Source organism: Rhamphochromis longiceps, linkage group LG16 (assembly GCF_057381845.1).
Source record: "Rhamphochromis longiceps isolate RC_006_pf linkage group LG16, R_longiceps_female_GT1.1, whole genome shotgun sequence".
Taxonomy (NCBI): domain Eukaryota; kingdom Metazoa; phylum Chordata; class Actinopteri; order Cichliformes; family Cichlidae; genus Rhamphochromis; species Rhamphochromis longiceps.
In genome coordinates, this window is record NC_140572.1 from 17,118,671 (window position 1) to 17,377,344 (window position 258,674).

The following is a 258,674-nucleotide window of genomic DNA, read 5'->3' on the forward strand; positions in this document are numbered from 1 at the left end:
TGAAGCACACAGAAGCTTTTTGCATATAATAACACTGTAACAGAGGCTATCCACGGGTGAGGAAAAACAATAAAATACAACTCTGTTAAGAAACCATGACTGACTAAGGCACTCAAAAATGCATGTAAGAAAAAAACTGAAGAATAGAAAAAAAAGCAGAGCGATCTTGTAAGAAATATAACAACAAACCAACTAACATGGTGAGAAATTGTGAAATGGCTTACTACAGCGAATCTAACAAAATTCATGCAAGACAAAAAAAACTATACTTTCCCAATAATTTCCTGATACAAAACAAAAGATATTGAAAATTGTTTTAATGAATTCCTTGTCAGTGTTGGTCCTGGTTTGGCCAGAGAAACTGCAGCGACTGAAGGGGAGGACTTTCCTGGATGCCAAATAGAAAAATGTAATGAACTCTTATAAGATGTGGAGATGAGAAGGATAATTATTGATGTGGAATAATCATTTAAGGGCAAGAAATCAGTGGGCTGTGATGGCACAGATATAGACTCACAGTCACTTACATTAGGCAATGTGGGTTTAGACCAAAAAAAACATGCACTACTTTTTTTTTGTTCTTTGACAAAATAACAACTGCAATATGAAAAGAAAATGTGTGCCCTGTGCCATCATACTGGTATGTTATTAGACATAGGGTAATCAGTCAAACCACTGGTTAAGATAACCTGAGTGCATTTAGCCAGATATCTTCTGGAGAGTAAGGCAATGCAGGATGTGGGGTTTTTGCCATATTCTTTTCCTTTTTGAAAGTCGCAGATGACATTGTCCTTCAGGTCCTTTTGGTTTAATAGAACGTCCATGCAGATTAGTTTGAAACATTTTTTTGTTTTTTCTAGCACATGTTAAACAAATCTCGTTCTTGACTTGTGATCGATTCTAGCCAGAGTGACATGGACGGTAATAAAATCTATACACAGGTTGTCACCTGGACACCTTAAAGACATAGGACAGACACAGATGAAAATGCAGATGTGACACGGCTTTCTGCTTGTTCTCAAAACATTAAAACAGAAATAGTCACTTGAGTTACTATTCATTTACGTAACTGTTTTTCCTGCTCAGAGGACTGGAGTCTGTCCCAGTTGTCACAGGATGCACCTTAAATAAGTCACCAGTCAATCGCAGAGAAACTGACAAACAGACCAAACAGTTCATGAAGAATCACCTCTTAACCTAATGTGCATGTCTTTAAACTCTGGGAGGAATCTAGAACAACCTGGGAAAAACCCATGCAGGCAAGGAAACACTCTGGGTTTAATTGAACACAGTCTTCTTCTTACTAACCACCATAATGCCACATTGTGAGGTCATCATCCTAAATTTCTGCCACGGCGAGAATTTTGTCCTGTGTACTCTTTGGTTGCAAGACCATTAAAACGCCCAGCTGTAAGCTGCTCTTACAGATAACTACTGGTTACATGTTTTGTCACCACAATCAAAAATATCACAGTGAAGCTTTCATATTGCTCGTCTTTCATCTGGGCCACACTTATACTCGGCATAGCCAGTTTAAAAGGGCATCTGATTTTAATAACCGTAGGAATGCAGAGAAAACTGGAATGAAAGGCTTCACCGTGAGACGAGCGGTCCCCGGTAAGTAAGAAAGATTTTACAGAAGTGCACAGCAGGTGTGGAAAAAGCATTTCTATTTGATGACTGTAATTTTCAAAAGAACTCAGCTGCGGTGAAAGGTGGGAGGTTTAATGGCCAAGTGAATGAACGGCGCAACATCTCCGCTCAGGTGATTGGGACACATTATATTAGTCTGAAGACTGCTGATAAATGATCAGAAATCTAAAAAGAGCTGAAATAAGACTGCTCTAAAAAGAGCTGAAATAAGACATTAGGAATTCTTCACAGTGCGCTGCCAGAGACATGATACGGAGCCCCGCAGGGGACATGGGAGAAAAAAAAATTAAGACGGACTTTTGCGAGATCTCGCAAAACAAACTCGGGATCTCGCAAAGCTTATGCGAGATCTCGCAAAACAAACTCCGGATCTCGCAAAAGTTTTGCGAGATCTTGCAAAACTTTTAGCCGCATTCTTCGGACGCCGGCTCGAAGCCGACCGGGAGGTCGAGGCACGATGTGCCGGGAAAGCGGTGTTCCTCCCGGCTGTAGTGGGTCTCGAGCTAACGGGAAGAATGCAGCTAAAACTTTTGCGGCTAAAACGAAAGTTGCGAAAAACTTTTCCCGAGTTTGTTTTGCGAGATCCCGAGTTTGTTTTGCGAGATCCCGAGATAGTTTTGCGAGATCTCGCAAAAGTCCGTCTTAATTTTTTTTTCTCCCATGTCCCCTGCGGGGCTCCGTAGAGATGTGAAGTGAGTTGCTTTGGTTGTAACAACGACAGCAGTGGCTCCAGCAGCAGGTGCTTTGTTTCAAGGTTAGCATTAGTTAGTTTTCAGTTTGTAATTTGGGTATTTAGTGCCTATGAACACAAGTACGCATGTGGAACAAATAAATAATCCATATTGCTCTCAGTAATCTAATATTACTGCCTTTATGGTTTTATAATTTTTGCTACTGTTGTTCTCATGATGGCAAAAAAGATCCCACCAATGAGTCATTCGCTACTATGGCATTCAATCCTTTAGCTATGGCCCCATAGAATGACGTTTTTTTGTGTTTCATAAAGCTCAAATATTTTACAGCACTCTGCTTGCAGTTTTTTGGAAGAGGCTGTACTTGTCAGTTGATGTTGGTCGCCTTATGCTGAACTGATCCTAGTACGACCTTTACCATCACAAATCATCTGACCTGTTATGTATTCAAATAATTGCAGATTCAATTAATTTGCTATCAAACAAGTGGGTCCAAATGGTAATTGAATTAGGCCAGTGTAATGTAATTAAACCAAATTAGCAAAATAATTCATGCCCAATCACATCGTATTCTGTGACTAAAAGGTAGATTAAAGTTGGATCATTCCTCCCGAGCATTCTTTTTCTTTATTCAGTCATTAACTGAATAAGGTTGGACTGACTTTTATGTATCCATTACTGTATTTGCAGGGCATGGTGACCAGGTGTTTGAGCTGCCCGTCAGATAACTACAATATTCCCTGTCAGATTTAACCAAGGACCTTTGTTAGGACTCGTATCTCCTCTCCCTCTCCTCATTTCCTGTCAGCCTCAGCTGTCCAATGAATACAAAATTGCAAGGAAGAAAAGAGCCTTGACTGTGAGTGTCTATGTAAACAAGTAGACGCACGCATTTAGATTTCTATTTTGTTACTCATGCAGATTTTGAATGCCTCTATTTTCTGTTTGTGCTCAGTAGAAAAGACACTGAGCAAAATTAAATGTTTCATTTTTATGGGAAGAAAAAAGCTTCTTCTTTCACTGCAGAAAAAAAGCACTGCAGCATTTAAGTGGACTTCAGAAGCTCTGGTTAAAAAACCTTGTAGATTTTTCCCTTTCTCTTGAGTTCTCCAAAAGCCTTGTGAAACGCTACACTGTTATGATTTCACATAGCAGGGAGCGCTATCCTCCTGTGAGCCCCGACGGATCCGTATCCCCCCGTTGTGAAGTCAAGTTTAAAATGTTTTGCTGAATTAGAATAATGAAGCCCGTTCTCCAGAGTTAGGTTTGTGATGTGCTAATGAAACCGACTTTGATCTAAAGCGATTGAGGAGGCGTCCCGGGGAGATGCAAGCAATCTGCTGAGGTTCATATCAGGAAGCTGAACGGAGAGAGAACAGCAAATATAACAAGAAAGTGTGTTAGAAAGGAAAGAGCACTAATGATCTCTGACAGTCCAAAGTCATATATCTCTGTGGCTCACCTGCCACCTGACTCAATCTCTGACCTTCCTTCTTCGTTCTCTGTTATCCACTCATCACTCACAGGGAAAAACCTGAAGGCCCATTTATTTCATTTTGACATCGCTGAAAGGTAGCACATTCATGGGACGTGTCCTCCTCAGTATCTGTCATTCATGTTTACCATCTCATACATCATACAGTACTGCATATTGTTCTCATCATGCCTTTATTTATTGCCCCAGTGCAGCACCAAGTAGAATCATTGTCTTCATCCCCTTCTGTTGTTTCTTCACTTTTCTCTCATGTATTTAGAGTTAATAAGAAAAGTACAGTCAGAGCAACGCTTTTAGATTTCTGACTTCTGTGTTTAATAATGACCCTTTAAAAATTTGTAACAAAATACTAAAATGACTTTGTCTCTAGCCTGAATGAAGCATTACCAGAATCTAAAGCAGCATAGGGTATTGTATTACAGTGGAGACTAGTGAAAACTGTCCTAAAAGACTCTCTTTTGTGATTTCTTATCATTTAATTCAAATTGCAGCTAAGAGCCCTCTCTCGGGAATTGCAAAATTATGCTCTCTGTCTAAAATGTATCAAAGTGCAGAGTGGGGCTGGGTGTGCACGTGCTGCAACAGCTTGAATGATTGGCGTAGCAGTGAATAACATCGTTTGCCGCACATGTCCGAGTGGGTTTCCACCCACGGCCCCTGGGCATGCAAGTGTTGTGGAGTCTCTAAATTGCTCGCGCTGCACCGTGTGTAAATGTGGGTGTGAATCCATCATTGTTTTTATGCAGAGCTCCATGACGAATGGCTGACTGATCCAGGGTGTTTCCCAACTTCAGAGCAGTTATTAGCGTGGTGTGTTTCAACTTCCCAGAAAAAATGAGAAAAAACAACATGAAAGAAATTCAATATAAGCTCTTGACCTCTTTTCCCAGATTTGTTTATTAGTCAGAACTCACCCATGCGAGGGTCCGCGTGAGCTTTATTCAAATTCAAAGCACATGAATGTTTATAACTAGTATCAGATAATGCGGTCATATCTTATGAGACATCTTTCGTGTGCCCTGACCATTTCATCCAAGATTTCCAAGACTTCTTTGTATTCCAGGATGGAACTAAATCATTTAAAACAAAAATGATTCTTTTTTTTAGCCAAATAATTTACATTTATGCAGCTGTGTAACAATATCTTAGTCACAGTAGTAAGTTATATAACATTGTGTGTGAAAATTTGTCCCAGTAACTGCAGCTGTTATTGCTGTGGTATGTCACACATTCATTCGGGCTGCCTCGTCCCTCGTCTGTTCATCCAGCTGTAAATAATCAACAGATATGATTGGATTTCATGCAGTATGGATAGCGTTACGCTTAAAAATGAGCCTGGGTTGCAAAGCTGCTATCGTGTTCTGTAGGACACTGCTCCTCAAAAACTCCTGGTCTGGCATAATTTCCTCTCAAGGGTGATAACATGTGAAAAGTTATCCTTCTGAACAGGATTGTACAATATTAATTGAAATGGAAGCGTTTCTTCACTAGTCTCCGCTGGGCTAATGGCTCTTTTCTGACTTGGTTTCCGTTCTGGCTCCACACACCCAAACACACACATATTTTTCCTTTCTTTTTTCTTTTCTTAACTGAGCCTAGGAAGAGAGACTTTATTTTTCCCTAATGTCTTTGTCCTCTGTGTGAGTGCAGCATCATTTCTCCCTAATTTACACTGATTTCTTTGTTGAATAACTCATAACAAATGGTTCAAAGTAAAGTATCTATCACTTGGCTCTCAGGCTTAACTTAGGAGACATACAATATAGGGCAGCTAAACTGGTATCAGCCAAGCAAACATCACTATAAACATTGCTTATGAGCTCTGATAATATCACCATCTTTTCTTCTCTTTTAATGAATTTGTTCTTTTCAGATTAACTTGCCAGGTCTGAATTTAAGTCGGTGTCACTTTGTTATATCTGGAGTGTATTTTTAGACTCTGGGGGTGGATGCACATGCTTATTCGCAAACATTTCCAATTTAGCTGTGAGCCGGTGTGCATGCAAAGGTAAAGCTAACTTAGTAAAAGTGCTCAAGATATCTTACGGTAGGAAAGGTTGAGATATTGCTAATAACAAAAATGACCTCTTGGTTCAGTATCTCAGCGAGCCACAAGAGAAAGCCTGCATGAGCCATCTTTTGTTTTTGTCACCTGTTCCTTTCCTGATGTGACACATCTAAATGTCACACAGGAAAAGACAAAATTACATAAATGGAAAAGCCTGTCTGCATAATTATCTTTAAGAGTGCATTTATTATGAACCATTTATATACAAACAGTAATGTCTAAATTGTCAACCTTATGAAAAGAACCTTTCTCCAACATTCTTGAACCAAATTGAAGCAGAGTGATGCATTTAGCAAAGATGTTCCCTTTGGGTGGATGTCCCGGACCCCTACAGAGACTGTGACTCTGTAAGCCCCCGATTTCCTATAATCCCACCCGTGGCCTTGAATGTGGGGACTTTTTTTTACATGTCTGTTTTGAATGAAACGTATAATCCAGGACTGGCTGTATGCTGGCCAGTCAAAAAAAAATCCGTCCCCCACAGCCGAGGTACACCAATCGAATCTCCATTCATCCACAGTCCCTGGCGGACTGAACCCTCCTATTTGTGTGCAGCTGGACCCTTTCATTATTTACACTTGAAATGATAATGACATCATGTGTGCACAGCTGCACTATTTGCATCCACGCTGCATGCTGATGAAATTGTGTACCAAAATGGATAGGTAGGAGGGAAAAAAGGATGCTCCTGCAAGCAATATTTAAAGGCTTGTCTCTTCAGATGTGGAGCTTGTTTGTTGGTTTTTTGTTTTTGTTTTTTTTTTTGGGGGGGGGGGGGGGGTATAACAGGGCAAAGGTTACTGGGAAGCACATAGCACCTTATAAGGGAAGTTTGCAAATGTGATACAATAAGTGGGAGGTAAGGAAAGTTCAGAGTCAGGATTTTGTAAGTCATGCGTGAGTGCAATGACAAGCAGAGACACTACTCTGTAACACGTCGCTTCTGGGTTAAAACTGTGTGACAAATTTTGTCGAGCTGGCGGCTCCACTGCCATGACGGAGTGAGATTTCTGTGTAGGGCATCTCTCTTTGAGGCTGACTCTTTGATTCCCCCACTGAGGATGGTTTAAAAGGTTGGAGAGAGGTGAATGCCACTATTTTTGTTGTTGTGTAATCTTTGTGCAGACATTAAAAGGAAGGTAGGATGACTGGCAAATGGCTGAGAATAACAGAGTTAGAAGACTTTATTTGTAATGAGTAAGTTTATAACAAATACAACTCTACCAACACTTCACATACAAGTACAATCGTGTCAGTGATAGAACTGCTATAAGAGCCTATTAGATAATACAAAACTTGGCCAAACAAGTGCTCGAGCAAGCCTAGAAGTCACAATGACACTGAATACTAATTGCTGCTGGTCTGTTCCTGGATGCCACTCAATTCACACAGCACTGAGTCAGACATGACTGAAACATTGACATGCAGTTCTATGAGATGGAGATGATGTTTGCAGTGCTTTGAGTTTTGCTCACTTTGAACCTCAGAACAGCTTCATCTTTTCAACCCATCTTAACAAAGTCTTGTGTGTAAAATAATTTGTTAGGGGATGAGGGAGCATTTTGTGTCTAATTTCTGGCAATAATGGAGCAATATGGTACAGTCACTCCTTAACAAAAGTCACCAATCAGCACAGAAACTGCACTACTCTTCGAAGACATTCCTCTGTGGTGTGAAATGTAGGTATATTTACACGGATGTGGCGCGAATGGTGTTGGTTATTCCCGACAGAAAACGTATTCAGTGTAGCTTGTCCAAATTTTGTCTTCATTGGGATCGTTGCTGGTGTAGGCACAGGTGCCTGTGGAGCTGCAGGCCACCATGTGGAATCCCGCTTCTGTCAGCTTGTCAAATGCCTGCTCTAGAAAATTATACTTGAGATAGTACCGGGATGTGTATCTCTCAGGGGGCCTGTCCGGGTCTCTGCTCTCATTCAGCGTGTCCCCAAACACTTCTTTGGCCAGAGAGGTCTTACCGCAAACTGTGATGCGCGCCACTCTCCTGAACTTGGCATCGGTTTGGATGTCTCTGGCAATAGTGTACGAGCCGCGGTATCCTATCGTGATGTAGCCGGACTTTCTAGAGTCCAGAGACGGGGAGCGCATGGCTCCGCTGACAGACATGGTGCGTAAAGTCTCCAAGCCGCCGGAGGAGCCGCACTGCTGCCCGCCGTCTTCTGTGTCGCTCTGGCTGATCTCCTCGCTGATTGAATTCTCTTTACTCACCCGGGGATTGAGGCGTTTTGCGAGGTCCCGAAGCTGGAAAAAGTCAGCCTCTCTCTGCAGCCGACTTTTCTCGGGGAAGTAGTCCGGGAGGACCAAGTTGAGGTCTCGGAGATAGTCGAGGATGTAGCGGAACAAGAACCCATCCCTGTCCAAGAAGAAGCGCCCTTTGCTGTCTCTCGCCAACTCCTTTGGTGACTTCTTGCTGAACATGTTCCACAAGAGTGAGTCTGGGACGGCGATCAGAGTTTTGTGTCTGGTGACATAAACCTGTCCGCCGACATTCAGCTCGATGATCTCGGAAAACTGGGCGCCCGAATCCCCGCAGCTGGACACTCCGCGCTCTGTGTCCGCCAGTGCCATCTTCTCTGAGCTGCTTCACTGATGTGGAATCAGTGGAAACACTGAGACACCACAGCGGCAGCAGCTCGTTTATGAAGCTTGGGCTTACTGCGTGCGTGCGTACCGGGAGGTGACTGCTGAATTAACATTTAACTATTGAATGACTGTGAAGAGTGCCAATGCTGCTCTCCCTCCTCATCCACAGAGAGAGAGAATCTATGTATCCACCAGAAACGTCACCTTCCTCCTGACCTTGTAGCGCAAATACCGATGTGATAAAATTACAGCATGTGTGGGTGTTTTTTTTTTCTCTCCAAATGAATGCAAATCCATTAGGATCACACACAAACCAGAGACTATGAAACTGGTCCAAGTCATTCCCTTAAAAAGATGTTTGGAAAATATGGAAATAGTGACACCCATTGCATTTGTAAAGGAAATGCAGCCAGCATTCAGCGCATGCTCACATATTAATTACAGTTAGGGCCATAACATTTTGTTAGTGAGTTTTGTCACTGTATCTCATCACAGTGGATTTTAAATCTAACAATTAAGATGTGATTGAAGTGTACACTTTCAGCTTTAATTGAAGAGGTTTCGCAAAAGTGTTACATTAAGTGTTTAGAAATTATGGCCATTTTTATACACAGTTATTTGTTTTCAGAGGCTAGCATAATTTTACATGTAAGGAACTTTGTTAACACTTGGATGAACATTTTTTGCAGTCGATCCCTACATGAAATCTACAAGCCTATCTCCACAAGAGTGTTCTTGACTTGGCCAAATGTTTTGAAGGTGTTTTTGTTAACCAGGGAAAGAATTCTGTGGTCATCCACATCCTTTGTCTTCTGTTGTGTTCCACGCTGTTTCACGTTTCTGAGCTCACTAGAGCCTTCCTTTTTTATTGTCTTATTTTGTTGTGTTATTGGTTGATTTTTCAGCCTAACAATGGCCTCCTTCAGTTGTATTTACCTCACACCAAGCATTCCAAGATACCCAAAAAAGGTCAGCACTTGAAATCAGCACCACGTCTTAGTTTGTTGTGGACGAATAAGAAAAATGTTTAAATGTTTAATGTTTAAATGTCCAGTCACTTTTGAACCTTTGGAAATGGGGAACCAAGTATAAAAATGGCTGTAATTCCTAAACAGTTAATACAGTCCTTTTATTTCACCACTTTAATTTAAGCTGAAAGTCTGCACTGTAATCACATGCTGATTTAAAATCCACTGTGGTGGTGTACAGAAGCAAAATTACACAAACTGTATCGCTTTTTTTTATTTTAAGGTCTAACCATCCTAACCTAATTCTAAATGCTAATTAGTAACTTACACACACACACACACACACACACACACACACACACACACACACACACACACACACACACACACACACAGAGAGAGAGAGAGAGAGAGAGAGAGAGAGAGAGAGAGAGAGCTCTCTAACAGCCATTTAAAGAAGGAAAGAATTACTGTAATTAGTCGTTTCAAACAACAGTTCTTAATCAGTGTTTTCAGCACTGCATCATATTCCTTCAATGCAGGTCTACTACTATCCCACTTCATACTTTATTCTTTCACAAAGTGGTTCTAAAGTGGTGCTATGACCCGAGCAGCCCAAGCCGAAGGGGGAAGAACGTAACATGAATGATCCAGGTGGGGAGGGTTGAGTCACAGATAAAAGGTTCTGATGGGTATAATTTATTAATTGAGTAAAACCTTTTTAAAAGAATAAATTCAAACCTGTGATACCTAAGTATACTTTCTAAACAAAATGAGAAAATGAGAAAAACCAAACAGAAGGAGTGATAACTGTAATTCTAGTGTAATCTAGGCAGAGAACCAGCTTATTGTTGTGCAGGAGCATGTTATACTAAACCTGAGCCAGTCTCGGGGGCCAGACATAAAACAACACAAGGCACATTCAATTTCAACATCTTAGGAGAATCAGACATGGCAGGCTGTTTACACAGTCCCAAGAATTACATGAAGGCAGAGCAGTCAGTGAACACAAATCCAGACATCAATCATGGGCAAACACTATAAAAAAACATTTAAGCTACAATAGAGGAAGTAGTGTCTAAAATTCTTGCCATATACATGAGAAATCAGTCACATTGCACTATGTGACATGCAAGATAGATGCATAAAACATTAATATAACCCCTAACTTATTACAAATCTTAAACTTAAACTATAGTAATGAAATGACTGACTTTCTGTCTACAAACTAAAGTTCTCATTAAGTCACTTACAAGCAAAAATATGCCAGAAACACATTTAATAATCATCCAGTGCAATATTTGCTTTGCTTCTTTTATGATATTGCTGGTGGTGATTTTCTTGAGTGTGTGTTGTGGGATATTTTGGCCATGGGTGACATTTAGGAAGTTTCAAAGTTGCACCATTTTGTGAAAGCACGGAGCATTAGAGTCACAGTCACGTGGACCTCCTGTCTCAGGGAGAGTGATCCACCAAAGCCTTGTTCTTATAGATTTTTATGTTATTGCAGTTTTTAAGAGCACAGTATCTTTTTTTTTTTTTTATTTAGTTAGGTAGAAAGTTTTATTCAGCTTTATCTTGGACATAATTACACAAATCTGAGCAAAATGTTACATAGTGTATCAGCTTAATCTGTATAATACAAAAAGAGCAGCTGGAAAGGAAGCACATTATGGAATTACATAATTAAGCCCTTCCATGTAAACTAATCTTTTTGAAAAGAGAGAAACACAACCAAGTTTTCCTCATTTTTACATGAAATGGATGAATTTGTTTCACTTTCATTTCTTCAAAGACTTTGGTTTACCATCAGAGTTTACCCGGAAAACAAATAACAATCAGTGATAACCATTAATAAGCCCACGTTTATATGCAAACTGGACCAGATGGAGATTTGGGGTTTGCAGTTGTGAGCGACTGGTAACAATAAAACTTAAGCCACAGCTTTTGGTTCAATAATCAGCGGCCGAAAATGAAAAACTCTTTATCACGTGATTTTCACCTACCGGTATTTCATTTCTGCATTTATAAACTTCCCCTTGCACATCAATGAATTTCCATTACTGGGCACCATTATGAAAGTTGAATTAGTGTATGTGTGTGGATGTGCACAACTACATATTCACATACAGTATATATCTGCATATACACACACACACATGCATCTATAAATATATAACCCACAATTGTTGGGTTTTTCGCTGTATGTATTATTGTAGGGTCTACCTTACATTATAAAGCGCCTTGAGGTGGCTGTTGTTGTGATTTGGCGCTGTATAAATAAAATTGAATTGAATTGTAAGATTGGACACAAGAATAAGCATATTGCATGTTTGGACTGAACATGAGTTTATGTATATGTAATGCATATATCTGAGGGCTGATAAGATGAGTCTGAGCAGTAGATCAGTGCACTTGCACAAGTTATTTACATTGTGAGTTATAAAGTGTACATAAGGGTGTGTGTCCAGAGGAGCAGGAGATTGAATTGGACAGAAGAAAATTGCACATGTAGGATGAATATAGTTACTGTGGGATCGAGTTTAGCAGTCTTACAGTTTTAGGGGCAACATTTTATTTTAAGTCGTGTGATTGAATCATGTGTGCCTACTAAAACACAGAAAACTAAAACACAGAAAATGTTGTCAATTTCAAAATCAGCTGTCACAAGATTTTGTTGTGTGCAGATTGTGCAGACTCCCCAGTGCACTGGCAACCAGCATAAATGAAAAGACAGCATTGAGTCATTGCGAAAGTTCCCACTTCTCATCCTAGTGGGTTTTTAGCCACTTTGGAAATTTGGCAGTCCAGCCCTCAGACAGAGTAATTATAAAAGCCAGCTATGCTTGGATGTTTAGTCACTTGAAGAGCTTGTGAAGACTGAACAATGCTTCGCAAGGTACTGTTGGTTGCTGTATGAGCTTTAATAAAGGCACCTTTTGGAAAGTATTTTTGGCTTTTGGTGACCTGCAGTATAGCTTAGCATCTTAACTTGATTATAGCCACAATAAGCTGCACCTTCTCTGGAGGTCTGCATGATTTGAACTGACTAGCCCCGTGGAATGTTTTTCAGGGTATCACAGAGAGCTTTGGAGCTGGGATCCATGCCCTCAACACCTCACAGCTGACAGATGGTGTGATTAACAGGAGCAAAAGGATGATGCTGGACACCCTCGGTGTCGGACTATTAGGAACCAGAACAGCTGTCTTCAATAAGGCTCTGAAGTACAGTCAGGTACAGTGAACTGCATTTACCCTATAACTGCAAAAACAACTGCTGACAAATATTTGCTTATGATGTGGGTAGATGTAGAAGATGCTCATTTAATTCTACACAGTAACTAGTAATACATGAGTACTTTGTATCTATTGTCAGTGATCACATAAAAATCTTTATATGGACTCATCAGAGGTTGTTTGTGCAGCTGAAATTAAAATACTCTTCTGCTCATCGGTGGATTTCCTTTACATACGATCGGTCCTGCTAACTAACTCGCTTCATTTGTGCCCTGATTGCAATCTTGACAAATTATTAAGTTGTTTTCCATAACATGTTGATGACTGATTATCCAGTCAAGTCTTGCACTTCTTTAATAGTCCGGTTAATCTTCTTTCTGCTGCTAGTTATTTTTGATATGTCATTTATACTCATATTAATGTGCCTCCAGTTGTTCACATCGCGGGAAAGGAGCAGCGTTTGGGGTCAATCAGATATAATTCTGCCTCCTCATTACGCTGCATTTGTTAATGGCATCGCTGTAAGTTTGGATTTCTACAAAAGCAAAAATCTGCAGAAAACAGGAATTATGATCCAGCTCTGCTTCAATCCCTGATCACGTCTTTGCCTGACTGTCTATTAGGTTCACTCCATGGACTTTGACGACACTTGGCACCCTGCGACTCATCCCTCGGGCGCCGTCCTACCTGCGCTGCTGGCCCTGGCAGAGACACTTCCCAGCCAGCCCTCTGGTCTGGATCTCCTGCTAGCCTTCAATGTTGGCATTGAAGTTCAAGGCAGACTGATGAGGTTCTCCAAAGAAGCCTACAACATCCCTGAAAGGTATCAAGTTTGGAAATATTTTCAGCTCTGGAATAAATTTATTCTCCAGCTCATTTAGATTAGAAAGACTAGAGCATTTGATTCACCAGTACCTAGTGCTGTCAAGCCAAGAAAACAGTTTTGGTTTCATTTTGGGTTTCAGAGGTGGATGTGGTGACTGGATTCTGGTTTGTGCTCACATGAAAATACCTTATAAGGAGAAATCACAAAAACCTTTAAAAATGACTAAACTGATGATTAAAATACATATGAACTGTTTGATTAATGAAGCAGTGATTCCAGTTAATCAGAATCACTATGTCACGCTTGAGTAAATCTTGTTGTTTTGCTTCTCAGATTCCACCCTCCCAGTGTTGTTGGAGTGATGGGCAGCGCTGCAGCCTCGGCTAAGCTCCTCGGTCTGTCCCCTGAACAGTGCATTCATGCTCTTGCCATAGCAGCCTCCTCTGCTGGGGCGCCTTTAGCCAACGCTGCCACACAGACCAAACCTCTCCACATTGGAAACGCTGCTCGGGGAGGCCTAGAGGCCGCTCGGCTGGCCCAGATAGGACTGAAGGGAAATCCAGCCATACTGGATTTGGACAGAGGGCTTGGTGTTTACTACAAAGACTACAGTCCCTCCGCTATGGCGGATTCTGCTGTGAGAGCATATAAATGGATTCTGGAAGATCAGGACGTGGCATTCAAACGCATCCCCGCTCACCTCGGGATGCACTGGGTTGTCGATGCAGCTCTAGCAGCCCGGGAAAAGCTCCAAAACGCAGTCGGCAAATTTGACCTCAGCCAGATCCGGCATGTCACACTTCGGGTGCCTCCATCCAAGTACGTTAACTGCCCGTTACCTGCCACAGAACACCAAGCCAGGCACTCGTTCCAGTTCAACGCCTGCACCGCACTGCTGGATAACAAGGTGACCGTGGCGTCTTTCGGCGACGCTCAAATCGGCCGATCCGCTCTGAAGGAGCTCCTGGGCAAAGTCAGCTTGGAGACGCCGGAAGATAACCTGCCCAGTTTTGACAAGATGTACTGCGAGGTCGAGATAGCGACGCACCAGGGGCCGAGCTACACAGCCAGATGTGACACTTTCTACGGCCACTGGCGGAAGCCGCTGACTCTGAAGCACCTGGTGGATAAGTTCAGTGTGAATGCTTCGTCTGTGCTGTGCACAGTGGGAGTGGAGGGGGTCATTGATGTTATAGGAAACATTGAAAGGGTGGCAGATTGCTCAATATTGGGTTCATATCTGAGAATGACAAGTAATCAAGAGCACCTGGACAGAATGAGGATTTTGTAATTACACACATATCTTTATATGAAGCTTTGTATTCTTTTCAAGAAAGTACGAATTAAATAATAACCGTGTAAATATGTTGTACATACTTTTTTCTCTTCTGTGGTCAGAAATAAACTGAACCTTTTTTCTTGTATTCGTTTATTTATTTATTTGTTTCTGAGAACATTATCCTCACCTGCAGCTGATTCTCTAAAATGTGACAGATGTGGGGCAGAGCCACGACAGCAGCAGTAAAACTGACACGCAAACTCAAAAATTCAGCTCACAAGGAGCTCAGTTCTGCTACTCTAGATTATCTTTTAGTGCTTTTAATCACTTCAACACCATTCTGCAACCAGCTCAGCAGACATCTACCGCACAGCTTGCAAAAGTCTTTTCCTTGTTTCGACCTTCTACTGATTACACTCAGGCGAGTTTCAGGACGCCCTGGACCATCGATCCGATTCCATCAAATATCTCGTGGATCGGAGCGTTGCACATGAAGGCACAGGTGGTGACCAGCTTGTTCTTTTCGTCCACGTGGCTCTCGCCGACGCCCTTGCTCACGTGCTTGCAGCCCAGCTGGTTGATGGCCGCTGCAGTGTCAGCGGTGTCTGGATACCTGAGAGGTGGGGGAGAAGAGGCACTACTTAATGTTTTGCTGCTCAAAGCAGATTTCTGCAAACATCTTAGGAACATTTGAGGTTTTGCTTTTAACAACTGGAAATTTCTATTTATATGTTTTGGAGATGCATCAATTATGCCTGCAAACTGCATTTACAGAGGGACTTTCCACTTTAACATGGAAAGAACCCAACAGTTTTTGCTTCCTATTTACACAAACACACCAGTGATTGTCCTGTCAATCAAATATTTAGCATCCTGCACAGTGCACCAGTGGGTCTCACTCATTAACTACCTAATATCTAATCTGCCAATCACATTACAGCAACATTTAGGCATGTAGACACGGTCAAAGACTGTGTGTTGAAGAGCTAAATCACTCAAAACAGCCAATATTTTATAAGAAAGACCTTTGTTTACCCAGCACAAAGGGGAAAAATAACTAGCATCCAAATCAGATATCTACTGAAACATGCATTGGTTACTGGTATCAGCCACATTTATGTAAAAGCACACTTGCAAGAAGACATCGGCCAGATTAAATGTTTACATGGTACATTTTTTCTTCTATTCTGTTAATTTTTTAAAATAATTTTATAATATTATTTTGCCTGTAAACAAAATCATGATCTCAACTGATTGTTGGCTTTGACATCTGTCAACCGATCAATTGGTCCAAGTGTCAGTCAGCCACCACTCTGACAAAGACGGATCCTCTCCTAAGTCCTTTTTTAAAAATCTAACACTGTAATCAAATTAATTTGTCATGGAAACAGGAAGAAATTGTGCAACAGGACAGGCAGACTGGCTGTAAACAAGCCCACGCCCAGCACGTGGTAGTCTCTGGAAACAACTGTTTGCACTAGGGCTGGGCCATATTATACCGTTCAGGGTAATACCGGTATAATGTTAGGCAACGATAGGAAAATGAAATATCGCGATAGAATGGGAGTAAAACGCGCATGCGCAGTGCCTTTGTTTTCATACGCACATGGCCGATTGTTGAGTGAAACAGATGAACCAGAATTGGTTTGTAAAAATGGTGCAACTTCCGTGATGTGGAACTGGTTTGGTGTTTGTCCGTCAGATACACAACAAAGCACATTTTTTTGCAGAACATGCAAGCGGCCGTTGTTATTGTCGTATTTGTCAGACTAAGATGCTCTTAAATCTGGGAGTAATCTGGGTCCTAAACTCAGTATACTTCAGGTCAAACAACACTGCAGCATCACTGAGAGTTAAAAACTGTCTAAATTCTTTCATCTTTAATAAAACGATCAGCATTGCTGCTTTACCAGGTGTAACTATAAAGTTTAACTTCCAGGCATCCATGAAAACAAAAGTTATTACATTTAACGGAGTTAGAAGTTAGCAGGAAGCTAGCGGAAGTTAGCTCGCTAGTTTCGCTAGTTACCTAAGCATGATATAGCATGTTCTGACTGAGAGATTTCTGAAAAAATTCAAACGTACAGCTCTGCTATCACTTCCAACATAAATGAAGACAGGAAACTAAACAGCAGTGACGTTTGTAGGGTTACTGAAGTTGGGCTAGCTGGTATATAATGATGTGCTACGTGATCGCTAGCGACACAGCTATGTTAGCATAACATAAACAGTGAAGCTGGAGGACGAACACTAACACTTTTCCACTTATAAAAGTTAACGTGAAGGTTCTTCATGGTTAGAGACAAATGCAATCGCATGGCAGGATGCTGTAAACGGACCAAACTTCAGTCAGGAGAACAACTGAGATAATCCATCCACAATACGAGGTTAGTCATACTGCAACAACATGGGAATAGAGCAGCTGCCAGAGAATTCAACATTAATGAATCAATGGTACAGAAGTGGAGGAAGCAAGAAGAATGAGTTTAATAAAGTTTGATTTATCTGACTGCTTTGTTTCGCTTAATGTGCCTTATAATCCCGTGCACCTTATGGTCCGAAAAATGTGTACTGCACACTGCAGTTTAATGTTGCAAAGCACCTCTTTTTAACTTCAGTGGATATTATACATGGTTATGCTCAGGATATGTCAGCCCATTTCTACTGGAAATGCCTTTTGGTTAAACTTTCAGCAAGGAATTTGCATTTGCACTGTTACATTTTTATAAAGCTTTAATGTACATAAAAACCAGCTTCTTGTTTAAGTGAAAATAAATGGAAGGTTGTCTTTTTGCGCTAGTAATGTTGTGGAGCTGTATTTTGTCTCGCATCAATTATATCGTCGGTTATATCGTTATCGCAAATTTTCAAATATATATCGTGATAAATATTTTTGGCCATATCGCCCTGCTCTAGTTTGCACACAACAATTGCAGCATTTAAAAGTCCAAACTTAGAACGCAAACAAGGAAGTCCATGTTGCATTTCTCACTTGTCGTCCTTTTCGATGCCGACGGTGACCTCGCACCCAGGGATCACTTTGGCAGCCAGCACAGGTGAGATGCAGCAGAGGCCGATGGGTTTGCCTTCGCTGTGGAATGCCTGCAGAGCAGCCTTGACCTCGTCATTTACAGAGCAGTCCTTGCCCTGCACTGCCCACGTACAGAGATTCTTCGCAGCTCCAAAGCCGCCTGTAAAACACCAAAAATGAGGAAGAGGTGTGATTAATGTCTGGATGTACATAAGCCAGAAATACAAACTTCAGTTTCGACCTTACTCAGACCTTCCCAACATCTTTTTTCTGTAGGCTTCGATTGTACCAGCGAAATACATATGAACACAAACCTGGGAAAATAACAGCCTCGTGCTCTTTCACGCTGAGCTTAGACAGATCCTGGATGTTTCCACGGGCCAGCCTTGCGCTCTCCACCAGCACATTCCTCTTTTCCTGAGTAGGCGCACCTTTCAGGTGATCTACCACATGCATCTGGTCAATATTGGGTGCGAACATGTTCACCTGGAGGTGATAAAAGCAGCAGAGACGAGTTCAAAAACAAATAAAACAAAAAAAAAAGCACACCAGGCAACTAATAATGATTGTTAACATCACAATTCTTGAAGCTAACTCAACAGAACTTCTGTCAGAGCAGCATTTCAAAACCTAAGAATATCTGCATTTCGCAACACTTTCCCTGACTCATAGTGGACCTTTGACTGATGACTACTCTTGTAAGCTTGAGACATGTGTCTGGGTCATTCCATGTTAATTCCTGAAAAATGAAACTTTGTAAGACGAATTTGAGAAAATTTCCAGTCCCAACTGTCATTTCTGTCCTTGAGGAAAAAAGAGAAATCTTTCACGGGATGAAGGCAGCTCTGTTTTTAAACATTTATCTACCATTGTTGTTGTGAGGGGTTAGCTAGGTCCTTAAATATGTAGGGTAAATATGAGGTATGGACTCTAAGGAGTGCAATTTGTAACAAGGTAGCAACTTGTAATGTGCAGTAATAAGACATGTTGCATAATTGAGAAATTCTCTAACACCAATCAAAGTAGTAATAACAATAATATAGTGATATTAATAGTTGTAACCACTTAGTATTACTAAACAGAAGTCCTAACACACGAGGGAAGAAAGTGTTTCAATGCATGTCTTATAGAGGGTTACCTGAAGTATGTGTGCTTTCTGTTACTGGTGGCTCTTTGAAGAGCACCAAACCTTTTAATAGGCAGGACAAAAATTTCTGTTATGAGATATGCCTGACCAGTTGCTTTGGTGACTGATTAGTCCAGCTGGAGGGTTACGATTGGTTATATTACTAACAGAAATTAAGAAACGCCTCAAGCCTCAAAACTAAAAAAAGTCTCATTAAAACATAAATAAAATTAAAATCCCATCATGGTCAGCTTGCACCTCTACATGCAGAGCGCTAAATAGACACCAGGTGGATGCTTCCACTCAGAGGCTCTAAGTTAATGTGATACGTTTTTGAATTAATTTCCTCAGAGTGCTCCAGCCAAAACTGCAACACTTATAAACAGATTTAACTGCACACATAGGTAGAGTTGAAAGGCTTGGAAAAGTCACTTGGCCATTTAGAGGTTTGCACTGCTGGTAAGAAAAAGGACACACTATCACGCTCTCTGGGCCCGTTTTCTGGACTTTTACAAACCATTCCTTTAAGGCCGGTACAGAGAGCTGCTGAAAGTACACGGGCCTTCACATTTCACTGAAGCTACCCATCAGCAGCTCAGACAGGACCATATACTGATCAAACTGGCTGCCTCAGGGACCCTTTCAAACGTCCAAATAATGAAAGAGTTGCCTTATAAGAAACAACCAATTAAACTCAGATGTGGCATCCTTCCTGCTTAACCAGTGAAGGCTGTTATCGGCTATAAAACATATATCAGTACTGGTGCATTTGTCAAATATGAAAACTTAATTTCTCTGGGAATAATGGAGAAAATGATGGTGTCAGCAGCAAAAATCTTGTTATGTCAGGACACAGTTTGTTCAGCAGAGTGCAGCATTTTCCCTCAGCAATTACTCTAAAAGACCCAACACAGCTTGAAACATTTACTACACAAATAATAGCACACCATACTTACTGGCAAAAAATAAATAAATAAACATGGCGGACCAGATAAGCTTTACTAAGAGTTGGGTGTTTTTTTTCTTGGGGGCAGATAACTGTTGAGGTTAAGGAACTTTAAATACTTCGGTGCATTTCAGTCGTTTATTATTCAGCAGTTTGCACAAAACATTCTGCAAGGCTGTTCGTGTCACTGTGCGCAGTCTGGTTAACAGGTAGAGGTCAAAGGACGCTCACGGGTCGGACTGCAAATAAAAAGTGCAAAAATCGTAGAAACTGCCCAGCACGGAGAAGTGGAAGCGGACAAACTGGAAGCTAATGAACATTTCTGATGTGTTCCCTCCAGGGGCAGCGGCAGATAAAATCAGCGTGTCACACTTACAGTCGCACCCCCTCTGCTCAGATGGACCAAAACAGCGGAGGCCTCGTGGATCTCGCTGCCGTCATAGACGCCGCAGCCCGCCAGCACCACAGCCACGCGTTTGCCCATCTGCGCTGAATAATAACTGCTGCTCACGGTCTGGAGGGTCCTAGCTGTCAGTAAGTTGCGACCACAGTGCTGCAGAAGACTGAGCATGGCGGACTGTCAGCGGACTAGTGATGGGTCGTTCGCGAACGAAATGGCTCTTAGAGCCGACTCTTTGACGTGAACGACGCGAGCCGGCTCCTTATCGCGAGCCGTCACGTGGGTTTTTTTTTTTTTCTTTCTCTCAGCCTCTCGCTCGCACTTTTTTTCCGCTTCACTCTGCACGCGAGCCTTGTGCTTTACGCTGGGCAGAGGGGGGAGGGGCGGTAGTTACACTCAGTAGCACAGGAACAGAGCCAGAGAGAGAGAAAGAGAGGCAGGGACAACAACATTAGAAAGGTATAGTAATCATCCACAACTATTTTCGGTTGCAGATGATAAAGGATTGAGAAAGTTTATTCATGCAGGTCCATATGACAGAGAATATGCATGTTCTTTTAGTTTTCATATTATAATTTATATTTAATTGTGTTGTGGTTTGCAGTGTTTTGTGTTCTTTTCACTTTAAATTTGTGAAAGGAAAAAGCTGAAAATTTAAATAGTTAAAAGTTGAAATGTGAATAGTTGATTTTTGTATTATATGATTTATTTATTACATTTTATGTGGAGTGAATAAATAAAAGTATATTTACGGTGGCCCCTAGAGACAAAGCACATACAAACTTCAAATCACGTACGAACTCTGAAGCATGTACAAACTCCAAAACACGTAAGAAACACGTACAAACTCCAAAACACGTAAAAACTCCAAAACACGTAAAAACACGTACAAACTCCGAAGCACGTAAAAACTCAGAAGCATATAAAAACTCAGAAGCACATACAAACTCAAAACACGTACAAAAGACAACAGAAGTGCTCCAGGATGCTGGGCGCAGTGTTGAGCCTTTGTTATCTTGTGGCTACACAAGCCAGCAAGTACCAACGACCGGATTTGGTGTGTGGTAATAACAGGTAAATGAACTTTTTTTTAAATTATTTGAATATATATATGAGTGCCTGTGTATAAATACACAAATACACACATGCTTTCAATTGTGTAATTTAAGTGATCTAGTAGCTCTGCTTTGGAAGTTCAGTTAATGCTAGAAATGTGTTTTGGAGTTTGTACGTGTTTTGTCTCTAGGGGCCACCGCATATATTTATATATAAACATATATAAATAAAACCACTTGTTTTTACGTTAGTAATTCCTTTTGTGCATAATTTTATATTATTGTTAATAATAAATTAATTAAAGCAACAAAACAACCTGAAGAGCCGGTTCGGAGCCGAAAGAGCCGACTCTTTTTAGTGAACCGAACCGAAAGAGCCGGTTCTCTAAAAAGAGCCGGAAATCCCATCACTACAGCGGACAAAACGCCCCCGGATGCCGCTTCTTCTTCTGCGCTTTAAAAAGTAGTTTGACGCGCCCTCTTACGCCATCGTGTGTCCTCACCTGAGCACTACAGCTTTTTAATAATTGAGTAATACTTAGATTGAACTGCTAAAACTGTGTTTTAAATATAAAGGTTACAAATATTTAGGTAAATATTGTAAAAAATTAAAAAAAAACATGACTCAAAAAACATGTTTTAGAAAGGTTTTTAGCTAAATGTGGAAAAATTGCCATTAATTTCAGCGTGTTTCAGTTTACAAACGGCGCCCCATATTCTTGTCTGGTGTGGTCATGTGATTTGGTATCATCAACAAAACCATGTGATCTGTAATGAGGAAGTTAGAGGCGGTGAGTCATGGGAAGATAGTCCTCTTCGTAACTGCTGTTTTTTTACGGCCTTGACATGTTTTACACGGAGGTCGTTCTGGGATTCAAACTGCTCCTCTTTCTGCACGTCGTCGCTCAGTTCAGGATTAATGGACAGCAGAAGTGGCCCGTACCCTACAGGTATAAAGACCGCACACCTTTCCACGTTCACTCCGCTCTTTAGCGTTAAATCATGTGACAGATAATGAAGAAAACTGGAAAAGACGATCAAATAAACCTCGTTTTCAATTACGAATGGTCGCTTAGTCCGTTTTGATCAGTACAAAGTTCGCAACTTTTATGTTTTTTTTCCTAGAAAGCGTGTCTGTTCCGATGTTACACGTTCACTGACATGTTAAGAAGACATTTTGTGATTTTGTGTGTTCTTGTTGTCCCAATAAAGCCTTGTTTTAGACAGCAACCCGAGGAAGTATTCGTGGTACGTTCACGTGACTTAAAAATGTTGGAATTTGGAGTATCTCAGTTGTGCAGCAGAATTAGTGGAGTGGGTTTCATACATTTCCAAAAACGCGCCACAAAAATGTATGTAATGGCTCTGTGACCTTCTGTCATCAGCAGGCAGCAGTTCATCTAAAGTGGATGTGCCAGAAATTTTTGCTGCATTTCTGGCTGTTTCTACACTTTAACCTGCATTTGTGGATGGTATGGTGATACAGACATGCATTTCTGGAAGTGTTCCTGAGCCCGTGCAGTGATTTCCATGAAAGAATCATGCCTGTTTTTAATGCAGTGCTTCAGTATTGAGTTTTGACCTTGGTGTTTGTGCACAGAGATTTCTCCAGATTCTCCAAATCTTTGGATGATATTGTGTGTTGTTGATTGAAAGTTTGAATTTACACTAAGGAACATTATTCTGAAAATGTTCCCAATTTGTAGACGCCTTGTTTTGGGGATTGGTGAACCTTTCCCCGTCTTTACTTTTCTCTAAGAAGCTCTTTTTGACCCGATTATGTTACTGACTTGTTGCCATTTAACCTAATTAGCTGCGAAATGTTCTTCCAGCTGTTAACCTATTTTTCCAGCCTTTTGTTGCCCCCATCCCAATTTTTTTTTCCTAAATTGGTACAGTCTTGTCAGTTACGTCTGATATATTTTCTAAGTTGTATTGTGAATACATTTTTTTTGAGGTTTGCAAATTATAACATAATTTTATTTACATTTTAGTATAAATTAAAACAGTGTCACAGCTAGTTCATATTTGAGTTGAAATATTATCCTAAATAACATATTATTTAGGATAATATGCTCATTTTTGTAGAGCAACATGAAGTAGCTTTGGGCTCGCAGTGACTTTAACCTTGACCAACCATCTGACGTGTCTCATGTCACCCACAGGCGTTTCGATCGTCGGCCTGATGTGGACTCTTACTGTCAAGCTCTCTATCCGTTCTGCCCCACCGGAGACCCAGATGGACGGATTCCCTACATGAGAGACAGCGACACCATCTCGGTGTATCGGCTGCAGACTCCAGTGTGGGAATTCAAGTATGGAAGTTTGCTGGGAAAGTTTGTAAGTGTGTAATTTGAATTCTGAAATGTCTTTTTACAAGTCAGGGATAAAGCAAAAAGCACCAGGGCACATTGTTCTTTTCGTATTTAATATTTTATTCTCTAAAACAGAAGTGAAGGGGCCACTGTGTTCTGGCTAATAAAAATACTCCCTCTGTTAAAACAGAAGTGAAGCTGCAGCTACATTATTCATAGAAACACACACACATAAAACCAGAGTATGTTTCTGTTCTCTTTACAGCACATCATGCATGATGCTGTTGGGTTCAGCAGTGCAGAGACAGGAACCAACTACACCATGGAGTGGTACGAGCTGTTTCAGCTGGGCAACTGCACTTTTCCTCACCTCAGACAAGACATGTACGCACCTTTCTGGTGCAACCAGGGAGCTGCCTGCTTCTTTGAAGGCATTGATGATTTACACTGGTCACAGAATGGCACCTTAGAGAAAATTGGAGTAATCACAGGTAAGACTTGACATCTGTGCACAGAGAAGCCGAGATAAAACTAGATATGTTACATCATCAGTGGATATGACTGGTGATAATGTGGATTTTACTACAAATATATCCTGCAGAGCATGACCCTGAAACAGCTTATTTTGCTTTTGTAGTTGTAAAACTACAAAATTTGTACTTTGTATTGAGTCAGATACACATCCAGGGTACTTGGTAATCATGAAAACTGTAGAAAGACAGCATGTTGAAACAGAAATTCTGCATTGACTGTTTCACTGGCTTCAGGAGGCCCTGGATAGCTTCCAAAACCCAAAACAGGCAGTTCTGGTTTTGTGACTGATAGCTTGTCTTGTCCAGGGAGAGCTAGAGCACATCCAAGAATTAAATGCCTCGAACATATAAAATGTTTTTTACACTCTTGTCTTCTTGGACTTTCTGCTTCACACCCATTTTTTTTTCTGGTATTAACATGTTTTTCTTTAATTCTCCAGGGCAGCAGTTCAACGACATGGCCCGCTGGGTGCAGGAGGACAACGAGACTGGGATCTACTACGAGACGTGGGCAGTTCGGTCTGACCCCAGCCCCAACGCCACGGTGTGGTTCGAATCCTATGACTGTTCCCAGTTTGTCCACCGCACATACAGGAAGCTTACAGAGCTGGGAGCCAAACTATCCAGCCGATCACAGACCAACTACACCAAGATCTACCTGTACAGCGGAGAGCCCACGTACCTCGGCAATGACAGCGCCATTTTCGGACAGCCTGCTCTGAAAAATCTGGCATTGGACATCCGTAAATTTTACCACACATTTAGGCCACACCAGACATTTGCAGATGCCATGATCAGTCTGCTGGAGGCTTTTGAGACGGTCGTGTTGGAAAGGAGCTTCTACCTCTACTACAACTTTGAGTACTGGCATCTGCCAATGAAACCTCCATATGTGCGGATTACATATGAAGAAGTGCCTTTGCCTTAAAATCCCATTTGACTACTAATTTTTTATTTTATTGGTAAATAGTATTAGCTGAAAGGCTAATGACAACAATATTAACATAAACTTCAATGAATGGTTAATTTTTTTCTTCTATTTGGAAATGGCAGGCAAGAAAAAACGTTTCAACTAAGTTGTCACGTGACTATGAAGTCCTTCAAAAGCTAAATACACCCCACGATTCAGTGGCTTGCAGAAGTAACTAGTCATTGTTTTCTATATGACTTACATATACGTTACATTACTGCATCGTTACATTATTCATCAGTGCACAACCTTCCTAAGGTCCTGCGTAGCCTTTTAATCAGCTTGATGTCTGAACTGTGGCTCGGTCATAATAACAATAACAACAACAACAACAAAAATTCAGCTATTTCGTTGTAGACTTGCTGCTGTGCTTGAGATCTCTGTCCACTTGGAGTATGCAATTTCAGCCAAGCTTTAGCTTATATTCTAGTCAGATGGCCTCACATTTGTCACTAGAATACTTTAGTATACAGAGTACATGGTTGGCTCAATGACTGCAAGGTCCTCAGGTACTGTGGCTGCAAAACAAGCCCAAATCATCACCCCTCCACCACCGTGCTTGACAGCTGGTATGAAAGATTTATGCTGATAACACGGTGCTGTGCATTATGGCCGCTTTGGTCTTATCTGTCCAAAGGACATTGTTGCAGAACTCCTGTGGTTTGTTCTGATGCAACTTTGCAAAGCTAAGTCATGCTGTCATATTCTTTTTAGAAAGAAGAGCTGCTCACACTTGCTGATGTTAATCAGTTAATCAAGTGCATTTGATTAGCATCACCTAGCTGCTACTTAATTCCTATGGAAGCATTCAGGGTGTACTTAGTTTTTTGGAGGACCTGAGTCCTGTGAAAAGTTTCCACACAACTGTAGCTGTTCGAAAGGTTTCAATCATAAAGGATAAAACCTCACTTTCTTCAAGAGAAAATAGATTTCAATTCAGTATTTCTCACCAAGGAGCATTATGTACAGATCTGCTGAGTGCATTTCCTGCTTCATAACATTCTGTGTTTGTAATACCAGTTTAAAAAAAAAAAAAAAAAAAACAGCACTTCTGGACTTTCCAGTGTTTAAATGTTCGGAAACATTTAGCAGGACTTTTCCTGGCCGAGAAGTGGCGTTTGTGGGTTGACTACATGTTTAAGTGCGATCAGTCCACACACAGTAAAAGCAGGGCTTCTGGGTTAGCTTATTTGACAGAAATCTGCATTTTCCTGTTATTTTTGGACATATGATGACGAAAAAGAGACTTCTTGATAAATAAAAGATGCATGTACAACCCCACCCCTTTACTTCATTTCTTCTTGTTATTTAAGAAATAATAATTTAAGAAAACTGCTCATACATCTTCTCATCTCAAATGCATCCCATTTTTATAACGGAGTCCTTTTATGGAGTTTAACTACGTGTGTTAATAAAGAAAAATAATTACATGAAAGTTGCACAGAGTACATTCACAAATTTTTATTACAGTGTGAGATCACATGTCCAAAACAATTTTAATTTCAAGACAGGTGACCAGTAAAGCAAAGCAGACAAAGCTTTTGTCATACAGAAGCAAAACTAGAGGAGAGTGTTTAACACCTGTTAACTCCCAAATAAAGTTCAAATAATAATTATGACAATCATATTCGTGACAAAATTTAAATAATGCTCTCTCGGTCAGCATTTACCATGTGAAGCATTTTTTTCCCAGCCGAATAGTCCAATAAAAGCAAATACAGACAAGCTCTCAGTGAAAACAGGCTTCACGTTAGGGCCACTGTTTAATGCACTGCACACATTTTCAAATAAAATAACCAGATGTGTTACTGTACCCTTCAGATGCTAATGTACATGAGCAAAGATATCCACTTCTTCAGTGATGAGAAACAAATACTGTGAAGAGGCTATATTCATTCAATAATACTAAGAAGCACCTCTTGCAACAAGTCTCTCAGTTATTGTATATGAAATAAAACTTGAGTAAAAAGGAATGAAATCTGGCAGAAATAAACTACATTTTTATTGACATGCAGTGCTGCATAAGGTTTGTCCACTACCAAAAACCTTTAAATATTTAATATGTATACGCCATAAATGCATACTCTTTCTCCATCTTCCTCCCATTACCCCAAGCAGTTGTGTGGCAGATGGCCGCCCCTCCCTGAGCCTGGTTCTGCACGAGATTTCTTCCTGTTAAAAGGGAGTTTTTCATTCTCACTGTTACCAAGTGCTTGCTCATAGGGCGTCATGTAATTGTTGGGGTTTTCTCTCTATTACTATAGTTTTACCTTGAAATATAAAACACTTCAAGGCAACTGTTTTTGTGTGTGTTTTGTTAAAAACGCACACACAAAACAGGGTCTTTTTCCACTACATTAAAGGAAGTAATAAAATCCCTCCAAGGATCGAGTTTGTGGTAGTGGACTCAAAACATTAGGACCACCTGTATCCAACAAAACCACGGCGACAATAGGTGGAAGCTAAACCCAGCTAAACAAAGAAAAATACCACTGCTGGTTGCTTTTGTTTAACTGAAAAACTGAAATTCATTAAAAAAAAAAAAAGCATAATCCCTATTAATCAATTACACAGTTTTTAACTTCTCTAGTGGCTATAGTATGAAAAAGATCCTTCTAGTAAAGGATAACTTGCACTCTGGTTTTATAAAAGACAAGCCACCAGTTAAGGAAACTTCAAACCCTGACAGAGGGTGAAATAAAGAAATACATTTCTACTCATATTAATCAAACACACAGCGTTTTTATATACAGATGCATTTGACTTCCTTCTTAAAGGAAAAAAACAAAACTGTTTCACTCATCTGACTTGCCAAACCTCTTGACTGAAATGAATGGATGTTTGGAACACAAGAAAAATCTGCAGACAGTGTTTATAATGGGTGAATACTGCTTCCTCTCATGTATACAAGATAGCATGATGAAGAAACAAATGTGGACTAATTGGAAGGGCAGATATCCACAACAGAGAACCAGGGTTTAGAGCTTGAACAGGCAAATAGCAGAAGATACAAATGAAACCTACATAAAAAATATTTTCATTTTAATGCATCTGAGAAACAAATGGGTTGGATTTGCATTTCCAGCATGCACTGTAAGCCAACAGCTATACAGACTAGTCTACTGAATCATTACAAATTAATCTGAGCGTGAAGAACTGAGACCGCTGATCTCTACCCTCCAAATTCAGACATTTCTGTGCACTATTTACATAGAATTATTTGATTGTTTTAATTAGAGCTTTACAACTTCAATATGCAGCACTTGGGGATTTGACTCAACAAAGCCCCAGTACAGTATAAATAATCACCATATTTGGTCTCAAGGACCAGGTGTATTCCATCTCATTTGGTATTCATCTAAGGTGCTTAAGAAATCTAAAACTGTACATAAACCTTTTTCCAAAATAGATAAAATCATTTGTCAGGCCGATTTGTGTTTGATGCAGGGGGAGAAAAAAAAAAAAACCTCCTCAAAATATAACTTTGAGAAAAAATAAAAATCAATGACATCAATCAACACTATACACCTTCACGTCACAATTTAGACACCTATATACACACACATTTCTTTTTCTCTCCGCCATCTTCCATTTGTTCAACAATCGTGGTTTGTGAGACACGACTGGAGCTCCCCAGGCGAGGAGGACAAACAACACAACCACTGTTCTTTAAATTAGGTTAAAATGAGGTGTAGGACCCAGCTACTCTTCTGCAAAATTCAGCCACACATGACAAATACACCTTCTGTCACATCCTATGTACAGACAACCATGCGGTCAATGCCATATTGTATTGCAGAGTGCAGAGCTGCTATCTCACACCGGATTTATGTAGGCCAAGTGGTAGCGTAACAACATGCTATTGTGCACCTAATTGTCCCAATTTACTGCTCAATGTTGGAAAACATGTAAACACCCACCCGCACGTTCACACATTAATGCACATACTCACACACCCCTCTCACAACACAGATTATCACACCCAGCCTATAATGTACATATAACTCCATTTGCAGTTATAAAAACATTGCTTTTTAGTTAAATTTCCTCTTCTGTGGGTCGAAGCCAGCTTGCTGAATTCCATCTACGGATTAAGCCGAGCAGGAATTCTGTGGCATTTCCATGATAATGTGATAACATTGTGTTGTTGTCGAGTGCCACATTACATCCCTGCACTGCTAACGAGAGTTCGAGCAAGTTCATGCTCTCCATGCTGTCATCGAGCTTCCCAGCTGAGGCTTTTCAATGCAACATGGAGGCAATGATTGTTCCGCACCACAAACCCGACATACTGAACTCTGAGCACAGGCTTCACTCTCTACCAGGTCGGCATCATGTCTGGGAACCAGACCCGGCCCAGGTGCTTCGACACCTCCCAGTGAATCTCATCCAGGGAGTATTTGTGATCTGGAATCAGTACCTCCTCCATGATGGACAGCTGGGACAGTCGGCGGCCGCACATTTTAACGAACTCCACAAACGCGCTGCAGGACACTTCGCACTCACCCAGGCCGATGGCTGACAGCTGGGTGCAGTGTTTGGCGATACGGATCAGCTCCTCATCCAGAGGACGCAGGCCATTGGCGCACACGACCAGCTCCACCAAACGAGGGCAGTGGAGGCCCACTCGGCCCAGGACCTCTTTGCTCACTGAGCGCCCGAAGTAAAGGTGTGTGACCGGGATTTCCTCATTAAAGAAGGGCCCGAACTCGTCCTCATAGAGGAAGAAGTACATGACCAGGTTAAATTTGGGCGAGTGCCGCATCATAGCGTCCCAGCTGCTCTTCTTGATGGTGTGGAAGTGCTGCCCGGGGTTTTCGCTCACCACATCAATTCGCAAGTGTTCCAGGTGGACGTGCTTCTCAGAGGAGAGCGCCAGCAGGAGTTCATCACTCAGGAGGTGGTAGTTTAGCGCTAGCTCTCGGAGCCCGTGACACTGGTCTGCCACACACAGGATTCCTAAAAGCACAGGCAGATAGTTTCAATTAATGCGACCAATTCTCAAATCGTGTTTTCACTTTCAATCAAAGAACAGGTTGACTGCATCCCCCTGACAAGTTGCAGTTTAATCAGCAATCATATTAGCTCAGAATTTCAGGAAAAGGGGATTTCTCTCATATAATCTCAGATGGTCCCTCATCAGACCTACAAATTGAAGGATGGTCTAAATCTACTGAGTCGTTGAGGTTAAAAGTTAGTTTCCCACTACCAGTTTTACAGACATATAGTTTTGACTCTTCTCAGGTTTTTTTAAATAAAGAAATAAAGTTCAGCTATCAACTCATCAGTTATGTCAAAACCTAAACAATTTATCTCTCTGAATAAAGTTCTGTGTGATTTTTCAATCAATACAGCGTAAAGTATACAAGTCTTGAGCCACCTCTCGTTTTTTTATACGTTCCTCAAAAATGTAAAATATGTGCAGCAGTTTATTCAAACATTGACGCATAAGTGGAAACGCCACGCATAAGGCAAATACAGAGTCTGTGCAACAATAAAGGTGATCAACTTTGGTATGATCGCTTTTATTCTTCAACACAGCCTGAACTCTGTTATGCAAACTTTACTGAAGTAGCCTTCAGCAATAGTTATCCAGGATTCTCGAAGGACATGCTAATTGTTATGTTTGGATGTCGGCTGCCTTTAATGCTGTGGGATCATCTCAACAGAACACTATGTAAAGATGTGTTTCAACAGCTGAGAAGGCCAATCAATGATTGATGGTTTTTCTATCCAGGCATGTTATGTACACAAGATATAGTCATCCTTTGAGTTAGGCGCCTTTTTATGCTTGAGATGATTCATAGGTCAATGTTATAAACAAAAACATTACTTGGAAAATGTTCAGGTACAAGGACTGTAAAGCAGCCAATGTCTGAAGAAAAACTTTGAAAAGACCTTCAGAAGGTCTGACGAACTACTGATAATGCCCCCCCATTGACACCCAAATTCTGTCTCTTTTTTTTAAGCAAAAAAAAAAAAAAAGCAAAAAAAGCAAAAAAAGCAAAAAAAAAAGCAATGAGTGGTGGCTCAAGACTTTTGCACAGCGCTATACTCATTTTCCATTCATGCTGGAAGTAGAAAATAAATAAAAACACATGCACTTAGACTGTACCTGCAGGAGAGACGTGAGGGCAGCTGCTCATTTTCAGCAGTTTCAGGGTGTCGCTGTTGTTGGCCACCAGCACCTTCAGAGATGGATCATCAACTGGCGTGTCGTCAATCTTCAGCGAAGACAACGATTTGGAGTTGACGAACACCACGGTCAGGGCGGAGATGAAGTGAGACTGTGGAAGGACAAACATGACACATTGAATTGTAACGATCTTTAAACCTGACTGACGCCTTCGAAATGCCAGATTTAATCAACTGTGTCTGGAATGATCTTTTACCCAAACATAATCTGTCCCACTAACATACAGTTTTTTGGTGGGCCTGGTACGTCAGGCAGACCTCTGTCATGGCTCACACACCACTATTTGTAATTACTGAGACAACCTTAAACTTAGGAATCTGCTACATATAACAATACAAACACAATCTGCAATCTGAGTACAGTAAGAAACCCTAATGTAATCACAATTAGTGGGTTAAGATTACATACAAATTTAATTTGTAGATTTAATCTGTAGACAAGGTAAACAAATTTGAAATAAAGAAATGCGAGGGTGTGTTCATTTGTGTCTACTGCATGGGTGGACCTCTGAATTAATCTTAAGCTTTGGTGCTGCAGACAGCTAGACTGCATACATCTGTATTACAAACTGAGGACAAGGAAATGGGGAAACCTTTTTGTGCAAAGCATTGGAAGGGTGTCTATTTGACTTTATGGTACATATTATAATAGCAAAAAAGTATTTATGATGAAAATGATGTAATATGTTATTATTTTCCAAAATGTGGAAAAAACAAGTCTTTGTTTTTTTGCATTCAGCTTTCTTTTGGTTCAAATGCTTCAAACAAATGTCCCCTCTGACAGAATGTGAGTAATAATGGCAATTTTGAGAAGATTTTATTATGCCAAAAGGTGTTTTCGCAACTTGGCAACTAGCACCGCATTGTGAGAAAATCCAAGAACAACACGTCCTCTAATATTTATCCACAGTCACACAAAAAGCAGCACAGGCTGTGAGAGGCTTATGCTGTCTTTAAAACAGAAGCTAAAAGGAGCACACCCTGGTGAACGAGTGAGGCCGTTTGCACGTTTCAAGTTCTATGACGTCATCACAGGTTCTTAAACAGCTTTTGAATGTCACAAAGATCTCAAGAGTTCATAAACAAGTGATTTTTTTCTACTTTAATTAACCTAAAAGTTCTTAAACTTGATTTTGAAATATTCAAAAGAATTCAACTAAGATTGTTAAAAACTGGCTCAGGAGCTCAAAGGTTTTAAAATGCGAACTGTGACGACAGTGGGTGTGTCAGTTTCTACACATAGAACGTGCAGCAGGTTCCAATCCTTGATAAAACAAACACACCAAAAAAAGAAATGTCCAGCCCTTAGCCTAGTTTGCTCAATGACATCTAGATTCCATGAAACCTGGTTCAAGGAATAGAGCTCATGATATGTAAATAAAGAAAGTCCTGTGTCCTTTTGAAAATGTGGGACTGATAATAAAAGTGTCATTTGCCATGCATAAGAATGCTGCTTTTCAGACCCAATCTCAGATAAGATGAGACTGTGGATAAGAGGGGATGTACACTAAAACAAGAATTCCTTTGATTTTGCTTACAAATCTAAAGAGCAGGACACTGTAAAGACCCAGACTCCTCGTGATTGTGTTAATTATACCTTTGGAACCTCCATGAAACTGGGCCTGGCTGTAGAGATGAGGCCCAAGGTCTTCAGTGAGCAGTTCACCAACTGTGAAAGAATGTCACAAGCTGCCTCTGCAGACTCCATACTACTGTCAACCTGATAACAACAAGGAAAAGATTGCATATCACTCGAAAAACATCCAAGAAACATTTTTAAACAGAAGCTGCTTATGAACGTTTGAACCCAGAATGAGGGCACACGCAGTTACACAGACATTTTTACCTTGAAGCTGACATACTGCAGGTGATTGGAGTGCCTCTTTATGATCTGCTTAATAAGATCTGGATGTGTGGCTTTTAGATAAGAGCTGGCTGGCTGGTTGAGCTCAAACTCAAAGCATCTCCACAGCTCAGGCATGTGGAAGGCTTGGTTCCACCCACGGCACACCTGGGAGGCATAAGCCCGGTCCAGCAGTGGCAGGTACTGGAAGATATGCAGCAGGAGCTCTTGAGGCAGCCGTGCCCAGTTACAGTCCAGCGACTCAGCAACATGTGGCTCCGAATCCTCGCTCAACTGATTTCGCACCTTCTTGCAAACCTCCGCTGGACTCTCACAGGAGGAGTCATCGCTTCCCTCCTCTCCTCCTTTCATCCGTTTCATCTTTTACAAAATAAAATGCACTGATTAATAAATCTACACATGCCCATTACTTTAGAAACGTGTGCCAATCTTCTGAAAGGTGTCTAATCAAGGACGTCACGAATCAATAAGCTCTAGCTGCAGCCCTGCTGTCCCTGCACTAACAGGTGCAGATTAAATGTGCATGTTTATCACTCTGACGCACTCCGCAAAATAATTAAAACATTCCTAGCAGCTACCATATTGTGCAGATGGTGGGTCTGCAGACATTCCAGCTTTTAAAAAAAAATCTGTCTGTTTTCATCCCCTCATGTTTGTGTTTCTCTGAATAATCATCATTTTTCCAAAGTACAATTAAAGCCTTTAACTGTTGGATTTATACCGCTCGTTAACGCTCACACCAAAGTTGCACCGCATGTGACACTGCGTATTTCAGAGGAAACGTGACTGAGGTGACGTTACAGCCACACAACCTTACTTAGGAAAAAATAAACAAACGTTATTGAGCTTGTCAGTGCTATAGTTACAATGAACGCACACAAATGCAATAAAGTGGCTCGTAAAGTTAGCAAGCTAACAGGGGAGTAAATGCAACCGCTAACCAAGTTAACGATTGCTTATTTATTAACGTAAAAGTGTGTTACAAGCTAACAGAGCGACTTAGTTAACTGGTGCTGCAAATTCACTTGATTCGCTGCAAATATACCAAACCCCACTGTACTCACTGGTCATTCATACCAAGTCTATAAACATTCATTATTTATTTACTAGTGACTCTTACCTTGTTGTTTACACACAGCTAGCTTGCTAGCTGTTAGCTAGAAAATCCGACAACTGACTCGACTCTTCAGCCCGGGCCGACGCTGGTAAAGTTCATCAGCAGCAGCCAGGTAACACGCATCGGAGCACGATAAGAGAGCCGTCGGGAAAACGAGAACGAGCGAGAAATGTTTTCAGTGAAGAAACACCTCCGCTCGGCTGACCTAATTCCTTCGCGGGAGTTACAGAGCGCCCGCCTTGTCCGCCAAACCCGAAATGGCGAAATGTTGTCGTGACAGCAGCGGTGCATTATGGGATACATAATGCAAAATGGCTGTTGGTAAAGATCGTCTCCGTTTGAGTGATAACTCACCCGAATCCTAATAAAATAAAATCGCATACAGCGTGTTTTTTTTTCCTGTTGGGAGCCTTCATAACGCAATGATTATTTCTAGAGAGCAACAAAATATAATACTGCTTGTTTGAGAAGATTATGTTTTTGAATACAGTAATACTGTTCCAGAGACAGAGAGGGAGACAAACTACAACTAAAATAACAAAATCCATCTAAAATGCACGATGATAGTGACAAAGTGGTGAGGTGGGATTAAATCAGGGGTCTGCTCTGACCCCCTTCTTGTTGGCAATGGTGATAGGTTAACCAGAGACTGATGTTTAGGGAACAGGTGGAAGATAGCCCTGAGGTGGAGGTATGCTCTGGAGGGAAGAGGGGGTGAAAGCTAGTAGAAGACTACAGATTGCATGTGTGTTAATAAGAGGGAGAGGAGAAACAGTGGAGCTAGCAAGAAGAGGATTTTAAATGACTGTGTACAACCATCCAAAGCAATGGCCAGTGCACAAAAGAGGTGAAGAAGAGAGAGGGCGGATAACTGCAAAGGGAATGTTTACAAGATGGTTTGGACTTGCTGGTATTAACAAAAAGGAGGTTGAGGTGAAAGAGACGCTTAGATTTTCACTTCATTAGAAATGAGTATGTCAGAGGGACAGCTCAGCTGGAGACGTGTAGTGAAGCAATATATCCACAATTCCTTCTTGGAGAGTGGATATATTGGACAAAGGAGGTTGAAAATGGAGCTGCCAGACAGGAGGAAAAGAGGAAGACCAAAGAAAAGTTCCAGTCTGGTCAGAGTACAGCCCTGCACACAGTAGAATTCATCCTGCTACTCCTGTCAGCAATAAACACCAGGGACGCCATACTGAGGGGGGCTCTGCAACAGACCTGCAACCTATGCATGGTGCCAGTCTCTTACTCATCTTCCAGCAGTGCACAGACTTACATGCACCTTTTTACTGCACATGTGCCCAAGAAACTTCAACAGGATAAAATAAGAAAAAGTTAGTGTGCTTCATTAGTTAATGTGAATTCAGCACTTAAGGTGCAAGTCTGGAAACACACAGCTAAACCTTTTGAAATGCATTAAAGGTGTGTTATTTAATGCTGCTCAAAGACTAAATCTTTCAACCGTCACACTATTATAGTCAGTATGACAAACCTAACATTTTGACTCTATGATAGGATAACTCATTCTTTTACAGTTTCCCCTCTCTTCATTTGCACCGATGTTTTAGCTTTTCCTCTGAGTCGTGAATACAGAAATGTGACCACTCATTAATGGATGACACGGTGTTTACTTTGCGAAAACAAAGAACCTGGTTTATTACCATTTGACTCCACCCACCACAGATATTACAGAGCAGATTCACAAGTATGAAGCTTTTTTTTTTTTTTTTTTTTTTTTTAATTTAAACAGCAGCTGCTTTGTTTCCATACTCCACCCCCCTGACCTCCCCTCTCCCTCCCATTACCCCTGCCTCCTAATAGGGAAAAGCATTACAGGTGCAATATTTTATTTGGTGTGAAGACTGGCACCCTCAAATCATCCAGCTGTAGTCAGTCATACTGTGAGAGGGGTTTTTCATGTCCTAATATAAATTTATCCTTTCTTTTTTTTTTTTTTTTTTTTTAATTACAACCAGGATTTACATCCACCATCGTTCACTGCAGCCGCCAGGATCCATCTTCTCATTTCCAGACAACAGAAGAGATGTGACATTTAGAAGAGGGGGGAAAATTACGACTGTCTACTGTATAAAAATGTACAGTGGCTTTATTGACATACATTCCATAGGTTAAACAGCTGCAAAATAGGAGGCACACCCAGTATTGCACTTCATTAAAAGTTCTGGCTCAAAACATAACCCAGAATATCAAACAAAACTGAAGTGAAGAGTAGCAACTTCGGAATACAGCTATTTTTGAATAGTATCATTATATACAAGATTAGATAAATCGTACACTATTTTCCTCCCAAACATAATGTTCTTAACAGTCTTATCCATCAACTCAACTCCTTTGTTTCTTCTTCTGTCAACCCATGATGCACTTGACAGCGGAGAATACTGTACAAGTTTACGAAAAAGTTTACATACAACAATATTTTAAATTTATAGTTAGGAAGCTGGAAACACGGCCTGCTCCATATTTTCTTTTTTTCAACTTTTTTTCAGACCCACGCTGATCCACAGTTGTCTATATGCAAATTAATTCATATTCAATGTTTAAACTTGTATTGTTACACTTGAGTGATCAGGAGGTGTGCAACGTCTATAGAAGCCGAGGGAATACAACGGCCGCATGCAAACACGTCACAAGAAATTTATTTTTTTCTTCTTCTTTTTTTTCTTTTTAATTCAATTGTTCTTTTGTCCCCCTCCTTCCCTCCCCTCACCCATTCAGGTCACTCTGAACCCAAACGAGTTACTGCTCGCGGTCGCAGCGGATCCAAGGATACTGACGGTGGTGAAATAGCAGACCTGAGGACTCTCGGCGTAGAGCAGAAACCTGGTCCAGTGTCCAGGAGTCTTGGCAATGCAAGAGCCAAACTTGGCGGCTGAGCTTCAGCAGCAGCAGCCAGAAATCACAGTAGACAAACTGGTTTTCAGAAAAAGTCTTGTTGTTTAGAAGGTGTGGGCGTTCCTGCACACCCCGCAGCCAAGAGCAAACTCTTCCCCCGTTGGTGGGTGGACTACATGCAAAGGGCATTCAGTGCCTTCCAGCTGCTTGCCTTTAGGCCCTGTGACAGAGAGGACAACGTTTACACATTAGCATTAAACCTTCTGGTGGGCAAATACAAAAAGAGATCAAGCTACTGTACTCTGGGCAGGTGCAGGGAGCGTAGGACAGGATGTCGAAAATATTTTGTCATCCTAGAGTTATGACAATACACTACCAACATTCAAACAATATGTGGACTGTCCCACCAGGGGAGAGAAAACTTTAGACTTACTGTATGCTAACGTCAAGGATGCATACAGCTCCTCCTCCCTCCCCCCACTTGGTAGGTCAGATCATAACCTGATTCACCTCACCCCCCGCTATGTGCCAATTGTGAGGAGGGAACCTGTGACCACCAGGACTGTCAGGAGGTGGTCAGAGGAGGCAATAGCGGAACTACAGGGCTGTTTCGAGGTGACCGACTGGGAAACACTCTGTGAGCCTCACGCCGAGGACATCAATGGGCTTACTGAGTGTATCACAGACTACATAACTTTCTGCACCGACTCCATTGTTCCAGCTCAGACTGTTCATTGTTACCCAAATAACAAGCCGTGGGTGACTAAGGACATCAAAGCCCTCCTCAACAACAAGAAGAGGGCTTTCAGAGGGGGCAACAAAGAGGAGGTGAGGAAGATCCAGGTGTTACTAAAGGACAAGATCAGAGAGGCTAAGGACAATTACAGGAGGAAGCTGGAGTGGAAACTCCAGCAGAACAGCATGAGAGAGGTGTGGAGGGGCATGAAGACCATCACTGGATTCAGGCCAACCAACAGCAGGGGAGCTGAGGGAGGTGAGAATAGAGCCGACGAGTTGAATCTGTTTTTCAATAGATTCGACACCACAGTGTCTGCTCCCACCCCCACAACCTCACCTGCAGTCAGCCTGGAATCCAGAGCCACACCACTGTGCCAGCCTCTCTCTTCACATGTTGCCTCCTGTGAGATTCCTGACACCCCTCCCCCACCCATCACCTTCACTCAATACCAGGTTGAGATGCAAATGAGGAGACTTCACTCAGGCAAGTCTGCTGGACCAGACGGAGTGAGTCCCCTTGTCCTCAAGACCTGTGCCCCCCAGCTGTGTGGAGTCTTTCATAAACTGTTTATGCTGAGTCTGAGTCTGCAGAGGGTCCCGGTGATGTGGAAGACATCATGCCTCGTCCCTGTACCAAAGACGCCACGTCCCAGTGGCCCCCAGGATTACAGGCCCGTGGCATTGACCTCCCACATCATGAAGACCCTGGAAAGGCTCATCCTGGACCAGCTGCGACCCATAGTAAGACCACACCTGGATCCCCTTCAGTTCGCTTATCAGCCTCGTCTCGGAACAGAGGACGCCATCATCTACCTGCTCAATCGTGTCTACACCCATCTCGACCAGCCGGCGAGCACTGTGAGGGTCATGTTTTTTGACTTTTCCAGTGCTTTCAACACCATCAGGCCGACCCTCCTGGGTGATAAGTTAGCAGCGATGCAGGTGGATGCTTCTCTGGTGTCCTGGATTGTTGATTACCTGACAGGAAGACCACAATATGTACGTCTCCCACAGTGTGTGTCTGACAAGGTGATCAGCAACACAGGGGCACCACAGGGGACTGTCCTCTCCCCCTTCCTCTTCACCCTCTACACCACAGACTTCAGCCACTGCACAGAGACCTGCCATCTTCAGAAGTTTTCTGATGACTCTGCGGTGGTTGGATGCATCAGCAGGGATGATGAGACAGAGTACCGGGCTGTGGTCGACTCCTTTGTCACGTGGTGTGAGCAGAATCATCTGCAGCTCAACGTGGCAAAGACCAAGGAACTGATCGTGGACTTCAGGAAGACCAGGAAACACTTGACCCCTGTTTCAATCCAGGGGGTCAGTGTTGACATTGTGGAGGACTATAAATACCTTGGAGTACACATTGACAATAAACTGGACTGGGCTAAAAACACCACAGCACTTTACAGGAAGGGCCAGAGTCGTCTCTATTTTTTGAGGCGACTGAGGTCCTTCAACATCTGCCAGAAAATGCTGAGGATTTTCTATGAGTCTGTTGTGGCCAGTGCGATCCTCTATGCTGTTGCATGCTGGGGGAGCAGGCTGAGGGTCGCAGATGCCAACAGACTTAATAAACTGATCCGTAAGGCCAGCAATGTTGTGGGGATGGAGCTGGACTCCCTCAAGGTGGTGTCGGAGAGGCGGATGCTGTCCAAGATAAAGACAATGTTGGATAACACCTCCCACCCACTCCATGACATGCTGGTCAGTCACAGGAGCTCGTTCAGTGAGAGACTGAGATTACCGAAAAGCACCACTGAACGACACAGGAAATCATTCCTGCCTGTGGCCATCTCCCTGTACAACGCATCCACTTAACACACTGTTTGCTGCTACAGCTACACATGTTTCTTTTCCAAATATTTATTTATAAGTGACTTATGTATGTATGTATGTATATATATGTATATATTGTACTATTCTTAGTTAGCGTATTGTCTGTCTTGTCTTAATGTTGGTTTAAAATGGAGCACTGTAACAAAAAATAATTTCCCCCAGGGATCAATAAAGTATTCTGATTCTGATTATACAGATGTAAGAACATCATGTTTCTCAAATAGGCCTGTCACAAAACCTTCCTTTGTTCTTTAGCATCTGTAATAACTGCAGATACTGTAGACGACAACAACAACAGCAACAACAGGAATGGGAGATGCAAACACAGGAGCAGCAAAAGGTCAGCTGCGTCTTTCGAGCAGTGTGATCAGGTTACAGCCGATCATTATTCAGAGTAAGAGACGGACACTCTCACTGATCTAAACTCCTCAAAGACAGTGGCTCTGCACACAGTAACCAAGGTGACCAAGTTTCAGTCATTTGTTATTAAGTAGCAACTTCCAGGGTTAAAGATTAAGCCAAGCCGTGGCTACTGCAGTTTCTCAAATGAACACGTGAAGTTGACTCCAAATACAAGTGGAAACACACAGACCTGCATGTTAAGAGAAGTGTGCCACAATAAACAGTTTTTGTTTTTGTTGCCAAGTTCCTCTTTCATGCCATCTGAACAGGAACTGTTTTTGTTTTGTTTTCATAACCCACTCATTAAAATTGTACTAAAGTTATCCCTTAGCACATAGGTATCAAACTCAGGCAGCCTAATTACATTTGGCCCGCGAAGCCATACCAAATTATTATTAGAGCTGGCCTACTGGTATTATACAGCTAATATATATATTGTTTAGTATTAAGCTTTGCTTGTTCCATATTCAGTTTTTCAGCAAAACTTGTTTGAGTCCATAAGAAAAGATTCATTCTTATATCTGGAGGAAGATTTTTTTTACAATAAATATTAATGTTAGCCCGCGACCTTGTTCCAGTTTTGAATTTTGGCCCACTGTGTATTTGAGTTTGACACCCCTGCCTTAGGAGGCGGCACGTATACTCTGAGTGACAAGCAGATGCTGAAACAAGTGGATGCTTCACCTTAATAAGCAAACTTGCAAGTGCCTTCACAAACTTCACAGTCTAATGCATAAATGGCTCCATAAGCTAAGTCTGCAACGGTCAAAATGTCAAATTTGTGGCCAATTGCCGATAACATGATGACAAAATACATAGGAATTGTTAAGCACCTGCAGGACAATGGGGCAGTTCCTCTTTGGGGACGCTGGTCATCCTCTGGAAGTCATCATGGCAGGCATTACAGAAGTGTGTGGTGCCAAAGCAGAAGAAAACAGCCACAGAGCAGCAGTACCGGCATTTATACTCAAGGAAGTCTGTTCCATGCTTGGAGCACATCTGATGAAAGGACACAAAAGATATTAGGGCTGGGCTTATATTTTGCTCTTCAAGGACAGATGAGCACCATTTTTAAGGAAAGGTTTGGCTTTCTTTCTTTATTGTTATTCACTTAACAACATATAGGTCTGTTAGTTCTACAGATGTCATATTATTCATTTAAAGTGCTCCTCGCAGACACAATTCCCACCTGAGCCCTGGACACATCTGAGCATGCTCCACAGATCAGTTCACTGGGGTCGTAGTCGTCTCCCTGTCCTGCCTCTGCATCGCAGCGAGCCTCTCCCCCAAAATATGCCTGGAAAAGAAAAGCGTCATTTATTCTCCATCCTTATAACACAGTTCCACTAAAATATACTGGGTCTTTCATCCAGGTGGTACCTTCTTGCACTTGTAGCAAACATAGTATGCATATCTGTTCATGGCAAAGCCTGCAGGGTCATTGTGAAAGCGTGCCCCTGGTGTGGTTATTGCCTCACTCTTGTGCAGACCCTCGTACTCGAGCCTCATCAGAGCCTTCCTCCTCACATCCTCATAAAGCTCCTTAATGGGATCGAGCAGGTCCTTGATCACAGAGTGATTGATTTTGTTCTGCAAACAACGAGACAAACAGGCCAGCAAGTGTTGGGTTTACTTCACATGCTAAAACGATAATGAACAAAAGCAGTCGCAGTATGGGAGGCAAACGCTTTTTCAACAAAGCACTTAAACTTGAGTCAATCAAAATTTAGGTGTGGTGAAAATAGTCCAGTCCCTTTGTCTTCCCGTAAGTCAGAGAGGGTCAAGTAGCATTTTACCTTGCAAATGGGACATAACATGAACCCGAATGTGATCCGAGGCCCCAGCCAGCGATTTTCAAGAACACGCCGAGTGCACTGAAGGTGGAACACGTGAGTGCAGTCCAGCTGGAAACGGATCAAAAAGTTAAACATTAAACAGGAGAACAAATTTAAATCCCGATGTGATGCTTTTAACGAACAAAGAGCTACCTGTATAGCAGGAGCAGCAGACAGGGCTTCAGTGAAGCAGATCATACACATGTCATCCGCATCCTGTTTCAGGCAGCCCGTGTTCTTGTCACAGCCGTGCAGACATGGCAGGCAGCTGTCCTCGTTTTTGACTCCTCCACAAGGGTGTCCGCAGGGATGAGTCTTACTGCACGCCAGTTTAGCGTACTCCTGAGTGGCCACAGGAAAGAGTTGGTTAGTGTTAGGAAGTACAGCACAAAATATCTAAAATTCAGCCTGGGCTAAGCTTAGCTGATTTATTTCCACGATTTTTCTATTTATTTGTAACATAAATAGAAAACACACAAAATTACACTAAAACTAGGGTGAAGGGATTTTTCAAGGCTCATTTCTCATCTTAAAATTTTAAAAAGGAAATCAGCTCTGAAGCTTAAATGTTTTGTTTGGTTGTCAGCAAGTTTCTGCAAAAACTACAAAGTTAAATTTGATGAAACTTTGCTGTTTGCCTGTTCTCAACTTTTCCCGCAGAGTTCAACATCACCTCCAAAGTGTGCATCAGCTCTCTCAGACTCCTCACCCAGTATTTGTTCGGCTCACTCCAGATAAGGCTTTTAGACACAACTGAGAACCCTTTAGGTGCAGCTCAGGTTTATGACATTGAAAATATTCTATAACAATTTTTTATTGAAACTAAACCAGGTGCTCACAGTTTTAATAAACCCCTCAGTCCATCTGCATAGACTACAAGCACAGACACTGAGATTTCATGCCATAGATCAAGCGTGGTACCTGGCAGTCTGGATCTGAGCAGACGCTACCCACTGCAGACAGCTCAGTCCCATTTCTCGTGCCACAGAACCTGCAGGCATCTGAGCTGCTGGACGTTGGTTTACCTACAAAATTATTAGGCTTGGTCAAAATAGGAATAGATGAAAGCCCTGAAAATGCAGCTTCAGTAGAAGTCATTTTATCAGCTTACTGATATGGCCATATGTATGCAATGTTACCCAACAAAGCCCATTTTAGTGTTACCTGTGTGCTCTCTGAACTCCACCATGGCCTTCATAGTCTTTGAGTCAGCCAGAGCCATGAGCCAGAACAGCTTGGTCCTCCCACAGCCTTCATGAAGATCCACCTTTATGGCCTCCTCTTCCTCTTTAAACACCTAAAACACATTAAAAATGATTGTACACTGCAGGAAAAATTATGTCCAGTGCCTCAACTGCTTGTGAAATATTGAGTAATAAATTATACTTAATAATTATACTTAAAGCTCCCCACCTGAGTGGCTACTTAATATCGTTTAATTTGTTTTTATTTGTCTCTAGTAATAAATTAAACCTCACCTGTCTCTGGTGAGAGCGTGTGCGTCTGTGCAGGTGGAGGAAGCGGTCACAGTCAGTGCAAAGGTTCCCACATATGTTACACAGGATGATGGCTGCTGTCTCACCATCATCATGGTTGTCACACATGGGCTGCAGACACAAGACGAGTAAATGAATAATTACTCTTTTGATGATCTGTCTTTAATAATTTGCCATACGGTGTAGCTTTAAGCTTTTTCTCACCATCTGCTTCTGCTGGCCATCTTTGCCCATCCAGCGACCAGATGACAGCCTGTCTACATGATCTTGGTCCAGCACACACAGTGATGCCAAGGCCAGCCAGAGCTAGGTAACAGCAAAGGAACGTGATATATAATAAATACACAATATTTTTAAGGTTATGTAATTGCGTATGACAAATTTTTCATACCCTTGTGGTTGCAATACAGCGTACAGGAGACCTATGCTCCTCCTCCATTTTGGTCAGTGCTATGATGGTCTCGGCTATTGCATTTTTGGTAACTCTGGACCAAGCGTCTGAAAGGTGCCCCTAATAAAGAGGTAATGTAGAGGTCATTTTACCACATAAGAAATTTAACACAGCGTGAAACAAGAGATGGATTAAAAAGTCAGCAAAAACTTACAGCTGCCATGTCTTTAACCAGCTTTATGATGATCTCCGCAATCTGTGGAGGAGTGGAGCCTTTCATCCACCAGTGGCTCTCCCCTCTGCGGATATAGCTGAGCATAACAGGAGGGGGCGACATGCTTAAGAATATAACACAGCTGTCATTTTTCAGGAACTACACCTCAGGAAATCTCAAGCATCCCAAATTTTAAAAAAAGACAGAGCCTTACCTGGAGTTAAAGATCATTGGAAGCGTGACTGTGGTGACCCCTTTTCCTGCTGTCATTCCGGCTGCACCAGAGATTGTGGTGCCTTTGGCTTTCAGCTGCACAGTGAGGGCTTTTGCGATACAGCCCAGGAACATGTCCAAGATGCCGAGCTTGTTCCAGTCACCTTTCTCTGTGGAGTGAATGATGTCACTGATGTCTGCCGGTGGCAGAGCCTTCACCCCAATGATGCTAGCAAGACGCACAGGCGTCACCTCCGGCAGGACACGTCTAAGCAGTGAAGTCACCTGAGAAGTAGCCAATCAGATGGTAAGCAAGATTATACTTTCAACAGGCTCACAAGGTATTTACATAAATATCTGTAAAACACAAATATCTTAAAACCTTTTATGGAAAAAGTGACTCTACACCAAAATTTACAGTCATTTAAAGACAGAATTTATAGACGTCTTTGTTCTAGTTGGATCTTCTTCTGATTTCTTCACCACACCGTTGCCAACAGTGAGCGATTAAGTCAACTGAAAATCTTTTTTATCGTCAACATTTAACACAAAAATTAAACCACAGTAGTTTGTTTAAAGTTTTTTCTTTTTGTAAACCCTAAAAGCACTCACAAGGAATAACTAGATGGGTCCCAATATTGTCTGTAAATGGTTCAACAGTGATGAACAATCACACTGCCAAATCATGTAATTCCACTGAGTGCCAGAAGGTGGCAGCAAAACAACAGGAACTGTCCAAGCTGCCAAACTTAAAACTAACTACACTAAGCAGCTTTCAAAATACTCAGAATGTAATGAGGAAGGAAGTGTAATCAATACACAATCGATGCTGATGTAAATATGTTTACAAGAAAGCCGCACAAGTTTCCTCTGATCATTAAACTGAAAGGTTTTTCTTGTTTTGTTTACATCCTCTCCCACCTGTCTCTGTACTCTTGGAGAAGCCGTGTGCAGCAGAGAAAACAGGTCCTGCATGAGCGTGAGCTGCTGGGCCAGGTACTGGCGGCCGACGTTGGAGCCGCTCAGAGCCAGGACCATGGACAGGAGCTCAAAGCAGTAGGCGTCAGAGGAGGCGTCATCGTCGCTGGGCTGAGAGTTGGCGTTCTCTTTGCTGGAGATGGCGTGTTCCCACTCCTCTCTCACACGCGTTGCCTCCATGCGGATGGCTTGAACGATGTGTGCACAAACCTGAAAATGTCACACCACTGAGGTTAGCTGACGGAAGTAATATTTCCACGAAATGACAACGGAATTTCACTGTTTAACGGTTTAAAGTGAAATTGCTATTGACCTGTTTCTGCAGGTTGGTCAGTTTGCTCCTGCTAAAAATGATTCCCACCATGTGCTCCTTGAGGTCAGCGTCAGAGGGTGCCTGTTCACAGAAATGCAAGATGAGCACGTATAAAACATCAGGTTTGAGGTCACTAAACAAACAGTTAAATAACTAAAGTGCTGACCTTGTCTTCTCCCTCGGGAGATGAAAGCAGGTTTTTCTCCTCCTGCTCTGGAGTTGGCTCTGCATCTCCACAGATTAGTTTTCCAAACACCTACATTTACAAACAAAGTTTAAGAAAGAGAAACGCTTACAAGAGTTTAGAGCTAATTGCAGGTATGTGGAAAAGGCAGATGAGCAGACCTGTGAGGTAATTAAGCGGAAAACTCTGAGAGTCTCAGCTTCACAGTTCTTCTGCTGGGCCATGCTGGCTGAGATTTGTCCGGGTATCTTGATGGCTTCGCCGTCTTTCCAACCGAGGACCTTCACCTGACGTACTCTCAGGGTGTTTTCAGGACCTTTCAATTCCACCTTGATCACATGATGATCCCCTCCAGGAAGCTCACTCGTCACCCAGCCCATGTGACGCGAGTCGAGGTCAGCCTGTGACAGAATCGCAGAAAGGTAGAGAACTGCCATGTTATTTGATGGTTTGTTTCCTACTCCTTATTTCAAAAGGAGAATAATTTAGACGTAAACTGTATATGCAGCCCAGAAAACAAGAGCCATTCACTGTGAAGCAAGTTAAATTATAGATACCTGCTTGATTCTGCAGAGGTCTTCTATTGCTTTTCCACACAGGAATGTCACAGAAGTAACTTTGTTCTGTAAATATAAGGGGAAAAAATAATTTTACTCAAATCCATCAGGAAATTGTTGCAGAAGCAAGGTTTTAACCACAACGCTTGTTGTGCCGTTGCCTGCTTACCCCAATGTCCCTGGAGTTGTCCACATGAACAGACACCTTAACAGCGTTTATGCCTTTCACACAGCTGATGGTGATGCTCTTGGTTTTGTTTTTGTCTTCATCTCCAGACTCCCAGAAGGTCTCGGTGGAGCCGTCTGTTAGGCTGCCGATCATGGCAGGGCGACTGGATGTCTTGATGTCTACGACACTGGTCAGGTCCTTCAAACAGGTGACCAGGCAGAGATCCTGTACGAGGTACAAACATATTTATCAAGTTAAATCATGACAGATGAGTAAGCTCAGGTGCTGGCTGCTAAATACGCTGTTAACTTTCTTGCCTGGCTCATTGCTTCATATCCGGACTGCACGCTGATGTTGAAGCTTTCCTCACTGTCTCCATCATCTGACTTGGATAGGATATTGTTGATGTGATGGAAAACATTGCTCTGGTGGAGGAACTGGTGGTCGGACTGCTTGAACTTGAGACTCCAGCACCTTAAACAAAGAGTCACAATCATTTATATTACCACAGAAGCTCAGAGCTGCTAAAATTACAAAAGGAGGCAAAAAATGGTAAATGGCCTGCATTTGTATAGCGCTTTTCTAGTCCCTAAGGACCCCAAAGCGCTTTACACTACATTCAGTCATTCACCCATTCACACACACATTCACACACTGGCGATGGCAAGCTACATTGTAGCCACAGCTGCCCTGGGGCGCACTGACAGAGGCGAGGCTGCCGGACACTGGCGCCACCGGGCCCTCTGACCACCACCAGTAGGCAAACACGGGGTTAGTATCTTGCCCAAGGATATTTGGCATGCAGCGAGGAGGCAGCCTGGGATCGAACCACCGACCTTCTGATTAGTGGCTGACCTGCTCTGCCACCTGAGCTACAGCCACCCCAAAAGAGAAACTGTACCTGAGTGCCATCTGCTGTAGTGAGCTGCCACTGGGAAGTGACATCATGAGGTCAGAGATGGTCTGAAGGAGGCGGTGGAAGGTGTGGGGCAGAGGATGAGCTGCTTCCCCAGCAATAACAATGTCAGACAGAGGGTGTTCGCAAACGCCAAGGTCTCGCTCCTGTGCAGAGTCGATGTTCATAATTAGAAAGTACAGTAAAGCCACCTTCTTATCACCCTCCGTAACTTTAAACAACTCATTACCTGTTCTAAATTTTCTTTGTTCCCCTTATTCTCATCGTCTTCCTCATCCTCAGGTTCAAATGGCGATGGCGTGAGCGATGCTACAAAATGCCAGAGAATATCATGCAGAGAGGTGGTCTGGATCACATTGCACAGAAGCCAGTTGAATGCCTGACAGGGAAATAAAAAAAAAAAATGTATTAGTCTTATTATAATATAGAAATGGGTGTAATATTAAAATACTTGCCTACGAACCCAAGATATTGTAATTAAAACAATAATTAAGGCAAGACTGAGTTGTGTTATTCGGACAACTTTACCTCCATGGCAAACACCCTGCAGGCAGATTTCCTCAGTGCATGCTTCATGGCCACCTCTAGGCCCTCCAGGTCATGGTGCTGGATAACAAAAGCCAGGACGGGCCACTGGAAGTTCCTCTCACCCTTACTGAGGGAGCCATGGGCTGAGATCAGCCGGGATAGCTCAGGGGATGGGTGACGTAACAGGGAAGAGCCAACTTCTGTACAGAAGACAAAGTAGTTTATTTATACACACGGTGCTGTAACTCACTCTGGAAGAACCAATAAGCACTTTTTTGAAATGACAAGACGCGATTACCTGCATCACCGCTATGGACCCTGCGTCTGGGCACAGCTTTGACCCGTGCTGGAGAGGGCGAATGTTGCTTGTCATATTCTGATGCGACAACTGAGTAAGACCTCTGAAACACCGTCCGCTTAGCCGTGTCACTGTCTGTGATTGGACTGGTCTCGAGACTAAAAGACACAAACAAACAAATGCTGGTTACCCCTTAAATATTTTTAAGGACATTCAAGTACTTTAAACACAATATCGAAGTGTTGGCTGACAGAACAGTACATGGACATGTTCAGCAGCTGCTGCAGCTGTGGGAGGAAGGGACGCATGAATGTATAGATGTTAACAATAAAAAAAACAAAAACCTTTACACAAACACAAAGCCTTCTTTGTACAATTTAAGATGTGGTTTGCGATGACAGAGGCGGACGTTTTTAATTAAGTGCGCTGGCTGTCAGAATGTGCAGGGGAGAGACAAGCTGGGAACAACTTGTGCAAACAGTGCCTATTGGTACAATTGCATCATCTGTTGGTCAGTTATGAATAACAACGTGGAAACAAATAACCTAACATATAAACCAAAAAAAAGGAAAAAAATCTCTGTAATAAGAAATCAGAGCTGCAATTAACTCTTCTTTTAAATAAAAGAAGTAAAATTGAATTCATTGTCAATTACCTGGGTGGCATTGATTTCATGTTGCTCTCTGGTTCCTCAAACACATTGGGGCAGGCGTCAGGGGTGACTGAAATATAGGGCGCGGGAACAGATGTTGAGCGTAGATACCTCATCTCATCTTGGAAGAGGTTATCATCTTGGTAGGCTCCAAAGTTCTCAGTGTGTTGTCTAAAGGAAGAGTAAGAGACTCAAATCTTTATCAAAACACGTCACTGTAAGGTTTTCTTTTCTATGTCTGAGCTTGTAATTACCTAGCTAGTGTCTGTAGGTAGAGGCAGCCCATTTTATTGGGGAGTTCTTCTGAGACACCCTCCTTCAGGCTGGGGAGGAGGTGGGAATGAAGAGGCCGAGGAGGGTGGTGGCACAGCATGCTCGGTTCAGCTGCACTGCTGAGGGACAGTAGGAACAATGCGTTGGCCCGAATCACCTGGTGGGCCTCCATAGTGGGCAGCGCCCTTGGAGTCTTCACCTGCAGAGGTTTCTTCCTCGACTGCTTCACCTGGAAAACAAAGGAAAACACTGGAGTTTATTTCATGGAAGTCAGTATGATGTCAGAAGCTGATTCAAGGAGGAAGATTTAAAAACAGTACCTTCTCCCGGGCAGCAGTCTGTTTCTCTCTGAGGTATTTCTCCCGACAGCGATCACACACCAGGTACCAGGTGCTGCCTCCTATGCCGCCGTCTCCACAGTTTCCAGCCCAACCACCACAGAAGTGGCCAATACTGTTGTAGCCCTGACCCCCTGCATACCGGCCACAGCCTGCCATAATAACACAAAGGAGGGACGTTAAGAAACAGAAAAGACTTACAATTTAAAGTGTGTTACAAGATACCACTGACTGTACCTGGATGAGCCTGCCTCATATGGTACGTGACAGGGTAAGGGTGCGATTCTCCACACAGCTCACAGATGGTGTCTTTCTCTGGTCCACCCATTGCAAGTTGGGCCATCTCTCCAAACAGATTCCCTCTTGGACGCACCTCTGCCTTTTCCCTTTTCTTTTTCTCCTTCTTTGCCTTTTTACTGTCTTTCTCATGCTCTTTCTTTTTTAAGATGGCACTGGATCCCGGACTGGGGAAGATCATGTTCTGAGTTGCTGCCTTGATGGTGGCCATAGAAATGTCCTCCCAGAATGCAACCAAATGCTGCAGTGTTAATGGTAAGATTGATTTTGCCCTCATAGAGGGATGGGAAGTCATTTCATAGGAAATGGACTCTCCTTTTCCATCCTCACACTTCTCTGGCAGCGGAGGTTCCTTCAACATAGACAGCACTTTGTTTTTGTTGATGCTGCCCATTTTGGAGATGTCTGGGCCATGTGGAGCAATATTAAACATGTTAAGTGCAGAGGAAATCTCCAAGGAGTGGCGATTCTTTAATTTGCTCTCCTTCTCCTCAGCGCCCTGTCCTCCCAGGGAGCTGCGAATGGGGGCGTGCTCTTTGGTTAAGTCTGGGTTGAACTTGAGGAAGGAGGAGCAGGCCATGGCATCATGGACAATGCCTTCATGCCACAGGAACGCTGCAAAGACTGCGCGTGCACATTCAGCCACCGAGGGAGACATGGCCTGTTTGGCAGGTTCTGTGATCCTAGTTGTGCTCTCTCCTTTAAACAGAGGCCCGGATTTGTCCTTTTTAGAACGCGTGTGTCGACTGGAGGTTTTGCGGCTGACTTTGGGTGAAGAGCGGCTCTTTAGTTCCTCTTCGACAGGGGCTTTGCCGATGCTGAAGTGCACCTTACACGAGCCTTCTTCAGCATTACGGAGCTCCACATTCTCATCATTGACATCCTCATTGGAGAGGAGCGCGCTAGAGGTGCAGACCTCCACGACTTCACTGTGCAAGTTCTCTTGGGTAACATGTGGTGAGGGAACACGGTTCTCTGCATTGCCGGTCATCCCTTTATTTGGGTCTTTAGGAGACAGTTTAGGTTTGGGGGAGGTAGATCTGCCCCTAAGTGGCTCTGTAAGGGGAATCTTCTTCTTTCTCAGTGTGTCTGGGTCCAGAGTATAAGAGTCTGATTTGGATCTCTCTCTTGGAGGATCGAGCTGGGCTTTGGACGAAGGGCTAACTTTAGGTGGGAGATTCTTGTCATGGTGGGGTGAAGAAGAGTGCTGGGAAGAGTTGCTGGAGGGGCTAGACCTGCCTGACGTGGATATACTTTTTTGTTTGGGAGAGGAAGAGCGAGAGCCAGGATTCGGAGACTCAGACCGATTTCCTGAAGTTCTACCATCTGCCTTTAGAGCCTGCAGTGTGTTGTGATTGGGCGAGTGGGAGCGGCTGTGCGAGTCAGACCTCAGTTTGGCCGTGTCGGACCGCAGTATAAGGGCCTCGCTAGCTGTCATTCCACCCTCACTTGTTTTGACCCTGCTCTGCTCAGAGGAGCGACTTCCGCGGCTCTCCTGTTTGGCTGAGCGATTCTCCTGACGGTGTTTGGAGGCTGGGGACATCGGCCGTGCACCAGGCATGAGGTTCCCTCGCTCACCTAAACATTAACAGGTGAAACTCAGTTACACCACAAAAAAGGTATCAGTAAGAGTGAAAAACAAAAACGTAATAAGAAAAACAAAGAAAGGTACAGAAAAACTGAATGAAGAGTAAAAGAGAGCTAATGTCAGGAATGTGAAAGAAGTTATGTCTTTTAATGTAAATGGCAGTGAAACATTTTATTAAAACAAACTAGTGACTTATGTGACCATCTAGATCAGGGGTGTCAAACTCATGTCATGGGCCCATGCAGCCCACGTTGATCTTAAACGGGCTGGACCATTTCTGGCAGTGTCAGTGTAACTACACATTTAAAATGCCTGAGATATCTTAATATATACGAAAAGGTGCAATTTTCAAACAACATGTCTCGGTTTTTCTAAATGAGAATAGAGTTTGTTCATTTTCTTTAACACTAATTAAAAAAAATTAAATCTACTTACTGTGCACCCATTGTAAAAACTGAATTAAAAAAAAAGTATCCATTACTTAATTACTGTGGCGTAGTATAAACAGCAACAGCTGAATCAATGATTTATCAGTAGGATAACATTGTCCAAAGCCATGCACTGACCCTGATTGCCGTCTTTCCGAGCCAGTTCTGGCCCTAATGTTTGACACCTCTGATCCAGATGTTTTGCAAATGAGACTGTTACTGGATAATGGAAGCACTGATGAAAGATGAATCTCAGCCCAGTTCAGGGACCACTCCTGATAATACTAGAAATAGCCTTGGTATTGACCAGAAACCAAGTAATTATGTACCAACTACAAATATCCAAAAAATGTCTATTCAATGAACAGCTTGAAAATTCCTTTTTTCTAACCGACTTTAAAATCATGTGCAACACTGAATAAGTCTTAAATGCAGTTTTTCCTCAATTTTCTTCCCATTAGACCATAATTTAAAGCTTTGCACTAACATAATCCCCCCCCAAAAAGTTGAGCACAAAGCCCTCGATTCACCACAGAGCAGACTTGAGTTCCTACCAACCATCTGTTCAGTCTGAGGGGAGGCATGATGCATGATGTGATTACCCACCCTTTTGCCTCAGAGCGAGAGATGAGAGAGCAGTACCATGCCCAGCCACGGACACATTGCTTTTGTGCACACGTTCGCGAGAAGCAAGGCTGCATGATGAACCATCTACAGCGGAAAACAGTGGAGCAGGTAAACAAACAAGACATGGAATGCAAGGAGGCCACCGCAGAGAAAAAGAAAGAAGGCATAGAGGCAATGGAGTCAAGGAGGTGGAGTAGAAAGTGGCAAAAGGACAACATGTTACAGTGATGAGGGGATCAACAGACAGACAAACTGACTGGCGTGTAGAAACACTTATAGAAGAATAACAGAAAAACAAAGAACCCTGTAAATGTCATGGACAAAGTTGTGCACATGTTTTAGTTAATTTTTGAAATCCTCTCCTCTTTTGGGGCCAACAATACAACCTTTGGTAGGAGGCTTTATACTTGGTTATAAAGCAGGTAGTTTTGTTTTTGTTTGTTTGTTTTTTTTTTTTTTTTGGGGGGGGGGGGGGGGGGGGGGGGGATATTGATTTTATTTAAAACTGTATTTCCTGGAAAGGCACTGATTGTGAAGATTGGATTGCCCTACGAAAAAGCAAGATTAATAGATTAGTGAGCTATGTCAAGCTCAAAACTGGAGTTTTCAGTATCATGAAAGTGATCCACTTTTTACCTGGCTAAATCACCATGGTAACTTATGCTGAACCTAACCTGGTCCAGACCAGATTATGTTCAGTTTCAAATAAAGTTTGGAAATCAACTGAAAGTGCCATGTTTTAACCAGTTCTTTCATTTTCAGCATGTTTTAAAGTACAAGATTCTCTACTTGGCAAATGCAACTTGTTAGCCTACACCTTATCATCATGAATGAAGCCCAGCCATAAAGTTACAGCACTGTGCAATGCACTGTCTTTGGAAGGTACATGCATTTCCCAAGAGGAAATATTCTTATACAAAACATCCCTTTTTATGTGAAGACGGAACATGAAGCAGAAAATCCAGCATAACAGACGTGTGATAACCATGGTCATGAAACTCATCTCCGACTGGGGTTTTAGGTTTCGTCAAGCCAGCTCACGCAAAGAAAGCTTGACTTTGTTGAACTTCCTTCATAGTACATCCATCTGAGTTGATACAGTGTTTTCAGTAGGGCTGCCACGATTTGTCGACTAGTCACGATTACGTCGACTGATTTAATAGTCGACGCGTCGTTTGAAGCTTTGTAAGATCCCAAAAGACGCAGGAATAAGTAGCAGGATTTAAGAGTGTAATAACGGACTGAAACAGAAGATGGCAGCACTGCATGTATAAGGATGCCAGCTGCCGTTAAACCCCGAAGAAGAAGAAGAAGAAGAAGCTGTGTCCCAGAATTCATAGCGCGGCCCAGCTTAGTTTCCAACAATGGCGGTAGCTAGTTAGTTTTAATATTACTCTTATTATTCTTTCTGGGTCACAAAATAAACGTTTAACATATTTTCAGGCGAGAATGTAGCTGTGTAAACCTCAAATATCGGCTCAGTTTATCAGGACACCACATATTTTCAAAAGCGCTCCGACGTTTTCGGAGACGTCTGTTACTCACTAGCTCGATAGCTAGCCGGGGGCTAGGTCACTAGCGCCGTGAGAACACCGGACTCCCGGCAAATCGTTTTCAAACCCACCGCCGTCTTTCGCGACTCAGGTTAAATATATATGAGTCACTTAGATAAATTAAAAATGTTGTTGTTTGGCTTTTTTTTTTTTTTTTTTTTTTGTATTTTATTTGTTCCTGAGTAAATCGGTTTGGCTGAGATTAAAGTTATAGTTTTTACACAGCTGAATAAATGTCAAGCAGACAGCTGATTATCAGAAGTGTGAGATGCTGGAGAATATACTCCGGTGTCCTGTTATATTTTAGATAGCAAGGAGTTTATTAAACTTTACCGAAACAATCTGCAAATTTCATTAAAATTTAATAAACTATCATCTTGTCTTTATTTTTAGTTAGCACCTTAAAAGCTTAAAGCTGTAAGCTAATGATAGTTATATAAGAGCAAGATGCTGCTGGTGCAATAAGCTGTAGTTTTACGTCCAGTGGATGATGATCTGATTAGTCGACTAATCGCATAAATAATCGGTGACTAGTCGACTATCAAAATAATCGTTTGTGGCAGCCCTAGTTTTCAGTAATGTTATTTATTTAGTTTCATTTAGAAAAGGTGGCCACTATAAAATTATTGAAGGTTGGAAGACTGCTAGTATACTAAAACAAGAACATAAATTAAGAAGTTGAGCATTAAAAGAACAAAAACATATCCCTGCTCTCCATGACATCTTCAGGGCTCCGTAACAAATAGATAACAGATTAAAAAAAACAAAAAAAACCAAAACAAACAACAACAACAACAAGTACACAGGACGCAGTAGAGCAGAGGAAAAGACCAACAGGGAGAAAGGGTGCTACACAGGCAGAAAATATTAGAGACAAGTGAACTGATTTTGGATGGTGTTACAAGACAGTGTCTTTTGAATTGCAGGGCTTTTAAAATTTTGAATTATCCACTTCAAGCGCAAACTTGGTATACGTAGAATATCATTACTTAATAGCTGATTTTTATTTTATTTTTTTTTGTTTAAGCCGTTCATTGTTTAAAAAAAACAAACAAAATCCCCCCCAAACCTAATAATTGCTATAAACAAACAAGTGTTCAGACTTCTGTTTGCATTTTCTGTCACAGCCTGGGCTGTTTGAGGTGAAAGTGAAACAAGCTGTTACTAAAGGATGGAAGATGCAGATTTCATTTCAAAGCAGCAATGAAGCAGATGAAGAACAGGGTAAAAGGCACGCTAAACAAGAGAGCAAGCACAGCAAGCAGAAAATTAAGCAACTTGGCCAATTACTTGAGCGCATGGCAAAAATATCCCGTTGACTTGGATATAGAGTCTATTAATGTTTGAAATCTTGCTTAGAAAACAAGTGAAAGTACCAACTCATGGATTATTTAAAGGTCATGTCACCTGTTTTTTATAAGAAACAAGATTTAAGCATGGAATAGACTTGTCGGCTTGTTAAGGATATTTCTGCACCGTACAACACAACTGTGCCGATATGTGTCACATATCATCCTGTTCTCCCCCAAAAGTACAGATAAATTAAAAACAGATTACAATTCCATGAAACGAAAAGTTGGGAGGAAAAGGATCAAAATCTGTGCTAGCAAGCGCTGTCAGAAAGCTGGACAGACTTACTCAGAAGCTGTGGTTGTGGCTGAGACAGTTGGGAGGGGGATTGTCCAAACACAAATGGGCTGTGGACAAGGGAGGAAGAGGAGGGAGGTTGGGCAGCTTGCTCAAATATGGAGGAGGAGGGAGCTGCTGAGAGGAAGGGCCCAGACTGAATGGAATTCAGTATGGCACTCAACCGGTCACCTGCAAACATGGAGACAGAGGAAGGGGACAAACTAAAGCTTTTACTATGGTTTAAGGATTCTAAATGGGGGATGTAGGTCAGTCACCTATTTTTCTTATCAATCATTTCAATCATCAGCCAGGAGGAGGAGGAGCTATTATGGGCATCCGGAGTCCCAGCAGTCGTGTTCATAGATGGAATTGGGAAACTAGCATGAAGCCTAAGTGGGCTTAATACTATTCTGGATGAACTGAGCACAAAAATTTCTAGTATGGTCCTAGGTTTAAAAAAAATAAATCAAAAAAGACAAGCCAAGAAGTATATAAGGAAGAAACTACAACTCCCAACAAGTTTTTTATTGAAGGGGGAAAAAAATCAAATTGGTTACTTTAAAAATCTGCCCAGTACAGGGTATGTTCTACCAGATAACTCCAGCAACTACAGATGGTTTATTCCTATTAGCAACAACAAATTGTACTTTTTTCACCACAGCACAGCAGCACTTCCTCCCTTTTCCTAACAGTTTATGGAAAATGTATATTGTTCTTTTTATTTTAGGGCTCAGTCTTACAAAAAACCTGCATGTCCTCACAAGAAGTTCCAAGATTATCATCTTGGGAAAATCTCACTGGATAGCTTCTCCTTAGTGAAAGGTTTCACTGCGCACCAAGCTGCAAAACTTGGTCGATACATATTCCCAGAGGTTTTTTTGTAAATGTCTATAAAATACATTGTAAAGTGAGGGATGATAACCATCAGCACACCATTTCTTTTTTTAAGGTTTCTCTGTCCTGCACACTCAGAGCCCACTCACAATGCCGCCTCACAGCATGAAAACTCAAACCCAGAGGTGGTTAGTGATTCAGACTTTCCATTAGATGGCTCAGTGGGGGCTTTCAACTCATGAACGAGTTGTAAAATCGAGGTGGACATGCTTGTATTAGTTGAGTATTTATTCTAGACGTGCATTTCCACGCACATTTTCTATGTTTCAGTAAATATTTTCAGCGCCACTTTATTATTTTTATAATCTGTATTGAATTACAGATTTAACACCGCTTCTACAGGTTGGTTGACTATGTACCTTGTGTAAATGGGAAGGATTTTTCAGGTCAAGGTAAATACAAACATTCACGACAAACTACCATTGATTACCCAAGCCCCTGTTAAAAGGATGCAACTACATCCATTTCTCCACATTACAACCAGTCTTAACTTCATCCAAGTATAACGGTAATCCATAGGCACTCCTTGCCAACAGACATTTAGAGAAGAAAGCTTGACAATGTGTTTACAATCTGCATAGCAAAGGTATTATGCAGGAGCATTAGAGTTGCAGATTTATTGCATCTGACATCTAGACAAGTAAAACAACCTTCAACTTCAATCATTGTGCATAACATAACCAGAGTTCCATGATTAGCATGACTAAGAATCCTAACGGGGCAACCTCCTTTTTGTGAAAGAGCAAAGCCATTTGGAAAAAAAAACCAAAAACCCTGCTACTTTGGTAGCAGAAACACTGACTTTAATTAGGTGATGTTTGCAGTATTTGGCAATATATTGTAGAAAACATTGCAAACAAACATTGAAAACAAAGCCCCTAGTAGCCCAAATGACCAGGGGCACACTGACTGGCCCATGCAAGCAAATTTATGCCTGACAATGCAGAAATATCAGGCATGAAATAACAAAAGGTAGACACAATAAAAAGCATGCACAACAAAAAGAGATGAAAGATGGCGCCCGTGATTTGAAAAGACCGACCGACTCCAACTGCATCACTGAAACTAAGGTCTGATACTAGTATACACTGTGACTGCAAATTTCGGCTTTTTTTGACGTTATAAACAAATTAAATTTGATAAAGCAACATATCTGCATAGCAAAAATGAATTAAATTGTTTCATTTTTATACGCAAAGAGTGGCGTTTGGTGAGTAATGGTTTATTTGAAAGGATTTTAGTGAGAAGAGCAACTAAAAGTCCTGATGCCTTTGTTACAATAAAGTACAAGATAAACAAGAAAAGGAAGCAAAGAGAATTTATATCTTGGAAAGGTGATCTGCACATGATGCATTTTTGTAAAGTTAACTCTACTCCAAGCTGACCTTACCTTTGTTGTTGGAGATGCCATAGTCAAAGCCCTGTGCTCCATTTGAAGTTGAGGCTCTATTGAAGGCCTGCACAGAGAAAGGGCTGGGTGGCGGGGTCTGGTTCCCATGCTCAAGCAATGCTTGCTCTGAAAAAGTCAATTTAATAACATTGTTTCATCATAATCTGGCATTAGGAGGGCTTAAATCTGGGTTAGAAACCGTTTAATCAGCCACGCCACCTACCATCATCGTGGCGAAGGTATTGGTTTCCACCACGGTCTCTGGCCAGTGACCAGGCCTCTCCTTCATCACTCTCACAGAACTCCACTACACTGTTCTTATCCAGCTGTACCCAGGTTCCCTCTGAGTTGACCACCTGATACATAAGCAACACTATTTATCCATGCTCATACATACACACACGCACAAACAGCACATGTGAATCCACTTTCAAAATCAGCTACAGTCAATTTTCTTATTCACCCACCCTACATCCACCGTATCCACCACATACAAAAGGTTCTACGCAAGATCACTGACATGCAAGTATTCATCCCATCTGATTGACACATACAGAATATAGAGCAGCAGATCACAATAAATTAATTTGGTGTATTAGCAGACACAGCTAGACAAAACTGATGAGCTGAAATTAAAAAAATAAATAAATAAATAAAAACAAAACTTACTCTAAGGGCTAGTTTATTGAAAGGTAAATGCATGAAGCTGTGTTTTCTCAACTCCCTGAAATATTATCATTTTGGAAATTCAAAAAACAAATCAGAAAACACACAAACAGATGAAAGTATTAGTATGTGCAGGCAGCATCTCCCAGATCCACACACACTAGTAGAGGCGCAGGAAACTACTGAACAGCATGACACACCACCACCGCAGCCAATGACAGGTCATAACCAAAAGAGGAGAGGCTCCACATCGCCAGGCAAGAAATAACTTAGGTTCTTATATTGACAAAAATCATTACAAGAGCAGGAAAGGTACAGTCAAGGCACAGAAAGGCTCCAGCATTTTGTGATTAGGCTTCCACTGAGAGACCTCAAGCCAGCTGAATGTGACACCCTGAAACTGCAGTGGATTCATAGACAAACTGGAATTAGTCAATCAAGCAGAAAATTGTTGCTGCCACAGCAATGGGTAGAAAGATAGAGAACACACACACACCCAGAAGCAGCTCATGTATTCCCCTTTGAAAGAGAGATTACATTTGAAGGCCAAAATCTACTAAAAATCAGTATAGCTTGATCCAAGCAGTCTGAATAATTGAGCTCCAGCCACAGAAAACACATTTGATTATTTGGGGTGAGTGCGTACCTCGCCTATGGCCTTGACCTTGTTGCCAAGAACTAACATTCCAATGGGGATACCCCTAAGGTTTGGGCAGCTTCTGATGTTGTGACCAGAGGGGCCGGTCTTCACTACCTTATAAAGCCCCGGACCGCCGCCCTGCCCTGCTCTGTTCTGCACCCGAATGGGGGCCTCGTGGGAAGGGCAGCTGCTCACCTCCTTTATGTTCTCCTCCAACTGGCCCCTGACCTCCTGCAAGAGTTAAGAGCATGGATTAGAGTCAGCGCACATCAATAAAATAGGCTGCAAAAATGTTCAAGACCAGCACAGGGCTCAGACTACAAAGCCCAGAAATGTGAAGGTGAAAAGCACTTAGCAGCCTCACAGGGAAATGCTGTAAAAACCATGCAGTTCAGCCCTCTTTACGTGTATTAAGTGCCATCTTTAAGGTCTCAAATAGCATATTTGCTTTTTTTTTTTTTTTTTTTAAACCAACGGTTCAGTGACAAAACCGATGCAACTCACTTATCCGTTCACTAACTATGAAGCTGCACACAGCAGCCAGCCAGCTGAGCTTGGCACAAAACTGGAAAGGAAGTAAGTGTATCCGTCGTCACAGTAAAATCATACAGCAATTTGCCCCTGATATTAAAAATACACTGTTCAACCACAAAGAATTGACAAACACTCACTTTAGCATTTTAGTAATCCAGTTAAAAACAACCAACAACTTAAATAAAATGCTCTCATTTTCAGTTAAAGGGGGGCATGCTATGGCACACACAGAAACAGGACTAGATATGGCAAGCCTTTCAAACAAGACCTCATGCAACAGTCTGAACATTATTATCTTCATCTCCATGCAACATACAAGCTTTAATACAAACAATTACTATTAATCCTAAATGTGATCACTGCGGAGTCTTCAGTAGCCACCGATATGATGTATTATCACGGTACAGACAACCATGCAAATACAGTTTGACCTCTTATACCTCAAATTCACACTGTGGGACAACTACAAAGTCACAAGGTGTTCGAGGATACAAGAAAAGAAACAGGCGATAGGCTATGGGGCAGTCAAACTATGTTCCCTCCTTCACACAACTCACCTGTGGTGGGAATATAGTTAAGGGGGTCCATGACAAAAAGCCGATATCCCTGACTCCTTGGCTAGCATTAAAGACATTCTGAGCAACAAATTGTAAAACAGTCAAGAAACAGTAGACGACTCAAGAAAGGAGAGAAAAACGGGAAAGGGGAGGTTCTAGTGTATTTTTTTGGAAGAAGAAAAAAAAGCTCTTGGCTCTTGTGGATTTTCCAGGATAAGTCAAGTTAGGAAGACAGATTCAGACAGGCCAGTTAGTTGTGGAGCACTGAAATAAGCCAATGAGTGCAGAATTAAAAGCAGTAACAAAACAAAACATACAAAGAAAAAAAAAATGTTGCAGGGGCACTGAAAATTCACTCCCAACACCTTATTGCAATTATGTCCAAATCCATGACCAAATGACTTTAAAAAAAATGTAAAAATAAAGACATATAGAGAAGAAACTTCCAAAAAAATTCCCCATTTGGATGATGTAGTGTGTCATGCTGTTCAGACAGAGACCAGACATGGAAGCCTCCTAGCACTGCATCCCAATGCAGAGGTGGAGTTACAGAGAAGTAGAGGTACAATTATCCACTCAAACCTTTCACAGGCCAGTGACTGCTTCATGACAGAAAACCACCATCTTTGGATACATTCCCATTTAAAACGGCATCAATTTCTTGAATTATACCCAGTTGAATGACCCATTTGAGTCAGTGGCACTTTTAGGGTGGTTTTTGCGGCATGGAGCAAAATGTGTGGGGGGGAACTCCTTGCCATCACATGCTGCAGTGAGCAACTCTTTATGAACTGTGAGTGAGAAGCGATGAGTAAATGAAGACTCAACAGTGCAGAATAAGCAAAGGCAAACAGCACACAAGTGCTCTTTCACTACATTTTTCCTTGTCTGACCGGCCCTGCATTGGGGTTTACTTTAATGCACTAAACATATACCGCCTCACCACGTGAGCCAAGAGTCCACAGCTAAACACATGATGGTCATGTAACAGTAAACCTTTTGCCTTCAAACGTGAGTTAATGCATGCACACTCCAGCTGCTGTTCCTTTGTACAGTGTGTTAGTCAAAGTTTCATACCGAGATATTCCATGCACAAGAAACACCCCAGCAGGTACACTCTGATAAGATACTCTGATGATTTACCATGCTTCAAGGACAAACCCAGGTAAGTCCTTGAAAAGCCGTTATCATTAAACAACACAGATGAGCTCTTCCCCAAAATAAACAGTGCAGGAGCCTCTAATCGTAAACGGAGACAGGCTACTCAGCAGGCCGCCTTCTACTTACGTCGGCTGGGACCAGTAGGCTCCTGCCCAGGTGCTGGTTAAAAGAGAGGCACCAGGCTTCAGTGTACCCATTCATGTTGGGAACATACTTCTTTACAGTTTCATCATTGAGCCTGAGCCACACACCATCATCATTGTGGATCTAAGGGAAAACAAGCAACAGAGTAGAGCAAAGGCATGCCATCCTGTTACTAGGGAAGTAGGAGGGGAGTGCCCTCATACATACGCACGGCATCTCTGAGGCTGCCCAAAGTAATTAGATAACGCCACGCTCATGGTGAAGCAGGATGCAGGTGAAACATTACATGAATGTTTCCGGTACTAACGACAAAAGATGAGAGCAGATATTGTGCAGGGCTGACAAATACAGTCAATACATGCCACATTACATTGCAGTTATAAAGTGCGTAGTAATTTAAGAATTCATCGTCTCATTTGGATTCATGAGGATGGTGTTCAAGCTGTTTATGGAGCCTCAGAGTGCCTTGCAAGAGCAATAAGCAACATAAAGAGCAACAAATTTATGAAGTAGTAATCATTATTGAAAGAGGTAATTACAAAGAAACTACAGAAATCATGTAAAAAGAGTAAAAAGACTCAAAATTACTTTAATCTAGAAAAAAAACCTCTAGATTTTACAATAATTATGAGTCGGCTCTTATTGATTCAAACAAGAAGAAACACAGAAACAGGACAAAAGTGGACCCTGGTGTTCCACATAGAATACTAGGTCTTCTGCCTGGTCTAAAGTCAATTACCTCGTCAATGAAAGTGATGGTGCCATTGACATGCACTATGCCTATCTGTTCACTCTGCAGGGAGGGGTGACTACGCACACGCAGGCCTGCGCTGTCCTTGGATACAAATTTGCGGACCTGAGAGAAGCAGAGGGGAGATGGAGACCGTGAGCGGCAGGGGTAAAGAACAGAAAGGAGAAAAATAAAGTCAATAAGAGCAGTAGGAAAAGAAAAAGGAGAAAGCAGTTGACAGTGATAGATCGCATGCTTTAATCCAGACAAAGCCCGCTTCCAAGTACAAGCATACACACAGCAAAAGATGACCAATCTTAAGGAGCTTCATTTCATTAGCACCTGTTATGAAGTTTGTTGTGTGTTATCTACACTGATGCATGAAGAAAAAAATCAAAACAAAACTTTTAAAACATGTCCAAAAGGAGTATACACAAGTGATTGAAAAAGGCACACATTGTTGCTTGTTTCCCCCATTATGGATTTCAAAACTCAAAAGGCCACAAAATGATGATGACCCCAACGTGCATAACATCAGGTAGATGCAATTTCTGCATCTGAAGCAATTTCCAGTTCCTACACCATACAAGTACTCGTCAACGTACACAGTCTGTATACATGCACGATAGAACCTAACAACCAGACTCACAGTGCTCAGACTTAATGTTTGTCTTCATCTAGTTAGAGGCATCACAAAAGAAAGGACATCACACCGAAATCTACCGTGGCATTATAAAAGAGTTGGATTTATTTGCTCGTTTACTTTGTGACCAAAATATCTTTGACTGGACTGAGGTTCATTGCTTCCTATGAGCCAGCAAATCGTTAGTCAGCAGAGCAAACCAAACGAGGAGGCGCAAACAGCCAAAAGCTACACAGAGGTGATATACAATTCTCAGTATGAACTGAAATGCTAACAAAACAAAAAAAAAAAAAAAAAAAAAAAACTTTTCAAAAGGTCAAAAAGGATCTCTGTGTTTCTGATGAAACTGATGTCAACATACTGCATAAAGCAGCTGGTTCAATCCGTTAGAATTTGGTGCTGGCAGGAAATCCTGTTGCCATCTCTGTTGAGTTGCATTTGCTGGATGACTGCATGGTAATGTTCAGCATGTTTGTTCATGTTCATGTCCTAGTTGGTCAACTGAAAGAAAAACTCACCTTGCTAGGCTGAGGCTCAGCTTTTGGCTTGACCATCTGAGTCCCAGGTGGTATCATGCCTTTGGGAGGGTCTTTGACTTCTACCTCCAAACCAGCATCTAAATCATTTAAAAAGGATTTACAACTCGACTTTGTAAATTCACAAGAAATTTATTGCCTCCACATAAATTTCATGCTTCTATGGGGAAAGACTTAAGAGAACGCACCAGCTTTTTGAACGCGCGTTTAGACTGAATTACCTATTTCAATGCCATCGATGGTGACGTGGATCGTATAGAGGCCGACTGCTCCTGGAGTCCAATTGGCACTGTAGGTGCCATCAGTGTTGGCACGGATGAGCATATTCTCGCTGGGTCTGTGTGGGCAATGAACAATAAGTAGACTGCGTCTCCTAGGAAAGTCTGTTCTTTTTTCTGCACCGTCTTACCTCTTTGGGGTGGGGGAAGCAAAGCGCAGCTCTTCAAAGGAGTAGTTTTCATATGCCTAAAACAGACACAGATGTAACGTAAGAGCAACAGCAAATACACTAGTTTCCCCCCCACTTTTTTTTTTTTTAAGTCAAGTCACATTCCCCATCTATGATACAAACTCATGATGGGTTCAACAATTTGCCTTTTACCCCTCTTTACACTTAGTGTAACTGCTGTTTGGTTAATTGAAAGACCGGCACCAATCAGATATTCATTAATGGATTACGCTACAACAACTGAAAGAAAAAGTAGCACACTGTAATTTTAATTCAGCTTCTGTAGTTGTCCGTGAGCTTGACTTTAGCTTTCTTCAAAGTGACATAGTTGGGCTACTGATACAGGCTTTCCATTTAAGTACATCATAAGCTGGAGAGCATGAACACCAGCCTTGTGACTAGCCTCTGATTGATGGCAAAGGAGCACTTTTTTCCATTACTACCATGCAACAAAAATGCACAACCGGCTTTTTGAATGTTTTATATAACAAACTAAAAGGCTGTCACTCCCAAGGTAAGCCATTCATTTTTGACTTTTTTTTTATCCTCTTCAGATACACAGAAGCCGTCCTTCAGTAAAAGTCTGTCAATGCTACTCTAATCTGAACCACTTGGTGGAAGAATTTCTAAGCCCTGTAACACCCTTCTCTCATTAAATGGATTAGAATAACATGGAGCTTTTACAGTCTTCAAGCTACAGGCCATACGCATCCATTTATACACATTTATGTGGAACATTTTTTTTTTTCAGCTTACATCTGTACTCACTGGCAGGTGTATTCAGATTTTTTTTAAAATTTCCCAGTATATTGTTATTATCTTCTTTAGCCATTTCTAACAAAGCTCTGTTTTTAAAATAATTATTATTTAATGTTACCAAATGTTAAATGTTGTATTTCAGAATCTAACCACCCAGCTCCAACCTGAGCTACAGAATCTGCAACAGGCTAATATACACAGGTGAGGTAGCGAGTGGCGCCCCAGTTACACGATGCTGACCTTCATCATGGTAATAGCAATGTACCGAGCCTCTTTCACAATCATGGGCTCATAGGTGGCTTCCAACTTGGGCACTGGCAAACCTCCAAAGGTTAGGTCGGATCCAGAGGAAGAAGGGGAACAGCTTCCAGGTAGTCGCTGCAACTTCTTCACATTTTCTGGTTGCACTGACTTTTTCTGTGAAACAGGTACGGCCTTCACCTCCACCTACAAACAAAACAAACACGGTGACCGACAAATTCAGTAAACTACTTTTGTAGGTTTGGCACTTGAGACACAATTACATAATTGTTTCTTTTTTTCTTTTAAGAGAGTTTTCCTGACCTTCATGTTAGGAACATGCACCACATCCCCATACTGGTCTTTGGTCTGAACCACCACAGTGGTTGGCCACCCACAGCGTATATCATCTTTGTTCAGAATCAGGGATGTCTTCTGAGGATCTGCGTAAGAGTCTGGCTGTAGCCATCTGCATTGGTCAAACAAAGAGGGAACGAATATGTAGTAACAGCCCAAGTATTATTTATCTCAAAGAATTGAAATTCAATATGAATAATTTTCTTCTGAGGTAATTTTCATTCAATTTGAATTTTGCTTTCTCATCCAAGGATGGAAGCATACCTAGCCAGACGTCCCCCACTTGAATTCTGCACACAGGTGATGAAGTCCTCAAGGAAGGAGTGCTCATTGGTTTGGATGTGCAAGGGTAGATTCCCCTCAAGGGCCTCCAGGATGGTGGGAGAGTGAGACAAGGCCAGACCCTTCCCAAGGATCCCTGAGTGGGCCTTACACACCTGAGTGGCAACAAAGTTTCGAAAGTTAAGTGCTTAGTAGAGATAGCTTCTTCTTTTTTCTTTTTCTTTTTTTTAACTTAAATAAATTATCAGGGAAGGTTTAACTTAAAAGACAATATACCTGAAGAGAGGCTTCCTCAAGAATCTCAAGATCTTCCTCCAACTCATTGCCTACAAAAATTAAATCATGATTATACGAGTTATGCAAAAGGCTGCCTCAAATGCACCGATTTTACTTTTTTCTGTACCTATAGGAAGGGCCAAGTCTTTCTTCATTAGAGCCGCAGCACACACACTACCCAGGTAGGCCAACTCCTTCTCCAGTTGGATAATACCCTGAAATTTACAAAACATCTGTCAGAAAGGTATTTATTACTTTTTTACAGAGGACATACAAAGTGCTGTAAAACTACAGGCTCAGGGTGGGTGGCACAATTCACTGAAGAGCATCTGTACCTCATCAGGACCGGGGTTGAATTCATATCCCACAGCCACACACTTAAAGCCGTAGAAGCAGGCTTTCTCATCTTTCACATAATCTGAGGCTGTTTCAAGTGAAAAGAGCACTTCATTTCCTGGAACCAGATAGAGCAGAAATACACAGTAATGCATCTAACACGAGACAGTTAGGCAGAGCTCTGTAAAAACAATAATTTGTAAACTAATGGCTGCCTGCTGCGGCAGGTGGCTCAGTGAAGCATCATTAAGTAGAATAAAGTACACAAAGGATGCCAACAATTATCATCAACGAGCTGCAGCTGGCTTCATGAACATATGTTGGATTAAGAATGTTGTCACTACTCAATCAGAGCTCATACTTAAGTATACAACAGATTTCATTAAAATGCTGCTAGCTCTCTCACAGTAAACAAAGAATACTGGTCCTCCTACAGAATATGCATTGTCTCTGCCTCTGTGGACGCCGTGGTATACAAGTTTTTTTTAGGTGTCTTCCAGCCTGGAGTTCCCTTCTGTCGAAAGTAACGCACGATCCAGGGCAACATTTCACTCCGCTGCCTTGAGGAAGTTCATTAACCACTAAAGACAAACTTGCTTTAAATACGTTAAAATGAAATAAGATTAGAAAACAAAAGCTGTCAAAGGTTGTGTCTACCAAAAGGTACTAATAATTGTAATATAAATAATAACACTATTTATATGTTATATAAACATCTGTGCCTATTGTACATTTCTGTATTACACCCTAAGGTTAACCAAAATGCGGTGGTCATTAGTTTAGTTCAGAGTTTCCCATTGACTCCACTAGTGTATATTGGCTTTTCTAAGCCTCTTGGTTTAGAAACATTGGAGTTTATTGGGATTCAATAACACTGTTGTAACTTATTGTCCAATAAATGTCAACTTGCTATCCTGCTGTTTTGTTGGGGTTGGTCAGCTTGTTTGTTTTCACCTGGCAGCACGAGGACAGTGGTTGGCCAGCCTGTTGAGCCTGAGAACTTTTTGAGCTCAGTCCAGGTGTTGATGGTGTCGTGGATCAAGGGTTTGGCACTTAGGTTAGACAAGTGGAGTGTTCGGCTTGGGATTAGCAGACGCAGGACATCCTCTGGTTGTGCAGTGCCACACTGTGGATCAAACTCAATCGTGGTCCAGCGGACGCAGTCCGGGAATGATACCTGAAGCATGGTGAAACACAAGGGAAATCAGTTGCAACTTAAAATTCTAGAATTTTCTCTTAACACATTTTAAAACCAGTAAGCATGGCAAGAGATGCCTTACCCTGTACTGAGTGACCCCAGCTTGTTTGTAAGGGTGGTCACTCTCAATTACTGCATAATGGTTAGAGGTGGTACAAGCGGAGAGGCCCTGTTCAGGCTGGTTGCCAGTAGTGCTGTCTGTGGATTGGTTTGGGTTAAAGGTGGGTGGGGCGTATTTTTGGTTCAGGGCAGAGACAGCGGGTAGCAGCTCTTGAACCAAACCAAACACCTCAACAGCAGCCTGGATGTGAAAGAACAAGCAGTTAGCCGCAGTGCTACACCAGAGAGAAATGTGGTATTTTAAGAAGACAGGTAAACCATCTGAGTGTGAACTAATACCTTTGGTACAGATGCAGCCACGGGGCCTATGTAGGCCAGGATGAGGGGCAGGAGCATAGAGAACAGGCTAGAAGAGCTTAAAAGCTCAGGAATATCATCCACTGGAGACAAGAAAGGACAAAATGAAGAAAGGCCGAAATACAAGCAACCAATGTTTTTGTAATAGCTGTGTAAAATTTGCTATGCTTACCATCAACAGCAAATGCCCTGTGAAGGAGATCCTTTGCAGCTCTAACCACAGCACTGACCACAGACAGAGCTCTGCTACAGTTTTTGTCTTCCTCATTGGCTTTGCTCAGCAGCTGAGACTGGAGGTCCCCATCATACTCACTCCTTCAACAATGAGACACTTAAGTCAGAAAAAAAAAAAAAACAACTTTTGATACAAGCAATTACAAGATGCTAGCTTTATGCATACCTGTAATAGAGAATCTGTGGGATCTGTCCTCTGGTCTGGTTGGTCCCATTGCTACTCAAGCTGCAGGTGCTGAAGGTGAAGGACACACCATCGGAGCACTGCACTGTGGTCATCCCTCCGTCCCCATTAGCCGTCCGGCTACCGTAGTTCCGTAATCGCACTGCATACTTCACCCCCTCCTGCAACACGGTAAATTTATTAAATAAATATTTGCCTTTTAACTATAGACTGTATATAAAAATCTGTACTGTCATTTTAAATTCTTGAGTTTGGCATTTTGCATGTTGACACCTCTTTATCTCTCTTTTTTTGAGCATATAGTGCCAATTCATCAGCTAGCTTGGCAAGCTAAAGGCCTTCTTTAGAGTATATGGGCGTATCACGCTAATGTTTCAAATACAATTAGCTGCACCACAAGCCATATTATCTGTCAGATATCTGCCTTAAAAACACTCATGAAGGCACTAACGACAGAAGCACAGCTGAGAGGTCTAGTTTAATGACTTAGCCTCGGAGACATTACATTATCTTAAAGCTAACCATAAGTTAAACAGATCAATATATATTAAAAAAAATTCACCCCCTACAGAGCAGTCACAAAGAGGAAATTTGTTATTAGGGCCAAACACATTTATGTACCAGGTCGTATACTGCTTATGTACCTTAAGTGGCACAGCCTTATCCAAGCGAATTTCAGCAATATCACTAGGGGAATCGTCAGTGCTGTATGTGCCCTTCACCAGCTCCAGAGATGTCCACCTGTGAGAATGCGCAGAGTCCCCTGGGTGCTCTGTCTGCGCCTGAAGGTCAAGGGAACAAAGAGATTCACAAGAATAAATAATTCAACTGACTGGAAACTAGTTCAGCAGCACCACAAAACAAATAAAAAAGCAAAAAACCTTCAGTCACTTACATCATCAGCCAGCACCTCTAGCTCATACTCATGGATGCCCCCTCCTCCATATACGCAGACACCCACAAGCACAACGCCTGGCTTATCCACTGTCAGACAGATGGCATCCGGCGAGCCATTGCCTGTGTTCCAACTGCGGCCCTGGCTTGTTTTAGTGAAGCGGTTCGGAGATGCTTTCACTGAGTGGAGCGAGTTCAGCCCATCAACCTAATAAAGGATGAAATACTAAGAAATATAGCCAAACACACGTGACGACAAAGATAAATAGAAAGACACTAAATGGTTTTTTTTTTAATATATATAAAAACAAAAAAAAAAATCACAATCCATAATTTTAGGTAGCAATACTCGTAATAAAGTGTAAAATGACCAAAACCCTCCAAATGTCCAGAGTTCAAGCAAACACTGTAAATGATGGATGGAAAAGGTAAATAATTCAAAGGTTGCTAAAACATACAAAAGGCATTCACAGAAAAGAATAAATGAAAGTGAAATAAAACCATTTCATGCTTGGTATGCATTAGTAACTACTATTTATATCAGCCTGTGACTGCTGAGAACCAGACACAGCTGCAGAGGGACCTATCCAGGTACTCTGGAGAGAAAGTAGTTTCCGTGACAACAGACTTGGGGGGAGAGGGTTAAAAAAAAAAAAAAAAAGTAGTTGTTGAGGGCAGTTGTCAAGTAACGTTACTATGGCAACAGGAGCTAAAGAGTCATGACTGCAGTACATGAGTATAAAAAGAGTGTGATGATAATTAAATGTAGAGTGTGAACGATGGAGGCCAACAGATGTCTGCCACTCATACCTAATAACTCGGCATGCTGTATAGACAATACAGAAAAGCTCTGAGCTCTCTGGGTTTTTTTTTAAAGCTGCAGTAAGGACATAGTGTGTCACTGAGAGAAATTACTTCAACAACAATAGAGCCTTGAGAATATGAAGAATATGGCACAAGACAGGACAAAAGAAAAAGAATGAGAAAATGCACGAGTGACAGATTTCTTTTCAAACGTTGGCTGAACTGTAGTGACTGGGATGCAAATCAAATCCCTTTGAAAACTACAAATCAATGTGATCAAAAAGGTTGCTTTGTCAAAGCCCAGAACAATAAGCATGTACAGATGAAATTTCTGGTAATGCGAGTGGGGCTTTGCAAGTGCACACAAGGACCATAGCTTAAAGCCAAAACAGTAGCCCCACATACAGGCGTACTGTGGGAGCATAGGTCAATGGCTACTAGAGCACATTAAGTTACCTCAGAGCCCAGGGCAGAGGCGGTGAGCTCAGAAACGATGGAGGCCAGCAGGCCACAGGTGTTGGAGACCAAATGTGGTGAGAACAGTTCAACCTCCCTCCTCAAACTCTTCCTCACAGGCAGCACCACAATCACCAGCATCTTCTCTAGTACTTCCCGGAAACTGGTCATGCCCATTAGGTTCTCCTCCGTCTAAAAGGTGGAAGCAATATTACTAACTTAATATGATTGTTTTGATTTCTTTTATAGGCCATCTAGGTATTTGGATGAGAATGTGATAGTGATCAAATGGAGTTATCTCAACATGTCCACTGACTGTATCGATAAACAACTAAACATTAACGCAGTGCCAACTCACATGGCTGAGCTTCTCCATATGGGCCACCAGCAGGGGGAAGCGGTGAGCAAGGGCCGAGTCATTCTCTGTGCTTACTTGTTTGACCAGTGAACGCAGCAGCACCTCCCCATCATAAGCAATGGGCAGGATGGAGGTCAGCTTGACCGATGTGTTACACAGAGCTGACATTACGGCTGCCAGGAGACGGCTGCTGGATGTACGGAAATTAGCCTCAGCGATATCCTGAAATACAGCAAAAATAATGGTGAGGGTCAGTTTTTCCCCCCTCTTTAAGCCTTCATCTGAAATTATCTGAACATTGTTAGGTAGAAAAAGGGTTTGAATAATGAAAGTACAGTAAAATGTCATCTAAAACTAAAAGATTTTTTTTAATGTGTCAACAAGCTGTATGAAATCATCATACTTGGTCCAGGCAGTTGAGCAGATCACACAGGCAGGCCCACTGCAGAGCCGGGGTTGGATAGAAGGAGTGGAAGCAGGCGGTGAAAGTGTTGTGGCACTCCTGCAGCACAGCTTCCAGCAAAGTAAGAGGCTGAGACAAGTAGCCTTGTGGGTCATTGTCCAGCTTGGTCAGGCAGTTGTCCATGCCTTCTGACAGGATCTTCTTCAGCAGACTGCGTGTCTTTCCTACGCACTCTGCCAGCTTGCTTGACTCCTCCACCACAGCCTTGGTGCTGGCTAGAAATCAAACACGGGAAAAGAAGAGATGTAATCAGAAGACACAGTTTAACTAAAATGCACTTTTTAAGAAACAAAAACATCACAATCACTGATTGTCTTCTAACTTTTTAATTGTTTTATAAATATAAATCTATGTACATACTATATATCATTTGTTTAATGTATAGTAACAGTTTGAATAAGACTCTTTTGTTGTTGCAAAGAAAGACTTTGACGTCGTCCATCTATCAGTCATCATGCTGTCAGTGATAAAGTGCTTTGTGTTCCTACCTGCAATGGGAAAAATCTCACAGATGTAGACCCTGAGCAGGCGAAGGCAGCATGTGCCAACAAAGCGCAGTCTCTCAAGGTCGAGCAGGGTGGCGGTGTACTGGAAACCCTTCAGCCCTCGCAGTTCCTCCACACCCAAAACCAAGGTGGTCCAGCTCCAGTGAAGGATACTCAGCAAAGACTCAAAACACTCCTACAACGAGATGACACAGCGTTGTTCAATTTTTTTTTTTTAAGTGACCTGTTACATAACTTGCAGAGAGACACTTGGACAGTACTCACCACTGAGACTGTACGAGCAAATGAGCGTTTAAGGATATGGACTGGTTCACTGGTTTGCTGTTTGCCTTTAGATGCATTGCCATCATTTGAAGGAAGCCTAACGTTAAAATATGAAAAGAGAATAAAGCTTATTTATTGGACAGGCACCAAAAAATAAAACAAACCCCCCAAAAAACATGCACCACTTTTAACAAAATGAGAGTACTTGCCTGTAAAGCAGCTGAGGTATCTGACCTGCGTTGACATCTGTGCCATTGTTTGACTTCTTTGAGCTTTTGAACTGAAAGACAACACTAAATGGGAGGAAAAACACAAATCATGACACATGAAAAATCAACATGTGCAATGTAAAAGAATGTAACATATAGAAAAATAAACCATCAGCTCTACTGATTTATCACGGTGACTGTAAATCAGTTTTACCCATCATCAGTGGTGATGGTAGCCTGCCCATGGGAGCCGCAGTCACTGCTGGGACCAGACACTCGGGCCCACGCCACATACCACCAGCCAAGCTGCAGCAGCACCGGCTCATCAAACATCATTGCATATTTCTCCCTAAAAATAAGATCACCATCAGTTAAAGCCATTTAAAATGATTCTGCAACATTTTCTTTACTGAAATGGCCACAAAACTAAGTGCTAAAACCACTTTCAAAAAATACAAATACATTAACTATACCTGGCAGCACAGTCATAAGCCAGTACATCAGTCTCAGCCAGCAGATCACCGTCTGTCTCATGGTCACCACCATCGGGGCCAAGCTCAAACAGCTGCACAACAACAGAAACTGATTAATATATTATATAAATTAAAAAAAAAGAAAAATACTGCCCGTACTAACCCATAGACCCCTATAAGATACACCTATGGTAGTAATTTCAAAATCCTACATAACCTTGTTTTGACTTATGGTTTTCAAAAACTTGCACATCCATGCAATTAAAGCATTTTTTTGTAAAAATATTTCAAGGGACTGCACACCTTGATTTTGGCAGTGTACTCCCCTCGTCCCCCGAACAGGCCCAGCCCACCCAGCAGGATGTCTGCATCGGCACAGAAACGGATGGCCTCCACAGAGTGGGCCGAGTAACCCCAACCACCACCGTGACCTGCAACATCGCATAAGGGAACAGTCAGGTTATGAAGGTCACAAAGATGATCACTTACTTTCCATGGCATTTTTTCTCACTGAATGTTACAGATTAAGCAGCTGCCTAGTTTGATATATTGATGAGATCAACATCAATATATCAAACTAGGCAGCTGCTTAATCCCTTCAATCAGTCAGTGCAAGTCCTGTCTCTTTCAGTCATTACTTATGAACAAGAACTAACTCTCAAAGCGGTTCACAACACTGTAGTCCTCCTTAGAGTAGACCTTCATCACGGCCTGGGTTTCTTCCTCAGCGCTGGCTACACCCATTTTCAGTTCCTGCATGGCAGCCAGTGTATCCAAGCAACCTAAGTGGAAGAAACAGCATAGTTCATCTTACTAACAAATGACAATCAACAGAAGTGGTCATAGCATTCTTGCAATCACATCATTTGTTTGACTGAGGTCAAATCAGTTTTCTCTTGAACTGATTAAAAGGTGATACTACAGTCTCCCATGAAAAACTTACAATAAGAGTTCACTCATAAAAAGAAGGAAAAACAAAAAGCCAGAAAAACAACTTAACATCCTACAGTTATATACAGAATAACATTTCTATAAAAGCATAAAATTAAGTCCAACTTGTTAACAACCAGTCTATCACATTGGATAATATTGAATGAACAGCAGCTAAAACTTGAAACACCCGGGAGCTACATAGACTAAGCTAAAGCCCCATCAGAGAAGTTAAGTCAATGATTTAATAAAAGGTAATTACAAAAAGATCATAAGGCCCATAAGCAATTTGACACTGTAAATGCCTAGTGTAAAGGATTACCAAGGATGTGTAGGGCTCCATGAGAGCGAGTGGTGGTTGCTTGTGATCCTGACGGTAATGCAAGCTCTGGACTAAGGATGCTACAGCGAGCCTGCAGATCTGTTGCAGAGGGCATCCTGGCATCAGCTATCACTGCATTGTAACACCACATCTCTCTGGTGGCTGGCAAGAACCTAGAAGCAGGAGGAAATAATGACAGGGATTAAACATGCAAGGAATTAGAAATATTTCTGGACTAATGAAAGTGCAGCAAAGAGTTGAGATGAAATCCAGCTTATCCCTTGGTTAACATAAGCATAGACCTCACACTGACCTCCATATAACATCATACACTGGGTCCAGACAGAGGCCAAATCCTTGCAGGTCCTCCTGCTCAGAGTCATTGAAGGTTCTGCAGCTTCCATCCATTTTGTTGATAAGCAAGCATTTAAATGGTGGTGGCTCAGACACAGAGGAGGGCACGAGGCCAATGATGTGTTTGCTGGCAAAGATCTCTGAAGTAGCTAGGACATGGGAGTTGATAAGAGCCTCATCGATTCGCAAGAATGTCTGGTCCCCACTAGCTCCGATCCATGTAGCTTTTCGTCCATATTTGGCACCGATATTGGGCATGGGAGACGGCTTGGCATTCCAGTAGGGCATGTCCAGGATCGGCCGACCAAGCTGCCCTTTCTGGAAAAGCAAGGAGAGTGTTAAGTTTCAGAAACAAAGTGCAAAAGAAATCTGCAGCACTTGCAAAAGCAATCGTGACCGATTAAAACAAAGGTTACATTTGTTACATTTAAAAGATTACTTTTGCATTACGGTAGAATTGCAATAGATTCTGTTTACTCACCGAGAAGCTGCCAAATGTGAAGACCTGCCCATCCACGAGGAGAATAGCTGTGTGGTTACTGCCTGCTGTCACCTGCACACTCGGACCAGGAAGAGCCTGCACCAGAGTTGGAGAGCCCCTAAGCAGGGAAAAAATTAAATGAATTTGTGTGTCCACAAAACTGCAGTTAATGTATGATTGTAATGTAGTTTTCCCTCTTAATACCCATGACATTTGTCTGTTCTGCTATAATTATTTAATGTTTAAATAATACTAGAATATACAGGGATAATTACAGAAACTATTCTACGGCTAACAAATAATTACTTTTACTTGAACATACATCTATCACATTAAAGAAAAAACAAGGTCATCTGACAAGAATACCTGGAGTTGACATCCCCATGTCCGAGCTGCCCGTGCTGACCATACCCAAATGTGTAGACATCTCCATTCTCCATAAGCACCACTGTAAACCAACATGACGATTACTGTACTCTTACTAGTTGCTTTAAACAACTTCTATAATTATCAAGGTAAATCTAACCGAGTGATTGTTATGAGGGAAAAGCACCCACCTGAGTGGTGAAAACCACAGCTGACCTGAACTGCTCGCAGTTCACAGTCAAATCTCACAGCCCCCGGGGGGTAGGTTGTAATTTTGCTAGCATCCTTCTCCCCACGCTCACTGCTACCATCTATAAGGCAAACACTGAAGTCAGCACATTTGAGCACAGAACAGAGAGTGAAGTTTAGTAGCAGCTTTAGACCGCTGAGGTGGAAGCCTCTGCACAATCCTCGAAAAAACAGAGCTGGAGGGAAAAGAGGTCTTAAAAAAAAAAAAAACGAAAGGAGAAAGGGGGGAGAAAAGGGAAAAAAGAAAAAAAAAAAAACGATAGCAAGTAGTGACACACCGTCATAACAAAGGCTTTTGATAACCAGTTCTGTTATAGCTTACCAACAGTTTTGAAAAAGAATTGAGGGTTTTTTTGTCTCTTATGAGTTAACAGGAAGTCTGGTTTACCCTGAGCCCTGCAGGAGGTCACAGCTGTGGTGTGTGAGAGGAGGAGGTTGGGATAGAGGAGTGCCATGCATTACAGTGAGTACAGTGACTGAGAATATATTCAGGATTCTTGTTTTTTTGGACCAAAATAAATATTGACTGGCTCATGGTGCCAAAATTAGAGGGGTTAAGAAATTAGTTCATTGTCACTACACTTAATATTAGAGAATAAAAAGAGTGCTCCTAAAATGACATCTTAAGCACATGAAAGCAGTTTTGGAGGTCAAAACCAGGCACTGCCATAATGCCTGTGAAAACCATGAAGAAAAATGCTTATTAGATGCAACCTAAATGACCTACACTTACAAATGCACATCAAACATCAAAGCAAAACAGACTAATAAACCACTCAGTGATTAGTGCCAGTGGGACAAGTTATGCTTCTTATGTCTTTAGATGGCACATATCATTAGTTTTTTGCTTTACATCTGCACACAAAGTGATATATTTGACATTTTTGTAGCCAAATGACATTTTTCTTAATAAAAAAAAAAAAAAAAAAAAAAAAAAAAAAAAAAAAGGGGGTTCAACAGGTATTTAACAGTCACATTATATTATGTTCTCTGTCCTCCAGGATTATGCTGGTTAGACGAGGGGGGGGGGAAAGAAGCAAGGATCCATCTTCATATCCAGCAGTTGTTTTTCCAAAGGAAAGTGATGTTTTATTCCAAAAAAAAAAAAAAAAAAAAAGTTTAAAAACCCACAAAAAACCCCTACAAATATATGGCCATATTCGACTTATTTGATTAATGTCTTAACAATTTCAACACTTGAGTGTCCAAACAATGAGTGTCCAAACAAAGCTTAATGTTAAGATGACACATCTAAGCCATTTCCACGAAATGTTTCACATTTAAAATGTGTCAGACTTGTCAACTGTCAAAGCTTACTCTCCCCAGTGTCTTTGCTTGTAATGCAGTAGCTTTATCTATTTGCTATGGGGGTGACGGTAAATCCAGTTAGGCAATGACATAGCTTTCTACCTTCGTCTTACTAACTGCATCGTACTCCGTGGATGAAAACTTTGAGACCTGGTGAAGATACAAGAGTCCTGCCTTCAAAGAGTGAGAGGAGGTGGGCGGGACAGCCAGATTGGGAGATAAGTCAAAGGGGTGTCTCTGCACCCGTTGAGTTAGTGAAGACCGTAGTACCTTTGTGCTTGTCCCGTTTATGCCTTAGTGCCTGAAGGGGTCTTATTCTGGCTAGGGCCTGCTCACGCTGGTTCATAAAAATGGGACCGGGGAAAACAAGGGGGCCTGGGGGAGAAAGAAACTTTCACATGCATGCACAATGCTCACAAATGGGAAACAACACATGATAATACTACACCACAACCATACACATATGCTAGAAAATGTAAAAATTAAATAAATAAATAAAAGTAGAGACACAAGCAAGGGGGAAGTCACCAAGGCACGACACCCAAGCTCACAACAGCACCTGGTAAGTACCGGTAACCTGAAACTTGATTATTTTTTTTTTTTTTTTTTTTAAAAAGGATGGACATACAATTAAGCCTATTTGTTACATCCATCTCCATAGTCTCTCCTATTTGAAATGTCTATCACAGAAATGTGTCCTTTCTACATCCCAAAACAAACACTTCTTCATTAAAGTTAGTCCCCTAGCTCTGAATCATACCTCTTCCCTCCTCCAACCTATGCCGGCGATTGATCCTCTGTCGTTTCTCCTCCTGGCGGATCTGAATGTGCTCCTCAATGTTGACTCCTGGAGGGGGAGGGACAGGCACAGCTGAAAACAAAAAGGCCGCAGATACAGCCAGCCCAGACAGGATGCAGGAGGAGGAGGGAAGGCAAAGCAGGGCGGAACAAAACAAGACACACATCAATGAATGATGGAGAGACATGATGGAGAAGCAACGACTCTGCACGACACAAGGATTATAACCAAGGATGAGTGACAAGTGCGCAATGTATTCAAGCAAATGCAACAAACATTATGACATGTAGCATAAGCACCATGCCTTCATAAGCTTAGCATACAGTGCTTACATTAAGCCCTGGACAATCTTTCTCAGGTATGTACAGCTAAACATATAGCTGCTACAGTCACATCATCTATATGCATTAAGATTTTAACATGCATATGATTTGTCAGTCTTTGCAGCTTTAAGTGAAATGTAAACAATGCAGGTGGTGTTTAAGCCAAGATGAATATACTGCATGAAGGACAGAGCATAAAGGATAAAAGAAGAGCATATTTTCATGAAGGCGCAACAACCAGCGCAAGTAGCTCTCCAGTTGTTTTACATTTACCTGACCTTTAAGATGGGGAGTTGTTTAATGATGGACGATGTATCTGATTTCATACTTTGCACAGATTTGGAGATATTGTGATTAAAGCAGGATTCCCATTTACCTGCACTTTAATCTATGACCGATTTCTACTCTTTGATCACCTTCTTATTAAAATGGTTGAGACTTGGTACTATGGATATAGAATGAACAGAACAGAAGTGACTACACATGAATCGCTTTAATCTCAAGTTATTTAAATGTATATCAAATTATAAATAGCACTATTTCTAAGTTGGCAAACAGAGTGCTTCCTCTCTTAAAAACCAAAAGGAACGGCTTTATTATTAATACTGATCCTAAAGTAGAAACAAAAAGGACAACAAAACTGAGTACACTTATTAGGGCTGTTCGATATAACGATATATATCGGATGAGGATATAAAAACGTCTATCGTTTCATTTTACGCTATCGTTTGTTTCGTGGTGTTGCAAATAAACTGTTTACGGCAATATTTTTTCACTGTTTTGATGGTCAGTGTAGTGGCTATATTAACCCTCTGATGCATGAATTATGAAAGCCTTGGTCAAGATTTTTTTCTTAAGTGCTTTTATTCTTCTCAGGACATGAAAAAAAATGTTTAACTCTTTTTTTTTCAAAAATATGTTTTTTTATAAAGTTATAAACTTGTCCACTCCAGTGGACTACATGCGCCTGAGCACTTAGCATGAAATACTGTGAATTTACTGTAAAAATTAATTACCTTGTGTTCTATTGTAAATATACAAACACTTGTTTGCTTGTATCCTTTGAAAAACATCTCAGCAATTTTTTTGGAACTTTCAACTCATAAGGCCCCAATGTTTAGACGTAAATAACAAAACCAATCAACAGTCCTAGCTATGAATCCTACACCTGAATATGGCAAACTATCTCCAACAAGAGAAACATTTTTGAGTCTACACAGTTCTATAACGATGCAGGACAGTATTACCAAGCCCTTAGTAGCATGCTGGAAGAAAACACAAACTGACATCTTAGTCTCTGCATCTCCAAACAGTTCTATGTTCATCACACCTAGGCTGTGCGAAAGTTTGCAACGCATCCAGGGCACAATGGCACACAGCATTGCATGCAGATGTATTTGGTCTTCCGTGTGCACACAACATCATGGCACCTGTTTGCATTTTTCACCTCGGTCAGTTGGGGCCAGTGATATCCTGTGGCAAACCTGACCTCACAGGCTACTTTGGTGACTGCTCTCCACTTCACGGGTTGTGGGGTCCCACTGGGTCTTCCTCTTTTGCATTGCTGGAGGGAGAATCTCTTCTCTTGTTACTGACAGTTCTTTCCCATATAAGTTGGTGTTGTATGTTATATTATCAATTAGATCTGCTGGAAACAGATGTCTGAAGAAATCTATGGGATCCTTCCCCTCCACATTCAATTTCCACTCTCCTAGAAAAGGAGGCAAGTCTCCAACCAAGTCATTGTCTTGGACTTTCCAAATATTTTTGCGGGCTTGAGTATGGTCAGGTGCCATGTACCCATCTCCCACAGCTCCCTGATCATACTGACCTTCCTCTTCATCCTGCCCCTCATCGTTCTCACTTTCTGCATCCTGACTGTCTGTGTCTTCATCATCCGTAGTTCCTATGTCTCTGTTCTGCTCTGGCAGCCACTCTCATCATCACTGGACTTATCACTGAACTCCTCATCACTGCACTCATCAATGAAATCATCATCACTGGAGCTGGATGGAATTTCCTGGACTATTCTGTACGCTGCCTTATTCTTTGCTGCATTTGAAGTCTACAAAATATGATAAAATAATTATTATAGTAACTCAAACTACAGCTGATCTGCACAGAAATATATATTTTAAATGAGTAGCTTATAAATGTAACAATTATATGCTTAATTATAACCAAAACAGTCCCAAAAAACAGTGAGACAATTTATGACTTATGTTAAAAAAATATAGTGGGTAATGCATGATGTCCACTACAGTGGACACATGGTTAATTGTAGTTTTCTACATATTAGACATAACAATTTCTTATTCCAAACAGATAATATCCTTCCCTAGATGTTACTGCATATCATCATATTTTTTTTACCTGTTGGGCTCTTTTAGCATAGAAGGATTGACAGGATATGCCAGCAGTGGTCGGCAGGGGTGACAGTTTGTCTGCCATCTTTGATTCAGAGGAAATTTACTTGCAGTTGCACTAACTGAACACTGAATTGACCTCAATGGAGCATGGCAGCAGAGAGCACTCTAGAGGCTAATATGCAGTTCCACCATAGAAACCAATGCATTAAAGAGATATGTACGTTTTAGTAGCTGTCCACTCCAGTGACCACTATGCATCAGAGGGTTAATTTCTTAAAGTTCTCTCTTTCTCTTATATTTAATATAACCACAATACTGACGGACAAGCGACTGTTTGTATGTGTTGTTGTTAGCAACAATGATGGTAAAACCATCGCGTGGCTCTGCCGTCCGCTTGTTTATTTTCCACATAAACCTTTCACAATAAAGCTCAAGATCCTGTTGAGACTTTTCAAAATAAACTGAATCACGTGAAAGAGTATGCAGCGTTTACGGATGAGAAGCAAAAAAAAAAAAGAGCCGTCAGGTGCTAAAAAATAAACCTTAGACTCAAATGTTAGAACGGGCTTTTCCACGCATCACGCCGTGTAATAAATAATCACAAAGAAAACGGCGGCCATTATAACTTATGACTAAAAATGTATAGTTTCATGCATCTGTTAAAACACTGGACTCCAGGCACATGACGCCCAGCTGGAAACACTTCACGCAAGTCAAGCTGCCCGAGATTTACAGAATTTACAGAAAATGTTAAAATTTTATGATTCATTTCGTCATCGGACGATAGATGTCTTATATCGGGATATGAGATTTTGGTCATATCGCACAGCCCTACTTATGATGTCCACTAAACCCAACTGTATAATCATCAAAATACATAGACCTGTGAACATTGGATCTTTCTCAGTTTGGGATTTATGGGCTTTATCTGTGTTTGCATTATTCCTCAAAAAGTAACCAGAAGCATTAAAAAAACAAATAAATAAATAAAGCTACTGCACAATACAGGAAGAATGCAGCTAAACCAAAGCCATAGTATCACTAATGAGAAGAAGCAGTGGTCATCCACTGAGAGCAGACACTATGGATTGTAACTCTGGTCATCAAGAGAGAAAACGAACAATGCGAGGACACTGCATAACACCAGGCTCTATGGATGGTGTCAAAGTAGAGAAAAAATAAAAACAACAAGCTCCTTGCTATTTGGCAAAAAAAAACAAAACTACAAGATTAAACTTTGCTAAAGAACGAGAAAAGAAATGCGATGTCTATTGAGAGCACACATTCTTCAGTCAGATGACATCAAGATAAATCTGCTCAGCTCAAATAAGACCACAACTACAACAGTCAATGCAATGACCAGCAGCGAAGCAGTGAGGTGGGAGTGCGATAATAAGGGGCAGCATGAGAGCTAAAGGTCTTGGGGAGAGAACATTTATAGATGGCAACCATAAATGCCTGTGGATATACTAAAATACTGGCTGACAAGATAGCACCCGGTCACCAGAACCCTTCCAGCATAACAACAATTCGAAGCACACTGCCAAAACCACACAAGAGGAGAAACTATCTCGCCTCACTCGAATCCAACAGAACACCTTTGGGGAGTCTTAAAGAGAAAAATGGAGCAACATAACCACTCTAGAAAAGAGCAGCTAAAACTATTTGTCTCTGAAGAGCAGATTTTTCTTTCCAGAAATTTTGTGCAAAGAGCTGTGAAAAGCCATCATTCTAAAAAGTTGAACCTTTTGTTTCATAAAAAAGGAAGAACAACCTTACTGTAAAGCATTTACTGCAAAGTGAATCGTTTGATACTCTAGCAACACTGCACAGGCGTGTACTCACTTCTGTTATGTTGACAGAATTGCAGCCTCTAATTTAGAACTGCCAGACCAGAGGGTAGTGCTGTTATGCACCGCCATCCTCTGTATTTACCACGATTGGATGCCACAGAATAACCACATATACCTCTACTCTCAGCAGTCCATGTAACTTCGTGTTCTCCTGTTTATGCGGGAAATGTTATATCCTGCAGCTTAACAATGCTGCGTGCCACTGTTGCTCTCCCAAATGCAGGTGTAAACCATGCAGAGGACTCAAGGACTTCTTGGAAATGCCGTTTCTCTATTTCTCACTGTGATTGGCAGAGCAATTTCAGAACGATGAGATATGTGGCACACAGAGAGTCCTTTTTTTTTTAATCCTTACTTGAATATTTCATTGCCCACTCCCTTTGCACTTTTACACTCACATGAACCAAAATAGCATGGGCAGTTCTTTGGCTAGCTCCTTGCATTTGTCACTGCGCCAACACGATTAAAATCTGGGCTTTAATATGCTGGAAGATATCATTTAGCATACCTAACAACAGGTCCAATGGAATCATCTCCTTCACAGCGTCAAAGATGCCTCTCTGCCTGGCCTCCTGACCATCGAGCTCCCTGGCACAGGCTTTGCAACAGCCACACGCTGAGCAGCCAGACTCTCCAGATCCACAGCCACAGATACTGGTTCAAAGTAAACAAACAAAACAGATATTCATATCACTTTTTTTTTTTTTTATGCAGTTAAAAAGATCCCATCAGTCACGAGTATTTTTTTGGTTCCTAAGAACACAGATGCTGTCCTGACATAAGTCTCTTACCCTCCCGGCACTCTGTCTGGTCGTCCACTACTGACACAACTGGCACCGTAGCCAGTGCAGTCTCCACACACTGTGCAAACCATGCACTGGTCCAATTTCCACTTGTGCATGCCTGGCTGGCACATCATGCTCTTCTCTTCTTTCTCCTCCAACTCATCCTCTAGGTCCTCATCCATGGCTGTGGCCATGTTCTCAACACCAAATGCTACAACAGATATGTCCACAAAAAAAGAAAATCATCAGATCGATCAGAATTTAAAACGGTACTTAAATGGAAAACTCAAATTGAGTGATTTTATTATGTTTATCTGTCTGTGTGTGTTTGTCCATCTTCTCACCTTTTCCTGCCTGGCTCATGGCTCCGGTGTCTCTACCACACTGGCCTTTGTTATTCACCCCAAACGTCCACACTTCACCGTTTTTGGTCAGAACACATGTGTGAGCCTTACCCATGGCAACCTGAGTTACAAAATGACCTTTGAGGTCTGTCACCTGACCTGTAGAGAGGAAAATAATATTGAATATAAAGATTTTAGAGAATGAGCAATTCTTTTGGACACAAATTTTAATTATTGTAGAGCGTTGATTAAACCAGACAAGGGAATGTTGAAATATCTATGCTCCGTTTCTGTCAACTCACAGGTGCTGTCACTGTATATAGCATCTTTGCCAAACATGTAGAGTTCTCCATCCTTGGTGACAATGCTGCTGCTGCCATTGTTGCATGCTGTGTACACGGCTGTCTTGGTCTCCAGTTTGATCATTTTCTTGGGCTTGTACGGCTTGGGCTGTCTACGACTTTTAGCTGAAAAAAGAACACAACAGACATCACATTTAGCTTCTCAGCCAAGTTGGCTTTCATTCCGGTTTTAACAAGGTGAATGTTTGAAAACAGTCATCTCACTAGATTCTCCATCTTCCCCTTTGCTGGCAGACCCTGTGAAGAATACACTTCCATCTTCAGCCACTAGCAGCGCATGAGAGCCATCATGGCCGACTGAGAACTGGACAATCTTCGGAGATTTCGTAACGGGCAATTCCACCCATTTCCCTGCTGATGGGCCACCCTGTTTTATACCCAGACTCTGGTATTTTCCTGTATAGTAGATCTAAAATAAAACACAAGGAGACTCATTTAAACACATGCAAAAAGACTGAAAACAGTTTGGGTTTTAAAAGAAAATTTAAGATTACAAAATGTTAGTCTGAGGCTCTTATACTAAAGTTTGTTTGTGTGTATGCTGCCAATTCAAATACAAGAGCTTTTAGTCATATATGTAAAAGTCTGGTGTGGTATGCAAAATAATTTTTATGACTCAGATTATCCAGCACTCACTTTGGAAACAACTCCACTACCTCCAGTAGCATTTGAGAGAACAGTAGCATGCATTAAGCGTATGCTTAATGCATGCTGGGTCATGAGTTAAATGGGTCATGAGTTAAATGCTTATACTTTCTTATGGATAAAATTCATCTGTTCCCATTGTACCCATCCACTCTTGGTAATATGCAGATAAAACGCGTTGTGAGTTTAGGTCTCTACACAAAGGAATGTGTAACACACAACTATCCTAGACTGCTATCTACTGCAGAAGAGAAGCACACTGTGCCACACTTACAAAAAATAAAAAGGCACAAACAATCACACACCCAAACCACATTCATAGTTAGCATTCTCATCTTATTATACAAGAGAGTATTGTAAACCTCTGATCACTTAATTACTTGTATCGACAGTTTTGATAACACCTGTTGATTCTACTCTTATATAAATTCAAAAACTATAGGAAGCTTCTCTTCCAGTCTGCCTTGTTGTGCCTCCCTGAAGTTGCTGACATTGTACTGTAGGGCGAGACTCACTGCATAGCTGGCTGAAATACAGGAACGCCAGTTCAGAAGCTTTTTAGCTCAGCCTGCCTATAACCACTAATAAAGGCTGTGTCCTGACAGCACAAAAAAGGCAGACATTAAGACATAAAAACAACTCTGTAATTTTGTATTATTTAAAGATAATTTAGCTAAGAGGGCTAGCAAACATTTCCTAAACATAAAGGTCTGTCTTATTAGGCTTTTGTGCAGCTTGATGTTGGAAAATCTGACTAAGGCTAACTATGTACAGATGTTATAAACTGCAGGAATGTTAAATTGTACGATGGGCTTAATGCAGTCAAACAAGCAGGAACACAACTGAGTCCTTCCCCCACCACAGGTTCACCCTTCAAAGTGCCTGGTCTGTCATTGGCAAGACAAAAGCTCTTAAGCTCAGCAGCTGAAGCGCTTCCAACATTCATTTTTGTTAAACATTTCAGACACGCCACCAGTCTCACCTTTCCTGAGGCAGTTTTCATCAGAGCAAACTCCCTGCCTGCTCCAAGCAATGCTGCCTCTTCATCAAAGCCTGTGCCTGAGAGAAGAACATAGCATTTAGAGCCAAAAACACAAGGGGACAGGATTGGAAGTACTGTGCACCATTTTTAAAAAAAAAAAGAATCCCATTAAGTTATGAGCAATTTTTGACACATTTGCAACCTTGCAAACACAAGTATACTGCAGAATGCTTCCAGCAGGTATACAAAAGCATGTGAAGCTTTATTACACATATTATCTGTATTTTGCATCACTTACTGATGATGTGCAGATCCTTCTCGAGGTCAAAAAGAGAGATGCCACAAGCGTGCAGACATTTCCTTGCCAGCTTAAGCTGCAGTTCCTGCTGCAGGGCCGGGTCTGAACTCATAGTATAGATCCGTACTACAAAACCATCCTGCAGGAAAGAACACAGCTTAGCTTCATGGCAAAACACTGCAACAGTGTCACGTATGGTCCAGGCCCATTTAACAAAAGACACTTCTGTTTAGAGAAAATGCATCCCTGCTCCCATCATTACAATGGGTCACACCCAAAGTGAATAACTAATGAACTGCATGAAGAATCAATTACTCATTCATTACAACTTATTAGCTAGTCTGCTGACTTAGCCTCTGGGGATAACGGACAATATTTTGGGGGCTTTTAGTGTGGACATCTAGCCCAAAGCTTCTATCTCAATCTGCTCATCATTGTGTATATTAAAGCACATTCAATCACTCTTTTGCTTTTCATGATAGCTGTTTACATGTATGCAGCCAAAGCCCTCTCAAATAAAGTCAATAGATTTTGGACTACAAACAGAAAACAAAAAGTTTTAGGTGCAAAAAAATCTTGTCCATTCTTCACAGGTTCTACTTATTAATCAACTCAGAATTGTGTTTTATATATAAATTAGTGGAGAGAAGTACTGAAATCCCCTTCAGTGACAATATTAATAGCATGGTGTAGAGCGTGACACGCTGATTGATCACATTGATTCATGGCAGAGCGCAGGACATATGACTATGGCCGTGACGATTTACAGAAAAGAAAACAGTAAAAATGGGAAGACCTCGAGGAAATAATTATAAGATAACAGGGATATAACTGAGGGGTGGATGCTGGGACGTGGGACTATTCTGGTTTTCACTGCGTGGTGATAATGACAGACTCATCTAATGTGCTTTAATTTCCACAGAGCAGAGCATATGGGCCTCAAATCATTAAACTCCAACTATAGGTGGTTTAAGCTGCCAGCTGAATACCCACATGTGGTGCCATTTGCCTCACTGCCACACACACATATACACAACACACACAAACACAGCTGGACCCCCTGTACGGTAGGGGTGGGTTTTTATAATCGATTCATCGATTAAAATCGATTCTGGCTTGGATAACGTAAAATCGATTCATTAAAATCCTGAATCGATTTTTTAATATAAATTTATTTTGTCCGAAATGCCAGAATCTCTGGTGACATCTCACAAAATTTCAAGAACCACCAAACAGTAAATGAGAGCAGGTACAGGGATTCTGCACATAGACTTAAACACACAGCGCGACCCGCGGATCAGAATCAGTTAGATGTCGCCTTTCTCACAGTCGGGGCTGAAAGCCGACAGCTCGCTGATCCGGGTCCGCGCTTTGTGTTCACGCCCTTTATGCGCTGATTCTAAAGCTGTTAGTTTGATCTCTCTCCAAACAATATTGACCGAATCAGCAGCAAAAGAAGATCCAAACGCTTCACATAAACATCGTCATGAATTCACTCTTTTACTGTTTTGCTTCCATTGCGATGCGCAGCTCTCTCTCTCTCTCCCCCCCCCCCCCCTCTCTCTCGAACAGTTTCGCTTTCTTCATTATTCGCTTGCTTGTTACACAAGTCTACTGTTGTTTACAGGCTGTCGGCCGCTGTTTTTTCCCCTTTTACATTCTTCCGAAAAGAAAACCTCATTTCTGCTGTTCAATACTGAACAAATTGAAACTTTTTAAAATTATTCAAAATGCAAAATGCTTAGCCATGTCTCTAATAAAACCGCTGTAACGTCAGAGGTAATGTTGATTAATTAATGGTTTTCTTTCGTTTTTGATGTACTGCAGAATATTTTTATAAAATCCCAGGCCAGGAAAATCACCTACATGTTTTTCTGTGTTTTATCTTCAGCTACTTTGACACAAAGGCATCTGCTGTGATGCTCACACCTTGGATAAAGTCTTGAGAGTGTCAGCTTCCTTTTTATAGATACAAAAATATGTAAATGTCCTGATCTGAATTATATCTCTGACTGTCAAAATTTCCCAGATTTAAATCGAATCGAATTAAATCGAATCGTGGATCGAATCGATTCGGGACCTTGTGAATCGGAATTGAATCGATTCTAGAAATCAGTGACGATACCCAGCCCTACTGTACGGCACAGCTGGTGATCAGCTGAGAGTCTTTTTGGAGTGAGGGAGGGACAGATGCCTCACTGGTCCAGTCAAGTTGAAAAGTTAACCTCATTTTAACTAACAAAAGGAAACGAAGCAGATAGCACTGTTAAGAAGGTAAGGATGTCATTGCACAAGTGCGTGTAAAAATGATTTGTCACTATGAGAATTCATACCAGCTGGTATGAAGTGGCCATCTTTCCCCATTCAATTCAAGTTTGACAATTCAAAAGAGAAGCAAAACAATTCTTTGTATAGCCCTTTTTCCATTTTTACCTACTTGGGGCGGCTTGGTATGGACTGACACAGGTTTTAAGGTTTTCCATTAAGTGGTAATATCTGGTAGGTACCAGTAGGGCTGCTCAATTAATCGAATTTTAATCACGATTACGATCTGGGCTTTCAACGATCATTAAAAATGACTGAGCCGATTATTAGCCCCTCCCTCATTTATCCGCGACACCTTAAAGGCCGTCTGTGAAAATATTGTCGGGCATAAACCGGTCCGTGGCGCAAAAAAGGGTGGAGACCGCTGATTAAGAGGACCCGAGGGAAGCTCGGAAAGCTAAGCAGAAGTTATTTGGAGAGGAGAGTGACTGCTGTTGGTTGAAAAGAGAGTTTAAAAAAAAAAAAAAAACTTCAGTGGTGTTGCACACTATTTTATATTATTTTTTTAAAGTTATTGTTAACCCTTTAAAGCCGGTCAGAGCAGCACGCTCCGTTTTGCGTAACTATTTTTAAATCCCTGTAGAACCTGAACCGTGTAAGCTAGCGCAATAATTTGTTTTGCATATGAAACCGGAGGAGTTGTACTTACATCTGATGCCATCAGCTTGTCCTCGGTCACGGTTTCGTTCCACATATAGCTTTGCAAAAATTGCATAAAAAGCGCTTGCAGGAACAAAAACATAATATTCCAGAAACACGCTTTGCCGTTCCTATCAGCTGTTCGTAACACTTCCCACAGTGAAATGATGCACCTGCTGTTTTCTTTGCAAATTTGCATCATAGGATTGTTTTTTGTTTTTCCTGCAGTATATAAAAATTGCTGTATCTCCAAAATAAAACTATGAAGACACTCAAAATAAATTTCCTGTGGTGGGAAACTATTTTTTTGCAACTTTATTGTATTTAAAGTTTTGAGGGATAAACCTCTTAAATTTCTCCAAGTAGAAATATATGTAAACAAAACAAAAACGATTTTCAATTTTTTTTGTAGTTTATTGCACTTTTTTGCAATTTATGTAATTACTATGGACTTAATGCATACATATTATTAAAATATGGGCTATAACAGTTGTATTGATGTATAGCAACTTGAAATGCTCCCACAAATGGCACTACAGCATGTAAAAAAAAAAAATAATATAAGCTCTGGTGGACTTGGTTCTATGGTAGGTCTTAAAGGGTTAAATAAATATCGTCAAATAATCGTGATCTCAATTTCAGTGAAAATAATCGTGATTATCATTTTTGCCATAATCGAGCAGCCCTAGGTACCAGGTACTTTTTTTAGTACCTGAAAGCGATCCGAAAATGTGACGTCAGACTGATCAGCACATCTACCATTGCCTTGATGTCTGCTTTTGTTGTAGCGTTCATGTCACATACAAATTATGTCACGGGATGCTTGGCTGTGTTGTTATAACGACCCCACACACTTAGGTTGTACTCTATTGCAATGGAAAACACACTGAGCCGATCCAAGTAGGTACTAATGGAAGACGTGCTTTTCTGAGCGAATCAGCGACTTGTTTTTTGAATCTGGGAACTTCATGGTCCAAGCGTGGTACTCCACTGGTAATCCATAGATGCTATGCAGAGCAAACCAAACAACATATACCGTCCACAGCAGCCACCGTTTTTTTGCTTCTCTTAATGTATTCTTGATATCTGATCGCACGCCATAGCGAACACTGCTGTTTTTCCGTTTGCAAATGTTTCAACTAATTTTCAGTCAGCCTACATATAGCATCCTCACTGCTGGCCTCTGCATTGGTTGAATTCCTTAATCCTGCTTTCTGCAGAGCCTAAAAGCTATGCAAATGGCTATAAATGCAGGGCCATAAATCCAGCAGTTGCTTCTGTTGTCAACAGCAAGTTTCTTGATGCTTCCTGTGTAGTCATCAGATGAGTAGGGCAAGACTTCCTGTTCCATCTGCCAGTCACCGTTAATGAAAGCAGATAACTTTCAAAGGCTTAAAGCTAAATCGTTGTTTGACAGATGATTTCACAACTGCATTTAGGCGAAATACGCTGCCTCTCTGCCTTGCCATGTTAATGGACAATCTAAGCCTGTTCAAACATGATTTGTCTATTGACCATGGACTATAAGCAAACTACAAATGGAAACCAGATAGCTTCCTGCACCGAAAGCCTTTTACCTTGCCTATAGATTTATATTAATGTGAATAAATTTGCAACTATCTTAATTCAAAATTCAAAACTACAATTTCATTAGAATTAAAAAGAAAGTGGGTGCATAATAAAGCCAGCTCTCTCCCCTGTGTTTACAGCAGACTCAGCAGTACAGATGCACAGCTAGCTTCTTCAGGGTTTAGTTAAACATGCAGGAAAAACATATTTTGCATACTGAATCAGTTTCAGTTTAAGTTCACCACATTCTTCTAAGAGTCTAAAAAAGATGAAGTGTGTTACTGTAAAACTGAATACTGATGGGCTTTAGCAGGAACACTAAACTTACATCTTTGCAGGCTGCAATCTGGTTAATATATTCTCCATCAGTGAAGATGATGTTCTGTCCATCTGAATGCTGACCTGCAAAATTCAATGTGATGGTTAATATACCTGATATTTTGTTCACTGAAAATTTAATGCCTAATTGAGGTGTTTAAATACAAGTCAATAAATCACCTGGCATTGCAACCGTCCCCTCATGCTCCAGAGTCTCAGGGTTGATCTTCAGGGCCGACATACTGTGGTTACTTGTGTCCCGATACAACAAATACCCCTGAAGACAAAGCACAGATGATCAATGAAGTCAATGACTAGCTCCAATCGTGTTTATATACACACACACACACACACGTGTATACGTACATATATACACACATGTGTATATAAATACGTACATACACGTACACATATTTCAACGTTTTCTTTATTCTTATTCAACAAAATGTAAGAAAAATGTGTACATGTCAATATTTGCATTACTCACCTGAGCAAAGCCCAGCCAGGATCTTTTCTCCTTTCGGTTTCTGATTCGAGACGTGGAGTTGTACACGTGGCCCTGTGAGGAATTGAATACACACGAGAAGACAAAAACTAACAGTTACAAGCCTTAAATAAAGTCATACAAAACAAAAAAGGTTTATTTGATGAATAATGAAAATGATCTTAATTTTCACTTTTAAAGCACTGCTGTAAAAAAGTTGGAAGAAAAACCATGTTGCTCCAAACAAATTTTTTTTCCATAAACTGGGTATTTTTAAAAAAATAAAACATTTTGAAGTTTTTTGAAGCCAAGTCATTTTCTGACGCTGCAGAAAGCTTTTGAAAAATTCAAGCAATATAACTGCACAAAGCTGATATGCAGCTCTTGCTATCAGCTGATATGCAGCTCTTGCTACGCACCCTGACAGTGCCGCTGTATCCAGAGCCCACTTTGTAGAGTCCATCCTTGCAGAGCAAATACAGGAAGGAACCATCAGTCTGCAGGAGGCAGCGCTCATCTTCATCAATGGTCACCTCCTTCAGGACCCACTTGTTCATCAAGGCTGCACGTTTGATGCCATTTCCAAACCAATCCTGGATCTGAATCTTTCCCACCAGAACAGCCTGTACACTCCTCTGTAACGCGTTCAGTATGGTGGGAACCTGGTGAGATTTAGGAAGACAAGAAGGAAAACTTGCAGTTTCCTGTACATTTTTTTGTCTGTGGCATTTTCACACAATCTCCCATGGCAGCCATTACACATACAGTGGGGCAAAAAAGTATTTAGTCAGCCACCGATTGTGCAAGTTCCCCCACTTAAAATGATGACAGAGGTCAGTAATTTGCACCAGAGGTACACTTCAACTGTGAGAGACAGAATGTGAAAAAAAAATCCATGAATCCACATGGTAGGATTTGTAAAGAATTTATTCGTAAATCAGGGTGGAAAATAAGTATTTGGTCAATAACAAAAATACAACTCAATACTTTGTAACATAACCTTTGTTGGCAATAACAGAGGTCAAACGTTTACTGTAGGTCTTTACCAGGTTTGCACACACAGTAGCTGGTATTTTGGCCCATTCCTCCATGCAGATCTTCTCGAGAGCAGTGATGTTTTGGGGCTGTCGCCGAGCAACACGGACTTTCAACTCCCGCCACAGATTTTCTATGGGGTTGAGGTCTGGAGACTGGCTAGGCCACTCCAGGACTTTCAAATGCTTCTTACGGAGCCACTCCTTTGTTGCCCGGGCGGTGTGTTTTGGATCATTGTCATGTTGGAAGACCCAGCCTCGTTTCATCTTCAAAGTTCTCACTGATGGAAGGAGGTTTTGGCTCAAAATCTCACGATACATGGCCCCATTCATTCTGTCCTTAACACGGATCAGTCGTCCTGTCCCCTTGGCAGAAAAACAGCCCCATAGCATGATGTTTCCACCCCCATGCTTCACAGTAGGTATGGTGTTCTTGGGATGCAACTCAGTATTCGTCTTCCTCCAAACACGACGAGTTGAGTTTATACCAAAAAGTTCTACTTTGGTTTCATCTGACCACATGACATTCTCCCAATCCTCTGCTGTATCATCCATGTGCTCTCTGGCAAACTTCAGACGGGCCTGGACATGCACTGGCTTCAGCAGCAGAACACGTCTGGCACTGCGGGATTTGATTCCCTGCCGTTGTAGTGTGTTACTGATGGTGACCTTTGTTACTTTGGTCCCAGCTCTCTGCACGTCATTCACCAGGTCCCCCCGTGTGGTTCTGGGATCTTTGCTCACCGTTCTCATGATCATTTTGACCCCACGGGATGAGATCTTGCGTGGAGCCCCAGATCGAGGGAGATTATCAGTGGTCTTGTATGTCTTCCATTTTCTGATGATTGCTCCCACAGTTGATTTTTTCACACCAAGCTGCTTGCCTATTGTAGATTCACTCTTCCTAGTCTGGTGCAGGTCTACAATACTTTTCCTGGTGTCCTTCGAAAGCTCTTTGGTCTTGGCCATGGCGGAGTTTGGAGTCTGACCGTTTGAGGCTGTGGACAGGTGTCTTTTATACAGATGATGGGTTCAAACAGGTGCCATTCATACAGGTAACGAGTGGGGGACAGAAAAGCTTCTTACAGAAGACGTTACAGGTCTGTGAGAGCCAGAGATTTTCCTTGTTTGAGGTGACCAAATACTTATTTTCCAGCCTGATTTACGAATAAATTCTTTACAAATCCTACCATGTGAATTCACGGATTTTTTTTTCACATTCTGTCTCTCACAGTTGAAGTGTACCTCTGGTGCAAATTACTGACCTCTGTCATCATTTTAAGTGGGGGAACTTGCACAATCGGTGGCTGACTAAATACTTTTTTGCCCCACTGTACTTCTGATCTTACTGTTAACACAAAAGCAAACAAACACAAAAGAAAAAAAAGAAACGGAACATAGACAGGCGCAGACCCACATTTCCCAAAAAGCCTGACTGCCATTGTGATGATTCATAATCCAGTTAATACATAAAAGATAAGCAAAGAAGGGGAAAAAACAAATACAAACACAGCCCAGTGTTTATATAGGATAAAATGTGTGAGCCTACAAGTCCCCGCTATGCCACAATCACATGTGGAAATTGCATCCAAATGCAGAAAAAGGAGAAGTATGTTTTCAGTCACAAACCCTTTCCACTTATTAGCACTTGCTGTTCAACTTGGCAAAGAATTCGAAAGAACAGCTTGGTATAGAGCAGAGGAAATAAAAAAAACATTGCAAAAGACAAGCTATGGACAGAAGCAAACAGAAGAATGACTAATTGGCGGAAGAATGCAGTCAGGGTAAAATAATCAAACCGGAGATCAGAGCAGCCTGACATTTTCCAAAACTCAATTTGTGCTGTCCAGACACTGCCCTGAGACTCCCTGCACTGAGAAACGCATGGAGCCAGGTTCCTTTATCCACTTCAGCATGCACTTTGGTAATCAAAAACATGTTTACCAATATGGAGCACATGAGAGAAGGGTTACATGTTCTGGTGGAAAATGTTTAGAAACTGAAAAGATCATATTCAACGGATTCCAGCTTGTGCTTAACCAAAGAGGATCACATAAATGTCTACTTCCAAGACATCTGACTGAGATTTAAACAGATAATCATTTAAATATTGTGAAATCTCAGAATGTACTTGTTCTAGAAACGCATAACAAAAAAGTACAAAGACTAGGGTGGACTGACACTCTTCTTACATTGTCTTTGATTTCGAAAATGAATCATAGACATGTAAAAAGAGTTAAGACACACATGTACAATCAGTCAAATTTGTTTGAATTAGTTGCTTACCTGTATTGTCTGGCAGGCATGACTGCCATTATTTGTAAGAATGGCAGAAACTGCCTGGAGGATCTTCCCCGTGTCTCCCCAGGCCACCACCAGACTGAAGAGGCAGGCACAGGACAGCGCAGTGATGGCCTGTCCCGTTGGGTCATTGGGTCCTGTGCTCCGAACCGTGGTCTCCAACAACAACTGGAAAAGAGACTCTGGCAAAGCAAAAGAAATGGTTGGAAGGTTGGCCATTTGAGGAAACAATTAAAGTGTAATATGTAAAGATGGCTGAACAAAGTAATAACGACAAACGTTATATATTTGGTAGATTCAACATAAAAATAAGCATTTTATACTTCAAATACAATATGCTAATTACATTGGAATGCATTAGACAGTACACATACTGCTTTACCTAACACATCAGGTGGCTCAGTCTGGAAGCCCTCAGGCTGTTGTCCCTGCAGCATGTCCAGCAAGGCCTGCAGGCTACGCAGGCACAGCAGAGGGTGAGAGAACCGAGTCTCTTTTATCAGCTCAAAAACCCCACACAGGCCAATGCCAATGATCTGCAGATGCACCAAAGGAACACGGTTTCTATGAGCTAATCAACAACGCACTCCAAGTTAAATTGCTTTCTTTTATATATTTTAAAACAAACAGATGAGCATGCCCTAAAAGGTTTGAAGTGGATGTTTACAGTCAATGCCACTACATCTGATCAGGGCCCCACAGCATGCAGAGGACTACGAAGGACTTAGATTTTGTATAATGACAGACCTACTTGGCTATGTGGAGAAGAGTGGAAGGCATTCAGCATTCCCCTCTCAGAATTGCTTGTTAGTGAATCACATAATGATTCAAATGTCCTTTCATGTCTCATTGAAGAACTTGTTTTGTGAAAGCTTAAAATCAGTGTAACGAATATAGTATAATGGATTTTTTTTTTTTAATGTACAGGAGGATACAAATGGCACAGCACGAAAAAATAATGGAAAATTGCAAAACACATAATATTTTTAAAAAGACTTTCAAGATTTTTGTAGCTGAGACTTCACTGACGCTTACGATCACAGTGTTTGTTAGCCACCGTTATTGAGCTAAAATTAAAGATCAAATTGGCAAATATATCAATACCAATCATTTCATAGGTATCAGTGATAAAACAACATTTATCTTAACAAAACTGATTAGTCAGGATTATTTTTAAACAATGAAGTGTGAAACAAAGAGTGAAAGATCACTAGATCGGGACCAGAAGGAGACAAATCCCTGAGAGGATTGCATCGTGATGGGGATCTGGTTTTTAAAAATAAATAAAAATAATAGTAATAAAAAAAAAAAGTCAAATCCAAAAATGCTGTGAACGAGGGAGCAGCAGCACTCAGTATTCATAAGATGCAAGTATTTTCATTGAGCAAAAATTTTCTGTCATGCAGATTTAGAAAGCTAATTTAGACAGTTTTATTAGAAATCAAACTGTAAAATTTGCTCCCAGGTGTAAATGTCAGCCCGGCAACAGCAGGGGCACAGAGTGAATTTATTTTTCTAACAGGCACACGGAGAAAAGGACATAGTTGGGGAAGCCTCACAGGATTTGGGGTGGGGGTTGTTTGAAATCTCTGGTAACACAAACCTCAATTATGACAATAAAAACAATAAGCCCTAAAGGATCTCACAGATCCATCAAAAGAATACGCTGGCTCGCTTTAGTAGGAAGTGCAGCTAACAACAACATAAGCAGCTGATATTGCTCTTCCTTGCTTGTACCTTTGGCAGCTTCACGGCTGGTTCGCGGTACTCCTCCTCCTCCTCGCTGTCTGAGTCGCCGCTCTGTACCGAGCTCCTGGAGGCCAGCGCCAGGGAGGCCTCTCTTTGCTGCCAGTCCAGCACACAGTGCCGCACGTTGCAGTAGACATTGAATGCAGAAGGGTTGCTGTGTAGCTTGATGTCTGGCACGCAGAGTGCTCCATCTAGACTCTCGGCCTGTGTGGAAACAAGAGTGAGGAGGGTCGGTTAGAAAATCCTCATTATAAACCACATTTATAAACTGTAACATCAATATTTATAGTAAAATTCAATACACTTTGGTACAGTAAAATAACTGCTGTACATTGACAAGTAGGTAATCCATTCCTCCTTTGTGTACCTCATGACTCAGTTACTTTAGAAGGAATTTAATTTGGCCCACTGACGATACCCTCCCCACTTCTAAAGCACATTGCCTACTGACCACAACAAATGAGGTAAGAATCCCTCAGAGAAAATCTCCCGAAATCTACACCTCAGGGACTCTGTGCAGATGTTTTCTGTTACATGCAAGTTGAAACAAAATTATATAACCAAAATAAATTGGGAGTGTAAGACGTCTGCTGAACACCATATTTACACGGTTAGTTCCATCACTGTCCTCTCACGTGGTGACTGTGAAAATAAAGAACTCTTCATTCTGCTTCAGACTCCTAAGGACACTTGCTTTGTACAGACTAGGCGAGCGTTTCCCAATTTCAAGAACCGCTCAAGACCATTTTCGCGGTTGCAAAATTAATTACACAATATTCTGAATAAACAGTGCGCAAACGTGTCCTTTAGTCCACTTAGTTCGAGCTGAACTTAAAAGTTAAACTGAAAAAATGCTTAAGGATGTCTTTGCAACAAAAAAGGTGGTGAAATTAAAGTTTTAAAAGGCACTCAAGAGAAAATAAGCTGGCATGGCCAAGTTATTTCTAAAAAAATAAATAAAAAGATAATAATAAACGTAAATCATCACTGTTGTGCAGTGAGGTGAGAAATTTATAGCAGATAATTCTTCAATTAAAAATATTTTTAAAAATCCTCATTATGTTACACAATTACAATTAAAAGGTTCAATTATTAACACTGAACAGGCAAACAGTCTACAATCTCTACCCATGCCTACTGGGATTAGAAACAAAAAGACATTTTAGAGAAGTCTTGCTGATGGTGCCTCTTGCATGTTGTTTAATTGTGTTACACTAAGTGCTGTTTGTAATATCAAGTCAGCCATCACTGATGTAAACGAGTTGGACCAGTCAACAGGGAGAATTTGCATCCTAATCATTACATCAAAGATTAAGGACTCCAATCCAAATAATCACTGGAGAAACTACAGCTCACAGAGAAACTTGATAAACTAACTGATAAGCTTTCACCATCCCACCAAGCAAAGCATTTTGATCTACAGTCCTGAGGCAACCTCTAGAGAATCACATTGATCGATTGTCCCTCTCTCCCAGTGTTGCACTTTTGGCATCACCGTCACAGAGGGTGATGTCATCTATTTGGGAAGAAAGGTCATTCATTTTCAGCTCAAATCAGCCTCCAGCCCTCATCTAACACTTATGTCTCCTGCTTTCCTACCTAGCCTCTTGTGACCAAGTGACTGTGCAGTATTTACAAAGGAGCACATTGTCTGCACGGAGCACTTAAAGCCTTTTTGAACACAGAAGACTGTAACAACCCATGAAGCAAGGAAAATATGATTTCTGAGGAGATAAAGTAAAAACCGAAGGGTAAGGTACATCAAAATCCTGCAAGCTGAAGCTGTGGGTTTAATGCAAGAAGCTCAGCAGTTTTGGCCCGTCTCTACAAGAACTGGATACCAAGACATTTATTGTTTGATTAATATTTATACAATTTTTTTTGTGTCTTGCTTCCAAACCGTTCAAGCTTCAACCCTATATTAATAAGCATGAAGACATTATTAGACTAGATGGTCATCTGATTAAATGTAATTCAAAGATTTGGAGTTAATGCTAGATAAAAGAAACCAAAATCTTTAGTGCAAAGAGGTACTTAAATTACAACATAAAGTCGTACCTACGGTTTGTTACTTTATAAATGTTCTTAAATACAAAAAAGAAGGGGAAAAAAAAAAAAAATCTGGTTATATCATGTATCAATTATGTGAATAAAAATGATTTATATGATCAAAACAATACGTTCTGATCGCTATAGACATGTCTCCATCTACATAAAGCAATTGCAGTAGCTTTTATTTAATTTTTAACTGTTACTTCTGCAGCTCATCTCTGTATGACAGCACTAGGCTTTGAGACATATTTGAAGTAGCAGCCAAACTCAATATTGTGGGTTCACATGCAGCACACTTCACCAAAATAGCTTTTTACACCATCACTACAAGAGCCGCAGCAGTATAATGATAAATTAAATTTTTCAGGAGCATTACTCATCATTTCATGCCATTTGAGAGAGCAGTGTGGAGAGCACCATCATGGAGAGTGGTATAGAATTTCCATATATGTTTGCAATACATTAGCAGTCCTAAGCTACTGCAACCAACCCTTTACTGAGCAACAAGAAGTCATGGACCACAGATGAAAGATAACTCAAGCTTTTTAACTCAAGAATCTGTACGTGCTAAAAGGTGGCCTTTGATGTAGCATTTGATCAGAAAGACAGAAAAAATAAAATAAGCTGTGAATTTTAAACCAGCTTATGTGTCCACCATCAGTTACCATGGTGATCTAGCCAGATTAAGTGAGAGCTATCTTCAGCTACTTCCAACAATGTAAACTCTGACATGAAGTTCAGCATACCTTGCTAACCCATTAATCAGGTTTTATACCATGTCCCTGGTCTTTTGACAGATCACCTCTGTCTGCTAGACATCCAAGCCTACCTACCAGTGATTTACATTTGTGATTAGGGTGAAATGTCTCAATCAGCGATTTATGCAGGACGCATTAACAAAAGAAATATCAACTCTCTAGGACTGCACTAACTTTATAATCAGACAGAGGTGCCTCCACTACACATGTTAAATTGAATGTGTGGTGCTATACTTGCTGATCATTGTCATCATGTTTTCTGGCTTTGTCCTGCAGTTTCTTCCTATTGGTTGCACATAGTATCATAAATAAGATCAATCATCAGCTCAAAGAGCATCTTTGATTTGAGGTATTTAGTTCTGTCAGCACATTCCCCAAAGAAGGAAATGAGCAATGACGCTTCAGCCTACAATATTTATTAAAAATAAAAATAAAAATGAATTTGCAGAATTGCTTTTGTTCAATTTTGAGGAAGTCAAACAGGAAATCTCTAGATAGACTTTCTACAAAAATCTGTGATTAAGATTGATATAGACTTTTTTGTAATAAACAGATCAGTGATGGGAAACAGCCTCAAAATTCAACATTTAAAGAACTTTGCTATAATTATATTTATGATGATATAGAAAATACTGAACAAGATTTTATCGATTACTGAAGCTTGCACGGCAGTAGCATTTATTAGTCCAAATGAAATGAAGGCCATCTTCCAGCCTTCTTTTCCAATGAGCCACTGTCATTGAGGACAGAGTACCTCATTCAAAATGTGAATCTACTGCTTCAAAGTGCCAGCAGCATTACAGAGAAATAGTAGTGACACAGCATTATATGCAGTGTCACAGAATAAGTCAAATGTAATGTAGGCACAAAAGTAGTAAGATTGCATCTTAACATTTTATTTTAACCATGACTAAAGTGACATCTCCTTGTAACCATTCAAGAACTGCGCAATACTGTCACATATTAAAACTGACAAATATTTTCCACCTGGTTTTTTCTTGGTTCCAGCTTTTAATTGCTAAAGCCCTCCTTTTCCACCACACAACCATGTCATTAATTTCCATCCACGTTTGCTCTTCCTTTTGACAGGAGCGCTCCAGCAACGCTTGATTGAGTCACTAGTTTACTTTTAGGTCAATCACCAGTTCATCCCCCCTTTTACATCCCTTCAGAGCCTGGATATACTGAACTGTGTGTTTTTGACTTAAGTGGTCAAACAAGTTTGTTGTTTTCACCTTTAGCTAGAAAAGCTTTATTGTATATTTGGCAAAATACTGCGCTTTATTGAAGGGCATGCCTTCTTTTTTCTTTTTAGGTACTAAATTGTCACTCGAGGTTGATGCACTGCTCTCATTCTCAGACATGTCTGGGATTGTGTTGTCATCCTGCCTAGGGAATTATTACTTTGCTCTGATAACACCTTATAACCTCCTTTGTTTTTAACCAGTATTAACCCAAATAATATGGCCCAGCTACCCACACCTACTGGTGACATTTGATCACTTCCTTTCCATTTTGATACTTTATGCACATTAATGTGCTGTGGTATTTATTTCTTCTTCGTTTGTTGAAATGCGTGCAGAAACAGAGACACTATTGATTATATTTGCCACGTCATTCGTCAAAATTATTTCACATTTCCCATGTATCAAAACATTCATACAGCTACAATGTCAAAAAGTAGTTCAAATACAGGAAGTGGTCACATTTATTTAGTGCGGCAACTAAAGTACATGCAATTGAGGACTGGGACAAACACATTAACTCTCAACAGTCCCCAGACTTTATTTCCTTCACATTTATTTATTCATTCATTCATTCATTCATTTTTTAAATGAATTCAATCCAGGTTTTAGATGCCTAACCTTCCCCAGCACTTGCATTATTTCACAAACCACCTGAGAAAGCTGGAAATAGTTTGCAGATGCAACGGTCTGAATATTCTGAACTGGAAATGTGCTCTTTATGGACATTTCCAAACTGTATCTCGCAAGTGCAGAATAGTTGTATATGAATATAACCTTAGGATATATTATTTAGATGTGATGTTTTAGGCATTCCTTTCTTTGAAATCATTAAAGTATTACTTACACAAAAAAAGAACTGTTGCAAGAACACTACATCACCTGTGGTGTGTGACACAGGTAGGGGAGCTCCTAGTGTACAAAGACAGCATCACATTATCTGCCATAGCATGACTAATTTAGAAAGCCCTCACATCTCTTAAATCCACTGAATGAAATGTCTCATGCTCACTGCCCGTGTTTGTCTTTAATAAGACATTAATATACAAGTTTGACAGTATTCGTTTCAATGTATTACTTTGCACGATTATGTTGGTATTATAATGACAGTTTTTCTAAATGGCACAGAAAACACATTTCACTTTACACAAGACATTACATCATCCTCTTCATTAGGATGATAAGTGTTTATGCTCTGGCTTTATGCTCACTCTACTTTCACGTTTGTAAGCACAGAAGCAGACAGGGAGGGGGGAGAGAAAAGCTTTCAAACCACGCTCTTGTCTGACTACACGAGTGTCAGAGGCGTGAAAGAGCAAGAGTGAGCACAACACATACAAATAGAGCACGACTGCCAGAGTAAGAGCCCACATTTTTATGCCTCCCTGCCAGCCAGCCTTGCCTACCACACAGAATATCTTATAGCGTTGTGAGCAATTCAACCTGAGCTGACTCGGCCACTCTACGCCGGATTGCTTGTCTGGAACACTTGAGGAAAAAGATGACGAAAGAAGTCCGAGTAAAGCCTCTTTTCTCTTCTGCTATTATCATGTTAATCTCTGTTGCTTATGCCTGTAAGCTCCTCAAAAACATAATTTTTTAAAAAAGTCTAAGAAATATACAAGAAATCATGAAAGGAGACCAAGCTATCAAACACGAGAAAAAATTAATTTAAAAAAAACAACAAAAAAAACATGAGACATAATCAAAGGTGACTGTGCTTATTGCAGATTTTGTTATTAGGTCTCACTGAGTTTCACACCTTTTTTTTTTTTTTTTTAAGGAGTGACCTGGCCAAGAGGGCAGCAAAAATTGTTACAAACAAAAACCACAAAAACCAAGAGTTGGACAACTTTACAACTGCGTGAAGAAAATGCAGTTTTTATGCAATAAAAAGTTAACTTAAGTCGAGTTAACTGGGACTGAACAGCACCAAAGGCAGACTGCAGGAACTCATGGTTTTGTAGGACAAAAAAAGATGAGCAGTCCAAGGTCAAAATGTATAAATCTTAGGATTTGTTAACAAATGCTGGCCCTGCAAGGTCTCCACCTGAAAGAGAAACACAACAGCATCATCTGATGCAGGCTAGAATCCCTCTTTGGAAGGAGGAGACTGAAGCAGGAAACAGTTGCCGTGGAGATGTGGAACACATTAGGTTGCTCGGCAACAGGCCATCATGAACAAGTCAGAGCCACTCCCATGTGTCTCTCATTCCGCCTATCCACCACGTCAGCTTCTTGTGTGGACGGGCTTACTGACGCCCGATCGGCCCCGACTTAACGAAAAACAATGTTTGTGCCAAATACCCTCCAGACAACACAGGAGCTAATCTCGCCTTTAATCTCATCCTTAATCTGTTCAATTTGTTCAATAGAGTCAAGCCAGCTAAAAAGACATACCAACACATTTGCAAACATGGCAGTTACGAAATAAAACTGATGTTTTCATTCACACGAGGAGAGAAATTTAAATACATAAAGTATGTGTTATGCTTATTAAATATTTTAAGGAGCACTGAGAGGGTTATGAGTGATTATTTCCTACTACTTTTTACAGAGTAGTAGCAATGTGAATTAAGGATTTACAAGTACAGCAAAGGTTGTCCAAGTCAAAGTTTAATATTGCCTAACAGCTTTTAGACATTGAAGTGCCTCTTACCTTTGTTCTTGATTTGACTTTTGACTTGACCTTCTGTCGCCTTTTAAGTTTCTTCTTACTCAATGCCTTCTTTCCCCTGGAAGCAAACAGTGATCCGTTAGTTTTGCAAAACTGTGCTCTTTTTAAGCAAAAACTCTGGACTTCTTGTTAACATTCAAACGATGTAGAAGCTTGCTCAAGCTATCATCCAAAGGTGGAAGTGTAAAAATGAAATGTGCACAACTGGATCACTTTATTTTTAAAGCAAAGGTCAACATTGTACTTAAAGAGACAGCACATAGTAACACTTCAGACATGAGGGAAGGTAAACAATTCTTCTTCATGCAAGGTTTCAAACTATTTCAATGTCAAAATCTTAAATTCTTTCTAACGTCCCACACAACTGTGTCGATTTCATTTTTGTTTCACTCTGCAGAGCGAGCAAAGAGATCTATAAGCACAGTTCATCTTGCTTAACCGCCATAAGTGCATCAGGAAATTCACATTCACTGTTGCCTCTCATATCAAACCTTCCCAAAATAGGCACTAGTTTGTTTCTGCAGAAATTCCCCTTTGATGCCTTTGAGCTGTCACTGAAATCTGTTTTGCAGCGACTTTTTGTGGCCAGTCTCTCTTACAAATCCACCTGTCAATAAGATGTAATACGAAGCTAGAAATAGAAACGCCACTAAAATTAGTCACCACAGTTACTCACTACAAAAAAGCATAAAATATTTACAGGTTTTAAGTGTCCTATTTTTTTTTTACTTAATAGCATAGCTGAATATTGCTTTCCAGCACCATACAAATAGCATGATATCAGGTCTCAATCAAGGCTGATCCAGATACTCCTTTTTAGCAACTTTCTCCAAAGAGCTTCCAAAACAGGCCAACTGAGCATGCCTATGACTTTTTAAATAAGCAACTTCTTAAATAAGCACTTTTTAAATAAACATCTGGTGGCAGATGTTAGTTGAAAAGGACATGAGCAACCAACTAGACAGACTGAGGATTTTCTTCTGCCTGCTCCTTCATATACACCAATTAATTCAACATTTGTTTATAAAAACAGAGTAGCGTTCAGCATTATGTTGGTCCTTGGTTAAAGCAACCATTGTACACACTGAGAACAGCAATTGGATTTGTGAGGGGAGGATGCAGCGATGATCCAGCTATTCAGTCTACAACCTGACTTACTAGAATGACGTAAGTGTATTACCCGCTTATGCTAGAACAGCAAATGAGTTCAGCAAATTCCCCACACATCCTCACCCAAACACGGCTCACGTATCAAACAAGTGTGAGCACAGTAGCAATAAGCAGTTAATGTTTTGTGTTTGTTTCTTTATTTGTTTGTCGTTTATTTTTTAAATACACAGCAAGCCAAAGTCAGCCTCGTGACTTTTTTTCCTCTCCCTTTAACCGGTTTAAGTTAAGATAACCTGGTGAAAGGTCGGATGCTCCCAATAGCTAGCTCACAATGACGCCGTTGGGCCTAATTAGACACACAACACCACAACTTGGCCGGTGACAATGAAGTAAAATGACAGTTTAATAAATAAATACATAAGTAAACAAATATATTACACAAGTGGGGCGCATGTTTGCATTTAGCCGGATCGCACCTCACTCAAAACATCACAAACTACTCCCATGACAGCTAGCCGGCTAGCTCGTTTTGGACGCGAACCCACCCCACAGAGAGGTTTTTCGCTAGTGGACATGTCTCGAGTAGAAAAAGCTTGCGTTTTAGTCACAGTGTGTCAGTTCATAGCCGAAGCAGTTTGCACCGGGAATGCAAAGCCCTCGCATCAGGGTGAACTAACGTAACGTTAGCTTAGATGGCTCCCATAAGCTAAGGAAGTCGAAGTCAAAATTGCTACCTAGCAAGCTAACCCGCAAACAAATTATGGAGTTCCTGAAATACTACCCGTAGTTAAAACACGCGCTTGTGTGACAAAAAATGAGATGCAACCAGAACCATATATAATAAGAAATATGCGTGGAAGTTAGCTCATTGGTATTGACTGACGCACCACTGAGCAAGGGTTACTCTTAGCTTCGTTAGCCTGGTTAGCCCTACGAATGACAGCCCAGCCTCCGCGATATTTTTGATTTCATTTTATCCGCTCACCTTCCTTGATTTATCCCTTGCTCTTTATCGTTGATGGCGGTGGTATAAATCCGTCTGTATCTCTCCGCCAGGGCTCGTCCTGAGAGTAAAAGCTGGTACCGAGTCCGACAATCCGACTGGACTCCGGGTGTCGGGCAAGAACCCATCCCCGAACCGACGGTGGAGAGGTCGGCTCCTGCTCCAGAAATGACCCTGACACCCAGCCCCATCGACGGCGATAAGGAGGGCAGAATCCCACCACCGGCGGCCGCTGCCGCAGCAGCACACATCATCGTTTTGCAGAACAATGCATATATATGTATATATCACACAAAAGATATCACAGCCAAATAATCTCTAGCCATCAGACGCAATCCACGTGTCGATGTATCCGCCACATGTCACATCATTTGTCCGCTACGAACTGCGAAAAAACAACAACGAGCATCCACGGTCCTCAGCGGTTATAAGCGCAAATTGTAGCCAATCTGGTGGTGCAGCTAAAAACCCAGTGTAGTCTTGCGATCCGGCCGCAGCGTCAACACGGTGCTCGACTCCAAGGATGATCCTCTCAAATCATAACTGAAATTTCTCGCGAAAAAGCAGAAACGAAAGCATTCATTTAGAAAAATCGCACTGTCGAGTTTCGTTTTTTGCTTCGTTTCTTGAATATTTCTTGACCCCGGAGAGGCAGCACCCTCAGTTGGGCTGCCATCTTAGCTCCATCATCCCTCCCCTCCCTGGCTGAGCCTTGCGTCGCCAGCATGCCGGGATATTTTCATACGTCTGAACCGAGCGATGCTATCATTGATTTAGCTGATCAATTACTTCTCTGTTTACACAATCGCTGCAAATGCGTAGTTCACTTTTCTTTTTTACATCAGATAAATAATCGTCGAGGCTAAAGACGGCCTCATAGATAAAAGGCAAATCCGCAGGGCTATTTTTTGAACACTGTGCACAGTTGGATTGTGGACATTTAAATTGTAGAAGTCAATACAGCAAGGGCCCCTCCCAGGTTGATCTAAAATTGGCACACACAAATACACAGATGGATTGCTCTTGGAATCGTTGTCCGCAATAAGAGTGGCCTTTAAAAACAGAGTTGCATATTTTTAAAACTGCTTTGATTTTTTTTTTTTTTTTTTTTTTTTGCGTGCTGCACTATTCCATTTAGCATTGCTCCATTTACACAGTGAACCCTGTGTAGCTGTGAACCCTGCCCTTTGATCTACCTTCTTGAACTTCTCCTTAGCTGGCACCAGGACTGCAGTTATCGATCTGCCGTCCCTCTTAATTGATCTTCACCGTGCTGCTGTGGGGGGATTATTCACTGAGTGTGGTTGTTTTATCTTCTCATTACTGCCTCAGAGTAAAGCTGCACATTACCGAAGTGCGTCAGCTATGCATTACCCAGATTGCGATGGTGATGGCGATATTTTAAAGGGTGACACAGGGGTGCAGGGGAGCTCCAGGGAGAGAGATAAAAAAGAAAAAGAAAAAAGGAGAAACACTGTGTTGGGTAACATCAAAATGGAAGCAAAGGCCAAAAAAACACCCTACTGCAGTATAAGGTGGAAATAGAAACAGGTGTTTATACTTTCATGTATGATATAGCAACGGATGATGCAATTAGCAGGTCATGTTTCAAGCATGCTTCGCTGCATTCCCTTTAAATGTCTGTGCATGTGGAGGGGTGATGCATTTATTTAGGGAGAGAGAGCGAGAAAGAATGACAAAGGGGTACACAGGCCCTAGTGGTGCTTTATTGGCTGCACAGTATTGCAGTGGCCCAATGACAAGAGAGAGGTAGGTCTACTGTCTCTTCTCATAGCAACCGAGAAAGCATCCAGAGATTATCAGTGTCAGAGTGCCAGCATGCATCTGCCATGACAAAACCTGAAGAATTGTGTTCTCACAGCTGTCATGTGAAATATTAGAAGTGAAAAGCAGCTCTCTTGAAGTGCATCATAGCAGTTGTAATGGTCTCTACGTGGCAGGATATGAAAAGAGCATGATTCGGTATTGAAGATGCAGTCGCATCCAGAGGCTGCTCCCTTATTATTCTCAGCTCTGGCCAGTTACAGTAAATATAGGGAGGAGGGGGAGGGATGCCTGGGCAGAGTAGAAGTCCATATAGGACACAAACATGAGCAGAGCTGACAGAGACGATATCCAGCCGCCTCAGACACACACACACACACACACACACACACACACACACACACACACACACACACACACACACACACACACACACACACACACACACACACACACACAGGAGATGGGGCTACTATTAGAGTCTAAGTAGGTTGTTAGGTTTTACGTTTTAACTCTGATCTCTTTATATCATAGTGTCTCAGCAGCATCATCAGTATTGACCTGACATAATGTGCCTTGACAAAATCAACTATATGGATAGAACTATGTCAGCCTTCATTCATCCTGGGAAATGAAATGTGGTGTTTAAAGTTCAAGCAATTAGTTTCAAACGTGCCTAATCTTTTTCAAGCATCTGTCGTATTTTGTTTCTTTTCATTCATTGAGAATATTAACGATCTAAAACCTAGTAGGACTGTGTTTCTAATGGCAGCTAATGACTCCTAATGTGTTTCTCTACATGACTGGAGAGGAAATTAATTGGTTCCTCGCACACATCGATGTGCCTCATTTATGCTTGAATGAAAGTGCTGATGTTGACTCAAACCTCTTATGTTCAAATTGCTCGGATTAGAGTGAAATGCATTCACTGCATTATTATATGATTTTTTTCCGATTGAATTTCTTCTAAATAGTGCAGTTGTTGCACGTTACAAAATTCAAGAGACCTGTGACACTTTGTTACTAAAGGGGCAGCTGAAAGTAGCTTCTGCATTTATCTGTTTGGTATTGACAGTCATATTTACAACTAACTCTTTCAGTCATCTTGATAGCACAGGTTATATTTATTCTTTTCTTCTGACTCACTAACAGTAAATCTTAAGGACATGTTTCGCCTTGAGCAACTTGTCTCACATTTATATATTTCCACGTAGCTAAGCAACCTGGAAAATAATTTCTATCATTATAGCTCTAGCGCCACCCAGTGTTGATCTTTTACTTAAACGTTGTAAAGACTGCAAAGAGAGCAGAGACATCTCGAACTCTAAGGAAATTAATCTGAGGGTTCTCAAGCTGCTCATTAATATGCAGACAAGTTAGTTAAAGACAAATCATAATCATAGCTGAGAGGGTATTTCCTTCAAAAATGTGTCTTTTAAAATCTTTGCTTCAGACTGCTTTAACCTTTAATTCAGGTCTGGATAGCCTGCATTCCTCTCGTACTGTCGCTGTTACTAGGAGGATTTCACCTATCAGTATTGTGTTGTCACACCCATGGATGTTATGCACCTTTCATACCTATGACCATTCAAGAGACGGCACTCCCAATAATCAAGCTCACACACAGACAGTGTGACATTCATGCTTCAAGACTGACTGTCACTTGACATTCTTAAGCATCGGTCTGAGACCTCCCAAGTCTGTCATTGAGCAAGTCAGCTATGTCAGTTTGGCTGGCAGAACCCATTATTTAATCAGCTGAATTACATATCAGAAGAAATCTTGTTCAAAGTCTAAATGTTTAAGGCAACAGAAACAGCTAATCAATCATCAGTAGCCAAGCTGCTTTGTGACCAGGCCTCAAAGGCATAAGGTCTGAGTTTGGGTTGTTGTGAAATTTTATTGGACCTCAGTGATGTTAGATAACAAGTACCTTTATTACTATACACGTGTAAAGTATCCACTCCCATCCAAAGTGCTATAAATTCAAGGAAATGTTGATACATGGTTATATAGCGGGGTAATCTTTTTACTCAGAGGTTCAAACACAAGACCTGTGGGGAGACTCCAATTCAATGAAGGAGGGCACCAGTTTTGAAATTTTAACTGTACTTTTGGTTTTACAGCTTTTGTTACTGATAAAGACTTCCCCCATTGAGGTTCATGCTACATGAAAGTAATTAGTAAATGAGAGAAGATAACACTTTTTCAATATCTGCTAAAGACATTTATGAGGAATTTCTGGTTTTCACAATGGGTCCACAGTAAAAGAAAGAAAGAAAGAAAGAAAGAAAGAAAGAAAGAAAGAAAGAAAGAAAGAAAGAAAGAAAGAAAGAAAGAAAGAAAGAAAGAAAGGATTACTGGACAGTCTGTGCAATGAGCTACCAAAGCCTTTTCTGTAATTTTACACATTTATTTCTTACATTTTAAGCCCAAAGATAAGCATATAAGTTTCATTTACTACAGCAGCATTTTCTTAATCATGGAGAAAAATAGGGACATACTGACAAACTGCACGTCTTTCATTATATTAAGTTAGCGCAGGGGTGTAAAACAAGTGTAAAACAAGTTTAACATCCCTGTTTTGCATGTTAAGTTGGTATAACTGGTACCTTTGGCAACTCCTTCAGAAATCTACATTCAACATTAAAAACACAGGGTTCTGGTTGAGCTCCCTTCATTCAGCTGTCGGGCTATTGCAAAGGCTCTGGTTTGAATCTGCACCATGCCATTTGGTGCTGTCTTTCTCCAAGCTTTACTCTTAACTGTCGTACTAAATGCTAAAACGCCTCCAAAAATATTCAAATACACACACAAGCCACTTCATTTAGTCTATCTGCAAAACTGAATGCAATAAAAACACCACCACAGGCAGCATTTACATTTAAAATCACAGGCAACTGAGTACACTCTCAGTCTCATGACCCCAATAGAATTATCATCTTACTGACAACATCAGCAAAAATATAGAGGATTCTTAATAGGTGGAATTTATAGCAGAACTACCATACTGGATTAATTTGGTTAGAAGTGTACCTAATGAAGTGAGTGAAGTGTGTGCGCATGCTTTATATTTCTATCTTCAATTTACATTATACCACAATGAGCATAAAAAAGCCACAAGATTACTTTCTAGTGTTAAAAATATATTTATGCAAGTTCAAGCCTGTAGTAGGATTAGGACAGAGAGAATCCCACACCCACGTTGGAGGTTTGCTTCCTCATCACTCAAGTTGAGCTGCAGGTCTTTCAGCACTCCACCCAGTTCCATGTTCTCGAAAAACAAGCAATTAGGAAACACTGATGACAGAGATAGAAACATGTAGAATGAGAGCGACAGAGAGAGAAAACCTATTCTCTGATTCTTCCGTAAAGCCACGCCCGTGGGTGGCCTTGAATCTCCACTCCCTTAAGGTTTAAAGCAAAAGGAATGACAAGGGTGTGATTGTGTAGCGTGACAGACAGGTGTTGAGCGCCGAGCTGGAAGTGAGAGTTTTCCATCAAGTCAAAGAGGTTTCTGTGGAGGTATGTACTCTTTCTCTGTGTGTGAATGTTTTATCAGTTTTTTATTTTAGCTGAAACTGTGTGCAATGATACTTCAGAGGTATTAAAAATATACTCGATAAATTGAGATTGTATATGAGACGAGTTTTTTGAGATGGTGTTTTGCATTGAGGCGTAAAGGAAAATAAATCAGAGAACACACTGTATGTCGGGTTATGTAATGATATCGTTGTAGTGTTTATGTCAGATTGCATTTCTTTTGAGGAAATAATGGTGCCTTACAGATAAAAAGAGGAGTCAGAACGGACTGATTTGCAGTTGTGCACTCAAAAACAATCACCCTAAATAAAGATGAAGAAATTATTTCAAGTGAAACGTGATGAAAGTGATAAAATCAAAAGTTTTTTTTATTCAAAACATGAATCATAATCAAGGAGAATATGCTTGGTAAAAACAGAATGTATAAAATCAAGTGAAATTCATTTGATCAGATTCCATTAAATGTAACATTTTAAATTGTACTTATGTAACAAAATTACATGGAAACTTTACATGTAATCAAATTACTTAAAGTCAGCATTTTGGGCATAAACGTTTTTTGAGCATATTCTGCCTTTAATGTTTTTTCTCACAACAGTTCAGATCCGATAAACCACTGGATGAGAGATTTGATCTGTTTTATGATATCTTATCTGAAAACATTTAAATTATCTTTTAGAAACTAGAAGATTGTTGTTGTTGTTGTTTTTGTCCGATAATTAAATATCCAGAAACACATAACAATGACAAAAAAAAAACTAATTGGACTCATGAACAGACAAATATGCCATTTACAGTTATAACTTCTGTTGGGGTTGTAAGTCTACCTTGAGGTTTATGATGTATGTTCGTGCTGGAGGGTGAAATGAAAGGGCGCAAGCTTTATCATCGATCGACTGTGGCCTGTCACGCCTTTCTCAGCAAAAGGTCTCTGTTTTGATGACAAAGGCGTGTTTGGAGAAGGTGTGTTGTGGGTGGGTGTGTCTTACATGTGGGTACAAATCAAGACTAACCAGTTTAAGCTTAATATTTCCTGAGTCTGGGGTTAAACAGAACTTTTGATTTACTACAGATGCAGTGTCAAACCCAACAAGGCAAGCTCATAAATCCAGTCTGTCCATGAAGGGCATGTGTATGCTCATGACACAAGTATACAGATGGCAGAAAGCAGTGATTACTTGTTCACTTCATTATGCAGCATAAAGACACCAACGGCACATAAAAGGTTTTAGCCTAGCGTGCCACCCAGTGGCTAATGAGCTGTGCTCCATTTTTTCCCTGTTTTCTCATCAATGTTCTTGTTGTTTCACACTTACAGGTAAAATTTCAAAATGAGCGCTTACAAAACTGGTAAGTTGAGAAATATCAAAGAATAAAATTTACAAATCAAATTCTAAGTAATGCGGATTTTTAAAATAGCAGATGCAAGACTGAAAGGTTCCAGTAGTTATATGACTCTGCTGCCTATTAATTATGTTAATAATATACTTAATATATTTAAAACATGCATGAAATTGTTTCCCTTTGTTATTACACTCACTGAAATAGGTTAGATTATTGCTTGTAGTCAAAATGAGTATGTAAACTAAAAAGAATTTGTCAAAATAAAAACAATGGGGGAAAAACAGTAAAATAGACTGAAGGATATATTGCATATTATAAATATATAAAGATACATATTTTTGTATATTAATAGTGATATAAATGATACAGAAATTCGAATTACAAATAATGAACCAATCAATTTTAAAAACAGAGTAGTTTATTTCATCTAAGACTTAAAATACTTACAAATGCACAAGCCCAGTACTTATGTTCGCCCCATACATGCTATATTTTAATTTAATTTTTAAGTGCATCACAGTGAGAGAAACCACAGCTCGAATACAGCAATGTGCAGTTGTTGCAGTGTGCAGCAGTAAAGACAAGACCTGAGATGCAAAAAAAGAGTATTCATTGATTATAAAACTTTATAAATACCTTCCTCATTTAATTTTCAGGAGCAGTGTGCTAATTAGTTTTTAATTGGCTCTATTATGTTCTGTTAAACAGGTATTAACTTTTAAGTCCTTAAAAACAGTGTGTTACTTAATTAAGTAAATGAATGATAAATGTGTAATTTTTTCTGTCCTGTATTACCAGGCAAGACTTCTCTTCTAAAAGACAACAGCTGGATCAGAAAACCAGATGATGAGGAAGAACCTGTTGAGTAAGTACAACAAGGATAAAAGTTAAAACACAGATGCTTACGCACACATGCATTTAGAGAATGGCAGAATTGTTGGGTGTGACTTTTGGGTCAAAGCTCAGATTTCTTTCAACCTTAAAAAAGGCCTTCTCACATTCCTCTTGCGAGTCACAGCATTGAGTCATCTCTGTGTAAATAGTTTTTTTTCTCCTACAGCCAAGATCCAAACTTCGCCAGAAGTGTTCTAGGTCAATACAAATCCAATGAAACTCTTGCGAGGTAAAACAAACATTTAAATTCACCTTAATTTGCAGACAAATGAAGGAACACTAATATGTTCTGTGATGACTGGTTTCAAGTTAAGAAAAGAGTCTCTTATTCTTTTGCATCCTGTAAATTTTTATGCATTTCTCACAGTTTAGAGCCTGAAGAAGAAACAGCCACCAAACCAAGCAACACAGCTACATCTGTGCAAGAGCTCAGCAAGAGGTACCATTTGTGTGACACCTGTGATATATTTAAATAAAAGCCATATAAATGGCAGGAACAATAATGAGTCATTTCTCTCACTGAAGGTTCGGTGGAAAGCAGAATGACCTGAAGACCAAGTTAGTACAGTTTTCTTCTTTTACAGTCACAGTTTTGTTACAGTTGTGTTATTATTAATTTGTGCACTTCAAGGCATGAGATTAAGTAAGAGTTTTTTTCTGTTTTGCAGCACTCTTTCTTCCACTAAGACCTCCTACACTAAAAGGTACATTTTTGTAAAACCACTCATAGCCCAAAATTGACTCTTTCTGGAATTTTTGAATAGGAAATCACCTGAATGATCTGCCTCTTTGTTACAGTACATATTCATCTGTGAAGGCAGATTCACCCACTGTGTACGTAAAGCTCCAGTCCATTGCATCTAATGCAATAATCAACAGAGGAGAAATTAATATAATGTGTAATCTTGTATTTCCATGTCCCTGCAGCACCACCACAACCAAGACTACTGTGACAGAGTATCCAAAGACAAGGTACACAAGGAATGCATGAACACACCAGCAAGTTAACACATTACAATGACACGTTAAGTAAATGGGTTTCACGTCTCTCTTTTTTCAGCACCAAAACAACCACAGTCACCAAGGATGGATCAACTACTGAGACCACTACTACCACCACCCAAAGCGTCAAGTAGGGAACACTGCATCAAGTTACATTATTACACATGCAATCCGTATCATATTATTGACATTTATTTGCCTTTATAGGTCTCCTGTGACTAAAACTCCAATCAGCTCTGGGACATTCTCTGACCGGGTCAGGACTTCCAGCAAAGGGTAAAAATAATGTAGTGATTTATAGTAGATGCAATATTTTAATTATTTACTTCAGTATGAGAAACAGCATCATCGTCACTCATCAGGCTGTTGAATCTGAAGTCGAGCAACTAACAAGTATATTTAGTAACATGACCAACATCAGTTTTAATCATTACAGGTTAGACTACCCAGTTATACATCAATTCGTTAAAAAAGAGCTCCACTGAAACCAAGTACAACATTTAACAATTGTTTTTATGGAATGAAATCAATCATAATGACCCTGTGAAATAGTAATATCAGACTGTACTTGCCAGAACTTATACACCAGTCCTGTGAGAAGGAAACTCTTGACAGGACTCTTTGCAATCCTGTAAAACACTAAGTACCCACACGGATTCATTAGCTTGTAGAACAACCTTTAGCAGCAAAAACTTGAAGTAATACATTTTCGAATGATTTTATCAGTCACGAGTCTCCTGCAACATCATGTCAGTCAGGTTGGGTGATCAATTAAGTGTATTTGATTATCGGTTCCTAACTGCAACTTACCCTCTTAAATTTAATGAAAATATGAAAGGTGTAATTAGTTTTTCATAGAATATACAATTTCACTGTGTATGTGTATAGCTAAAACTAAGATTTAGTAGTATACTGAACACTGAATATTTTCATACTGACTTATTGCTACTTTCACTTAGAAGTCATAGGCCAGTAAGGCTGAGCCTTCAGATATAATAAGTCACAACAGCTTTTGCTTTACAAGCTAACCCAGTATTTTAAAAGCATCTTAGAAATTGCAGCACTTAGATGTATATTTAGAGTTTCTTAAAGAGGCCACATATAAGCACATCATGCTACATGAGAGGCTGAGTTTTTCCCCATCTTTCCAAACAGGCAAGAATACCAACCCTACTCACCTACCTTAACGACACCCAAAGTGACGGAGACAACTGTTACCCTCACCAAAGAGTAAGACACAGATTATTCAGTTAGTGTAGTATTATAACCCATGTGTCACCTGCAATTTCAGATTTATTTATATTTTTATTGTTCTGTGCAGTACGGAGGACAAAGTTTACGACACGCACCTCCCCTCATCCATCCAGGATGATCTGTCACCCACAGAGAGGTGAAGCCCAGAACTTAGATTATATTGGTCATGGCACCAGGCTTTCAGTAATTACATTCTCAGTAAGACACATTTTTCTCTATGCAGCAAAACAACTATCTCCACAACTAAGACTGTGACAGTGAAAAGCAGCACTGACACAAAGTGAGTACCATCCTAGCGCGCGCGCGCGGGGGGGGGGGGGGGGGGGGGGGGTGCATACTGTTAAGATGACATATTCAAATTAGTCAGATAAAAGTCATTTTTTATATAGCAATAAATTTCATTTGTTATTCTACTATCTGATATTGCACTGTGCCATGAGATGTACTTTTGTCCAAAACATTGAGCTACCACAATGTAGTTGTACCACAGTATTAGTCTCCTTTAGTGTTTAACAAAACATAGCTGATCAATAAACCATTTGAAAATAAATAGTATATACACATATATACACATATATACACAACACATCTGACAGAGCAGTGTGAGTGAATATGATTAGTGTTTTTTGCATGCAGTTTGGAGTAAATGTTCAGGAATCTAAATATTCCTGACATGACTAAGTTTGCTGACGTCATGACTCCATGTAAATAACTATTATTAAACTCTGTAATATGCCAGAGATTTAAACAAATATTTATTAGCACCATAAAGTTTAGGGAGCTTCCAAGCTCGACGCAGCAAAATGTGATTAAAAAACGACTAACAATGTATCTTACTTTTGTCTGTTGTAGTGCTAAAGACCAACTCTATGATACACTCATTCCAGGTTCAGTCAAGGCTGATGATAGGTAATGCATACACTCTTTCATTATGAGTCCTCCCATTTAGCCTTTATACACGCTGTAATAAAAATCTAATAAATTGTTGCAATTGTTATTGAATTTAATGATGTCGAAAGTAGAGTTGCTGAAAAGCACACAATGCACGTCACAGTATACCTTATATGTTATATATTAGGTATGTTCTTATAAATGGTGTATTGAGATCATTTAAAGTAAGTAAATTGATGCTGTTTAATTTGACACTATAATCATACGTTACTGATCATTATGTAATACCTGATATTGGCTTCGTCACAGCAAATCAATCGTGTCCACTACTAAGACTGTGACAGTGAAAAGCAGCTATGATGAGTAAGTTACTACAGCACAATACACAAACAGTGGCACCGATATAAATACACAAACAGTACAGTAAAATGTTTGGTGTTCTTTTTACTTTTTCAGTGATGTTTTTAAAGCTAAAACCCCCACAAAGACTTCCTTTAAGTAAGATAAACCTTGTATAAACCTCAACTGTTGTACAAAAGAAAACAGAATTTAAAAAAAATAAGAACTGCACATACAGTATAATCACTAAATTTACATTTCTGTCACTGCAGAGCTGAGGATCAGCTGTATGACACCCTGCTGCCTACTTCCATCAGATCTGATTCCTCTTCCCCAGTCAGGTGAGACATCTCAGCGAACATTTAGTCATTAAAAAACAAAACAACTATTTCACCATTGTGGTGGATGAAACCTCACATTTTGCCATTTTAGCAGCTCAAGCGTCAAAAAGACAGAGATTGTCACTGTGGAGAGCAGCAGAGGGTAAGCAGTAGAAATGAATGACAAAAATGACAAAAAAATTGTGTAGTTTGTGTGTAGTTTTGTCAAATTGACCTTTTTTGTTTATCTTGTCATTTAGAGGAGAAAGTCCCTCTCCAGTGTCAACATCTTCTACCCGCAGCCTCTCCAGGTAAACTAACAGAGCACTCCTGGATTACCCATTTACTTATTCAAATTATTATTATTCTCCTTTAGAATTTCTGTTTCTTTATACCTCATCAAACTCTAATTTATTTAATCATAACAATATTTTCTACATCCAGCTCTTTCTTATCAAACTAAATCCATTGCCTCTTTATAGCTACAGTTCATACTCCAGTGATATACCCTCCACTCGCACCACCTCCTATACCATAACTACCAGGTAATTACTATCACTGTCTCTCAACCTTTTGTTATAAAAATATAGTGCAGCGTGGTTATACTCTTTCTATTATTCCTGATTTGTTCCCTTTTTTCATACTCAGTGATGACTATAGCAGCAACCGCAACACTTATACTTACTCCAGACCAGACTCCAGGTATGAAGCAAAGCAAACAAAGACATTATAAACAGTATGCGCTAAACATATTCTAAACTCCACATGCAATCTCTGGGCCATGTTATCTTTTTACAGTTATGAGTACACCAGTATCACAAGTCCCTCCATCTACTCTTCTACATCATACAGCAGCCGCAGGTATTAAATTATTTTTTGAACAAACGAATCCAAAACTTATCACTGGCACACAAACACTGTACGAGTTAGTAAAACAACACTCTTTCATTAACTCTCTCAGCAGGTCAGATGACATTCTGTCAGAGCCAACCTACTCAAAGTCTTCCGTGAAGAGTGCATATGCACCTCCTGAAAGGTAGGAATCGGGCAGCAATAGCCTTTTTAGACACTGAAAACATTTGTGTGGAAATAAGTGTGCAGACTGACTGTCATCTAGAAGCTCAGTGAAGCTGTACTTGGATACAGTGTTGCTTTGAGCAAAGCATGAATATCGGCATGCTAATGTACTGATATGCAGATTTTAAGCATCTGTCACATTAACCACCTTAATACAGCATGTCAGCATGTTAATAATTGCTTTTTAGCAAATACACCTAAAGTAAACCTAAAGATCACGTGTTTGTTTAAAAACCTAACTAGCTGTAGGGGGCATTGCTCAGCATTCAAGGCAATCAAAAAAAATTGAGGTAGAACTAGGGGACCATTTATTTCTGCTGTAATTGTTTTTGCACCAGTCCATCCAATTGTTGCTGTTATAGTTTGCTGAAAGTTAAGAAGGTAAACTTGATATTTATCCTGTCTTCCTCCCTGAGTTTGGCTCTGCCAGAGTTTTCTTCCTGTTAAAAGGGTTGCTCATAGGTGGTGTCTGACTGGGGTTGGGGTTTTCTCTGTATTATTGTATGGTTTACCTTAAAATATAAAGTGCATTGAGGCGACTGTTGCTGTGATTTGGTGTTATATAAATAAAACCGAAACAAAATTAATAGAATTAAATCAAGAACACATATATACAGTCACTTTTCTTTTACTCTAATATAAACACTTGATAAATTTTTGTCCCACACAGGACAGTGCTAGAGAAAGATCTGTGCACAGTCTGCCGTAAGCCCTTCACTGGTGATGCCAAGATGGTCCTGGATGACATAAATATGAAATGCCATGCTTCCTGCTTTAAAGTGAGTAAAATAATTTTAAGATGGGGCTTTCCTTTCTTTGGTCAACAACAAGCAGTGGTTGAAAAACAACTATGTCAAGACTTTACCAAAGTAAAGTCTTAGTATTGTTTTGAAATTACCAGTGACTCATGAACTCCTAATTATTAAGACCTCACAGAATATTTTTGATGTATAGAGCCATTGTTGTCTCAGGATTCTGTTTCCTCATGTGAGCATTTGTGTTTTGGCAGTGTGAGGTGTGTAACATTACTTTGGGTAATCTAAAGGCTGGGGACAGCTTGTGGATTTACAAGCGTATGGTTCACTGTTCGAACTGCTTTGAGGTCACCAAAGGTAAGTAATTATTAGGATTTCTTCATTTTCCTGGATGTAAAGCTCCAGTGACTAAATATTTGTACCGTATGTATTACTCTATTTGTTTTAATTTCAAAAGGTCTTAGTTCAAATTGTACATCCTTCCCCCACAGAAAAATGGCAACGCTGATGCTCCAAATATACTTAATGGATTATTGATTATCAGCTTTGGGTGTCGTGGGATCTCATGGACTAGCATTACAATGAGCTGACAAATCTTTATGTGGGTGTTTTGTGAAATGACAGTTACATTTTAATAACATGAATGCAGTATATAATAAACTATTTAGTAGCTGTGTTGCCTTGATATTGGTGTTTCTGTATCTACCTCTATGCACCATATCAGCTCTTATTGTCTTTGGCTTGCATTTTGTAGGGAAACTTCATTCTAAAACGATACATTGCAATATTGAGGGCCGGGGGCTTTTTCTTTGTGCAATAAAAGCTATAAAGTGTCTTTATCTAATAAAATTAAAATATTCTACTTCTTTTAAGACGTTTGTGTTCATTTTCTTCCTTAATTATATACCAGTGAAATGTAATCTACCCATTAAAGTCATAATTTACAGTTAATGGAACTTGATATATTTGACAATTTTAGGATAATTATACAATATATTATCATAAAATCATCTCATGTCTTCTGCACTGTTTGGTTAATTTAGTGGGTTCAGGAACTTGATTTGGGTTACGGTCTTCACTTATGTGCAAAAATATTATGCTTTCATATTTTATTAAGACTTTTTATTGAAGATTTTGGGTTTACGTTATTAAAAAAGAAACATTACATCGATTTTATATATCCACTGTATATTCGATACATATTTTAGTCTTCAACATCTTTTCTGCATGAGATATGCTTCTAGCTTTGCCATGCAAATCAATTAGCCCAACTAATTTGTATTCAAGAAACTATATCATATTTTATTTTAGTGACATAGCCCATAATAAGGACTAAATTATGCTAAATTTGAACTTCTAAAGAGGCCGAACATTGTAATGACAGCTTCAGACAGTTGCTGCAGATTTATAAGTTGCATATAATGACAATCTCCTGTTAGTACTTCAGTGGATGAGAACTGGTGACTCTGGAGGTCATTTGAGTACACTGAACTTGTGGTCATGTCACAAAAAAGCAGTTTGAGATGATTTGTGACATGGCACGTTATCCTGCTAGAAGCAGCCATCAGAGTATGGATACACTGTAGTCATAAAGGGATGTCCACTTTTGGTGATCCATGCAAACTGTAGGCTGAGCTTAACGAGTGACACCTGGTGTGGTCTTCTGCTGCTGGTCTGACACGTTGCGCATTCGTTACAATTTCTGACTCCGCCATCTGAATACAAAAAAACCCTGAGACTCATCAAACCAGGCAACATTTTTCAAATCACTATGGTGCATTTTTGGTGAGTGTGTGCACCCTTTAGGTTCATCACGTTGTATATTCAGAGATGCTCTTCTGCATACTTTGGGTGTAACGATTGTTTGTTTCAGTGACTGCCTTCTTATCAGCTCAAAGCAATCCGGTTATGTTCCTCTGACCCTCTGACATCAACAAGGCTTTTTGACCCACACACGTTTTGCTCACTTCCACCATTTTCTGTAAACACTAGAGATTGTTGTGTGGGAAAATCCCTGTAGATCCGCAGTTTCTCTAATACTGAGACTAGGCTGTCTGACACCAACAACCACGCCAAATTCAAAGTCACTTAAATCTCCTTTCCTTTCCAATCTCATGCTATGTTGCAACTTCAGCAGGTTGTCTTGACCATGTCTGCATGCTTAAATGTACCTGTATTGAAGTGGTTGCCATTGCTGTAGCTACTTTTTTGTTATTTTTTAAAAAAATAAATGAGTATTTTTTTAAATGCCCCCCACAGTTGTACTGGGCTACTTATATTGTTTGTTTGTTGTTGTTGTTGTTGTTGTTTGTTTGTTTGTTTGTTTTTTTGGGGGGGGGGTCGTTTTTTAGTTTTTTTTTTTTTTGTTTGTGTGCAAGACCGAAAGTGTAGCTTGAGAATAACATCCAGGTTATCCGCTCTGTGTGTGCCTATAATAAATACTTCCTCAGCAGTGGTGCGATGGGAGTTGAACTCCAAGCTGCTGACCAATCAGATGGAGCCTGTGCAGTCATCCCAGCAGCAGCAGCATCATCAGTGTGTATCTGTGAGAGTGTGTGTAGCAGCTTAAAGGGGGGAATCTGGACACCCTCTCTGAATAGAAGAGGACCCTCTGCAGGCAGGCCGTGCTTTATTTTTCCGCCCATCTCAATGTGTTTTTTACCAAATGGAAGCAGAGGTGTTGAACCCCCAGATGATGGCAGACGTCAATGGCAACAATAAAATTACCAGCGCGGAGCTCGAGGTGCTCAAGCTGCAGGAACTGGTGCGAAAATTGGAGAAGCAAAACGAACAATTGCGGACTCGAGCGAACGCTGTAAACAATTGCTCCATCGGCCCTCATCTTCAGACCTCGTTGTCGTGTCTGCACGGGGGTACGGCGTGCGCGAGCGACAGCTTCTCTGCTAAATATGACGTTTCAAGTGTCCCCGCACCTCGAGGCTCAGCGGAGGAACCTTTCGCCTATTTTCAGCCGAGCTCGGCGTCTCCTAATGCCGCTGTGGAGGACAGCGGCGCCGCTGGAGACACGACTGTTTTGGATGAGGTTGAGATTTTGGACCTCAACGTCGTGCTCCCCGTCTTAGAGCCTGATAGCTGGTAACTGCTCTGTTTATGTCTACCAGTTCATTACATGCCTTGTTTGAATTTACAGTGAAAGTCAGTTTCCCCCTCTGTTGGTCTGACCCTAATACATGCTTCATGGGCCACATGACAGTGAACCAGCCATCATTTTGAGGCAGTGTATGTCATGTATCGTATGTATTGATTGCATCTGTTTTGGTGGAACAGACTTACAGACTCTGGCAAATAGAGTGACTCTTACACGAGGAGCAAAACAATAAAAACCAGATCTGACACAAGCTTTGGGCATCCCAGCATGCACTGTGCGTGCAGCATAGGTATCTATTCAGAGTAGGCAGCGCTGGATGAAATTAGAAACAATGACCCCCCTTCAGCCTCTGATCAAACAGCTCGGCTTTGTGTGTTGTGTTCAGCCATAGGCTGAACTACTTTGAAGCACAGGCTGTAGACTAAGGTATCTGACTGCTGAACCGTTTCCAGCTTTATGTATCTGGTGTGACGATGTGGAAAATGTAGCACACAGCTGAATGCAGTGCTGATGAGATACAGTTCAGCCGCTGTGCTGGTATAGCTTTACTACATTTAACACAATTACCCTTCCACCCCCAAGTCAGTGTAATGCTGTGGCCTAGTTGCTGGAGGGGAAAAAAGCCCAGTTCTGTCTGGCAAGTTTTCTTTTCCTTAGATATTTAGCTTCAGGCCGGGAACCTAGTATACTAGGATTTACAGGCACACACACAGTGACAAACGTGCAATTTCTTGGGATTTATTTAATTTCTTTTCTGGCTGACGATAAAGGTCAATTAAATTATTTTCACTCATGGTAGAGGATGAGGTGAGATGGAGGCAGAAGATGTGCTGTGGCGATCCGTAAAGAAAGAAGAAGAAGAAGAGATTTGCTGATAAATAGGTTGATAATTTCATGTACTACATAAAAATAAATTCCATCTAATTGATCATTGACTAAATTTCACAACAGAAAAGATAACATTGCCATTTGCAAGTCTATGCATTTGGTCCGTCCATTTTCCGTTTCAGTTCCAAGTCTGGGTCCCAGAGATTCTTCCCATGTTGTAGAAGCTTTTAGGGCATTTGGTTGGCATTTGGATTGTATAAAAATCACACAGCCACAGTGGTTTTATTTCACTGGGTAATAGCAGCTGAGAAATGTTGGGGCTGTAAAACACACTCTTTGAGATCTTGAGCTGCTATTTATTTTCTTTGCTCTCTAGCAACTATTTTTTGATTGCACTGCAAATACACAGCAGCCCCGAGTTAATTTATCATCTGTGTTTTGTGTGTAAAAAAAAGAACATGGGCTGCCTGTAAAGGTGACAAGATCTAACAGTTTTTTTGCTGCATTTTCCAGGCTGTATGTGAGTCCCAAAGCTAAGCTGCATGGCCACAGTTTCCTCAGCCCTCTCCAGTGGTGCAGGCAGGTACTGGACCACCCGGGGCCTGAGGTGGAGCTCGCTAAAATGACCCTCTGTCACAGACTGGACCAAGGTACAGTGTACTTAGCCCCAGGTGTGGCCACATCCGCCTCGCTGGCTGCTGAAATGTGATCATAAGCTGAAAAACACTTCACACAAAATGTTTCCATGTGCAGCAGAATTTCTTCTGCAGCGTGTGAACCGTGGGAGGTTTTCACTGCACAGAGCTCACCGGCTCCAACATTTCACTCGCTCTCTCTTTAAAGTTGTGAGTTTTACTTCACCCTGTGTTCTCAGTGAGTGGTTATTTTTGGAGTAGCAGAGGACTCACGTGTACACATCTCAGGCTGTACTTAAGATCCACTAAAGATGAAGATATTTATACATGAATTAAAGAAAGATCACCTTGGAAGAGCTTGATGTGTGTTCATGAAAGGCTAAACCCTGTGTTCACTGCAAAATAATGCAGAAATAATTATAAAGCTTTCATTAAGTTATCATCATTGCACCATCTGAACCTCTAATAACAGCCTGATTTTACTGGATTTTATGAAAAAAGTATATTTTAAGTGATGGAATTTTTACATTTTAAATTTAAATACAGGTTATAAATAAAAATAAAGTATAAAGTGTAGCCTGCAAAATAAATTATTAAAAAAACATATTTGATATACATTTTGCGAGACTTATATGTCACCTAATTACCTATTTTCATGAGTAACTCATAACTCAATCCACTCATAGTTTTCACATACAGCATTATGAGAATTAAGCATGAAACTACGGTATTACAAATATTGTGCTGTATGAGATTTCATAATGGACGATCCAGTCTTGATCTGATTTTATCTTTTCCTTTATCTGTTATATGATCATAACAGTTTGATTATTGTGATTATCTAGAATCGATAAATCTGTTATTATTGTAGCTACTTAGTCTTTGAATCAAATGGCGTTTCCGTAGTGACAGTAACTATGATATTAAAACATAGACTATTGATCTTATATTAAAAGCATGTATATTAATAACAATATGCCCATGAGCACATTAACAGCCTTTCAGTTTTGGCCTGTGCTGGTCTATATGCTTTATGGCTGTTCAAAGTAAGATGACTACATCTCACAGCCTTAAATTTTCTTTCTCCATAGCTTCTTCTGGGAAAAAACATTCCCATAAAACACATGCTGATTTTAACTCTGTCACTTACATATATGTCGTACAGCTGTTGTCACTTTCTTGAATGACGAACTAGTATCACAGGTATGTCTGCAGTTTGCGGCCGGCCTGATTGAATCACTGCAGCTTCATACTGATTCTGAGTTTTTGCCAAATCTATGAAAACCTGCCAGATCTTCTCTGCCAACAGCAAACAGCTCATTCTGCTTTTGACTCTTGTTTCGTGTTGTTTATTGGATTGGATGATTGAAGTCTGAAGAAACAAGACATACTGACAGCTTAACAATGTATTCATTTAACAAACAGGGGCCTTTGTAGCATGTATAGGAAACATACACGGCCACAATAGCCTTCCACCTCCTCCTCACATGCTGGTCACCAGCTTTTCACAGGCGCAACCTACATACTCAGCTGTGCTGCTCAACACACAAATGCATTTTTCTTGCAAATATGGCAGCATTTAAGGGGAAATAAACAGACTTTCCAACAGTTATCGTCAAGAAGCATTGTTACAACAAAGAAATAGTCGACCAAACTCAAATTTCCTTAGTTTTTGTGCTAAATGTATATGTTAATACTGTTTTAGCAAAGTCATTGAAACAAAAGTTGTTTAAGGATTAGATGGTTGAAACCCAACTTAGTTACCAACAATATTACTGCTGACAATGACGGTGCATTTTATCCACCATTGCTTTCATTTTAACACGGTCTCTGTCATTATCCTCACAGTTTTTGTTTTACTAACAGCTGCATAACCTTTACTCGTGGCAGACCAAAGCAAAGTCTTTGCATGCTATAATATCCTTTTCTCTAAGCATGTTTCCACTAAGTGGGGCAAGGGGTTTATTGAGGTTTCAGAAATGATAATGGGACATATGTACGAGCTAACCTAAATCCAAAATCATTACGGCTCATATACTTGCGTGCTATTAAATATATATTTGCTGCTGGGCCCAGTTTCAGATCTGGTGCTTTATAGTTTCTGCTTTCATGCATGGGGATATGGTTACCATAGAAACATGCTTACATTAAATGGGTTGTCGAGTCAGATTCGCTCAGCACTCCCTGCACCAAGAGCCTGTGCAAGAGACTTGTACTTTCAAAGCTCTATATGCTGCTCACCTGCGTGCTTTGACTTTAATATCCGAAAGAATTTCCTGTGATGGAATATTTTCATATTAATTGTGGGTGGTCTCCACACTGTGACCTGATAATGCATATTTGTTAGTGTCTGTGTTGATGTTTTTTGGTGTGTGTTTGTGCCGTTGACGGTTCTCTTCTTCCTTTAAAGCTGTATTCGGGGAAGGCTGGCTCTCCTCCTCGGGGTCATGAATACATCCTTGTATTTGAGAGCCAGCAGCCATTGTTGGTGCAACTGGCTGTGAAAGCTAGTTTCATCCAGTGGAGTTTGAGCTTATTTGTGTCAGGAGTGCCGAACGCTCCACTTTGTCAGGTGTAACCCTCTCAGACTACCAATCAGACACACTGAATGCACGTTATGTAACCAAGCTGAATTTACTCACTGCTAGTTGGCATTAATTAACAAGAATAATAGTATCATCCTCTAAAAGTGTACCCTGTAGCTAGGGTTTTTTATATTGCAACTAATTGCTTTAATGGCTATTTATCAGAAATTAATAGATATGACAGCAAACAATCTGGTAACCCAAACCCAAATGCTCTTAGTTGCCGTTAATAAAGTGCATGTTAAGTGTAAAGTGTGTGTGTTAGTCCCCATAGGGAAATAGCTCCTCTGCATTTAACCCATTCACCCAGTGAAGCAGTGGGCAGCCACCAATGCAGCGCCCGGGGAGCAGTGTGTAGGGACGGTACCTTGCTCAGGGGTACCTCGGGGTACCTCAGGGTAGCCGTTCAGTGGAGTCGAACCCCCGACCTTCCGATCATGGGGCCACCACTCTACCTACTGTGCTATCCCTGTTATTGTAGTGTTGAACCATAAAATGAATAAAGTAATGAAAATCACATTTAAGGACTATAAATAAACCGTGTACACCAAAAAAACTAGTTCATAGTAAATCTAATTCTGATTTTGGGAATGGGTTGTAGCCTACATGCACAATCCCTGCTTATCCTGAGACCTAGCCAAAAGATAACTGCGGTTTAGCCCAATAAGCCGCAGTGGTAAGCTAAACCTCGTCTTACTGTATGAGCCTCTTCTGTCCGAGCTCAGACATTTGCAAGGTCAGTACTGATCTGCTAGAAGCAGATTAACATTTGGCCAGAGTGTCTTAAAATATATAACCCATGTACTGTATGTTTGTGCTACATGCTAAAGCAATCAGACTAACATGCCCTTCCCTGCAATCCTGTCTCTAGCAAAGCGGTGGCGAGGAGTGTCCTCCGTTCGTCCGTACAGCTGCATAGAGGGGCTCTCCACCCTCAGCTGCCCCATCCTGCCTTACACTAAACCTGCTGCACTAACCGAGTCCTCAGGTAACACCAATACACATCTGATTCCTGCTAACCACAAAACAGACACTCTTACATCTGGTAGGCTTAGTGGGTCAGTATGTACCTACAAACTGAAATCACTAAACAAACTAATTTGTTAAATGGTAAGTTTCACTATTTAAAAGAGCCATTATTTTTTGGGGGGGTGGGGGATTATTACGTTTCTTATTATCTCATTTGTAAGCATGCTGTCAGAGTTGGCCTGTGGATGGAAATGAAAGTTTGTTGATTGGTTCCCCGATTTGGCCCAAACTGAAATCTCTCAAAAACTGTTTGATTTGATGATCTTCTACAGACAAAGATGAATCCTAATGGGTTTGCACATTCACACACATACATAGCCAGTCCACTGGGTATTTAACTTACAATATAAAGTGCCTCGAGGTGACTGTGATTTGGCCCTTATAAATAAAGATGCTTGGAAGTGATTTCAACAATGGTACAGTCATACTAGATGAAACAGTCTTTGGAGACTGTGGCACGATCAAAGTGTACAATAAACTTGAACATGAGCTCATTGTTTTTGAAATGGAGACGAGGACCACGACTGCAATTAGTTGAATTTAACCAGAACACAGCCAGCGGAAACAAGTCCTCTATTGCAAAGTGACACCTTGCACACAGGATGGCAGTCTGAGACAGGTTGCCTCCCACCAGACCTTTGCAGTTGACATTCCTCTGGTTGCTCAGAAGTTGAGGGAGTTGCATGCTCTATGCATCTAGGGCCAATCCATTGGTTGAAAGCAAAAATTATCAGTGCAATCACCAGGTAATTGGATGTTGCCATCCAGGTTTTACTCTAGTGCGAGTGGGCGATAATGAAACATTAAAAAAACAGTTTTCTTTTTTAAAGAGTCATTGTAACTTAATTAATTAGTTAATTAGAATTAATTGAAGCATGCTAACATAGTGACACCTTGACGGTAATGTTTAATCTCGTTTCTCTTTAAATTGGGCAACTTTTGCAAGGTAACTCAAACCTGCGTCTCTAACCCCTTGAAAACAAAATCTAACAACATCACAAAACAAAGCAAATGACAGGAAAAAATTCACATAATGCAAAAGCTAAAATTTTGCATTGGCAACATTCAAAGCCTTTTAGCCTTTAGGGCGCAATAATCGTCATTGCTCGTATTAAAACCGTTTCTGCTGACCTCATAGTTGTTGTCTCATCCAAAAGTAATAACAACATCGAGCCAAAAGCATCTGTTGCTTCCAAAATGCTTTTGGAACTCGCTACATAACCCAGATTCTTAAACAACCTGCTCCTTGGAGTTTACAATCAGATTACACCAAACTGCAGGGAGGAGATTATAAGGTCATACCCTCAAACAGATGGAGGCAAGCACTTTCAGACTCCACCAGAAGACAGCTCCTTCAGCTCGTTCATCTGTGTTCTATATTAACACAAACAGCAGAGAGTGCAGGTTAGGCTAGTCATCAGTGATTGAATTTCTTCTCTCTCGAGCTGTGATTTTCTCCTTTGAAGCTCCGTTGCCGTCATCTGGTCAGTCCTATCTCCAGCCGAGTCTCCCTCTCAGGGCCAGCTGCAGCCTCGCTGACAGAACACCCACCTTCCTGTCAAACTCCACTCTCCACAGTAAGAAATCACCCGCAACACGTCTCCTCTGCCGTGTCATTAATTTCTACAGTTTCATCAGGTGTGAGTTACCATCCATCTGCGACAGTTATGTACACATAAATTTCACAACTCAGAGACGTGGTCAGAGAAATGCTTTGAAAGTGAATGTTGGGATGTTGACGTGCATGTTTTTGTTTTTGTTTTGTTTTTTTTAGACGTGGGCCGTCGGCACGCGGCGATTACCCCTCAGTCTTCCCTGGACAGCGAGGTGGGTGTGTCAGAGCTGGAAGATGACTCGATCTCCATGAGCTACAAACTGCAGGACATGACAGATGTGGAGGTCATGGCACGACTTCAGGAGGAGAGTGAGTGGACTGTTTAGATGTTTCATACAAAATGTGAGGGAAAATAGGAGAAATTTGAGGAAACGCTGCTACAGATAGAGGTCGTGATGGGTTGCAATGGTATTGTCAGATTGTGTGTGTTTTGTCCACTTTATATTCCGACATAGAAATGTGGTCGGTGGTTTGAATTATGGCTTACGCAAAGGACAGCAGCTGCTTGCAGAGGCACTTTGCTAGGCTTTGTAGAACTGTTACAGCAAATAATTGAATGAATTAGAAAAGCAAAATCTAGGAAACTGTTAATGTTTCTAGACTGCTCCTCTTAATTTCTTCTCATCTCTGCTAATAAAAATGATATAAGCAGAATGTTTTTCGAGGCATTTGAAGCAGGGAGCCATCGCAGCCAAAATGTTTACCAATGTGTTAGAAAGCGTGGGCTACAGTCGAGAAAAGGAAGGCAAGAAGTACGACACCCGACGCATAGCGCACTCCTACGCAGAGCTGCCTCGACGCCTGTGCATCACAGGACTGGAAAACAGCTCTGCACAAGTGCCTGAAACTGTGTGAAACTGGAAGATCCCTGAACAAAACATCACAGTCACATCATAATAACCATCATATAAGTTACTTAGTGATGGAGGAAAGGAAGGTAACTTGGTCAACTTGAGTAAAATACTGTGCATTTAACTTGTTTGAATTTTGGGTTAAATGATTGGTATGAACTAACCGCACATATATAGAATGCAGTCAGAATATATGGATGAATGAAATCTTTATTTTGAACATTTAAGTATCAAATGTTAATAACTGAAAGAAACTCACACAAGAACAAAATAAAAGACAAGTATTATATTATTGTGATGAAACCCCATTGACTGAAATCCCCCAAATATCTACCATTTCCTGTTCACTTCCTTTCCCCCTATTTAATTTATCATATATTTGTGTTCCTGATTATATAGCCTAATATTTACATATGCACTAGCTATAAATACATATACATATCTAAACACAGTCTCTTTCTACATGAATATATACATATTCATGCTGTGATCCATGATTATATATCTGCACCTATCTAAAAATATAGTTTTTTATATACAATTACCCATAATAATTTTACAATGCAGCCATTATATCAAACTGCAGTCAGAATATCCAGTCAGTGTCACAACATAGAATTTAATATTTAACACATTGCTTCATCCACATAATGCTCTATATTTTTATAACCCTTCTTCTCTTCTAAAATATTAAATATTAAGTAAGGCAGTTTGTTTACAAAATAAACATTTATTATTTGCATCTAGATGGCAGACATGGTCTGAAAAGTCTGCCGAGAAATCTGAAAACTTGATTGTGGAAAAGTGTGACATTTTGAAACATGTAGAAACACTGCTCATAGGAAACTGATTAACTGACCCTTTGCCAAAGCAGTATGTGCCAATGCTGTCCTTTTATGAGATTGAAAACACAGTTGGAGTTCATGTCATCCAAACATAAGAGAATATCTGAGACGTATGAATCAAGTCTTTCGGTGTTGATTGGACACCAGCAGGTACAGTGATAGATGGCATGGAGCTGCAAATCACTCTTGCCTCAGCATAAACAGTCCTTAATCAGACACCAACTGTCACACTGAAGTTCTTCTCTACGTACCTGCAGCCACCCACAAATTTGTTGTAAGGCATGAAAATTGTTTGACATTGCTTTAAACACTAATGCGTGAACACTTCTATATATACACTACAGCAGGGGCCCCCAATCCCAGTCCACGAGGGCCGGTGTCCCTGCAGGTTTTAGATGTGTCCTTGATCCATTACAGCTGATTTAAATGGATAAATTACCTTCTCATCATGTCTTGAAGTTCTCCAGAGGCCTTGTAATGAGCTAATCATGTGATTCTGGTGTGTTGACCCAGGGTGAGATCTAAAACCTACAGGGACACCGGCCCTCGTGGACTGAGATTTTTGTGTTTGTTTGACAGCCACTCTGGTTGTAAACAGTAATGCACTGCCTTGTGGAGAGACTGGAAAAGATTACTGTGCAACATTGCCAATAAATGGCTGACACTAACATAAATGTTTGACCTTTACGAAGTTGAAAGGAAGTGATATCTTGATGCGCTTGTGTGCTATTAAATTATGCAGGACATTTCAGAATAAACTTCTCTATATCAGTCTGGTCTGCCGATTCAGTAAGTGAATAATGAATGAGGGGCGCCTCCAGAAGGAAATGTGTCCTATACCACGTAGGGTTCGTGCTTTCCTCGGACAAATGCATTGATTTGTCGCCCCTGTAGGCCTCCGACAAGACTACGCCTCTACCTCAGCCACAGCCACGGCCAGCCGTTGCAGCTCCAGCTTCTCCTTGCACACCCTCAGGCGCAGTCAGATGGATCTCGAGGAGGAGGACGAGGAGGACGAGGGTTACGACCAGCTCCCACCTCCCCAGCCTCGACTGTTCCGCACAGGCTCTATGCAGCGGGGCAGCCTGCCCCACTCTCACACCTTCTCCAGTTTCAGAGACTGCAGACGCAGCTCAACCACCCATCAGTTTTCACTCAGTGGACACTCCCAGTACTCTGGACCCTCTAGCCTGATCACAGAGACACAAACAGCATACACAAATAGCACAGGTGAGTGACCTGATCTGATCTGGGAACATGTCTGATAGAGGACTGTTAAAAACTCAGTGATCAGTCAGTATCTTTGGACTTCCAGTAGACCACACTTCTTGTTCTATCAGCATGTCAATCTTTATAAATGCTGAAGAGATTTTAAAATCTGATAAATGTTAATCAGGTGATAGCTAAGTGTTTCAAGATTGCATTTCAGCAAATGCAATCATTTTGCTCTTCACACACTGTTTATCTGCATGCAACCAAGGCCCGCTCAGATGTAATTAGACTAAAAGAGGAATGCAAACAGAAAGCTATTAAAGCACAGTTGTCCCTTCTCTACAGATTGCGTGTCTTTATATGCAGATATCAGTCTATAGAGATAACTGCATGACTGTCTAAGACTGATACTGCTGTTACTTTAAGGAGCAAGTATTAGACTTTCCCCCTCTTTAAAGTCCTAAGTTCAATTAAGTCAGTATAGATAAAAGAATAGTGCAACATTTTGAGTGGACCACAAGAAAAGATTCATTCATTAATGGATATGACGTGTCATTCTGCTTAAATTTAAAGTGTAAAACTAAGATGTGTTTCTACAGGAGAAAATGCTATGTATTAAATATTTGCTAAAAGCGCTTACTTTCATATTCACCAAAATGTCCCCTAAAAAATCCTAAAACTTTGAAAAGCCAAAAAAAAAAAAATGCTAACTGGGCACCTGCAATACCTGATCAGCTTTGTTGATGTTGTTGCATAGACAAGCTGCGAAGAAGCATGCCCAACCTGATCCGAGCTCCCAGCATGCCTAGTGTCCCCAGCATTCCATGCCTGGCTTCCCCTGTCAACCCACCCTCCCACGGTCCCTCCTCTTTGCCAACGATGCCATCCCTCCGGAACAGCCAGAGCTTTGACTCATCGAGTGGGCTTGCACGACTTCAATCCTCCAGTAAGACGCCTGTTTTTATGTGTGCGAATGATCAAAGAAAGGAAAAAATCACTTTTATAAACTGTTAACGCTCAGCCTAATGATGACAACTAAAAATCTAGGGATTGCAGTGACACTTTTGCTTCACAATATTCCTTCAGTTCCTTCCCCAGGCCAGCTCAGTCAGCGAGTCCAGAGTGTCGGGAGTTTCCCTACAACAGCGCGACACACTCTAAAAGCGACAGCCTACGTAAGCCCCACAGTCCAGCAGGGACCCACCTCCACCTCTCTGTCCACCTCTGCCAGTCTGAACTCCATCTCCAGCAGTGCCGCGCTGCCTCAACCCCTCAAACCCAGCAGCAGCATTAGTTTGCTGCCACAGGCCCTCAAACCCACCAGCACCAACCAGTCAGCTGTCCCCCGCAGTTCCCTCCCTCGGCCAGCCTCCTTCATAGGAACAAGTGGCGTTCCACGTCCCAGTAAAATCACCCAACCCACGCGCAGGTAAGCACACATATGCTAACTCCTTTGGGTTTAAAGGAGAACTACAACAACATGAGTACTGACGAGCATGTGCAAAAAGGCACTTGATAACTTCAAATTTAGACCTGATGAGAAGGTTATCTCAGGGGATCACCAGAGGTGGTAAAATTCATCCTCTGATGACAGTAAAAAAATAATTTTCTGAGCCATGAATTGGTTAATCAATTGAAGTATATGATGACAAACCTGGTCAGACTATTAGTGTTTTCAGCATGTGGGTGAGTGGTAATGTAGCAATCTTTAGGTGTGGCATCGGTGGTTCAATGGTAGAATTCTCACCTACCACACTGGATTCACAGGTCTGATTCCTGAAACTTTTAAAAGAAACAGACAAGATTCTTTGTGGGATGATGGATCTTTTTATTTATCTTTGATTAACTTATATGCTTATATAATATTGGGTTTTTTTCTGTCTGCAGTTTGCTTACTCCTCCAAAGAGCCTGGCTGCTCTGAGTGCCCTGAGGGACGGCAGCTGGAAAGATGGCTGCTACTGAACCCAAATAAGCTGAAATTTGAGAGGTGCACAGGGTATCGCTGTGTAGGCACCAGCTGATTTAAAATGTCTCTTTCAGCAGGTCTCTAGACTTGGGCTGCGACCTGTGAGAGTGACAGATATCATGAATATAAGCACTACTCCTTGCTGAAGGACAAAGTGAGGACTGTTGAGCGTGCAGGTCCAGCAGGCTGGATCTTAACCTTGACTTGACACACCATGAAACAACCAGGCAATACTCTGATAATCAGCTGTTAAATGTGAAACAGATCCTCTCTGATATGTGTTTCTTGGTTTGTCGTTGTTAATTCTTGCATTGAGCAGAATAAACGTCTCTCTCCAACCGAAAGCTTAGAAAAATATATCCCATGCTTTTGTACATGCTTTTAATGATTTCATATGATTAGTTTCGGAAGTACTATTTTTTTCAGGCTGTGGTGTCAGATATGAAGTTGAACCTGAAGTTGGAATTTTGTTACTTCCCGTGCCTGTAAAAAAAAAAAGTGAAAAAGAAGAAGAAGTAATGTAATTTATGTTAGTTATACTTATTGGCTGGACCTTGCAGCACTTTGGATCAGAATTCTGATTAACACATTCAGTATTAGATCCATTAATGACCTTGTACACACTTTATCTTTTGTTTAGTTTCTTTTTATTTAATGTTTACATTCAATTCCGAAATGTTCTTTGATAAGCGTAACTGCTGCAGTGATATTGCACAAGGAGCCCTCATGCTTTTAATGGATGGCAAGAAATTAAAGAGGAAGTGAATTTTTAAAGTGAATAAAAGCATTTCAAAACGTTTTTTCATTCTTCTTCATTAAAATTGTTTGTAAAGAATCGAGGGGGAAAATAGGTAAATTGCAAAAGGGGAAAGGGATTGCAGCCAGTGATGAGCTGTGGAAACCCTACCAGGAGCATGTTGCCCACGAAGGCATAACTATAGGCTCTCTAGGACACAGAAACGCCTCAATTCTTTTTGTTTTTATGTCTGAACGCCTCCAGTTGTTTTGAGCATCTCCCACTAGTACGAGATGCCTGAGCAGACCAAGGAAATTATGTCTCCTGGCTGGTTTGGGAACAGGTGGCTGGGGACTTAGACTTCTGCCCCCCATGACCTGGCCATCGAAAAGTTGCGAAGGGATGGATGAATGGGGAGTTGTAGCTCTACTTACTGCAGTTCAAACTCTATGCCTTCTTTAACTCAGATATGACTCAGCTTAAAAGCATTTGGAGTAATGGTGGTCTAAGGGTGAAACCATATTCCTGTATTCTTCCCTAGTAAAAATACAATACTAAACCAAGTTCAGTCCTATATTCCTTCAAGTGTAAAGTATATCTGAATGCTAATATCGCTGATATTATGGAAGCTACTGCTCAAAAAATAAATGTAGAATTCAGTTTTAGCACATTACAGTTAGGGGGTTTTGAGGTTTTGGAAGATTCACTGTGGCAGCTGTTAGTGTCACAAGGTGGTCACAAAGTGACTAATGTTTAACAAGTGAGTATGTTGATTTTAAATCTCCAGAGTAACACTCAAACACGCCCTACTTTAACATACTGTACCTCAGGAAAGGTGACTAAAATCTCTTATCTTTTATCTTTTGCGCAAAATCATTAAACCAGACCTGAAGACAGATATTGAGTGCACAGTGCTGACCTTTTGGAGTTTTTGATAATGCCCAACAAAGCCCAGGAGGTATGTCTAATCTGCTTTCTTCTGCACTTTTGCGCAGATCATTTATACTAGATCGTTTTTCTCAATGGAATCCCCCTCCCCTCTTTTTTATTTTTTTTTGCCTACAGGATGCTGTGATCAATCTAAAGACGCTGCAGGAGATTTCCAGGCAGCTTGGTTTTGAGTGGACAGTTTTGGCATATGAGCTTGGCTTCAACAGAACTGAGATAGGACGCTTCCACGCCAGCTCTACAGAGAAGAGTGTCCAGGCCAAGGCCATGCTGGAAAGCTGGTAAAGTCTGTGTGTATACTTTTGAAAGTAGCATGTGCTTTGTTTAGAAACTGGTGTTTCTAAATCAAAAGGCAACATCTGTTTATCTTAGCAGTGTTTAGTCCAATTTTATACGTCATCTGAAATCATTGTAGTCTTAAGAAATTGAAGCAGATGCCCAGCAATCTCATGTGAGAAACTTAAATAACTTATTTGTGTTTTATCATGGTCACTTGGGCTCTCTAGACACTCTGTCACTTTTATACAGTTCTTTTTTTTTTTTTGGCTTTTTATACATCAGTGAATTTCTCTTCTTTCCATGAAATACTTTTTAGAGGTCCCTCTTTATTTGCAGGTACGAGAAGTCATGGGACAAGCCAAATAAGACCAAGCTGCTGCAAGACGGACTGGAACGAGCTGGCAGACGGGACCTGGCTGAGAGACTGCATTGCCTTCACTGGGGTCACCAGAAACTGAGTCAAAGGGTGGAGCTTCCCTCTGCCTTCCCCTTCCTCATCACAGTCCACAGGACCATCGACAACCGAGACGCACTACGTAAAATCAACGACCTAAGTCGTAGATTCACTTAAACCTGGGTGAAAACGCAAGTAGCTGTGGCTATGTCTGTAATTTGTGTTCTACATGTGCATATGTGATACTGCAAAGAAGCAAATGGACTCAGAGTCAATTAACCAACAAATCATGATATATGCTACTTTTTGTAGTGCAAGAAATTAAAGCTTTGCAATAAGGATAAAGGCTGTCTTTGGAATCCTAAATAAACTTTTGATTTCAAAAAGTTTATTTATTTTAATTGATGTACAAACGACAAAGGTCAAGACAGTTTATGTGGATCAACTGTGTATATATGTTGTTATAGTTGGCTACAAAGAGCACAGGTGTAAATGGAAAAGTCTGTAGTAAGGTATGGCTGATGGGACCATTTTAAGGAGAGATAATTATTGGTGGATATGTATACTGCATTTAAACAAACATCTGACCATAAAGGGCCAATATGCACATGTGGCTGAATGATGCATATTACTAAACTGCAGTGCAAGGGACATGATTTTTTAATGATGGTATGAATCCATATATTTCATATTTTTTATGCATAGTGTCTGGCTGTCACATATACCACAGAGAAGAAGCTCTAATGTGTTACAGCAAATCAAATAAATAGCCCATGCCAGACTATAGAGACTTCAGTATTAATCATAAATGGGGTTTGGGGAGTTATTAAGCATTAAATTAAAATATTATAGTTTTATAGTGGCAATATGTGCTGGACAACTATCTAACTGAGAGCAGGGACTCATAAAACACATTTATTGATTCACGCTGAGAGTTGGATGAAAGGATGACACCACAGATGATGATACCGCCTTCACCTCAGCTTAATAATCTATTATCTATTTTTAGAATTTAGTTTACTAAACTTCTATTAGTTAGTTTATTAACTAATTAACACACACACACACACACGTAGAAAAATATTTAGTATACACATCCAGAAATGCATATACTATTATATATTGTACATATATTTATTAGTTTCAGATGTAGCCATTCTTGTATTTTGCTTGTTTACATTATTGTATTTTGCACAACTCTGTTGCTTGTGAAGCTCGCACACAAGAATTTCACTCACATGTGCTGTACCAATGTACCTGCACATGTGATGTGACAATAAAAGTGATTTGATTTGATTTGATTTGATTATTATCTGAGGACAAAATGTAAAATTTGACTGTAAAAGGATTACATTAATAATTTTGCTTAAAGGCAGTAAGGACTGAGACCACGTGAGCAATTAGAAATAATACATAAGGATTAATTGAAGATATGGTAATGATATAAAAATGAAATAACACAATTACATAAAAATACAAATAAACATATAAGAAATATAGATATATTAAGATTATTACAAAATAGTATTAGTTTCTAAAAATATATATATAACACAATTATATAAAAATACAAGTAAACACAAAAGACATAGAGGTCCATTGTTTAATTTCCAGAATTATCCGCTTTAGCAAAGGGGAAAGTAGTGGGAGGAACCATATTATGTTCCAATCAATCAAATTCAGTTGACCCAGTTGCACAAACCAATCAGAGGGCACTCTTTTTTAAGCAAGGTTGTATGAGTGCGCAACGAGCCAGTGTGGAAGTTAATCAAAGAAGCCTTCAAAATAAGATTTTTTAAATTTGTTTAATTTGATTTAAAATACTAATTTGCGTATCTTAAAATGAGATTCGTGGTCAAAATAGAATATTAAAACCCACCCAGAGCGTATAGCACTGCTTAAAAAGATGAACTAAAAGAACGCGCGATATCTATACGTACAACTGTACTTTATTGTGGAAGTTCTTCTCGGAATATGTAGCTCAAAACCTGGCCGTGTTGACGTTTGTGCCAGCTGCTACACTCAAAACAGAAAACAGCAACTAGGAGGAATTTAGTGAAAATGAACGTTATCGGTAAAGCAGCTCCTTGGAAGTGGTGTGCGGGTCTTTTTCTACTTTGACCGTGACATTATGCTCATTTACAGGCCGACAGCTGCCGGATTTCAGACATCCCGGCGATCGTTCAGCTGTTAAATCGCTGTTGCATTTATCCACACTGCTTATGTTTGATTTTCACGTGTAAACGGACGTGTCATTATCAGAGCTCGGGGAACTTGGCGTTACCGAGCATGTTCACCGCGTCACACGGTGCTTTTTGAAACACTTGCCGACGTGAAATAGCTAACTAATCGCTTAAGTTGCAACAATGGCCTCGGCGCTGAGTTGCTTCAGTGGTCCCGAGGTGCTGGAGGACGCCAATCACGCTCGGGGTTTGATGAACGGGTTGAAGTTGCTTTACGATTGCCGGCTGCTCGGGGACGTTACTATCGGAGTTGAGTATGAAGAGGAGTCTTTGGAGCACAGCGGCAACCCCACCAGAGGTGCCATCGACCAACTTTTCTTCTGCAGCCGCAACGTCCTGGCAGCTGCTAGCCCCTACTTCAAAGGCATGTTCACCGGTGGGTTAAACGAGAGCGTGCAGGAAACTGTGGTCATCCGTGGGGTCGATCCTGAGTCTATGTCCGTCATCATCGATTACTGCTACACGGGCAGGGTGACCATCACGGAGAGTAACGTGCAGAGGCTGTATGCAGCGGCCAACATGCTCCAGCTGGAGTACATCAGGAAAGCTTGCTCCAGTTTCATGACAAGGAGACTGGACTTGTCTAACTGTGTGGGGGTACTGAAATTTGCTGACACCTATGATAACCCCGAGCTGAAGGAGAATGCGCAAGCTTTCATTGCCAGGAACTTCGGCCTGGTGTGTAATGGGGGGGATCTTTGCGAGCTGGACCTGAAGCAGCTGAAGGAGTTGCTGTCTCTGGACACCCTGGATGTGGATTGTGAGAAGAAGGTGTGCTCGGCTGCTCTGCAGTGGATCGAGGTGAACGCAGCACAGAAAAAAGAGGATGCGCTGCAAGCACTAAAGTGTGTCCGCTGGAACTTGTTCACTGAGAAGGACAAGTGTTACCTGGAGAGCCTCATGGCAAGGCCTTTCATTGAGAAATACCTGGCATCATTTTTTAACAAGTCCCCCGAGGACGGCTGTGTCATGTCTGCTACTCTGGATGTGCCAAAACACAGAATAGGTGTGAGCGCAAAAGAGATGATCCTCTTCTTTGGCCTACCTAATGACAACATAATGTGCTGCGACCCATACTCGGAGGACCTGTACTTCATGGCCCCTCCTTTAGAGGATCTGAGCAGTCAGGATTACAAACGCTCCACCATGGAGTCCTTAATCGCCTGTGCCACCCCTGAAAACAACTTGTACTTGGCGTCCCACCTCTCGAAACACTTCTGGCTTTACAACCCTGTGCTCAACAGCTGGCAGGAGTTGGCAGAGAGGCCACTGGGCAGAATACATTCTGGAATGGGCTACCTCAACGGGCATGTGTACCTTCTGGGAGGAAGAAACCCGGTGACGGATGCCAGACTGAAGGAGGTGGAGTGTTACAGCGTCCAGAGGAACCAGTGGACGTTTGTGGCTCCTCTGCCTCATTCTCTGGGTAAAATGCAGGTGGTAGCCCTACATGACCACTTGTACGTGGTGAACAAAAGGCGAATGCTTTGCTACGATCCCAAGAGGAACCGCTGGCGCCACTGTGGGTCGCTGAGGCGAGACAAGCTTCACAAGGCCTGTGTGTTCCAGGACCAGATTGTCTGTGTGTGCGACATCCCTGTGGTGAAAGCCTACAGCCCCACTAGGGGTGAGTGGAAGAGGCTCGGCGACATTCCCATCGACAGCCGAGCTCTAAATTATCAGGTGATCCAACACAACGGCAAGCTGCTCCTCCTCACTCAGACTTTACTGCAGCACAACAAGAACAGAGTCCTCATCCACGAGTACGACCCGGCCAGGGACACGTGGAAGAATATCATGGCGGTGTACGTGTCCACGCTGGGGCCCGTATGTGTTTCAACGCGTGTTTACCCAGCGTGCCTTAGCTCTGCCCACAGCTTCTCCACAGAGGAGGACGATGACAGTGGCTCCAGTGCAGACTGGGATTTTGATGGGCTGACAGATGCAGATTCAGACTCTGGCAGCTCTAGCTCATTCTCTGATGAGAACTGGTAGTGAAGTGTGTTGCAGTGTCAAAATTAATTAAATTATTGGGTTTTTACAGGTTGGTTTTGTCTAACGGGGAGCATTGAAGTATTTATTCAGTGTTAAAACAGTCAGGAGAAGCACAGGTTGTTAAAAAAATATTTTCATACGTGTGATCAGTAATGTTAATATTGGGATGCATAAAACCAGAGAAAATGTTTACTGTGCCTCTTTCACAGCATTTCTGCTGGGCAAATACAGGGGTTACTAATTGGGAATAATTGCAATAATTGCTGGAACTGAGCCTTCACTTAACGCTGTTACTTCCAACCTTGCTTTTCCTGGTTCAAAAATGTCAGAGAATCTGTGGGACTACACTTGATCCATGTGGAAACAGAGTGTCAGTGAAAGTGCAAGTGAAACAAAAGTTTAAGGAGTAGAAAAGGGGGAAAAAAATTATGGATTAGCAGTAGTGCTTTGCGTCTTTTGCGTGCAACACCTAAAGGTTTCACATGGATGCCACATCTGTAATGCTTTCGTCACATGCTTCCTGAGGCCCTTCTCTCCTAGCTCGTAGAGCCTGTGAGAGATTTGTCCACGTCAAACTCGAGCTGAGATATTCGAGTGATGTCGCTTGACAAAGCTGTACCAGAGAGCTACAGAAGAACCTAAAGCTCTACGAATGTGCCCACTAGTACTCCTAAGTGGAGAGCCGCTGTTAAGCTTTAACATTATGTTACATGAAGAGTTATTTGGGTAAGCCTTTTCTCTTTAGAGTGAATAAATGAGCATGCAAGCTTAAGATCAGCGTGAAATCATGGCTTGAGTGTTTGTCATATCAGACATCTCAAGTGCCTCTTGTTTATGACTATGAACGAACTGGTTATGAACTGGGCTTTAAAATTTATGGTCCTTTTTATGTAGTTGATGCACACAGCGACATCACACACACACACGGGCGGTGCTCCAAAAACTGCTGCGTGAAGTCTAGGAGCCAATGTACTGTACACTCTCTCAGGTTTAGCCCATTTGCGATGACAGAGGTTCCTTTTTAGATGTAGTGCGATCACAATGTTTTGGTGACAAATGGTTTTGTTTGAAATCACAGAGTGTATGTGTGTGTTTTCTTATCTATACTTTATTTTTAATGTGTGTGTTGCAACAGTTTTTTGGGGGGTGAGGGGTTTTGAGTATTGCTTGGGTGTGATGATTTATCTGCTTGCCAGAAGACTGCAGAGAAGCCATTGTCCCAGCCAAGCAACCCCTACGCTATTTGCACTTACTGAGATAAATGGTGGAGATAAAATATTACATATCCTCATCAGCAGAATAATGAATCACACAAAAACAATGACCATAAAGTTGAGTCAGCACCTCTGAAAACACTGAAGAGTATAATCATGAGTGACTCTTAGTCAGGGGTTTTTATCAAGCAGTTTTGGGAGTAAAGGGGGAGGAACTGTGGGTAATGACATGCAGCGAAGGCATGGTAGAAATAGAGCTGCTGGTTCCAGAGCTGGGTTTACAAAATAAACTGTTAAAATAGTGGAGTCCCGACTGTCTCTCTGATGAATAATGAAGTTTCTTGAAGTAGATGGGGTGCTTGGCTGTGGATTATAAAGCTGTTTTTGGTAAATGTGTCAAATAAACATCAGTGTATGCTGCAGAGTTACAAGTGTGTGTAGTGCTGAGTTTTACAGAAGTCGTATTTATTGCCACTGCGTGGTGAAACTGGAAGGTTTGGGTTCTGAAGAGTGTTCTTGTGAGTATTGTGAGTTTAATATGGTGCAAAACAGAAACATGGTTCTAATTCTAGGAGGATTGAGTTTTAATAGAAAAATGTGTCATTAATGAAACTAATGGTAATACTTTTTTTTTATGAGACATTCATGATGTGTTGACTGATTGAATTGCTACAGAAAAGCAGAATGATTTTTTTTTTTTTTAAATAAAAAATCTTATGTTTGTATTTATTTGAGACTGTCTCTGTTTAATGGATTTCCATTGTTAGATGTTCTCTTTGTTTTGTAAGTTGTACAAATTTGTATGAGGTTAATATATTTGTGCTCTTGGAGGATACCTACTGAAGTGTTTGTGGTTGAGTGATATGTCTGTATGTAAATAAGTATAATAGCATACATGATTTTAAAAATAAAAATTTATAGATTTAAAAAAACTTTTCTGAAATATTTTGTACTGACTGTGCTGAAGTCTTGATCCACCCCTCATTTCTTTTTTCCAAGTAGTTAGACTTTCTAGTCTCTTTTTTTTTTGTAAGTGTTTTTTCTAAGAAATAGCGGAGGGTGGGTTGTTGCTGTTCCTTGAAGGCAAATCGGGATTGGAGAGATTGGCTGCCATGAGGTCATTCTCAAGGAGAGGAAACAGAAAAAAAATCGACACAACTGTGCTGTCATTTTTGTGTATGGCCAAATGACATAAAACCTGGACTGAAAATCTGTGTCTTGCGAAGTGATGGATCCAAATTTGACATTTTTCACTCAAGTCATCATAAATATTTACAGAGGAGATCAGGAGAGAGATATGACAGTGAGCATCTACATGCATCTCCAAAACACAGTGGAGGCTCTAAACTGGGGCTGTACTTCAGCCAGCGGTGTTGGGGGTCTAGTCAAAACTCATGAAAGTAATTATGACTGCAGTAAAGCACCATCAGATTTTTATTGGAAAGTATCTGAAATACTGACTTTCAGACTTGAATTCGTCTATTTTTTTATTTTTATTTTACCACTTATTCAATTCAAAATAGGATACAACCCCCCCCCCCCCCCGAATAATTCAAAAGAAAGGAAAGGGGAAAATAATCTCTAACCATATTCCACGTTACATTTTTTAATTGTTCTTTTCCTCTAGCAAGTTCTCTATCGGATCTCTACAGAATAATGTGTACAGCTAAATAACACAAGAATTTGATGAATTGCTTGTATTCTGCACGTAGCCTACAGCTACATTTAAGTACATAGGTTCAAAGGTACTCTCCTTTGGAGTCTCGCGATATTTCAGAGCTGTAGCGCCGTCCAGACCGCGAGAAGATGAGCAATGGCAATAGAAAACAAACCTGGGGAGGAATTTGACACAATTTTCAGTCGAAACGATTCCCTGGAGCTCTCCTCTCACCACGAATACGACACTACACACGCTCGGATTTTCAAGATAATAGTAATAGGAGACTCAAATGTGGGGAAGACGTGTTTGACCTACCGGTTCTGCGGGGGCACTTTCCTGAAAAACCCTGAGGCAACTATCGGGGTCGATTTCAGAGAGAGGACGCTGGAGCTGGACGGAGAGAGTATCAAGGTGAGAAGTCCTACATTTCAAGAAAGGCACACGGCAGATACCTGTGAACGTTCACTGTTTTTTTTGGCTATGTTAGGTTTATAGGTCAGCTCACAGAGCCTGACCTGGAGTCTGTTTTCAGCCTGTAGGCATGTGATGGAGCTTACTTTGACCAGTTGTTAAAATGAAGGCTTTGTCACCCCTATGAGGCCATTGTCATTGTTCACAAGAAAGGGAATAACGAAACTTGGTGTAAAGCCAGTTCATAGTCATTTCTGTTCTTCCACATATAAGTGTTTATCTTCATTCTATCCTCATTTGCCTGGAGATTTCCCCCCTTTTTACGAGCTTCCAGTCAAAGTGAAACAGATCATGCCCCAGTCTGATGAAGTGATCCAGATGCAACACAATAACAGGTCACCCAAGTAGATTTTTAATAGTTTTTCCCGCAAATTTAAACCCATTTTTTGGAGATGCTGTCAAAAAAGGTCTATTTTGGAGCACTTTCCACAGCAGACAATTTGACTCATCACAGTGGGAACATGCAGTCTATAATAATGACACTAATGTTAGCTCTGTCTGTCGGTGTTTCAGTAAACCATGACAGTGAGTGAGTAAAAGGCAGTGAGCCAGGATGCACATTACCCGATTGCCGATAAAAGGAATTCAGCCATCTCTGGTTTAATAATTTAAACTTCAGGTTCTCCTTCTGTAAGATGCCCAAGTGTCTGCTGCAAAAATGCCCTAACTATCCTAACTTAACCAACATTTGTTTGAGCAAGTGCAAAAATCCAGTCTGTGGTGATAATGTATAGCTTATTCTGCTGTGCAGTATCCTTCCATTGTTTCCCTGAAGCTGCTAAAACTTTGTTTTGAAAAAAAAAATCAAGATGCATCATGCTGAATCATTAAGAAAAAACCAGTATTTAACTCTGCAGAAATAGAGATGTATATTTACACACACACACATAAAGCATATGTAGTAAGAACAAACGTTGAAGGTTGGAGCTGAGCAGCATAAACAAAATAGGGAAGCTGGAATGACGCTTTGCTGCCTCCTATAGTTCAATAGGAGGCTGGCAAAAGCACAAATATAAAATAACACTGGCCATATGCTTTAAATAGGACTCTGTGGCATCATTTTTTTCTGCTGTGCTAGTTACAGATTTGGGACACAGCAGGTCAGGAGCGCTTCAGGAAGAGCATGGTGGAGCACTACTACCGCAGCGTCCACGCTGTCATCTTTGTGTACGACGTGACCAGCCTTTCTTCCTTCGAGAGCATCCCCGAGTGGATTCAGGAGTGTAGCCGGCACTCCGTGGGGCCCCTTGTGCCCCGCATCATGGTAGGAAACAAGTGTGACCTGAGGGACCGCCGGGAGGTTCCCACATCAGCCGCACAGTGTCTCGCTGACAGCTACAACTTCCCACTGTTTGAGACTTCAGCCAAGGACCCATCTGAGAAGGAAAACGTGGATGCTATCTTTCTGACTTTAGCTTACAGACTGAAGAGCCACAAACCCCTGAGACTAAAGCAACCCAGTGAGAGCAATTTGAGGCAAATGTGGAACCAGAGAGAGCGGGAAGCAGCAACTTGTCAATGCTGAGGTCACCTACATCCTCCATGGATGTACTTGGATTATTTAATACTATAATGGCAGTCCTTCAGGAGTGTGCTGAGAAAAGCAGATTTCAACAACACGAGGCTTAAAATTTACAAAGCACTCTCAAATCAGTTAGCTAGAAATGATAGAAGCTTGGCAAGATTTTACAATTTTCCCTGCCTGGTATGAGGCACAGCTAAATTAAATAAACAAGTCCGTAAAATGCATGAATGCATATGGAGGTATGCTGAGTATTTGTAGCCCAAACTGCACTTCGATCGCCGAGTCTGCAAACTGAAGATTGCAGAGCGCACTTTAGTGGATGCATGATCATAAATGATATGCAGCCGTCGTCAGTACAGCAACATTACTGCACTACAATGTATCTGCAGCTCTCAATGCAATTAAAAGACAAACTTAATGAAGAGAAAATTTGATTTTTTTTGTGTGTGTGTAAAGGGACCAATAAGATATGCTGATACTGTGACAAACACTGCAATTGTGCAATTGCAATTGAAGTGATATTTTAGTTCTTAAAAGTGCAGTGTGAGACTTGGTGCTGTTATTGAATGTATTTGTGTCAGCTCATGCACATGGAGAGCTGTCTGGAAAGAAAGCTCAAGAACACAAGGGATAAAATATAGCTGCTCCACATAGTTCACTTGAAAAGCATGCCGAAAAAGAAACTCAGTGGATCTGAGGAAAAACACCACAGCTGACTGTTTCATTTGTTGCATGTATACAATAATAATAATACACTGTACAGATGCAAATCAATAAAAGTGGTTGTTTCAGTGTCATCTTTTCTGAATGTTTCTGGTGTTGTTTGCCACTCGAAGTGTAATGTCACTGCTCTGTCAGTTATTGCTTCACAGCAATTATTTTTCATTTTAATTCATGACCTGTAGACAATCTAGATCCACTTTAATTTCTGCTAAGGAAAAAAAAGTCTCACTTAATCACCTGAAAAGGATCGTGTTACATGATTAAAAGTTCCAAAACTACAGCTACAAGCTTTGTAGTGAAATTAAAGACGATATCTTGCAGTATTTGACACGTTAGCGGCGACCAGTGGCAGACTTGTGCACGACATAGTTCTTGATAAATTAGCGAAAACATGTAAAATGGCAAATCCGTCACTTGTAGCTAATTTTGTAGTTATACATAGAATACATCTAACACATTTAGGCCTTACTAGGTTAGATTAATACGATCACAGGTCGGCAGCTGAGTTGCTTTCATCGGCGACGTCTAGGGTGTCACATTTACCAGCCTGCAGCAAATCCGTGAAAGCAGCACGGCAAAAAGCTGTTTGTATTCCTCGCGCGGCGTCTCTCCGCGGCCATGGTAACACTGTCCTCAATGCTGGACATCTGATTAAAAACATACAAGCGAGGGCTTTTCATACAGGTATGAGATTTTTTTTTTTCTGTGAACACGCAATTAAAATTTAATTTAGCTCGTCGTGAGTGTTTTTGTCTACGGGAAATTTGAACGCAAGCTGGGAGGATTAAGTACCGTTTGGGTTATTGGCACAGGATTCGTTTTGTTTTCTCGTCTGTGGCCTAGTAGCAAGCTAGCAAAGGGCTAACGCCGGTAATATTATAGGGTGTGTTAAAAAAGAAGCTGATTTGAACAGAGGTTTCATTTAGTAATCAGGTAAAGCGCCCCGGGCAAATGTGTTCATTCAAAACCGACATCAGCTAGCTTAACTAACGTGCTTTACCGGGTGTAGCCGTTTCTGAGTTATCTGATGGGCAGCCGACATTCAAGGAGCTGCCCCATCTTGTTATGAGATTCGGTTATAATGAGGACACTTAATAATAATAATAATAATAAAAGGAAGAAAATGTGGAGGCTTTAGATTGAAACACTGAACTAGCATTAACCTTTGAACTCTTACTGTTTCACTAATCAGGTCATGCAATTGCTTGTTTCTTTTTTCCATGTAGCTGTTATAAAGCATGAATCTTGCAGAAATATGTGACAACGCCAAGAAGGGCCGTGAGTACGCCTTGCTTGGGAACTATGACTCCTCCATTGTGTACTACCAGGGCGTCATTCAACAGAGCCACAAGCACTGTCAGTCCCTCAGAGACCCTGCACTTATAGTCAGATGGCAACAGGTGAGTCCCCTGGTATATTAGTTACTGAACCTGAGACTTCAGTTCAACTGTACGTAGGACTTAATCCTGGATGAAAAGCTTTCCTTTGATGTCAAAGGCTGTTTTTTTTTTTTGTTTGTTTTTTTTTTGTTTAAGGTGCATTATTTTAAGAAAGTTTTCATTTGTGTAATTTCTCATGTTTGTTCCGATCTATTAGCTTGGTCGTCTCTGGTGGACAAAACACATGTAAAAGCATTCTGTAATGTTGCTGGTGTAAATGCAGAGACATTGTAAGAGAGAAGCATGGCAGTCAAAGAATCCTGAATTTAAAACTAACTACCCGAATTGTTACACACACACACACACACACACACACACGTGTATATGTGTGTGTGTGTGTGTGTGTGTGTGTACATATATATATATATATATATATATATATATATATATATATATATATATATATATATATATATATGGCATGTGTGTGTGTGTGTGTGTGTGTGTGTGTGTGTGTATATTGTGTTTTACGCCTCATGAAGGAGTTTTTTTTTGTTTTGTTTTTTTTGGCCTAACATTGTGCATTGTTTCGTTTTTGGGTTTTTTTGTATGTTTTTGTTAGTTCAGCTGCTGTATTTTCAGCTGGATGGTCAGTGATGCAGTGCACCTCTTCCCTTTGTTTCCAGCTTAGTAAGGAACTGACTGAGGAGTACGAGCAAGTGAAAAGTATCATGGCAACGCTGGAGAGCTTTAAGTTAGAGAAGCCGACTGACATCCAAGCCCTGCAGCCAGAGGAGAGACTAGAAGATCCAGCTGTGTGGCCCCCTCCCATCCCTGCAGAGCACAGGTGTGTGGATGTGTTGGAGCTACGTTTTTAGCTTCATGGATTTTTTTTCTTCTTTTCCTGCGGTCAGTTAAAATAAATAAGTGAAGTTTTGAAAATGTGAGCCAGCAAACATATTTAGCGTTATAGTAAGCATGTCACACTGTGATCTAAAAAGGTTTGGGTTATAATTTTGTTTTAAACTATTCTCCAATCTCACCCATTATTAAACTAAATGCTCAGTGCAGTGTCTTAGCCTCACTTCCTAAATTCTGGAGGAAAAATTTTATTATTTTGAGTCCATTAATATATATAATATATATATAATACATATAATACCAGGAAAGCTTAGAAAGATTCTTGCAGACTGCTATCTTTTTGTCAGTTCTCTCTTTTGTTCTTTTCATGTTGAGTTTAAAACAACAAAAACACAAAATATGGACTTTTCCCCTTTAACTGCAGATTACAAATGCTTTCTTAGTGACAAACTATATCTGTATTTAACTTACTGTACATCAGTTTTGACAGAGATGATTGTTACTGATGCTACCCAGAAACTCTGTGGAACACAACATCTCCATAAGGAAGCGCTCTTTAAAGTACAAAGAGACATATTTTGCATAATCACTTTCATCTCTACAAGCACAATGTGCCTCTGCAGAAAAGTAGCAGAGCTCGTTTATAACTAATGCTCTAAAGGAACTTTTGGTAAACCGATGGGAACCTGTGGTTGATGGCTCTCTATGTAGGTGTGTCCTATTATTATCACACTATTATCCATTAGTATATTCCTGCGCGTGTGTCTCTGTAGGAATCCTGTTCCAATAAAGCGGCCCAACAGTGGAGTGAAGCAGCAGAGGAAAGAGTCCCCTGGCCTGCAGCATCGAGGGGCAGGGCCGGGAGGCCGTGCTCAGGCCAATGCTAAAGCAGACCGGCCGGGATTCACAAAATGCAAAGATGATAAGGTTCAGACTCCAGCTGTGTCATGGTTTAGTGAACATATTGATAAATAGGAAATGAGTAAGTCTGTGCTCCAAACACATCAGGTTTTTGTTCTGTTTCTTTTCCACCTTTTTGTCTCCATCAGGGAAAGAAAGGGGGAGATGTGCCGGGGGATGAAGGGCATAAGAAGTTTGATGGCACAGGATATGACAGTGACCTAGTGGATTCGCTGGAGAGAGATATTGTGTCCCGTAACCCTAACGTGCACTGGTATGGAAGTATCCTCTGATACTTATATAATACTTCTCAGGTTCTGCAACGAGGACACATTTCAACAGTGCTGCTGGCTAATTACTTTGGTAAACTGCAGGAATGACATTGCTGATTTGGAAGATGCTAAGAAGCTCTTGAGAGAAGCAGTGGTGTTGCCGATGTGGATGCCTGATTTCTTTAAGGGCATTCGCCGCCCTTGGAAGGTACACACACATACACACACACACCTGTGATTTTTCACATATTCTCTACATGCAAACTTTATCTAGTTCCTTACTGGGGGTTTTAAAAAATGAGCGAGTAATTGCAGAAGTATATAAAGATGTTTTTCAGCTGTGAGATACTCACTTTGTTCAGTAGCACACCTACCATTTTGAGTATCTTGCAGCATGTTGCACCAGCTACATCAAAGTTTGAGCGTTAAGGTCAACACCAACTTCTACATCAAGACTAGTTAGCTTCACACTAAATCTAGTACTTTATTCAAGTGCGCCATTTCTGTTGACACTATCACTGTCAACTCAAGTCAGCCTCAGTTCGGTTCTGCAGACTTTTGTTTTATCTTGCTCCTTTCTGTCCACGTGTTTCCAAACGTTCCTGTATAATTTCCTAAAAAAATATCATCTCATTGTATCTGATCCTGTGAGATTTGGCCTCATGCAGCACATTTCTCTCTCTCACTTGACTAATTAAAATGTCAAACTTATCATTTCTCTTCTAACGTTAACAACTCTGCCGTGGGATAAAAGATTCCACCAACAACTTAACAGTTCCAAGTAAATACAGCATAAAATCACGTTGAAGGCGTTCACAGTCAACATGTGCTTATTTTAAATAAAGACAATAAATAATAATATTTTGGCTCGCCTAACAGTAACATTAACAGTAAATGTTAAACAAGTCGTGCCTGTTCAGAATCAGAAAGTGACGCCTTCCTTTATATTTCTGTCTTGTGTTCATGCATGCAAATTTCCATAAAGTCGAGGTTCAGCGAGTGGAGAGGGAGAGCACGCTAACACAGAGAGCTTGAGAAACATCACAAAAAACCATTAAATAATCAAATAGTTTTCATTTGTGAAAACTTCTGCCTCAAATAAATGACTGATGAGGAAGATGAAGACACATTTTAAGAATAAGAACCAGTCTGCAAATGTCATTTGATAAAATGGAACAACTTGCATATGTAATGTCATTCATATTATCTCTAAACAGGTAACATCTACCAATACACTGCAGAATGCAGTTGGCTAAATTCAGAAAGAGCAGTAAGCTTCGGAGATTGGCTGATCACGTAGCCTGATCACAAGTAAAATGCGGCAACTAAAATATTTTTACAAAGTCAAAGTCTCCACAGACTCCACAGAGATGGGAGGCTTCTTCTGCATCAGCCTCGTTTAAACTTTCATCATGTGAGACTGCTTCCCCTGAGGCCCAACCATGTGAGGGTTAATACTTTATGGGGGGAGTTATAGCAGCACAATGCTTTTCATTTGTCTTATATAGGCATGCATAATTAAAATTCTTCACTAACTTTAAATAGATGGATAGTCTTTCTTTTTCTTTTTTTAATCACTGAAGGTGAAGTAAAATTAAAGAGCGATAAGTCAGTTGCAGAGGAAAACAGGTCAATGGTTGTTTTCTCAGCACACAGGTGAGTGGAGGTATGTGTTTTGTTAGCACGCACATTTAGGTCTACGCAGTTCCGTTTTGTTCTGTGCTCTGCAGCACGTCTGAGTGTTTCTACTCCTAATGCAGGTGCACATACGCTCCCATCTGCTCCTGCTGAGATTCTGATCAATACCCACCGCAGTACTGTTTTATATTCCGAGTCGCTCGACTCAGTCCTGCAGTCAGCATAAGACACACTAGCCTAAATTGACTGAGGCATAAAAATTAAACTTCTTTAAAAGGAAATGGATTATGTCAGCCGTGCTTCCTTTTGTGGTTTCTGTAATCTCCGTAGCAAAAGGCGCCAAGCAGATATAGAAGTGTTAGACGGCGGAGTGGCAGCGATATTAAAAAATGGTTATAGAGGAGATTTAAATCAGGGTTTGACACTTTTGTTTAATATCACAGGCTTTTAAATAACATGCAATTATCCAGTCTCAAACAGGGATTACAGTCTACGGGAAGGCAATCCATTCACATTCAGACTAATATCCTATTCTCACAGGAGCGAGCTTTAGAGGTGCTGGTAAATGGATTTTTTTCTTTTCTTTTTTTTAACATCTGGACTGAGCTAGCCCCCTCCCCCCCAAATCTCCTGTGTGCTCAACTATCGTAATGTTTAACTTGGTATCGATCTTCTCATGTGAGTCTTGACAAGGCAGCCATTAAGTCTATTTCCCAGGAAGTTCTTAAAAGGAATGTGGGAGCCGCATACTGATATAACAACTGTTAATGGTCGTAGTGAACTGAATACTGATCTTCTGTGTTTGCAGCCTGATCCTTTCTCTGTGTGTGCGTGTTCATTTGTTTACTTGTTTAATGTTTTAAGATTGTGTGACATTTTGCTTTTTAGGGTGTATTAATGGTCGGCCCTCCAGGTACGGGGAAAACCATGTTAGCCAAAGCCGTGGCCACAGAATGTGGGACCACTTTCTTCAACGTGTCCTCCTCCACGTTGACCTCCAAATACAGGGGCGAGTCGGAAAAACTTGTCCGTCTGCTGTTTGAAATGGTGAGCGTGTGTGGAAATAAGCATTTGGGCCTATGGGCAAAATGCTGAACCCTTGCATTTTATCTCCTTCCCTGTGAGTGTGCGTGTATGTTTTTTGAATGGGTGAATCAAAGTGAAATTACGAAGCACTTTGGATAAAAGCAGCACAGAAGAATGCGGCCGCTTCCTATTTACATGTGTGTGCACTGCAGCGGAAAGGAAACTCACAATGCGAAACTTCTTCCTTCTCAGGCCCGATTTTATGCGCCAACGACCATCTTTATAGACGAGATCGACTCCATCTGTGGCAGGAGAGGAACATCTGATGAACACGAAGCCAGCCGCAGGGTCAAATCTGAACTTCTTATTCAGATGGATGGTTAGTGGATTAGAGAAATGGGTGAAGCTGTGCGCGGCTTGCTGTTACAGTTAATCAAGGATATTGCAAAAATTTGAATTAGAAGCAAACGGGACAGGTGTCATAATGCATTTGTCCCTTTGGCGCCTCATTACAGCTAAATGACTTTTTGAGATACTTTGAAACTGAATGTGTTGCGTAAACAAGCTGAAAATTTTGTTTTGTTGTTTTTTTTGCGAGCAGGTGTTGGGGGAGCCCTGGAGGGTGACGACCCCTCTAAGATGGTGATGGTCCTGGCTGCCACAAACTTCCCTTGGGACATTGATGAAGCTTTGCGACGACGGCTGGAAAAGCGGATCTACATCCCTCTGCCCTCAGGTGACCTCACCAGGCACAGGTCAAACAACACTGCAGCATCACTGAGAGTTAAAAACTGTCTAAATTCTTTCATCTTTAATAAAACGATCAGCATTGCTGCTTTACCAGGTGTAACTATAAAGTTTAACTTCCAGGCATCCATGAAAACAAAAGTTATTACATTTAACGGAGTTAGAAGTTAGCAGGAAGCTAGCGGAAGTTAGCTCGCTAGTTTCGCTAGTTACCTAAGCATGATATAGCATGTTCTGACAGAGAGATTTCTGAAAAAAATCAAACGTACAGCTCTGCTATCACTTCCAACATAAATGAAGACAGGAAACTAAACAGCAGTGACGTTTGTAGGGTTACTGAAGTTGGGCTAGCTGGTATATAATGATGTGCTACGTGATCGCTAGCGACACAGCTATGTTAGCATAACATAAACAGTGGAGCTGGAGGACGAACACTAACACTTTTCCACTTATAAAAGTTAACGTGAAGGTTCTTCATGGTTAGAGACAAATGCAATCGCATGGCAGGATGCTGTAAACGGACCAAACTTCAGTCAGGAGAACAACTGAGATAATCCATCCACAATACGAGGTTAGTCATTACTATACTGCAACAACATGGGAATAGAGCAGCTGCCAGAGAATTCAACATTAATGAATCAATGGTACAGAAGTGGAGGAAGCAAGAAGAATGAGTTTAATAAAGTTTGATTTATCTGACTGCTTTGTTTCGCTTAATGTGCCTTATAATCCCGTGCACCTTATGGTCCGAAAAATGCGTACTGCACACTGCAGTTTAATGTTGCAAAGCACCTCTTTTTAACTTCAGTGGATATTATACATGGTTATGCTCAGGATATGTCAGCCCATTTCTACTGGAAATGCCTTTTGGTTAAACTTTCAGCAAGGAATTTGCATTTGCACTGTTAAATTTTTATAAAGCTTTAATGTACATAAAAACCAGCTTCTTGTTTAAGTGAAAATAAATGGAAGGTTGTCTTTTTGCGCTAGTAATGTTGTGGAGTTGTATTTTGTCTCGCATCAATTATATCGTCGGTTATATCGTTATCGCAAATTTTCAAATATATATCGTGATAAATATTTTTGGCCATATCGCCCTGCTCTACTTCTAATCATTGTTTTATGTGCCTCTCTAATGCTTTTCATTCCCATTTCTCCTTAACTGGTTTTCAGATGCATTGCCCTTAAATTAAAACAATTTTTGTGTGTATTTGGATGTAGCTGTTGGTCGTGTCGAGCTTCTAAGGATCAACCTGAGAGAGGTGGATTTGGCTACAGACGTAAATCTGGACCTCATTGCTGAGAAGATCGAGGGCTACTCTGGAGCAGACATCACCAACGTCTGCAGGTGTGCATGGTTTAGAAACTGATTATCAGTTTATGTTTCATGTTTTATATACAGAACACAGTAAAGCAAATGCTGCTTTGTGTTCTTTGTTTCAATATGCTCGTACCTAAACTATTAAAAGATTGTTATCACTGCACGTTACTGTTGGGGTAGCATGTAATAAGTGGTGAGATGGCAAACTGTTGCTGTGGAGCTAAAAACTTCTGATTGGCTCTGGGTCTTTAGCAGAGTTCCCAATTTGCGAGTGCTGTGTAAAACTAGACTTTGACTGATTTTATATTCTCCTAATTCACTTTATCCAGAGTGGCTTACGAATGCTGCTGTGCAATTTATCTTTTTTAAAAGCCTGAAGCAAGAGTAGTGCTGCTTCCTCAGTGATCGTCCTGCTAGCACACTGGAAGCTCAGGCTTTTTCCTCTCTGTTTTTCACAAGTACTGCCACAAAGCAGTTGTCGTGCTCAGCAGCCTCAACCTTACAGAGCTTTTGGAAAAACTCCTTCCGGGGTAGGGATTTTACCTTGCAATTTGAAAGGTGTGGGCCTTTATGTCTCTTCTTCTTGGTCAGTGGACAGTTAGGGTTATATCGCCACCTATTGCTTTGTCATGTTTTGTGGCCTGCACCTGCATGTAGACTAAATTTAAGTTACAAATCGTTGTCTTTTTAGTAAACCTCCAATTTTTGAATCACTGTGGTACTTTAATCTGGCCCTGAGAAAAAATAATTTTATCTAATTCATAACTGCAATGCCTTCTTTTAGTACCTTTCCATATAAATACCAATCAACTCAGGAACACAGGCTGCTAGTAATTTGCTTCATCTCTACCTAAATGTATAACTCTGTTATTACTTGCTAAATAAGCAAATTATGCAAAGAGTAACTGCACACACGATAATGATAATTTGACTGTCAGATCATGAGGTCACGTCGTCCCTGTTGTGTTTTTATCAGCTCTGTCTCTTCAAACACGCAGCACTGTTTTGATTGTAGTGCAGTGTAGCAGTTTTTTTAGTGTAAGACTTTTATCCTCACTGTCCTGTCCTTGATGTGGGGATCCTTTCTGCTGTAGCACTGCCAGGAATGGCAGGCATTTCATGCATCCAAAGCTGTCTCTGCTCATCTCTCCCTCACATTGTTTCATTGACCTTGGATGCATGCTCATTGTCCAACATACAGCATAGCCTGCAGGATTTCATCACAGCTCAGGTACAATCCTTTCTGACAGGGCTAAAACACAGCAAATGTGTAATTTAAAACAGTGCAATTATGTTTGGCGTGCCAAGACTAACTGTCTTCTGTCTGCCTCTGTCCACTCCCTGCTTGTTTCTTTACACATACGTCAGGGACGCCTCCATGATGGCGATGCGTCGTCGAATCCAAGGCCTGAGCCCCGAGGAGATCCGAGCTCTGTCCAAAGAAGAGCTGCAGATGCCCGTGACCATGGAGGACTTCACACTGACACTCAAGAAGATCTCAAAGTCTGTTTCTGCTGCAGACCTGGAAAAATACGAAGCCTGGATGGCTGAGTTCGGGTCAGTATAGAGATCGGTGGTAGGGATAGCTCAGTAGGTAAAGTGGTCGCCCCATGATCGGAAGGTCGGCGGTTCGAATCCACTTAACGGCTACCCTGAGGTACCCCTGAGCAAGGTACCGTCCCTACACACTGCTCCCCGGGCGCCTGCTTAGTGGGCTGCCCACTGCTTCACTGAGTGAATGGGTCAAATGCAGAGAAAAACAAGTAATTTCCCCATGGGGATCAATAAAGTATCCATTATTATTATTATTATTATTATTATTATTATTAGAGCCAGAGGGGCGAAAACCGTGAGAGGAGGACTGATAGCTTTGAAAATATTAAAGGCCTTGAAAAGCAGCAGTGGAGTGAGCGCTTGTATTTCAACAAGTCAGCACATCAGGAATCAGAAAGACTGGTGCCTTTTAGGGAACATGAAAAAGGTGGCTTCACCCCTGCAATTTCACTTGCTGTCCAGAACTGTGTTTGTAGAGATGTCAGTCATCCAGCCCACTCAGGTGACCCGATGAAGGCTGGGTAAACCTCTCACACTGGGAACTTTTATGTAAACTACCAGCTTAATACACACAGGGAATGTGCATAAGGTTTTATACATGAGACCTCATGCAAGAACAGTTTTACACTGCAGAGCTTTCAAGTCCAGCATCTAAGAACACCGTTTGAAACCGTGTACAGCTGTTTTCACACAAGACTCCCTGGAAAAAGTCGAGGGAATTAGATCTGAAAATTATCCATAGTTGTTCTTTCCTACATGTGGCACACAGCAGGAAACAGTTACCAGTTAGATTTGCTGTAGGTGAGGGGGCCATCTGAATAAGGCAGGAGGCAAGACACAAAATGTGTGAATACACCAGACGAACATTTAGCTGCGCTATTCTCACATTAGTGCGGGCTGATTTCACACAGGCTTGAGCGGGCAGGTTAAAACTGTCTCCGATCACATGCGCCTCTGTGAAGTAATGTCTAGAATAATTCAAGGTGTGAAAACAGCTAAACGAGTTAGATATCCTATCAGACACACGTTGCACCCGGACAGTGACTTGCAAATAGGTCACCGTCTTACAGAAATATTGGTGAAATTACTGCAGCACAGCAGGCAACATTAAAGAAAATGTCTTTCAAATTAACAAAAAATCTCTATATAAAGTGCACGAGTGGACCTCTCATGAATTTCATTTCAGAATGTGAGAAGTTCTCTTAAATCTGTCACTTAGGGACAAATCTGTTCTTGCACGAGGCCCCCGTGTCATAAAAAACTTCTTGAGGAGCTCATGTATTTATTGCTGACTGAACAAACTTGAACTGAACCTCAATATTGTGGTAGGTTTAGAATAAAGTGTTGCACTGGCACACGGCGCAATATCTTTGTGTCTTTTGACTGAGTGATTGTCTGTTCTGTTAAGTTTTATGTTGTGTTGTTGGTTTTAATATCTGTTTTTAATTAATGTTATGTTTCAATGAGAAAAGCATATGTAGTCATACTTTTTGAAAAGAGGACATGAGCACTGGAACCGTGAATTATTTTTTCTGTTTGTTTATTTGTTTGTTTTTAGTTAAATTAAAGAAAATACTTACCTCACCAAAAATCCTTGACTTCTGTTTTTAATGTAAACACTTAAACTTAGACAGGTTATGTCTTGTAGAATAGAAGGGACACTCAAAAAAGGCAAACATGAAGCAATTATTTGACATTTGAAATGTTTGGGGTTTTTTTTAAGTTTATTAATTCAAATATTTAATCATTAAGGAAAATATGCTTTGTATGAACCAAATAGATACCAAGCAAGTAAATTCCATTTGATCAATTTCAAGTTAATGTCATGTTTTATACTGTACTTGTATAACAAAATTACATGAGGAAAAAAACAGAATTTTATTTTTTGAGTGCAGATGGTATGTTTATATTTTCCTTTTTGTTTTTATATGTAATTCTATACCGGCTATTCTTGGAAATGCTGCTGCTAGTCACAAAAAAAAAGAAAAGAAAGAAAGTCCTCTTACGTTTTCTTTCTCCAGAAAAAGCTGCATCACACTATTGGCTGAACAGAGATGGATCTGTTGGCATTTGAGCCAAAAGTTGAGGTGTCTTCGGAAAACTCTGTAAAGCTCCTGTGCAGGTTAAAAAGGCATGACAGCAGGTGTGATGTTAATGCAGCAAAGTGTAGATTAGTCTGTGTATTGGGTTAGAGATGGTACATCAGCCTGTTTACTACACTTAATACACTATGACCACCGTACGATTTGTATGAGCTGTAAGATTTTCTAAGATGCTGGCTTTTGTTCTTCTGTTTTTCCTGTGTAGTGCTCAGGCGCTAATAGGTTTTTCTAGGCCAACAGATGTGCATTTGATGTCTGAAATGTCTTTTATTCAGACATCACACAAATTGGTTCAAAGCGCAGTCCTAGCCCTGACTGTTTGTTCTCCGATAAATGTTAAACAGATTTTATTGCAGGTGGATTTATTGTCAAACGGCGTCTGTATGCTCGAATTTTCCAACTGCTGAAATGTACTGGAAGCTAATTAGAAAAGACTGGTCAAACGGAAAGAAAAAGGAGATTACTGTGCCTCTGCACTCTGACAACAACACTCTGACAACCTCAAGATAAAAACCTTCACAAAAGTGCAAGGATGGCCTTGACTAGACTTTTGAGTGACCTCACAAAACATGTTTTTTGCCACAAGCACAAACTAATTATGAAACAGTTTCACACAGAAATGAAGAAGCAGTGTCATTCTATACAAAAAAACTAAACAAAACCTCATCAGTAGGGCTGTTCATATAACGATATCTTTCATTTTACACTATCGTTTGTTTCGTGGTGTCGCAAAATAAACTGTTTACGGCAATATTTTTTCATTTGATGGTCACTGTAGTGGCTATATTAATTTCTTAAAGTTCTCTCTTTCTCTTATATTTAATATAACCACACTACAGACAGACAACCGCCTGTTTTTATGCGTTGTGGTTAGCAACAACGACGGTAACACCCACCATCGCGTGTCCGCTTGTTTATTTTCCACATAAACCTTTCACAATAAAGCTCAAGATCCTGTTGAGACTTTTCAAAATAAACTGAATCACGTGAAAGAGCAGATTATTTACGGATGAGAAGTAAAAAAGAGCCGCCAGGTGCTAAAAAATAAACCTTAGACTCAAACAACAGCTTTTCCCCGCAGCACGCCGTGTAATAAATACAAAGAAAACGGCGGCTGGTACAACTTGTGTTTAAAAATGTATAGTTTCATGCATCAGTTAAAACACTGGACTCCAGCTACATGACGCGCAGATGGAAACACTTCCCGCAAGTCGAGCTGTCCGACATTCACAGAATTTACAGAAAATGTTACATTTTTGTGATTTATATCGGGATATGAGATTTTGGTCATATCGCACAGCCCTACTAATCAGATACTAAAATCTCGACAGTAGTCTTCGGTCCCCACTCTGAAGGTGGGTTGACCGTATATGTTGTATTAGAGTCTAAATCCCAGATTTTATCTGCATTGTGCCAACATTGCTATTTATTTTTGCATGATATGACATATCCTTCTTTACAACAATACATAACTCTATAAAGGTTTTCAAACTCTTGTATATGGAAATTTTTAGTAACATTCACTTGCTTGCCAGTTAATTGTGTGCATCTATATTTATCTGAAAGGACTGTACCCATACAGCTGGAGAGCTCACTGAAGGTATCTGTTTAATATATGATTACACAAAAGTAGTTTTTTTTCCAATATTTCCACACTATATATATAGTACTGTGCAAGAATCTTGAGACATGCCTCGTGTCATTATATTTTGCCAGAAAAATTGTCAGTTGGTAAAGTGATGTTTTGAAACGTGCAGACATACATGGTAGTAAAGAACATAAGGTAAGAACAGAGTTTTTACAATATTTGGTGTGACCACCTTTATTTCTATGACACTGCTGAACTCATTGAAGCAAGCTCCTGTAGGAGTCTATAGGAATAGTTCTCCAGGCTTTTTGAAGCTCTTCTTTGGATGTTGCCTGCCTTTTTTTCTGTCTTCTGTCGAGATGATCCCACACTGCTTCAACAATGTTGAAATTCAGGGTCTGGGGAGACCAATCCATGGCTGATAGTGTTCCACTGTGTGTTTTTCTATCCAAGGGATGCTTTTCATTGGCAGTGTGTTGCTGAAAAATGAAGCTATTGCGAATTAGATCCTTTCCCCGGATGGTATTGGATGTGTGATCAAAACCTCATGGTACTTTTTTGTGTTCATAATTCAATTAATTTTGACAAGATCTCCAACACCAGTGGCTGAAAACTCTAATTTTTACTAAGTTTTTCTGCCAGAGTGCTCAAAATGTTAGCTTTCATAATCAACCATGGCCATTTTAATAATCAATAAAATATTGTTTTAGTGATGTGTTTTCTTGTAGTTCACAACCACATTCTTGCATGTGTCTTTCATATCTTAGGCCATTCCTTTTTCAGCATAGGCCACTCAAGAACCTTCATATGATTATTGGTGAACTATTTCTGGATAGCTTTGGCCTTGTGTCTGGGATACAGTTACACGTAAACCCAAACAAGAGGCCGATTGTTTTATGTTCTCATCAAGGATCAAGAATCTAGCTCACACTTTTTGTGATCCTGTGCCTGTACTAAAGGAAGCAAAATTGAATTGCATGCACTCCTGTCCTCCTCTATATAAAGACTGCTACCATGTGGCCAAACAGCTCGAGTTTTGTTTTGCCAGATCACAAACTGAATGACTAGAAAGCTTCACTCTTCTCTAAGCGCTGCTTTCCAAAAGCTAAACAGGTACACTGCAGCTTCTTTCTGGTTCAGGCTGACAAGTTCTCCAAGATGGCCTTGAAGGTCATTCTTAGATTACTGCTGACTTGAACAACCTTTTTGGACCAAGGCTGAGGACACTTTGGGATTACAACCTTGACATAGTTGGAGTGCTCTTGAACTTCTTTATGAAGGAATATGCAGTGGTCTTGTGAACTTGGAATCCCTTTCTAATAGCCTTGTAGCTTTGAGTGACCCACTGAGGTTCTTCACCTCAGATAACATACCATTTAGTATTTGTTTTGCAGTGGGGGCTTGTACTGCTGTTAAAGCCCCACAGACGATTTGGAAAAACTAAAAATCTAAGGGTTCGGGCAGGTGAGTAAGTGACGGAAGTGACGGACAAGGTAAGCGACTCATGTTGTAACGGACGTCAGACGCCGGAGATTTTGGCGGAAAATTAAAGCAAATCGTTAGCTTGATAGCATAATTGCCTAAGTCATTTTTTTGTGTTTTCGGAAAACAAGAAAAAACTAATTTTCTAAATATCACATGCATATTTTTAATTGATATTTTCACAGAACATTTAAGTATATGTGAGGAAAAGTATGGAAAAAGAACAAAACCCAACATCATTTCTTTTGTCTAATAAAAGTGACTTAGGCAGATTATGCCTATGACTTAGGCAGTTTTTCTTCAAACTATAAAATGAACATGACATACTATAATGTAACCATAACACACTGTAACTTTTCAATTTTAATCACAAAATGGCAGCTAGAGTAAGGAGACTTACTCACTTCACCTCACCCACCCATTAATTTGCAGAGGAGGCCTGTAGGCTCATAAAAGAGGTGTGCGTGTGTCTATGTGTGTTTGTATCTGTCTGTGTGTGTTTGTCTCTCTCTTCTCTTACACAGATGTCACATTGGTCTTTTTTTGGAATGAACACAGAGTAATCCTGCTCTCCAAAAACCTTCCGAAAGTATGTCTCACTCACAGCACGCTTTCCATTCTCATTGGCAGCATTCTGGTATTCCTTGTGAAGCTCTCTCAAAACTGTTCCTGGCTCCAGGAACTTCTTGTTCTGATAAGAGGGAACCTGGCGGCAGTAATGGGATGGGACTGTAGGTATTCCAGAGAGCCACTCTTTCAGGAAGGCCTGGTCTCCATCTGATATTGGCATATGAGGACCAGTCTTGTTGATCTTGGGGTTGGGCTGGGTATGAGTGTTGGGTTTCATGCCTGCAGTTAACCATGATCCAATGGTTCTCAGGGCAATACCAAGTGTGGAACAGAAAAGATTTTTGCACACAGGTATTTTGCATCTATCTGAGAGTTGCAGGTGGTATAGCAGAGATGTTGTTCTCCTTGAATCAACACCACCTTTCTTCTGTTTTATGGGCACATTTTCAACAACAGTCTGGATATACACCTTGCGTGTCTCCCAGGAAGGCATGGACCAGAAATTGTTGAAGATTCCTCTTCTCTCAACTTCAGTCAGTAGCTCACAACTTCTTTTCGTTGACTTGAAGCAGTGCTGTGATGTGCATGGTGGGCCCATGGCCTTTGGTGGTCTCTCCTGTCCCATTGTATTCTTGTAATTCTCTCCCTTCAGACGCTTTTCTTTGATGACATTTTTCTTCCACGTATGGGGCAGTGGACGCTTGTGACGAACAGCAGAAGTGCTGGGGGTTGGACTGGCTTCCTCTTCCTCTGCTTCCACCTCCCCTCCTTCCTCTTCCTCCCCTTCATCTTCGTCTCCTTCCCCTTTCTTTTCCTCTCCTTCATCTTCCTCTCCTTCTCCTTCCTTTTCCTCTCCTTCCCCTTCCTTTTCTTCTCCTTCATCTTCGTCTCCTTCCCCTTTCTTTTCCTCTCCTTCATCTTCCTCTCCTTCTCCTTCCTTTTCCTCTCCTTCCCCTTCCTTTTCTTCTCCTTCATCTTCCTCTCCTTCCCCTTCCTTTTCTTCTCCTTCATCTTCCTCTCCTTCCCCTTTCTTTTCCTCTCCTTCATCTTCCTCTCCTTCCTCTGGCTGCTTATCAGTCTGTTGCCCCATATCAACATAATTTCCTCCTTCTCCCTCATCTATATCCACCAACTCCTCTAAGTTCACATCAACTTCCTTTCCTGATGATACAACAGAAAATAAAATGCTGTTGGAGTATCTTAAAATGGTAAATCAAGATGACATCTAAATCTACTTGTGTAGTCAAAATGTCTGCTATGTAAAAAAAAAAAAAAAAAATCAATTTGTACTATTAATATCAAATCAAATCAATTTATTTTTGTATAGCCCAAAATCACAACAACAGTCGCCTCAAAGGGCTACATGAATATTACTGGCAATAGAGTTCAACCAGTATCAGTCATTTGAACACAGTCAATATAAAGTCCAATTTAACAATTAACAATGAACCCAGGGCGTCCCCCGTCCTTAGACTCTCCTCCTAATAAAAAGCAAATGTTTGAAACATAATATAATTTGCAAACTTGCTGAAAATGCTCAAATTGCCTTTGAAATTGCCAAAGATTTACTCTGGTAGCATGCTGCTGTTAGCTAGCTGCTAGCTTGTACTACATTACTATGCTAATGCTACACTACTAACGCTAATGTTAGCTAGCCATCATACTTTGTTTTCAACAAAAAAGTAATCTTTTAACATGGTCATAACCTCTTTGATTGAATGAAAATACATTTAGTGACCAAAAAACTAAAAAAATATGAACTTTTACCAGATGTAAATGAATCAAAAAGAAGAGCAAGGGCTTCACTTGCGGTCAACCTCTTCTTCTTATCAGCCATTTTGCATACATCAAAACTGCCTAAGTCAAATTGATTGTAGCAAAACTGCCTAAGTCCAATGGTAAAACTGCCTAAGTCAAATGAATGACTTAGGCAAGTATGTTTTTTGACTCTTATGAGTGTTGTGATTGGCCAATGACATAGGCAGACGGACAGGATGATGCACCAGTGGTAGGGGAGTAAAGTTAGGCAAAAATCTCAATTTGACCAAAAAATGACTTAGGCACTTATGCTATGAAGCTAACGAAATGGTAGTTTAGATTTGAACAAATTCATTTAAGCTTCAGCATTACCAAATACACTTATCAATTGTCTTATAACTAACACTATTTGTCTAAATAATCTCCAACACCCTGGAGAACAACGAGGAGAGTTTAGAGACTCTCCAAGATTACATCGATCAGTGCTTTCAGGATCTCGTGATGAAGAAGACCCCGTGTGCAGCTTCTCCGGCCAAAGCTGAGACGCCGTCGTCGAAAAGACAACGCCCGGCAGATTCCCCCGGCTCAACATCGCCAGCCGGCAAAGATATTGCCGACATATTGGAGTCAATCGACAAGCGATTGTCCAGTTTCGACGCAAGGCTGTCCTTGGTGGAGATTCTTCACCGAGAATTTAAATGCTTGCGAGAATCCCTGGAGTACAGCCAGCAGCAGGTGGAAACGCTTGCTGCTGAAAATGCCACGCTAAGGGAGTCGGTGAAATGTCTCACAGATAATGTTACCCAGCTCAATAGAGAAAATAAAAGAAACAGTTATCGATCTACAAGCTCGTAGCATGCGTGATAATCTGGTATTTTCTGGTATTCCAGAAGCCGCTGGAGAGGACGCGGAGACCACGGTAAAAAGCTTCATCAAAACCCACCTGAAGCTGCCGGAGGACACTGTGAAGAACATCGTCTTCGATCGGGTACATCGCCTCGGCCCCATTCGGGCTACGGCCGGGAGACCACGTCCTATCGTGGCCAAATTCGGCCACTTCAAACAAAAGCAACATGTGAAAAGCCGCGGCAGGGAATTAAAAGGAACGGACTTCAGCGTGAACGACCAGTTCCCCAAAGAGATCTTGGAACGACGCAGGGTCCTCTTCCCAATCCGGCGCGGCTTCATCCAGAAGGGCTCCCGCGCTGTCATGGCTGTGGACCGGCTGTACGTGGACGGACAGCTCCACCGCGACCCCAACATCACTCCGTGGCTGTATTAACCTCACACCAGATAAGAATCAGCTACACCATTTCCCTATCCACTCACACTAACTTGCATTAACATCTGTTTAACTTACCAGTATCAAATCGCATCTTAAAGTGTGATTTCATAGCAGAATTAACACCGTCACTCTCCGTCAGTGATTTAATTGGAATGTTTACGTTTTGTTTCTGTTTTTTTTTTTTCTTCTCGTTTTTTTTTTTTCCTCCTCTCTTTTCCCCCTCTTGGTTTTATGCTGCTCACCCCTGTCCTTGGTTTCTTTCTTTATTCCTTTCACTGCCTCGATCACCTGCTTCGACACTCATCCACAAACATCCTTTATTTCGACACATACGCACCATGCGCTCAACGGCAGCACATTTACATCAGTCAGACAGCGCACACAGTCATATAAGATACACACACACACTTAAGCCAAGCCTACTCATATTAGTAACTATGCATACACAAAGTCAGACTCAGGGAGCATCTCGCCACACATTTTTTTCTCTCTCTCCTTCTCTTTATTTATGAACAAGTGACGTATTCTCTCCACCTGTCTAAGCAACGCACACAGCATACATCCCTAGTTATACACAAACATCTATGGGTACACTGAGGTTCATTACATGGAATATAAATGGAGCTGGCTCCAGAGAAAAGAGGTTAAAAATATTTAACCAACTCAAAAAACTACAGGCAGATGTTGTCCTATTACAAGAGACCCACAGACCTCTTAGAGGTTCGAATGAACTTAAAACACCTGAGTTTCCTAATGTGTTCTCAGCTTGTTATAATTCTAGACAAAGGGGAGCAGCAATTTTAATACATAAAAATATTAATTTCACAGTACTCGATACAGTTATAGATCCAGAGGGCAGATTCTTAATCATTAAACTATCTATACGTGATAAAAAGCTATGTATTGCAAGTGTATATGGTCCAAATGTTGATGATCCCTCATTCTTTCACGGTTTTTTCAGTGCACTCTCTGAACACTTAGATGGCACACTTGTTCTTGGAGGTGACCTCAACCTTGGACTAAATGAAGACATGGATAGGCTCAATACAGCGGGAACTCAGCGTAATTGGCAGTCCACAAATATAATCAAACAGTATATGAGCGACTTTGGTCTTTGCGATGCATGGCGCTCCCTTCACCCCACCAGTAAGGAATATACTTTTTTCTCACATGTCCATCACTCCTACTCTCGTCTGGATTATTTTTTGGTCAGCAGCTCACTGCTGAACGACATTTCAGACACTGAGATTCACCCTATAGCTGTCAGCGATCATGGTCCTGTATCTTTAACACTAATGCACAAGAATAATACTACGCCAAGAAAAAACTGGAGATTTAATATATCACTACTTAAAGATGAAGACTTTATTAAATATTTTAAAAAAGAGTGGACTTCATATTTGAACTATAATGACACTCCCGAAACATCAGCTTCTGTTCTATGGGAAGCAGGGAAAGCTGTGATGAGAGGTAAAATAATTTCTTTCTCATCACATAAAAAGAAAAAAGAAAACAAAAATATTCAGGAATTAGAAAAAAACATCAAATCACTAGAAGAAGCCTACGCGTCCCACCAAGATCAGGAAACATTGAACAAAATACGCAAAACAAAACTAGAATTAAATGAGATAATTGATAAAAAAACAAAATTCTTAGTACAAAGACTACGCCTACAAAATTATGAACATGGTAATAAATCCGGTCAATTTCTAGCAAACCAGCTAAAAATAAATAAAGAAAAAACAACTATATTTGCTGTTCAAGATTTATCTGGGAACACAATATATGATCCGATACAAATAAACAACATTTTCAGGGATTTCTATAAAACGTTGTATTCACCACAAATAAACCCATCTAAAAAAGAAATTGATCAGTTTTTGGACAACATAACTCTTCCAAAATTATTGGACACTCAAGCAATGGCACTGGATTCACCACTGACACCAGGTGAACTCCAGGAAGCCCTGATAAGTATGCACAATAATAAGGCTCCAGGTCCAGATGGCTTTCCTGCAGAATTCTACAAAGAATTCTGGTCGATTCTAGCACCAGTTTTCTACAGAACGTTGTTGGAAATTAAAGAAAAGGGCAGACTTCCATCAAATATGAATTCTGCAAACATTAATCTCCTGCTAAAACCAGGCAAAGACCCTGTATATCCCTCAAGCTATCGTCCAATATCCCTTATAAATGTAGACCTTAAAATAATCTGCAAAGCTCTCTCAAAGAGACTGGAGAAAATAACCCCCCTCTTAATTCATCCTGACCAAACTGGTTTCATAAAAGGTAGGCACTCATCAACAAATACACGTAGATTACTTAATTTGATAGACTACTCATACAGTAAAAACCTAGAAACTACAATATTCTCTTTAGACGCAGAAAAAGCATTTGACAGAGTTAACTGGAAATTTCTATTTGCAACTTTACACAAATTTGGTTTTGGATCCTCTTTCATAAACTGGTTAAAAATATTATATAATTCCCCAACAGCTTGTGTTAGAACAAATGACCAGACATCCTCCAGCTTCTGTCTCTTGAGGGGCACCAGGCAGGGATGCCCACTCTCCCCTTCACTATTTGCAATTTTTATTGAACCACTAGCAGCAGCAATTAGACAGAATTCAGTAATTAAGGGCATAAAATGCAAGAACGTGGAACATAAAATCAGCCTTTATGCGGATGATGTGTTACTCTTTCTCCAAAATTCACAAACCAATATCTCTGGGGTGATTGAATTGATAAACTCTTTTGCAAGAATATCAGATTACTCAATTAACTGGTCAAAATCTACAGTCCTACCGATTAATTGCTCCTTCCATAATTCCTCTTCTACACCACTGCAATCGGGAAATATAAAATATTTAGGTATTAATGTTTCTCCCAAGCTTGCAGATCTAACTAAATTAAACCATATCCCACTTTTAAAGAAGGTAGAAGATGATCTGGCTAGATGGAAATGTCTACCCATATCACTCATGGGAAGGGTTGCCGCTATAAAAATGATGGTCTTACCAAAAATAAATTATTTATTCTCAATGATCCCAACTAAACCGCCACAAGATTGGTTCAGATCTCTAGATTCATGTATGTCCAAATTCCTTTGGAAAAATAAACCCCCACGTATAAGCTTAAAAACACTACAAAAGACCAAGGATAAAGGAGGACTAGAACTGCCTAACTTTCAGCACTACTTCTTAGCCAACAGGCTTCAGTTTATCTCAGGATGGCTAAAACACACCCTCTTAGATGAACCTTGGCTAGATGTAGAACAAGCACTCTGCAATAATCTAGAGATCTCAGACCTACCATTTATCAGCTCAAACATCCAACGACATGAATGCTTTAAAAGCATCAACATCAGCTCTTCTCTGACAGCATGGTGGGAGTTTCTAAAATTGACGGCGTCTTCATTAATCCCATGCAAACGTACACCTATCTGGAACAACCCTGACATATTACAAAACAATAATATGATAAACTTTTCAGATTGGAGTGATAAAGGAATCAAATATTTAGAACATATACTAGAAGGAACAGAATTTATTTCATTTGACGGACTAGTTACACAATATGGGATCAACAAGAAAAGATTTTTAGAATATCAACAAATTAAATCCATAGTAAAAAAGAAATTTAAACCGGGTCAAGTTGAACTACAAACACCACCAAGTGTGGTTCAATTTCTTACTCTTAAACCCCCCAAATTACTATCCAAAATATACAGAATGCTTTCTAAAACAGATGAATCAATATCACTTCCTATTGCAAAATGGGAAGCGGATTTATCAGTTAACTTAGACCTAAACTTCTGGTCTCAGATTTGCTTAAAAACCTTTCATCTAATTAGAAATCCCAGTCTTCAATTAATTCAATACAAAATATTACATAGAGTGCACTATACAGGTCATCGGATGTTCAAGATGGGCTTTACGTCTACCAACAACTGCTCACACTGCCAAACCAATTCACCGGACAATTATATCCACGCTCTTTGGTTCTGTCCACCAGTTCAGAAGTTTTGGCGCGAGATATGTGAAGACTTATCAAAGTGTCTGAAATGTAACATTCCAACTTCCCCCTTAGTGTGTTTGTTGGGCAGCTTAGATAATGTCACTTCAGAAAAGAATATCGCCCATATGGTTTTCACTGCCCTATGCATAGCCAAGAAAACAGTCCTCATGAACTGGAAAAATAAAAATAATCTTAATTCTAACCAATATAGAAATTATCTATTAGATTACATTAGTCTTGATACAGCCTCTGCCACCACATCAGATCAATTGCTCTGGGCTCCTTTGATCAGCTCCATCACCTAGTGGGGGTGGGGGGTCATAGTTTGGTCCCGCCTTCACTGTTGTGATTGGTGTGGGGGTAGGGACAGGCTTAGGGCGTCGGGGGGTTCCCCGGAGGCATCTTCCTTGGGGGGCTCAACCCGGGGTAGCGGTCATGTCCGGTTAGGGGCTCTGTTGGCTCTCCGGTGACTGTTTCCTCGCGGCTGCGTGCAGCGGGGCTAGGGGAGGGTCTGTGCTGACGGACGTGGGTTACTGACCTGGTAGCCTGGCTGCCCCTGGGTGGGTCCGGGATGGGCGTGAGGTTCTGGGGGCGCTCCGTCTCTGGGCTGGGACCCGGACCGGGCCTCGGGGACTTGGGTCCTGGTTGGTGTGTTGCCGGGGTTGTGGGCGGGTGGGTGCATGGGGGCCCAGCCCTGGAGCAGGGTGCCGCCGGTGCGTCGAGCCACCTGGGGGGCTCTTCAACTGGTGGGGGAGATTGTCACATCTTGCAGGAGCTTTCCTCTCCTCAGGAGCTGCCTCTGTAGGAGGGGGAGATACAGGAGAGGTGGAGGAAGATCTCAGCCTGGGTGTTTATTGTCTTATGTAGTCTGGAAGATGAGTGGATGGTGGGGTGGGTGCAGTTTTCTCTGTGGTGGGGTTGGGTGGACTGTCCCGGGCTCTGTGGGGCCGGGCGGCGCTGCTGCACTGGGCCCGGTCTGGATGGGCCTGGGCCCCCTTTCCCTGGCGGGTCGCGGAGTATGGGGGTGCCTACTGGGGTCAGCAGGGGAGCTGGCCCCAGGGAGGGGTCACTTGCCCCTCCCTTCCTTCCCTCCCCATCTCCAGCTGCCTCCCTCTTCCCGCTCCACCACAACCACCCACACATGCAGGGCCTTGGAGTAGGGGTATGTCACCAGGGTGCAGAGGAGGCTACCCCCCCCCCTCTGTCCCCTTCTGGCTGCCTCTGCCTCAATTTTATCCCACAACTTAGACATTCACATTACTCACACTCTCATTACACATACATATAGGATCTTGGGGGTGGGCACGATACACGGAGTCCAAAGTACCATCAGGGTGTACACCCCACCCCTGGCATCGTTGCCCACCTCTCAATTTTAAATACACGTAGACATTGAGGGCTAGCAGGAGAGACCATGCGCTTACCTGCTGCTCTCTGGCAGGTAGCTCCAAGCCCTCCTGGGTTTTAAATGCACCTTAGAACACACATGCATCAACATTACAATGAGCGGGTGGAGGGAGGTTCGGAGTCTTCTCTCACCCCCGTTCTCTGCGACCTGCTGGAGCAGGGGGGCTAGGACTAGGAGGAGGAGTTGACCGTCCGACTGCGGTCTGGAGTGTGGAGCCTTCCTGCTGCTGCGGAGTCGGGGCGGTCTGCCTCCCCCCACCGCAGGGAAAAGGGAAACACCACCTGGGTCTGGGTGCAGTTCCCCCCTCCAGGGGCGGGGGCACCTAGACCCGGTTTGTAGAGTACGCTTGGGGAGTGTGATTGTGTGTACAGCGTCTCTTTATGTCTGTCTCCACGTTGGTTGAGTGTGGAGTAAGTGCATATGAGAGCATGAGGGTGGGAATGGATGTTTGTATCTGTGTGTGCCTGTATGTCTGTGTCTATATGTCAGGTTGGGTGTCAGGCGCCACCTCTCTGGGGACATCTCAGGCCCTCCAGGGTTTGGAGGCCTATCTCCCCCTACCACCACTTTCCCTGCCAGTGGCGGACCCCCTCAGACATCGGTGCGTTGGTGGTTCTTTGTGTCCGGGGATGGGCGTCCAGGTACACACCGGCTCACTCCTTGGCGGCCGCTTATCGGGGCCTGGAGCCTGGGGCTCGCTCGGGCCACTTCGGAGGTGGGGTGCCCCCGGCCTCTCGGCCTGGGGCTCGGTCACTCAGGCGCAGCTGGCTGCCGGCGGAGCTCACGGGCGCGTCACTGCAACTCCCCCTGGCTTCTGCTCCGCGGCTGCTGAGTGAGCCCTCATCTGGGACTCTCCTCAGCTCTTTCCGGGACAGTGGCGCAGCTGCCCCTCTGTTGGTCTTCCTTGGTCTCTTGTGTTCTGGGGGCCTCTGGATGTCTGGAGTTTTGATCTCCTCCACACCTGCTTCACGCCCTGGAGGACGGGGCTGTGGCCCCCCCACACCCTCTAGCAGATTATTACATGAAGGAACCTTTAAAAAAAAACAAAAAAAACAAGCGCGTCCATGCTCACAGGTGTACACACAGGTGATCACACCCACAAACTACACCCTTTTTGGCTCCTACCTCAAAGCACACTGTGTTCTGTTGATCTTATGTGCTGCACAATAATGTTTAACATTTAGTATTTACTGTCATATTCCCATATATCATTGTGATGTTGTTTATTCTATTACTCTTGTTCTCTTCTGCTTGCTTTCTTTTTTCTTTCTCAGCAGGTGATCCAGGTGATTGATATATGCATTTTTTTTTCTCTGCCCGTTCTGTTGGTTTTTGTCTTTTGCCCTTCTCCCCCGTCCCTCTTCTCAGCTGTTTCTCTTTCCCTCTTTCTTTCTCCCCTTCTTTCCCCCAGTCAAGTCTGTCCCGTATTCAGTAAGTGAAAATAAAATAAACAATAAAAGGTGAATCAAATGGACCATTACGGCAAGGCTGGGATGGTCAGTTTGGTAAAGTAAATCCGTTGGGCATCTTTCTTTGCCTTTAGACAACAATTCTGATGGCAAAAGAGCCAAACGGGACAGGCCAAAAATAAAAAATAAAAAAAATCTAAGGGTTCTAGGAACTTTTACATTTTCAGTTGTAATTATAATATACCAACATTTTTTATTTAAGCTTCTAGGAATTTTTGCACTTTTGAGTGCAAAACATGAGTACTTTTGTACTCACATTTTTGTATTATTCTGTCTTATTCTATCTCAATTTTTCTCCACCACGAGCATGGCCAAAGAGCTGTCAAAGGATGTTAGTGACAGGATTGTAGAGCTGTGCAAGGCTCGAATTTGCTACAGGACCATCATCAAGAAACTTGGTGAGAAGGTAACAACTATTGGTGTGATTATTTGGAAATGGAAGAGATCTAAAACTATCAATCTCGCTTGGTCTAGAGCTCCATGCAAAATCTTGCCTTATTAAAAGAGTGCCAGATCACCTGAAAACTACACTGGAGGAGTTTGTTAATGATCTGAAGGTAGCTGGAACCACAGTCACCAGGAACACCATTGGTAATGCACTACAGCATAATGGATTGAAATCTTGCAGCAACCGCAAGGTTCCAGTGAACAGCTGAGTGATTTAGACAAGGCTTGGGAGAAAGTGTTGTGGTCGGATGAAACTAAAATCGATCTCTTAGGCATTAAATGTGCCTGCTGTGTTTGGGACTTTGGGGCTATTTTTTCTGTTAAGAGTACAGGGTCCCCAACACACTGGATGGGGCCATGTACCATAAAATATTGGACAAAAACTCCCTTCCTTCATCCAGAACACTAAAGATGGGTCATGGTTCTTCCAGCAAGGGAAAGAGAAATTGTCTCCAGTCTCCAGACCACTATCCTACAGAAAATCTATGGAGGGGGCTGAAGCTTTAAGTTGCCAAGCAGCAGTCAAGAAACCTAAAGGATTTAGAGTTTCCTTAATTGGGGAGTGAGACAAAATCCTTACTGAGACACGTGCAAACTTGGTGATCAGCTACTACAATAAACATCTTACTACTGTACTTAGCAACAAGAGTTTTTCCACCAAGTACTAAGTCATGTTTTGCTCGGGGATTAAATACAAATCAATTTCTAACTTTTGTATAATGTGGTTTCTTTTTTTCTGGAATTTCTGGTTGATATTCTGTCTCTCCATAAAAATTAGAGACTGTTCATTTCTTTGTAAGTCAGCAAACTTAACAACACACCAATGCATGGTACTCACTTTACCTGAATAACCTTTGGAGTGTAAATTTTGACTGGTAATGGAGTATTTGTTATTTTCACTCACTTTAAGAAGCTTTTACTGGAGTCACCCCCGAGGATCTATATTTTTCTTCCGCCACTGAGGAAATTCAGCATTATTAAAAACTGTTGGCGTCATGCAGTAATCGATGCTGCTGTTTGATGCTAAATGAAAAAAGAGCAGTGATCATGATTTGAGAGCTGTGAGCAGGTCTAGTGACGCCGTGCGGCTGCATCAGAGCAGGGGCGCAACGCGACAGCTCGCAGGAGACGTTTCTGTTTTTTTCTGCTCCCGTTAATTTTTACCACAGCGGGTCCAGCGTAGATCCACAATGGAGACCAAACCGGTCATCACCTGCCTTAAAACTCTCCTCATCGTGTACTCGTTCGTATTTTGGGTAGGTAGCCTTTTTCTATCCTCTTAAACACAAAAGAAATACCCTGCGGAGGAAGATGTCAGTCCATCTCAATCCGCCGCTGCTCTGTTTTTGTTGTGCGCGATGAAGGAGTGGACAGTGCCAGCATCATCGACGGATCCATTCCGTCGTTTGAATAAACGCTCAATTTTGATATTAATCCACACAGGTGAAATAAAGCCGCCTATTTCGGCGTCTGTGGGACATTTGTTATCTACTAGCGGGCTATGTAACGGGGGTTAAGGTTACACACAGCCCGTTTTGGCTGCTGGGCGTCAGTGCGTAGCTTATATCACATATAGCATCATGGTTGGTATCAGTTAGCGAGGTGGATGATGTTAACATCACTGCGATGGTTTAACTCCGGCGTTAAGGGCCTGGTCTGTGCAATGAGGCCCTGGTTAGAGCCCATTTTCCCCGGCCACATACTATAGATTTCGGGGTCGCTGGTATAGATTCTTAAAGGGCCCTCGCACCGTCGGTGTAGCCTCAGTGGTGGAATTTATTTTTACTTCATCGTCAGAAACAAGTGCACATGATGCTACTCTGTTGCGCTCCAGACTCAAACGTTACATAAAGGACTACAAATTATGAATAAACTACCAAAAATATGCGATTAGCTGATTCATATTAATGCGTGAAGGCATCAAATTTAAAACGAGTCATTGTGTACTAATTACTTATTACTAAAGGTGGCGCTCACCAGACATCCCGCTATATTATGTCGCAACACTTCACTCTACCATATTGCGATTTTTAAAAAATTATTTTTTACATTTTGTGATGTTCATTTTATTTATGTAAAGGTAAAGGCCCTACAGTAATACAGCGAAATCCCCAACAATCAGACGCCCCTCTGTGAGCAAGAGATTTGGCAATAGTGGGAAGGAAAAACTCCCTTTTAACAAGAAGAACCCCTCCACCATAACCAGCCTCAGAGTGGAGCAGCCATCTGCCACGACCAGTTGGGGGTGAGGGTAGGGAGTAGGGCTGCCACGATTTGTCGACTAGTCACGATTACGTCGACTATCAAAATCGTCGACGACTGATTTAATAGTCGACACGTCGTTTGAAGCTTTGTAAGATCCCAAAAGACGCAGGAATAAGTAGCAGGATTTAAGAGTGTAATAACGGACTGAAACAGAAGATGGCAGCACTGCATGTACAAGGATGCCAGCTACCGTTAAACCCCGAAGAAGAAGAAGAAGAAGCAGCTGTGTCCCAGAATTCATAGCGCGGCCCAGCGCAGTTTCCAACAATGGCGGCAGCTAGTTAGTTTTAATGTTACTCTTATTATTCTTTCTGGGTCACAAAATAAACGTTTAACATATTTTCAGGCGAGAATGTAGCTGTGTAAACCTCAAATATCTGCTCAGTTTATCAGGACACCACATATTTTCAAAAGCGCTCCGACGTTTTCGGAGACATCTGTTACCCACTAGCTCGTTAGCGAGCCGGGGGCTAGGCTCACTAGCGCCGTGAGAACACCGGACTCCCCGCAAATCGTTTTCAAACCCACCGCTGTCTTTCGCTACTCAGGTTAAATATATATGAGTCACTTAGATAACTTAAAATGTTATTGTTTGGCTTTTTTTTTTAGTATTTTATTTGTTCCTGAGTAAATCAGTTTGTCTGAGATTAAAGTTATAGTTTTTGCACAGCTGAATAAACGTCAAGCAGACAGCTGATTATCAGAAGTGTGAGATGCTCCAGAATATACTCCGGTGTCCTGTTATATTTTAGATAGCAAGGAGTTTATTAAACTTCACCGAAACAATTGCAAATTTCATTAAAATTGAATAAACTATCATCTTGTCTTTATTTTTAGTTAGCACAGACCTTAAACACTTAAAGCTGTAAGCTAATGATAGTTATATAAGACCAGATGCTGCTGGTGCAATAAGCTGTAGTTTTACGTCTAATGGATGATGATCTGATTAGTCGACTAATCGCAAAAATAGTCGGTGACTAGTCGACTATCAAAATAGTCGTTTGTGGCAGCCCTAGTAGGGAGACAAGACAGAGGACGTGCTGTGGAAGATAGCCAGAGATTAATAATATCTCATAATTAATTGCAGAGTGGTGCATAAACACTCGGTGAGAGAAAGACAAACACTCAGTGCATCATGGAAATCCCCAGCAGTATAAGTCCGTTAGAGAATAACTAAGGGTTGATTTAGGGTTTATGATATTAAATATTGCGATTTTACGATCGCAAATAAGGTCCTCAAAGTTAAACACTCAGGATCTGTTTTATCCAATAAGATAACGTTATCTCACTTCTTTTTGTCTTCAAAATGATATTGTCAACACTCTGACTAAAACCTGGAATAAATGTTGTAAGACAGCATCAGGGGCTCAAGTTAGCAATTACATGCAATCTGTTTCTGATAATACAGCGTTTATCGGTGATAAATGATCAAAAATCACACATCCTTTGCTGTCTGCATAGACATAAACCCACATTTAACTATTATATTTGTGCTCACCAACCTTTCTGTTCTACAGGAATGTAACCAGGATACAACCAGGGGCACCAAGTTGTGTCGAAACTGCACTAATTGATAAAGAGTCATTCAGACTGATGGTAGCATGTTGGCAACCTGTCTGCATTTATAAATTAGACAGCAATTTGAGATTAAATGCAGTCAGTCTGAGTCAGACTGCGACTGCCTGCAGAAAGATTGCCTCCTGTCAGATGAGACGAGTCTTCTTCTTCATAGTGTTTTAATTTATTTATTTATTTTGTGTCTCTGTACTATGCTGTATCGATTCTTGTCCTTATCCCTATTTTTTACAATGTAGGAGTCTTGCTTGTGATGACATATTTTGGCATTATGTAGCGCTGTGAAATACTCAACTGCAGAGCAAAAATGAGCTTAGAAAAGTAAAAGGTCTGTAAGCTCTGTCAGCCTCACATTGTTTTACCGCTACTTCATAATTATTGCTGTATTTCAGTGTTGCTGTTTGAAGCAGCAGAACTAGTTCCACTCATTTAAATGTAGATTTGTGTGGTTTAACTAACCACATAAAAACTGTTGTGTGTGTGTTTTATATGCGCTTTGTCAGCTTTTAAATCATAATCTGTAGAGCTGCATAACAAATATAAGTGCGGTGTAGTCAACAGGATAGTATTTCTATCTGAAATAGTGGATTGTAAATACACAGTGGCAGTGTCATATTGAGATACAGCGTTCCTGTTAGCAGTAAAATACCTGTTAGCTTTAAATGTGACGTTAATGCAGATACTGCTTATTAGTTTTGTTGACTCCCTGTTTTGTTGTGGTTGTGAAAGGATGTAAATATCCAGCACTTTGCTGAAAGCGGTGATGCAATAAGCAATTACTCCAAATTATTGTTTTATGTAGCAAACACTTAGAAAAAGAGTATTTTTTGTCTGCCCAACAGTCCATAAACTCAAAATATTCAGTTTAATATAACATAAAGAGGGAAATTCATTAAATCCTCCCACCGAAGAAGACAGAACAAGATATTTAATTTATATTGAAATATCATTCAAATGTGTTTCAATATACATCAGTCAATAATATATAGACTACATAATTGTTTTAGGGTTTTTTTATTTTTCCAATTTCAGTTGCTGGCTATGCAGAAGAGTTGTAATTTTAGGGTTGTCCTTTGGGTTTGTGCTGTTGTGTTGTATGATACAGTGCTGTGCAAAAGTCTTGAGCCATCTCTTATATCTTTCTTCTTTTTTTTTCTGAGCAGCCAGACCTTCTTGTCATTTTTTTAAAAATGACTTCCTGAAGGTCTTTCAGAGTTTGTCATTGGACACTGGCTGCCAGCCCATGAACCTGACCATTTTCAGAGGAATATTTTTGTTTGTTAAGCCACAAAATAATTACCAATGAGCAGTGTTGGGTAAGTTACTTTAAATTAGTAACTTAGTTACATTACTAGTTACTTCTCTCAAAAGTAACTCAGTTACTTCAAGTTACTCGTTACTTTCAGAGTAACTAGTTACTAGGGAAAGTAACTTTGGTTTTACTCAGAATTCTCTTGTTAATGTGTTTCTTCCATAACTTTGCCAGTCTTCTAGCTTGCTTACTTGCCACAAGTGCACTGTGCCACCTACCAATAGAAAGGAAAAGATAATGTGCACATTTCCACGAGAGAAATCCCACGCCTAGACCGTTGTTGACCGCCGCTATGATTCTAGCCTACGTCACAGCGTCATGTGCGCTTTTTACATCCAACACAAAAACTGCAGTCGTGGTGCTTTCGATTGTACTCAGAACTCGGAAATTCTGCCTTCTGAATAGGAAGATGTAGGTAACACCAGACTGCAGATGAGCTGCATACAGGGCTGGACTGGGACAAAAAATCGGCCCAGGACATAGGAAAAATCATAAAGCCTTTGAATGAAAACAAACACTGTTGTGACAGTGATGTACACTGTTTTCATGGTATATATGTATCAATGTATCAATCTATCAATCGTTTGTTGTAAGACTCAGATAATTATTTTTTAAAAGCGAGACATTTTAAATGAGAATAAGAAAGTATTTCTTTGTGCCCCCCTTTCCCTGTTAACGCCCTACATGGCCCCCTGGTAAGACTTTGCTAGATCCGCCCCTGCACAGTTACCAGATGTCAGCTACATGAAAAAAGGATCCTGGTGTTATTTGTCTCTCAGAAACAGTTCATAACTTCCCTTCAACTCATTCATGTCACCTAAAAGGTAAACCTGTTTCTCCATCACAGCTCTGATGATTCAGTAAGGACATCTCCTGGTTTCATCTTCATGTTTCCCTCTCATCACATATTCAAACCGACATCATGACCAGCAGCTTTACAGCTGTGGCTCCAGCAAACATCAGCTGATACTAGAAATTAATATTAATTAAATTCTAACATCAGCTGATCAAGCTTAAACGTGCTGCTGTTGTTTACCGCGACATCAGCTGGTTTCGCCTTTCTGTGGGCGATAAACAAACAAGAGAGAAAAGTCGATCAGCTGATCATTGATCAGTTTAATGATTGAAGTAGAAACAGGAGAGGGAGGGTGAGAGGATGAGAGGAGAAGAGGCAGCTGTGCAGCAAAGACACAGAATAACTCCACCTTTGTATCTTTTTCATTGTAGCTGAAGTCCGGGACAAATCGCGTTCCTTTTCACCTCAATATGAAACGCGTAATATTTTCTCTGAATATGAGATGATTCCGTTTTTAGGGGACGGTTGGCAACTCTAATATTTAACCTTATGAACAAAACAAAGTTCAACATCAGTAACATCATAGCACCCACCCAGCTGTATAGAAACTCCCTCATGCTAGCTAGTACCCAGTAGGAAAAAGTCAGCACAACGAAAATAAACTTGGTTTATGTCTGACCCAGATGGACTGCAGGTCATAACTTCTTACCTGAAGTTCAGTTCACCTGACACTCGGACCGGCAGTCGCTTCGGGTCTCTCCTCTTGCCTCCCCTTTCCCTCATCCACCTGCTGGCCTCCACCACTTGCTAATGTTATTGAATCTGTGGAAGCTCCGTGATAGCCACCACACGAAGTAACGAATAACGAGCCCATCTAAATCCCAGTAACGAGTAACGCGTTCCTGGTTTTGGCATAATAACTAGTTACCGTGCTCATTACCACAATAATAACGTAGTTACTGTAACGCGTTACTTAATAACGCGTTAGTCCCAACACTGCCAATGAGTCATTCAACTATAATAAAAGGCACCTAACTCACTTTGTTAAAGCACTTGATTTATTACCATTTATTTATTAATGAATCCATGAAAAATGCCTAAAAGGCTGTCAGGAACTAGACTAAAAATCAGTGGCAACACATCTTATAGAACAATAAATAAAAATGTGAAATTTTTGGTTAAGATCATGGACAATATGTACAAAACAATGAGTGTCTACAGCCATCTGTAAAACTCAGCGGAGGCTCTGTCGTGGTTTGGGGTGGCTTTTTCGCCAGTGTTGTTAGAGATCTTGTCATGGATGGGCCTCCCCAGAGCCCGGGCCTCAACAAGAAATAACAAGAAAACATATCTAAGAGGGGTCAGGCTGTGTTGAAGCATAAAGGTTGTCATACCAAATTCAAGCTTGTTAGAGTTGTTTGAATATTTTACACGCTTAATAATGAAAGCGCAAATACAAATTATGCAAACCAACACAGCGCTACAAAAGCCTTAAATTTGTAGTGCACAATCAATATTTCTGCCAGCTCTTTTTTTACTAGGGTGTTAAGCTGCAAATTCTTTTTCCGATTCGAAAATAATACAAAAAAAATTGATTCTGCTCAGTTGTATTTAACACTCCTTATACTACTTTTCCCGAGGATTTGAAACGGCAGATCACTCAAGGAATCGCTAAAACCAAATTTTGAGATAAATTCGTTTGCGATTAATCCGTGAAGTGAGGAGTGAAATGCTATCTCTGTTTGATTTGCAGTGCTTTGGATTTTCCTCTGTTTACCTTTTGATTATCAGCCCAGTCTTCAAATATGATCATGCAGGGAACAGTACAAACATAAGGCAGCACTGAACACAGTACTGTGTGACTGATCTTTTTTAGCCATAATTGTGCATTACAGACTTATTCCCGTCTGTCTTTTTGGTAGCAGCCAGATATAGCCAGGGGGAAATGATCTAAAAGCTCCCCTCTGCACTCACCCTGAACATTCACCCTAGAAAGCTAAAAAAGAAAACCCAAAAGCTTCAATACTTTCCTTTGAGCAAAACCTGAATAAATCCTAACTGAATTAACCCTAACTTTGTAGAACGTTGTTAAAGCTGAGATCAGCCCTTCGAGTTAGGATCTGTAGTCGAAAAACTCTTGAATAGAAGAGTTGTGCTGTGTCTTCCTACATTGTAGACATGCACCGGTGTCACGCGTGTGAACTTTTATATTTAGTCTGGATTGGATGGTCTTTTAGCACTCCCTTACATCAACAGCTTCAGGTTTCATGCTTCGTGCGCCAAAAGTGCAGAAGAGTCTCGCGGCTCACTGGGTGTCCTCAGCCCCTTAGGGCAGAGCTCGGAGAGAGCGCTGGCACCGCATTTAGTGCAGAAGAAGTGTTTCTATGGGTTTCTCGTGGCAAATAATGTAATAATTGGGAAGAACACACATACATGGGTGTGCACATACTGGGCTGGGGAACGCAGAGCAGGTGGTGGAGTCATATATTTTGTCATTGCACCTTCTGTTTCTTTATGAGGCCGATGAAGGGAGGAGGAGGAGGGAAGAGAGAGGAGGGTGACCTGTTTTAAACTCTGTGCTGGAACCAGGGTGGCCAGTCGGGCATTGAATTTCAAACAAAACACCCGAGGGTGGGTGGGTGGAGGGGGGTGGAGAAGGAGGAGGAGGCAGAGGTGTTTGAAATTCAGCAGCAGAAGTGAAGTCGAGACGATTTTGCCCCATGCTTCTCTGACTTGATTTCCCAGTTGACTTTAAAATTAGCACTTTAGCAGTGACAAGATGATCATTTATTGGTATGCAGCGGCAGCGGCTCTTTTGAGGAGAGACATTTTGTCGCTGATGGCCATAAACAGTGAGTAGATCGTCATCAAGAGGACTGTTCTCCGGAATGACAGTCTGCTCTGGCTATTAGATTCACTGTTAATAGAAAGAGTAGCTGTCATTACTAAAGAATCTAATCATCAGCCTGCAGTCCTTCAGTTCAGCTGAGCAGGGAACTGAAAAAAACAGCTTGCTTACATATGTTAAGTTGCATCAGTTTAGCCAACACTTTGTACCTTCTTTTATTAGGTCTGCTATTATGACAGTATAATAGCAGGCCTGTCCCATTTAGTCATAGTGTTTAAACTTTTGCATCTGTGGAGCCTCTTAAAAATGCTGCTTTTTTTCTCCTTTCCACATTTCGAAGCCCATATATCTTTCTTTATATCACATTGTGTTATCTGAATGCTTTCAGTGTCCTCTGGTTTTCCAGTATAGATTTAAATTGAGAGTGCGGAGGGGAAAAAAATAGATTTTATGAACCAGAAATGTTCTCTCCACTGTATTGGCTTTCAGGGGGTAATGTTGCAAATCACTGTCCACAGCTGCTTTATGGCACTATTGGATTTTTAAAATGATTTTTGCATCAGTGAAGTGATGAAGTGCATTTCTTTGTCAATTATTTAATTTGAAGCGTCCATCTATAAAGTGTCCGAAAACAGTCTCTCAACAAAATGTAATTGCGTCGATTATTATTGCATTACAGAGGTAGGCGAATCGATCATTTTTTGCTGATGGTCTAAAGCAGGCGCGTCAAACATACGGCCCAGGGCCCAGAATCGGCCACGCAAAGACTCCAATCTGGTCCACTGGATGACTGAAAATATGATGTCGAACATAAATTTTTGTACTTTACAAAAATGACAAGTTTTACCGCTTGTTCCTCTGATAAAGACCTCCTCCACAGCCATTCATAAGGCACCAAAGCAGCGAAGTAATAGATAAACAGTTAAATGACTGTTTTTCACTGTCTATTATAGAGATTTCTGTTAAGAAAAAGAAGAAAATGTTCATCAATCAAGAAAAACAAAGAATAATAATAATAATATAGTTTCACTTGTCCGGTCCACTTAAAGTCAAAGTGGGCTGTACAATTAAAAATGAGTTTGAAATCCCTGCTCTGAAGTCTCTCATTTGTAGAGTGTTCAATTCAAGTTCATAAGGGCGACAGACAGCCATGCATATGTCACAGAAAGTTGCCTAAAAATGTGTTGAATTTTATTATTTAGTCAAGATTAAATGACTGTAAAAGATTTCTGTTTTAAGGTATTTCAAAAAAAAAAAAAGATCATAGTTGTCAAATGCCATCCTGCTTTTGCTCTCCACATGGACTGTTTACCTGCAAGCCTGCTCGAACATAATTAGTTTACATAATATAGTCAATAGAACCATAAGCACACACAGATGGAAACCAGAAGGCTTCTGCTGCCAAAAGTCTTTTTCCTTGCCTACTTACACCTGATTATACATATAATGAGCATTACTCTATTACTAATAATTGGATGAGTGTATATAATATGAGTTGTAGTGATGAAGCCACAGAGATTCTGCAGCTCTTTAGCGTCTTTTAGCTTTTTGTTTTGTGACTTTAACAGTTTGGTTTAGTCTCACTGCTTTCAACAACCTTCTTTCCAAATCTGTGAGACTGGTATCAGCCAAAAAAGCTGTGATTGAGCTACATTTCACTGCATGCTCGCCATCAAACTGGGGTCAGATAAATTATGCAGCTCAGTGGTTAATATTGTAGAGCAGATAACAAGACAGCTATTTGATAGAGACCAAAACAGAGCGAGAAACTGAATTAATCATTCATCAGTTCTTGCCTCATGTTTGTACTGAGATCAACTTTAAAGTTACAATATGTCAATTTGTAGTGCTTTGTGTGTTGTTACAGTGCAAATGATTTAAAGACAGCACAAGTCAACTTATGTGCATGCACGGAGTAAAGTGCTGAAATAGTCATTGTCAGACCCAATGCTGCTGCATGATGCATCGAACACATAATGGGTAGAACCATCCAGCCGTCCATTTTTTTCACACTTATCCCATTCAGGGTCGTGGATGCGTGGAGTCTATCCCAGCTGTCACGGTGCGAGAGGCGGGGTACACCCTGGACAGGTCGGCAGTCTGTCCCAGGGGTTATTGGATGAATCACTCATGCAAATTATTTTTACAGCCTCAAACAAGGAATTTGAAGATACAGCGCTAGTTCAGTTAAAGTGCTTTGCCTCTCCGTAGGCCGTAGCTGACCTCATTGTCTGGGCGTGCCATGATGCTGATAGGAAAATTCATAAGCGCATTTTTGCATGAGCAACAATTACGTTGAGCCATTTTACTCCGCAACTGCATTTTATTATTATATTCTGAAGCTACAGGTCAAAAGGACACCTAAGGTTTGCTCAAAACCTGCAAACAAACAAGTCAGAACAAAGCAGCTCAGTCAAAGCACAGGCTGGCTATTAGTCATGGTGAAAGACCTTTGTCGAGGCATTGTGTGTGCACCCTGCCAAGGGGGCAAAGTGTAAATGTTGTTAACACCACCATTAACCTGCGGAGGCTTTTCTGAATTTACAGGCAGCCCCGGTTTCCGTATTGCTGTTAATCATTTCTGTTTCGCTTCTGCATCAGTGACTAATAGCTAAGAGGGAACCGCAGAGAGCCGAGTGTATTTCTCTCATTAGCTTTAAAGGTTTCAGGCTGCACAGAGACATTTTGTACAGGCTGCTCCCCCTCCAGTCAGAGGGCCATGGCAGCAGGACGGCGAACAGCCTCCTCTTGGAAGAAAGGAGGTTAGGATGATGAGTTGGCCCTCGCTGGAGTCAGCTCATCAGCAGCCGTTCCACACCCCGCTCTCTTTCTGATGCCAGCAAGACATACCCAGCTGAGACACACGCCGCTTCAGCTGCCTCGTACAACACGCTCTTTTATCCGTAGCCTTCATTTGAAATGCTAAGAGAGGCGCAACAGGAGGAAGCGTCTCGCCTCGGATCAAAGAGCTTCTTTGATTTGTCCTCTTTCCTTTTCTCTCTTCCTCTGTGTATTGCTGTGTGTGTGTGTGTGTGTGTGTGTGTGTGTGTGTGTGTGTGTGTGTGTGTGTGTGTGTGTGTGTGTGTGTGTGTAAAGCAGGTGATCGCCATCCTGTACTCCAGATAAATGTGTGTCTTCGGTCTCCCGTCTCCTCCTCCTTACTCTAATTGCACTCCTTCCTTGTTCTGTATTGATCCCCTTCCTCCTCCTCCCTGTTGCCGTGGCGCTAAAACACAACTTTTTGTAAACCATGATATCGCAGAGGTGCAGCAATAAAGGCCTGCTCCGCAAATTTCATTCTTGTTCTCCGTGCTTCTCTGTTTAACATCTGTCTCGCTCACAACCTCCACCCTTTAGATAACAGGAGCTATCCTGCTGGCGGTGGGAGTATGGGGGAAGCTGATGTTGGGCCCGTACATCTCTCTGATAGCCGACAACTCCACCAACGCCCCATACGTCCTCATCGGCACCGGGACAGTCATCATTGTTTTCGGCCTGTTTGGCTGCTTCGCCACCTGCAGAGGAAGCCCATGGATGCTGAAGCTGGTGAGAGGCTGTTGGAGGAGGAGGGGGAGGGTGGAGGGGGTGTTATGTTGCAGTGAATGGTGTCGATGCTGATTAATTAGCTTCAGGTCACATTATACAGGGAATAATGGTTGACCGCTATCCCACAGAGGGGTTGCTGCAGGGCACTTTGTTCCATTAATGACAGTCAAGTAAATGTGTTGGAGTGTGTGTGTGTGTGTGTGTGTGTGTGTGTGTGTGTGTGTGTGTGTGTGTGTGTGTGTGTGTGTGTGTGTTGTGTAGTAGTACAACCATAGGCAAATGATATTCATCTAAAGCAGAGGGTTTTCACACTAACTATGCAAATCTCCCTCCTCCTTCCCTTCCTTCTCTGCAGTATGCCATGTTTCTGTCACTCGTCTTCCTCGCTGAGTTAGTGGCGGGCATCTCTGGATTTGTGTTTCGCCACGAGGTCAGTATGCATGTACCAATTTTCTTTCTTTTTTAAGACTGTAGCTCAGTAAACAGCCTTTCTCTTGTTAATGCCTGTGCTTACGATCGCCCCTAAACCGCAGATCAAGGGAACCTTCCGCAGAACGTACACCGAAGCGGTGAAGCACTACAATGCCGAGGATGAGGCGAGCCGTGCCGTCGATAACTTGCAGCACAAGGTGAGCCCTCATCCTCAAGATTAAATAAATGAGACATCGTCACTTTAAAGTGGTATTTTTCCCCACCGCCACCGTTGGAGTCTACATATGCTTATGACAGTGGAGCAAAGGGTTAAGGATGATTGTGGAGTTCTGGGGGGTAGGGTAGGACTACTCATGAGACCCACAGGCAGTGGAGTTAAAGAGGGTAGAGGAGGCTTGCATTGATTTGAACCTGCAATGACAGCTGACAGCACTGGCTCGCACATAGGGACTGTGGCAAAATCAGATTGATTTAACTGTGGAAAGAACACGCCTCTGCCAGCTGATGTGATGCGTTTGGAGCAGGAAAGGAGCAAGAGATGGGATGAGAAAGAGAGAGAGGATATGAAAAAAATAGTCTTAGCATAAGCTAATAAAGAAGGAATGAACAGCTAAAGAATCCAGCAGCAGAAAATCAAAACACGCGACTAAAGCTAAAGGTTCACAGATGTCAGTACACGTTTTATTTTTCTTATTGCCAACAAAGCCAATCAAACAATTGTTTTTTAAGCACTGTTTGTGTACAAAAAGCCACATCACATTATAATCAGATCCATGACTCGAAGCCCTTTACAGCACAACCCACATTTGCCTGGCTTCAAAGAACCGAGGGTCAAACCGTCGCCACCCCAGTTAGTGGATGTCATGCAGTGAGAAATTCATTTCCTGTAGACCGAGAAATCTTTCTAGAAAGATTTACAAAGTGTCTAAATCAGGCATAAGACTATTAACAATGGGCACTGTTGCTTAGCTGCCATACACGGCTCATGCGTTTGAAGTGTGTCGGTCTGATGCTGAACTCACTCCTTTGTAAGCAGCGTTTGCTGAAAACGAAATGACACTGCGCTGCGTGGTGGTGTGGTGGTTAACACCCATTGTCTTACAACATTACAGTGTGTATGTTCTTCCTGTGTCAGGGTGGGTATTCTGGCTTCCTCCCACAGTCCAAAAAATGCTTACTAGGTTAATTGGTGACACTGAAGTGGGTGTAGGTGTGAATGGTTGATGTACATAAGAAGATGTGGGAAATTGTTGAACAAAGGAAACTGTATTTTTGACTCGTCGTTAATGTGGATTTATTGAAGGATAATTCTGATCTTTCTCCGTTTCCGCCTCTCTTCAGCTGCGTTGCTGTGGCGTTTATAACTACACGAGTTGGATTGAGAGTGTGTATTATCCCTCAAATGGCATTCCTGCCAGCTGCTGCTTCAACTCCTCTGACTGCCACCTCGAAGACCTTCGCAACGCGACTGTAGCCCCGAGCAAGGTGTACCACCAGGTCAGTTTTTGTATTCTGCTTTCCTCCTTCTCATCTATCTGCTGTCAGACAGTCGATAAAACTCACAGGTTAGAAGGTAGCTATGTTTACATCAGACGTCCTCACGTGCCTTTTCAAATCCCTGCCTTCTCCATATACTAACACCTGCCTCAGATACGTTCCCACATACCCTTCTTGCCTCTGATTTGCTCATATAACATGTCCCCGTACACTCTGCGGACTAACCTGCCCCCTGTGTTCCAGGGCTGCTTTGAGTTGGTCACTTCTTTCATGGAGACCAACATGGCCATTATCGCAGGAGTGACGTTTGGGATTGCGTTCTCACAGGTAGGACTTGAGGTTTTTGCAGGTGACGGCGTGCACGTTTGGTGTTTGGTGTATAAATAAATCCTCAACGCGCCGATTTTTCTGTCTTTCAGCTGATTGGCATGCTGCTGGCCTGCTGTCTGTCCAGGATCATCACAGCCAATCAGTATGAGATGGTGTAGCTGATGTGAGGTGGCAGGTAGGAGCCATTAAAAACCAAAGATCACCTCTCCAAGTAAATTTAAAGAAAAACGTTGTTCTCTCTATTCTACAACGTGAACTCTTCTTTATCTTTCAGAGAGGGAGTCGAAGAGAATTAGAGACGAAGACTCTTGACACACGACCAGAGTAAATTCCTGAAACTCTACCCAACATCCGAATTGGAATTTACGTCCCTCCATCTCTCTGCCTGTGATCTTAATGTAATATCTTAATGTATCTTACTGTAAAGCACCATTCCATGACTCACTTGCACCACAGCTTTCTATACCACACGTTCCATCGCGGCTCGATGTAGAAGTTGCTCACCGGCACGTATCTCAGATCAGGACGGCCCACGGCAAGCAGGTAGACCAGAGTTGTCTTGAGTGGACAGCGGTGTTGGTCTCGGGTAGATGAGCGGGCTCAAACTTGGTTTCTCAGTTGGCTGCAGCATGCTTAAAAAAAACACTGCACATGTTTGTACTAAATGACTTTGCTAAAGCTTGAGAGCAATCCTTTTACTAGGTAGATTCAGTTGTTGCATTTGACTTTGCTGTCGCTCATCCTTGTGTATCCTTTGGTTGTGACACTTTGTGAATTGATTACATGCACTGAGGAGTATGTTTTAGGTTTATATGAAAAGTGAGGAAGCCGAAAAAGAAGGGGAAAGATTATTTTTAACCTTAAGACAAAGCATGATATATTTTTCTTGTCTAAAATAATGTATTTAGGTAGTTTAAATATGAATGGCACAGGTTTAATGGTATTTGGAAACTTTAGTGTGGGATACAAATACCAAACTACAAAATAACAGTCAACTTTGCGCACATTTTACAGTCTGTCATTAGTTTTACATGGAATGAAATGCAGTCCGTTCAGCGAGTCACACCTTTGAGGTCAGTCTAAAAGGCCTGGTCACACCAATTGCCAATTAGCATATTAGTGTAGATAGCATCTCTGCATCTAAAAGAAAAGGACACTCTTTCAAGGATGCCAATGTTCCCATGTCGGACAGAGAAGACAGGCGGTTTGAAAGAGGATTTAAGGAAGCCATCTATGTCCACTGTGAACAACCAGCGTTGAACAGAGGTGGTGGTTTACGACACCAACTGTCTATAATCCAGTTTTGAGATCCCTTCCCAGACGCCTTAACGCCCACTCACATCCTGGGCTTTTTGACCTCAGGAAATCACATGATAGGGTGGGGCTAGGTTTCACAGTGGGTTCACCTGAAACCTTGGTCCACACCTGTTTTCACACCTTGGCTCGTGTGATTAGGTAGAGGATCAATAGAGGTTCCATGACCTTCTTGGGGACATTCCCATAGGACTTCACTAGTTGCTCTTAAAAGTGAAGAAGCTTCTCGGATGAGAGGTGAAACGTCTTCAAGGAAACTTAAAGAAGTCCAGACGCTTGTCTTTCCAAGCTCCTTAGATTAGTGTAGATGCTAACTCAATCAGTTTCTACAAAACACAGATTATACCATTGAAAGCTGTCTGATAACTGTATCTACATTTTTTGGTTGGTAGATGAGGGTTAAAATAAATATTAAAGAAAAAAATTGGACTATCCAGTTTAAAATTTAAAAAAACCAAAACAGAAAAACATGCAAACGTCACCTAAACATCTTTTCACTACTGCAAGTTCATTTAAATGTACTGATTTTGCTTCAATACTGGTGTGACCGGGTTTTTTCAGGCTCTGAATTAGACCTCTAGTAATTAGTAATCGTTAAGGTTACTGCTCTTCAGCTTCCTTTGAGGAGCAATCAAAGGCCACATGTGCTTCAGCTGGGGTTTTTTGAGGGTCATACTTGTAAACCTGAATATGAATTAAATACAGAAAAAAGGCCCTGACTTTTACACAGTCTCTGCAAGCACATTTAGAGTGTTGCTGATATAGAGAACAGATGGAAAACAGGATGAAAGTTGTCTGCAAGGGGAAACAAGCACTTATATGACGCATACTGACACTTTAGTGATGTTTTAGTACTCGTGTTCGTGTTATTATATGTAGAAAATGTAGAAATTACTGGCAGATTTTAGCTTTAAAGAGACCCGTCTTACTTTTTGCTTCGTTCTAGTGGTTAAGAGCTCGCAGAGCAGCGCTTTACAGCTTGCTAGTGTCATGTCGAATCATTAGGGTCGCCAATTGTTTTCTGCTGGTTTGAGCTAACGTCAGCGGTCTGCTACGGCAAAGGATGCCAGATTTAGCAAGAAGACACGTGTTCATCTACTGTATTGTGTGTGGTGCCATGCAACATGCTTAATCATCGTCATCATCAGCTGTAGATATGTATCGGAAATGTAATTTATATGACATACCGTTTCTCATTCTAATATGCTAATCAGTATAAATGTTGTGTCACAGTTTTGAATCCACACTTTGTGCTGTATTTGTTTAATAGTTTATAGGAAGACCCCGCACTGAAAAAAAGAATCGTGGCCGATGTTTCGTTGAGAGTAACGCGCAGTTTAGCTGTGTATTTATTAGAGTTCGGTTGGCATTCAGTTTACACTTTCACCAAGTGGTTTTTTATCTCTCTTTCGGTATGCGTGTGCGTGTGAGACTTTGTTCCTCTGTAGCTGACTATCTCTGTAACTTTGAGCGTGCGTGTAAGCGAGAGAGTGCGAGCGTCTAGACTCTGTGGATCCTGTTGTTATTCGGTTTTGGTCAGTATTTGGTTGTGGCTTTTCAAAGCTTGTTGCTTTTGAAACTGTATATTTATTTAGTGAATGTATGTTTTCCAGCACCCTTAAACTTACTTTACCTTTCTCTGAACTGATATTTTCCTGTAAATACTAAATTGTAATACCATCCTGCTTACACATGGGGTCACTAGACACCCGAAGAAGAACTGCACCATGCCGTCTACTATCGACTAAGTCACCATCAGTGGTCTTATTATCAATAAATATACAGAATAACACTTTTGTTTGCACTGTGGTCATTTTGCTTCAACAGAAACGTAACTGGGGATTTTTTTCATTTACAGTACTGTGCAAAAGTTTGAACCATCCCTCATTTATTTATATGCTGCAGGGAAAATGGCAACATACATTGACAGCCACTCTTCCGTTGACACCGTTTCTGATGAGTCTTCAGTGAAGAAGAGTAAGGTGCATCTCTAAGGTTTCTTTTGGACTTTTTCAAATTTCTTAATGTGACAAGACTTTGAGATACCGTTTGCATGCTGTAGATATTATTTGTTTTGTGACATGCTGCTTGTAACAAAATGCCTAAAGATACGATTTACAATTTGTTCCGGCTCATCCCTTGAATTGGGTGTCTTTTTTAAGCTTGAATGAGTCATGGGTCGGTGTTAAGTGGAAAGAAACATTCCTCTGAAAACGCTCAGGTGCAAGGACTGCACTGGAAATGAGTGAAAAAGTAGCCAATGTCCAAAGAAAAACTTTGAAATACCTTCAGAACTGCTCCTCAAGACCACTTCAAAAAAAGAAAAACTACAATAAAGTCTATTTTATTTTTTATTGCTTTTGACTTTTAAGAATTTTGCACAGCATTGTAGCCATTTCTGCATCATGATTTCCTGTTGTTTCCATAAGACTTCTTCTAACAATGTAGATTGCCATCACCAGTGTGTGAATGTGTGTGTGAATGCGTGGATGACTGAATGTGTAAAGCGCAAATACAGGCCATTTACCATTTAACACGAAAAAATCCCCACTCGGTTCACTAAAAATATTCACTTAAAATTGGGAAATTATATCTAATCCGTATTTGATTCACTAGATGGCTCGTAATTTGACCAGTGTATAGGGCCTCGGTTTAAACGAGAAGTAGAGAAAAGATCGGATTAAAAGTAACAACGTAGTTAAACGTAGGCTAAATAGACGACAAGCACCTATATGGTGTTATAATAATACCCCCTAAAAAGTCAAATGAAAATAAAATAAATGAACAAAAATGTAAATTTCCATTAAACGTGATCTCATCCTATAAATAATTTCACTTATGTTCTTCCAGTCCTTTCAAAAGCTCCCTCTTCCCGCATCGCTGCACACTCGCTAACGGCGCAGGTGGCCGTTTCTTTTATCTTATCACGCCGTGCTCGTCCACATGATGGCGCCTGGTTATCAGCTCAAAACGGAACTGTGGAGAGATTTCACCGAGAGAGAGAGAGAGAGAGAGCGTGCGGAGGGAGGGGGGAGAAAACACGGAGGGGAAACCGCATTTGTCAAAGCGCCGCACACACATTCCCCGGTCTCTGTGTGTCTGTTTTCCTCCCCTGCTGCAGCTGCTGCTGCTGCGGGCTGCGTCGGAAACAAGGCCGGAAAAAGCGGTGCGACGATAGGGGAAGAGAGGCTGGTACTCGCAGGGAGACCGCGCCGACCGACTGGGCTCGCTCCAATCTCGTTACGCAAATTACCGGCAGAGCGGCGCGGCAGTGGGTCCGCTAATGGAGCGTGCGTGCCGTTGCCTCCCGCGCCCTGCCTCGCCCTCGCCTCCGCCTCCCGACTGCACATAATGGGTTATAGGCTAGAGGGAGGCATTCACTGGGGAAGCGCTATTACTCACACGCACGGCAGACACACAAAGCGCCGCTCCAGAGCGCGTCGGTGTGTGCGCAGTGCAGCGGGTCTAATTATGAGGAGATAAGTCTGCTTATCGTCAGTCCACTTTAAAAAAAAAAAAAGAAAGAAAGAAAGAAAAGAAAAAAGAAAACACAGAACATAAGGAGAATTTAGAGTCTTTGCCTTCTGAAATGAGCCAGCGGACGGAAATGTGACCGCTCTGAGTGCGCGGTGGATCAGCAGGGCGGTCAGAGAAAACTACTGAGGTCAGGAGTTGTTGGGGGGCCCCTCTCCACCCACGCCCCTACCCCCCCCCCCCCCCCCCCCCCCCCCCCCCCCACCCCCAGACTGCAAATTATAACCAGACTCTGTGGGAAAGCCTCAAGTCTCTTTTAATATCCTTTAAAACCCGTTTGTTGGGCTGTGTTAATTAGGTCAGAGTATTGCAATAAAGTTCAATACCTGAAGCCTCAAAATGACCTTACAGTTGAATCAATGTCCCTCTTAAACAGTTTAGAGCAATAACGATCATGGAAAAAAAAGTTAACTGCTACGACTGTGTTCATTTTAGCTTAGTATAACCATGCCGCATCCTATTTTTCCCCTAAATGCGATGGTGTGCACAAGACTCTTTCCCTATGAAGTTGCATCTACCTCACTTTAAGCCTTCTTTTAAGCAGCTTGACTTGACCTAGTTATTGTAGTTTGGCAGAGACTTTTCTCAAAAGCATCGGGACGCTACCAAAGTCGGAAAAGCACAGTGACATATTTAAAACTGAGGACGGCTTTCCTCCGATGAGCTTTAGCAGTCGCATTGTCCTGTGCCGGGGACATACGTCATTGTTTTCATGGGTTTTATGACTGCACTGTTCAGTTTACTCTGCAGACTTTAGAGAGTTCATTGCACAACAAACAGTCATCAGTAAGATGTTTTATTCAATAATTCAAAGATGCAGAAATCTGAAAAGAAAACCAAAAACCAATCTTAACCAAGGTCACTGTGGCAAGGTGTTGATACATTCAGCAATCCCGAAATTCTCCTCCTGATGCTCAAACAGCTTCATTATTTTTAGGCCTTTTAAAAACACAAAAGTCCACAGCTTTGAAATGCGTGTTAACGTAATTCTTTTGGGGTAACTAAATAGTCCAAATGTGCTTAAAATTTACAAATAAGTTACAATATTACATGAAATCCAACAACTGTACAAAAACAGGGAAATCACTCACTGCAGTATTGTTGTAAAGTTTTCAAACCCCTGTCGTGGTATCCCAAGTATCTGAAGTCCTTCTTACCTGAAAACATTATGTCATTAGAAGGTTCCCATTTATTGTCGTAAATGCTAATGTGCTACATTGGACGCTGCTCCTGATTTGTCTCAGTGATGGCTGCCAGCCTTAAGCGGCGCACGAGGTTCAGTATGAAAGACAAGTTGGGTTTTTTTAAATGGCTGATTAAAAATCGTATTAAATCCACAACAGGAATTACTTTGACTGCTTCGACACACACCCACACCCACACCCTACCGTCTGCACCCCACGGTGACGCCTTATTTACTGTCTTATAAAGTAAAATAGGAGGCCTGCCCCATTCCACCTGTCTGTTTGTGATGGGAGCTGTTGTCGCTGTTGTTCTCGCAGCTGTTGTTGTTCTAATTGCTGTTGCTGCTTCGCCTCAAGCTTCCCCGCTTAACTCAGACACCCCTGCCTCACACTTTTCAGCAACATGCAGTTGTGATGACAAGTACTAGAGTTCCCACTCAAGCTGCCTGTTCCTATAGCTCAGCACACCACTCTAACCCTCTCTCCCAACCACCTCCCCCTCCTCCTCTATCTCCTCTCTCTCCCTTACTCTTTGAAGCCTCGGGGATGATGATGACACCCGCCGTAATCGTGGATGCTCAGCTCCTGACATGACACACAATCGAGAAACTCTCCCGAACTGATCCGGGTTTGGTTGTTGCATTCAGGCGCGGTACGTCCTCTGACAAGTGGAAAGGCCTTTCACGGTAGAATAGAGGAATTCAGTGAGGTGGGGTCCATGACTGACAGGTCTGTTGAGAAAGCAAAGCCAGCTCCAGTTTCACATCTCTCCTCTGCAGTGGTGCACATTTGCTCTGCTGACCTGTTTCTTTTTTTTTTTCTTAACTAGATCTGGGATCAGCTAATCTTCAAAGCAGCACTAAGATTAGTTCATTTGTTTTCATGAGGCTTTGCAGTTTTGGAGCGGGAGGGATGTGGGACAGGGACAAGGCTCCAAGCACATTTGCTTTTATCCAGAAAAGGTCCTTTGTTTAAGCATTCACATTTTTACTTCTTCAATATTTTGCCTTCACTCTACAGCACAGTACTGTGCAAAAATCTTGAGACGCCCTCCTTTCTTTATAGTTTCCTTCCAAGGTGCTCGACTTTCTTTTAATTTGTGATAGTGATAGTTCTCCAGGCTTCTCCAGGGTTTGTTAAGCCATTTAACACTGACCTATGAATCATTCAAGCACAAAAATTGCACCTAACTCAAGGAATGAACCAGTGTTGAGGCAACTTAGCAAAGAAATGGCACTTTGTTACTAGTCGCATGTTGTAAAAAGAAATCATTTGCCCCCATGTTTTTAGTTGACTATGAAAAACACAGTTTTACACATCTCGGCATGCTGTGCAGAGTGTCCTTAAAAGATTTTCGAGGAAACTGGAAAACTGAAAGGAAAAAGAAGAAATGTCAGGCTTAAAACACAACAGATAAACAATGATAAGAATGACAATGATCCCAAACACACTGAGAATGCAGTAAAGGGCATAGATGAATAGAAAAACACACAAAGGAACACTGTCAGCCATGGATTGGCCTCCCCGGAACACAGGCCTCAACATTACTGAAGCAGTGTGGATCATTTTAACAGAGAACAGAACAAAAGGATTGTTAAAGAATGTCAGAGATCTCTACCTGAAGACTACTGTGTTGAAGAATAAAGGTGGTCAAACTATTGATTTTCAAGCTTGTCAGAGCTGCACAGACTCTCTTTTGGCCTTGTGTACTGTATTTCCATACATGTTTGCACATTTCAATAAATCTCTGCGCCTAGTTCTCATTTTCCTAGCAAAATATAAAGAAATGAAGGCTGGCTTGATACTTTTGCATATTGCTATATTTATTTATATGTTTAGGGCACTGAAACAGATGATAAAACACAGAGTACAGTGAAAGTCAAAAATAAACAAAAGCAGCATTACATTAATGCTTATATGCTACTTTTTGCTCATACTGCATTTCACAGGGAAATATATTTTGTCATGCTAACCTTTGCATTATAATTTTAAAAAGTACAAATTGGTTTTTGCTTAATATGAATAAGTATGAATCAATAATATGTTATAGAGCAATAGAATAATGACACACAACCTTTCTGCTTACATAGTGAGTAGTTTGATTCTTATACTTTAAGTATGTTTCATTGGTATTAGTAATACTTCCTCCACCACTGGGTGTGCGGTGGAAACGATATGACAAGGGACATAACAAATAGAAGCTGTAGGTAGATTACGAAACACAGAGAGACAGAAACCCAGCAAACAGGTTTTTGTCTTCACATTCTCACAATTCTTGCTGAGTGAGACTTCTTGAATGCAGATGCATTTACAAAGAATCTAGAACAAACTGTGCCCGCATACATCATCTCCAAGACACACAGCATGATTCAGGCCACCCCTTTATCCGTGCTTTAACTTCCGACACATCCTAACATCATTCATATGAGCTTATCCCTGTTTTGATTTAACACATTTTGATTTAATGCCTGTCAACATGGTGGAATTTTATTTTTGCTGACGGTGGTATGTGGAAAACATGTGTGTACAGTTTCACCTTGGCCAGAAGTGTTTACCAAAGCTCAGATTTCAGACTCCCACCGGGTGCACCTAGTGTATCAAGTACTAATGCTGGGCTATTTCTGATGCAGGGGCTGTGTGGGAGTTCCCCTGTTTACCAGCAGCTGAAGGGCAGACGAAAATCAGCTACCCACCACCACTGCTGGAAACCGGCTGGTGCAACAGTTCAGATTTTAAGCGTAATCTCACAAACCTTGACAGCGCTGCACCTAGTTTATGGACTAAATTACCCCGAGAGGAGTTCAGCAGGCCTGTTATATTTCTGTTAGTGTGAGACTGGTACTCAGTAACGAGTAAACCTGTACTCTAATCACATTTTTTGTTACTTTAATTGCATTTTTGTTGCCATAGATGCACAGTATCCATGGTATTTCTGCCTATTATGGGTATTTTGTACACAAAATACACCAAAAAAAGAAATTGCTTTATGAAAAAACAAGTTGACAGTATTATAGACTGTAAGCATACTGTATATGATTAGCATAAGAGGACACCAGGCAACTTCCCTGTGCTATTAAACCAAATAAAACCTGATCCACAAAGAGAAAAAGGAATTAAAATTCAAAGATAATTGAGTGATAGATGTTGCAGGACATTACTGCCCCCTCTTTCTTAAAGCATTAATTGTGTAATGACTGTTTGCACTTGACACACCCCAACGTTGAAACACCCAGCTTTATAAAGTATTTAACACAGGCTACACCCCCTCCACCTGCAACAGTAAACACTTATACTAACGTTTAATACAGATAAAGAACCACTGAATACTTCTATTATACTGCTGCTTATAATTTGCTGATGTCACTGCTGTAGACTTGCTGCCTGTGCTTTTTTACTCCAGATCATGAACCCAGTAACTCTACATTAGTACCAGTTCTACCGGAGTGTCTTTCACATACAGAAAACAGGCACTACGTGGTCGAGCTCTCAAGGATTCCAATAACTACACTATAAATATACATCGTTGAAAGGACTTCTTCCACGTGTTGCTTCTGTGCTCTTTGCACGACTACCGTCTCCTCATTGGTCAAACTCGGACTTGTCCCGCCTCCGGGTCATGATTGGTTTGCCTGGAAACCAAAGTGATGGGCTGATGGCTTGGATAATGAATATTCATAATACCGGTCCGCACGCTACAGCCTCACCCTACGTGCCTCAGCTGTGTGCTTCATCGGAACAGAATGTGGGATGTGGTGATGTAATCTCAGCGACTTTTTTACCGGAAGACAGCGGTACACTGTAGGTTTACAGGACGGCACGTTGCACAGTAAGTGAAGTTTGGGATGAAATTGTTACGCGTAAATACGCACCGTGAAACATCGCGTGTATTGGGCTTTAATTGACGTCTGAACTCGATTTTGAGCTTTTTCTCGAGCTTTGCATCGGTGTTTGAGGTTTACTGTGGAATGTGTTCTAGTCTACCTGTCAACATAAAGCCACGCCTTTTCTAGAGAAAGCGCCAAACCTCTGTTCTCTGCTCTGTGCCATTTCAGGTCATTTGGGTCCGATTACTCTTGGTAGAACTCGACAAACAGGTTGTGGCACCGCCTTGAAACTACCTGTGTGTATATATCCCAGCGCTTTCGACGCGTTTCAGAACGATCGAGAAGAGCAAGCAACTGAGCGATAAAGCTCAAGAACCGAGCACGACTACCAGAGCAAGTCGCATGATTGCTTGAGGGCAGCCAATCTTCGCTGGAGCATTAACAGAAAAGCAGCCTCTGCGTAAAGCCGATCAGCGCGGTATTACAGCTGGGCACACACAGAAGAGAGGAAAGCGAGACAAGACATTCGGATCATTGCTTTCACGTTTGGAGGAAAAAAACAACTACCGCCAAGATGATGATGATGCAGCTGCAAGAAACCACAACTCAGAAAAACTCCCTCTTCAACGCCATGAACAGCTTCATCGGGGCCGTAAAGAACATGGACCAGACCATCCTGTTACCCAGCCTGCTGCGGGATGTCCCGCTGGATGAGGACAGCCAGATGAGCTCTCTGAAATCAGAGGAGGACGAGGGGGACATGTACAGCTACTACCAGCTGCTTAAATCTATCCGCGGGGAGATCGAGTGGGGAGTCAGGCACGGCACCTCCGACGAGACGCGCAAAGAGAGCATGAAAGTCACTCGCTCTCACTCCTCGATGTCGATGTCCTCCCTCTCTTCAGCCTCATCCGAGGAGGAAGACGAGATTGAAGACGAGAATCTGCAGAGCCAGTTCCAGTACCATCTCACCGGGCTGCAAATGGTGCTGTCCAAGCTCACTGACCAGGCTAACTCTCTCACCAAGCGCTACAAGAAGGAGCTTGGCATCGGAGGTTGGGGCCAGTAGAGCCCACATAAACTCTGACGCACAGACTCTTTTCGTTAACTGAATGACAAAAGTGTCTTCTTTGAATAGGCCTTCATGCTGCTGCTGCTGTTACTACTGATGAAATTCATGGACAAACATTTGAATGGTAGAAAAGAAAGCAGCTATTTTTATCTACAGGCCTAAATGGTGTTGGTCTACTTTGTGGTCTTGACTGTAGATGTGTTGATCTTGGAGAAAGCATTTGCGTGCTCATCACACTTGACTATATTTTTGCACTCCAAAGTGTCACACGCAGAATGCTTTCAGTTCAAGTGATCCACAGATGAAACGTATTTAAGCCTTTTATTTAATGTGTAATTTATTACCTCACTCTGTATGTTTAAGAGCCAGATGTTATTTCAAAGTTGGAGAAGAAGTGGTCTGTTGGATCTTAGACTGTTCTTCTGAACCACCTCACTGACAGGGATACTGACAAAAGACTTAGCGTCCTATCTGCGACACTGATGATGTTAGTGTGTTCAGATGAACTGTATGTATTGACTGTTGTTTTAGTCTAATGTGTCTCATGTAAAGTTCTTTGGAAGGAGGCAGATGCTTATTGTAGCTGCCCATGATCGCCTCATGTCCTAAATGGTCAATGAACTGGAAACGATGGATAATTCTTCTGGATGGAGAATAATGAGGTTTTCCATGAGATACATTAGTTATTGTAATTTTACCCTGTTATGTCCATCTGTCAGTTTAAGCCGATGCTTTTGTATGCACCTTATGCCCCATTTTTGTACTTGGTAATATTTGTCTTTAAAATAAACTTTTATAGAAACTTATTGCACTTGTTGTGTTTTGTTTTTTCTTTTTGTAAAATCACTGCAGTTTTACATTTTAGATAAAAAGTGGGAGATTATTATAGCGTATTATTTTGTTTTGTCTCCCTCCCCTCACTCCCAACCTTTGTGGCAGATGGTCACCCTGCCTTGAGCCTGGTTCTGCTCTCAGTTTCTTCCTGTTAAAAGGGAGTTTTTCCTTCCCACTATCGCCAGGCACTTGCTGATTGTGTGATTGTTGTGGTTTCTCTATATTATTGTAGAGTCTTTACCTTACAATCTAAAGTTCCTTGAGTTGACTTTTGTGAACAGATACTATACAAATTGAATAACTATCGAGTAAAGACGGCAAAAAATGGAGTTATTTCTTGATTTTTACTTGGGATTTGCTTTAAAGCTAAACACCTAACACAACTGATCTTTCCTCTTTTGATCACAATGAAAGCCTGTAGGCTATTCTTAAACATTCAGAGTGTTGGTAATGTTAAGAGTTGCCACAAATTATGCATTATAAACTTGAACCATCTTTTTAAAATAATATGCAACATGAACATGTATCCAGAGATGGAAAGAGCCAGGTTATACATTACAAAAGAGAGAGAACGGAAACATCCAGACTTCCTGGTTGCATTCAGCTTCAATCCTTGACTTTTAAAAACGACTGGTTATCTCACAGTGATGATGGTTGTGTAAAGTCATTGTTCTGAGCTCTTATCAGCTGGTGACAGATAAAGTATGAGTTTTGTTAGAGTTATTTTATCATAACACCCAAATATTTTGTTGCTCAGCTGCACTTTTGTTTTGTTTCTTTTTCTTTTTTGATCATTTGTGTTGTTGTTGGGGGGAAAAAAATAGGTTATGACGCTGTAGCATTGTCTGCATTTTCTAAAGACAATCTCTGGGGAAAGGTGGATCTCAAAACCAGCAAGGGAATTAGTTGATCTTTTTGTATTTGCAGTCAATAGAGTGCCAACATATGCAGCCTGACCCAACAATACTGCAGTTTTGTCCGTGCTATGATAACCTCTCAGGTTAAAAACCAAAAGATTCACAGAAAGGCATTCTGACCTTCAGATTTACCACAATCGCATTCAGCCATTTGGAATTTAAAAACATGTTATAGAGTAGAAGTAGAAGGAATGCTACCTGCCAGTTAAGTTTCGAGTGACAACACCTTAACCCAACTGGGCTCTGTGTGATAAAAGGCTGATAATATTACATGTATTTGAATGCGTCGAAAAAGACTTGTTACTTCCTTTTCTTAAAATCTCATTGTTTCCTCTGGATATTTCCAACTGACTAAGTGTATGACACAGAAAGAAAATATGGAAAAATATTTGAAATTACATTGTTCAATCAGCATTTTCCTGCAGTCTGGGAATACCTGTGGCAGTTAGGTGTGCTCTGTAACTACTTTCATCAAACTAACATTTTACAGTATGTAAGCATTTTGGAATGCATGAAAAGGAGTGCCAAGTCTGTTGTGAATATACACATGTGTTACACATGTGTTACACACTAATGTAACACCCAGAAAACAGATTTCCTTCACTGAGGTAGTGACAACCTCAAAGACCAGCAGGTACAGCTGGAGTTCCAGTGTAACAATAGGGCAACAAAGATGCACACACCCACTTTCCACTTTGATTCTCTGTTTCATTCACACTTGTGTAGAACTGCAGAAAACAAAAAGCCACAATCATCAGCAAATAAGGCAATTTGAAAGGAAAGGTGACATTTGAGGAATGAAGCGCACTTAATACATTCATCTCTGTGATGCAGCCAAGCTCTCTACAGCTAACTGAAATAAAGATTTTTTTTTTACTTTTATTTAACTTGTATATTTAATTATACCCAATGCAATGCATGAACAAAATCTACAATAACTAATAGAAAGCTACTAATGGCTACTACACTGGGTATCTCTGCCTGTTTGATATGGCAGATGCTCTTCCTGATGCAGTCCCAAAAGGAAAAATTGCTCCTACGAATGAACTGGGAATCATTAGGTTGTTAAGTGAATGTGTAAACAACTCCAATATTGAGACACAAAACATGGAATGAAGTGAAAACATTGCTTAATTTTCTCTTGCCTGTCTTGTTTCAGAGAAACATAAAATTTACACATCCTTTAAAATGCATATAAATAGAGCCTAGTCCACAAAAATAAAAAAATCTCCAAACATACACACCTTGAAAATACATCTCAGAGGTTTTGCACAAAATCTAAACCCTGCCCATGCGAAGGACAAAGGTAACATGCTTTGCTACATTTATCAGTAGTCTAAATGAGCTGGCAGTTTGTAAAAACATCCGCTGAGATAGTACAATCTTATCTTAATCTCAACCTTAAAATGGCTACCAGAAACGACCAGAAAGGCTTTTGTTGTCAGTCACCAGACAGTAATACTGCAACATGCTTTAATGGAATCACAAGGTTATGTTTTGTGGGTTGTGCTTGTTTATGTTTGTTTAATTATTTGTGCCCATAATCACGTTAGACATGGGGGACTTTGCGACCTCTTAGTTGCATACTAAAGGTTAACTGGTATGAGATATCTTGCTTAAATAAACATAAGAATGCAAAACTTTGTTCATGTGAACATTCACTAGCTTACTCAGCGTAAAGGTTCTTTTAATTTTGGGGAGATGTTATGCTATAATAAAAACAATCTTGTTATTTCATCATATTTTTATGGCCATATAAACCTTACACATTTCACCATAACACATCAGGACAGGTAATGTTTCCGCTTTGTTGTCCCTTTGTTAAACTGGAGAACAGAGGTATGGTATTGTATATTTATTTTGAACATATTGAAATAGTGCAACAACAACAGAGAAAAGAGAGACACAAAAACTGAGCAAAACAAAACGAAAACAAAACAATAATACTTATAAATAGCTTGCATGTTCAAAAGGGAGTAGGAGGAAGCATAAGCTCATTTAATCCCACCCCTTTCCAGTATTTGATAACTAATCGTCAACACTTTTTCTTTCTGTTTATGCCCCATCCATCATAAATTCTTCCTTTGTTGAATGTATTTGCATTTATAACCCCACTAACACACCAAAAGATATACAAATTTACAGATATATACATATATAAACATACATAATAGTGGGTTAGAACACCTGATCAAAACCTTACCTCATCACTGTACTTTTCAAAAACCATATTTTTGTATGGCTTTCAGAAACATGGGCTACAAAACGTCTGCACTCGATTTTTTCGCAAACAGTGTCTATCAGTTTTGTCCCCTTGCGCACACGGTAGAAACAGGAAGTTAATGGAAAGCTACAGCAAAATAAAAACAAATCGAAGCGAAATTGGCTGAAAATCGCTGCGAATCAAATATGGCCAGTCCAGATCCAAAGTCAATAAGTAACGATTCACGCTGCATATTTTTTAACACTCATTCAGGAGACTATCAATGCGTAAGTAGTTGACGTCAGTTAAACTTCAGCTTTTGGCTAATTAGCTAGTTAGCCGCGAAACGTTTTACCGTTTTTCTCTTCTGGGGGACTCTGCTGATTAAAAGAGAGTAAAAGAAATGTCCCATCCTGTTTTTAGTTAATGATTAGTTGATAAACAAAGACCTAACCCCTGCTTGGTTCCTGCTGCTAAGCTTTGGCACTTCACCCGATTTCATAGGCGTCTCCCATGCTAGCTGCGGCTAATCAACGTTAACGTCATTTCAGAAACCTACTGTGAGGTCCACTGGCTCATTAAACGATAACTGCACTCACCCACACTTAACCAGCCTTACACTGAAACACTACTGTCAATACGTATTGTTAACATATCTTAGTTTATATCTAAGCCGTAGGCTTGGAAAGAGTACGTTCATATGTTTGTCTATATAAAAATGATACGTGAGCCAATTTAGTAATTTTAGATGTTAATTAGAATTTAAATTCATTCAACTCAATTAAATTTTCTTTTTTAAATGAGTGCCACCACTCATAGATTTCTGAGGAAGCGCTGGATCGTTCGTGGAGAACCATTTAGGCCTAAATGATGTGTGCTATCATTGGGCTGCTTGTTTACTAAAACAAAGTTTGTTTACTTTACCAAAACTAGAAAAAGTCGATTTTGAAAAATATTCATTAAATAATCCTGACCACCAAGTTAATGTAAGTAAAAGATAGTCATCATTATGCTGAATACTCATTCAAATTCAATGCAAATTCAGACAAGGCTTAATTTATATTAATGTAAGCAACTTTTCAAATTGTCACACCTTTTATTCTTTCTTTCAGATTTTCACAATGTATACACAAGTCTTTGTTCAAATACATTTTATAATTCAAACTATAAAGAGGCAATAGATTAAACGCTTTTGAGATTTGAGATAAACTATTGTTATTAATTAAAATAATATAACAAGGTTTAAATATACTGAATTTTTAACATTTATTTGCAGTGAGTTTTTTAAATTTTTTTTATTTATGGTAGTGCTAGACCTAGAATTAGCGCTTTCTGAGGAAAGAATGCCAGCTAAATGGAGTTACCTAAACAAAGGAAGGAAACTGAAAATAATTTGTCTTGTTTTGGTTATTTTTGTAACGGAGTTGCATTGATTAGAGCGACAGTCTCGATCTGATCAGGACAGAAACACAAAAGACTGACTGACCTTTGTTTTACCCGTGGTGTTCGCACATGATCCGATCATATCACATTCTGTTTGTTGTGTCATATCACTGTTTATTCTCTTCCTTTTAAACGCTAAATAGGTTTTGGTGGCGGGGTTGCACATGGGGTCATGCATAATTACTGTTCTTTAAAATAGGTTGGTGTCAAATAAAATTGTTTAACAATTATAAGAGACATGTATGAAGAAATGAAAGCCACATAAAAATTGTATTTATAACTAATTTTACCTCTTGACATGCAGTTTGGGCATCAAGAAATTGGGACAAGACAACAGGTCATTTTTGGGGTTCTCAAGAGCTATTTTGTATTTTAAATAATATTTTGGAACCACTTTATAAAGCTAACTTTACATTTTGTTGGAGAGCAAGAGTAGTTTACACAGAAAATGCGTGTTTTAGTATTTTGTGCATGGAATATTTTCAAGTTCCTGGGTGGGACCAGAAGTGTCCTTGTAGAATGGCTCAGTAGCTTTTACTCCACAATATTAATTTATTAGCAGCAGCTGTTTATCCTCCTATAAATGAAACTACTCAGTCTGTTTGAAGCAGTTAATGTTTGTACAACATGAAGGTAGTGCTAACATGTTAATACATCAGTAGTAATTATGCAGTGATAGAATAATGTAACAGAGTTTTATGCAGATATTGGCAGCATATCTGCGGTCAGTGATCCAGTTTTATATTCTGAATATCTGATTGTTGTTCATTGCCCTCTCAAAACCCACCACCTCTTTGAATATTATGGTGTTTGTATAGTGTCAAAATGTGTCAGAGAGTTGTGGGGTTTTTTTTGTTTTTTTACTATGGCAACAGCAGTTGCTTCAGGAAGAACAGTCTCTTCCTCAGCAGGGGGTTGGCAAAGGGCATCATCTGTCTGAACTGCTGAATCTCCTCTGCCTGCCACCAGTCCTTTGAAGCTAATTAAGAATACTGCTGGTGTTTAACCTCCTCAAATTTCCCCATATCACTTCACATCTTTGTTCCTGTTGCTGGCCCTCTGTTCTTTGCGTAATCTGGATTGAAAGTCTGATGGTAGGCTACCGGTACATAGAAACTGCTCCTCTTATCTCTAATCCAAGGCCAAACCCTGCACTCTGGCGGCTCAAACTCTGTGTCATTCCTCTGCTGCTTTGGGGCTGTAGTGGTGTTGAACTGCCTTATGACATAGACAGAAAGCGCAACTGTTAAAACAGCATCTATCAGCCCTGTGCTAATATTTACAACAAAAAAAAGAGACAGAGAGACATGGCAAACAATCACCTTAAACCCAAAGCGGCTTGAGGGTTCAATCAGCACCTCTCTGCAAATTCAAGTGCCAAACCTGGATACTATAAGGCACTAGACATACAGGTGGTATGGAGTGTACACTCTTTAAAAGGTCATTGATAAATAAATTTATCAGGCGTAGCTTTCTGCCTAAACCAAAGTTGACATGAGCTTGGGAGATTAGATTGGAAAGACAAAATCAGTACTTTTTCCGGTACACTAAATTTGCTTGTGTGAGAAGGTGTGGGTCTCGTGTGCCAGCAGTATCAGGCTGCAGGTTATCATCAGTTCTTGCAGCAGCTCAGCTGCGCTTGATAAAGTGTGCTGCAGTAGGGCTGTCTTGTGCGGCGCCCAGATCAGTAATGATGCAAAGGTAACTGCAATTTCCGGGGAAATAGCTGACTAACCCACATACAGATGTTCCTCAGTGAAGAAGGTAGCTATCTGAGTTTTTGGACAGTTTTTATTCATCGATTTCTTACTTTATCCTCTCATTATTAAAGATTGTGGGAAAGATGTTAATGCACATGTTTTTGTTGGCTTAGCAACACCTTGACAATGAGCCTTTCAGTTTGTGGAAATGTTTTGTTTTCAGACACATTGGAGGGTTTTCAAGCATGAGCGGCCCATTTGAGGTCATGTGAAATCAGATTTAATTTTAATTCTTTAATTAGGCTATTGCAATTTGATTTTGATTTTTGTTTTTTGTGAGCCATTCATAGGTGGACTTGCTTGTGTGTTTTATGCTTCATTGTCCTGCTGCATAACTTAAGTGCACTTGACCTTCAGGGCCAGACATTCTCCTTCAGGATTTTATGGTAGAGAGCAGAAGTTGTGATTACATCAACATCTGAAGCAGCAAAGCAGCCCCTGACCATCACACGGCCACCACCTGGCATGATTGTTACTTGTGTTGTATTTTGAGATCTTTTAGCCTATTTCACTTAGTTAGATAGATTATATTTAACTGATTTGTCAATTGAGCAGGTCTAGCAGTAATCAAGTCTGGTTGCGGCTTTTTGAAAATAAACAGCCTTTTTCCTCAATAATTCAAGTCATCATTTAATACCAGATCAAGATAAGTGGAAGGAGACATATGGCAACAAATATACACCGACCCTCTGAATGGATTCAGCTACATTGGATGCTTTGCAAAGAATTTGGTGGATTTAACACAGTGTGTGGTTGATTACCTTTAGAGCTGAAATCTTTAAGTATTTAACTGATGGGTTCATCAATTAAAAAATATAATTAGCAATACAGTATAGTTTATACACAATCAAATAAGAAAATTAATAAATACTTTCTTGTTCCAGCTGCTTAATTGTGAGGATTTGTTGGGGGGTTTTTCTGACTCAGCCCCCGTGTCTAACCCTTCATTACATAGTCAAAGTAAACAGCCATATATGTTAAAATAAGGCTGTTTTCACTGAAGGTTCATTACTTTGTCAGTTTTTAGTAGGAATGAGACTCAGAGGTAAAACTCACAACTATGATATGAGGAGAAAAATAAAAAATAAAAAAATGGAATTATGAGCTTTTGTACCCTGAGTGTTGTTAACATTCCTGCAGTACTACATTGGAAGTCCTTCACATGAAACGAAGACAACAGGAAGGCCACACAGACAAAAAAGAATGTTTGAAAAATATGCCTTTAAATAAATGAAATCTTTCCTATCTTAAAACCTTTGAAAGTCTTAACTTCTAAGTTATGCATTAAAGGAAGACTTAATTTTTTGCAGTAAATTTCCATCTTTTTTTGAAAGGGCTGGATATGACGCAGCATTTGTTTTTTGCGGAAGTGATTATCAGACTGATCGAAGGAGCTCCTTGTTATTGTTGATGTGTCCCTTCCGAGAACACACGTGTTGGATGTGTGCAAAGGGCCAGTGCAGCGATGTTGCATGTTGGATTGTGCGGACATGCCGTTGTCTGTTTTGTATGCAAGGCTTCTGCTGCTGGCTCGTTCATCTACCCAGACTGACAGGACTGACTCACATATAATTCATTCTCATCATTCTTTCGCTTTCTGAGATCAGTTTCAGGTTGCACACAGCTTTTAGCAGAAAATGTAGAGTGTCAGGTTCTAGCTGTGTCTGTGTTTCATTTCCCAAAGCTTCCTCAGAAACCCTTTCTTTATAGTGCATTAAAATAGGTTCATGGACACTGTAGATGTGTCAGGTCCCTCCAGTTTTGATGCCCAGGTTGCCATAAGTGTATGCAAATCCTGTTCTTTTTTTTTAAGCTTGCATGTTTGCATTTATGTACACAAACACAGAGAACACATGCTAGAACAAATGGCAGACGTGTAGCCTGAGCTTATCAGGCACAGCGTTTGTACATCTGATGCTGTACGTGCTTCTAGTGCTTTCCAGTGCTTCCAGTAGATCATACAGAGTACACTACAAGGAGTACGCATAAGTCAGCTGAAGATGTTTATATGATTTATGATTTATATATTTTTATGATTAGTGCACGTGACCTGGACACTAATAAGATTCATTTTTTTTGTTTTGCAGGGGGTGATTTTAACAGTAAAGCGAGCCACAGGAACCTTCTCGTTAGTAGGATGGTGAATATATTTTGACTTATATCTTCCTCAAATTATTCTTTGTGTTCAGGGGTTGATTTTTTCTATATTGCTAAGTATTTAAGATATACAGACTGAGTGATGTGAGAATTTTGAAGACCGTTACCAATATTGGTGTTTGGCAATATAAAAAAGAAATTTGATTTTATTTTTCTCTTTCAGACACAAAAAAAATATTTCTTATGTGTCGTTTATTTACTTGTTTACACCCTGCCTGATTTGCATGGATCAACTGGTAGCTTTGTTTTTGGTGTTCCAATGGTGTGACAAGGAAGTTGCAGACTGCCCTCTGATGGATAAATTATGCAATGTCAATACTCAAAACATGGTTGAAGGGTGTTTCTCAAATTAAGGATGACAAAAGGATGATGTATGCATCGCATTTGCACTGCTCACACTGATCTAAAATTTGTGCTTTTAACCAGAGCCACAGAGTTGAAGGAGGACTTGATGACTTGATGAAAATTGAAAACAAACAAGAAAAAGAAAACAAAACAGGCAACACATGGGGCAGATTCCATAACACGAGGGATGACTGCAGTATTTTGAGCTACTTTGACAATGAAAATGAAATTGCAGTGCTTGTGTTCTCAGACTTAGCAAACTTGTAGATCAAACCCAAAAATCACCCTTCTGCATCCTGTTTGCTTGACATTTCTTTAAGAGTATTACTTACTCATCCATGAATAGATAAATTAAGGTAATCAAGTGGCCATCAGTGCATTATGTAGTACAGTCAGTGATATTTTCCAACACAGTATGTAGGTGTTAGTGGTATTTGATGTTGGTGATAATTTGCTTAATAGGTCACTGGCCTTTCCACAGTATTACATATTTGGCTAAGCTGCTCATTAGAATTAGTCATATAACATTTATAGAATATAATTAAGAGTGCTTGATGATCTTTTTTGCATTCATTTTTGGAGATGATGTGGGTTGTGTTGGGGTGGATGACATTATAACAGCAAAAAATTCAGTCACCTTTTATAGGAATAATACCAATAATGAACACTGTCCATGTAAAGCTTCCAGTGAGCCTTGAGGTTGCTTATGTAGGTAGAAAAAAAATAGTTGAAAATAGTAATGAAACTAAATAATTTATATCAAAATTTTCTGAACCCCCAGGCTGGTAGCATTAAGAGTTTAAGTGGACAATTATTTTAGTTAGCAGTTCATATATTGGGCTCTAGCATTGATACTGCTTTGACTTTACAACATTTAACCCAGGTGGTCCTTTGTTGACACGGATTAGGCCCGCCACACGACTCTAAGCAAGCCGTAGCGGTTTAGTTTTTATTAATTTCAGCCTAAACAAGCTTTCATGCTTAGTGATCTTACTACAAGCTAAACAGTATTAGCAGTTAAGAGTACAAGAGAGCCCGCAGGGTTACGTGCTGGAGTTGTGATGATGTATAGAGCAGTAATTGGTCTGTAATGCTCAAACCGGTGCCCTTGTAATTAGCCAATCTCACTGATGTTTTTCTTCTCTCTCCTCAGCGTTTTCATGCTGTTTGTAATCTGGCTGCTTCGCAGGTATCACTCTTTGGCGCAGGTAAATTTGTACCTACGGTGTTCAGTATGTGTTTGACACTTCTTTTCCTGTTTGCTTCATTGCCAGCAGAAAGATGTTTAATTAGCCATGGCAAATCTTGGCATAATTGAATCCAATTAAAATGCACCAGATTAATGAAATGTGGAGTTAATTGACTTAATGGTCATTCTGCGATAGTGGTTGCCGTCTTGGGTTTTTTTTTTCTTTATTTGTTTTTTCTCTCTCCAAATGAAGAAGTTTAAATATATATAAAAAATGTTGGCTAGCTTTTTCTCCACTTTTTCATTCGTCGAGTCAAAGGGAGTTTTTCTGCAGTATGCTGCTCTTTCTGTTTTGTGTTTTTGAGACCATGTGGAATTTTTTGTGTTTTTTAAAGCCGGTCCAGCAGGAATGTCAGGTTTAGAAGCAGTGCATATTATCCTCTTAATCTGAAGTAAATGACAGCTTAGTGTTGGGCTCTGATGGATCCTATTACCTCTGGAGCAGGTTGCAGGGAGTGACCTCACATCCCTAATGCTCTTCCTCCTCCTCTTCCTCATCCTCCTCCTCTGCTCCTCTTATGCCACATAAACCTTCTCCTTTAGTCCATCCACTTTCAAAGGTTATCTGTCAGTCAATAGTCTTTAGTGCTCTCAAGGCCCTCCTGCGCTCTTTTCCTGTCTCCACCTCTCTCTGTTCACCCCCATCCTCCCCACCCCTCCTGCTCTGTAGCCTTGGCCGGGTCACTGTGGGACGCAAATTGTTAAAATACCCTGTGTGTGTGTGTGTGTGTGTGTGTGTGTGTGTGTGTGTGTGTGTGTGTGTGTGTGTGTGTGTGTGTGTGTGTGTGTGTGTGTCTTTTTGTGTGCAGCCACTTCCACACTGTGTTACCACCTTTACAGGCAGAATTTAACTAACATCTGGCGAGCACAACCTTCCCTCCGGAAATTCTGCAGCGTACAGATTATTGATTCATTTCATATAAAATACAATGATTTTGCTCTAAAGCGAGTGGAAATACGGAGACTCTCTCGTATCTGTTATTTTCACTGAGTTGTCACCAGGGATCCCAGTCTGTCAGTTACATCAGTGATCATTCGAACAATAATTTGCCCCTTCTCTCTAAGTGAATATAAATACGCAGTCTTTTTTTTCCACCCTGGATGTTATCTTAGAGAATAATCCTTTGTCTTTTTTTTAATTTCCACTGTACAGAAGATGATTCTTAGCCTGACTGTAGCCGCCGCCTTTGACAGCGTAGCATATGTCATGGTGAGTTACTCTTGTGTCTTCCACTAAACACACACGCAGTCTTTTTTTGTTTTCAGCGGTTGTAAAAATGTAAAACCGTGCTGCTTTTCTTTCTCTGCCCAGGGTGAGTCCCAACCAGATGGATCACTTTGTGATTTCCAAGCCTGGTGGCTAACGTATTTTGGTAAGAACAGTTTAATTGAGTGTTTATTGGTGCAGTTTGCATGACAAGCATGTGTAACAATAGACATCAAGCAAAGACATCAGATAAATATAAGGGGAGTTGTTTGTGCATTCAAGTGAGCTTTCCACTGTTGATCAAATAACTGCTACAACCCTGCTTTTCGGTATTAAAATAGATCCTTAAATCAGAAATATTCATTACTTAGAGATGCTTACTCATATGTTGGTAATCAGTGTGTTTTTTCTCAGTCATAATATGAATGGATATGTGCTTTTGTTGCATTTGGCATTGTGATTGTGGCTATTCTGTTTTATGCTATGGATTTAAAATTAATTCAGGGACTGTGTCATAGATAGCCAGATAAAATTCCGTTAATTTCCACCCAGCGCGTCCTACCCTGAGTTCTCCAAAAAAGGCAATGATCATTGTTGCTAACAAAGTGGTTAGGCCGGCTCAGCTTTTACAAGTATTCACACACAAATATGTGCCAAGTATGGGTGTGTAATATTTGCGACTGTGTTTTGTAGTCATTGGCCTGTTGCTACCTTTTTAGTGTACCTCCTTCAAACCAGAGGGCGGTGCATTAAGAAGTGTATGAGGAGACGATTCTCCGCCAATGACAATACAGGACTTCTGATTTCATTTGTGACAACCGGGCACACCTCAAGGTTCTTAGTGTTCATTTGCTTCAGGATTCTCGGGTGTATTTGCTTTGCTTGCATTTGTTGCAATTAGCGTTGATTAGTTTAAAGATTCTTAGTTAGGACTGGCTGTTAATACGACGCTACACCAGGCTCGTTTTATTGGTCTCGCTGGCAGACACTCACCTACACGAACACACACGCGCGCGCAAACACACACTCAGATTGATGCAGGGTAATGGGCGGTGAGTTAGTGCTGCAGGGTTGGTGTGTGTCACCTTGGTTTATCATGAGGATCCTCGCGCTGAGGACAAACGGGCGCACATAAACACCAGCTGAACCGGCACTTTGTTCTGTAGCACAGCGTCGAGTCTGGCGGGAGCCGCAGAGCACAGCTCCGCTTTTAACTCCCACCAATAAAATTTTATGAAATGTGTTTGAAATAGAGGAAGGCGGTATCAGGGGCAGCAGCGGGACAGGAGGTGAAGCCGAGCTGTATGTTGTCCAGCTCGAGAAAACCTTTGGCTGCCTTCTGCTTATGTAAAATGCATTAGCTATTGCAGTGATAGTAATTTATTAAAATAATGACATAAACAGCCATTCTTCTTCTTTCTTGGCAATTGCACAGCAATCCCAAAGGTTCCCTAAATATAAGGGGAGCATGCGTAGTGGAAAATATATTTGTGTAAATGCGAAGCTGTCCTTCTAGACTCTTCCTCGTCTCTGTGTACACCCATTTTCCCGTGCTGCTGACTGTGCCTTCCTTCTCCTTTCTTTATACACTGAACAAAAATATAAACGCAACACCTTTGTTACTGCTCCCATTCCCCATGGGATGGACGTAGAGACCTAAAATTCATTCCAGATACACAATATAACCATCCCTCCCAAACAGTGGTCACAAATCAGTCCAAATGTGTGGTAGTGGGCACATCTGCTATATTGAGATAATCCATCCCACCTCACAGGTGTGCCACATCAGGATGCTGATCTGACATCATGAGTAGTGCACAGGTGTACCTCAGACTGCCCACAACAAAAGGCCACCCTGGAATGTGCAGTTTTGTCTCACAGCAAAATGCCACAGATGCCACAAGCAATGAGGGAGCGTGCAATTGGCATGCTGACAGCAGGAATGTCAACCAGATCTGTCGCCCATGCATTGAATGTTCATTTCTCAACCATAAGCCGTCTCCACAGGCGTTTCAGAGAATATGGCAGCACATCCAACCGGCCTCACAACCGCAGACCTCGTGTAACCACACCAGCCCAGGACCTCCACATCCAGCAGGTTCACCTCCAAGATCGTCTGAGACCAGCCACCCAGACAGCTGCTGGAACAATTGGTTTGCACAACCAAACAATTTCTGCACAAACTGTCAGAAACCGTCTCAGGGACGCTCAACTGCATGCCCGTCGTCCTCATCGGGGTCTTGACCTGACTCCAGCTCGTCGCCGTAACAGACTTGTGTGGGCAAATGCTCACATTCGATGGCGTCTGGCACGTTGGAGAGGTGTGCGCTTCACGGATGAATCATGGTTCACATTGTTCAGGGCAGATGGCAGCTGAGAATGTCCCAGTTCTTGCATGGCCAGCATACTCACCGGACATGTCACCCATTGAACATGTTCGGGATGTGCTTGACCGGCGTATACGACAGCGTGTACCAGTTCCCACGAATATCCAACAACCTCGCACAGCCATTGAAGTGGAGTGGACCAACATTCCACAGGCCACAATTGACAATCTGATAGACTCCATGCGACGATGTGTTGCACTGCATGAGGCAAATGGTGGTCACACCAGATACTGACCGGTTCTGGGTCCCCAGACCCCCAATAGTGCAAAAAACTGCACATTCCAGGGTGGCCTTTTGTTGTGGGCAGTCTGAGGTACACCTGTGCACTACTCATGATGTCAGATCAGCATCCTGATGTGGCACACCTGTGAGGTGGGATGGATTATCTCAGTATAGCAGATGTGCCCACTACCACACATTTGGACTGATTTGTGACCACTGTTTGGGAGGGATGGTTATATTGTGTATCTGGAATGAATTTTAGGTCTCTACGTCCATCCCATGGGGAATGGGAGCAAAAACAAAAGTGTTGCGTTTATATTTTTGTTCAGTATATCTTCTTTTCATTGTTTTAACACTCGCTGTAGTCCACTCCGCCACCTCCACCCCTGATTACCCTGCCCCTCACTTTACTGCTCTTTTTTTCTCCCTCCCTCTCTAGTCTTATCTCCCTTCTGCTTTTCTACAGTTCATCATTATCTCTCTTTGAGCTCCCACCTCTCATCCATCACCCTAAGCTAGTTTCCCTCATATTACTGCTGAATGGGCCTTCATTTATCAAAAAGTGGAACACATGCACACACGCGCGCACACACACACACACACACACACTCACTCTCTCGCTCTCGCTCTCTTTCATACATAGGTGTATGTTTGGACACACGTTTGCAGGTGCATGCTGTGTGGCAGCGAGCTGTGTTGTAATTTGACCTTGGTGTTTTTCTGTGTGTGTGTGTGTCTGTAGACTGGAGTGCCTTGGCTTGGGTTTGCCTCATCACACTAAACCTCTACCTCAACCTGGTCGGAGAAATAAGCACCAACAGATATGAAATGTAAGTAGGGAACTACTTGAGGATCTTTTTTTATTTTATTTTATTTGTATAACTTCTTTTGATTTATCGTTTGGTTTGCTGTGTCTTTAAATGTCCTTTTTTCTAACCTGCTTCACAAAATGTAAATGTATTCAAATTGTAGTGTTTCAAGAGAGCAACGACAATTCCTCATATTGGAGAGGATGCAATCACTTGTTTATCACTTATCAAAGATGTCACTGATTGTATTTTTTTCTAATCTTGCCAGTTATTAATAATTTGATCAGTTATTTAAATTTAACATAATCCGTTTATCCCTCGTGTGCATGAACAGTTCTTTTTCTTTCTCTCTGTGTCCACATTTGAATGTTTATTTGTGTCTTATTTTGGGCTCTTCCTCCTTCGCGTGTGTCTTGTATGTCCATATGCATGTTTGGTCTGCCAGAGCATGTGTCTCCCCACAGAGCATTGACAGACCCCTCCTCCTCCTCCTTTTATGTTCCAGCCAGCCGACACTCTAATTGAAAAGGGAGTGAGTGTCAGCCGTTAAGTGCGTTCTAGTGTGTGTGTGTCTGTGTGTGTGTGTGTGGGCGCGCATACCCATCTTCACGCTTTGTGGCTCTATGTCTCTATGTTGCTGTCGCTCAAACTCCCATGAGCACTTTCCATGGCGCAAGTGTGAATTTGCCTGTGTGTGTGTGTGTGTAATATTTTTGCATTTTTAATGCCTAATGAAAGCTTTGTGAGAGAAATGCACAATCTGAAGGGGGGGAAAAAGACGCAACTATGCGTGCTACGTCAAGCCAAATTGTTAATGGGCGTATCCTGTTGATGTGTCTTGGTGGTCCAGAAAAAAAAGTCCCACCCTTGTGTGCGAGAGGGTGGGCCATTAAGATGTGTACGCCACCCACCACCACCCCCATGGGAATTTTCCTGCATTGATTAGCAATACGCCAGACAATATAATGGTGGTATAACTCAAAAGGTGACGGTTTTATGGGTGCTGGCAAGGGGCAAACTTGGAGGCCAAAATGAGCTTGCTTCAGAGCCTTATCTGCTGCATACCTCTTATAAGTCCTGGGGGAGCAAAGTGGGAGGAGGATATATCTGTATATTTGCGGCTGGTCGCACATGATGTGAAGAGGGGGAAAAACACAGCGCTTTAATAGTAAGAGCGAAGCAAAGACGGCGTGTCAGTGGGGCTCTCGTGTGTTGACTCTGCGGAGAGAAGCTGCATGTGTTTAGGAGGCAGTATGTGGCTTTGCATCCATACGCAATTACGTCTCAGCCCCCTAACCCAACCTCCCACCCTCTCGCTCTCGCACTCACATTCACAGGGACGACACAGCGCGATGGTTTATGAATGAACAAACTGCTAGAGGAGATGGAGAATGGAGGCCGGATGATCTAAGAATGATTGAAGTGGATGCAAGAGAGGATAGGAAGTGTGCACACGCGCTCATGTGTGTGTGTTTGTGTGTGTGTGTATGTGTGTGTGAATGTTTATGAGGATTTGAAGTAAGAATTCGCGCAAACCGAATGTGCTGGGCGATAGAAGCTAAAGGGGTGGGGGCGATAGAGGAGTGGTGTGAGGCAGTGAGAAATGAGATTGAGCCTCGAGAGAGATTTCTATATGAGCTCGTGCGTGTGTGTGTCTGCACACGTGTGGGTGTGTATGCAGGTGTGTGAAATGCAGCACGCATAGCAGTCCTGCTGTGCCTCATTAAGCCCATGTTGAGCGCAGCTCCGGACCTCGTCATCTCCCTCTCAAAGCATTGCAAGTGTGTGATGCGTGTGTTGCAGCGTGCATGCTGGTGCATGTGTGTTTGGGAGGGGGTGGGGAGTGAGGGCTCTGTGAGCTCTCAGCATTGATTTCCTGACAAGCCCCCCCACATATGCACCAGTTGTCATGCCATACACTGGCAGCACCGATTTCACCGTTTGTATCCTCCCGCCTTGTCTTTCTTTGTTTTGTTGTTTTCTTTCTGGCCTCTTGCTTGCTTGTTTTCATCTTTCTCACACACTTCCTTCTCATGTTCGATCTAAAGACAAACTCTGTCTGGATCCATATATTTACTATGTCTCTCTCCCGCCTACTTTTCTGTTCTATTTAAACCAGCAGCCTTTCCTTTCTTCCTGCTCCTCCCACACACTCAGGGCTGTCCATCAGCAAGAGGGTCGGGGAGAGGGGAGCGTACAGTGCGCCCCAGTGAAATAGAGTGATAAAGTGTGTGTGTGTGGGTGTGTGTGTCACACAACTGGAGTGGGATTGAGCGTGTGTCAGCTGTGTCACCACTGCTCGATTGACTGTACTCGGAACAAGTCAGGGCAGGACTTCCACTCTATTGACCAGGCGACGCTGTACGCTCTATGAAGTATCGACTCCCACACAGACGCCGAAGACACTGGCGCACACACCTCGTCTGGCACACACACGCTCAAAAGGCCGTCACCGTCACTGTTATCATTTTTCATCGATAGCCTGTATGAGGCTCTCCAGCCTCCTTAACCTCCTCCCTTTGAAAGCAGACTGTTTTTATAGTGCACAAACATATTTTAGGTACACAGTTACACTTAAATTGTCCATCCACTAGGATCCCCTTGAGTGAGAATCTGCATCCTGCTTGTGGTTTTGATGCAGGGATTTCCACTGAAAATCATCTTTTCCCCAACAGTTAAGCTAATTATGGTTTATATTACCATGAGTAATTGGCTGTCTGGCTGGTATAGACATTCGTCTGGACCTGAAAAATGACCCTAGTGTGAGTGCCAACAAAGGGATGAAGTGAAGAAGAAAAGAATTGATTTATTTATAAGCTTTTTTTTTTCCAGGGAAAAACCTGCCGAACCCTCTGTGCTCATAATGAAATAAATGTGTTCCTTTTATCAGGTTTTACCATCTGATGGCGTGGGGGGTACCTTTGGTCATGGCCTCGCTGCCGCTGTTCAAGGGTTACTATGGCCCCGCAGGAGCCTGGTGGTGAGTACGCCCCAGCTAGAGTGTAGTTTTTGTGTTTTGTCAGCTAGTGACCGTGTATTTTCCATTAAATGTCTTTTCTTTCAAGGGAGGCCACAGCACTGGCCTCATTCCAACTCTAGATTTGCTTCAACCATTATAGGAGTTTATGTGCTTAAAATTGGCAATTATCAGCACATCTGATCACAGTGCAACACCTCCTCGTGCTCTCCGGTTCTTGTGGTAAATGGGAAAGGCATTATTTGTTTGGAGGGTTGTTAAAGGGGGTGAGGAAAAGTGGAAGAGGCCAAGGAGAGGAGGCAGTGGAATGAGAATTGGGACAGAGCCTTAATCTCCGGGCTCGGCTCTCTCTTTCCACTCTCGGCTTATTAATAGCTACAGCTGCACAGCTTCTCCCCTCTGCAGTCACACAAGTCTCTCTTCCGCTCACGCTCTCCCTTTTCCTTTGTAACCCCCTCATCGCTCTCTCTCTCTCTCTCTCTCTCTCTTCCCCCAGCTGGATCACAGACGATCACGTAGCCTGGAGATTTGGGATGTAAGTAGACCCTTTCAGCACCGCCATCAAAGCTTCCCCCACTGGGGGAGATGGGGAGGAGGAGGGAGGAGAAGGGCTGTCTCTGCGGGGAAATGTGAAGGGTTGCATGTCAGGGGAGCCTGCAGGGTTTTTTTCCCCCTTGGTGCAAGGCCAAGAAGTGTGTGTGTGTGTGTGTGTGTGTGTGTGTGTGTGTGTGTGTGCGTGTGCGTGCGTGCGTGCGTGCGTGTGTGGATGTTCCTGTGTCTGCCTCTGCCTTGTCAGATTTAGGGGAGTTGCTACACTGTGTATTTAAGTGTTTAGGACGGCTATGAAGGATTATGCCTGTCTACTGCTTTCTGCAACTGGCCCTAAGTCTGCAAGGGCTCTGCCAATCTGCCGGTGCAGACACGTAAACACACACACACATACACACAACAACACTTTGCTATGAGCCAAGGTAATCGCGTTGCTGCTCGCAGCATCAGCAGGGAATCAATCTTTTTAAACAAATAAGCACACAAACGTATACACACACACAGAGGGAGACTCACTCAGACAAATACACACACGCACACATATATAGAGAACAACACATAGCTATCAGCTGTGCTAAACGAGCCCATGTCTCTTTTATCAGTGCTCCTCTGCTCCCCGGCTCTTTCTAGTTTTCCACGCTGTCGTGGCCCAGGGGGACGAGCCGCTCAGAGGATCAGGGAATCTTCATTAGCCTTAATTACATCAAACCAGACGAGAGATTAGAGGCCAAGGCAGCACCCGTCAACGGACAAAAACACATGCACTCACACACACACACAGCCTGCTGACACCTTGTGGGGGGCAGAGGCTGTAGCATTAAAGGTGAAAAGTGGAAAAGACGGGAGGGGTAACATACATAGTCTAGTTGGACGGAGACAGGGAATTATTCAGCACGAGAAGGAAAGAGGATCGGCATTGCAGGACGGGAAGGAGAAGGGAGTCAGAGAAATAGATTGTCCTCGTGTCTGCCCACGCCCTGTAGTGCGTCTTCATCAGAGTTCAGCGAAGCGCACGGGCAGAACAGAGGAGGCAGGGAAGGTTTGATGGAGGAGGGGGTGTGCGAAAGGGAATGAAAAAGGAAGGAGAAAGCAAAGCGGAGGACAGGGCTGTGTGATGAAGGTGCAGAGTTTCAGGGCTTGAGTCAGCAATTGGAAGCACTCGAGCTTAGCTGAGTCAACGCTCTTAGAGGTCCCCCATCGGTGTGTGCCACGGGCCCCACTCAAGCATAAGGCTGAGAAATAACAGTGAAAATAACTTTGCAAGTGGAAGTTAATGGTTATGTGGTTGTTTTAGCTGCATTGCTTTACAGATGTTACAGAAGTCTGTGGATCTGATCAGTACTTTGGTTCAGATTTATGCAAAAATGCGTGCAGATTTTCTTACAAAATGCATTTTTATACCTGTGATCATTGTTATATTCTTTTGCAGCACTGAAGTTCTTCACAGCGGCAATGCAAGACTTTTTTTTATGCTGCCCATGTTTATTTACCATTTTGTCCACACCTGAGAAAGTGTGCATAAGGGCACTAAGAGTTAGCTTGGACTGGACACCTCATTTCTTTGCTTTTGGTCATCATGTGTTTCCAGTTATGTTTTTATTAGACATGCCCCTAAATTTGAACCTAGCCTATGTAGTAATTTCAGTAAATCTCCTATTATTATAAAGTGCTGTCACTGTCGGTTTTATATTGCAGTCTATGAGTTCGGATGTAACATAAGTGGGGGCTTGTCCGGGATTTGACCCATACCCATAGATCTCCTGACTGATTGATCTCCTGGCTCTTTACTTCAGTTCTAACATGAGGCTACCATTTGTGGTTTTAAATAACAACAATTTTAGCACTCACACGTAGATCTTATGCTTACTTCAAGTATGTAAAGGTCCAGGTGGGACAGAGCGATGTTAATTTGATGATCAGTGGGTAAATATGAGGCTCCATTTGAATTCAGTTTGCTGTCCATTTCTGTTGTGTTCACCCAATGACGCTGCACGCTTGGGTTGCCTTTAAGTCAAAGCACCTCTAGCTAGGCTGTAGATACCTTATGGCTTTTCCATTAGTGCATCAAGTGAGACCCGACCTTCACCCTGAACACACTTCTCCTCCTTCCCTGCTTCTAAGTCTCCACCTCTCTTTCTGTCTGTCAGGCCATCCTTTCTTGCGTAAGTGGTTGCTCGTGATCTTTCCCTGTGTGCTAGGATCTCCCGGGTCAAAGCTGACGGCTGCAGTTGATCATTAACCTGCATAGACGGGTCTCTACCATGCTCTCGTCTTCTAGCAGGCACTTCAATTAAGACTTCTTTCAACCGAGCCTCATTCTTCACTTCAGAGCCGTACTGGAGGGAAGGCCAGGCTAAGGCCGAGTGATTGAATTTGTGCACATCTGCGATGATCTTTCTTTCTGCCACTTTCAGGCAATCCACTCTTGCTCACTGTTGTCCTCTGAAAACCCCACTGTGGTTATCCGTATTTCTATCCATCTTTCCCTAGTCGATCTATCGGGTGCAACGAATTTCTGCTGTTCCTTTCATTCTCACTGCGACCTTATCCCTCTGCTTGCCTTTTAATCACCCAGAGCTTCTTTCTCATTTCTGCTCTTTCTGGTCCTGAGCCGCAATCCGCAGTCATCTATCCACCTTTGCATCCTCTTCTCTATTCATCTCATCACTTTTATCATCCTCTGCCCACTCTGAATCTTCTCTCCCTCTGCTTTTACTTCTTTCTCTGTCTCTCGCCGTCTCCCTCCTGCTCTGACTCTCTCTCTCCGGGTAGTGCTCAGCTGTAGAGCACAGCGGACTCTAATGGCAGATCATTATCATGCTAATTAGAGCACTTTGTAGCTGCCGCCCGTCATTCTCTCCTCCTCACAGCCCCCCACACTATCGTTAAAAAGGCCATCCCTCCTTTTCCCCTCTCCACCAACCCACCCATCCCCCAAGCTCGTCTTTCCATCATTAACAGGACGTGCGCTGGCGTAATTGGACGCTGTTTATTCCGGAGAGCGGGTTATTAAATCACACCGGGGTGACGCTCGCACAGGTCTCCCCCTGAAACGCTTTCATCAGTGTCCCATGCCGTTATTGAACCTGCACAGATGCACACATGCAGATGCAGTCATACCAGCTTTCAAAGACAGGCAGTATCCTTTGTCTGCCGATGTTCCCTACAAGACATAAAGGCACATAAAGGAGCCTTTCCCTCAGCCTGTTTCCTGCATTGAAACAAACGCCTACTGTATCGGATTCCTCCTCCAATAAAAAGTTTAATTTAATAATGCTCAGTGAGTTTCTTTCAGTCCTCGGGCATGGAGGACAACCATGGGTGAGCACAAAATAGACAGACGAGTCAGTGTTTCGGTTTGGAGTTGGCGTGTTCGTCCAGTGTCTGCGTGAGTTCTGTCTGAGTAATCTGGCTTCCTCCCACAGTGTAAAAACATACACATTAGGTTAATTTGTGATTCTAAATTGCCCATAGGTGTCATTGTGAGTGTGAATGGTCATCTGTATCTATGTGTTAGAACTGGGATAAATTGCTAGCCTGTCCAGGGTGTACCCTGCCTCTCAGCTGGGGTTGTCTCCAGCCTTTCCACCACACTGAATTCGATAAGCAGAGGAAAATGCATGGATGGGTGAATTATTGGATGTTTGGATTCTGCATTTGCCTATGCCAAGGACTTTGATGATCTCTGTTGGACATTCATCCATTTTATAAGCGTGTGTCTGTAAATTTAAGGGTCTGAGACAGACTCTTTGTTTTAATAGTCAGCTGAACCATTTTGTCTTATCATGAGTGCTATAATTACTCTTGGTGGCCTTGTTCAGTACTGTCCAGTATTTTTTGCCTGTGTCAAGTGCAGGTGCAAGCCAGAAAGTTGTATTGAAAGTTGAATTTGCATGCATAGGACGACACAGGTGGGGGATTGGCCAGTCATATTTCATGTCAGCCCTTGAGACTTCTTTAGATATGAGGTAGGTGACAAACACAACAGTTGTGACTGCTCAGGGTTACCTAGACTGAAAAGACAAGTTGTGACCAGGAACCTGTATATCAAAGTGAGACAAAGACCTGTTTCACAATTACAGGGAGAGGTTGAAACTCCTCTGAGCTTCCCTCCCAAGAGGTTGCATAACATAAGACTGCCATTCCACCAAAAGTAATCACCTTCATTTCCCCTGCTCGTCTTGCTCGCTTTCATCCGCTCTGAAATACCTGACATATTATTCTCCCACACCTCCCCTTTATAAATTGCAACCCTTGTCCCATAGGAATGCCATGCATTTACAGCATTGTGACTTTGCTGGAATGATCTTTTGTTCTTCATCTACCTCTTGACTCAGTATGTAAAACTATATGGAGTGAGGTCCAGAGTTGCCTCGTCAGGTTTTTTTACAGTCTTTGGTGACTGTGTACATACTGTGTGCCCTTTACGCATCAGCTGTTTAGAATAATGCTTTCTAGTGTCAGCCAGCGAAACAGTCTCACCTGAACTGGTTATGGAAAAAGTACTGATAAACTCTAACCTTTAATTTCTTTTTTTTTAGCTTAAGTTTTTACCTGTTAAGTTGATATAATCAGCTTCTTAACAAACAACTGCCTATTTAAATTCCTTCTTATAGGGGCCTACATTATTATAAGAGTAATGTGCCTGTCTGCTTGGTGAATGCATGTCGTATATTCACGGCCCATTTGTTCTTTCTTGGTCGTTTCCCATCCTCTGAGAGAAATAGCTGCCTCCTCAGCTTGTAAATGCTCTTAAGTGTTTACCAGCAAGTCTTTAACTATATTTCCTTTTGGTGCTGAGCAAGTAGCACGCAGTGGACTTCAAGACATTTTTTTCCAAAAATGCAACACTTCTGCAAGTAAAACTGGTGGCCAACAGCTAAAAATTGAACTGCAGAGCTCTGTAAAGCTAAGGAAAGCAGCACAGAGGTGGTCATTTGCTGTAGCTTCTTTCCTCCAAGCAATGTCGTTTACTTTATCATAATGTTTTTACATAGTCATGTCATAAATGTATGTTATATAAATTTGTAAGTTGGTGTATACACTCATATTGATAACGCTGCCTAGAATGAAAAAAATGTATCTGTAGGCAGATCATGAGCAATGATTTTATGCGACACGCCAGCTAAACATAAGCTTTTATTTAAGTCTGGACTAAATCCTATAGCAACAGGACACGTGGCTTGCTTTTGTGTTTTCCTAAGGTGTGAATTCCTTAAGAATGCATAAGAGTATATCACCGTAATCATAACTTTTGATATTGTTCATGTGATTTCATGTCACACTTTCTACAACTGAAGCAAGGAGGCTAAAGAAACAACCTCCACCGACAAAACAGCAAAAATGATCTTTTAATAATGTTTCTCGTTTGGAGTTTTGTTATTGATCTGTTACGCCTGTGCTTTGCAGATGGTACGTGCCTCTTTTCGGCCTCATCTTCCTGATGATCTTCTGCTACGCCAGGATCATCTGCGTGGCCAATAAGAGAGTGAGTACTCAATATACGTCTATTTCAAGACAACTTAGCCGAACGTGACGGCGCTGTGAGCTTTTAAAACCTGGCATTAGTGGAACTGCTCTGTGGGTGTACTAATGGGGTGGGGGTGTAAATGTTCTCACTGAAGTACAGATATAAGAAAAAATTCCCCAAAACACTATGCGCTATGAAACGATCCTATCCTGTTGATCAAAAGTCATGTAAAGGATAAATGTGGTTTGTGGAGATTTGAGAATGTGTGGCATATACTTAGCAAAAGTACATGAATTCAGACAACTAGACACATTTAAACAATTGTGATAATTTCATAGTTTGCTTTCGTTTTCATTTTCGCTTCCAGTGCATTTGGAAAAGGTAATAATGGTTGTTTGAATGTCAAGCAGCTCTTTAAGGAAGAGAAATGACTACAGGTCAAAACTGCTGAGATACAGTTTACAAGAAGCTTGCAATATTGTTTAAAGGTAGCAAGGAATAATCTCATCTAACTTTTTGAGTGAGAAATGTGTTTCGTGATGCATTTCTGGGGACTTTTTTCATACTGGAGTAACGGTGTCATAAAATGTCGTCCTGGTTCTATACTTAAAGTAATTTATCAAGCAAGAATACCTTTCTTTCACTTGGTGCAGCTGCTACATTGTGCCAATTTCTGCTTTTTTATTCATTTTAAATTGGTTTTTAAACTGATGCTTGGACAAAACATAAAATATAATGGCTTTGATTTATTAATTATGCTAACATTTACTTGGTCTAACTACTAGAATATGAGGATTTTATGCTTCTCTAATTTTTGTGTGACTCTAAATTGTCTACTTTGGCTAATTGGAATTGATGTTTGGGCAAATAAATTGTCTGAATTGATATAATTGTGGACTTTCAGTTCTTGTGTGATGGGCATTTTTTACCGTATTCAATATTTTGTACTGCAATCCATTAAATTGTGCAGGAAATCAGATAAGTTCATTTACCACTTAGTTGATGTGCTCACCATGGTAGCTTGTAGTTTTGCGTGGCTCTTCATCGTGCTCGGTGCTGTAGGAGCCCAGGGGCAGCATTCCACAAAGTTCGCATAGCTGCCATTCCCCTGATCTGACGACACCCCACACTGCGGCCGCTGGAACAGCGACGGTAGACTTGCGTTGCCACAGTATGCTCGTGAGCGTTTGACGTGAAGGGAGGACGAGGCCAAAGCCTCATCAGACTCACAGTCGTTGTGTTGCTGTTGAATGTTAGCATTCATTGCTTGGGCTGCACAGGGAACGGTGGAGTGAGAGAGATTCTGCAGATAGCCAGGCTGCAGGAAGACGACAACGGAGACAGACAGCAGGTAGCTGAGAGGCAGGGAACGGGAAAGAGACTACACTCTTTATCACGCCTGCGATAAAGAGAATGAATGAATGTCGCTGGTTTCCAACCTGCATCTCATAACTCATTCAGCTCACAGTATTCAGCTATCACTCCCTCTACCTCTTGTCTCTATATCTGTTTCCCACCTTCCTTATTCTGAATCCCTTTTTTGCATTCATTTGTCTCTCTCTCTCTCTCTCTCTCTCTGTGTTCCCGCTCATTTTCTCTTCCCCCCCCCTTTTCCTTTCCCCCTCCGCGTCTGTCTCCCCCTTTCACTCTGCCGTTTTGCTTTCTCTGTCGTATTTATGAAGAGCTCAAGCCTTATCTCTTTTCAGCTGCAGGCTGTCTCACTTGAAAGAATTTCAAAAGCTTTGAAAGTAGGGTAGGTGGCGACGCTATGGAGAAAGGGATAGAGACGAATAGGCTGAGTGAGGAGAGGTGGGATGTTAGCTGGACGGAGAAGTTTTTCCACCTTCCGATTTCACCGAGGCAGATGGGCGTGGCGAGGGAGGGGGTTCCAAGTCCTTTACACCCAGATTGTTTAAAAAAACAAAACAAAACAAAACAAAAAGAAACAGGACACATTCTGAGTGGCTGTGCGAGCTCATAATAACTGGAGGGATTTGAAGGCTAATGAGTCATTTCGGGCCACACAGAGAGCTCTGGGAGTGTGTTTGTTTTACAGATGCAATTTGTACATGTCCACTCCCTTCCTTCCAGCCCTCACCCCTCAACACGCCACTAGCATAACCGCTTCCCTTTCAGTAGCGTGGCTTAAGAGAGACTGCAACGAAAGCCGGGTATGTGGAGACCTGGCCAAAGCCTAATGATATTGCCACTTATTATCAGCGTTTGTTGATTTTGATGGATAGCGGTGCTCAGCTGGGCAGCAGAGGGCTGCTGTGGAAACAAGTTGAATCTAATGACCAAACGGCTGTCCTTTTTTTTTTTTTTTTCCCGCACTGCACAAACACCACGGTCATGCATAGATTTACAATGACAATCACGTCAGCACCGAGAAACCATGGCAACATTGAGTTAATAAATAGCAGAATAGAAGAGCTGTTAGTGCATGTTGTTCATGCTGCCTTTTTGTTCATGCGTATGAAGCTCGCACAGGGCCTCCAGAGATTTGTCTCTGATGTCTTGGGTTACATAAACCTTCTGGCTTCATACAGCCCCCTCCCTCCTATCCCACCATCGCCAATCCCCAGTCCTGTGCATGGTTGTGTGCATGTGTGTTCCTGCGCCTGCCTGTTGACATTTTCCATTCATTCCCCCGAGAGAGGACGCAGAGGAAGAGCGAAAACTATTCCCACGTTCTTTCCAAAGGCCTCGTGTCTGCCATGTTTGCTCCACTTCTTTTTTTCCCGACACTTTTTTCTAAACAAAATTCTCTTTTTTCGCTCCCCCACGCAACCCCCTCACACACACCCCTACCCTCCGCCTTGTTTTCTTCTTCCTCTGTCAAATTGTGTGCACTGAAGCTGATCAGGGTTTTTTTTTGCAAGATGCTGGGAGCTGTTTAAGAGCTCCCTTCTGCCTCTAAGCTGTGCGCTCGGTTGTGAATTGGGTAATTTTGCTGAGGCGTGTGAGAAGGTGGTGGGATTTTGCATTGATGTGGTAGTCAGTGTGATATTTGTTCAGGTTTCTCACTGCAGGCAATGACCTCTAAGCACAATGTCACTCCTCACTAGGAAAACCCATCTGATTAAAATCGGAAAATCACTGCAATTTTTCTTTTTTTCCCCTGCTTTTTAGCTGCCCTGACCTCTTTCTTCCTATTTTGTGTCTTTTCTGCACAGATGCAGTCATGGCTGGGAACTTTCAACCCAGAGCGAGAGAGGCGCAAGGTAATGGTCTGACCATCAAATTTCTTAGCACATACACGCACATGTACACGTATAAACACAGAATGTGAGGATTAGCGTGTCTGTAGGATTAGCTCTTGCCTTCACGCTGGGTAGGTGTCAAACACAGCAGGGAGCAATTTGACCTCTCAAATCTATTCCTGTGTGAGCTCTTGTGTATGTGTATATAAATGTGTGCATGCACGTAAAGGTGTGTTTAAGCTTCATTTTTAAATGGAGCAGGAGATAGGTGTAAATCAAGACAGATTGAGAAGTGCGACATGAGGAGGAGGAGAAATAAGGGGAATAGAAAAAGGGAAAATTAATTGGGGAGAGGGTTAACCTAGCCTAGTCTGAAGGGGCACTTCACTGATTTTACACATTAGTGCTGGGTTATACGTGAACAGAACTATCTCGCGAAAGTAATTTTTCCGATCGCAGCAGGACTCAACGTGACTGGAGACATAACTTTATTTAAATGTGTAAACCACTACACAATGGAGCCACTGTTTAAATGTGAGGACAGTCAGTTCTGCAAGCTTCTCATAGTGTTGCCACAAAACACAAAATATTGCAGAAATTAAATAAAGGATGTAGGCAGGAAGGGTTTATGAAATAGCTGGTTGCATGATGGAAATCTAAGATGCTTGACCTGCACTTGAAAATTAAAAGCCTCTTGTCTCCGCTACTTTGATTTTTAACAATTTTCTCATCTCTTGTGAGACACAGAGTTTGGAAAAGCTGAACAAAAGTAGATTTCTTGAAAATCCTGGTATTAGAAAGTGGATCGTTAAACAGGTTTTTGCCACGTCTTTTTACCTGGTTCATTGACTGCTCATGATGCATTGTTCACCAGGAAGACTATAAAGCCTTACTTCTCCCTAACCAGGTGCTATTGAAACAATATGACTAATGCATAGTAGGAAAAACTAGCAGCAGCAATCCCTCGCACTCCCTCCGCCCTCCTCCTTGTTTGGTGTTGCCACTCCGCCCAGCAGGGTGAGGTGTCGGAGGGCAGGTTAGGGTTAAGGTTATGTAGATGCTGCCCCTAAGTGGCAGACATAATTACTGCACGGTGAACTGGCGTAACCTTAAGCGGAGTCGCGTGTGCATGAATGTGTGACCACACACACATAAATGCACACACACACGGTCTTCATGTGGGCTAATTGCTATGTGTAGCACAGAGTGTAAATAAGTCAGCAGTGGTTTTTATCACACTCTCTTTCCTCGTATTTCTCTTTCCCGGTCACTCCGCTCATTTCCATCTGTTTTTTTCCTCTCTCCCTGCCTTTCACTTCACGCTCTCTCTCTCTTTTTCTCCCTGTCTTTCTCTTTCTGTCTTTCTCACCCCCTCTCTCGCTGTCTCTCTCACTGTTGTGCTCATACCCAGCATGAATAAAGCAGCAAGCCAGGTTCATGGACATGAATATTTATGAGAGTTTATGCCCGCGCTGCGATGCTTTAAAACAACAACAACAGCCTCCCAGATTGTGCTTGCCAAACCAGTGAGCTCCTGCTCATGTGTGTACGAGTGTGTAGCAGCAGGTGTAAACTAGAGAAAGCGATTCCTGCTGGGTGTCTGAAGACCGCTGGCTCTGGTGATTTCCATTCACTCTGCCACGTCTCCCTCCTTCTGTGCCTCACACATTCTCTGTTACTGTCACACGCACACATACACTCAAACCCCTAATGCCCTGTGTCCACACGCATTTCCCAACCCTTTTTTTTTTCCTCCCTGACTCAGCGCAGCATCATCCCCCCTCCCGCTGTCTGAGTGCATGTGCGTCTGCATCTGGCTGGAGTGGTGACGTACGTAACTAGCGCTGGCAGTTATCAGTGCTGTAAGTCACATGTTGTGACCCATCTGTGTGTGTGTGTGTGTATTTCTTGAGCAATTTGTTTGTGTTCATGCATGAGCACACATGATTGCCACAAGGTTTTGAAGCGGCACAGGTCAACGAGAGGATATTCGGATGACGGTTTTTCAGCACCCCTCACACATGCGCGCGTGCGCACGTTTAAATACATTTGCACAACTGCACACACAGCAGCTCAGTCCCGTCGGGTAGCAACAAAACTGGCTGAGCAAACAGCAAGTCGCTTGTTCGTTATCTTCTCAAGATGTTTGTTTACCGATCCACACAAGCTTTGCCTTGAGTAACAATGCAGTGGCCTCTACTTTTATGTCTATACAAGTGTGTGTGTGTGTGTGTGTGTGTGTGTGTGTGCGCATGCATGCACAACCTTGCAAACCACTGAGGGTACGCTCTATGTGTGTGTATTCTAATTGGTCTATCAACTTTTTATTTTATTCTTGGCCAGCAAAAGGGAATAGTATGTGGTTTTTCTCTTAAGGGCTCTCAGTAGGACGTTTGACTTTTTGACAAAACACACATGCCTCCTTTTTTTAAGGGATCAGCTGTCCAGCTGTTAAACGATCAGCAGTGATATACAAATATATGGCTGGAACACAATATTACTAAAGCAGTTCTTCCTCTTGTGTTACGTTATCGATGCCCTGCCGCCAGACATCTCTATATTTAAACGCACAGGGTGTCTAAAAGGATTCCCCACCAGCTTCACTTACCAAAGTCGCTATTTAATAAGTCAGGCTTATCAAATTAATGGTAGTAAAATGAATATAAGTGAAATAACTTTCAAAGAAGATGAAGCAGTTCACAGAAGAGGAAAAAAGCAGACAGTGGCACAAGTCAAATTAAAGAGCTAATTAATTTAATTATTTTTAAAATGTATAATAAAGTTCATACATAGATAATGACAGCATGCATACTAATGCATGCTAATCTAACACAGATATCATAATGTATTTTTGACGACTGCCTTGTAATAGCCTAAATATTGCAGAATCACTGTATCGTGATATGTTAGATATGGTGAGCATCATACGTGATGCAGCATGCAAAAGCCGGCCAAAGACACAGGCCGAGAATCCCCACTGTGCTCAAAAGCAGCCAAGCAATGACACAGTCATTAACAACCGGGCTTTCCAACTTCCACTGCTCTATTTTAAATGTTAGTTATCTCAAAAGTATGTCCTGTCTTAAACGTTTTTTTATGCACAAGCTGCAAATAAATGATGCAATATTTTGACCCAAACCCTCATCCAGCAAACCTCTCAGCTGCGAGGGGAAAACCCAGAGCTCAGCACAGCCACACACACACACACACACACACACACACACACACACACACACACACACACACACACACACACACACCTGAGGGTTTGAGCTGGCCAGTTCGCCGGCAAAATTTACCGATAGTGATGCTGGTGACTTTTCTGTGTTCAGCCTACAGCGATGAAGCTGTGTGGATTGTAATCAGTCGCCGTTTTCTTGTAAACCTAGCCAAGTTTTTTTTTATTTTTTTTTATCAGAAGTGTAATCAGTTACGAATGAATGCACAACAAAGGAGTGTCTGTTTGCATCATTACTAAACCACAGTAATTCAAAGAATCGGCAACGTTTGACATCTTCAAGATAAAAATAATCAGCAAAAGAGCACTTTCGGGTCTTCTCAGCCATGTTGGCTTAAAAGTTGTAACTGAAAGTCTGAAATACTGCAGCAGATGCTGCTGCTGCGCCTTATGTGGTACAGCTTTTTAAGGAGAAACATTTTCCATCTATTATGTTATTCAGTTTTAGTTCCTGAATTTTACTCCCAAAAATCCTTTAAAAAGTCCTTGAATTTAATGCTAAAGTGCCCTCAGTAAACCCGATCCTCTTATTTTTAGAGGAAGTTTTTCCTGAGACGAGCGCAAGCCCGGGTGAGTGCTGTGCTTGGTGGTGGAGGGGATGGGTCGCTCCCGATTGCTGTCTGTAATCTAGCGTGTGTCATTAACGTTGGGACCGCTGCGCCCTCTTCACATAATTACGGTTTCATTCCCCCCTCTGCTTCCCAAGCAGCGCAGGGGCCTCTGACACTGGAGGACTGTGATTAAAAACACGAGGCAGCGGAGGCACTTTACCCACACTCTTCCTGTTTCTCTTCAACCCTTCTGCACCCTTTCCTTGGCTCACTGAAATTCCTCAAATGCCTGTTTCTACGCCTCACCGAAATCTGATCTGAGATCACTTGGCTCCAAGCAGTCTTTGAAGTTGTTTTTTTTTCTGGATTTATTTTTTCCCCCCAAAATATACACACACATGCTCACACAGCCACAAATTGCCTTTTGCATGCAGCATCCTTCAGGCTGTCCTTTTCCTCTTCCACGTTGCAAAATTCTTTGCAGTATGCGTACACTCAAGTGCCCAACCATACACACACCATACACACAAGTTAGCAATTGGCAGATCTTGACACGGCCAGTGACGACAGGGCTTCCCGTGATAATAGATGCTAATCGGGCTGAGCTTGGTTTTTGCCTTGGGGTTGTGCTGTTAAAGACAGTGATGTGGTAATACGACTGGTCTCTGTTCAGTAGATCACATACAGCCAGCCTTTCTCACACAGTGAAACACCGCCTCTTGCATTCGGTACCCCCCTCAAGAACACACACGCATATATGCGTAAGATAAAATACCACTGGATTTCATCTGAATTGTTTAAAATGCTTGCGTTAGAGCCTGACTGCCTCAGGGTTTTTCTGGTGAGTAATTAATTTCCTCCATGTGGGGGTAGAGACCAGAGCTTGTGGGCCTGCCTCCTGGCTCCGACTGTGTGTAAGTGTGTGTGTATGAGAGAGGGAGAAAGAAAGAGAAGGAGGCTCTGCGCTGGCTCCGCTGCTGCGACCTAGCCTTGAGGAGGAGGAGGGGGGCGAAAAAACAGCACAGCGCAGAAAATCAATCCAGGGGCCGCGCTTCTCAGCCTCTTCCGGACGCAAGAGTCCTCCTCTCCCGGGAATTAGATAACGGCTTGTAAAAGCTCTCCACCACCAGCCTCTCACCCCCCTCCTCGACTTTTAGCTGCTGCTGCAGCATGTCTCTGTCTTCCTCTCAGCTTGTCCACGAGATATTGAATTCATCCCCTTCACATTTGCTGCAAAGTATTTGCTTCTCGTTTAATTGAAATCCCCGCTTTCTTCTCATAACTGTGTGGATGTTGCGTATTATCAGCAGGTTAATATTTTATTAGGTTTTAATTGGCCTTTGTTTCTCGCCCCTGCGCTCTGATCTTCCAGTGAAGACACTGACGCTGCGCGTGCACGTGTATGTGCGCGACGCAAAGGCGAGACGAGAGCATTAACGTGAGCATTTGAGTTTCTCTACATGGGTGAGCAGCCAATTTTCTCTCATCTAGGTTTCCTTGGCGGAGGAGATCAAGCCGTTGAAGTGGTATCCCTCAGTTTACCTGCTCGTGTCCATCTTTCCCCTCATCAACAGGTAACACACAGACACACACCTGTGCAGCTATAAACTCTGTTGTTTTATTTGCATGGGGGCTTCACTCTGCTATCTTATCTCCTCCCACCCTCCAAGCCCTGATGTGCCTTTCCCATTCTTTAGCTCTCTCTGTTATCTTAACTCTCGGAAAGCACTGCTCTCCCTCTTTCCGTTCGTAGCAGTTGAACGCTAAAGGAGGGCGTGCGTGTGTGTGTGTGAGAGGGAGAGAGAGAGAGAGAGAGAGAGATGGAGGTATAGAGCGTTTTATTGGCTTTTATAAAACCTGAGCTTCGTCGGCTGAGGGTTGGGTGGGAGGAGGCGGGTGGTCCAGTAAATGATAACCCCAGCGCTGTTATTACTCCTTCCCTCCCTTTCCTTTCCCTTCCTTTCCTTACTCCTCATCTCCCTCCCTCTCCTTTTTCATTTATTTGCCCCCCCCCCTCCCCATCTCAACACAGCACTGGTGTGATTGACAGGTCAGGGTTACTAAGTGATTAGCTGCAGCGGCTCTGCTTGTCGCCACGGCGATGTAGGCGGAGACACAGGTCAATTACAGGGTCAACGTCTTTCAAAAGCTCTGCTCAAACACTGCCCATCACCCCCCCCCCCCCCCCCCCCCCGCCCTGCTCGCCACCTCACCCTTCCCTTCTCTCCATCCATTCCAGACCCTTTCCTCCCGTGCCCCGGCTGTCGGCTGATGAAGATGACAAACTGCATCCTGCGCTAACGCTGCCCCCCCCCCCCAACCTTACACACACCACCCCCTTTCCCTCCCTTAATGCCACTTTCCCTTCCTCTCGCCTTCTTTTACGCTCAAAAAGTCTTTGTTATTGTCCTCTTATTTTCACTCTTCCTTGCTCAGGCGCTCCATCTTTCTGCTGCTGTGTTTTTATGTCACCCCACTCCACCCCCTCCCTCCCTCCCTTTTTCCTCCTCCTCCACTTTTCCTCTCCTCAGCGACACAAAGCCCCCCTCTCTCTCTCTCTCCCCTCTCTTGAGCAAATACGCTCTCGCTCAGCTCGGCTCTGCCTTTCTCCAGAGAGCGAACGAGTAGAAAACGGGAATGAATTGCTCTCTCGTCGTCCTCCTCCTCCTCCTCCTCCCCCCCCGTTCAGCAGCGCTGGCTGTATATATCTCCGGCTCCTATTAATTTGTTAGCCCCCCCCCCTCCCCTTCCCCTACTCACTCGCCTCCCTCCCCCTGCCTCATATCCTCCACCTCTTCCTCCTCCTCTCTTTCTCCATCTCTCCCTCCTTCCTTCCCTCCCCTCTGCTGAGTGCTGGAGTGTGTAAAGTGTTTGTCACGGTGTCGTGCCGATGTCGCTGTGCTCTGCTTCCGCACGGCAGACAGCCTTAGTGTGTGTGTTTTGTTGTATATGAGAGCGTGCGTGCGCGTGGGTGGGTGGTTGGTTTCATGTCGAGGCGAATGTGCTGTCTCTGCTTGTTCCCCTGTGTGTGTGTGTGTGTGTGTGTGTGTGTGTGTGTGTGTGTGTGTGTGTGTGTGTGTGTGTCGGCGTGAATGCGTGCGCACTTGTTTGTCCGCCTCAACCGGAGTGTGTGCTTCTTCGCGTCTGCCCGCGACAGCTCCCATGTGTTTGCGTGCGTGCGTTTTTTATTTTGTGTGTGCATGCCTAGCGCGTGTGTGTGTGTGTGTGTGTCTGAGTGGGGGATTATTTCTATCTGAGCTCCAAAGCCTCCTAAACAGGGCTTAGAGAGACGGCCCAGGGCAGCAGCTAAAGCCGTCGGGTAGAGCTCTCTCTTTCTCGCTCGCTCGCTGTGCAACCCTCTCTGCTGCTCTCTCTCTCTCTGTGCCATTTCTCCCTGCCCTGATCCATTGCGTTAATACACAGACACTCCCACACACAAACACACTCTTGTTTTGGCCCTCATCTGCTGCTGCCACACACACACAAACACACACACATACACGCACATAGTCACACGCCACACGCAATTTTAATCTGTTCCAAATGCACTCTGGTAAATGTGTTAATTCGACACCAGCTGTTGCGAATTGAAATGGGAAAACGCTCCTATTTCGTGTCGCCCGCGCTTGCACACACTCGCACGGACAAGCCATTTTACGTCATTTCGCCGTACACATCCATCTCTCTCACACGCTCGCTCTCTCGCTCTCTCGCACTCACTCATTCGCTTGCCCTCATTTGGCAACACAAAAGTAGCACCAGACACTCGCACCTTCGCACTCATCCCTCCTCCTTCTCCTCCCCTTTCTCCTTCTCCTTCTTTCTCTCGCGCTCTCCCACTTCAGTCTCTCTCGGCTCTTTGTGTGCGTCTGTGTGTGTGTGCGTCTGTGTGCGTGTGTGTGTAAGCACTGCCTGGGCACGACTAGAGTTTTCACAGTCTGCTTCTCACATCGCCTCCCCTGTGTGCTTTATGGTGTGGGTGTGTGTTTGTTTACAAGGCTTGTCTAGATTCCTACTGTGCGCGCTTGTACGCTTGTTTGCATAAATAAGCCCTCTCTTCGGAACCTAGCTGCCGATTTCTGTGGTGCGTCGCAGCTTGATGTGCAAGTGCTCCTCCCGGACAGCCTGCTCGTCTTTTGCCAAGACTTCTTGCTCTCCTCAAAAGCACCCCGATCCCCTTTTAAACACCAAAGCGCACCACCAAATCGGCCTTACCATTCAGTGCTTTTTTTTTCTCTCCCCTTCTTTTTCTTTACAGCTTTGTCTTGAAGCTGCAGCTCCAGTTTTCAAAGCCGCTTGGCTTTGAGCAATCAGGGTTACGCGCCTTGTGCAGGGGGGCGCTTCAGCGTGGATAGATTGGCCCTGGCGGCAGGGCTTGAACCGGTGATGTGTCTGTAACCTTGAGTTCACCCTGCCGCTCCAGGAGGTAGCTTGCATCCTCCTAGTTATTCTTGGTTTCACTCAGTGCTGTCTGTGTGGTTTTCGTGGTGTGTGTATAGGCCTATACGGTGCTAGCACAAGATTTTTATTTTTTTATTTATTTATTTTTTTTGTATGGGCTCCCTACAGCACCTAGCCCCCCTACACCCCCACTCGTCTTTCTCTGGAGGAGATCTGATTTCCCTGCTCCAGGCGAGCAGCGAGAACAAGACAGTGTGCGCACGCATCTGTGTGTGCTTCAGTGCGTGTCTGCACTTTTGTGTGTGTGCGCACACGCGCTACCCGGGCCAGGCAGACCTTCCCCATCTCCGCTCTGCGCTTTGAAAAACGAGGGAGGAAATCTCAGAGCAGCAGTTATTATTCATCCCTCAAAGAGAACGGGGAGGAGGCGGGGGAGGAGGAGAGAGGGAGGGAGGGAGGGATGGATGGAGGGAGGAAGAAAGAGAGAGCCAAACGGGAGGGATGGAGGGAGGGGCGTGGGGGGGATACATTAACTCTTATCACACTGTATTCGGCATTCTGCATCCCAGGATGCGCTCTTGCTCTCCCTCTCTCTTTCTCACTCCTGCTTTCTCTTCCCTTTCTACAGTCCCCTCCTTCCGTTCCTTGCCTCTACGCTTCTCGGAATATCTTGCATTCAGCGCATATGGACGTGTGTTTGTGACTCCCCGTGTGTGCGTGTGTGTCTAGTCTGGTGTGTGGTTCGTACTGTATACCCTTACTATCTTTTGTGGTGTATTTTGTTTACTTGAACAAGTAAGCTGGTGCTGAAAGGCAGTATGTGAGGTTCCAAACTCTCATCTTTCTTTGTCTGCAAGCCTTCTTTATTTATCCATCGCCTCACTTTCAATTTACAGTGTAAGAGTGGCAGCGTTGTCCTGTTTGCTAAAATAAGTTTTGAACTTGATATAACTTGCAGATAAGTGGTGTTTTGTTTTGTTTTTCAGATCTAGAGGCAAAATGAACCATTCTTGTCTTTTTTGGGATGCTTTGATTTGCGGTTTTGCAGGAGTGACATGACAGTCTATAGGGATTTGCCACTAAAGTTGAGATTAGCTTGGTTTAAACTGTAATTGCGCAGAGTGAAAGTTAACATTTTAAGAAAGCACATACTTAAGAGTGAAACCTCTAATCCTTTAATTTTGACATTTTATTTTAACCTATTTACACACAGAGAACATCAATGTTTGCAAATCTGACCTGTCTGTAGCATCAGATGTCATGCTCTTTGAGCAACCCGATTGCCTGTGCGATAGCGTAGCCACAGACAGCTGTTCGACCCACATAATATTTGGTGGTTATGTGACCATGCCTACTGTGCGCGCCTGCATGCGCACACTTGTATTTGCATCACGGGCAGTGATTGGTGTGCAGCTGGAGACGGAGAGCCACACAGCCATTCGTCTCCCATTGAGCAGCAGTGACTCTCCGCTATTCATCCCCATTTAGCGAGACGGCGAGATGGTCTACAGGGCTGTGTGTACTTCACACACACACACACACACACACACACACACACACACACACACACACACACACACACACACACACACACACACACACACACACACCAAGGCTGAATTTTCAGTTTTGAAGTAGAAACATAGTTGTAACATGTATCTCTTTGCATACATGTAAATGACACCAGCAGAACACACAAACACATTTGCATGACCCCAACACATTGAAATGTACTGACCTGACTGCTCTTACATACATGTAGGTCATGTAGACAAATATCCATATATAGGCATACAGGGTCATTCTGGTGTATATGCACATGAACACATATGCATATGGTATACACATGCAAAACCTAAAGGAGATACTGGATAACCTCCCTCACACTCTGCCGTATGCAAACATAAACACATACACACGCACCCACACATACCCTGTTCCCCCTCCCTCTGCTCTTTCAGGCACGTCTTTAAATATTCATCACTCTGGCTGCTCTGCGAGTGCCGTAAACGCTGCCTCACACTCCAGGGAATAGCTAAAGCCTACTCTATCATCTGCTCTCCCTCCCTCCCTCCTCTCTCTCACAGACACACACACACGCGCACCCACCCCTACACACACGGACACACTTCTAGCCACAGCCGCTCACAAGGACGAACTGACTCGCACAAACACTCTGAGGCACAGCCAGTGGCATCACTGGACGCACAGACACATGCAGGTACATGAATCAGGTGCAGGGAAACACGTATGCTTCGATGCACGAAGAGATTTTGTTTGTGTGTGTGTGTGTGTGCGTGCGTTTACTGGCTCCCAGCACAGTGCGTTGAGCGGTGTTGTGTTCCAGGAAACAGGATGTCTCTTTGTTTGGGTTTTATTCTGTTGGTGAACGTTAGCCGCTTTAGTCCCTGGGGTCTGTGTATGCCGCTTTGTCTGTTACCGTGTGTGTGCGTGCGTGTGTGTGTGTGTGTGCGCATCCCATGCAGGTGTGCCTGTTTATGTGTTTCAGGATTATTCCAGAAATTTTGGCAAAAATGAACGTGTTTGGACCAAGCATGTGCAGTTGTCTATAATGGGAGCATTTACACCCATATTGACCTTATGCTCAAAGTAGATCATCTTCCAGTTTTCAGTTGTAGCGCACACGCATGCAGACACACTAGCACGACGCACATGCAGACCGTGGTTTCATCTACGTGTCGTTACACCCAGGAGAAAGAAGATAAAGCGCACCATCCTCTAGCAGATAGTTCCCAAGCAATAGAGCTGAACACACGTTTGCGCGGTTGATCACATGTTGTCACTGTACAAAGAAAAACCTGTCCTGGGTTTTTGCTGCCCTAAAGGCCACCACACATGTATCAAAGAGACGCAAGCAACCAACGGATCAACAGGTCAAGCTTTATGTAAATGAATTTCAGGCACTGAGTTTAAAAAACCCAGTGTTGAGTGTTTAAAAAAAATCTTCTTTATTGCTTTGTCTATTGAGATTATTGAGAGGAAAAACCACAAAGATTAGAGTTTTTACGTGTGAAGAATCTGGATTCAACAAGTGGATTCTACCATATTTTGAGTCCTTTAAAAGGCTATCATGGCTCGAAGCACTGTGAAGAATAATTAGACGAAAATAAACTGTGACAATGTCTAGTTCATTTTTCATCCTCTCTGTTTGAGATTAGTGTTTGTCTTTCTAAATGTTTTAGAAATATAGATATAATAGAAACCTTTGAGCTGGATTTAGTTTTAGGGGCTTAAAAGCTAAAATCTTTCTGAAACCTTCAGGAAAGGCAGTAGAATATCATGTGAGCTTGGCATACATTTAAAAAATTATATATAAATCTCCTTCTTTACTGTCCTATACTTGCATTGATTTTGTCCCACCTATAATTTATCTTAGATATCAAATTCAATTTTACAGAATTAGACTTTCTAGTCAAAGAAAAGTTCTGATTCGCTGTCAGCAGCGGCACCGCAGGGAGAATGAGAGCCTTGTTTGGGCACTGCGAAGCATGTGATTTGTCTGGAGGGAAGAAGAAAAAAAAAAAAGAAGTAAGGCAGTCAGTCATAGAGCGGAGGAAGTGCAATCGGGTTCAGGATGACTTCTCTGTCTGGCTGCCCTCCACTCTGGGGAAGGAGTTCTCGTCCAAGCTGTTTTAAGTGCGTTTCACCCACAGCTCTGAGGATGTTCGGCACAACAATTAGAGGCAGACAAAAAAAAGAAAAAGAAAAGGTGAACGCTGATAGAAGGAGGAAATGGAAACGGAGGGAAGGAAAGTGGTATAGACTGGCAGGGTGGGATATTGGAGGAGATAGGGAGAGGCAGTAAATGAGGGATTTTGCAGAGAATGCGGAAGGTGAGATAGACGGGTTCAAAGAGTGAGTGACAGCTTGATAGATGGAAGGTCTGAATAAGTGAGCGAGGCTTCGGAGACGCTGCGCGAGTACTAATGATTGACTGCATGCTTACAGGTGGCAGCAGGCTGAGACTTAAGGCTACATGCGCCCGCGAGCGTGAGCGCAGAAGCGTGTCTTCGTGTTTATTGTTGTTGACCATTTGCTCCCGATATTGTGTACACAGCATCATCCCTTTTGTGAGACTTGCTCAACTACGCCGCACACACAAAACCCCGACACGCGCGCACACAGCAGCTCAGCCAGGCATCGCCCGCAGCCACACTCTCCTTCTCACCACTGCCTCCCTCATTCATCTTTCATTAGCCTGGCTCACACAGGAGAAACAGCCTACCACCCCCTACCATCCTCCCCCATCCTCCGCACGCCTCCACCAGCCTCTCCATCTCTCCCTTCTCTCTATCTAACCTCCTTGCAACCCCCCCCCCCCCCCCCCCCCCCCCCCCCCCCCGTGTCTTATCTTGGTTTCTCTCGCACGTAATCTCTTTTGTTTGTCTCACTCATGTCTTGCAATCTGTCTTTTTAGATATCTCTCCTACTCCTCCTCTTCCTCTTTCCCTTCCCTTCTCTCTCTCTGCCTCTTCGGCTTCTTTTTTAGTCTTTTTCATTCAGCCTCGCTCCTTCACCCCTTTGCCCTCTTCCCTGCTCCTCCTCCTCCATCGCTCTCGGCCCCTCGTTCCCCTCCACGGCCTCCTCACTCTTCCACGTTTTCACCTCTTTTATCGTCTTCTCCGTTTTCGCTCCCGCTCTCCCTTCTCTCCTTCCTGTGCAGCGCCGTTTCTCTGACACTCGTCTCTGCCCAGCCTCCCCCCTCCCCCCGCCTTCCTGTCTCCCTTTCTCTCCCCCTCGCCTGCTCTTTTTCTTCCTTTCATTTTGCTCTCCGTCTCTCCCTCGATGGAGGGGAAAGGCTCTTCGCCTCTAATTGCGGCTGTTCCGTTGCCATGGCGCGTGTTGCTCAGCGCTGCGAGGTGCTGTCTGTGTGTGTGTCTGTGTGTGTGTCTGTGTGTGTGTCTGTGTGTGTGTCTGTGTGTGTGTCTGTGTGTGTGCGCACGCATGTGTGTGCGCCTGCATGTGTCTGTGTGTGTGTGTGTTTGTGTGTGGCAGGCAGATGATTGCTTGCTGCCAGCTCTCGTTTCCCGGACGCCGATCGTGTTTCTTTGCGGCAGCAGGAAAAAAAAAATGAGACGCCAGAAATAGCCCCCCTTCACACAGACCCACTCACTCTCACCGCTGTGCTGTCAGAGAGACACACATACGCAGGCAGGCGCACACACACAGCCGCTCACACAAACACACATCCACTGCATTTCCTCTCCTTCTGACATTCTCGGCGTATGTGACCCAGGTTAGACTGAATGTAGACACCTATTTTGCACACGCACGGGCAGTGATGTGTGTTTATGTGTATCCACATGTGTCCAACTTCCTCTTCGTGCGTGTCCGTGTGTGTGTCTTTGTGTGTGTGTTTCCTGCGTCTCTTAGGAGGTTGTATGGGGACTCCTGATTTATTTCACCTTTAATGGGAAGTGAAATGAATGTGACTAGCAGCTGGTCTGGTCCTCGGAGATATCGCGGTAGGCTAACCCAGAAAACAGTTCTGAAATGGTCCCTACTCTGACAAGCACCAGGATACGCCACTCTACGCTCCACTGGCTGCACTGTTGGTTTTATTTTAAGCTTCGTTTAGACGTTTAGTCGACACCTTTATCCAGAATTACGGCAGGTAGATTCTTGTTGCCGGTTTATATTCGACCTCTGGCCAACTCAACTTGTGCTTTTCTTTCTGTCACAACTTTTTAAAGGGTTGTTGGAAGGTAAATGGAGACAGATTAATGGCAAATAAACCTTGCAACCTCACGCTGCAAAAGAGGATAAGAGAGGATTATAACCAGATTTGTGGATGAATCTCCATAATCATCTTCTGTGCTTTTCTCCTGCAGTTCTCACTGGGCTTTTAAGGGAAAAAAACAACAGCCTGTTTATGTGCCTGCTTGGTTTTGACAAAGTTTGCGTAACTTAAATCTAAAAGTTTTAGGAGCTGTTTGTAAGACTGCTAAAAAATAAACAAAATGTGCACAAATGACAAGAAAAAATACACTAAAATCTCCTTAATCATCCATCCTTCCATCTGTTCATTCATCCATCCATCCGTTTTTCTACTGCTCTGGATTCCAGATCGTGGGGGTAGCAGTTTAAGCAGAGAAGCCCAGACCTCCTTTTCCTTTCTCCAGCTCATCCGGCGGGAATTAGGTCTTCCTGATAGAACATGCCCGAAACATCTTACCTAGGAGGCATCCAGGAGGCGTCTTAGTCAGATATCTGATCTATTTCAGTTAGTTTTGTTTTATGTGGCAAAGTAGTGGGTCCTGCCAAACGACACAACTCGCCCTATCACTAAGAGAACATCTGGCCATCCTTTAGTGGAAACTGATTTCTGCAGCTTGTATTCTCAGTCTCATTCTTTAGGTCACTATCTAGAGCAGGGGTGTCGAACTCCAGGCCTCAAGGGCCAGTGTCCTGCAGGTTTTGGATAACATCCTGGGTCAACACACCGGAATCAAATGATTAGTTCATTACCAGACTTGTGGAGAACTGCAAGGCACGTTGAGGAGGTAATTTAGCAATTTAAATCAGCTGTGTTGGATCAAGGACACATCTAAAACCTGCAGGACACCGGCCCTCGAGGCCTGGAGTTCGACACCTGTGATCTAGAGCTTGTGGTCTTAAAGATGAGGGTGGGAACATAGATTGGCAAGTAAATTGACAGCTTCACTTTCACACTGAGCTCTCTCTTCCCTACAGTACAACATCTCTCCGGTCGCTTTTGGTGACCGTTTATTCCCTGTCAAATGCACCGCTGTTTTAGTTTTTCTTTGACCTGTTGACTTTTGTTACTTGGCACATCGTACCACTGCTATCGCAGCTGGGTTGAGGTACGACCATGATGGTTTTTACTGCCATAATAATGATATAAAAGTTACTGCTCAGACAGAGGGAGATGGTGCAACAGTTTCTGTGAGACTGTGGAAAAAACATCTTCTCTTCCTATATCAATACTGATATGACGGTATGGTTTGAGTGGTGCTACCTATCGTTCAGGAGAATATTAGAAGAAGTCTAACCTCTTGTGAATTGCTTGGAGTTGAGGTGAACCAAGCTCTCTTCCCACGCTTAAGCTTACTGTCACACTGTTTACAATATGCCCTAACCCAGCCCGTGGCATCAGGTGATGGTATACTGTCTGCATTTCCCTCAGTATGCAAGTAAAAATAAAAATGCCTGAATGTGGCAAAAGCATATGGGCACAGTGCCACAAAGGTATATAGATCCTCAAAGCTTAGATGGCGACATGTATCCCTTATATCTTTATGCAGTCTTTTTTTGTTGGGAAACAGTCTGGTTTTCAACCAGTGCCGACTGTTTCATTCACTTGTTAAAAAAAGAGTTCTGTCAGCGCATAATTTAAGCTTTCACTAATTAATTAATACATTTTGTGAGTAATTATTAATTCTCTGAGCAACTCGATGGTAAAGCAGAGGGGAACCCTCAGGACCATTTAGACTTTCTCAGAAGGATTTGTTGCATTTAGCTTCTTTGGTTTAATAATAATAATTCTGTTCTAATTTGAATTTCAGTCTAATTTTCTATCAGGTTTCCTTCATAAAATGGCATAGATACCATCCTTTCTCAGCCGGCTGCAGGTACCATAGCTGGATCGCTCACTGATTAGGACTTCATAATGGGGCCAAAGACCATAGCCGTGTGTGTGTTTGTTTAGAAAGTGACAGGTACATGAAACAGTCACATTTCCTTAGGCCTTTCCAAATGGCCAGGCGTACCTTGCTTGTAGCATAGATGGAGTGAAGGCAGGGCATGACGTCTGTAGCCACTACGACTCTTTCCCCTTTTCCTTTTATTTTGGTGTGTGTGGCTAAGTTTTGACAGAGCTGAAGCCTCCGCTCTCATAGTTACGGTCCTCCACTGTGGCATGCCAATTTAAAACATATTTGTAATAACAACCATAAACCACGAGGAGACTGAGTTTCTCTGTCATCCCAACTCAAACAGAGTGAGACACTTTACGCAGTTCTCAATTTCTGCAGTTGCATTTGCCCAAAGAAGCTTAAAATCGAATCCATATTGGCAATTAAAGATCATTTGTTCTTGAATCTGGACCTTCAGTATTTGGGTCAGAAAGGTGCGCCAAACAGATACACAAAGACTCGAGATCAGTATCAAGGCAAAAAATAGAAATAAACACTGAATCGTGCATCCCTGTTTTCTATAACGAAAGATTTTGGCAGACATTGTAGTCGGTTCATTTATACTAGAAAAGGGAATTTGGCATCATTAAACTTCATGGTTTCTGTTAAATTAGCAATGAGCAGACAGCAGTCAAATTCTATGGCGTGTAAAGAATTTAAATTATCAAAAAAAAAAAAGAACTGGACTGTTGTTCAAGCAAAAGATGTTAGTGTATGTAACAGCTGTAAGGAGCCTATGTCTTCATAGCCTCCATACATTTTATGTTGTTAGTGGGGCAGTTTGAACTCTTGCTGGCAGAGCTGGGAGCACATCTGAGGAGGTGGGGAAATCATTTCAGAGAGCCGATTGACCCGCAGCATCTAGCTGTGTGTAAGAGGTAAAATAGTGTTATTTTACTATTTGTGTATCCAATACTGGTGCACATTTTGAGCTACAGCACACTTGTTGCCATGTGCAGCGGTCCGATTGGTCAGATATGCTTATTTGAATCATAAAAATTAAGCTTGATTTGATATTTGCAAATATTATGTTAACGTGTCCAGTGACTGAAGGCCTTTATTGACGCATTTAAGGATCAGAGTTTGGTTTCACTTAAACGTTGAGATTATTGAGTGTGGTTACATCAGGAAAAAATAATCATTTATGTATTATTGCTCCAAGAGACCACAATTAAAATGATGGATAGCCTCTGTTGCAAGTTTTATCTTTTTCTTTTCATATTTAAGAGTGGCTTGCAGGTTGGGAATTTATCTGTATGAAAATGAAGCAGAAAGCAGATTTAGCAAAACCGTGTCTGCAAATGCACTACAATAAAAAACATTCACGGTCGTTATTGTAGTATCGGGTTGGAATTTGCTGTAAATAAACACACTGTAATGACACAAAAGTGCGAGTGGCCAGGCTAGGTTAAGTTTAGGAATAACAAATGGATCCGAAAACGTATAACCTTAAAATATTTTGAAAATGCAGGGTTTTTTTGTAATCATATCTCGCTTGGGTAACATAAATCAACGCTGTGTTTTTAGTTGTCACGTTGGCGAGAGCAAGGTGGAGGAAAAAGCTGGCTAATTTGGAAGTTATCAGACGTTAGGAAAAAAGCATGTACAGCGCCTCGTTTATATTTTCATCAAGCAGAAACTCAGGCTCTGCTATCGCTGCTGCTGGTAGTGTAAGAGGCTGCTGTTGACAGCGCACCTGAAGCAGCTGTGTGTACCAAAGAAGCTGCACCAGCTATTAGTTTCATACAGCTGCGACATCCCAACTGGAGCTCCATCTTATCTCCGGGAACAAAATCTTCCCGTCTAAAAATGGGTGGTGCACGCAGCCTTTTTCAAGACCGTGATGCAGAAGCAGAAGTCTACATCCACAAAAGAACTCAAGCACAAAAATGAGCTCAGTAGTTCTTATTTGTTTTTTTTCTGGACATGATGTCCTGACAGACTGGGCAGAAAATTGTGAAATGCCATCTACTACTGAGGCCTGATTTAGACTGAATCGAGCCGACAGTTTGGCCCATGTGCGTGGCTGACGTCGAAGTGTTTATGCTTGTGCTGGTGGACTTGTGTGTTAATTGCTCCATGGTTTTTGTGGGGTAAAACATTTTTGTTGCTCAAGTTTTCCAATTCCTTTTTCTGATAGGCAGAAATTTGCTGAGATCCTTATATTGATGCTTATGATTATCACCCCTCACATTGAGGTGACAAATTTCCTGCTGAAGCATAAATCCCCAGTAAGAAAGAGAGGACTCCTGTTTGGGATATATAGTGTTTTTATTTTATTTTATTTTATTTATGTCTCTAGAAATGTAAGACATTACATTAACTTTTTTAGTCATTTCCAAAAAATAATGACAAATATTAAATATAAATCAATTTGCTCCGATTTTAGTTGATTCTCACGGCAAGTAACAGAGTCGCTCCTCTTCCTGGCACCTGGGTGCTTCTCAATGCTTGCTTTGTGCTTAAATGTGTTAAAATGGATTTATCCATTGCCTTTTCAGTGCTTAAACCATCTGCCATCAAATGAAACTCCTCTGAAGGATAACCCTGCCAATGTAAGTTTATGTGTTTCCTATTGGAAATAAATCCTGTTGCAAGCCCTGAACCTACTTTGGACGTCTCCACTACACAAAGCTTTTTGTTTATTTTTGATCTGGCCTTCAGTGTCCTGTTATTGTAAGTAGAAAGTTTCCTGTCTTTTGAGTAGTATTCTCTAAAACATTATCTGCCTCCTGTGCGACTAGAAAGTGACAGTGATGTAATAGCATCACGACATTTAACATTGTTTTTATAAAACACATTTGGTTAGTCACCAGGAGTTATTTTTATTAGCCTGGCTGATGTCACTGCAGCCACGAAGACTCGTCATGTTCATGTGCAGGGTGCAGTGATGGCTCAGTATTTGTGGTGCTATTGTGAAGTGATTGCTACAGAGAGTGATTTAAAGCACAGCGGTGTTAAAATTGCTAAAGATTTCCCCAATATAATTGTCATTTCAAAAACTAATGAAAAAAAATCTCTTTGAGTCAGACAGTCACATAGGAATAGGTGATTGGAGAGTCCCACGTAACTTTGTGCAACCACAATACAAGAGTGGCCCACCCAACCCCCAAGACACAGATGACTTTGGTGACCCTGAGGTCAACCACTGTGGCCACTTAGTTCGTGCTGCACACTAAACCCAAGAACACAACACATGCAGAAAATGCCATGAGCCGCGCGGCGGTTTGATTCTCACGCTAATAGATCAATAAAAGACATTAGTGGCGGGCTAGCCCAGCGAGCAGCGCTAATACAAGGTTAATCCAGGGTTAATGGCTGAGCAGCATCGTTCTCAGAGGCAGCCATTAGTTCTCAGCCGCACCATACAATATCAGGTTCTTCTCCTAGTCGTGTCCCAGGTTTCCAGGCGCGGGGAAGGAAATTGAAAAGAAAGGAATAGCGGCTCACTCTCACGAGTCAAGATGAAAATGAGATATCCAGATAGATGAAACTGAATGCAAAGAAATGGGGGCGATATCTGAGTGAGGCCGAGCAGCGTGCGGGGGAAACGTGCGCGGAATGAAAAAGAAGGGAAAGATGGGATGGCGAAATTGTGGTCAGGAGAAGTAGGAAACTGAGATGAGAGATAGGGGGTGAGAAGGAGAGGAAGGGAGTTGAGCGCTACACATCTCCCTGTCCTTGTAAAGTGCTGCGTGCTGTCGAAGCGGCAGCCAAGAATGTGTCAGCCCAGCCGTCTCACGCTGCCTAATGGGCTCTTAAACGCTGATATAAAGCTCACTCGCTCTTTCGCCCTCCCCTTTTCCTCTCTCTCTCCTTTTTCTGCCTCTGCCACTTACTTCTCGTTCTCACCCTGTCCCTCACTCTGTCACTCACTTGTCCTCTGCCTCTCTTTCCCTCTCTTTCTGCTGCTCTATCAACCTCTCGCTCTCTGCCGTTCCCCTTTCCCCCGTTGCCGTCTTCTCCCTCTGATTTCTCCCTGAATTACTCCATCGTCACGTCTAAAGCTCTGCTCCTAGTTGTCTCTGTATTTACAACTTTTTTACGGGAGAACTTAAAACTTCTCTGTCTTCTCTTTTTTTCCTCCTCCTCCAGGCTCCATAACGCCTTCTACCCTAAAGCACCGTCCTTCTACCTCACACTTCTGCACGTCCTGTCGGCACCACTCCACGGCTTGGCCAATGCCTTTGTGTTTGGCCTGAATAGGGATTGGTGGAGCCTCCTGAGCCCAACTGGCATGCAGGTAAACTTCACACACACCTGTGAGAACCGCATCGTTATTTAAATCTGGAGGCTATTTATACATAGTGGTTACGCTTGAATAGACACTCAGTCATCTTTCATGTGATTGCATACAGTAGTCTGTTCAAAGACTTGCACTGATGCGAATCAATCCTGGGTGACAAAAAATAAAGGTAAATACATGTCCGTGTCACTTGAAAATATTTAACCCAACACGCGAGGAACCAATCAGGCTGTTGCACTGACACGAGCTCTCAATCGAGGCTTATACTGGTTGAAACTGTGCATTTGGTTAAATGCTTACAGTTCAGCGCTAAGTATGCAAACATGGTCACAATGTGTGCATTTACATGGACAGAGTATCCCAGGTTACCTAAGCTTATCCTGGTTTTAACCATATTCAGGATATGACACTTATATACATTTGATTAGGCATGCAAATAGTTTCTCACAGTTCATCTTCATAGCTACTAAACATAAGCCCAGGTGGCTTTGACCTGACTTGTCTCACTCTACATGTTGAGAAACAGGCATTCTGCAAACTGTCTTCTGTAGACTTGAATGTCTTGCTCCCACCATTATTTGTGTTTCTATGAGGTAACTTGGCTGGAACATTCAGACACCTGGATGTGCTGTATAAGGGTACTTCAACATGTTCAGAAGCATATCCAGGTTTCTTAACACCTAGAACAACGGCCCATTCAAGTGTCAGAAATAAAGACGCAAAGACAAAAACAGAGTACTTCTAAAAGATTGTCATAACCAGGATACGCATGTAGACACACTCAGCAACCACCCAATATGCAGCTGGTTAGCAGATATAATTCAGTTTAACTGTAAAGTAATAGACACGTGAATTAAATGGGCAAATTTAAATCTGTGGTGACGGATTAAAAGTCTGGGATCACCAAAGTTTTCCAATACATTTTAGTCCTAAGAAAAAAACATCAGCTTTGCTGTGACATTTAGCAAAAATGATCGCTGGGATTACTCATTTGAATTATGTGAATTTCAGATTGAGCATCATTGTTATTCCTGCTGTTAGCGTGGTTTAAAATCCATTCCTTCAGCAGATCTATTCAGTCGGCAATGTCACAGATTCCACGTCTGAAAGGAGCTTTATAAAGCTCTGAATGCCATCTGTCCTCTGCAGTGTACCTTTGCTTACTCCTTTCAGGGACTCAGGTGGCTGAAGCCCATCCCAGCAAAGACATACGAATTGAAGGGCATCGAAATGAGTGGCTGAATTTTCTGTTTATACCAGTGTTGAAATGCTTACGTAAGGAAGATGTTTAAGTTTAATGATGTGGTAATTCTACAAAAGTCATTTTACTTTTTTTCCTTCTTTTTTTGCAACATCATCTTAGCCCTCTTCCCAGTGAGAAATAATTGCTTCAGGATTTGTAATTAGGCCATTTAACTTCCCACACTGACTGTTACCATCTGTTACAGGTGTTCACACGCCACCTGTACGGAAAATGCTTGTTGGGTTTTTGGTACAAACCCCCCCCCCCCTTTTTTTAAAGTGTAAAATGGCAAATTCAGGGCTTAGGAACATGTAATGAAGACAAGCTTTTCCAAAAAAATTACGTGTATATATTATATTTAATTTCTCTCTTTTTTTTAAATTTGAACCACAAACCTGCGTGGTTGCATTTCAATAAACACCACAATCAATAGGGTTCTCCACAGATTTGTCTCAATCTGCAAACATTGACTGTATCTGCAGATACGAGCCAGAGCAGATATTGAACCGCAAACACAGAAAATTCTTTGTGGTCTTAGCTCACGCGTACACAAACACGCACGCACACACACACACACACACACATATTGTCGCCTAGTCAGTACCACCAACCACGCTGATAACGGGTCGTGAGCGCAGTGTGGAAGACTGGAATGTGCAGTGTGACCTTCAGCCCAAATGTCAATGTTGCACTGTGGTGAGCGGAGAGAGAGAGAGACAGAGAAGTGAAACGGAATCTCAATGTGTTCGTAAATCACAGAGAAAACGCTGTTTGCGCGTCTCACGGAGAACGAGAGAGAAGGTGAGAAAGAAGATGACAGAGCGAGAGCGAGTGAAAGAGAGAGAGAGAGGCGGCGTGTGTTCGTGCGCTATCGTGACTAACAGCCGGTTGTTATTCATCTTGGCATGCGGCTCCCAGCAGCCCCCACACATCAGGTGTGAGATTGGCGGGGAAGAGAAGGGGGCGCGGGGGGGGGGGGGGTTTGGGAGAGAAGGAGGTGGGGGTGGTGTGGAGGGTTTTGCAACAGCATCAAAACATTCCTCTCTCAAAGCGACGAATCTGCGCTTTCAACCCTACCCCCCACCCCCACCCTGGCCCTCCTAACCCTGTCTCCTCGTGCTCACTCACCAGCGCTCTCTCCCTCTCTGCCTCTGTTGCTGCTTGCCTGCAGTACATTTGCATGATTTAAAGGGTAAGCACCTTTTTTCCTTCTCCCTAGGCTGTCTTCACTCTGCTCTCTCGTGCCATACGTACTTTGGAAAAGTTGTTGGTGGCTGTTGCTTTGGGTAGGCGGAGAAAATCAGTTTAATTAAAGGTGACCTGTTATGCTCGTTCCCACCTTCATGTTTTTATTCCTGGACTCCGCGATAGTAGTCTTGCGTGATTTACAGCTCATAACGATCCATCATTATTCCGATTCGCTGCTCCTCATAAACAGAGGCTTTAAACAGCAGGTGGATGGGACCTTTGTGCTCACAGGCAGAGCTGTGTGCCTGAGATGACTACATTAGGGACAGCCGCTCTCTTTGACGTCATACAGTACCAGGAGCAAAAATGAAAAACAACACTGTCAGGGTGCCCGTGCTGACCTCTGTCAACCGTCGAAAGCAGCATTAATGGGAACTCGAGCAGTAGAACCGCACCACAGATAAATGGTAGAAGGTGGCCTCGTCTGATAAATCACATTTTCTTTTACATCACGTGGATGGCCAGGTGTGTGTACTTTGCTTATCTGGGGAACACCTGGCACCAAGATGTGGTATAGGAAGAAGGCAAGCCAGTGGAGGCAGTATGACGCTTTGGGCAATGTTCTGCTGGAAAACTTGGGTCGTGCCATCCATGTGGATTTTACTATGATGCTATGATTATTACCACCTACCCTAAGCACTGTTTCCCTGATGGCTCTGGCCTCTCTCAGCAGGATAATGCTTCCTGCCACCAAGCAAAAATGATTCAGGAATGGTTTGAGGAGGACAAGTTTGAGGTGTTGACTTGCCCTCAAAATTCCTGATTGCAATCCAGTCAAACATCTGTGGGATGTGCTTGACAAACAAGTCTGATCCATGGAGCCCCCACCTCCCAGCTTACAGGACTTGAAGGATCTGTTGCTAACATCTTGGCACCAAATACCACAGCTCACCTTCAAGCCACTAGTGGACTCATGCGTCGACTGTAATGTAATGCATTTGCTGTATCTGCATCTGCACCTGTACTTTGGGTAGAGACCTCTTAAAATGTTAGTTCACCCACAGTTTTTAATCTAACTCCACCCCCACGTATTAAAAATAAAATGAGGAAAAAGGGTGAGAAAGGGTGAGGAGAGGGCTGCCCACTCTCTTTTCCAGTCCAGAGAAAATGGAAAGAGACACATGTCTGCCACAGAGGGTTTATTTGAGGTGAAGAAATCCGTAATCAGCTGAAACAGACATTAATGTGGTGGAAGGCCATGCTGGTCCTGACCATCCTGGTCTCGTGCTGCATCAGTTCAAGCCTTTGGCTCCAGCGCGGATACTGCTTAAAGCTTCTGTGTGTCTTTGTCTCTCACTAAAAAGGGGGCATCTTGCCACCTTTATTGCTGAGCTATGTGAGGGTCTGGTGATGCTTTCGCAGCCCTCAAAAGCACAAGTCCAAACCACTGCACCAAAACTGAAAAACCCTAAGTAGAGCGTTTGCAGGAAATGGCAGACATTCATGTAAATGAGTTTCCATCATTCAAGTATGAAACACTAAGGGGTGGGAGGGGTTCTCCCACAGCTGATTTGAGCTGATCTGAGACATGTTGATGAGCCCTAAACAGTCTGACCTGTGGCAGTCTGGCTTTGCAAGGTTTAAAACAGTAGATTGCTTATTGAGCCATTTTCAAACAGTGACATTCAGGTTTTTATTATTTGCAAAGAAATGTCATTACCACCAGCACTGACGTGTTTCATCCCAGTAATAGTGACAGTAATATCATTAAGTTTATAGCTCAATAAACTCAACATTTAAGTGCGGAGTACCTTTTTAATATCCAATATGTTCAGTCATTCAAACATGCCTGGTACTGTGCCATTGGTATTTTTTAAACCTTGATACTGGACTCCAAGATTTTGAATTGTTCTCAGTTTATTAGGTTCCCTTTTGGCTTATGCAGCACATAGCAAAAAGGCATTATTATTGCTTTCCGTGGCCCTGCCAGCTTTGTTCTGCTCAGTGCATAGATAGCACATTAGGATGAGACAGTGCAGATAAAAGCACTTTTGTGAGTTCTAAGAAAGGCTCACGCATTTTATAGGGTATGGCAAAAATGTGCCATTTATTTGTTTCAGTGCTTGCAAATGGCCACTGGAGCAAATTGGCAGCAACGCTGAGTTTGGGCACCACATTTAGATCCCTCAAAACATCCACAATTTGTTCCACTCTCACTATGAAAAGTAGCTGCTTTGATTTGAATGGTGACATGTGAAAGATCGTGATGCAGAGTTTGCTAAAAATAACTAATTTACATGTTTTTTTAAAAACCTTACAAAATAAATGATCTTGGCAGCCATTCGAGCAGCTCCCATGTCAACTAAAAATAAAACTGCAGGATGGAAATGAGATTAAATTTAATGGCATTTCAGGTTGATTATTAGGCTAGCATGCATGATTGTGAATACCACTGGGTTTCCCTGAGTCTAGACTCGTAGTGGACATGGGTCCTCGTCACTAGAGACATAAAAGCACAGCACACTCTGCCTGCACGATGTCTATTGGCCAGTTTCAGTTGAGAGATTGAGCAAAAACACAGGAAGCGCGGTGGCTTTCAGTACACTGTTTACTTTGAGCCATAGAAATTGTAGCTGTTAAATTTTTCAAATAGCCTTTGCTGCATACACCCACACATTTTCACTGCCATTCATTTTTCCCCCATAAATTTAGTTAGACACTGACCTTTAAGGTGAGTAAGCCTACCTGCCAGTTATGTTTCGTACTGCAGTGCAGAGAATTACAAAGTTAAGTAAAAGACTCGGCACACACCAGATTAAAACTCAAATCATGACACCAAAAAACAAAAAAAGAAATCGGACCAGGTCGTGATTTTAGCAGATATTTCCATTCCTCCTCGCTTCCTCTTGAAGCTAAATTTAAGCGTGAGGAGAGTCGGTCTAACTAAAACTAAAACTAACACACTTTCACTGAGAGGCCTCTTCTGGTTACAGATCTGATTCATGCATTCACACAACCAGGTTATTACTGTGAACAGAAGCGCATTTTTTTGTTTTTTTTTTTGTTTTTTAAAACCCATTTTCTTCCATTAACCTGCTTCTTTGTCATGGCATCGTTTTCTTTATCTAGTCCTCGGTTTCCCCCACCCTCCTCCTCTTTCGCGGCAGTGAAGCCGCTCTTCTGTTTCTCCCTCTCTCTGCCCATCTCTGCCTCGCCGTACTCTTCTGCTGTCTCCTCTGTTCCCAGTACCCTGTTACAGCATCTCTGGCATTTATCTATGTTACATTATTTTTGCTGCTCTCCAGCATCTCCCTCCCACCTGTGTGCTCTCCGTCTCGTTCCCTCTTCCTCTCGCTCCTACCCTGATATTGATCTGCATTCTAGCCATACAGCTGAACCGCCCGTGGCTCTGCAATGAGCTCACATCTCACTTCTCCTTCTCTGTGTTTATGAGTGTGCACGCAGGAAAGGAAGCTCTTCCAAAGCCCTACATGTCTCGGTATCGTGGCAATCTTAACGCAAAGCAGGCTGATTTTAAAACACGATTGTTGTTGGGGTTTTGGGGTTTGTTTTTTTTAGTGGAAACACCGCGTGCCCACACGAGCATGGCCCCCTTTTGTCCACCAATAACCGAAACTGCGCATCACAGCTGTCGTGTGTTAAGGAGAGGCAGACAAAGCCTTGTTACGCTGCTGAGGCTCAGCTGGTTAAACCTCTGTTCAGTCCTCCCCCTTGCTCTCTTATAGTGTATGTGTACTGTATTCCCTTCTGGCAGGGCTGCCAGTGAAACCCCAGCAAAAAATATATATATATAAATAAATAAATAAATCCAAACTGCAGCAGCACATCTGAGGTTCAACCAGCCAAAGACGGCATATGTCACTCTGCGTTTCTTTACTCTTTTCTGGGTATTTCAGCAGAGTAGCCATCAGCACATCTCCCACTTACATGAATAATCCCATGCAGGTTTGTGAGCAGTCCTATTCATATGATCTGCAATGGAACAAGAGTCTTGGTAGCAATGTGGATTTTAAAATCCCAGTCTAAACTGGTCTAAACACCCTTCATCTTTCCATCCTACTGTAGCTCACATTGTCCTTCAATGAAAAACCTGTGAACTGTGAGCTACTCTGGCTTGGCTCGGTAACAGTACTAAAAAACAAAACATCTGCCAGTTGAATAAATGTAAATATAAAACAGCCAAACATCTGATTCGGTTTGCATAATCACACCATTCAAAAAGCATAAAAACAGTTGCTGTGCATTAATCACATTCCCGTTTCACAGTCACTAGCTCATCTGACAGAACCAAAGTCAGTGGAACCCAGAGACGAGATTTGTGCTGTGAATTTTGTAATGTTTGCGAGATTGAAAGGGGACAAAAGTCCCCCCCCTCTCACCCAAACAAGCTTATGTAATTGTTCACTCTTGAGTTCCATAGGTAATTTTCTTTGTTAGATCGAAAACAGCCCCACACTGAGGGGATTTTCAAGTACCAGTGAAGCAATTAAATGCAATCAAGGAAGGGAAGGGTGGTTTGACTGCATTATGAATGATTTCCAGGGCTTAGCAGAAGCCAAAACACAAGACAAGGTGTTTTGGCAGCTTAAAAGTTAAAATGTGGACCGTTATTCCCACTTTCATTTGGAATGGTGACTGAGATAAACAGGAAAATTCCAGATTTCCAGATCCAGTGTAATCTACTAAACGTTTTCCCGGTTTCAGTATTGTTGGCTAGGGCACTGTGCATCGATATCCCTGCTCACACGTACAAACTCAAATGAGCAGAATCTCATTTGCCTCTCATGAGCCTGACGTTTGTGAGCGTGTTTAGAAGCGTGCATATCATTTACATGCTCAGGCTTGACTGGACAGTTAGGCTATTTTCTCCCGCTACTCGCACACATCAAAGCAGTTCATGCTTAAGTGATGTAGGGCTGCACACTTTCTTCTTCAGATTTAGACGCTCATTAAAGTTTTATTGCACTGCCGTTTATTTTTTTTTCTTTTTCATATTGTTTGAAGTACGCTGCTTTCATGGAATTTACAAAAGGTGGAATCTAGCGTTGTGCAGGATGACCAAAGATTCTAGCAGAGCCACAGTATGAGTCTTAAAATTAACTCTGCATAAGTGGGCCTTTACAGCGGCTCGTACTTCTCACACTAGTATATAGAATTTTAAGCATTTTAATGTCACCATAACAAAAGTTTTACTGTTGCGTCCCGAGGCAGAACATTCAATGCTTAACGACCTCAGTTGTTCCTCGTGCCATCCTATTCCAGCACACACTGCATTGAAAAGGCGGGATTTTGTTGGTCACACCACAGCGACCTTCACTTCCCACTCAGTCTGCTCAGCAAATCTCCCTCCGTGCAGTCTCGTCTCTTAGCCAAAATGAAATTGAAGTTGAATGGCCAACGTTTTGACACATTAAAGATTGTAACATGGATGCTTTAAAAAATAGCAGACGGGGTTAAAGCGGTCCAGAGGTGCATGAGAAAATGAACTTGAAGGGGATTATTGGTTCTTATGGCCGGCGACCCACAGCTTCACGATGACGCCTTGGATATGCAAATCTGGGGTTTAATATTTTCATTTTTATCTACCTGGGGCACTGTTTTTAATTTAATGGCCAAAAACGTTTGAGTCTTGAGCTTTAGTGTGAACATCCTTTCTACACCAGTATAAGTGTTGTGTACTAATTCCAAACTGTATGCGTGTCTGTTTTCTAGCTGGCTCTGCAGTCACGGCTCTGTGACAGAACACGGATTGGAGAGTACTACCCCGGGGCGGTGCGCTACATGCAGGCTGACCTGGCCGACCTCAGCGATGACGATGACACCAATGTGCTCTTCTACTCTCCTGACATGACCCTGAAAGACCGAGGGCCCTGAGGGAGGGAGAGCGAGGGAGACAAAAGAGATGGAGGGAAGGAACACGAAGGAGGGTCAGAGCCAGAGAGAAACGCAGCAGATTAGAAACTGAGAGGGAGGAAAAAGAGGTAGGGAGGGAATGGAAGGGAAGATTGTGGGGGACAGTCAGGCAGATAGGAGCCGGAGATGAGCTGTCAGGTTCCATTATTAATCCCCATCCTTTACTATTTAATATCCTAAAGACACACACACCACACATACTGAACAGAGCTCCAGCTCAGCGCATTACTACAAGAGAAGGGGAAGGACTAGGGCGCTGTAAAGATCCTCTCGATGTTAAACGCATCTGCTTCTTCCCAAAAAGGTCTTGAAACGATTTCCCTCTCTGCATCGTATTCTGTACGTCTGCAGCATTTCGGCATGCCACAACAATAAAATGGAGAAAAAAAGAACCCATAAGGACCGCTGAAAGGCAATCATAACAAGGTGTTCCTTTAGCATTCTCTTTTCACGTCTCTGCAGGAGATTAGTTGAAAAGGAGGCCTTTAAGATGTATCCCGTGTGTCTGACGTGAAAGCATCTGCATCTACCCTGAGATTGATCCTGCTACTGAACAATTTTCTTGCCAACAGGGGGGATGTGGGTGCGGAGTTGAACTACAGAAGTGGGAGGGGTTATAAACAGTCAAGATGCCTCAACAGGGCAACTAAATCCCAAAGCACCCATGTCACCTTCCTCACAGTATTTGTTTTCTGCCTGTTTTTTGTTACTGTTGATGCAACTGCTGCACATGTATTCACTTCTGGAAGGTTATTTTGTTTTTTTTTTTTTAATGAAAAATACTACACTTGTTTGTTATACAATATTTCTAACAGATCAATGTATTGTACATATTTAACTGTACACTCTATTTTTGTACTTTGCCTTGGACCAGATGAGATGAAACTTTTTTTCTTGGTCCAGATCTGCTGCTCGGCGGTGTCCGTCAAGCAGAACCGAATTCAACACACACAGCCTTATGAACAACTACAGAGAGATGCTTTTGGTCAAATAAATCCCCTGGTAGACACACACACGGATACTTTTTAATTTTTTAATTTTTATTTGTTTCTTTAAGGTGCCTCTGCCAGCCTGTTTTGAAGTAAGGAACAGTGTCGCTGATTGTCAGGCTAATAGCGTGAACCACCTGCTATGCTCTGCCACAGCCCATTTGGTTTTTTCTGGTTTCAAGCCTTCGTTACGGTCGGATCTCTCCCAGCCGTCAGCTCCGTCTTTGCCAAACTGAACTACGAAAACCAACTCTTGACCTTTTTGTTTTAAATCTTTTCTGCCGAGTGTCAGCCACACCTGGGTGAAACTTTGGTTTGCAGTTCACAATCACACCACCGTATCACCCACACTGCCCCCCCCCCCCACCCCCCCACCCCGGCACTGTTGCTGGTTTGATTCGGCTGCGCACTCCATCAAATAAATGAGCAGGAGAGACATTTCATAACAAAGCTGAGACTAGGCCTGTTTATTTCATTTTCACATTGATGCCATTCCTCATTCCCACTTGCCTGCCTGCAAAGTGTTTGTCTGTTTATGTGTATGTACATTCAGGCCTGTTTTAGGCGGGGCCTGCTTAAATAATGGATATTAATTATTGGTCGGACTCTACCGGACCCTGCCCATCTCCAAACGTTATTAACTGGATTTTGATTAATGGATCATGGGCAACGTGTCCTCCGGAAAACCAGATCTTTTTCCTCCACGTGCATAGACAACACAGCTTGCCCACAAACGTGTGAACACATCGAGCCCTGCGCCCCCACTTCATATAAAGATCCCGTGAAATAAGCGAATCTCCCTGTCACGCAAGAAGAATTATTATTCCCCCCTCATATCGTCGCATGCGCCGTAATTGGATACAATTTAACACCCGCGGCCCACGGGCATGTCAGCAGGCGCACTGCCTACTATTAGCTCGCCTCGCCTCGCCACCCTATCATTTGTCAGATCAGTGTTTGTGTGCTCCTGGTGCCTTTGTGTGTGTGTGCGTATGTGTGTGTGCGTGCGTGTGGCTCGAGAAACCGGAGCATTTGTTGGAGTCCGGCCATGACCTAGCTGTGACGCACAGAAACAGAGAGGAGAGGAGAAGTGGAGAGAGAGGGGAGAGGCGACAGCGCAGCAGCAGACGCTGAAAAACAAGCTGGAGCTCTGTCACCTCTGAGCCAAAGGGAGGCAGGCAGGCAGTCCTGATGGGTGTTTGTGGCTGCTCTGCTCTGCTTCCACAGGGAGCCCTGTCTGCTGTTTTTTTTTTGTTGTTGTTGTTTTTTTTGTTGTTGTTTCTTTAGAGCCCCGGCAGTATTTACAGGCATCGTTGGGGGAGGGTATAACCTCCTAATACCAGCTCACTGGCTGCTTACAGTAAAAAAAAAAAAAAAAAGGCTGAAGAAGGTTAATGAGGAGATTACAGCATGACTGATCTAAATAATTGAGTGGAAGTTGTTGCAAATGTAGAGAAACCTGTAAACTGGGCTCCTTTTCCCCTATGCCTCTCAATTTGTGGCCTAGTGCAAGACCCCTACCCCCTTCTTCTTATTATTAACCTTTTGCCCAGGTGATCAACCAACAGGTTAATGTGGCCATTTTTTGTGGTCATAAAAACAATACCAAATGCTATAAAAGTTGACTGCAGTGTACAAAAATCTTAAAACTGTCTTTCACACATGGTCATCAAATCTGGCAAAACCAGAGTAGCAGCTGCAAAAGTTTCTTACTCTGCTGTAACAGTAAGAAACTACTCTGTTTTTGATATCTGTATAGGGGCACAAAAGATGGATTTTAGTCTAGTCTCTTCTTTTAAGGTGTTGGTATTGGTGTTGTTTGAGTGCCTAAATATCTAGAAGAAGAGTGTGCAAAATCCTCAGGTCCTCTTAACGCTGACCTTGGGTCTGTGATCATTTGCTCAGAGCAGATCTGATCAAACTGTAAATACAGAACAAATATCACCAAATACCAAAATTCTATTTTTGGGGAGCACAGCTTTGCCCAATCACAGTGCAGTTTGGAACAAAATGATTCAGTGTCTACACAAATGTGAATCCACTTATGTGACAGATACCATCAGGTTCCATTTAGAGTATGAACCAGGATTTCGTAAAAGCTGAAATGATCAATTTCCCCCAGATGCTTCGACTCAGCCGGTTCTCTTCTCAGGGGGTGTTATTTTGACTGCTGGCACGGATCATTAACGCACAGTGTCCTTTGGCTTCTGTGCGTAAAGCGCTGAGATGGTCGCTCGTTCCCAACTCATATTTAACGCACAGGGCTACCAGTTTGAAGGGGAGGGTTTTACACGGAACCACGATCCTTGCCTTAATATAACCAAGTAGTTTTTAGCGCGAAAACCAATCAGGAAAAAAAACGTTAAAAACGCTGGTCTGCAGGAGGACAGGCCTGCCACTAAAAAAATTGGACCCTAATCTCTCTGCCATTGCAGTCACGACTGCTGCGTAGAGATGTCGAAGGTCACCTTCTGCGTAACGGCTTTGACAAAATCACGTCATATTACTAGAAGGCACTGAGGTACCTACGAAGTCCTAGCCGCAGACCAAATTAGTACATTAAGAGAATTTTGAAAACAAAAAAGTTGCATCCACTCGGAATTCAGTATAATGTACTAGAAAATAGTCCAAACGCCCCTCACCATCACGCATATCCCCAAATCCTTATATCTAATATTTGTGTTGCCAACGCAAACACACAAAGCCAGAAGCAGCTTTGCTTCTTTTCTGTCGATCAGTTAATCGACCAGGCGTCATTGTTCCAGCCCTATAATCTAAACATCGCATGCAGTCACTCCTAGTGCTGCCAACAGGCTGCACGATCCTTTCAGGTTTTTCATTTTAACCTCTGAGGATTTGGTCCAAAAATATCAGTATAAGCTGTGCAGAAAACCTGCCTGTGTGTGACTCGAATAATCCCCTGAAATTCGAGAAACACCACCAATGACGTGACCTCGGTGGCCGCGATCTTTCCTATTTATAGCTGTCGCTTGCGAATCGTCTGTTTAACGTCCCTATCTCCCAGCGTGTCGACCGCAGGCCCGCTACTGCTGCTGCCTGAGCACAGTGCAGCAGCGAGCGGCGCTTTAAGCGCTGCGATCCGGCCCCGAAAGAGTTAAATTAATCTCTTTCTCTACCCCCGCTCTCTCTCAACACACACACAGGCTGCCACCGCCCCAGATAACAGAGGGGCGCCTCTCCCCAGCCAGCCAGCCTCCGCTAATCGCAGTGGCAGGAGGGGGGAGTGGAGTGCCGGCGGCCTCTCACAGCGCTGGGCTTTTTATTGACGCTGTCTGCCTGTGTGTCTGTGTGTGTGTGTGTGTGCATGCTTGTGGGTGCGTGTCAGAGCGAGAGAGAGCTATAAAGAGGTGTGTGCTTGTTTCCGTGCGCGCGCGCGTGTGTGTGTGCGCTCCCAGCCAGCAGCGGAAAGCAGGCAGAGGCGGGGAACTGGGAGGGTGGGTGGCGAGGTTATGAGCGGAACTCGACAGAGGCCGACAGACGAGAGAGAAGGAGGGGAGGATGAGGAGGAGGGAAGGCAGGGGGGGGGGAGAGAGATCTTTCTTGTACTGCGCTGCTGAGAGCCGCCACCGCTTCTCCTTCCTCTCAGATAAGGTTCGTTTGAAGGTTTTCATATTCTCCAAAAAAAAAAAAAGAGCGAGAGAGGGAGACGGGTCTGTTCAGTGTTCTATGCGCGCGCATTTGGAAGCGGGGATTGCCGTTTCTAATCCCCACCACCCCATCCAAGGTCGAAATAAGAAATGCGTGACAGGGATCGCATTTTTTTTATGTCATGAGCCCACTGATTGATCGCATCGATGAATTTAGCAGCCCTATTGATTAGGGCTTAATCTATAGGTTAATGTCTCTCAGCGCTCCAATTATTCTCTCTCTCTCCCTCTCTCGCTCGCTCTGCTTCTCTCGCGAGCAGCAGCATTTTGGCTCGGAGCCACGCTCGCCCTGCCGCGCCAGGCTGTAATTATCCCCGGTGAGGCCGCGCTAACACAGCGTGGCGCGCCTGTGTGGAACCGGTTAGCCCTACAACACCGGGGTGGGGGGGGCAGCGGTGCGCGCATGTGCGTGCCAGAGCGTGTGCGCGCGCTCGTGATCGTGCGCTGGTGTGGCACAGAGGGAGAGAGAGAGCGGCTTCTGTGTTGATATTTCGGTAGCCTGTATCAGAGCGCATTTCGAGTCCTCGCACGAACCGCGGAGCTTTGAATTGCAGATTAGACAAAAGTGATTTAAAGCAACTGATGGCGGGGCCTTACACTTAGGAAGGAGAGGAAAAGAAAAAAAAGTCACGATTAGTTATTAGATATGCAAATGAGCCCCCCCAGGTGTCCACGCTTTAGCGCAGTCACCGTTTTTAAGGTGAACTCGAACAAAGCAAAACATCAGTGAGTGTGGACTGTCGTGAACGGCGTGCTGCAAGCGAGCATAGATCTATTGATTGCACACGTGCACATGTCCGGGCTTGTGCGTGCTAGCGAGTGTTCAGGCAAGTTTCTGTGTTTGAGTTGCAGTAAGCGATCCATAACGATCTGCAGGTGGATTGTGCTGATTAGTACCGGCTGCTGTGGACTGAGCTGCGTGCAAAGAGCTTCCTGCAATCTGAGCCCGCCTGCCTAACTGGAGTGTGTGCATTTGTGCGTGCGTGTGTGTTGGCAGTGAGCCCCCTTTAAAAAATGTGTGTCGGCGCTGTGTGGCTTTATGTCTCCGTTTTTAGGCAACTGACAAAACGTGCGCCGAAGGTGCACATGTGAACTCACCATGCGAACTGCGTGTTTTGCCAGGCCGCTGCTGCTTCAGTGTCTGATTGCAACAGCAGATGGCTGGATCGCTGTGACCCCCCAGAGTGCAGCACTTTCCACACCAGGATGCATCTGTGTCTGCGCGCGTGTGTGATCACGCTGTTTTGGTTCTTTTAACAAGATGCACACGTTACATGCGTGCTTCTCTGACATGACATAAAATGGCAGTGAGAGGAAGGCATCACGATTTAAAGCGGGATGTTTTTGTCACTCTCATCCACTGAGAGGGTTTTCAAAGGCACATGCTGTTCTCGGGGCTGGCTTTTCAAACCGCAAAGTTCACACACAGCCATAAAAGTGAGGCCATTATGAAAAAAGAAAAAAAGGGCTGGACTCGCTCTCCCCAGACCTGTTTATGTGTCTCCCTCAGACTCTCTGTCAGCGAAGGTGTTTTTCTGGAGCTGCAGCTGTGTGTTTTTGTGTCCAGCGCCAGAAATCTGGTTTGGCCTGCGGTTTCTCCCAGCAATATTCAT

The 258,674-nt window shown here is 41.9% G+C and overlaps 15 protein-coding genes and 1 pseudogene across 40 annotated transcripts; 11 read left to right on the forward strand and 5 right to left on the reverse strand.

Moving 5' to 3' along the window:
- Nucleotides 1–6,864: 6,864 nt before the first annotated feature.
- On the reverse strand, nt 6,865–8,663 carry kctd12.1 (potassium channel tetramerisation domain containing 12.1). The gene has a single exon (XM_085384662.1). The coding sequence runs from the start codon at nt 8,491–8,493 to the stop codon at nt 7,627–7,629; it is 867 nt and encodes a 288-aa protein (XP_085240788.1). The 5' UTR covers nt 8,494–8,663; the 3' UTR covers nt 6,865–7,626.
- Nucleotides 8,664–12,363: 3,700 nt separating this feature from the next.
- acod1 (aconitate decarboxylase 1) lies at nt 12,364–14,952 on the forward strand. The gene is made up of 5 exons (XM_085384661.1): nt 12,364–12,375; nt 12,550–12,711; nt 13,145–13,234; nt 13,337–13,536; nt 13,873–14,952. The coding sequence occupies exons 1-5, from the start codon at nt 12,364–12,366 to the stop codon at nt 14,828–14,830; spliced, it is 1,422 nt and encodes a 473-aa protein (XP_085240787.1). The 3' UTR covers nt 14,831–14,952.
- LOC146650864 (glutamine amidotransferase-like class 1 domain-containing protein 3, mitochondrial) lies at nt 14,952–20,529 on the reverse strand. Its single transcript, XM_085384663.1, has 4 exons — nt 20,298–20,529; nt 18,164–18,335; nt 17,811–18,009; nt 14,952–15,431 (listed from the first exon to the last, which is right to left on the reverse strand). The coding sequence occupies exons 1-4, from the start codon at nt 20,490–20,492 to the stop codon at nt 15,236–15,238; spliced, it is 762 nt and encodes a 253-aa protein (XP_085240789.1). The 5' UTR covers nt 20,493–20,529; the 3' UTR covers nt 14,952–15,235.
- A 1,616-nt stretch (nt 20,530–22,145) lies between these two features.
- cln5 (CLN5 lysosomal BMP synthase) lies at nt 22,146–26,475 on the forward strand. Its single transcript, XM_085384239.1, has 4 exons — nt 22,146–22,326; nt 23,542–23,716; nt 23,957–24,182; nt 24,665–26,475. The coding sequence occupies exons 1-4, from the start codon at nt 22,223–22,225 to the stop codon at nt 25,150–25,152; spliced, it is 993 nt and encodes a 330-aa protein (XP_085240365.1). The 5' UTR covers nt 22,146–22,222; the 3' UTR covers nt 25,153–26,475.
- A 2,965-nt stretch (nt 26,476–29,440) lies between these two features.
- Nucleotides 29,441–34,645, reverse strand: fbxl3a (F-box and leucine-rich repeat protein 3a). The gene is made up of 5 exons (XM_085384238.1): nt 34,374–34,645; nt 33,236–33,613; nt 32,987–33,109; nt 31,310–31,481; nt 29,441–30,153 (listed from the first exon to the last, which is right to left on the reverse strand). The coding sequence occupies exons 2-5, from the start codon at nt 33,611–33,613 to the stop codon at nt 29,513–29,515; spliced, it is 1,314 nt and encodes a 437-aa protein (XP_085240364.1). The 5' UTR covers nt 34,374–34,645; the 3' UTR covers nt 29,441–29,512.
- Nucleotides 34,646–36,854: 2,209 nt separating this feature from the next.
- mycbp2 (MYC binding protein 2) lies at nt 36,855–105,480 on the reverse strand. 20 transcript variants are annotated; one of them, XM_085385225.1, is made up of 85 exons: nt 104,757–105,480; nt 102,644–102,719; nt 95,919–96,134; nt 94,564–94,717; nt 94,167–94,363; nt 91,266–91,508; nt 90,850–90,921; nt 90,543–90,639; nt 90,373–90,446; nt 85,512–85,650; nt 85,214–85,290; nt 83,791–83,995; nt 83,527–83,691; nt 83,225–83,383; nt 82,887–83,091; nt 82,604–82,749; nt 77,512–77,622; nt 77,022–77,126; nt 75,386–75,505; nt 75,195–75,276; nt 74,829–74,946; nt 74,307–74,665; nt 73,994–74,166; nt 73,398–73,523; nt 73,045–73,172; nt 72,742–72,833; nt 72,483–72,617; nt 72,269–72,352; nt 72,060–72,156; nt 71,778–71,970; nt 71,230–71,504; nt 70,827–71,048; nt 70,469–70,660; nt 69,210–69,416; nt 68,959–69,096; nt 68,297–68,475; nt 68,069–68,211; nt 67,879–67,979; nt 67,562–67,780; nt 67,236–67,458; nt 66,281–66,399; nt 66,073–66,160; nt 65,946–65,995; nt 65,652–65,824; nt 65,355–65,499; nt 65,031–65,237; nt 63,993–64,048; nt 63,805–63,920; nt 63,566–63,663; nt 62,414–62,530; nt 61,657–61,797; nt 60,370–60,447; nt 59,285–59,509; nt 58,196–58,328; nt 57,973–58,098; nt 55,698–55,877; nt 52,486–52,590; nt 49,804–51,441; nt 49,549–49,718; nt 49,210–49,457; nt 48,959–49,126; nt 48,304–48,461; nt 48,006–48,205; nt 47,707–47,856; nt 47,463–47,623; nt 46,879–47,035; nt 46,562–46,786; nt 46,393–46,458; nt 45,997–46,236; nt 45,818–45,907; nt 45,652–45,732; nt 45,282–45,548; nt 44,362–44,645; nt 44,148–44,244; nt 43,934–44,053; nt 43,747–43,848; nt 43,525–43,653; nt 43,211–43,343; nt 42,968–43,071; nt 42,200–42,388; nt 42,008–42,115; nt 41,592–41,801; nt 41,401–41,508; nt 41,045–41,210; nt 36,855–37,446 (listed from the first exon to the last, which is right to left on the reverse strand). In XM_085385225.1, the coding sequence occupies exons 1-85, from the start codon at nt 105,026–105,028 to the stop codon at nt 37,331–37,333; spliced, it is 14,361 nt and encodes a 4,786-aa protein (XP_085241351.1). In that variant the 5' UTR covers nt 105,029–105,480; the 3' UTR covers nt 36,855–37,330. The 20 variants fall into 20 exon arrangements, with proteins under 20 accessions (XP_085241351.1, XP_085241336.1, XP_085241345.1 ...); XM_085385210.1 differs by lacking the exon at nt 60,370–60,447 and having other exon boundaries at nt 44,148–44,271; nt 77,512–77,598; XM_085385219.1 differs by lacking the exon at nt 60,370–60,447 and having other exon boundaries at nt 44,148–44,271; nt 59,474–59,509.
- On the reverse strand, nt 78,701–80,688 carry LOC146650868 (uncharacterized; annotated as a pseudogene).
- Nucleotides 105,481–109,955: 4,475 nt separating the features above from the next.
- On the forward strand, nt 109,956–118,850 carry scel (sciellin). Of its 2 annotated transcripts, none has more exons than XM_085385372.1 (27): nt 109,956–110,084; nt 111,421–111,452; nt 112,245–112,311; nt 112,507–112,569; nt 112,708–112,779; nt 112,866–112,898; nt 113,009–113,044; nt 113,139–113,174; nt 113,268–113,312; nt 113,401–113,472; nt 113,550–113,618; nt 114,498–114,572; nt 114,664–114,732; nt 114,820–114,876; nt 115,449–115,505; nt 115,797–115,850; nt 115,944–115,985; nt 116,099–116,167; nt 116,262–116,309; nt 116,407–116,457; nt 116,629–116,691; nt 116,795–116,848; nt 116,945–117,007; nt 117,108–117,182; nt 117,894–118,002; nt 118,233–118,335; nt 118,470–118,850. In XM_085385372.1, the coding sequence occupies exons 2-27, from the start codon at nt 111,434–111,436 to the stop codon at nt 118,484–118,486; spliced, it is 1,518 nt and encodes a 505-aa protein (XP_085241498.1). In that variant the 5' UTR covers nt 109,956–110,084; nt 111,421–111,433; the 3' UTR covers nt 118,487–118,850. The 2 variants fall into 2 exon arrangements, with proteins under 2 accessions (XP_085241498.1, XP_085241497.1); XM_085385371.1 differs by having other exon boundaries at nt 109,959–110,084; nt 116,259–116,309.
- A 1,640-nt stretch (nt 118,851–120,490) lies between these two features.
- Nucleotides 120,491–133,410, forward strand: slain1a (SLAIN family member 1a). The gene is made up of 9 exons (XM_085385265.1): nt 120,491–121,074; nt 122,429–122,565; nt 126,007–126,123; nt 127,631–127,741; nt 127,939–128,088; nt 130,370–130,705; nt 131,445–131,633; nt 131,774–132,116; nt 132,575–133,410. The coding sequence occupies exons 1-9, from the start codon at nt 120,644–120,646 to the stop codon at nt 132,648–132,650; spliced, it is 1,890 nt and encodes a 629-aa protein (XP_085241391.1). The 5' UTR covers nt 120,491–120,643; the 3' UTR covers nt 132,651–133,410.
- A 769-nt stretch (nt 133,411–134,179) lies between these two features.
- On the forward strand, nt 134,180–136,371 carry LOC146650871 (uncharacterized). The gene is made up of 3 exons (XM_085385266.1): nt 134,180–134,348; nt 134,456–134,619; nt 134,954–136,371. The coding sequence occupies exons 1-3, from the start codon at nt 134,328–134,330 to the stop codon at nt 135,186–135,188; spliced, it is 420 nt and encodes a 139-aa protein (XP_085241392.1). The 5' UTR covers nt 134,180–134,327; the 3' UTR covers nt 135,189–136,371.
- Nucleotides 136,372–136,958: 587 nt separating this feature from the next.
- Nucleotides 136,959–141,162, forward strand: kbtbd7 (kelch repeat and BTB (POZ) domain containing 7). The gene has a single exon (XM_085385320.1). It carries the CDS (start codon nt 137,378–137,380, stop codon nt 139,247–139,249), a length of 1,872 nt encoding a protein of 623 aa, XP_085241446.1. The 5' UTR covers nt 136,959–137,377; the 3' UTR covers nt 139,250–141,162.
- Nucleotides 141,163–142,253: 1,091 nt separating this feature from the next.
- On the forward strand, nt 142,254–144,934 carry LOC146650873 (ras-related protein Rab-33B). 2 transcript variants are annotated; one of them, XM_085385272.1, is made up of 2 exons: nt 142,254–142,534; nt 143,679–144,934. In XM_085385272.1, exons 1-2 carry the CDS (start codon nt 142,277–142,279, stop codon nt 144,117–144,119), a joined length of 699 nt encoding a protein of 232 aa, XP_085241398.1. In that variant the 5' UTR covers nt 142,254–142,276; the 3' UTR covers nt 144,120–144,934. The 2 variants fall into 2 exon arrangements, with proteins under 2 accessions (XP_085241398.1, XP_085241397.1); XM_085385271.1 differs by having other exon boundaries at nt 143,673–144,932.
- Nucleotides 144,935–145,222: 288 nt separating this feature from the next.
- Nucleotides 145,223–156,131, forward strand: katnal1 (katanin p60 subunit A-like 1). 3 transcript variants are annotated; one of them, XM_085383645.1, is made up of 11 exons: nt 145,223–145,526; nt 146,069–146,242; nt 146,908–147,068; nt 147,856–148,009; nt 148,132–148,256; nt 148,357–148,462; nt 150,781–150,939; nt 151,171–151,297; nt 151,520–151,654; nt 152,887–153,013; nt 154,355–156,131. In XM_085383645.1, the coding sequence occupies exons 2-11, from the start codon at nt 146,081–146,083 to the stop codon at nt 154,551–154,553; spliced, it is 1,455 nt and encodes a 484-aa protein (XP_085239771.1). In that variant the 5' UTR covers nt 145,223–145,526; nt 146,069–146,080; the 3' UTR covers nt 154,554–156,131. The 3 variants fall into 3 exon arrangements, with proteins under 3 accessions (XP_085239771.1, XP_085239772.1, XP_085239770.1); XM_085383646.1 differs by having other exon boundaries at nt 151,520–151,673; nt 154,355–154,492; XM_085383644.1 differs by lacking the exon at nt 145,223–145,526 and having other exon boundaries at nt 146,063–146,242.
- Nucleotides 156,132–171,739: 15,608 nt separating this feature from the next.
- Nucleotides 171,740–188,029, forward strand: tspan7 (tetraspanin 7). Of its 2 annotated transcripts, none has more exons than XM_085383648.1 (8): nt 171,740–171,922; nt 182,820–183,008; nt 183,364–183,438; nt 183,542–183,637; nt 184,782–184,937; nt 185,181–185,264; nt 185,357–185,442; nt 185,542–188,029. In XM_085383648.1, the coding sequence occupies exons 1-7, from the start codon at nt 171,857–171,859 to the stop codon at nt 185,423–185,425; spliced, it is 735 nt and encodes a 244-aa protein (XP_085239774.1). In that variant the 5' UTR covers nt 171,740–171,856; the 3' UTR covers nt 185,426–185,442; nt 185,542–188,029. The 2 variants fall into 2 exon arrangements, with proteins under 2 accessions (XP_085239774.1, XP_085239775.1); XM_085383649.1 differs by lacking the exon at nt 171,740–171,922 and adding an exon at nt 179,305–179,466.
- A 6,947-nt stretch (nt 188,030–194,976) lies between these two features.
- On the forward strand, nt 194,977–197,001 carry LOC146650876 (mid1-interacting protein 1-B-like). The gene is made up of 2 exons (XM_085384916.1): nt 194,977–195,125; nt 195,352–197,001. The coding sequence occupies exon 2, from the start codon at nt 195,698–195,700 to the stop codon at nt 196,190–196,192; it is 495 nt and encodes a 164-aa protein (XP_085241042.1). The 5' UTR covers nt 194,977–195,125; nt 195,352–195,697; the 3' UTR covers nt 196,193–197,001.
- A 3,258-nt stretch (nt 197,002–200,259) lies between these two features.
- On the forward strand, nt 200,260–253,840 carry LOC146650877 (cyclic AMP receptor-like protein A). 2 transcript variants are annotated; one of them, XM_085384140.1, is made up of 13 exons: nt 200,261–200,436; nt 205,440–205,492; nt 207,008–207,062; nt 208,257–208,313; nt 208,416–208,476; nt 211,662–211,749; nt 214,619–214,708; nt 215,202–215,240; nt 220,664–220,742; nt 223,901–223,948; nt 229,208–229,290; nt 243,889–244,036; nt 252,204–253,837. In XM_085384140.1, the coding sequence occupies exons 1-13, from the start codon at nt 200,356–200,358 to the stop codon at nt 252,363–252,365; spliced, it is 1,044 nt and encodes a 347-aa protein (XP_085240266.1). In that variant the 5' UTR covers nt 200,261–200,355; the 3' UTR covers nt 252,366–253,837. The 2 variants fall into 2 exon arrangements, with proteins under 2 accessions (XP_085240267.1, XP_085240266.1); XM_085384141.1 differs by lacking the exons at nt 205,440–205,492; nt 207,008–207,062 and having other exon boundaries at nt 200,260–200,436; nt 252,204–253,840.
- Nucleotides 253,841–258,674: the final 4,834 nt, after the last annotated feature.

Bases quoted from the DNA above. Each gene is read 5' to 3' on its own strand.
- kctd12.1 (XM_085384662.1), bottom strand. From the start codon at position 8,493: ATGGCACTGGCGGACACAGAGCGCGGAGTGTCCAGCTGCGGGGATTCG.
- acod1 (XM_085384661.1), top strand. The intron at 12,712-13,144 runs GTACAGTGAACT...ATGTGCCTCCAG, and splicing joins AGGCTCTGAAGTACAGTCAG to TTGTTCACATCGCGGGAAAG. The intron at 13,235-13,336 runs GTAAGTTTGGAT...ACTGTCTATTAG, and splicing joins CATTTGTTAATGGCATCGCT to GTTCACTCCATGGACTTTGA.
- LOC146650864 (XM_085384663.1), bottom strand. From the start codon at position 20,492: ATGCTCAGTCTTCTGCAGCACTGTGGTCGCAACTTACTGACAGCTAGG. The intron at 18,336-20,297 runs GTAAGTGTGACA...TATCACCTCCAG, and splicing joins TGAGCAGAGGGGGTGCGACT to GTGAACATGTTCGCACCCAA. The intron at 15,432-17,810 runs GTGAGAAATGCA...CCCACCTCTCAG, and splicing joins GGCATCGAAAAGGACGACAA to GTATCCAGACACCGCTGACA.
- cln5 (XM_085384239.1), top strand. From the start codon at position 22,223: ATGTTTTACACGGAGGTCGTTCTGGGATTCAAACTGCTCCTCTTTCTG. The intron at 23,717-23,956 runs GTAAGTGTGTAA...TTCTCTTTACAG, and splicing joins GAAGTTTGCTGGGAAAGTTT to CACATCATGCATGATGCTGT. The intron at 24,183-24,664 runs GTAAGACTTGAC...TTAATTCTCCAG, and splicing joins GAAAATTGGAGTAATCACAG to GGCAGCAGTTCAACGACATG.
- fbxl3a (XM_085384238.1), bottom strand. From the start codon at position 33,613: ATGAAACGGATGAAAGGAGGAGAGGAGGGAAGCGATGACTCCTCCTGT. The intron at 33,110-33,235 runs GTAAAAATGTCT...TGTTGTTATCAG, and splicing joins TGCAGTATGTCAGCTTCAAG to GTTGACAGTAGTATGGAGTC. The intron at 31,482-32,986 runs GTATAATTAACA...GTCCTTCCACAG, and splicing joins GTTTCATGGAGGTTCCAAAG to TCTCACTTCATCTCCGCCCT.
- mycbp2 (XM_085385225.1), bottom strand. From the start codon at position 105,028: ATGATGTGTGCTGCTGCGGCAGCGGCCGCCGGTGGTGGGATTCTGCCC. The intron at 49,458-49,548 runs GTACTGTTTTTA...TTTGTTTTCCAG, and splicing joins AGACTGCTGCCCGGGAGAAG to GTGAAGCAGTCGAGGAAGAA. The intron at 47,857-48,005 runs GTAAAGTTGTCC...TTTCCCTGTCAG, and splicing joins GCAGGGTGTTTGCCATGGAG to GCATTCAACTGGCTTCTGTG.
- scel (XM_085385371.1), top strand. The intron at 113,045-113,138 runs GTACATTTTTGT...TCTTTGTTACAG, and splicing joins AAGACCTCCTACACTAAAAG to TACATATTCATCTGTGAAGG. The intron at 114,877-115,448 runs GTGAGTACCATC...TGTCTGTTGTAG, and splicing joins AAAAGCAGCACTGACACAAA to TGCTAAAGACCAACTCTATG.
- slain1a (XM_085385265.1), top strand. From the start codon at position 120,644: ATGGAAGCAGAGGTGTTGAACCCCCAGATGATGGCAGACGTCAATGGC. The intron at 126,124-127,630 runs GTAACACCAATA...TCTCCTTTGAAG, and splicing joins TGCACTAACCGAGTCCTCAG to CTCCGTTGCCGTCATCTGGT. The intron at 128,089-130,369 runs GTGAGTGGACTG...TCGCCCCTGTAG, and splicing joins GGCACGACTTCAGGAGGAGA to GCCTCCGACAAGACTACGCC.
- LOC146650871 (XM_085385266.1), top strand. From the start codon at position 134,328: ATGCCCAACAAAGCCCAGGAG. The intron at 134,349-134,455 runs GTATGTCTAATC...TTTTGCCTACAG, and splicing joins TGCCCAACAAAGCCCAGGAG to GATGCTGTGATCAATCTAAA. The intron at 134,620-134,953 runs GTAAAGTCTGTG...CTTTATTTGCAG, and splicing joins AAGGCCATGCTGGAAAGCTG to GTACGAGAAGTCATGGGACA.
- kbtbd7 (XM_085385320.1), top strand. From the start codon at position 137,378: ATGGCCTCGGCGCTGAGTTGCTTCAGTGGTCCCGAGGTGCTGGAGGAC.
- LOC146650873 (XM_085385271.1), top strand. From the start codon at position 142,277: ATGGCAATAGAAAACAAACCTGGGGAGGAATTTGACACAATTTTCAGT. The intron at 142,535-143,672 runs GTGAGAAGTCCT...CTGCTGTGCTAG, and splicing joins TGGACGGAGAGAGTATCAAG to TTACAGATTTGGGACACAGC.
- katnal1 (XM_085383645.1), top strand. From the start codon at position 146,081: ATGAATCTTGCAGAAATATGTGACAACGCCAAGAAGGGCCGTGAGTAC. The intron at 150,940-151,170 runs GTGAGCGTGTGT...CTTCCTTCTCAG, and splicing joins TCCGTCTGCTGTTTGAAATG to GCCCGATTTTATGCGCCAAC. The intron at 151,298-151,519 runs GTTAGTGGATTA...TTTTGCGAGCAG, and splicing joins ACTTCTTATTCAGATGGATG to GTGTTGGGGGAGCCCTGGAG.
- tspan7 (XM_085383648.1), top strand. From the start codon at position 171,857: ATGGAGACCAAACCGGTCATCACCTGCCTTAAAACTCTCCTCATCGTG. The intron at 171,923-182,819 runs GTAGGTAGCCTT...TCCACCCTTTAG, and splicing joins TGTACTCGTTCGTATTTTGG to ATAACAGGAGCTATCCTGCT. The intron at 185,265-185,356 runs GTAGGACTTGAG...TCTGTCTTTCAG, and splicing joins TTGGGATTGCGTTCTCACAG to CTGATTGGCATGCTGCTGGC.
- LOC146650876 (XM_085384916.1), top strand. From the start codon at position 195,698: ATGATGATGATGCAGCTGCAAGAAACCACAACTCAGAAAAACTCCCTC.
- LOC146650877 (XM_085384140.1), top strand. From the start codon at position 200,356: ATGGCCAGTCCAGATCCAAAGTCAATAAGTAACGATTCACGCTGCATA. The intron at 208,477-211,661 runs GTAAGAACAGTT...GTGTGTCTGTAG, and splicing joins CTGGTGGCTAACGTATTTTG to ACTGGAGTGCCTTGGCTTGG. The intron at 211,750-214,618 runs GTAAGTAGGGAA...TCCTTTTATCAG, and splicing joins AGCACCAACAGATATGAAAT to GTTTTACCATCTGATGGCGT.